The sequence below is a fragment of the Pongo pygmaeus genome, chromosome 3 (genome assembly GCF_028885625.2).
Source record: "Pongo pygmaeus isolate AG05252 chromosome 3, NHGRI_mPonPyg2-v2.0_pri, whole genome shotgun sequence".
Taxonomy (NCBI): domain Eukaryota; kingdom Metazoa; phylum Chordata; class Mammalia; order Primates; family Hominidae; genus Pongo; species Pongo pygmaeus.
In genome coordinates, this window is record NC_072376.2 from 14,910,258 (window position 1) to 15,178,654 (window position 268,397).

The 268,397-nt window shown below is 43.5% G+C and overlaps 3 protein-coding genes, 2 long non-coding RNA genes and 1 other non-coding gene across 14 annotated transcripts; 1 reads left to right on the plus strand and 5 right to left on the minus strand.

Moving 5' to 3' along the window:
• Positions 1 to 23,922: 23,922 nt before the first annotated feature.
• On the minus strand, positions 23,923 to 33,331 carry LOC129035127 (uncharacterized). Its single transcript, XR_008502120.2, has 3 exons — positions 33,277 to 33,331; positions 29,980 to 30,102; positions 23,923 to 24,565 (listed from the first exon to the last, which is right to left on the minus strand). It is a non-coding gene; the product is annotated as an uncharacterized LOC129035127 (long non-coding RNA).
• A 26,046-nt stretch (positions 33,332 to 59,377) lies between these two features.
• FGFBP1 (fibroblast growth factor binding protein 1) lies at positions 59,378 to 63,346 on the minus strand. Its single transcript, XM_054485652.1, has 2 exons — positions 63,126 to 63,346; positions 59,378 to 61,522 (listed from the first exon to the last, which is right to left on the minus strand). Exon 2 carries the CDS (start codon positions 61,500 to 61,502, stop codon positions 60,798 to 60,800), a length of 705 nt encoding a protein of 234 aa, XP_054341627.1. The 5' UTR covers positions 61,503 to 61,522; positions 63,126 to 63,346; the 3' UTR covers positions 59,378 to 60,797.
• Positions 63,347 to 82,136: 18,790 nt separating this feature from the next.
• Positions 82,137 to 113,803, plus strand: LOC129035347 (uncharacterized). Of its 2 annotated transcripts, XR_008502172.2 has the most exons (4): positions 82,137 to 82,327; positions 89,835 to 89,956; positions 98,254 to 98,352; positions 113,176 to 113,681. It is a non-coding gene; the product is annotated as an uncharacterized LOC129035347 (long non-coding RNA). The 2 variants fall into 2 exon arrangements; XR_008502173.1 differs by lacking the exon at positions 98,254 to 98,352 and having other exon boundaries at positions 82,141 to 82,327; positions 113,176 to 113,803.
• On the minus strand, positions 85,388 to 88,442 carry FGFBP2 (fibroblast growth factor binding protein 2). Its single transcript, XM_054485665.2, has 2 exons — positions 87,616 to 88,442; positions 85,388 to 85,817 (listed from the first exon to the last, which is right to left on the minus strand). Exon 1 carries the CDS (start codon positions 88,305 to 88,307, stop codon positions 87,636 to 87,638), a length of 672 nt encoding a protein of 223 aa, XP_054341640.1. The 5' UTR covers positions 88,308 to 88,442; the 3' UTR covers positions 85,388 to 85,817; positions 87,616 to 87,635.
• On the minus strand, positions 93,430 to 205,853 carry PROM1 (prominin 1). 8 transcript variants are annotated; one of them, XM_054485658.2, is made up of 27 exons: positions 205,707 to 205,853; positions 198,409 to 198,851; positions 162,690 to 162,745; positions 157,007 to 157,212; positions 148,829 to 148,949; positions 147,916 to 147,979; positions 146,928 to 147,017; positions 141,909 to 142,126; positions 139,753 to 139,827; positions 136,868 to 136,931; positions 132,579 to 132,738; positions 130,162 to 130,314; positions 124,259 to 124,382; positions 122,163 to 122,266; positions 117,888 to 117,972; positions 116,168 to 116,311; positions 115,184 to 115,255; positions 113,675 to 113,767; positions 111,938 to 111,991; positions 110,238 to 110,318; positions 110,041 to 110,109; positions 108,482 to 108,574; positions 104,652 to 104,767; positions 104,114 to 104,137; positions 103,628 to 103,696; positions 96,334 to 96,373; positions 93,430 to 94,567 (listed from the first exon to the last, which is right to left on the minus strand). In XM_054485658.2, the coding sequence occupies exons 2-26, from the start codon at positions 198,626 to 198,628 to the stop codon at positions 96,358 to 96,360; spliced, it is 2,571 nt and encodes an 856-aa protein (XP_054341633.1). In that variant the 5' UTR covers positions 198,629 to 198,851; positions 205,707 to 205,853; the 3' UTR covers positions 93,430 to 94,567; positions 96,334 to 96,357. The 8 variants fall into 8 exon arrangements, with proteins under 8 accessions (XP_054341633.1, XP_054341632.1, XP_063519599.1 ...); XM_054485657.2 differs by lacking the exon at positions 205,707 to 205,853 and adding an exon at positions 205,394 to 205,642; XM_063663529.1 differs by lacking the exon at positions 198,409 to 198,851 and having other exon boundaries at positions 205,707 to 205,727.
• LOC129035915 (U6 spliceosomal RNA) lies at positions 132,304 to 132,415 on the minus strand. The gene has a single exon (XR_008502404.1). It is a non-coding gene; the product is annotated as a U6 spliceosomal RNA (small nuclear RNA).
• Positions 205,854 to 268,397: the final 62,544 nt, after the last annotated feature.

The window sequence follows — 268,397 nt, forward strand, 5'->3', positions numbered from 1 at the left end:
TTATAAGCCCCAGTTAGGGATAAGAAAACAGACCCAGAAAGGTTTTCCATAAACCAGAGTCTGTACCCACATACTCTTTGTTCTCAGCTACCATCATACATGATATACAAAGCCAATCACTTTGTGGGCTAGATCCCACTCCTGTTGCCTTTTAAAGAACATTTTCCAGAAATTCCCCTCTGTTCTCTATATATTTTTTCCTTTTTGTTGGGTTATTCTCATCGGCATACAAACATGTAGTTAATTCTCACATTTAGCCAAAAATAGGCATACAAATAGAAAATCAGTTTTTCTGGACCCCTGCATTTGGAGACTCATTTCTTAGCTCCCTGTCACAGTAAAATTTTATGGAAGAGTTGACTAAACTTACTGACTCCTACTTTTTCGTTTCCCATTCTCTCTTGAACTCATTCTGTCTTCCTTCTGGTCCACTACTCTACCAAGAGAGCTTTTGCCAAAGTCATAATGATCTCCACGTTGCTAAGTCCACTGGTCCTTCATCAGCGCTCACTTTGGTATTCGTGTAGTTGGTCATTGCATTCCTGGCAATTCCTCACTTGTCTTCCAGGATGCCATGTTCTCTCAGTTGATGCCCTGTATTATGGCCCACTCCTTCTTTGTCCCCTTTTTGCTGCTTCCTGTTTTTCATCCAGATCTCATGTTGTAGACCAGGTCTCAGTCCTTGAACTCCATGTACACTCACTCCCTTTCTTTTTTTTTTTTTTTGAGACGGAGTCTTGCTATGTCACCCAGGCTGGAATGCGAGGGTGCGATCTCGGCTCACTGCAACCTCCTCTTCACAGGTTCACGTGATTCTCCTGCTTCAGCCTCCCAAGTAGCTGGGATTACAGGCACCTGCCACCACACCCAACTGATTTTTGTATTTTTAGTAGAGATGAGGTTTTACCATATTAGTCAGGCTGGTCTCAAACCCCTGGCCTCAGGTGATCCACCCACCTCGGCATCCCAAAGTGCTGGGATTACAGGCATGAGCCACCGTGCCCAGCCCCATTCACTTCCTTTCCTGCCTCTAATCTCATTGCTTTATATACCATCCATATACTGATGACTCCAAAAATTGTGTTATTGCTAGATCTCTCCTGATCTACTGCAAGTTATACGCCCACTAGTAAGTATTGGGGTTCAGATTTGAGTCCTAGTCTGCTCATCTTCAATGTATTCATACCTTTCCCTTTATTATAGTACCATAGTTCAACTTGCTAAGGCCCAGGGAGTATTAAAAGTGCTTTCTACGTACTAGCTCACAAAATTGATTCCAAAAATAATTCTACAGGAAAGTTACTAACATTCTAGACAAGGAAACTGAGGCACAGTAGAAAAGTTCATCATTTGCCCAAGGTGCATAGCTAGTGAGTGGCTGCACCATGACTTGTATGTACTCAGGCAATTTGACTCATGAATCTTCCCTGTCAGTATTTTAGGACACTGACCTACCAATGATGACATGGGCAAAAAGTTGGCAGATCCCAGAATGCAAATTAGCAGAGGCAGAAATCCTCCCAGTTCCCTCTAAATCACTTTCTTATGTACCGAGGGACTAAATAGCAATATAGTCCCTCTACTGTTTTCCCGTTTCCTGTTGCCATTTCCAATTTCATAATGTGTGGGAAGTAACCCTGATGATGAAACATGGGTGTAACCCACATGCAGAGGCTCAGCAAACAGCTAATGGATTTATGCTGACCTCTTGGTAGGAACAGCTGCAGTTTGAGATTCTGCTACATTTTCTATCATTTTATTATGCGTCCTGGTTTTTGCCCAGAGAGCAAAAAGTTTTGGGAAAAGCATATAGAAAAAAATAATAAAAGGTAAAATGTCTGTTGTTTCCAGGATAATGGCCCCAAGGGTGGAATCACATCTGGAAGCTGTTTCTTCTCAGCCCAGTGAGCGGATGCCAGGTCAATCCTTCCTCCCCGAATGCTGCCAGAGAGACTGGAGAATCATGTAGGATGGAAGGTCAGCAGAAATGCAAGGGGCCATTGTGATGAGGATCGAGAGAGGCATCCCCTACCAGGCAGCAGGATGCTCCATCTGAACAGCACAGCAGGACAGGTGTGTGGTAGCTGAATCATGCCCCACAGGAGATCCAGGCCCTAATCCCTGGAATGTATGAACGATAACTTTATTTGGCAAAATAAGCTTGGCACATATGCTTAAATTAAGGATTTTGAGATGGGAGAGTATCCTGGATCATCCAGGTGGGCCCTAAATATAATCACAAGTGTCCTTATAAGAAGGAGGCAGGGAGAGGTCTGACAAAGAAGATAATGTGACCACTAGGGCAAGATGCTACTCTGATGCCTTCTAAAATAGTGCTGGAAGCCACCTGCAAGCAGTGTAAGGACTGCAGCTCTAGAGGCTGCAAGAGGACAGCAAGCGATTCTGCCCTTCAGCCACCAGAGGGAGCATGTGTGCTGCCAACACCTTGATTTCAGCCCAATGAAGCTAATTTTGGACTTGTGGCCTCTACAACTGTGAGAATAAATGTTTGTGGTGACTTGTTACAGCAGCCACAGGAAACTATATACCTGGTGACAGAGAGGAGGAGCAGAAGCAACGGCAGCAGCAGTGATAGTCAAGTCGAAATGACGTTTCATAGAAATCCCTGGAGCAGGAGGAACCATTTCATCCCACCCTACAACCTCTGGGCTTTACTCTAGGTGCATGGGAAAGAATCCAATTTCTATTTTTTTTTTCACATACAGGAGCTATTATCCAGGAGGGACCCTAAGAACTGGATGTAGGACAAAATGCCATCATAGCTTGAGCTCAAAGCAAGGCCTGGTTTCATGGCACTGTGTTTCAGGCAAAATCTTGGAAAGGACTTTACCTTTGAGATGAATGAGGTTCTTTGAACAGGGCCTAGAAGAGGAAAATGACAATCAAAGCATCAAGGAGTTCTATAAAATATGCCAACAGGAATTTCAGTTTTTGGAGATGCCCAGGAGAGTGAGAGTGAGGGTCTTGGAACTTAGGGAAGGGGGAGCTGGGAGAGGTTCTCGGGAGACATTTGCCCCAACAACGTGGGGGCAGGATAGAGAGCAAGGACTGAGACAGCCCAGGAGCCACTCACTGTTGGAGGGTCGTTTGGGGACTTTTGAACAGTGAAGTCTCATTATCAGTTTTAAGTAGTTTCATGTTCCCCACTGTCAACTGAAGAATCAATAAATTTGGAAACGAGAGCTTTGTTTCTTATAAAGGGCTGCCTCCCGTAGGCTGGCCATTCTGTAGGCTTGGAATTGTAGCCTCTGGCAGGAGCTGGAAGCAGGCATTTTGAGAGAGGGAAGGATGAGGCAGGAATTGATGCTGAACAGGTTGGCTAAGTAGACATATTCAACAGATTATAGGAGGAGCTCTGAATATTCATGAAGGGGAGGCATGCACATGTGCAGTAAGCTAACATTATGTTCTATGTTCGCTTTGGGTGGAGACTTCACATTTAGGTGTATTACAATTAGAGCTTATATGTCAAAAGGTGAAGCAGAGGACATGAAAGCACTCAGTGCGCAGGCTCCATCAACTGGCCAGAACCACTTCATGGTCCAGGATTTCTTACCAGAAGAGAATGCTGGTCAGTTTCGGTGATGAGCCCACAAAAAGGGAGGAGCAGCAGCAGGCAGTTGGTTGAAACCAGTGGCAGAGCAAGTCTTCGAAAGGGCTGGTTTCTGTTTAACCCTTACGGAAGAAAGCTTAATGGTGATTATCAAAGGAGGGGCTGTAACGAGGCGTGCCTGATGTCCCATCCTGTCATGGTTGGGAACTCAGTTTTCAAGGTTTTTCTGGGGCCCCCTGGCCAAGCAGAGGTTCATTCAGTTGGTTGGGGGGCTTAGAATTTTATTTTTATTTCTCAACACTATGAAAAGGCCCCCTGCCCTTACCCCCAAACCTTCATTTGCCATATGGCCCAGCCATACAGCAAGGAGACAAGCAAACAGGCAAGCAGAGATATCAATTCAGCGAGAGAAGAAATCTAGAGTGAGAGTTGAACAGAGTAACATCAGCATTACCCAGGCACCCTTGGAAATGTTGGGGGAGGCAATGGCATTCCAAGAGCAAATGGGATGAAACCAGAGCATTTTCTTAGGCTGCAGGACACGCAACTGCTGGGAAGTCAACTACATTCAAGTGTATGCAGGCAGAAGTTAAGAAACTCCTGAGCCAATTGCTTCTGGAGACACACAAATAATAGCAGAAGGCTATGAGACCAAAGAGGCACACATGGGGCATATTCAGGACCATAGCCTTGCCCAGATCACTGTTGTTAAAAGACAACTGCAGTCCATAGAGAGCACTAGTTAAATAAAAACGCACTCAGTAACTCATTCTTTATTTATGTATGTATTTACTTATTCACTTACAAATAATTAGACTCTGGGGTTATAATGATGAAAAAGACATTTCCTGCCATCAGAGAATTCAAGTCCAGCAGAGAAGATAGAATCTCAAATAAATCATTAGAATAGAGTGTGACTGAGCCCACAGCAGGTGCACCTAACCCATCCTGGGAATAGGTTCAAATGAGCTTCCTAGATGGGGCAACCTCTAAGACAGTGTTTAAAAGAATGTTTTCCAAAGGGTGGTACCCAGAGAGGTGCAGATACAAATGCACTTGTGTGTGCATGTGTGTGTGTGTGTGTGAGAGAGAGAGAGAGAGAGAAACAGAGAGAGAGAGATTTTAGTAATAACTTATTTTTCTGGTTGCTATGTATTTCTGGCAAGTGGCATTTCCATTTATGATAGTAATAGGGCTTCTTTTAAATTTTTTAAAATTTATTTCATTGTTGGGTGATGGGATTCTCCCCTTGGAATAGGCAAGGCATTTACACGATTCAAAGTCAAAACTATTTAGAAAGATCAACTGAAAAGCCCTTCTGTTCTGTGTCTCCCATCCTCTTCCTTCCTGCACTCTACAGGTAAAGCATTTTTATGAGTCTCTGGTTTATTCATATATATACATGAATACACACGCATGCTCACATCTAAACACATATACATATTATAGATATATAGTGATCCTCTCCCTCTTTATACAAAAGACAACGTACTGTATGTGGTTAAACACTTGGCTTTTTTTGACTGAACAATATATTCATTCTGGATATCTCTCCATATCAATACAAACAGACAGTTGTCATTATTTTTTAATGGTTGCACAATACTTCTTTGTGTGGCTGTTCCACAGCTTATTCAACCAGTCCCTATTGCTACATATTTGGGTTGTTTCCAATCTTGACTTTTCAGTCACGTCCACAGTGAATTACCTGGCATTCATGGTGTTTCTTACCTATGCAGTCTACTGTAGGATGAGTTCCTAGGACCTCAGTTGTTGGAACAAAAGGTAAATGCATGAATAATTTCCTCTCTACACAGATGGTATCATGTTGCATTAGCATTTAATGAGTAAATGAGGATTTCTTTCTAAATAAACTTACATGAGATTAAAAAAAGATAAATCACTTTAGAAAGCATTTTTAAGTAAAGTCAAGGAAGAACTTTGATTGTACGAAGGATATACAGATGATGAGAAGTTAGTTGAAGACAACAAAATGCAACCAGGCAGATGATGTAACATGAATAATCCATCTGGTATAATTAGTTACTTTTTATGGCTAATTAACTGTTAGTTGAATGTGGATGGCTCACCTACACTGAGGTTTGGATTCTTCTAAATTAATCCCTCCAGTTCTCAAAATCTTTGTTTGTGTTGGATCTTGTTATCCAGACTGGCACTGCTCTTGACTGTGTCCGCCAATTCACCTGTTACACAGATACCCGTGATGTGATTGTATGCAGATAGAGAAGACCCTCTCTGATGTGAGTAAGTCCTCTGATAATAGCAACCACAAACCCTGTGTGGTGCTTGTTTTCAAGCACAGACAGACACATGCCACTATTGAGAATAATAGTAAATATCCCTCTAGGGCACACCTTATGCCAAGCACTGCTTTAAGAGCTTTATTTGTATAAATTCATTTAATCCTCAGAATTATTCTATGAGGAAAATAGAGTTACTATTTTTCACTTCAGTTGAGAAAGCTGAAGCCATCATGGGATAACTTGCACCCGGCCTCAGGAATAGTAAACAGTAGACTTGGAATTTGAACACAGACAATCTCTGAAGCACTGTGATCCTATAAAGTGGGTAAAGCAGGTGTGATAAGACTTTATTTTACAGATGATCAAACCAAGTGTCAAAGACATGGAAAGACTCGCCCAGCCCCACTCAGCTAACAAGTAGAAGAGCTGGTATTTAAATTTCTCTTGGGACATTAAATTCATATTCATATTCATACTGTTTTATATGTAAGATTCTTTTCATATGACAGAAAACTAACGTACTATCCATTTATTGGAACTAATAACATTTCAATTATCAAAAAAATATATACTTTCCTTTTCTAGGATATAGAGATTTTTTAATGCAGGAAAATCACCTGTAAGAAAGTTTCACCAGGTGAGGTGGCTCATGCCTATAATCCCAGAACTTTGGGAGGCCAAGGTGGGCGGGTGGATGACCTGAGGTTGGGAGACCAGTCTGATCAACATGGAGAAATGCAATCTCTACTAAAAACACAAAATTAGCCAGTCCTGGTGGCGCATGCCTGTAATCCCAGCTACTAAGAAGGCTGAGGCAGGAGAATCACTTGAACCTGGGAGGTGGAGGTTGCGGTGAGCCGAGATCATGCCATTGCACTCCAGCCTGGGCAATGAGAGTAAAACTTTGTCTTAAAAAAAAAAAAAAAGTTTCAGGTATGAGGAGCAATTGCCCAATCTTACTTTAACTCATGTCATTGGTGTGGGAGGGTCCTATATGAGATTTATTTGTATTCTGCTAATAAATTTCATCAGCATCTACAATGACACTGTTGGGTCCTTCAATCTTGGTTTTGTCCTCCATAGTTTAAATATCAGGGTACAAGGAGTCCACAGAAAGACACTCATCATTGCTGAAAAACCTTTACCTTCTTCTGTTGGAAGGGATCCTGAAACCCTGGTTGCAGGATGGAATAAGGCAGCATATGGTTTAGAGGGTGGACTTTGCAGGTGACAGGCCCAGGTTTAAGTCCTGCCTTCTCTGTTCCTTAGTTATGTGACACTGGGCATATTTAGCCACTCAGAGCCTATTTTCCCATCTGCAAAGTCAGAATAAAATTTCTGATACATATTGTTGTTGCATAGATTGAATGAGAAAACGTATGTAAAATGCCTAGCATAGTGCCTGTTACTGTGTAATGCAAACACGATAAACATATTAAATAAACAATAGCAATTTGAATAGTAAACTGTGTCATCTGAAAGCACTGTAATCTTTAGGAACCAGGAAAAACAATATGTTCAAAACAGAATTGCTAGCAGTCAATCCATTGAAGTCACCACAGTGAAGAGTAGCTTTCACAAATTCTCATTTCTTCATCAAACTCTTCCCCAAACTGAGTTTTGTTTTGTTTTTTTTTTTTTTTTTTGAGATGGAGTCTCGCTCTGTCACCCAGGCTGGAGTGCAGTGGCGTGATCTTGGCTCACTGCAAGCTCTGCCTCCCGGGTTCCAGTGATTCTCCTGCCTCAGCCTCCCGAGTAACTGGGACTACAGGCACCTGCCACCACACCCGGCTAATTTTTTGTATTTTTAGTAGAGACGGTGTTTCACCATGTTGACCAAGATGGTCTCGATCTCTTGCCCTCAAGATCCACCCACCTCGGCCTCCCAAAGTGTTGGGATTACAGGTGTGAGCCACCTCGCCCGGCCTGCAAACTGAGTTTACTTCTATTTTGAAGAGTTCTGAAGAGCCTCATGAGAATGACCAAGAAGCATAAAGTGAAAACTTTTATACACAAAATTTCAGATCATTGAGGCTATATTGTAAAAATGCAAAGTGCCACCCTCATTCCAGCTCTACAGGTAGTGTTGACAGGTGATATGGTTTGGATCTCTGTCCCCATGCAAATCTCATGTTCAGTTATAATCTCCAATGTTGGAGATGGGGCCTAGTGGGAGGGCGATTGGATCATGGAGGCAGTTTCTCATGAATGGTTTACCATCATCCCCTTGGTGTTGTTCCTGTGACAGTGGGTGAGTGAGTTATTGTGAGACCTGGTTGTTTAAAAATGTGTAGCGCCTCCCCCACCCACTCCCTCCTGCTCTAGCCATGTGAAGCACCAGCTTCCCCTTCACCTTCTGCCGTGTTTGTGAGTTTCCAGAGGCCTCCCCAGAAGCCACACAGATGTCACCATCAGCTTCCTGTACAGCCTGTGGAACCGTGAGCCAATTAAACTTCTTTATAAATTACCCAGTCTCGGGTATTTCTTTATAGCAATGTGAGAACTGACTAATACAACAGGGCTTTGAAAAATCAGCTCTTCAGCATTGCAATGGAAGCTGAAAGGAGGTGGTGAAATCAAATCAAAACCTTGATAGAAAGATGTTATAGGATAATTTCTACAATTATATTAACATAATTTTAATAATATTTTATTAAGAATTTAGACATGTCAAGTGGAATGAAAGTTTTAAGACTCGGGAATAAACCCTGCTGGGAGGCAAATCCACTTGCAAAAGTTTTGTCAGATCAGAACATCAAATCATACTAGGCAGATAAATATTGAAGTTGAATTTGTCTTTATAAAACACATGAGAATTTAAATTAAAAACACTTTAGTAAAAAACAAACAAAAAGACAAAAAAAAAGCTGATTTGTGTTGTCCACAGAAAAGTTATGAGGACCTATATATTTGTTATCCTTTGAACTATTTAATCACTATATCTGTTCTGTTCAAGGAAATGCACTGCATGGTCTGGATGCACAAAAGATTTATAGCTCTCAAAGAACGTCCCAGGTAGACAGGCATGAAAACCTTACTAAGAATGCACAATGCAGACATAAAGTGCTATGGGAGCTCTGGAAGCAGGGACCACTGCGGCTGAGAATGTCAGCTAAGCCTTCACTAAAGAGACAGAATTTGAGATGGGTCCTGTGGCAAATACTGCTGGTTACCTACTCAATATCAATTTCTCCTTTTTTCTCTAAACATAGCATAGATTTTTGTTCAGGGTTGCAATGCGATCATTTATGTTCATAAAAAACCAAAACAAGGCTGGGCGCAGTGGCTTACGCCTGTAATCCCAGCGCTTTGGGAGGCCGAGGAGGGTGGAACACCTGAGGTCGGGAGTTCGAGACCAGCCTGACCAACATGAAGAAACCCTGTCTCTACTAAAAATACAAAAGTAGCCAGGCGTGGTGGCTCATGCTTGTAATCCCAGCTACTCGAGAGGCTGAGTCAGGAGAATTGCTTGAACCCAGGAGGCAGAGGTTGCTGGAGCTGAGATTGCGCCATTGCACTCCAGCCTCGGTAACAGGAGCAAAACTCTGTCTCAAAAAACAAACAAACTAACTAACAAAAAACACCGAAAACAAACAAGCAAAAAAGCCATACATTCCATCACAGCCTCACTTTAAGTCTAGGACTGATGCATAAACCCATTACCATGAGAATCTTCCAGGAAAGCTCTTGACAAAGGACAGATGAGCTGACCCAAGCCTTCGTTTGGTCCTTCGTCCTTGCCTGTCTTCCTATCTGCAATGTGGATAAGAGGCTGGACGTGGAGTAGCCAATTGAAAATCACAAAACAGTAAGCATCGTGATGGACACCATCAGCTTATCAGTCCATGCTGTGCTGCTATGATAAAACACCTGAGAATGGTTCATTTATAAAGAACAGAAATGTATTTCGCATGGTTCTGGAGACTGGAAAATCCAAGGTCAAGGTGCTGGCAGGTTTGTTGTCTGGTGAGGGGCTGCGTCTCCTCTTCCAAGATGGTGCCTTTGAGGCAGGATAGGTAGTCAAGGAAATGACCATGTTCTCAGAATGTAGCAGCCGTGGTGACCGTACAGCCAACACAATAAGCCTTAGCATTCGCATTATAATTGAGTTCACTCAAGCAAAGCTATCTTCAATAGGGACTTTCCCCTCTAGATAGCATACACACTTTGATTTTACCTGTCCTCAGACTAACCCCTTGCTCATTATAGTAGTAAAAACCACACCCCTGGGTGGAGATTTACAATGCTAATGAGAATGTGATATATGAACAAGCATGTACAGCTACTGCCCATGTGTACCCAGAGGACTACCTAGAACATGCTTGCTAGTAACACCTCTTTATACCTCCTTATGAATAACCATGTAAGGCTCCCATATAAAGGGAGTCTCCCTAGTGCCAGTCTTTGCTGTCTCACCCTTACAAGCAGCACGCCCTGAAATCTTCCTCTCAGGGTGTACTGTCTATTCTGTATTATTTTTCTTTTGCGATAAATTGCTCTATGCTGCACTTCCTCTGCTGTGTGTCTCTTGTTTAAATTCTTTTAAACCCGGAAGACAAGATTTGAGGTATCACGTCAGCCATCAACACCTTGAATGCTGCATCCACCAGGGAGAGGGAAACTTCTTCATGTGACAGAAGAGCAGGAAAGCAAACCCTCTGTCATAGGCCACTTTTACAGTGAAGAGCTTTATTCCAGCATGAATCCATTCATAAGGCATTAATTCATTCATGAGGGCAGATCTAACACCTTCCATTAGGCACCACCTCAAGATCTAAACACCCCTCATTAGGCACCATCTCCCAATGCTGTTGCATGGGGGTTTCAGCTCCCAACACATGAATTTGGAGGGAACAAAAACACTCAAACCACAACAATAAGGGTAGCTGAGCAGAAAGACAAATGAAGCTAGAATCCCTAATAGTACTGAGGAGCTGATGCACCAGCCCTGGCTTTCTGCTTCTAGGTTTTTTGTTATATGAGGAGCATAAACCTGTTTACTTATCTAAGTTACTGTTTTCTTGCAGCAAAAGGTAATTCTAACTGCAACGATCTTTGAGGAAGGAGATGACTTTAGTGGATGGGGTGGAGGAGCAAAGGTATTCTAAGTGAGGGGAAGGGTTTAAGCAAAGTTTTGGCAGCACAAATAATCACGGTGTGGCTAATGAAGTCAATCTGTTTAAACTGAAACACCTTGGGGCACTGTTTGGACGATCCCTTGGGTCCCTCTTTGGACGATCCCTTGGGTCCCTCTTTGGACGATCCCTTGGGTCCCTCTGAGCCCCTGTGAAATTATTGGGTAATGATTTTTCCTTTCCAAAATGTAAATAGTGAAGTGAGACAATTGGTGATTATTCTTAAGCAAATTATTGCAAAGATTTATGAGTCCCTTTCCAGAAGACAGAAACAGGAAGAAAACATGTAGAGTTTGCATAGTCCCTCCAACAAAGTCCTTCTTGTCTAAAACTTACATGCTTTCTGGTTTTAAATGTTTTTATTCAAGAAGAGGAAAACTAATCTGTCCTTCAGTTTTTCAAACTGAGCCTTGTTTGGATGGCTCAATTGAGCATTCCCCAAACAAGGTAACATGTAGGTCTCCCTGGCTCCTGTTCTCAACTTCTGTTCTTTGGGATGGATTCTCTATTTCTGTTTTTTTGGGATGGCTGCCTAGTCATGCTGGCAGATACCTGCTACAGGATGTGGACACTCCCTTCTCTGAGGTGCCAGAGGAGGCAGTTCTGGGTTGCCGGATGGCTCAACGCCCCGCTAGGCAAAGGATGGGGCAGCGTGGGTGATATCCAGATAACACTTGGGGCTGCATTTGGTGGGAAATAAAAAGATCATCATTTTTTCATGTGTCTGTTTCTTTGTATTCCAACATTTCTATTTTTTGTACGTGATAAATGTCATTGGAGACCATAGAGGGAAGAATCCTGAGTTAATTCAGGTCCTGAAATACTATTCAAAAGAGTGTGGTACATATTTCTGCTTGGCTATCCCAACAGCCATTTTCAGCTCTATTCTCTCTTGCCACCTTTTACTTTAAGGTCTTAGAAAAGTTAAAAAAAAAAAAAAAATATATATATATATATATATATATATATATACATGAATACCTTTCCAGACTCTTTTGAAGCCTGGGGTTGTCATTTGACATAATTCTAGCCAATAATATGTCTCTGTGGAAGTTTTCTGGGAGCTCTGATTAAGGTTTTTTTGTTTTGTTCTGTTTTTTTCTGGAAAAGGCAGACACATACTGCTAGTGGATGTGATGTCTGGAGGTGTAGCAGCCACCTTGAGACTGTGTGGTGATAAGCATGAAGGTAAGGCTTAGAAAATATCAGAGACTTTGGCCTTGGCACATCAAGCCACTGAACTAAAGGCAGGAATTACCCAGCTCTAAACATCTTATAATGTGTTAAATATAAATCTAGACCCTCATTTTCTGTTACTTGTGATTGAAGGCATTCTTAATGGGTACAGGTGGGTTGGTTTGGGAAACCTCAAATTATAGACTAGAAGATTTGGATTTTTAAACTTTTCCACAATAACTACTTAAGACCCATAAGGACTTATATTAGAAACATTTCTGCTAAGTCCTCCGCTTCTGGAAAGGGCAGCCCTAGACATCACAAGACATCACAAGACATCACACAATATACTCCTTGAAACAGCTCATGGAAACCTGACTCAAGAGGTGTGTGTCGGGATTAGAGCAGAGTATTGCCTGTGCTGAGCCAATCAGATTTCTCTCTATGTGTCTATAATTTGAAACAGGAGGCCAGAGAATGATGGCATCTGACGATGATCATAGAAACTGGGAGTTCGAGGTCTAGGGTCAGGGAAACCCCACAAGCAATAGACCCAGGAATCGGTATAGAGAGAAGAGAATGGAGCACTTGCACTGAGGGAGAACAAGGAGTGAGAGGCACCCTCAGCTTCCAGGGATTCCCAGTGTCCAGCTCCACTTCCTGTTAGCTCCTGCTCCATTTCTTGCCCTTGAGTACCTTGAACACGCCCTGTGTGGCAAATTAAAAATGGATACAAAGTGTTTGCGTCTCCTGTTATGAGCTGAATGTCTGTGGCTCCCACTCCCTACCAACTTCATATGTTGAAGCCTTGGCCCCCAATGTAGCTGTATTTGAAGACGGGGCCTCTAACAATATAATTAAGGTTACAGGAGGTCATAAGGATGGGACCCTGACCTGACAGGATTCATGTCCTTATAAGAAGAGGTCCCAGAGAGATTGCTGTCTCTCTCACCACACATGGACAATGAACACCCATGAACACACCGTGTAACAAGCGCCCAGGTCAAGAAAGAACATTTGCACCACTGTAAAACGTCCCTCATACCCTTTCCAGTAACTGCCCCACAAGGATAACCACATCCTGGTTTCTAACACCACAAAGTGGTTTTTTGCCTCTTTTGAACTTTGTGTGCCACAAAGTTTTATGTGTACCACATATTTTTGAATAGTATTTATTTCAGGACCTGAATTAATTCAGAATTCTTCCCTCTGTGGTCTCCAGTGACATTTACTTAATATATATAAATGGAACCACACTTCATAAACTTTTTTGTATTTGGCTTTTTCAGATCAACATTGTGTTTGCAAGATTCATTCCTGTTGTGTGCTATAATTTTCTCATTCTTATTGCTACCCAGTATTTTGTTGTGTGAATGTATCATAATTTGTTTCTTTATTTACTCTTAATAGCCATTTGGGTAATTTCCAGTTTGGGATTAATAAGAGTAACGCTGCTACATTCTTGTACATGCCTCTTGGCGAACCTGTGTGCACATTTCTCTTAGGTATGTTTAAGGAGTGGATGGCTGAGTCATAGGTTACGCATGTGCTCAGCATTAGTAGTTGCTACCAACAAAAATTTCCACAGTGATTGTCACAACAGACACTCTCCCAAGGTATGAGACTTCTGGGCACTCTGCATCCTTGCCAACACTTGGTGTTTATTTTTTTTCCATTTTAGCCAGTCTGGTGGGGGTGAGAAGATACTGTGCTGTGGTTTTAGATGTACTTTTTAAAAAAATTTGTGTGAGATGGCCCTTACTGTCCGTAGTACTACTACTACTTCATCTACATGGTACTGAAGGGACCAAGTTAATTTAAATTTCTTAAATAGCTCTCCACTACTTTTGTGATTGGGCTAAAACTCTATAAACTTTTCTCCCACCATCACCCCCAGGTGCCATCACTTCAGTCACACTGAGCATCTGCTGTTCTCATTCTTTTCCCACATTTAGTCCTTCCTTTGTGCTGTTCTTTCTAGAATCCCATTCTCCGACACCAGGAAGCCTCTCCTGACCGTCCTGGCTTAGCTGCTGATAATGTGCCAAAATGGCCAATTTGCTTATTTATATCCATCCGTTCTTCAAGGGAAAAGGCAATTTACGTGATTGTCATAAGATATGAATAGCAAATGTTTGTTTAATGAATGACAGTGAACAAATAAATGCATTAATATGGGATATTTGGAAATAGGAGCAAATGTAAAGACTTATCTAAGAGGGATTTTTAGTACTAATAATGATAATGATAAAATATTCTATGTCTCCTTTTGCTCAACTGGTTTAAGCAAAGGGTTAGTTCTTTTTCTGTTCAATTCCAGTATTGAAAGAATTTTAAGAGATGCTCCAGGCTTATGCAAAGTTCACTTCCTTTAATCCTAACACTTAGTGGGACATGAAGAAACTGATTAAAGCAGGTAACTCACTACTGGTCTCAATGAGAATCTTTTTTTGAACTCTATCCTGACAGCCTGGTGGGCAGAGAGGTTTGATGTCCTTTTCGCTATCTTTAGGCTCAAACACGTTCAATACAAGTTCGACTGCTTGGTATTTCCCTCTAGATTTCCTCCACAGGGAAGCTCTTATAATCCAAGAATCATCTATAGAGCAATAAGTCACCAGTGGGACATCTGATTCATCTTTAAATGTCAGAACACCGTGATTCTTATTGAACAATAGTACTTGGTTGGCTCCAGACCCAAGAGTACTGATGGATGAATCTGCTGGCCAGACTTAAGAAGCAACATTTTGAAGCAGTTACCAATGTATGCCACTGATAGCAGATTAAAACAGGAAGAGGAAATCTTGAATTTGTAACGCCGATGGGGCTGCCAGCTTGATTTCTCCAACTTTAGTCAGGATTGGTTGAGACAAAAATCAACGGCTAGTGAAACTCATTTATTACAGTTGTTTTAAAACCACAATGGTCTTTAAACATTCTTTTCTTATTCTAAAATGTAAAAAAAAAAAATAGAGAATTCAACATATAACCCTGTGAAAGCTCGTTTGTTCTTGGGAGACAACTCACCCCTACTACATCCATCTAATTACTATGAGGAAGTACCACAAGAGGAGGGAGCAGATCTTCTCCATTTCCACACTCCCAGTGCCGGGGCCAGAGCCTAGACCTAACAGATGTCCAATCCCTGCTTGTTGAGTGAAATGGCATTTACGCCCATGTGTTGGCTGGCTGACTGATTTTGTTTTTGCCAAGTAGCAACTTTGAAGCACAACTCAGTGCTTTTTTTACATTCTGAAGGAACTAATTGCTTAGCATCCCCAGTAGATTTTACTGATAGGTTTTTAGGGAAAAGAGAGAAAATAGTTTACAGTGCATGCAGCATTTCATTCCCCAAATATCCACCAAACATGTACTCTCTCTCTCTTTCTCTTTCTTAGCTTTACACACTGAATTCCCTCTGTTTGAAAGCAGAGCCTCCCTCTTAGGAGTTTATGTTTTCCAAAAAGTAAAATAAATATCCATGAAAGACAATTTTTGGTGGTACTTTTAATGATTTCAGATAATTCCCAGAAACAACATAATAACGAGTCTTGGGTTAAGAAAACTATTTTCTTTAATTTTTTTTCTCCTTTTATTGTGTCTCCTTTTTTCCCCCATGCCCTTTGTTTTTCTTTTCTTTTCTCTTTTTTCTTTTCTTCCTTCTTTTTTTCTTCATTGCCCCTCTCCCTTGCTCTCTCTCTTTCTTTCTTTCTTCAAAGAGGGAGCAGGACTCAGTCTCAGAGCCTAGATGAGGCAGCAGTTTCTAGCTAGACTTTAAGAACTGAAATTTCTTCACGGAGTATTTATTTTTATAATTATTTTCTGATATATAAAATTATACTAGCTTTTATTTTGACACAAAAATAAAATAAAATAAAAAACAAAATAAACCCTCCTTTTAAAAAAATTTAAGGCTGGGTATGGTGGCTCACACCTATAATCCCAACACTTTGGGAGGCCAAAGCATGTGGATAGCCTGAGCCCAGGAGATCCAGACCAGCCTAGGAAACATAGTGAGACCCCCATCTCTACTAAAAATAGAAAAATTAGCTGGGTGTGGTGCTGCTTACCTGTAGTCCAACTACTTGGGAGGCTGAAGTGGGAGGATCACTTGAGCCTGGGAGGTCAAGGCTGCAGTGAGCTGAGATCATGCCACTGCACTCCAGTCTGGGCAACAAAGTGAGACCCTGTTTCAAAAACATAAATAAAATAAAATATAATAAACTTAAATTTAAAATTGAGTCAATTTAAAGAAAAATAGTAACTGCTAGTTGATGACTTTAGAAAAGGAGAAAATGGTGATATTGGGAGTTCGGAAAAATGACGTAAGATCAAGTTGGATTTCTTGTTATTGTTGCTAAAACAAAGTCTGCTATTATGTGATGATTAATTTATATGTCAACTTGACCAGGCCACATAATATCTAGATACTTCGTCAGACATTATTGGAGATGTTTCTGTGAAGGTATTTTGTTACATGAAATTAATATTTAAATGAGAGTGAAGGGAAAACTTTCTCTAACTGTGTTTTTTCCTCTACTCTCAACCCACAATCATCAGCACAGGAGAAGACTTCTGTGATCAAGTATGGGGGGTTTTCCCCATGCACAAAGCAGTGAACACTAGCTGGGTGTCCTCCAGTTCAATTCTGACACTGTTTACCCACTATCTATCTACCTGGAGACAGTATCAGATTCCACAAGTTGGGGGTTCAGTCCTCAAGACTGCTCCCCATATTCCCAGGCACCAGGTGCAAGTCCGGACCTCCAGAACTTCACATTAGGGTTCCCATGGTCCCCTCTTTGGGTGGGATTAATTTGCTGGAGCAGCTCACAGAACTCAGGGAAACACATTTAGTGATATATTACAAAGGATATTGCAAAGGATACAAAGAGATGAACAGGGTGAGTTATGGGGGAAGGGGCATGGAGCTTCCATGCCATCCCTGGGCGCGCCACCCTCCAGGAACCTCCACGGGGTCAGTTATTCAGAAGCTCACTGAATCTAGTCCTCTTGGGTTTTTACAGAAGCTTCATGACATCAACATTCCTTTCCCCAGGATATAGGGTGGGCCCCTCTTGTAGGAGGGTCTTAAGACCCACAGTCAGAAAGGTAAGGGAAAATTAGAGTGAAGGGAGGGCAGGAGATCAGAGCCCTGCCCATGAAGCCTAACCCACCCAACATTATAACAAAATGCCGTACAGGGGCTATGAGTGTTATGAGCCAGGAACCGTGGATGAAACTAATATATATCATAACACCACAGTCAGATTTTCAATAAAGCTGATCACCCACCACAATATGGCAGGCCTCATCCAATCAGTTGAAGGCCTTAAAGAAAAGACTGGGGTCCCCTGAGGGAGTGGAAATTCTGCCAGCAGACGGCCTTTGGACCGGAACTTCAACTCTTCCCTAGGATTCCAGCCTGCTGGCCTACCCTGAAAAGTTTGGACCAGCCAAATCTCTACAGTCATGTGAGCCAATTCCTTAAAATCAATCTCTCTTTCTGTCTCTCTCCTCACAGCCTGTTGGTTCTGTTTCCTTGGAGAACCATGACTAACTCATAGTGTTACCTGCATTTTAAAGATGAGGCTCAAAACCTAAGAGAGATCCCCTAAACCTTTGTATTAGTAAGTGGCAGGGCAAAGACTCACCGTGGTTCCAAGTCCACCCACTGTACCATGTGACCTTTACAATTACAGAAACTGTTACCATTTTCAAACTTCAGTGATGGCCCAAAGAAAGGGATCCCTAATGACAGCAGGTCGGATGAAAACAGGTAAATAGGATGCAAAACTATTTGGCCCAAGAAAGACTCCACTTAGATATCCCTTTCTTCAGAAAGTCCCTAAGCGCACGCACGTGCACACAGACACACGCACATTCACACCCCAAGCACACTTTCACAGAGCTCAGATGCAGGGCTACTCACTCATTTTTACTCTCAAATGCCTGTTCTCTGACAATACCACTGCAACAACCAGTTAGTCAGTCAAGTGGAGTTTAATGCCACCCTGACAGAGCCTTAGTAGAGTCCCAGAGCAAAGAGGACAAAGTCAAGGTGTTTAGATGTTCATGGGGCTTCAGGGTTTGTTTTAAGGTGGGTCTTTCAAAACAGGCTTGATTAGAATTGGGTAAGGATCATTATACAATTCTTCGGGACTGGAAAACACAGCAAGTTAAGGACTCTGATATGATTTGGCTCTGTGTCCCCACTCAAATCTCATCTGGAATTTAATTCCCAGATGTCAAGGGAGGGACCTGATGGGAGGTGATTGGATCATGGGGGTGGTTTTCCCCATGCCGTTCTCAGAGAGTGAGTGCTCACGAGATTTCATGCTTTAAAAGTGTTTAGCAATTCTCCCCTTTGTACTCTCTCTCTCCTGCTGCCTTGTGAAGAAAGTGCCTGCTTCCCCTTCGCCTTCCCCCATGATTGTAAGTTTCCTGAGGGCTCCCCAGCCATATGGAACTGTGTCAATTAAACCTCTTTCTTTTATAAATAACCCAGCCTCAGTATTCTTTACAGCAGTGTGAAAATGTACTAATACAGACTCCCAGGAGAAGGTTTACAAGAGTCCTGGGGTATGTGAAGAGTCATTTGATACAGTCCATTGAAATATTGAACAGTGTCATGCTCATTTAAATCAGTTGCCCAGGAAGTTCCTGATATAAACTATAAAGTCTTTTTCTCTTCCTGGGAAAGGGTTTCCTGGAATAGTAAAGTCATATTAATGAAGATGAAGTGACTGCAGATTTTAACACTCAGCAGCCTTGAAGCATGACTCAGCAATCGTTTATATTCATAAAAATCTCAGTGTATTGTCTGGGCATGGTGGCCCACACCTGTAACCCCAGCACTTTGGGAGGCTGAAACAGGTGGATCACTTGAGACCAGGAGTTCAAGACCAGCCTGGCAAACATGGTGAAACCCTATCTCTACAAGAAATTAGCCAGCCATGGTGGCATGCGCCTATAGTCACAGCTACTTGGGAGGCTGAGGCAGAGGCAGAAAATCACTTGAACCAGGGAGGTGGAGGTTGCAGTGAGCCGAGATTGTGCCACTGCACTCCAGCCTGGGCAACAGAGAGAGACTCCGTCTCAAAACAACAACAACAATAACAACAAAAACTCAGTGTATTGTCATGCAATGTTGATTTTACTGAGAATTTTTATAAAGAGAAAATAAAGAAAAAGGTTTATCTTGCATAGTAAAAGCATATCGATGAAGACAATGAAATACCAAAGTCATGTTAAGGTAGACACAGAGATGAGTTAGAGGTATTAGAAATTAGAAATGAGAACAGAGAGGGAAGCAAGGGTCAGATTTTACAGGGACTTATAGGCCATGCAGAAAAGGTTGGTTCTTATTCCACATGTGACAAGAAGACTTTGGAGGGTCCTGGGCAGGGGAGTGATAGGTCTGTTTTATGTTTCAGAAAACTTTCTGGCTGTTGCATGGAGAATTGCCTGTAGGAGAATGGAAACAGGAGGCCCAGTGAGGAGAAATGGTGAGATATGGTGGTGGTTTGATGGTGGAGCCAGCAGGACTTGCTAATGGATCAGATGTGAGGTATAAAGGAGTGAAAGATGGCTCGTAGGTTTACAATCTGAATACAGGGAACCTGAATACATAAATAAGCGAGAATGTTGTTTACAGAGATGGGGACACCTGGGTGAGGAGCAGGTTGAGTCAAGACTTTTAGATGTGCTTTCTTGGAAATGACCACGAGGCATCCAAGCACTATGCCAAGTGGGCAGTTGGATACAAGAGTATGAGCCTAGAGGAGAGATTGGTCTTGGGATTCTTTAGAAGGCAAGAATGTAGATGACAACAGAAGGGTTCCAAGGACTGACCCCTCGAGCACCCCAATATGTGAAGGTGGGAAGGGGGAGATGAGGCCAGCATAGGCGACAGAGAAGAACTATAAAGTAGACCTATACAGTGTGACCTATGAAGTAGCGGGAAACCAGGAATGTGATGCACCACAGCCACTCAAAGCGGGGACCTCATGAAAGACTGAGTCTGAGTGAGATGAGCTCTGAGCATCCACAAATGAAAACAAATACATTACAATTCAGGCAGGTCTGCAAAAACCATTTTCTATAAACTGTTGGTATTGTCTGCCGAATCCCATCCCTTCCAATAATGGTGGAAGAGGGGGTTGGCGAGGCAATTAAAGGTTGCTTCATCTCTGGGTTTTAGTTTTAGCTGTTTGAGGTTAACTCAGCCTCTTTGGGGTAAATAGTAACTTCAAAGATAAAACTGCTTATCGGGGTTATTTTCTCCCTCCATCAAGAAGCTCCTCCTTTACCATCTCATTTGCAAGAAAGTGTCTGGGGGCAGGAGGGAGTGTATGGGGCCGGTGTGAGGCCAGTAGTCCTTACTCTTTGCTGGTGTCCCTGAGGTGTGGCTCCTGCTGGCTGGTTCTCTCTGGGCTCTGAAACCAGAAGAGGTCCCTTTTCTGTCCACCAGTTCTCTCAGCACCTTTGTGTCCCCTTTTGCAAGGTGGGTAGCACAGGAACTCTGGGGCAGCTTTTACTGCCCTCATCAAATCCCCCAGCCATCACATCCAGGGTCTCCCCTCTGGCCTATGGTGTAGCTGTGGATGCCATGTGTAACAAAGGCATTCTCTCAGGGTGTTGTAATTTACCTGAGCAATGCTGGGAGAAGCAAAAATAAAGCCTCCTTTAGATCAGCTCCAAAGCTTGGCAGATGTTTCTGTTGCTCTTCACTTCCCCCCACCCTCTGGAGCGTCCATCCTGAGGGGGAGTCAAGACAGTGGCTGGCATCCTCTTGCCCTAATCTTCCTGTACTTCCCTTCCTGCTCTAATGCATCACATCCAGAGTCTCCCCTCTGGCCTGTGTTGTAGCTGTGATCCTACACAGCTAGGCTTGGCTCTTGATAAGTAAAGGGGAACTTTTCCAATGTCGAGAAATCCTTTTTTCCTGAAAAAAAAAAAAAAAAAAGCCTGGTATTCAACACTACTGTCTTCCTAGAGACTCTAGAAAATCAACTTTGGGACTCAAAACTGTTAAAAAAAAAAAAAAAAAAAAAAACCACTTCAGCCAAATTAAATTTAAAGGAGTTTAATTGAACAATGAACAATTTGCGAATTGGGCAGCCCCCAGAATTACAGCAGATTCAGAGAGACTCCAAGGGCATCTTGTGGTCAGAACAAATTTACAGACAAAAAAATAAAGTCACTTACAGAAATCGGAAATGAGGTACAGAAACAACTGGATTGGTTACAACTCAGCGTTTGTCTTGTTTGAAGGCAGTTTGAACACTTAGCAGTGTATGAATGGTAGAAGTATGGCTGCTGGGATTGGCCAAGCCTCAGTGATTGTTACAGGTGCATACTCCTAAGTCAGGTTTTCAATCTTGTCTACCTATTAAGTTAGGGTACAGTTCATCCACAAGGACTCAAATATAGAAGTAGGGAGGATTCCTTCTCAGGCCATATTTAGTTTGCTTTAAGAAAACTAAGAAATGACTTCAAATTAGGCCTTCTCCCAAAGCAAGAAACTTATTGATCCAGCATGGTCTGTTGCCACAGGGCAATATGCTCTAAAAGTAATAAAAAATGCAACTATGAAATCAGGCACACTATTTTTACATTACCCCCTTTTTGTCTGTCCCCTTACAACATCCCTTGGTGTGGTCCCATGAACTACATATGTTTGCTCTTACTTTTAATGTGCCCTTCAGCCATCTCTGAGCAGTGGTCTCCTGTTGTGAACTTCACCAGTGCACACTCTTATTGCTGCTTTTCAAAGAAGCCATGTGCAGCCAGGGGAGGTGTCCATCCTTATCCCTGCCACTGTCCTTGTCAGATCATTGCCAGGCAGGACTGAATTCAAATGACCCTTCCAATTTGCGTACTGTGTGTAAGCTACCCATGATTCCTGAGCCTTACCTTTATCTTAATTGTAAAATGGGCATAATGATACTGATCTCAAAGAGTCATTGTGAATGTTGAAAATAAAGGAATTCATGTAGGTAAAGAGATGGTTATCGAGTTGGCCTTCCAAAAATACAAATGATACAAAAGCAATTACTTAGACTAGAATCCAAACTTCTCTTCATAGCCTGTAAGTTCTTTCACAGTCTGGTTCTTGGGCACCCTCTACCTTTACAGGGTTTTTATCTCTAACCAACCAATTCTCTGACACCAACTGGGTGTCCTACAATTCAATTTTGACATTAACTACCTGGAGTAAGTCTCTGCCTCCACAGGTTTAAGGGCTTGGTCTCCAAGACTGCCCTCACCTGAGATGCCAATTGCAAGTAACCAGTTACATTTCTTCCAACTTGGTTACAAAGTTGAGGATTTCCATCACTCTCCCCCTGCCTGAGGTTCAGGTTCAATAATTTGCTAGAATGACTCATAGAACTCAGGCAAATATTCTACATACTATTAAAGTTGATTATAAAGGATGCAAATGAAGAGTCAGATGAAGAGGTACGTAGGGTGAGGTCCCAAGTGCAGGAATCTCTGTTTCCATGGGGTTGGTGCACCATTCTCTTGGCACATGGAAATGTTTGCCAACTTGGAAGCCTCTCAACTCATTGTTTAGGGGTTTTTAATGGAGATTTCATTATGTAGACATGATTGAGTAAATTATTGTCCATTGGAGATTGGACTCAATCTCCAGCCTCTCTCCCCTCCCCGAGGTTAGTTGAAAACTCCAAGCTTATAACAAAGGCTTAGTCTTTCTGGTGACCAGCCCCCAACTTGAAGCTATCCAGGGGTCCTCCAAGAGTAGTCTCATTAGCATAAACTGAGATATGGGAAAAAGGGGCTCCTTAAGAACAGCAAAAGACATTCCTCTCACCTCTATTACTCAGGAGATTCTAAGGGCTTTGGGAGCTCTGTGCCAGAAACCCTAGACAAGGGCTATTTTAAGAAATATAATTATTATGTTACAACCTCTTTTCCTCTTCTCCTGCTCCCTCTCCTACCACTCTGTCTCCTTGCTTGAACACATCAAAAACATTCTCCACAAGGAACTATATTAATGCTGTTTCCCTTCCCAAGACATCTGTCCCCAAGGCACATTTTCTCACTTCACTCTGGTCTCTGCTGAAAGGTCAGCTTCTCAGGAAGCCACTGCCAACTAACTACTCTATCCAAAAGAGCCCCTGGGCTCTCTGCACCCCATTCTTCTTTGTCTGTTTTTGTAGTAATTATGACTGCCTGACATTATTAGGTTAGCTTTTTTTTTTCATCTCCATCCTCAAAAATAATATAAACTCCATGAGGGTAGAAGCTTTGTTTTCTCCACTATGAGAATCAAGATCAGCTCCTGACACATGATAGGAGTTCAATGAATATTGGTTTAATGGAAGAAGGAATGATTTTGTCCTGCTCTAAAAGATGAATTGTTTTGGGTCAAGTGCCCTGCTTGATGTGTCCTGGGATTGAGGCAAAACACAACTTTTCAAACTTGGATTTCAGAGTAATTGGGGTGAGGGTGAGGAGGTCTTTCCCATTCCCTTCCTTTCCCTCTTGCCACTCACTGACCCCCAGAAAAGGCAATGCTGCAAAGATCTCTTCCGGCCTGACCTGCTCTCACTTGAAGTGGTTCTTCCTCACTTGAGGTTAGTCAACTGCCCAGGGGTTGGCAGGAAATATCAACCTGATCATTCACTTCCTCTGGGAGGAGTCCTTTCTCTGTGATCTCTTTGGGGATACATTATTAATGAGCAATCAATGGGCTCACTGCCCAAGACACATAGAAGCCAACACCATGCCACTGTCTTTTGAGAAAAGGAAAGATTTATTGCAAGTCAACTAGCAAGAAGACAAGAGGAAATGCTCAAATCTGTCTCTCTAAGTTGGGGGTTGGGTCAGGTTTTATAAGCATAAGGTAATGAGGTGTGATCTGATTGGATCTTGCAGTGAGGTGATGATCTGATTTGGTCCTGCCATGGGGAAATGCCAGGGCTTGATCTCATTGGATCCTCTGTTTCTTTTTCTCCCTCTCCTTCTCCTCCTTTTTCTTTTGAGACAGGGTGTTGCTCTGTTGCCCAGGCGGGAGCACATGGCATGACCATGGCTCACTGCAGCCTTGACCTCCTGGGCTCAAATGATGCTCTTGCCTCAGCCTCTTGAGTAGCTGGGGCCATAGGTGAGTGCCACCACACCCAATTAAGTTTTTATTTTTTATTTTGTAGAGACAAGGTCTTGCTCTGTTGCCCAGGCTGGTCTCAAACTTCCAGGCTCAAGTGATTCTCCTGCCTCAACCTCCCAAAGTGTTGGGATTCCAGTAGTGAGCCACTGCATCTTCCCAGTGTCCATGTCTTAATTCAGTCTTTGCTCTCAGTCTGAGAACAGGTTCCAGCATGTTTGCATACTTGGTTGATCTGGGCATGCTCAGGTTATCTGACATTTAACCTGGGGGGCCATGGCAACTGAAAAACAATTCACAACTTTGTTACATAAAAGTTGAACCAGATTAGAAGAGATAGTTAATGTGTATTTGACAAGTATGTGCCTAGAAGGATACATAAATGAATGAAGACATGAATGAAAGCCATAGCAAAATCCAATACACAATGATCAACCCATCTACAGTATCTCCAAGACAGATTCAGTGTCCATTCTTCTGTCTTCAAACTCTCCACTAGCTCAGGTCTCCAAGTCTTGCTGTGAATGTCTTAAAATATAAGCAAAGTAGAAAGATTATGCAATGAACTCCCAGAAACCCTTCAGTCCAGTTACACAGGGGTCAACATTTTGCCATCTATACTTTATTTCTTTCTCTTTCTTTACTGTCTATTTCTCCTTCTTCATTCATTTTCTTCCTTCTTCCCTTCTTTCTTTTTTTCCAGTAAGCTGCAGACACTATGATACCTTGCTCCTAACTGTTCCAGCAAGTATTTCCCAGGAATAATAACATTCTTCTACTAACCACATTATCATAACTAAGAATATTAATAATAATTCTATGATATAATCTGCTATAAGGACTATATACAAATTTCTCCATTTGTCTCAAGAATGTATTTTATAGGCTGCTTTATTAGGATCTAATCAAGTATCATATATCACTTTTGGTTAAGTTTCCTTTGTCTGTTTTCACCCAAAGCAGTCCCTCTTGGATTTTTTATGCTTAACATTGCTTTGTGAATAATCTAGCCAATCTATAAAGCCAAACTAAGAATTAGCTGCTTCAATAACATGCTAAATCTTAGTTTGCCTGGTTGCTTCCTTCTTTTTTCTTTTCCTTTTTCTCTTTCTTTTTCTTTTTTTTTTTTTTTTTTTTAGACAGGATTTTGCTCTGTGGCCCAGGCTGGAGAGCAATGGCATGATCTCAGCTCACTGCAACCTCCGCTTCCTGGGCTCAAGAGATCCTCCTGCCTCAGCCTCCCGAGTAACTGGGATTACAGGCATGCACCACCACACCCAGCTAATTTTCCATATTTTTTGTAGCGATGGGCTTTAGCCATGTTGCCCAGACTGGTCTTGAACTCCCTGGACTCAAGCAATCCACCCACATTGGCATTCCAAAGTGCTGGAATTACAGGCGTGAGCCACCATACCTAGCCCTGGTTATTTCTTTCTAATATCATTTAAATCATTCCTTTAGTCCCTGTATTTCTTGTAATCTTAGATTCACATTGAACACTTTTGCCCAAAATATTTATATATTAGCTTCCCATTACCACTGTAACATAGTATCACAAATTTAGTGGCCTAAAACAAGACAAATTTATCGTCTCACACAAATTTATTCTGATTGGGTCCTCAATCCTGCCATGCAGTGTCTGCTACTTCTTCCTTCTTCTCCTTCTTCTCTTCTTCTTCCTCTTCTTCCTCTCCTTCTACTTCTCCTTCTTCTGCTGCTGCTAATGCTGCCTCTTCCGTTTACACTTCCACTTCTTCTTCTCTTCTACTTCTGCTTCTGCTGCTTCTTCTTTTTTTAGAGACAGGGTTTTGTCCTGTCGCCCAGGCTGGGGTACACTACTGGAAATATGGCTTGCTGCAGCCTTAACCTCCTGGGCTCAAGCCAATCTTCCTGCCTCAGCTTCCTGAGTACCTAGAAGACTTACACAGGTCTCAGCGGACGAAAATCAACATATCGGCAGGGCTATGTTCTTTTCTAGGAGTTTCAGGGGACAATCTGTTTCCTTGAGTTTTTTATCTTTTAAAGGCCACCCACATTCCTTGGCTGTAGCCCCATCTTCCATCTTTAAAGCCAGCACTATCACCTCTCTTTGTCCATACACATTTCCCTCTGACTACAGCTGGGAAAGGGTCGTCTCTTTTAGGGGTTCATGTAATTAGACTGAGCTCAACTAGATGTTCAAGTTGCCATCCCCATCTCAAGTCCCTTACCTTGATCTGGAAATTTTCTTTGGTCATGGAAGATAACATATATGTAGGTTCCAGGAATTAGAACATGGACACCCTTGTTGGGGGCTGAACAGTATTCTGCATCCAGCTTCATAGGGGATACTTTTTATGTCATCATGCCAAGAAGTCCATTAGGAAACTGTCATCTTTCAGTGAGGCCAAATTCAGGGAATTTAAGTGTAAATTGGAGAGGGAGGCAGTTAACCAAGCTGTGGGTCTCAGAACTACCTCAAAGTGGCAGGGAGGGGATTTTAAAAATGTCGCTGTCAGAGCCTCACACTAGAGATTCTAATTCATTAGGTCAGGCCTGGCAGCTGCCATATTTGCCATCCAGACATGGGTGATTCACACCTGCACAAGCCTGGAGCCCATCCCTGAACAACCAGGCACCTGTAGTCCCAGCTACTCAGGAGAGATAACAGGTGGAGGCTCATTTTCTTGATCCCCTTCTGAAGTTGGCCTCTCAGGGACACCTCGCTGGTGGAGTCATTTCCCAATTTGTCAAAAGTCATCAGCAAGAATGAAAGCACAGATGACAATCAAAGTGAATGAATTTTCTAAGGGAAGAGGTTACTGACAGATTTCGTTTCTCAGGGATGGTGGATTTATTCATCTCGGTCAAAGGCAAGGAAAAGGTGGATAGCAACACCTATTTGCCAACTTTTATTGCAATATTTAGTATTTAAATTATATGGATAGATTTTGTTAACAATTTTTTAAATTAAAACAGCAATACATGAATGTTAAAATTTTTTAATACAAATGTGTATAAAGTAAAAAGACTCTTCCCCCAGTTATCCTCTTTTAAACAGCTACTGTTATATTTCCTTCCAGTAATATATTGGGTATATAACAAACATACTTATATAGACCTGTCCATATTTTTCTTATACAATTGAGAACATCTTGCACACACACTGTTCTGTATTTTGCCTTTTCCCCTTGGGCCTGATTTTATATCAGCCCAAAATATCTTCTGCATCCCTTTTCACAATTGCAAACCTTAGACGGATATCTACGATTTATCTTGCCACTTCCCAACTAATGTTCTTTTAGGTTGTTTCCAGCTTTCGCTATTACAAACACTACTGCAACAACTAATGTTGCATACATGTCACTTACCACGTGTATTTTAGGGCAATATCCAGAAAGGGATCTTCTGAGTCAAAGGGTTGGCTTATTTAAAAGTTTGAATAGATATTAACAAATTTCTTTTTAAAGAGATTGTGGTAATCATACTACTACTAACAGAGTCGGAGAGTGCCTGTTTCAAAACATCTTCTTTTGTGCCCACACTTAAGCAATAAGAGTCTCAAACTGGAGTCTGTTGCTTTTTATTTTCTTTTGAGATGGAATCTCTTTCGTCACCCAGGCTGGAATGCAGTGGCAATCTCGGCTCACGGCAACCTCTGCCTCCTGCATTCAAGCGATTTTCCTGCCTCAGCCTCCCAAGTGGCTGGGATTACAGGTGTGGACCACCACGCCTGGCTAATTTTTTTTTTCTGTGTTTTTAGTAGAGGTAGGGTTTCACTATGTTGGCCAGGCTGGTCACAAACTCCTGACCTCAAGTGATCTGCCCACCTCGGCCTCCCAAAGTGCTGGGATTACAGGCGAGAGCCACAGCACCCAGCCTGGAGTCTGTTTTTATAGGTGCCTCTTGTCCAGGGCCCAAGCTTTGTGAGTATAGGGGAAAGAGCACTGGTCTAAAAATCAGAGCTTCTATGTCCTGGTCATGGTTCTCTAATTCCCTAAAAGACTGAGCAAGTTATTTCCACTCTCTGGTACTCCAGTTTCTCATCTGATGAAAAGAGCTTTGACCTAGAGAAATGCCGAATGATTCCAAATCTGTGGTTCCCATCTGATGTGGCAACTGCCAATCACCACAATGTAAAAAAGAAGCTCAATCAATGTCTCATTATGAGCCAAGCTCCACGTTTAAGTGCCCTGTGAGATGCCAAAGATGAAGTATAAGAATTGATCTTTTAAGAAAGATAGCTGGCAAACTTCAAGGAATTGGTGAACCACAAATGACTGCAGATAATCAAGTGTCCAGTTCGATGGCATACACTATAGGGACTGAGATTGTTCATGGGAATGAGGCCTGGGTGTAACCAGAGGATTCACGCAGAAAGATTCCATTTTTCTAAGATTTTACAGATAAGTGGAAATTGACCCAGCAGTGGTGGTAGAAAGGAAGCTGTGGTCACAGTGGGCCACAGAAGTCAGGGCCTGGAGATGTGCAAGTCCAATCAACATGATGAAACAGGGTGCTGGAATGTGGGAAAGCCTCTTGATATGGTTTGGCTGTGTCCCTACCCAAATCTCATCTTGAATTGTAGCTCCCATAATCCCCACGTGTTGTGGGAGGGACTCACTGGGAGGTTATTGAATCAAGGAGGCAGGTTTTCCCATGCTGTTCTTATGACAGTGAATAAGTCTCACTAGACCTGATGGTTTTATAAAGGGCAGTTCACCTGCACATGTTCTCTTGCCTGTCACCATGTAAAATGTGCCTTTCCTCCTCCTTTGCCTTCCGTCATGATTGTGAAGCCTCCCCAGCCATGCAGATGTATGAGTCCATTAAACCTCTTTTTCTTTATAAATTACCCAGTCTCAGACATTTCTTCATAGCAGTATGAAAATGGACTAAAACAACCCACATCAAACATGGTCGTGCCTTATCACTTGTTTGCCCAATTGCTGAGAAACAACAATGAACTCCTAATCTCTGTCACCAACATTCCTTCTACGGCATTTCCTGTCTCAGGTGATGCCAACTCCATTCTTTGAATTTGGTTAGACCTTCAGACCTTTTTTGGCTGCTCTTGTTCATAACCCATGCCACTCCATCTCCAAATCCTATTGAAACCAGCTTCAAATATATCCATAATCCAAGTTTTCTCTCCACCTTCACTGCTCCCATCTTGGACCATGCTCCAGTGGTCTCTCAGCTGGATTGCTGGGACTACCTCTTACCTGGTCTTCTATCTCACCCATGAAACTCTGCATGCTATTCTCAGCATACCAGTAGCGTAAACTGTTAGAGATAAAAGTCCAATAATGTCACTCCTCCTATAGCCTCACATGCCACCCAGAGTGAAAGTCAGTCTTTATAATGACATACAAGATCCTATGGGTCATGACCTGACCCTGACCCCCACCCAAACATTAGATCCTTCCATTCTTTCCCCCTCACTCTCCCCTGTCTCTCCAAGCCTATTAGCCTCCTTGTTGCTCCAGACACACTCCAGCCTCAGAATTATGGCATTAGCCATTCCCTCCACAGGGAAAACTCTTTCCCAAGACATCAGCAAGCTCACACCCTGGCTGTCTTCTCAATGAATTGTACCACGAAAACCCTATTTAAAATGGCAATCTGCTTTCGCCTCCCCTCCATTCTCAATTCCCCATAATGCTCTGCTTTCTCTCATAGCACTTACTTTGCTATATAATTAAATGATTTTCTTACATTTATTGTTCCTTGCCAATCTTCCCCTTTCCACCAGGATTTTTGCCTGATTGTTGCACTGCCTGGCTCCACATGTTTGTTGAATGAAAGAGTAAATGAATCATGGAATATTCTGATGGCGGGCTGTGGAGACAGAGTGAGTTGGATGGTCACCACTAAATAGGTATTTTCCCTCATCCTGTTTTCATGTTCTCTGCCCAGGAAACTGGTGTGTTCTAGTCTGAGTCTCTGTTGAATGCCAACTGATCCCGTAGGGATTAAGAGGGATACACATGCAGAGTGGTCACATCCAGGGCTTTGCTTTCCGGCTGCCCCTACTCGTTGTGTAAACCACCCTCCCTGGACCTCAGTTTTCTCATCTGCAAATTGGGGGCAATGATGCAAACTTCCCAGAGAAGACTAAACAAGATAACGGTTCAAAAGCATTTTAGCAGGATGCCTGCCATTTTATAAGCGCTCAATAGCTCTTAACAAATTATTAGTATTTAAGGGAGGCATTATATCTTCCTCTAGAATGTGCGTCCAGGGGGGGTACTCCGAGTCAGATGAAGCTTCTTGCTTTAAGGGCACTCATGGTGTAATTGGATGGGGTGGCCTGGCAGCCACACCTTTGGGACCTTGGCCATGACACCCCCCCCTTCCACTGTCTTCACATCGAACCAGCTGATCTTGCCTAGTCCTCATTTCCTATCCCGTGTGACGACCTTTGCCAGTGACGCGGAAAAAGCCAGTTTAGGTCTTAGGGAAAATAAATAAAATTTTAAAAAGCTAGTCTAAGCCCAACTCTTGCTATTTTTGTTTTGTTTTCTTTTTAAAAAACAAAACAAAACAAAAAATCGTTCTTTCTTTCTCCCATCCCCACTTAGGCGTTGAGGTACCCGCCCTTTAAGGGGAGGGGCCCTCAAATGGAATGGAATGGGCGAGCGAGGACAAGACTCGGGGTAAATGCTCAGAGCGGGCTGGAGCAGGGGAGGAGGTGGGGCGGGGGAGCGCGCCCCGATCCCGCCAGCTCGCCGGGGCAAGTGCAAGCCGGGTGCCTGCCGAGGGCCGCGGCCCAGCTGATTGGCCCCGCGCGTATGGGGCGACATCAGGCGGCGGGCGGGCCCGGGCGGGGCTGGCCTCTGGCCTGGGGCGCCACCGCTCTGCCGGGTGCGTCCTGCCCCTGCCCGAGTTCCCTTTTTCTCCAGGTGTGATTAGGCAAGCGTGCGAGCAACCGGCTGCTGGCTGCCAAGTGGGTGACTCACTCTGCCAGGTGGGTGGGGTGAGAAAGTGAATTTAGAAAGAATGAGAAAGGTTTCCTGACGCAGAGATGGCCACTTTCAAAGGAGCTTCCGCTTCCCCTCCGTACAAAGGGCCACGTATTGACCCATCTGCTAAGTACCGGGCACTGTGTGGCGTGCTTATGCGCTCTGGCTCATTGCACCCTCACAGCAAGCCCGAGAATAGAGGCTGCTTTAAATTCCTGCTTTATAGGTAAGGAGAAGGGGGGCGCAGAGAGATAAGAACTGTCCCCTTGCTGCAGTCGGCAAGTGGCAAAGTCAGGCTTCCAGCCCCAGCCCCTTGCCTTGAAAAGGACTGAACCGCTCCCATCCTCTTTTTTTTTTTTTTAAAGGAATGTAAGTTGCCATGAATAAGCATCTTCTTATTTATCCCATATTTTCTTGGGGACTTAAAACTAATATTTTGCATTATAGGTGGCGACAAGGAGCCCACACAGACCTCAACTTCCACCTGCCTGAAAACGATACTCCCAATCCTGCCCTTCAAACCTGTTTGCTTTGGATTTCTTATTTATTTTTATTTTATTTCATTATTTTATTTAATGTTTTGAGACAAAGATCACTCTGTCGCCCAGGCTGGAACGCAGGGGCGCCATTACAGCTCACTGCAGCCTCTATCGCCTGGGCTCAACTGATCCTTCTACCTCAGCTTCCTGAGTAGCTGGGTCTATAGGTGCGTGCCACCACGCCTGGCTAATTTTTAAATTATTTGTAGAGATGAAGTCTCATTATGTTGCCCAGGCTGATCTTGAACTCCTGAGCTTAAGCAATCCTCCTGCCTGGGCCTTCTAATGTGCTGGGATTAGAGGCATGAGCCATGGCGCTTGGCCTTGAATTTCTAATGTCACTGAATCACTGAATCAGAAATTTAGAAAGGGGTCCAAACTGCCCACTGCCTCTGGACTGTTCTCCTGGCAACCTACGAAGTGTAGGCTCTTCCTGCCTGTAGCTCCAACCAGGCCAGGCCAGCCTAGTCCCCTCCAGATTGTTCTGGATGTAGGAGGTGACCCTGTGTCTTGACTGCCTGCCTCAGAGGTCTCAAAAATTTTGGCCTCAGGACCCCTTTATGGTCTCAAAAATTATTGAAAACTCCAAATAGCTTCTGTTTCTGTGAGTTATGGCTGTTAATGATTACTGTATTAGAAATTAAAGCTGAGAAAATAAAAAACCATTATTTTAAAACAATAGTAAACCCATGACATGTTCACAGAAACAGTTTTATAAAAAATAACTGTATTTTCCAAAACCAAACATAACTAGAACAGCGACATTGGTTCACATTTTTGCTAATCTCTTTAGTGTCTGCTTTAATGAAAGCCAGCTGGCTTTTTCTGCTTCTGCATCCAATCTGTCATGATACCACTGTAGCTTCTGGAAAACTCCACTAGTGACTCTGGAGGGAGAGAGAGTGAAAGAGGCAAATAATATCTTAGTATATCAGGACAATAGTTGTGACTTTAGAAACCCCTGAAAGGGTCTGAGACTTTTGGGAAGTCCCCAGACCAAGTCTTGGACTGCTTGATTTTCATTTCCAATTCATATTCTGCCAAACATTACTGCTTTGTGCTCACTCATCTAAATAAAGGTTGTAAGGGTCCTGGACATCAAATAGTAAAATAGGTAACTCCCTAAACCAAATAAAATGGAGCCGTTTGAAAAAATATTTTCTTCTTATTTCAATTCAGTATCTTCCTAACTACAATAAAATCAGAAAATTGTGAATACCTATGAGCTTGTATACCCAAAGGCACTCATCAGTACCAATGTGAGTATATGAAACTGACAATATACCAGGGCAAGAGAGTCCCTGCCTATGGTAGGCAGAAAAATTCCCCTGCCTCCAAGATGCTCACATCTGAATTTCTGGAACCTGTGAATATGTTGCCTTACACAGCAAAAGGGAATTAGTAGATATGTCAACATTAAGAATCTTAAAATGGAGTGAGCATCCTGGGTTATCCAGGTGGGCCCAGTAATAGTCATGTTTATCATTAAAAGAAAGGAGACCCTTTCTCACCTGTAGTCAGAGGGAAATGTGACTGTGGAAGGAAGGGTGGTCAGAGAGATGCAATGATGCTGGCTTTGGGGATTCAAGAAGGAACCACAAGCCAAGGAATGCAAATGCCGTCTAGAAGATGCATCAGACGAATTAGTGGATTGTTCCCTAGAGCCTCCGGAAAGGAATGCACCTTGCCAACACCTTGATTTTAGCCCCGTGAGAACTTGTTGGCCTTCTGACCTCCAAAACTGTAAGATAATACATCTGTGTTGTTTTAAGCCATTACGTTTGAGTTAATTTGTTACATCAGCCATGGGAAACTAACACACTGCTTCTGTCTTCTCTTTCCTCCACTAGAATTTGGGGTGTTGCAGGCTGCCCAGGACAGGCCAACAGAGAAGTTCAGGGGAGCTAACGGAAATGAGGAGTTCAAGTATACAGCCTCTCTAATCAATGAGCTGAGACCCCTGTCTATTGTCCTTAAGCAAGGCTATATCAAGGTCTGGGTGTCCCCAGACGATACCCATTACCCTATACCTAGGAAGAGGAATGGGCACATTGACACGTCAGAAGCTCTTGCTCAAAACCTGTTTGGAGAGTGCTGGCTTGCTTTCTTATGAAGTGTATTAGTCTGTTCTCCTACGGCTATAAAGAAATACCTGAGACTGGGTAATTTATAAAGGAAAGATTTTTAATTGACTCACGGTTCCTCAGGCTGTACAGGAAACATGATGCTGGCATCTGTGTGGCTTCTGGGGAGACCTCAGGAAACTTACAATTATGGTAGAAGATCAAGAGTGAGCAGGCATGTTACAAGACCAGAGCAGGAGCAAAAGAGTGAGGGAGGAGGTGACACACTTTTAAACAAACAGATCTCACGAGAACTCGCTCACTATCTCGAGGACAATACCAAGGGGGTGGTGCTAAATCATTCATAAGAAATCCGCCCCGTGATCCAATCACCTCCCACCAGGCCCCACCTCCAACACTGGGGATTACATTTCAATATGAGATTTGGGCAGAGACCCTCAATGTCTTAAGTGAAATAAGAGAATAATGATTGTGTTATACTGTGGACAGACATGTTCTGCCTGGGGAAAGAAATAACAGGACAATCCACTTTCTTCCTGATTGTCACCATATGAAATAGTCACTTGGTTTATCCCACAGAGCTTGGCCATGGACCATACACAAAATATGACTTCCTGATAGCTCGGGGCCCAGGACTTTTCCAAGCTTCCAAGAACACCACTCTCAGTGGAAGGCCCGAAGCAGTGCAGGTAAGAGTTGAACATTACCTAGCAATGTATTTGATAGGCAAGAAAGGCAGGCTAGGTGTCTGCTTAGGTATTCTGAAATTTCTGAAGTTTATTTTTTAATTTTTTTTTAGAGAGGGTGTCACTGGGTCACCTAGGCTGGAACACAGTGGCATGATCTTCGCTCACTGCAGCCTCAACGCGACCTCAGGTGATCCTCCCGTCTTAGCCTCCCAAGTAGCTGGAACTACAGGCATAGGCCATCACACCCGGCTAATTTTTTGTGATTTTTGTAGATACAGGATTTTGCCATGTTGCCAAGGCTGGTCTCAAACTTCTGGACTCAAGCATTCTACCTGGCTCAGCCTCCTAAAGTTAGTTTCTAAAGTCTTACAATGAAAAAAAAAAATCAAAGTCCTGGCTTGCCAAGTGAGGGGAGCCATCTCTACTTTGATGGACACTGAGACATCAGAGAGGTAGCACCTCCCCACCCGGAGGTCCCAGTCAAGGAGACCTGCCTGTCACAATGAAGTCTAAGAAATAAAAATTAAATTCTAAGCCCCACAACTGACTGAATGAACCATCTCTTGGGCAAGGAGGCCCCAACCTTGAAAACTGAGTTCTCAGGCATGACAGTATAGGAGGTTGAACACACCTCCTTATACCTCCTTCCTCATAAGTCACCATGAGCCTTTCTTCCCTAAGGGCTAAACAGAAACCAGCCCTTTCAAAAGACCTCACCACTACTGTCAACTGACTGCCTGATGCTGCTCCTCCTTTTTTCCCTAATAAGAGACTACTGACCAGGGACTGGTTCCAACCAGTCTATGGAGAATGCCCATTAAGGGTTTTTGTGTCCTCTGCTTCACCTTTTGGCATCAGATGGCCCAAAACTCCACCCTCAGATCATGCTAACACTGCCATTTTTTTGTGCATGGGACTCCAGAAGTGGCATGAAGTTCAATCGTGCATATTTCTCCTTTTGTAAATATTCATGACTCTTCCTATAGCTTATGGAATATATATATTCAGCTACCATGCTCAGCATAGATTCCTGTTCCCCTTGCCTCTCCCTTAAGTTTTTTGTTGTTGGCTTTTGGCCAGACTCTGCTTCCTAGCCTATCAGAGTGGTCACCCTGCAGGCGGCAGTTGTTTATGAGAGATAAAGCTCTCCTTTCCAGATTTATGAACCTTCACATTCTTCAGTTCACATTCTTCAGCCATATGGACTCTATCACCACCTCTGACTGGCAGGTTCAGACCTACCCCAAGATGCCTTGGGACTTGGCTTGCATGTCCCGTTCAGCCTAAGGTCCTCTGCTCCTCAGGTATCTGGTCTGAAGACTCTCTGGGTACAGCTTCCGCAGAGCAAAAATGCCTCTGCCATTGGACCATACTTTCATATCTTACCCGCCTTCTCTGCAACTTCAGTGCCCCTGCCCTCAGCAGAGGGGACAAAACAAGCAGAGTCATTCATCATCTAAGAACATGCTCTATTCTGGAACCTTTTCTTAAATACCTCATCTGTGTCAGGTGCTGTGTTCAGGTTTAGGGAAACACAGGTGAATAAAACACCAACTCCAACACAGACTCACAGGATTGTAAGATTAACAAGGGACCCCAGCAGTCAATCTGCAATTCACTAAACTTTAAGGAGCACTTACTAAGATCCAGGCATTAGGCATATGGAGGTAAAGCAGACATTTCTATGCACTTCAGGAACTCACAGCTAAATGAATGCATGCAGGGAACTGTGACAGCCGTAAAAAAGGCAGAAGAGCAGTTGGGGACTCGGAAGTGACTGCCCAAACACCTGGAGGGACAGGAGGCACAAAGGTATCCCAAAGGGCATGCAATGATGATTTTAGATGAATTAACACCCATCAGATTAGGGGAGGAATTTATTATACACAACATAGATATTAGTCTCAGGAAATGAGCTCCCTCATCCACTCTTGGTAGGATCATAAACAAGGTGGAGATTTGACACAAACCTCCAAAATGAAGGCTGCATGATCCCTTGATCCAGCAGTCCACCCAAGAGGAGCTTATTCCATTGATTTACTCTTAAAAGTCTGCCCAAATAAACATGCAATGATGTTCACTGTACCCTTGTATGTGATAGTAAAAATATAGAAAGTGATCCAAGTTTTCATCCATAAGGGCCAAATTAAAAGAAGTAGGTACTTCTCTGTGCTTGAAGGCTCTGCAGCTCATACAGAGTGAGACAGATTTGTATGTCGATGTGGAAAGATAACCAAGATATATTGTTAAGTGGACAAAGCAAGACACAAAACTCTGTAAAAACTACAATCCCATTTCCCTACATGATTTTCATGGCAGGGGACAGGAGAGTGTCTATGCTACTCTATGCATATAAATTAAGTGGGGAGGGGCAGGGGAAGAATTCTAAGAAACTGTTAGCAGTGGTTCCCTGTGCGGAGAGCCATGGGAAAGAGGAAAACTGCTTCCGTTTTCATGTTGTATCTTTTGCTCTGCTGGAATTGTCGAACCATGAATTGTGCTTCCCAGTATTTCCTATCCTGAAGTCCTCGGGATGTAATTGTATTCGGAGATGGGGACTTTCAAGAATTAATTTGTTAAAATGAGGGCATTAGGATGGGCCTTAATCCAATGTGACTGATGGCTTTCTAAGAAGGGGAGATTGGGACACTGATAAACACAGTAGGATGACATGGGAGGACCCAGGAAAAGATGGCCATCCACAAGCCAAGGAGAGGAGCAGGAAGAGCAGTTTCAGAGGCTGGATCACTCGACCTCTCCTGAGGAAGGATGTGCTCTGTCCAAGCTCAAGTTCCCAAGGAGCTCTGATCCTCAGTGAAGATGCTTTTGCCACAAACTCTCATTGGCCACAAGCCACCAGGGGTGCGAACACAATTTTGTATGTGTTAGAGATGACACATTGAGTGAACAAAACATTGAGTGTCTCTTTGCTTCTTTCCCTAGAGACTGTTGGGTGTTGTTTAGGTTTCACAGGAAGGACAAGGAGGAATCGGAAACTAAGACAACTTCAAATAAATTAAACCAACACTTGGCAAGGAATAAAAGTTATAATTGTGCAGTTCCGCACCCTAATAAGTCAAGGAGCCTATAGTTTCAAAGGATCCTGAGACATCTGTGAGATAAATAAGTTGAAAAGCAGGTTAACTGTTTCCTCTCACAGGGAAAGAGATTTAGCAAGCTAACCCCTTTGTGACCTTGCCTTGTGGGATTTTTACAGCTTGAGCATTTTCAGCAACCCAGAAGTTAGGGTGACCACTTTATTCTGGCTTGCACAGGACTTAACCAGTTTTAGTGCTGAAAGTCCTGTGCTCTGGACATTCTGACCTCCAGTCCTGGGCAAACAGGGACAATTGGTCACTCTATCAGGAATTCTCTTCTTTGAATTCTGTGCCATTGAGCAAACATATTTAAGTATAGCAATGGCCTCAGCAGAGCCTTTGTAAGAGGAAGCAGGAGAAGGAAATTGGAACTTTCTGCATTTTCTTTGTACCATTCCTTCTCTAATTCATTCAACAACACTAATTTCATCAACAGAGGGTTAGAGAAGGGATGTGGCGGGCCCACATTCACAGGGTTCATGAGGTCATGGGCTGGAATGCGAACCACGGTCTGTCTCACTTCAAAATTTGCATTCTTAACACCTATGATGTGTGACCTAACCTGGGGCCTGGCGATTAGTAGGACCTTAGTAAATGGTTTCTAAGTGAGCTGACTAAAATTAAGGTACATTAAAATTAAATGACTTGCTCTTGGTGACATCTTGTTTGCAGAAAGGCTGAGAATAGAACCCACACTCCTGGCTTCATAACCAAGGCTCATTATACTAGAGAGCAAGGAGGACTTACAGTTATGTGAATACTGCACCAAATTTGCCATGGTGGAGTGTAGAACTGCGTCTCAAATTAATTTCTCAAGAGCACTTTGTGGAAGATATTTCTGAGGCAAAGACGCACATGGCTCCAGGTCACTAGACTTCAAAACTGCAACACGGCTGGTACTGGATAAGGGACAAGCTCTTAATCAGGCAACTCTGGTGAAAAGCTGATATTCATGACATTTGGGTAAATACAAACCAACAAAAAGCTGAATAAAACACTCTCAGATCTGGAAACCTGCAGGGAAATAGTCTACGGGTAAACTCTCCCTAAATGAGCAATGATATGGTGTTTTGTTGCATCAGGAAGTGTGTCATAGAAACTAACAGCTGGAGCTTGACTCTGTACTATTCTATCAGTTTTAGTGGCATTCCACTTCATTCCAACAGCATTACAAATGAGCCTTGCTCTAGGTGAAACTCAGTAGCACGCCAGTCATCCACAAGTTACTAACCTGATAATGTTAGCTGTATGGCATAGACATGAGGTTGAGAAATCAGGCCATAGAGATCTGACTTCAAATCGCAGCTCCATTATTTTCTAGGCATAAATCTTGGGATGCTTAGTTTCTCTAATCTTTCTTTGCCTCATCTGTCAATGAGGATAGTAAATAATCAGTGAAGGCATCTGACTGTTAATTATACTAATAAAAATTTGTATCGCTACAACTTTCCAAAAAGCTAGAAAGAAATAAGACAAATGTCTTTTAAACCATTAACATAGTTGGACACTAAAATTCATACATTCTGCTGAAAGATGATTGTGTATGTTGGGCCTTCAAAATGACTGTAAATCTTCTTTTCGTTGCCAGTCTATGGACAATACATGTCCCTTTTGAATGAACGTCACATAAGAAAGTAGAGACGTGTAATCAATTTGCAAATAAAATTCTTAAAAGGGCCCAAATTTCATGGGTTAAGTGTTTATGCTCCTCATCTTGTATAATAGATATCTTGCTTTAAGAAGGCTGTGGGATTTTGTGGAAAAAGTGTTCACAGGCTTAGGATACTGACAAACTTCACCACAAAACCACAGCACATGGGAAACCTGTACCAATGTTAATTCTGTTTTAGGACCTGTCAAATTGTCAATGACTCACCTCTCTGTCCCAGATCTTACCTTAATTCTGTTAATCCAAGTGAAGTTTCAGGACATCAAAAGATTGAGACAAGTCAGAGACCCCTCCTTCCCATCCAAGGCAAAACTAAGCAGCATTAAGATATTGCATACACTCTTTCGGGCCCTCTGCACAAAGTGGGTGTTTTAAAATGTAGGTTTTATTGTATTCTTCAGGGATGGTGAGGCCAATAGACCAGTAGATGGCTGCCATTGAAAAAGTAGTTTGTTACTCATAGTTCCCTGCAGGAGGGAGCATGCCACATCACTCAGGGTGGGCAAGCACCAAGAGGAGGGGTGTGCTACACTGCTCAGGGCCACATGGGGAAGCACCAAGAGGCAGGGGGAGCAGGAGGAAAATGTGGCAGGAGCCTTTGGTTTCTGCAGGAAGAAATGGTCAAGGTGGGGTAAGTAGGTTTTGGGTTGGTTAGTTTGAGTCATTTCTGAGATGTTCTGAGCTATCCACAGTGAAGGGACAGGAACTGGTAATGCATTTTGCTGTGCAGTGTGCCATATAGCATTCTCAGTCTCTCCACATCTTCAGGAAAATATAGACCACTCATTAACGGGATTTTGTTGGGGATGCAGCTCAATGTTTGTTCTTTCTCTGAGGTGGGCACGGAATGGGGACAGAGGCTGCCCATGGGAGGCGAGACACGTTGAGTTCACATCTGTCTCATCCACAAGAACCAGCGGTGCCTTGGCAGTAAGATTGTTCTTATCTATCTCCAAACAGTGCTTGGCAGAAAGTGGGTACTCAAAATTAGTGTTTATTGCATGAAATTGTCTCTGCAGAATGTGCCATTTCTTTCCATCACTAGCATCCTAAGTCAAGGTTGTACCTGGATCATTCTGCTACTAGATGGAAAGTCTTCACTGTGAGTCACCCAGGTTCTTGGTGCATTGAACAAAGAATTGGATAAAATGCACAAACAAACCAACAAAAGAATGAAGCACTGAAAGAAGCAAGGAAAGCCCAGATTCATTGAAGCAAAAGTACACTCCACGGAGTGGGAGGAGGCTCTAGTAAGAGGCTTAAGAGCTATGATTACAATGTTCTTTAGGGCTTTTATTAAGCTAAAAAAAAAATTGGTAACACCCCTAAGTGCCCTTTAGAGGCCTCCAGTTGGCTACACCCTATGAAGGATTGGCCTGTGACCAATCAGAGGCTGAAGTGGAAGCTTCTGTCTCATTATCACAGGAGTAAGGATGGGGCCTGTATGCTGCCCAATTTTGCCTAGAACTGGCTGCACCTGCTATTCTTTTGCTTATGCCTTAATCCTTGGTTTCCTTAATTCCTTATTCTCCTGCCTCAATTGCATTATCTTTCCACAGCTCCCATGTTTTCAGATTCTCCCATTGCAAATGCATTCTGCATTCTTTCACCATTATCATTGATCTTCAACATCACTTTGATTATAGCTTTCATTGACTTATTGAACTTCAGCACTTCTATCTTTCCTTCCTCAGAAACCTTAAAGAACTCCCCCATTGATTAGAATCACATCTAATTTCTTCATCCTGAGATTTGAAATTTCACAGGGAGTTCTAAAGATGAAAAAGAACTCAGGTATGTAAAAAGCTCTTGCAAAACATTCAGAATAATACATGTGATCATTAATATTTTCAGTTTTCTCCCATCCAGATACATAGTTGTTGAGACCAGCTTGGTTGGGGAGACCCTAATCCAGTGGCGCTAGAGGAATTAAAGACATACACACAGAAATATAGAGGCGTAAAGTGGGAATCACGGGTCTCACAGCCTTCAGAGCTGAAAGCCCCAAACAGAGATTTACCCACATATTTATTAACAGCAAGCCAGTCATTAGCATTGTTTCTATAGATATTCGATTAACTAAAAGTATCCCTTATGGGAAACGAAGGGATGGGCTGAAATAAACGGGTGAGTCTGGCTAGTTATCTGCAGCAGGAACATGCCTTTAAGGCACAGATTGCTCATGCTATTGTTTGTGGTTTAAGAACGCCTTCAAGTGGTTTTCCGCCCTGGGCTGGCCAGGTGTTCCTTGCCCTCATTCCAGTAAACCCACAACTTTCCAGCGTGGGCGTTATGGCCGTCATGAACACGTCACAATGCTGCAGAGATTTTGTTTATGGCCCGTTTTGGGGCCAGTTTATGGCCAGAATTTGGGGGACCTGTTCCCAACACATAGTAATTGGGACTTGTCGACCCCCTTAAGCTTGAGTGTAGCCACTGGCTTGGCATTGGCCAAAGAAGTCGAAATGAGCATGTCACTGGGTGTAAGCTTCAGAAGCCATGTTGATTTGCCATGCTCCTTCTTTTCCACAGGTAAACTGACCACAGCATTCCATCTGCCCAGGTCCTGGTGTGAGAACCCCACAGAGGAACACCCCCTTCCCCCGAGGCTGATCTGAGACAGGGCTAATCTGAGACAAGGCTGATCTGAAACAGGACTGATCTGAGATAGGCATATACAGCTGGCCCTTGAACTACACAGGTTTGAACCATCCAGGTCCACTTACATGTGGATTTTTTTCAATAAATATATTTTCGGAGATTTGTGACAATTTGAAAAAATTTGCAGATGAACCACGTATCCCAAAAATATAGAAAATTTAGAAAAAGTTAAGTATGTTGTGAATGTATAAAATACATGTAGATACTAGTCTATTTTATCATTTATTACCAGAAAATATACACAAACCTATAATAAAAATTTAAAATTTATCAAAACTTACACAAACACTTACAGACCATACATGGTGCCATTCACAGTCAAGAGAAATGTAGATAAATGTAGGGATGCAGTATTAGATCATAACTGCATAAAATTAGCTGCAGCACATACTATATGTACTACTGTAATAATTTTGTAGCCACTGTTGGCTGCTATTACAGTGAGCTCAAATGTTGTGAGTATCCACTCTAAATGCCTTGTGATACTAATCAACTCCACATGAGCAGCTCATTTCTCCAGCAATTTGCTTATTGCAGTAAATAGTGATCGCGTGTGGTTCTCAAGTATTTTTCATCATGTTAAGTGCAATGCCCTAAATCTTGAATAACACCATGGGACCCCATACAAAGGCAGTGCCATTTAGTGATGCTAGAAGGTCTCCCAAGAAGCAAAGTCACAAGCTGACATACAAGAAAACGTCGAATTGCTAGATATAGACCATCAATTGAGGTCTGCAGTTGCAGTTGCTGCCATTTTAGATTGACTGTTCATCTTGTAAACTTACAGAATCAATAAATACAGTACAGTACTGTAAATGTATTTTCTCTTCCTTATGATTTTCTTATAACGTTTTCTTTTCTCTTGCTAACTTTATTTTAAGAATACAGTGTATAATACATATGACATACAAAACGTGTTAATTGACTGTTTAGGTTATTGGTAAAGCTTCTGGTCAACAGTGGGTTATTAAGTTTTGGAAAAGTCAAAAGTTTGACTGCCCTGAGGTTGGTTTGTTCCGCTAACCCCTGCATTATTCAAGGGTCAACTGTAGCAGGAACTGCTATTCCCATTGCATAATAGGAATTATTAATGCCCCATATTACAGAGGAGGGAAGGAGGGTGAGAGTGGCTAAATCACTTGCCCAGGTTCTCGCCTATTCAGAAGTAGAACCAGGATCTCCCAAGTTCCAGTGGGACATCTTGTCACCGATGAAGCCCCTTTCGCACCGTGCAAGAATATACCTAGGCAGAGTGAAAAGTACAAGAGTTTTGTTTTTAGACCTGAATCAAATTCCAGCTTTGCCATATCCCAAAGAGTCCTAGTTTTCCCGTCTTTAAAATGGCAACAACAACAAAATCTGTCTCACAAGTTTCTGGGAGGGGTGAAATGAACTAGGATAGAAAGCACTGGCAGGCATGCAACAGAGACTTGGTCAGGTAACCTTGGTTCTTTCCCACAGTCTGGCTCTCCTCTTTGTCCCCTGGATTGGCCACACCCACTCTCACCTCTGAGCCCTTGCTCATGCTGTTCTCTCTGGTTATAAATCCCTCCCTGTCTCCTCCTCTTATCTCACTCAAAACCCAGCTGAGATTTCAGCTCCTCCATGCAGCCTCCTCCCTTAGACCTGTTCTTCTTTCCCCACTTGGGACTCTGCCAGCACTTGACATTTAATCAGCCACAGTGGATTTAAGTGTTTCACTTGTGAGTGGCTTATCTCCCACATTACACTAGATATTCTTTGAGGGCACTGACCAGCCTCCTGCATCCCTCCCTCAGCTTGGCCCAGCCCCAGCTCTGTCTCTTCTTGGTGAGTGGCTCTGGGTACTTGCCCCTTCCCATCATTGTGCCTAATCCCTCTCTTGTACACATTGGGGACCACTGGAGGAGCTCTGGAGACTCCCTCTTGTGAACATTAGGTGAGTAAGTGAAACTGGGCTGAGTCTACAATAGGAAGTGACCAGTAGGAACTGGTTCTGTTTTCCAGTCACCTCTATGGACCAGACAATGCACCCAGTACACTGGAACTTCTCTAGGTGCCAGAAGGGCCCTAGGACACTGTGTGTTTATAGCTTAAGAATGTGAACTTTAAAGGGATACATAACTTAATTGGCAATAATTGGTTGAGAATGATTTCTTACTGATGATCACATATTTTTTATGCCATGCACTGTGCCAGGAATTCGGAGAGACACATAAGGCAGACATGGCTATCATAGGTGCAACTGGTTGGGGATGACTTCGCAGGTGGTAAAAAAATTTACCAAGACAGTCACAAGTAAAGAAAGGCAGATTTATTAGAGAAAGTATGAAAATATGTTGCAAGGTTGCAACAGGCAGCAACAGCAGAGAAGGGGCTGTGTGTAAAGAGGCAGGGGCTGGAGGGAGCTAATTTCGGTGGGTTGTTTGTGATTTGCTATCTCTCAAATAACAATTGTTCATTTTTCTTCCCCACGTGAGGCCCTGCCCTACCTGGGGCCCCTTCCTAGTGACTGTTCACTTACCAGGACTCCAAAATGGTCCCCAGCTTGCTTCAGAGAGCTCACAGCCCAGATGACAAGTGAGACCATCAACCATCAGTCCACTACCACCCTCATATCATTGTTTTATATGTATGAGAACCACCATCATCATGGCAGTTACCTCCAATTCAGCACCTTTTACAGATCATCACCAGGTAATTCTACATGTACTACCTCATTTATTCCTCAAAACATCCTGAAGAAGGGGAATTATCTTTCACTGATATTCTCCAAGTGCCTGGAGCAGTGTGTGGCACATTACAGAGGGTAACTAAATTTTAATTGAATGACTTTGTTACAGGCAGTTAGACAGGCATAAGCCGGGCAGGAGAGGGCTCTCCCACCATCCACTAGGAATGTTGGGTGATGGTTTGGTAATGATCACATTCCCTCTCTAAAAGTTATAAACTGGCAGCCAACACCAGAGACAGATCATTTCCTGATGGTCCACACCTTTTGCACCAAAGTGTTAATTGCATGCAGGTGCCAGGGGGAGACTGAGCCAGAAGAATCGCTTGAACACAGAAGGTGGAGGTTGTGGTGAGCAGAGATCGCGCCACTGCCCTCCAGCCTGGGTGACAGAGTGAGACTCCGTCTCAAAAAAAAAAAAAAAAAAAGAAAGAAAGAAAGAAAAGAGACAAAATGGCAGAGTCTGACCTTCGGACCTTCGGGGCACTCCGCTGGAAAAGCGATGATGGGCATGTGCACCACTTCCTAAACAAATTGCGCATGCTCACCTCCGGAGGGTAAGGAAGGCACGGTGGATGCGGGCAGCCCACCCCAAGGGAAGAATCATGGGAAAAGGGCCAGCCTATAAAATCCTAGGATCAAGGTTAAACATCGCACTTGACCTCGGTGCCCACTTGGGTCTCTTCCAAGTGTACATTCCTTTCCTTTCTTTCCTGTTCTAAAGCATTTAAATAAACTTTTACTCCTGCTCTGAAACTTGCCTTGGTCTCCTTTTCTGCCTTATGCCCCTCTGTCAAATTCTTTCTCCTGAAGAGGCAAGAATTGAGGTTGTTGCAGACCCGTACGGATTCACCACCTGGTACCCTCCAATGGATACCTTACGCTGGCAACATGTTCCCATTTCACAAATAAGGTTCATGGAGGTTTGCCCAAACTCATGGGAAATGTGAGGCTGGGACCCAAGGTGTGAGTGCATTTTGCTCCTTCAAGTTAATGGTAACTTCGTTGGTAAAAGAAATTCCAATTCTTTGCTTTCCTCATTTACCCTCACTCCCTTCCCTAAGTTACTAAGTTCCTGGTTTTGCTTCCAGAAGCTTCTCACTCAGCTGCCATGCATTGACTTCCCTGTTGATCCAGCCTACTGTGGACCCAAATATTCCTGTTGCCAGATAGGAGGGATGAGTAGTGGAGACTCCAGTCCTCAGAGACCTTGATCAAGTAAAGCAAAAACCCCTTCCTCTGCTTTCTTTGCAAGTGGCTAAACCGTTAGCCACTCTGGGAAGAAAAGTAAACTGAAAACTTGAAAAAGTCTCAAGACAGAATCTAACTCCATCCCCCGCCCCAGATAAAAAGCGAGATAGCACAACTATAGCAACATTTTAAGCCAAATTAAATGAGCTAATAAAAATCAGTCCTATTCAAATGCCCAATTGATTTAAACATGAAGATTGTCAGTTTCCAGCATCACTGATTCTAATCCAACAACCCTCACCATAGAGATCTTAATTCAGCCTGCTGTGTTTGGAGGTTTTGCTTATTGGGTGTGTATCTGTAAGGTAAATCTTGATGATTTCATTACTACAGACAATTATCTGGCTGGAGATGTCATGTTCTAGACCTTCATCATCTTGTGCAAATTACTGAAGCTTTGCCAAAGACACTTTGCTTCTATCCGGGTTTATATCTCTGACCATCCACTCAACCATCACTTATCCATTCACTCAGCAAGTATGCCGTGGCTGTGTACCAGGCAACACTCTCAGCACAGCATATATGGAGCTCCCTGACTAGTAGAGGGATGTAGAGGATGGACAAGTGATCAGGCAATAAGAGCACAGAGAGAGCCTGGATCTGTGCTCTCTTGGCCCCTCCAGGTCTGGGCTTCATTAACAATCTTCCCTCTTCTGCAGCATCATCAGCTTCTCCCTCTCTACCTTCCCCTAATACCATAAAACTCATCCACTGGCCTGGCGGTCCCTCCTAGGTATCATCCCACTTTTCTCCTTCCTCATCCAGACTTCTAAACAGAGTAATCTACATCCTCAATGCCTACCTTACCTTCACTTCACACCTCAACCCCCAGTAATCCATCCACCAAGAGAGTCCCCCCAGCAATCCATCCAACAAGAGAGTCATAACTGCTCTTTCTAAAGTCACCTACAACCTCCTAAGTTCTGTGAACCCCCCAAATTTGACACAGGTCGCAGTTAATTTAGAAAGTTCCTTTTGGCAACTTTGAGGATGCTTACCCATGTCACAGCCTCAGAAAGTCCTGATGACATGAACCCAAGGTGGTCAGGGCACAGCTTGGTTTTATACATTTTAGGGAGATTTGAGACATCAGTCAGTATATGTAAGAAATACATTGGTTCCATCCAGAAAGACAGGGACTACTCGAAGCAGGGAGTGGGCTTCCAGGTCACAGGTAGGTGACAAACAAATGGTTGCCTTCTTTTGGGTTTCTGATAAGCCTTTCCAAAGGAGGCCATCAGAATATGCATCTATCTCAGTGAGCAGAGGGATGAGTTTGAATAGAACGGGAGGCAGGTTTGACTGGAGCAGTTTCCAGCTTGAATTTTCCTTTTTAGCTTAGTGTTTTTGGGAGCCCAAGATATTTTCCTTTCACAGTCCTAGCAGCAGATCCTCTTTTTCTCTTATTTACCACCATATTTAATGCTACTGATCACTCCAGCCTCTGCTTCCAGGAAGCTTCTTTCTTCTTGTCTTCTCAGATCTTTCATTCCCTGTCTATAGCTTTGTAGATTCTTCTTCCTTTCACTTCTCAGTGCTGGTGCTCCCCAAACAACCTGCCCACTTTTCTAGATGCTCTTTCTCCCTGGGACATCTCATTTACTCTCAGGGTTTTAACTAGAATTTACCTACTGGTGGCTTTATTTATTTATTTTTGAGACAGAGTTTCACTCTTGTCACCCAGGCTGGAGTGCAGTGGTGCAATCTTGGCTTACTGCAACCTCCACCTCCCAGGTTCAAGCGATTCTACTGCCTCAGCCTCCTGAGTAGCTGGGATTACAGGCATGCGCCACTTCTCCCAGCTCATGTTTGTATTTTTAGTAGAGACGGGGTTTCATCATGTTGGCCAGGCTAGTATCGAACTCCTGACCTCAGGTGATCTGCCTGCCTCAGCCTCCTAAAGTGCTGGGATTACAGGAGTGATCCACTGTGCCTGGCCTACTGGTGGCTTTAATATCCAAATCTCCAGACAGAGAACACTCAATATTTGAACTCAAATTGAATGCCTGCTAGACATTTACACTTGGATGTCCTATAAACAACTTAAACTCAACTTGTCCCAAACAAAACTCATCAGTCACCATTCTTTAAACCTGTTTTTTTGCTACTTTGGTATTTTTATTTTAGTTTTTAAATTTTATTTTTATTTTTATTTATTTATCTTGAGACAAGCTCTGGCTCTGTTGCCCAGGCTCTGGAGTGCAGTGACATGATCTTGACTGACTGCAACCTCTGCCTCCCAGGCTCAAGCCATCCTTCCACCTCAGCTTTGCAAGTAGCTGGGACTACTGGCATGTGCCACCAACCCCGGCTAATTTGTGTGTGTGTGTGTGTGTGTGTGTGTGTGTGTATAGTTTGTTTGTTTTGTTTTGTTTTTTTTCTTTGTAGAGACGCGGTTTCACCATGTTGCCCAGGCTGGTCTCAAACTTATGAGCTGAAGAGATCTGCCTGTCTTGGCTTTCCAAAGTGCTGGAATTACAGGCGTAAGCCACCACGCTCGGCCCTGTATTTTTATTTTTAATCTCAGTTATTGGCACTAAAATTCAGTTGATCATCCAAATATGAAGCCTGGCTTTTGTCTTCACTATGACCTCTCAATTTTTCAAAAAAAATCAAAGTTTAATCTAATTTGTGTCCTTTCTGTTACTTCCTTTTCAGCTCCTTCTCATCTCTCACCCGGGTAAGTTCTATCTCCTTCCATCTCACACCCTTTTCAGCCTTACCATCTGCCACCTTGGCCCTTATTGCCCTGGTCCTGTTGGTCTCCCGGGCTCATCCCTCACGGCCCACAGCTCTGTCTACTGAATTGCTGCCAGAGAGGTCTTTATTAAAATCCATATCTGACCACATTGCCTCCATACCTAAAACCCCTCAATGGAGCCTGGACACGGATGGGATAAAATATCAACTCCTTAACCACGTGTGCTGGGTATTCTCCACCTGCCTTTCTGGACTCACTCACCACCTTTCTCTTCCTTCTCCGACCTGGAAGGCCGACCTCCACCGACTGCCTCAGCTGAGCCTTCTTCCTTCTGGATGGGTCTGGCCATTGGGAGGCATGAGAAAGACGTCAGAATGCAGGAGAGAAAAATAGCTGGGATATTTACTCTCTTGCCTCCATTTCAACCCAGCTGCAGGTTTCTCTACCAGAAGCTCCAGCTCCAGTGGTGTGTGGTGGTGGTAGCAGGAGGGGGTTCCTAGTGTTAAAGCTACAGCCACTGTTCTTTCTTGAGTTCTGGTCTCCCTCTTTGCCTCTTTTAGCCTAGGGGAGGTGGTGGCTCCTGGACTTGTAGTTGCTAGCCCAGGTGTCTCATAACCCACTGTTGGTTTCCCTTAACTCTGCCCGCATCCTTGCTAACAGACCCCCCATTAACATTCCTCAGCCACTCTGTGTGTTGTGCCTGCTTCCTGCTAAGACTCTCATCTTTGTGCTCCCCCATTCTATCCTCAGGCATTGCAGCCCAGCAGCACCCCACTGCTTCTGCTTGGTTTCTCCACAGGAGCCTTGCTTTTCCTCACCTCCAAGCCTTTGCCCAGGCTAGCCCTCTGTCTACAGCACCCTTCCCATTCCTCCCTACATGGTCTAATGACCCTCTGAAGCGTCACCTCTTAGAAGGCTTCTGTCTGTCCCAGGCTAGGTGTAGGTCTCTGCCCACTTTCATTGCATTTGACACATTCCTGTTAAATCCTTCCCGTCTCTTATCCCTTAGGAGCACAAAATTTAATAATAGGTTGTCTGTGTTCAAACTCTGGTCCTGCCCCAGTTTTCCCCTCTGAAAAGGAAAAATCGCTACCTCAGAGGTTCATGGTAGTTCATAAATGAAACCATGTGTGCTGAGTACGTAACACAGTGCTGGACATATAGAAACACTTGGCAACTGTGAGCTTTCAGTCTCTGAAACACAATGGTTTTTTAATCTTTATTTATTTAGCTTAGATTTCTCTTAGAAATCATCCCAGCTAACTCATTCATGTTTTTCAGCCAGTACCTATGAGTGAGTACATCCATTGCTTCCAGTCTTTGGTACTGTAAATAATAAAAAAAAAAAAAAAGAAGAAAAGCAATGTCATCATGAACATCTTTACACACACATCTTTGTGATGTGCAAATATATGTAGCATAAATCTCTGGAAATGACTGTGATTTTATTTTTAAAATTTAATTAATTAACTAATAATTAATTTAAATTATTTCTTTATTTTTTGAGACAGGTTCTTGTGCTGCCACCCAGGCTGGAGTGCAGTGGCAGCACAGTCATAACTTACTGCAGCTTCTAACTCCTGGGCTCAAGCAATCCTCTTGCCTCACCCTCCCGAATAGACGGGACTACAGGTGTGTGCCACCATGCCTGGCTAATTTTTTGTACTTTTTGTAGAGATGAGGTTTCACCATGTTTCCCAGGATAGTCTTAAACTCCTGGGCTCAGAGCAAACCACCCGCCTCAGCTTCCCAAAGTGCTGAGATTACAGGCATGAGCCACCACTCCTGTCTTGGATTGTGATTTTAAACTTAGAGAGCTATTGACAGATTCTTCTGAAAATGGGTTGTCCTCATTTGCATTCTCCCCAATAGTGTGGCTTCTCTCTCTGTAGTTTACACTCATGCCTTCCCTCATGACTTAAAGAACATTTTGGTCCAGAAAAGATCATATTCATTAAAAAAGCTAAACTAAAGCAGCATTGCTCAGAGAGCCCATCACCGCCCTGCGGACTCTCAGATCCATCTCCCCATGCTCCCCACTGGTCTATATGGGGTTGGGGTGAGGCTGTGGATGCAAACTCATTTCCCAGGCTCCCCTGCTCATTGCTTCTGATCAGACGTGGCCAGTAGGAGCAGAGGGAGGGAAGAAGCCAAGACATTGCTTCTCTCTTTTTCTGGTGGCATTTTCAGCAGTCACTGTGACTCCAGTGTCCCTGGGGTGGTTGCTCCCTCCAGAGTTCCATTGCAGCAGCAGCCCAGCCAAGGTTTCCTGGCTCCAGCTGGGTGCCCTGGACCCTGGGCTTTGGCAACCCCGCCTCCTCCATTTGTCATTCCAGCCCTGGGGCTTCCCGTGGGAAGCTTCTGGCTGTTGGATTGCTCCATTGTGCCCAGGCTGCCCTTTTAGATTTTCCAATATCTTTGTAACTGGTTTTCCATTTTTATTTTTATTTAATTAATTTATTTATTTGAGATGGAGTTCCACTCTTGTCCCCAGGCTGGAGTGCAATGGCATGGTCTCGGCCCACTTAAACTCCACCTCTCGGGTTTAAGAGATTCTCCTGCCTCAGCTTCCCGAGTAACTGGGATTACAGGTGCCTGCCACCATGCCCAGCTAATGTTTGTATTTTTAGCAGAGATGGGGTTTCACCATGTTGGCCAGGCTGCTCTCGAAAACCTGACCTCAGGTGATCCACCCACCTTGGCCTCCCAAAGCTGGGATTACAGGGGGAGCCACCGCACCCAGCCTGGTTTCCCATTTTTAATCACCTCTGTTAAACTATCTGTTTCAGTTTTGCCTCATTCCCTCACCTCTTCTTAATTGGACACTGACCCGGGGTTGACAAGACCGAGGAGAAATGGCCACATTCTTATACTGTTGGTGGGAATGGAAATTGTTGCAGAATTTTTTGGCAGGCAGTTTGGCAGTCCATACCAAGAGTTTTAAACATGCGTACTCTTGCCTTATCTTTGAGAGATACGTGTTAAATACTCATGAATGAAATGATATGCTGTCTGGAATTTGTTTCAAAACAATCCAGGGAGTGGGGATAAGTAGGACCTTGCATAGATGCAACAAGATGGACCACGAGCTGACAGTTGTTTGAGCTGGATGACGGATACGTTGGCACTCATTACTCTGGTCCTCTTTACTTATAAATGTTTGACTTTTTCAATAATAAAAATTGTTTTCTGGCCAGGTACAGTAGCTGATGCCTGTAATCCCAGCTCTTTGGGAGGCCTAGGCGGTAGGGTTGCTTGAGGCCAGGAGTTTGAGACCACACTGGGCAACACAGTGAGACCCCATCTCTACAAAAAATAAAAAAAAATTAACCAGGTGTGGTGGTGCAGGCCTGTAGTCCTAGCTACTCAGGAGGCTGAGGCAGGAAGATCATCTGAGCCCAGGAGTTAGAAGCTGCAGTGAGCTATGATTGTGCCACAGCTGCACTCCAGCCTGGGTGACAGAGTGAGACCCTGTCTCAAAAAAATAAAATTCCAAAACCCCCTGATTTCCAAAAGCAAAATCTTGGACCTTGGAGAATGATTTTTTTTTTTAAAGATTTCTCTTCAAGGATGGGTTTTAACAGCATTGTTTATAATAACAAACAATTGACAACATTCCAATTTTCCAGCAGTGGGATGGTCCTGTCATAACTTACAATATATCCACATACAAAACACGATTCAGACTTAAAAAGATGTTGCAGCAACAAGCTCACCAACAACGTTGTTCGTGATTTTTTTTTGGATTTGTCATATTTTAAGTGAAAGAAAAGATGTCAGCCTGTGATATTACCATCCAATTAAAAGATTTGTGTATGTGTCTAAGGAGGATTTGTGCCCAAGCGTGAAGGGTGGTGCCTTCGAATGGGCGGGCCTGTGCTCTTTCTTCCTTTGACTTGTTTGTGCTCTCTGGTTGGTTTGTTGTTAGGTACAATCATTACTTTCAAATTCTGAAAAAAAATAAAAATGAATACATTCTTTCTTCCTTCCTCCCTTCCTTCTTTCAATGTCTCTTTTTTTTTTTTTGAGACAGAGTCTTGCTCTGTTGTCCAGGCTGGAGTGCAGTGGTGTGATCTCGGCTCACTGCAACCTCCGCCTCCCCAGTTCAAGTGATTCTCCTGCTTCAGCCTCCCGAGTAGCTAGGACTACAGGTGCCCACCACCATGCCCAGCTAACTTTTTGTATTTTTAGTAGAGATGGGGTTTCACTGTGTTAGCCAGGATGGTCTCGATCTCCTGACCTCGTGATCCACCCGGCTCTGCCTCCCAAAGTGCTGGGATTACAGGTGTGAGCCACCGTGCCTGGCTTCAATGTCTCTTTCCAAAGGGGCAGGGCCCTGGTTGAAGATGTGCATGTATTGGGGTAGGGAAGCCGGGGGGTCCCACCTTGGCTTCTTTTTAGTAAATGTCAGTTGTCTCCTCAACTTTTCCAGGCAGGGCTTAGGAGAAAATGGGCACAGGCTGGGGACAGAGGGAGGGAAGAGAAAAAGGAGTACTAAAGGAGATGGGGTGGCCACAACATCTTCCACACAACAAAGTGGCTAAACACAGATGCCACAATCAAGAGTGTGGGTGAGGGTGTGCAGTTGACAGTGGGAGGTGCTGCCTGGCATGGCCCCTTCCTGTGCCCCCAGCCATCCTGGCCTTGTCCCCTCTTGCATGTTTACGTCTATTGGACTACGTGGTCCTCCGTCCTGGACGCTGCCTCTGTTTTGCCTTTGCATTTGACTTCTGACACCTGACCCTCAGCATGTCAATCTCTCTCTCTCTCTTTTTTTTTTTTTTTTTTTTGAGACAGAGTCTCACTCTGTTGCCCAGGCTGGAGGGCAGTGGCACGATCTCAGCTCACTGCAACCTCTACCTCCCAAGTCTAAGTGATTCTCCTGCCTCAGCCCCCTGAGTAGCTGGGATTACAGGCACCCACCACCACCCCTGACTAAATTTTTTTTGTGTTTTTAGTAGAGACAGGGTTTCACTATGTTGGACAGGCTGGTCTCAAACTCCTGACCTCTGGTTATCTGCCCGCCTCAGCCTTCCAAAGTGCTGGGATTATAGGCGTGAGCCACTGGGCCCGGCCCAGCATGTCAGTGTCTCTTGATGATCCTTTTCAATATCTGCTTTTCCACCTGCTGACCCATTTTTGACAACGTGGTCTAATAATAAGGATAAATAACCGAGCACCGGGCTATGTCCCAGAAATGTTGTCAGGAGCTTCATAAACACCATCTCACTGAATCCTCCCTGCACAGTGCAGTGGTGATAACATTCCCCCAATGCACAGACAAGGAGGCTAAGACAATCAGAGAAATGAAATGACTGTCTGAGGCCTCCCCAGACAGTGGGAGGCAGAATGGATTTCAAACCCAGGGCCCTGCTCATTCCACTGCCTGGGGCTGCCTCCCCGGCAGACTCCTCTGCTTCAGTACGAGTGCTTGAGAGCGCGGCTGCCTGGGGAGGTTTCAGGCCCTGCTCTTACTAACCCTGTGACCCTGGAAAGTGACAAAACTCCTTACACTCCCTGGACAGTCTTGACAATAGGCTGGTCATGAAGATGAAAGAGCTAATGCAGGGAAAGCAGTTTGAACAGTGCGCAGAGGAGTGGACCTCCACTTTGGGTGTCCATTGCAATAGCTCAGGGTGCTTTAAAAATTCCTGAGCTGTCCACCCCTACAATTCTGATAGGACTGCTCTGGGGTGCAGCCTGGGCATCAGGATTTTCTAAAGCTCCCCCAGTGATTCTAATCTGCAACCAGGGCTGGGAACTACTGCCTCTAGCATGCAGGAAGCACCTAATAAATGTTGGCTAGGACTCTTTTGTCCTGTCTGGCCCCCACACCTGCTTCTGCTCTGAAGCCATGACCACTCCCCTCCCCACCCTTGCCCTGCCTGGTTTCCCAGTGACCAAGGGGTTGGCTTTGGGCTTTTCCAACAACATGGGCACGTATGTCAGGATGGTCCATCTGGGTCCTTGGATCCCTGCCGCTGCAAAACCCCAGACTACCCTGGGGCTACCAGTATTTGGCTTAGAGCAAACTTCATACTCAGTCCAGGAAAGACAATTCCAGGAACTGAATTCACAGTTGTGTTAATGGGAGTGAGTGTAGAAGGAGGTGGCACTTTCAGCTTTGAGGGGCCCTAGATAACTCTGGGACTCTCCTATGACATCACTCACCTTGGCTACTTTCAATGGGAGGGGGCTGTTGCTTTACTTTGGAAGCTAGTGCTGACAGCATTTGGTAGCAAATATGCCACTACTAAATCACATTGTGCCTGGCAGTCAGGTTCTGGAGGCAGTGCTTATGTTTGTAAAATTTATTTTAGTCAAAATTACGTTTAACAACCTTTCTTTTGTTGGGTACCAGATAAAGGCATTGGTTTGCATTTAGAGCAAAAATAAAATACATATTTTTAAACACTGGAAGACCAGAGACAGACAGAAAAGCAGCAAACTCCCATCTGCTGTCTTAAGTACATCCCGGGCACATTTTCACTGCATCCAAGGGTGGATTAAATTGCTTACAGTATTCATGTCTTTGCACTTCTCTCTTTCCCCCTCCACAGTAGGACACACATTGTTGAAGGAGCCTAAGTGAATTGTGAATGTGCTGCAACGTCACCGTAGTCCAGTTGTTCTCCACTGTGGGTAACTTCATCTCCAGGAGGCATTTAGCAACTTCTGGACATATTTTTGGTTGTCATAACAGGGGGAAGGTTGCTACAGTCATCTAGGTACTAGGGCCAGGGATGCTACTCCACAGCCAAGCACGCACAGGGCTGTTCCCTACTCCAGGGAATTATCAGCCCAAACTCTCAACTTTGTCGAGGTTGAGAAACGCTTCGGTAACTTCTGAGGTTTATTGAGCAGCTGCCATGCACTGCGTGGGTGCTAAGAATAGAGTGGGAAGCGAAGCAGATCCATTCTCTGCTCACCCAGCGCCCACAGCAAGTGGCATCCTGATTCTTATCAGTGGCTCCCCTGAGCACCAAAATCTAAGAGCAGTGAAGGTAGGGGCTGCTGTACCCACAGGAGGGTCTCCAGGACAACCAGCCACCCAGGAGCCTGAGCAGGAGGAGCCTGTAGGAAGTGAGCTGGAAGTCAGTTTAAGAAAGTCGCAGAGGCTGCTCATAGACACCAGCTTTGTCTCCATCTTCCTCCTTCGTCATGCAAAGTGCTTCTGTGTAGTTCATGAGCGTGGGGTTCTTAAGGCCCATTGGGTAGAGGCTTTAGGAACCCCATGATCATGCTGCACACAGCCAGGCTCCATCTCACAGGCAGGTCCTTGGCATGGCCTATCTTGAGTCTGGTATAGCTTTTTTTCAAAAATTGCCTTCTTATCTCCTCTCTCAGCTAATTGGTTCCTTCATTCACTTACTTATAACAAACATTTAGTGAGAATACATATGTGTAAGGACCAAGATTTAGGTTTTAATTATGAATAGTTCTTATTGGATGCATATTCCAGACCCATTTTAGAAATGGAAAATGTGAGATGAAATAACTTGTTACAGGTCCCTTTTCTTTTACTCTGGAGCCCATAATCATTGCCCCTGCAGTGATTTCTCTCCTTCTCTTTCATGTACTCAACCAACATTTATGGAGGATCCACTGTGTGCTAGGCATGCACTGAGCACCAGGACTATGATGGTGGACAAGACAGATTTCATTTCTGCTGTGTTATTACCCACATTATATTAGTCTGTTCTCTTGCTGCTAATAAAGACATGCCTGAGGCTGGGTAATTTATAAAGGAAAGACATTTAATGGAATCACAGTTCCATATGGCTAGGGAGGCCTCCCAATCATGGCAGAAGGCAAATGAGGAGCAAAGTTATGTCTTACTTGACTGCAGGCAAGAGAGAGCTTGCGGAGGGGAACTACCCTTTATGAAATCATCAGATCTCATCAGACTTACTGTCATGAGAACGGCATGGGAAACATCTGCCCCTCATGATTCAATTACCTCCCACTGGGTCCCTCTCATGACGTGGGAATTATGGGAACTACAATTCAAGATAAGATTTGGGTGGGGACACAGCCAAACCATATCACACATTTTCAACTACTTTATGGAAACTCCCCCTGGAGAGCCCACCTCAAGCTTTCCAGGTCCCAAGCCAGCCTTCTTCTAGAATCTTCTCCCCATTCCTCCCATTCTTCAGAGGGAGTCTCATAAAGATTTTCTTGGATATTGCTGCATGAAATATTTTTGAATGAGACATTTCAAGGTGAGCATTGTACACAGCACATTATGCGAACCAACACATCAGAGGATGGCTGGTGTCATATCTGCTTGAAAGCTTTCAGCCCCAAACACTTTGGCATTCTTGCAATTTCTGCCAAAAACAACTTCAGAGAGAGGCTGGGGAAGGAGGCTAGGTGAGATATGTTGGATTCCAGAGATTCAAGTCAGCACTGGTGTGACTGTGAGTTACCACACAGAACTGGGGTGCCCGAAGGAAGAGACCCTCTTTCTGCCAAGATGTGGCTTTATAAGGGAAGAGAGACTTCCCACTTCTGAGTGGCTCTACGGAGTACAGACATGCCAATCTTCAGCACATCTTACCTACCTAAAAATTTCCCTTTTGCTGTCAAAACAAGTCATACCTTAAAGACCACACACAGAGAAAGTTGGCTTCTCTACTTCATATCCAGAAAGTTCTCAGGGAGAAAATATGTAGCACTAAGGTGAATAGAAGTGAATGTAGCCTGGCACGGTGGCTCATGCCTGTAATCCCAGCACTCTGGGAGGCCAAGACGGGTGGATCACCTGAGGTCAAGAGTTCGAGACCAGCCTGGCCAACATGTTGAAACCTTGTCTCTACTAAAAATACAAAAACTAGCTGGGCGTGCTGGTGGGCGCCTGTAATCCCAGCTACTTGGGAGGCTGAGGCAGGAGAATCGATTGAACCTGGGAGGCAGAGGTTGCAGTGAGCTGAGATCGTGCCACTGCACTCCAGCCTGGGTTACAAGAGTGAAACTCCATCTCAAAAAAAAAAAAAAAAAAAGGAAAAGAAAAAGAAAAAAGAAAAAAAGATAAAAAAGAAAGTCAGTGTAAATCTGTGGAGCCTCTATTTAGATATTTCTTTTACTGTGTTCTTAAAATGTCCCCTCAGCGTATGACTATGATCGGAGGCTGAGTGCAATGGAAGTGTTCACTTCTAGAACTTCCTCTCTGTAAGGACAGGAAGAGGATATATATGTGGAATGGACTGATGAATATTGTTCATTATCAAGTTTGGCCTACATCCAGAGACCATAAATGTCACTCTTCTATCACTGAGTGAAGAAAATCATGCACTTCAGAGGCAGAAACAGCTTGGGACCTCCAGGCCAGGGATTCCTGTTATAGGCTCTGCCATTTCATAACTTCATAACCCCGGGCAGGTTCCTTAGCTTCTCTCAGCCTCACTTTCCTCATCTAGAAAATGAGGGTGAGACTTCTACCAGATGGAGTTGTGGGGTATTCATGAGACAATGGAGCAAAACCACTGGCACATAGTGGGTGATCCATAAGGGTGGCTCCTGGCCACTTGTACTATAGAAACAAACAAACAAAACCAAAAACCTTCCACAGTTAGAGAGTTTTCACTGGGAATTTTGACTTCCCTCTACAATTCAGTCTCCTGCTATGGACTTTAAATGGTCAGTGTTGTTGAACAACTCTTATCTAACCATTGGTATAGTATTAAGAGATTCAGAGATATTGACCAATGTCAGTGTTTCAGGACCCTTAATAGTGGGTGGGTGTCGTGATTCCATTGCCAAGATGAGTTCATTTCTGCTTGGAAGATTAAATAATTGGCCCTGAGACTGGTTTTCTATCAGCAGAAGCAAACTTTGTGCTGAGATCCAGGTCACTCTTCCTGGAGGAGTTTAAGGAGGCTTTGGGTCTATTCTCCAATGTTCTTGCCAACCCATAACAAACCTGATGACTGTTGAATGACTCCTGGAGGAGATTATTAGTCTTTTTCTATCTCAGGGCTATGTTATATATGTGCAGGAGGGGACCACAGGGCTGAGAACCTGTGTAGATCTTAAGGGAAAATATCCTTTCTTTGCTGTGGCTTGAAGGAGCTTGGGGAGGGTCTGGAATGTTGCTTCAGTGCTCTTGGAGTTGGTGGTAAGGTCCACAGGTCAGGCCCCAGGCCCCATCCTACTATGACCCCACCCTCTTGGCCATTTCTCTAACATGCCAAGCATGATCCCTGTCATGGGAATGGAAGTGCCATGAAGACAGGGATTTTGTTTTCTCTTTTCTTCGTTGCTATTTCTCACCTATGGTAGAGTTCTTGGCAAAGAGAAGGGGCAAATAGGATTGAATAAATAGATTAACCATGATTTCAGGTCATGTGTTCTGACTGGTCCCTCTGTTTGGAACATTCTTACCCAGGAGACATTCCTGGCTAAAAAGAGATTCCTCTTTTTAGGTCTAAGCTCAAAAGTAACCTCCACAGAGGCTTTTCCTCTCCACCCCATCTAAAGCTCATTACCCTTGATCACTTTATCCCCTTCCCTTGCTTTAATAGTCTTCTCTATTGTGTATCATGTATCATGAGCTCATTCTCACTTTTCCCACTGTTCCATGAGGGCAGAGCACTCGTCTCTTGCACACCCATTGCTGTATCTCTGGCACCTGGAACACAACCTGGCATGAGTCAGTGCTCTGTAAGTTTTGTGTTGAGTGAGTGAGTGAAGGAATAAATCCACCACCCATGGGAAAATCTTGGAACAGTGCTTGCTCATAGCAGGTAAGAGATAAGTGTTCGTTTTATTGATGATCATGATGACATCCAAATGTCACTCTGAGGCTGTGGCACTGTGGATTGGCCTCTGACATCCTCAGTGTGCATCCCAGTAGGTTGGTGAATGTAAAAGGCTTTCCTTCCACCCCACCTGCCATTCCTCCCTGCCACCATCAGACATGCTAGAGAACAGTGCTTTCATCAGCTTCTGCTCCTCTTTTCCCTTGTTGTGGAATTGTGACAAGGCATTGGAGACAGTTCATCCTCTCTCCCCAACTCTTAAAATACAACTTTCAGATCCTTCATACTAACATATAAAGGAATAATGGCAGTCTCATCCCTGCATCCCATCTGATCCCAGACACCTGACCTCTCCCAGAATCTGAAACTTCCCATCTATCCACTTTCATTCATGTTATCAAATGCCTAAAGTGCCTCCACTTTGCCCCATTTTATTCCTACAGATACTCTTTCCAAAATCCAGCTCCACTGTTACCTCCCCTGTTACACTCAAGCCCAGATCTTACAGCAGTTTCTTCCTCCTCTCTCTGGTTTTCCTTGTAGCCCTCTCCCCCTTCCTTTACAGCCCTTATCATGGGCCACTGTACTTAACTAGGCCTTTCTTCTCCAAGAATGAAGAATGAAGAAATGAAACTCGTTTCTTCTCCAGAAATGAGCTTTGCAAGGCCGGGGTCCTTCGGATGGGGGAGGGAATGGGCAGCTCTGACATGAATCAGTAGGGAAGATTCCTCAACCCTGTAGACTCAGCTGTCAGAGCTCCTGGGTTCCAATCTTACCACCCCTCTTACCGTCTATGAGTCCCTGACAAATGATTTAATCACACTATATACCAGGTGTCCCACCTGAAAACAGGGATCCTAATTATTATACATCAATAAGCACCAAACACCACAGACCAATGGATACAATTATAAAGAAGGATTCTGGAAAGAGGTAACTTGGGAAGGGTGGGAAATTAGAAGTTCCTGTTTAGATTGTTTTTCCATTGATATATGGGGACTACTTTATGAGTTTACTTGGGACCAGACCCAGGGAAACCAAGCAATGTTTGAATGTATTTCTGAAAAACACCCAGAGTTTTATTACCATTAATTCAGCAGAAAGTTCGTTGCACTGAAATTATCACTCTGGCTCATTCAGCTCAAAGACTCTTCACTGCTCAAACACATAGCTGTGTGGGCCATGGAAATACATGCTACAGGAAACAGCCTCTGAACATCACATCCAAGAAAAATAAAGCAAATTCCAAAACACAAAAGCAAAAATTACAAAACCTGTTTAAATATTTCGTTGCACTCACTTAGCACAAAAGTTCGTATTTTGGGGGGACTGTAGAGAGCTTTATAGTATACTGAGGGACTTACGACATGACATCTCTTAAGGGAACCCGTTCTCTTTTGACCTCATTAGCATGACGTGTCCTGCACTACTCTGAGGAAGAATGTGCAGAGAGAGCTCCAAGTCTCTCCACAGAACTCCAGGGCAGTCTTCCTCTGGTTTGCCATATCTGGGTCCTCCATACACTCAGGAGCTTTGGTGGCCACGGTCTGGGCCACTGCTAGGCTAGAGGGGGTGGTCTCTTTACCCTTGATGTGCTCCCTGGGGGACATCTCTGTTTTCTCCTTCCTGGGCTTTGTGTTCCCAAATAGAGTGGAGCTGACTAGCTTAAGACTGGATTCTGGAAAATCCTTTCTGCACACTCTGGTTTTCACGGCTGTCTTGGAATATCTACAGATGTCTTTCTGTGAGCGCAGATTCCGGGCAACTTGTTTCCAATAGACTCTCTCATCCTTGAGCTTTAGGCACGAGGTTGGATTGCCAGCAAAGACACAGGAAAATTCATGGTCCAATCGAGTGCACTCAACCTTGAGAGAGATGCCCTCCTCTTGCTCAGTCACAGCCCATCTGCAGTTGGCTTGGTCTTTGGTGACAAACTTGCCTTTGTTCCCGGGCCTGCTTTTCTGCTTAATCTGGGTGTTGCCCAGAGTGTCCTTTTGTTCTGAGACCACTTTGCTGTGAAGTCCATTCTTCACTTTTTTTTTCCCCTCCACCAGGAGTACCTGAGCAGCCAGTAGGAGGAAGGAGAGCAGGGTGAGGCTACAGATCCTCATGGCTGCAGCTGGGCGGGCACCTGTTTGACAAAAGGCAGATGAGTCAGTGGCAGGCAGCAGTTCAGCTGTGCAGGACTACACACTGGCCTCCCCCTACCCTGACAGGTGCCTACCTGATTTCAGAGTAGACCAAGAACACTTCTGGCTCCTGGAATCACTAGACAAACAGCCTGTCTACTCACATTTTCACTTGACTTGAGTCTTGAGTGTCACAAAACTACCACTCTTTGGAGCCTCACGAACTCTCATTTATCATTTATTCACTCATTAACTCCTGCATTTGCTCACTCCTCACTCTTTCATTCACTCATTCAACAAGCATTTACTGAGCACCTACTATATGCCCCCCACCAGACTAGGTGTTGAAGAAATCACCATGATTGAGAAAGCCTCAGATTTGAAAGAGCTTAGAGGCCACTCTTTGGGAGAGTTTAAATAGCATTGATCAGGGAATCTATCCCGTCATCTCTGTCTCTGATCTGAAACAAGTTACTTCTCCAAACTTTCTTTCAGCTCCAAAGGGCTGGATTTCTATCTCATGACTTCATATGGACACAGATGCCTAAAATGAGAAAAGACGTGACAGATGCCCAAAATGAGAAAAGACGTGGTAAGCATCATGAAAGGTGATGTTGACCCAGAGTTGAACATGCCTGGGGTTTGGGTGGGGTGGGTGGGGTTGTGGGGGTGGGGGAGCTTTTTGGGGGGAAGTAAGAGTTTAAGGAAAGGTGTGAGGTGGGGTGGTTGTCTGATTTGCCTGGGCAAAGTGAATCAGGGTGGAGAGAGGTGAATTTCAACCAGATAGTTCACACTACAAGATCGAAGACAAGGATCATGAGAAATCATTGAATCAATAGGATGAACACCAATATCACACTGAACTGCATGGATCTGATCATGTGTACAATAAAAACCCATGCTTAACAGAAGAAGAGATGTCAATTTCTGTATGACACCTCCTGTGTGCTAAGTACTGGTCTAGGGTTTGATTCCCACCTTGTTAAATCCACACAAGAGCCCTTCCAGGTAGCTATTAATATGTCATCCCAGGTGACAGCTCTGACTCTTAAGGCTCAGACAGGTAAATAAATTGCTCAGGATCTCATAGTGGGCAAGTGTAAACCTGGTATAGGTAGCCAGATCAGTCGCCTTATTCCTTTCTGTCACCCCTGGTTGATCACTTTTTGCTTTTCACATTTACTGTGCCCTTTAAAAACATTGCCAAAGAATAAGAAAAACAACTATGAACAATGACAATTTAGTTTGATATAACACATAATGATAAGATGATTTGTATTATTTGTGCTCCATTTAAAACGAAATACAGAATTTTTAATAAAAAGAGGCAGACCCAGGAAATGGTCCTGATCTGATTTCTACCCTAGAAGTTGGCCGTCTTCTAGGGTTAAGGAGGAGAAAGACAATCACAAAAGGGCAGAGAACAGCAATAAATGGTGAAGAGGAGACTGGATATGCCAGAAAAACACCCAGTCATTTCTCACAGCCCTGGGGCTCAGCCCCCACCTGCCCATGATGGAATGCAGGCCCAAAGAACTCCAGGCCCTTGGTGGAGTGAGAAGTGGCAAGCAGGTAATAAAGCTGTTAAAGGAGCGAGGCTTTTACCTTGTTCTGAGCACAAAGATCCAGTGCAATCCCAGGCGGTAGGAGTGAATTGCAGGCTGCAGCTGTCTCAGGTAGAGTGCAAGGAGGGTAGACTATTCAACAGGAGCCAGACTGACTGGGTTTTTATAACACTCACTGGGTTTTTACAACACTATGGCACCTTACTCACAACTCCTCCCAGCCACACCCCTCCGAGGGAGCCGGTTCCTGCAGGGAAAGTGCTGGATGTAATCCAGTGAAAAGGGGGGTTACCTGCATGCCATCAAACGCTTCCTCTAGGCCCTTCCCTGTCCACTCTGTGGCCAGGATAGGAGGACAACTCAGCCTCGCAATGACCCTCCTTGATGGGGAGAGGACCCCAGCAGTGATGTCTATGGAGGAGTAAAATAACAATAATGACATGATCCGAGCTGCGAAACTACTGAGCCCATTTTACCTGAGTTCTCCTTTTCCCTCATCACAGCCGCTCTAGTAGGGAATGCAATGATTCTTCCCCTTTTACAAAAGCAGGAATTTGTTCTGGAGATATGTAATAGCTTGTCCAAGTTCACAGAGGCAGGAAAAGGAAGATCTCAAAATTAAATATGAGATTCTCTACATCCGCGGTCTGATCTCTTTCTGCCTGCCACTCTCAGTAAATATTTGTTGAATGGGTGACTGAAGTTGCTAAAGTTTTCTTGGTGTCTGAGTTCCTTTTTCCATCTGAAGTTACTATATAAGCAGAGGATTCCCTAATTCTAGAGGTAGGGAAATGTACGTTAAAAATTCCCTCTTTTTAATCAGGGAATTCTACCAGGCTCTGAGAGGCTGGTAAAGAGGGAATTTTTAATATAAGATTACTGCTGTAAATACTTACCTTCAGGTCTCATTCAGAGAGCTCAGGCTGCCCTGCCTGCTACAGGCACAGTCTCACACCAGAATCACCCAGGTGGAATCCTGGCCACAGCATGTGTTTAGCTGAGTGCTATGCCCAAACCACTTAGCCTCTCCCATCATCCATTTGCAGTGTGCTGACAACAACAACGTCTCCTTTATAGCTGCATACTAAATTTTTACTAGGCTAAGCTGTTATCATAAAGTGGAGCAGAATCGTTTTGCCTCATGATAGAGTCTTAAGTTGTATTCTTTGAAAACAGACATTTGTTATTTACATATGAAGCATTCAAAAAGAAACTCACTTCTATAGGGAAGATGTGGCCCTCGTTATATGTTATCACCTCACCTTTCATAGATTTTCAGAACAAGAAATTGTTCTCTTTTCCTTAATTCAGCCATAAGAAAACTATTGTTTAAGTGTGACACTAAATGGCAACTGACTTTTGGGTTTGAGATAAGGCAATAGGGAGCGATGGGGACTGTGGCAAACTAGAGAGTTTCTGCCTCTGTAGAGGTCAACACTCATCTCCAATTGACTGAGAAAATGCAGGGATTAGGCTCAGTATTGCCACACTTTCTGATTTTTAAAGTGACATCCCCAAATCCAGATGTGTTTATATGAAATTAGTTGGCATCTAATTAAAATTTTCTAAAAATAAAGCAGTAGCTCAACAATATGCAGGCCAAAACTTATAACTGTGTTTGGATTTTATGAACGATCCACCTGTTTGAGAATTCCGTGGTCACAGCTATAGATGTTGACTATTTACTCAGAGGCTCAGTCTCTGCATGAATCTGTCAGAAGCAGCCGTTTCTGAAGCTGTGTGTCTCTCTCCTAAATTTGCCTCACCCAGGCGTCCGTCCTTGCTATCCTCACAAACACCCCACTGAGACCCTGACCTCCACGAACAGGCTCTCTCATGCGGTATTTTGGAGGATTATTTGGACATAGGCAAGGCAAAGCTGCGTCACTCAACAAGGGGAGTCTCCCGCAAAATGGAAAATTCCACTTGATCCTTGGGAGGCAGGCAGATTCTTTCTGGAGGCAGATTGCAGTTGGAACACAAAACATATTTACAAGGAAACATGTGGACTCCGGGGTCTTTCTGGGAAGTGCTTCTCTGAGCTTTGCCAGGTGACACTGCACACTCCCCACTGGCTCCTTGCGGTCCTTCCCCTTCCTGTGACTCCCATCCCAGCGTCTGCTTTGCTCTTTCCCTTCTAGACTCAGCAGCACAGCATCAGAGCAGGCCGTGGGGCAGTCACCTCCTTGGCTCATCCTGCCATTCCAACCTCATTTCCAGGTACTCACACGCAGACACATAAATACACATACACACTGACATACACACAAAGACACACACACACACTGACACACTCAAACACACACAAACACACTCAAAGACACCACACTCATAGACAGAGGTACACACATACTGACACATAGACACATGCACACACATACTCATAGGCACACACAAACACAGAATCACACACAGTGACACTGACACACACACAGAGACAGACACACACACACCTGCACACACACACTGCAATCTGGCCACACTGAAACCCTGTCCCACCATTTGCAGATACTCCATGCATGCGCCCACTTCCTGCCTTTGCCTCTGCTGTTCCCTGCCCTTGGGATCCCCTTCCCTTCCCTGCCTGGCACACACTGCCTCATCCTTCAAGGCCAGGCTCCAATGCGAGCCCCTCTCTGTTGGTGTCATTGGCTCCTGATGCTCTGCATGCCACCCACGCCTTCATGGATGTCCACGGGGAGAAATGCACGCTTCCTCCAATGAGCTTACAGCGTGCCAGGCACTGTGCTAAGGCTGTTTCCCAAGCTTTCTTCACATCTCCATGAACTTAGGAAATGATGTCCTTTTCCAGTGGCCCTGGGGAGACTGCAGAGGTCAGGCAGCCCCGGCCCCGCAGTGCATAGCAGGTTCCAGTAACTTCAGGCCCCTCCGCCTCGCCATGCTCCCAGCACCGAGGGGCTCTGTAACTCCTGGGGATGAGTACATAAAGGCCCATTTCACAAGAACCCCAGGAGGAAAGTGGGCCCAGGTCCTCATGGGACAGATGTGGAGCCAAGGCTTAGGGGGACCAAGCACAGTGTCTGACACACAATTAAAGAAGAATTATCTGGAGGCCACAGCTATTATTCTAAACACAAATGAGGCAATGTATACATACATTGACAAATTATGGAACTCTCTTCTCTTTGCCCCTTCATACCTTCCCTTTAAATTTTTTTTTAAAGTTTTAGAATAATTTTAGATTTACAGAGAATTGCAAAGATAGTTATCATTCCACTTCTCACCTGGGTTCCCTATTTACCTGTTACATTACTATGGTACGTTTGTCACAACTAATTAACAAATATTGATACATTCACAACTAATTAACAAATATTAATACATTATTGTCAATTGAAGTCCATACTTTATTCAGACTTGCTTAGGATTTACCTATTTTTCTAGTTTTTATTATTATTATTATTATTGACAGACTTTATTTTTTAGAGTAGTTTTATGCTCATAGCACAATTGAGTGGAAAGTATCAAAAGTCCCATGTATCCCTCCCCACACGCAGGCACAGTCTACCCCACCTTCAACATCATGAACCAGGGTAGTACATTTGCTGTAAGTAATAAACCTACATTAACATGTCCTTATCACCCAATGTCCATTGTTTCCATTAGGTTCACTCTAAGTGCTGTACATTCTTTGGGTTTGGAGAAATGTATAATGACATGCATAATATCAATTAACTAAGAAAGGCATAATGACAGTACCCACCACTATGGTATCATACAGAATAGTTTAGCTGCCCTAAAAATTCTCTGTGTTCTGCCTACTTACCACTCCATCCCCTACAACCCCAGACAACTGCTGATCCTTTACTATCTCCTCAGTTTTGTCTTTTTAAGAATTTCATATAGTTGGAATCACACAGTATGTAACCTTTTTATATTGACTTTTTTACCTAGTAATATGCACTTAAGGTTTCTCTATGTTTTTCATAACTTGATAGCACATTTCTTTTAAGTGCTGATAAAATTCCAATGATTGGATATATCCAAGTCCCTTTATTCATTCACCTACTACTAAAATTCCATTGATTGGATGTACCCGAGTTCATTTATTCATTCATCTAGGACATTTTGGATGCCTCTAAATTTTGACAATGTTGAATAGAGCTGCTATAAACATGCATATGCAAGTCTGGTGTAGACTTAAATTTTCAGCTCCTAATGTTCTTTTTCTGTCCAGGATCCCAACACGACACCAGGTTGCATTTAGTGATTGTGACTTTTTGGGTTCTTCTTGGCTATGGCTGTTTCTCAGATGTTGCTTGTTTTTGATGACTATGGCAGTTTGCAGAAGAACTGGTTAGGTGTTTCGAGAATGTCCCTAATTTGGAAATTGTCTGGCATGTTCTGGTTAGATTGGGATCATGTTATTCTTCTCATTATCACACAAAACTTAAATGATGAATGCTTTCTTTGGGAGTGTGAAAGGAAGTCTGAACACAATTGGTAAGAACACACTGGCTAAGGCTGGTAATTGAATGCATGTCTGGTCACCAGCTGCGGATTTGAAGTTCAAAAGCTGATTTTTCTCTCATGCCTGTTACTACCACGTAGTTTCTTGACCTAGAAGCCTGGCCCTACTTATGCAATCACCAGAGATTATTCATATAATGGGTGCAATTTGGTTCTGAGGTAAGTCTTAACTGTGCCAAACTTATTGCCAGGCCGAAGTTGTCAAAAATCAACCCTTCCTTCAAAGGTTACTTTACAAACAGACATAGCAAATGCTGAGCTGCTGCACTAAAGCAATATTAATTTGTTGGGTAAATAACATGCATTAAAATACATTTATTATCAGAAAATAAGGAAATTGGGCTAAGCAAACATCAGTAAAATCTAATTCGTCTGGTAAAAAGCATTAATCTTAGACCTACTCAAGAATATTTGCATTCTGGGAGGCCAAGGCAGGCGGATCATGAGGTCAGGAGATCGAGACCATCCTGGCTAACATGGTGAAACCCTGTCTCTACTAAAAATAAAAAAAATAAAAAAAAAAATAAATTAGCCGGGCATGGTGGCGGGTGCCTGTAGTCCCAATTACTCAGGAGGCTGAGGCAGGAGAATGGCGTGAACCCAGGAGGCAGAGGTTGCAGTGAGCCGAGATATGCCGCTGCACTACAGCCTGGGCAACAAAGCGAGACAAAAAAAAAAAAAAAAGAATATTTGCATTCCAAATTTAAAGTGCTCATTCATCATGAGATTTCAGGATTCCTGTTCAGGACAATGAAAGTTTTATTTCTTTAGAAAATGAAGAGATAGCAGAGTGTGGATTCTATAGTATTGCGTATGATTGCAAGGTGAAAACCTATTAAGTTTATTTACTTTAGAAAGAATGTTGCTATTAACCACATAATATTAACACATTTCTTTTTTTTTTCTTTTATTATTATTATTATTATTATTATTATTAAACTTTAGGTTTTATGGTACATGTGCGCAATGTGCAGGTAAGTTACATATGTATACATGTGCCATGCTGGTGCGCTGCACCCACCAACTCGCCATCTAGCATTAGGTATGTTAACACATTTCTTAACTTTTATTTTAGGTTCAGAGGGTACATGTGTAGATTTGTTACGTAGGTAAATTGCATGTCACTGAGGTTTGCTGTACAAATGATCTTGTCCCTCAGGTAGTGAGCATAGTAGCATAGTACCCAGTAGGTAGTTTTTCTAACCGTGCCCCCCTCCCTTTCTACCCACTCTAGTAGTCTCCAGCCCTATTATTGCCGTCTTTATGTCCACACTTACCTAATATTTAGCTCCTTCTCTTTTTTTTTTTCTTTCCAAGACAAAGTCTTGCTCTGTCACCCAAGCTAGAGTGCAGTGGCATGATCTTGGCTCACTGCAACGTCCACCTTCTCGGTTCAAGCAATCCTCTTGCCTCAGCCTTCTGAGCAGTTGGGATTACAGGCACCTGCCACCATGCCTGGCTAATTTTTTTATTTTTAGTAAACACGGGGTTTCACCATGTTGGCCAGGCTGCTCTCGAACTCCAGACCTCATGATCCGCCTGCCTCGGCCTTCCAAAGTGCTGGGATTATAGTCATTAGCCACTGTGCCCGGCCTAGCTCCTTCTCTTATAAGTGAGAACATGCGGTATTTGGTTTTCTATTCCTGTGTTAATTTGCTTAGGATAATAGCCTCCAGCTGCATCCATGTTACTGCAAAGGACAGAATTCATTATTTTCCATGGCTGCGCAGATAGTATCCCATGATGTATATGTACCACATTTTCTTTTGTCATTTCACCATTGATGGGCATCCAGGTTGATTCCATGTTTTTGCTGTTGTGAATAGTACCACAATGAACATATGAGTGCATATTGTTTTTTCAAATTTTTATTTATTTATTTACTTTTTTGTAGAATGATTTTCATTTGGGTATATACCCAGCAGTGGAATCATATCAACATGTTTTTAGAAACAATGTTTAATGGTTGGTTCTGATTCTCAACACATTTGAAACCTAACTCCAATTTTTGTGTTAGGTTAAATCATATGAAACTACTATTTGTAGTAAGTCAAAAATGCTAGAATATCAGCCATTTGAATGAAACCACTTAATAATAATAGGTATTTTTTCTCAAGTAATAGGGCTATTTCAAAGCCTTTTACAGTGTTTTCTTTTTGTAAAAGTTTTTTTTTTTAGCTCTTCTATAATCAATTGTCCCTACAAATCAAGTTTTTTGATCACTTCTTTGCTTTTTGGATCTTTGTTTTTAAGTAAATCATTCTTAAACAGTCAAACACCCTTTAAAGAGGTCTGTGTCTTTTGGATAACATTTTTCAAGGTACTCCCACATACATGCACATAAGAAAGCACTCACATATACACACGCATTCCCACACACATGCTCACACATCACATAACCCCACACAAGTGCACATTTCCATACGCTACCTCCCTTCCTATCTTGGAGCAAAAGAAGGACCTAGAGAGTCTCCCTTTTGGATTTTCAGCCTCTAGACCACGTGTGCTACAAAAAGCACCAGTTTCTCCCTTGGAAAGCTGAAAAAGGGAGAAGGTAAGCTGCCCTTTCTTGGTGTTAAGGCTGAGAGTCACGAGGCACATTGGCTTATGACCACATCCCTTGCTTCACATGAAGAGGTGACAATATTTAGAAAAACCAAACCAGAAAAGCACCTCTGAAAAGACCTGTAAGGGCATTCAGCACTGAAGGATACCAAATTTGATTCCAAATTTGGAATCAAATGGGTGAGTATCTTCAGAGGGTCCTAATGCTCGGGGCCCAACAGTCAATGTCAACCCGTGATGGACTGTTCAAGGAGGACCTCACCTCACAGAAGGATACCTTTCTGTGCTGAATGCCCTTACACAAAGAGCAAAAAGACTCACACATGTGGCATGCTGCTTAGGAGAAGACAAGAATGAGTAGGGGAATGAGACTCTGCAAGGTTGGACCCTAATGCAACCTCATTTCTACTACCACTCAGTCATTTTTTCATTCATCCTAAAAGCACACAGGAAGCACCTACTATGTCCAGGTCCTCGGTGTTAATGATTGGCTAGAAGTGCAGTCAAGAAAAATGGTCCTTACCCTTGACGGGTTAGCAGACAATAGGGGAAAAGTCAAGGATATCAGTCATGACCATACAGAGGTTAATGACTATGTTGGAGGGAAAGCTGTGGTGCTTTGAGTTGGGACATCTAGCCTACCAGAGTCAGACAAGAATTTCTCAAGGGCCTGCAATTATGCAAAGACAGCTCAACAGTGGGGGAAACGGGATGTTATCTCTTCAGTCATTATTCAGTAACCACTCTCAGCAAGGTGAAGTATCAGGCACTCAAGAGAAGATAAGATGAACATGGTTTGGCTCCTGTTCCTAGAACTGACCAGGTGAGTCTATGGCTCACACTCTGATGACTGCTGTAGTGGTGATACCTCATCACTCCGATGTTTTGACATCAAATTAAGAGGTGATGTTGTCTGGGGTGATGTTATTTTTGTGATAAACTTCTGAGTAAGGGCCATGTCCACTTGGAAGGCCATATCCTTTCCAACTAAGTACCCAATGGAGTTGATGCGAGTCTTACCATTGGCCATGTTTGGTTAAAGCAATGGCTTATTAGGAGGGTGTGAGTCATTGGATCATAAATTAATGAAAGAACCCAGATTGACTTCTTAGTACATTTTCTGTTGCTATAACTGAACACTTGAGACCAAGTAATTATGAAGAAAAGGAGTTTATTCAACTCACAGTTCTGGAGGGTGGGAAGTTCAAGATTGGGCAGCTGCATCTGGGAAGGGCTTCATGCTGCATCATAGCATGGTGGATACCATCACGTGGTGAGGATGCCTGTGAGAGCAGTGAACAGGCATGTGCAAAGGAAACCAAACACAAATGGGACCTAGCCTTATAACAACCCACTCTTGTGTTAACTAATCTACCTTCATGAAAGTGAGAACTCATTCCCACAAGACAACATTAATCTCCTAATGAGGACAGATCCCTCATGACCCAAATGCCTGTAATGGTCCCACCACCTCTCAACACCATTACACTGGGGACAATGCCTCTACATGAATTTTTTGGGGAATGCACAGACCAAGAGTAATAAAACCAAAGTCAACAGAATGGTGTGCAGGATGACACTAGGTAGTCTCAATTTTAATAGAAGAAATCAGTCTCATATCTGCCTAGCCCTTGGGACAATTTATGGTAATTGATCCTTGTAGAGTTTGGGCCCTATATTTGGCCTCCTCCCCTTATGTGATGGAGGCAAGATGGAATTTTTATACAGACACCTTAAGTCCTGGGCAAAAAAGAAACTCATTTAGGTGTGTATCTGATGGCCTGAAATTTTAAAAGAAGTTGTTTGAGGAGGCCATTATATATCTTAACAGCACCAGTTTTCTGAGACCTATAATCTCTTGTAGCACAATGACATCTACCAGGTGACTGAGAATGAACAAAGCTACAACCCTATAGAGACAGAATATGCCCAAGGACCCAGTATTGGCTCCATCCTGTCTAAGATGCCCTCAGTAGCTGTGTGAAGCTTGTGGGTACTGTACCTATGACCCAAAACATAATGAGTATAGAGGGTCATGGGCTTAGATCACAATAGCAGCAAGGCCAGTAACAACAAACAGATTTGCCCATATAGCAATATTTAAGGTTTCTAGGAGTCACGGTTTTCCACGGGGAGACACCCTACACCTTGCCACCAACCATTAGAGATGGGCCTGTCTAAATTTGGAATCAAATGGGTGAGTATCTTCACAGAGTCCCAGTGCTCAGGGGCCCAGCAGTCAATGTCAACCCATGATGGACTGTTCAAGGAGGACCTCACTTGTCCAGGACGTTGTCCACCAGAGTGAGAGAAGATTTGTTACAAGAAGGAAGTTGTGCCTGGGCCTGAATGCCCAGCTCCTGAATGGTCTGTGGTGAGCCCTGTCTACGGTCTTGGCAGGCAGGTCATCAGTCTCGGTGCCCTCAAAGCACCCGAGGGGCAGCCACTCCCTGTTCCTCCTGTCTCCAGGAAGCATTTACTGTGCTAATTACCCAAATTGCCTGCTTAACCTCACATCTGCCTGGTCACTTGGTCCAATAAAGTGTGCACTGGGGACCTCTTTCACTCCCAATGGTACTACTACCTGTGCAAAGCAAGATCTGCGGTCCTTCCCTTGCCACAGTTTAGACTAGAAAACTGTGAAAGGGCACAGCAGAGGTAGCACAAGGCAGTGGCAGCCAAAGCACAGGCACCCCACCGGCCGGCAGTGCCCTCCCGGGTAGAGCTTGCTGGTTGGCACAGTCAGTTAACGAACCAAGAGCAGCGGGAAGCATGGTCCTTATGGAACACTGAGTCACCTTGCCGGCTGCTTAACTGTCCCAAAATATGCCTGTGGGATTTTAACTCATGAACGTGACTGAATGATGACACAAAGAGGCTGGTGCCATTGAAAAAAGAATTTACTACGGTCACCTCCTCCCCGCACCCCCATATCTACAGGTTTCACATTTGTGGATTCAATCAACTGCAGGTCAAAAATTTTTTTAAAAAACAATAAAAAATACAACAATGAAAAATAATGCAAATAAATAATACACTATAACAATGACTTACATAGCACTCATGTTGTGTTAGGTATTGTAAGTAATCTAGAGATGACTTAAAGTATACAGGAAGATGTGCATAGGTTATATGCAAATACAACCTATGTATTTTATAGAGGGGACTTGAGCATCTGCAAATTTTAGTACTCATGGAGGTCCTGGAACTAATCCTCCTTAAATACCCAGGCATGACTGTACTCACCTTTCCAAAGAGAAGGAGCATGCCACAGCGCACAGGACTTCAGCAGGAGAAACATGAGGTTTGGGTCAGGTGGTGAAAGCAGGAGCGAGGGAACACCTAGGCCAGAGCCCTTATCATCGTTTCCGAGGGAAAGTCGAGGCTGGATGGAGAACACGGTCTCGGATGTGCTGATTTGAATAATTCCAGCAGGCTCTGGGGCATGCGGTCTGGCTGTCTGGTCCTGTCTCTAGGTAGATTTAGGGTACGGGTTAACACTGGCTTGGTGTGTGAGGTTTAGATGAAGGGAATGGTTGATTTACATGTGACAGGCGTGATCCCAAACATACTGTGTCATCTTCAGGAATTAGCTAACCCAGGGAGGGTCTGTCTCTCCCTGAATTTATAAGGCTCCCAAAGGTATCAAAACAGCATGAGTTGAAAAAATTAAAGCACATGATTAATACAACCACCCAGTCTCATAGATTAAGGAATCTGAATGTCACCATCATGCTTGGTTTTGTGTCACCTCAGCTTTTCTCCAAATTTGTACTTTGTTTTCTCAGACTAATTTTCTCTACTTTGTGGGAAACACGGGTGTCACCAGTTCCAAGCCAAGCAGAAGTGTGAACAATCCCAGGGAGAGATATGATAGGTTGGTCTTAAGTCGCATTCCTGCCACTGGACTTGTCAACCATGGCCAAAGAGCAGGAATCTATGATGAACGGCCCAGGCCTCTGAAACATGCAGTTGGGTTTGGAGGAGGAGCAACTATTCTCCCAGAAGGAGACTGCTGTTCCCAGAAGGGAGAGAATCTATAATGTAAATGCCTGGGCTGGAAGAAAGCTACGGATAAGGTCAACAAAGAGGTTTGCAGGGGAGCATTCAAGGTTTCACCTTAGGCTTCATCCAGACCAGGGGCTGCCAACCTTGCGAAGGATGAGGATGCTTTTACAACATCCTCACTCTGTGCAGACCTGCCCGTCGCAGCATTCAATCACAAACTGTGACTGAGAAACAACGTGATGGTAAGAGTGACAGTAGCTACCACTTGAGCTATTACTCCTTGGAATTTGTGTGGATAATCTCATGTAATCCTTGAATCATGCTTAGGAGACAGGTACTGTTATTATTCACATTATGGAGAGGAGAAAATAAAAGATCACTCAAGACCAGACAGCTAGTGAACGGTGGGCCAGAGTCCAAAACAGGTCATTGATTCAAAAAAATGTATTCACATAACCTATGTTATGTTATCAAAACATAATCTATGTTATCAAAAAGTGCCACACGGCCGGGCGTGGTGGCTCATGCCTGTAATCCCGACACTTTGGGAAGCTGAGGTATGTGGATTACCTGAAGTCAGGAGTTAGAAACCAGCCTGGCAAACATGGTGAAACCCCGTCTCTACCAAAAATACAAAAATTAGCCTGGCCTGGTGGTGGGCACCGGTATTCCCAGCTACTTGGGAGGCTGAGGCCGGAGAATCACTTGAACCCAGGAGACAGAGGTTGCAGTGAGCCAAGATTCTGCCACTGCACCCCAGCCTGGGCAGCAAAGCAAGACTCTATCTAAAAAATAAAAAATAAATAAATAAAAGTGCCACAATAGCATATGGACACTTGGTAATGTCTTTAAATACAGTTGCATTTTATTTACCACAATACTATCTACGGTCATTTGAAAATGAATTGTACATTTGTTTACAATAAATGTTACTAATTTTTATTTTTTCTTTTAAAATATTTTTTAGGCTTGGTACGGTGGCTTGTGCCTGTAATCCCTGCACTTTGGGAGGCTGAGGCGGGGAGATCACTTGAGGCCAGGAGTTTGAGACCAGCCTGGCCAACATGGAAAAACTTTCTCTTTAATAAAAATACAAAAATTAGTTGTTGGTGGTGGTGGTGAGCCCCTGTAACCCAGCTGCTCGGGAGGCTGGGTCATGAGAATCACTTAAACCTGGGAGGCAGAGATTGCAGTCAGCCGAGATCACACTGCTGCACTCCAGCCTGGAAAGACTCTATCTCTAAATAAATAAATAAATAAATAAATAAATAAATAAATAAAATATTTTTTAGAGACAGCATCTCACTCTGTCACCTAGGCCAGCGTGCAGTGGCACAATTATAGCTCGCTGCAGCCTTGAATTCCTGGGCTCCTGTGATTCTTCCACCTCAGCCTCCCAAGTAGTTAGGACTGCAGGCACACACCACCATACTCAGCTAAGTTTTAAGTTTTTTTTTTTTTTTTTTTTTGTAGAGACAGGGTCTCATTTTGTTGCCCAGACTTGTCTCGAACTCCTGGACTCAGGTGATCCTCCTGCTTTGGCCTCCCAAAGCACTGAGATTATAGCCACTCTGCCTGGCAATATGTTGCTAATTTAATGGCCTCATGAATCCCTACATCTCCCCCTTCTAGCCCTATGTCCTCTATTCTCCCTACCCCAAGCCAGGCCCTGCTCTGGAGTCCTTTGGGGTCAGCACTTGGAAAACTCTGAGATAACACAGGCTGCCACTCCCGAATGACCAAGGGGAAGAAATTCCAAGAAGAGGACCAAGAAGAGGAAAAACAGTATAGGCATCCCATAACCAGCTCATCCTGAAAACTTATACACCATTTCAAACGTGGCGGAGACAAACCCTACAGAGGGACGGTGTCATCCGAGTGTGACAAAGGGAGAGATAGAGAATTACACTCCGGCCCCTGGAGCAGGTTTGATTTAGTAACATGGTCCCCCTTCTTTCAATTTAAATGATCTGAAAACAAAAAAGGGGCCAGAAACCTGTTTCACTCTCCCTTTAAAACAATTATCGGAATAAATTCAACAACTTAATTTGTCTTAGGCTTAGAACTTATACTAACAAAATGTTGTGACAAATTTTCATATTTAGCAGTAATGTGATTTCATATTTAGCAGTGATCAGGCTGATTTTGGCTCATGTCTTTCCCAAATTTGGTTGCAAGACTCGTATTTCCAGTTTTCAGAAACATCTGTGACTCCATTGAGATAGCATGTGGCAACCTTATCCAGGAAGACCAGTCTGATGTATGAAGAGCTTTTCCTTCCTGTTTCATCAAGTTTATCTCTGTCTACCTGATTTATAATCATGCTATGCATCTGCATAGCACAATATCATTGTCAAAGCCCTTCGCTTTGTATTATTACTATATTAGATCTTTTTTAGATTATTTTATTTATTTGTTTGTTTATTTTTGCAGAGACAGCATCTTGCTATTTTGCTCAGGCTGGTCCTGAATTCCTGGACTCAAGCAATCCTCCTGTGTTGGCCTCCCAAAGTCCTGGGATTACAGGCATGAGCCACTGCTCCCAGCCCCATCTGATCTCTATAGTCCTCAATAAGGAGTAGCCGTTATTATCACCTGAAATAAAGATGAGGAAACTGACTTCTTTAGTGACTTCCCCTCAAGCTTATTGAAGTGTTCCATTTCAACAAGTACTAGTTTGCTAAAGTTAGGCCCATCTCTCCCATTCTAGTAGAGAAAATACAGTATTTTTTTCTCACTCTGGTGGAAAAAGATGAAAAGTGATACCACAATCCAAAACTAAATCTGGCAGTAACTGATGCATGCTTCTAGGAAGAGTCCAGCAGAAAGCTGCACAGGGGAAATCTTGGTACCTCTTCAGTTCACAGCCTGACCTGGTTTGGCTTCGAGAAGCAGAGAGGACCACAGAAAAGGAGAGAAAGAAAGGGAACAGATACTTCCAGGGAGGTGTGAGACAAAGGGTGAGTAATTCAAAGGCTAGAGAGGGATAGTGAATATGTGCTCACATAAAACAGGTCACTCTCATTTAATAGGTCTAAAGACTTTCTTAGCTCTAATTTCTAGGGTGTCAATAGCTATTTAATGACTTCATGGTAAGGTAAGAAAGATGTTGTTTAAGGAACAGCTACAAAACCTCCCAGCTGCCTACAGAAGGGCATTAGGCTTGATCTAGAGGCAAAATATGTCCTTTAAGAGTTCCTCTGTGCTGATTATTAACTGTAATCATTGTGGGGCACAAAAATATGTTACATATTAGTAGTTAGAAACACAACAAGGGATTTTTTTTAGTTTTTTTTTTATTTCTATAGATTTTTGGAAAACCAGTGTTATTTGGTTACATGAATAAGTTTTTTAGTGGTGATTTGTGAGATTTTGGTGCACCCATCTCGCAAGCAGTGTACACTGAACCCAATTTGTACTCTTTTATCCCTCACCCCATCCCAACCCTTTCCCCCTGAGTCCCCAGAGTCCATTGTGTCATTCTTATGCCTGGTGTATTAGTTCGTTTTCATGCTGCTGATAAAGACATACCTGAGACTGGGAAGAAAAAGAGGTTTAATTGGACTTACAGTTCCACATGGCTGGGGAGGCCTCAGAATCATGACAGGAGGCAAAAGGCACTTTTTACACAGTGGCGGTAAGAGAAAATGGGGAAGAAGCAAAAGCCAAAATCCCTGATAAACCCATCAGATCTCATGAAACTTATTAACTACCATGAGAATAGCATGGGAACGACCATCCTCCATGATTAAATTACCTTCCCCTGGGTCCCTCCCACAACACATGGGAATTCTGGGAGATACAATTCAAGTTGAGATTTCAGTGGGGACACAGCCAAATCTTATTATTCTGCCCCTACCTCCTCTAAATCTCATGTCCTTGAATTTCAAAACCAATCGTGCCTTCCAAACAGTCCCCCAAAGTCTTAACTCATTTCAGCATTAACCCAAAAGTTGACAGTATGAAGTCTCATCTGAGACAAGGCAAGTCCCTTTTGCCTATGAGCCTGTAAAAGCAAGCTACTTACTTCCTAGATACAATGGCAGTACAGGTATTTGGTAAATACAGCTGTTCCAAATGGGAGAAATTGACCAAAAGAAAGGGATTACAGGGCCCATGCAAGTCCAAAATCCAGCTGGGCAGTCAAATTTTAAAGCTTCAAAATGATCTCCTTTGACTCCAGGTCTCACATCCAGGTCACACTGATACAAGAGGTGGGTTCTCATGGTCTTGGGCAGCCCTGTCCCTGTGGCTTTGTAGAGTACAGCCTCCCTCCCGGCTGCTTTCATGGGCTGATTCTGAGTGTCTGCAGCTTTTCCAGGCACACAACAGAGCAAGCTGTTGGTGGATCTACCATTCTGGGGTCTGTAGGACAGTGGCCCTCTTCTCACAGCTCCACTAGGCAGTGCCCTAGTAGGGACTATGTGTGGGGGCTCCAACCCCACATTTCCCTTCTGCACTGCCCCAGCAAAAGTTCTCCAAGAAGGCCCCACTCCTACAGCAAACTTTTGCCTGGGCATCCAGGCGTTTCCATACATCTTCAGAAATCTAGGTGGAGGTTCCCAAACCTCAGCTCTTGACTTCTGTGCATCTGTAGGCTCAACACTGTAGGAGATCAGAGTGGTGGGAAAAATTATAGGGAAAGGGCACAAACCTTCTGAAAGGTCAGAAGGCTCTGCAAAGCTTCGGGGAGAATAAGATAAAGGCAGCTGTTCTCTTACCCTGAGGCAGAGGGTGAGAAGTAGGTACAAGGGAGTGCAGGGGAATTTATCTAAATAGGCTTATTTATTCATTTTGACCAGAAAACGACCTTTGATCATCCGAGTGTGTGACCCGTTCCCTAAAAGGAGAATAATAAATGTTAATTACCCACAGACAATGTTTGCTCCAGGTTTCGGCATTATGCCTGTACTTAATAAAAGCAAGCAGCTCCAGCTTATCAAGGCTGCTCTTTTCTTTGGTCCCTAGTGCCAGCAGCCCCCTAGCTGCTCTTACACTGCATGCCTGTGTCTGAGTACTCCTTTCATCTTTCGCTTGGCCAGGGTCTGCGGGATGGACCCAGCAGCTGGTGCCCCTGTGAGACTCAAAGCTGCCAAGGCTTGAGGCTTTCACCCTCTGAAGCCACAGCCTGAGCTTTACATTGGCCCCTTTCAGCCATGGCTGGAGCAGCTGGAACACAGGTCACCAAGTCCCAAGGCTGCACACAGCATGGGGACCCTGGGCCTGGCCCCCTAAACCACTTTTTCCTTCTAGACCTCTGGGCCTGTGATGGGAGGGGCTGCCCTGAAGGTCTCTGACATGGCCTGGAGACATGTTCCTCATGGCCTTTGGAATTAACATTAGGCTCCTTGCTACTTATGCAAATTTCTGCAGCTGGCTTGAATTTCTCCCCAGAAAATGGGTTTTTATTTTCTATCACATAGTCAGGCTGCAAACTTTCCAAACTTTCATGCTCTGCTTCTCTTTTAAAACTGAATGCCTTTAACAGTACCCAAGTCACCTCTTGAATGCTTTGCTGCTTAGAAATTTCTTCCACCAGATGCCCTAAATCATCTTTCTCAGGTTCAAAGTTCCACAAATTTCTAGGGCAGGGGCAAAATGCCACCAGTCTTTTTGCTAAAACATAACAAAAGTCACCTTTGCTCCAGTTCCCAACAAGTTCCTCATTTCCATCTGAGACCACCTCAGCCTGGATTTATTGTCCATATTGCTACCAGCATTTTGGACAAAGCCATTCAACAAGTCTCTAGGAAGTGATAAACTTTCCCACATTTCCCTGTCTTCTTCTGAGTCCTCCAAACTGTTCCAACCTCTTCCTGTTACCCAGTTCCAAAGTCACTTCCACCTTTTTGGGTATCTTTTCAGCAACACCCCACTCTACTGGTACCAATTTACTGTATTAGTCTATTTTCACACTGCTGATAAAGACATACTTGAGACTGGGAAGAAAAAGAGGTTTAATTGAACTTACAGTTCCACATGACTGGGGAGGCCTTAGAATCATGGTGAGAGGTGAAAGGCACTTCTTACATGGTGGCGGCAAGAGAAAATGAGGAAGAAGCAAAAGGAGAAACCCCTGATAAACCCATCAGATTTCATTAGACTTATTAAATATCATGAGAATAGTATGGGAAACAGACTGGGCCCCATGATTCAATTACCTCCCCCTGGGTCCCTCCCGCAACACATTGGGAATTCTGGAAGATACAATTCAAGTTGAGATTTGGGTGGGGATAGGGCCAAACTGTATCACCTAGCAAAGGATTTTTATGCTCATATTTTTCTTAGCCATTTTGTTCAAAGCAGTTAGATGCCATAATTTATGCATCATCTGGAATTACTTCAATTCTTTCTGTAGATGGTGTGATTGATAATTGTTAAAAATGTCAATAATTGTCCTAGTGTCCAAAATGCCCCCCAAATCAAATAACCTTTGAATTGCTGAATGTAAGTGCAGGAATGTATAGTGGAGATCATGTAGGTCAATGCCACCAGTTTAAATCCATCCATTTGATTAATTGGACAAATATTTGCCTTATTTGTAAAAAACTAAAGCCCCACCTGTCAGGTTCCCCTCAAGTACTAAGGACATAATTGAAAATGCACAGATTTCTCATATTAAATGGAAGTGGAACACTTCATAGGGCAAGTCTGGTCTCATAGATAATTCTCCTTACACAAGTAAGTTGAGACCTCACCTTTAGGGTCTTCTTGTCCCTCTCTCGATTACTCACAGGGACAGCTTTTGACTACCTGGAGACCACTCCCAGGAAGTCTGTGAGGAAGCTGGGGCTTGGTTTACTGAAGACTAAAAGTGCTGGTGTCCACCTGGTGGCAGCAGCCATCTAGCCCCAGAGACAACTCTGGGAGAGCTACTGCAGGAGGAGCCCATAGCCCAGTGAGCTATATGGAAAGCCATCACCTTTGCCTTATTCAGTGCTCATAAGAACCAGAGATGCCTTTTTCACCTACTCTTGGGTACAGCCAGCAAGCTGCCTGGTTGGTGACAACTGACTGGTATATTAAGGACACTCCTCTATGGGGCTATAAGCTATTGATAGCCACTACTGCAGCCTCGGGAGACATTTTTGTAACCCTTGTGGATGCCATGGAAAGGATGCATATGAGGTGAGACAACATGAAACGAAGTGGGTGACTGGACCCTCCAGACCTGGTGGCCAGCATCACTGCCTCAATCCATTATTGGACTGGAAATGGTAATCTTGCCACTAACACAATAGGCTCAAAAGTTAAACCTCATCTGAGTGCCACAGAGAATAAAATGGCCTACTGGGACTGTGGTTCCTCTGGTTCCTCTCCACAGTTGATCTCTCAGTCTAAAGGTGACAGGGATCCTTAGCTCTAGGGGTGGGCCTGCCTTTGTCTGGCAAATACAATACATTGGTCCTCTGCTGTCACCTGGTGGCCATTACTGGTGTGCAGTGGTAATTGACAACTGTCATCATGGAGTTGCCATTCTGTGAAGCTGGCAGATTCTGGCCACACCATAGTGGCACTGGAGACTGTTCTGTGCTTGGTTTAGTATCTGGTTCACTTGTAGTTAGATGATGCCATGCTGTTCACAGCAATGGTGCCCCCAGTAGTGGGCTAATGGACAAAACATTCAATGCACATTTCATGTCCTTGGTCTCAGGTTGGCACCATTTTTAAGTGGTAAGATAGACTTTGGAAGACGTGACTCAGAAAATTGCTAGATAGATGATGTTATCTGCACTGTGGCCTACACGTCTTTAGCAGACAGCGTGAGCATTACATGCAGCTGCTCCTCAGAGGAAACATTCCCCTTGGAAGAGGTGTTTGGAGAAAATCAGGACAGAAGAGGCAGAGATTCAGGGAGATCGGTTCTCTATGTCCATGATTTCACCATAAAATCTCTCAACCACTGCTCTTTTTCTTTAAAAAAAAAAAAAATTGACCCTACCACCTTGGAATCTTCACTGGTTTCATCATTATTTGACACCATCAGTGACAACACAAAGAGGGTGACTCCAATCTGTTGCTTCTACCACCCCCTGGTTTGGGTTATTGAATATGGAAGATCATACGATTAATTGCCAGAATCTGTGAACCGTAATGAACTCTTTCAGTGGCTGAGTTCTACTACCGTACCCAGCCCTCATGATTGGTGACCCATCGATGAGGAAGGACTGGGTGTGGGTGAGTACTTGATTAATAAAGATGGATGTAGCAGACCTTGAATTAGGACAAATAGATTATGTCACTGTCGAAGGAAAGGAGCACCCCCAGTATTAGGGAGAAACCACCCTTTACATTTCAGTATATAAACCAATTTCAGTTCTTTTTTTTGTATCAAGTAATAGTAGATATTCATATTTTTCTTATGGATATGCTGTTATTTCAGTACCTTTTGGTGAAAAGAATTTTCTTTTTTAAAATTTCTTTTTAAAATTCCAATAAAATATGTATATCATAAAATATGCCACCTTAACAATTTTAAGTGTATAATTTGGTAGTATTAATTACATTTGTTATGCAACCATCACTGCTGTCCACTTCAAGAACTCTTTTAATCCTATAAAACTAAAACTCTATAAACATTAAACTAACTTCCCATTCTCACCTCACCAGTCTCTGGCAGCCAACATTCTACTTTTGGTATCTGTGATTTTTGACTAGTTTAGGTACCTCATATCAGTGGAATCGTGCAGTATATGTCTTTTGTGACTGGCTTATTTTATCTAGCATAATGTACTCATGGTTCATCCATATTGTAGCCTATGTCAGAATTATCTGCTTTAAGGTTTAACAAAGCCTTTACTTTTAGGATGACTGAAATATTGCTTGGCCAATGTTACCCTGCATAGAACACATGGAAATGTTAAAATACACATTTCTGGGCCTCACTCAGATACTGTGGTTCAGTTTGTCTGTGGTGGGGCCTGAGAATTAGCTTTTTTTTTTTTTTTTTTTTTGAGATGGAGTCCCGCTGTGTTGCCCAGGCTGGAGTGCAGGGGCACGATTTTGGCTCACTGCAACCTCCGCCTCCCTGGTTCAAGTGATTTTCCTGCTTCAGCCTCCTGAGTAGCTGGGATTACAGGTGCCTACCACCACACCCAGCTATTTTTTGTATTTTTTAGTAGAAATAGGGTTTCGCCATGTTGGCCAGGCTTGTCTCAAACTCTTGGCCTAAGGTCATCTGCGCTCCTCAGCTTCCCAAAGTGCTGGGATTACAGGCATGAGCTACTACCCCCGGCCAAGAATTAGCATTTCTAAAGCTCCCCAGCAGAAGCAGATGCCTCTGGCCCACCTGTCACCCTTTGGGTAGCACAGATTTTCATCTTTAATATCACTGGTCAGCTATATGGTGATGTTAGTTTAAAATGTTGTTGAAAAATGGTTTGTGACAAATCCCAGCCTATTCTGTGATGTTTATAAATTGAACGCCATGAGCGTTAGAATTGGGTGGACCTGGATTTCTCTGCTGTCCTGACTCTTGACAAGCTATGTACAACTCACCTCTCCAGGCTTTCAAGTCCCTTGGTTTATAATTGGGAATAAAACTACTTACCTCTTAGGGATGTAGTGAGAGTTATATGAGGGGGCGAGTGAAAGGCTCAGAGCCCTTATAAGAAATAGACTTGGTATGTCACAGCAGATGCTTGATGTATATATATTTTAGAAGCTCAACCCCAGCAAACATCCCCTGGCTGCCCCCACCCACAGCCTTCTGTGTCATCTCCTACACTCATCAATGTGTTGTCTTGGTTTCCACTACTTCACTGCACTTCTAATATGTGAAACCTAATTGGTTAGTTCATCTCTCCCCTATCCAATATCTTGCACAGTGCTTGGGACATAGTTGATGATGAATAAATATTTCTTAATTGTGTGAACTACACATAGAGGCCATATTAGTAGTCTTCAACTCAGGTTGCACATAGAATTGCCTGGAAATTACCTAGGATATACCCCAGAGATTCTAATTCAATTAATCAAGGGTGGTGTTTCTTAAACTTGGCTGCATATTAGAGTCACCAGGGGAAATGTAAAATTGCACATGCTCAGGCCCCATCCCTGGCCAGTTACACCATAACCTCTGGTGCTGACGTCCAAGCACCAGTGTTTTTGAAAAGTTGCCCCAGGTGACTCCATCATGTAGCTAGGGTTGGGCACTGCTAGGCTAGATGGGGAAACAATTTAAGTACATCAAGAGTGGACTAGTGGGCCTGGTGCAGTGGCTCACGCCTGTAATTCTAGCACTTTGGGAGGCTGAGGGTGGATCACCTGAGGTCAGGAGTTCGAGACCAGCCTGGCCAACATGGTGAAACCTTGTCTCTACTAAAAATACAAAAATTAGCTGGGCATGGTGGCACACACCTGTAATCCCAGCTACTCGGGAGGCTAAGGCAGGAGAATCACTTGAACCCAGGAGGCAGAGGTTGCAGTGAGCCGAGATTGCACCACTGCACTCCAGCCTGGGTGACAGAGCGAGACCCCCATCTCAAATAAATAAATAGCCATTAAAAAGAAAAAGAGAGTGGACTATTAATGTGTTCTTAGGTAAGACAAATAAGAAATTAAGAAGAGAGTGAGTCCCTTTTTGCGTACGTCTAATAAAATCTAATTTTCTTCCTTTCCAACTCTGTTGATTAATTTAATTGCTGAGTGTACAGGGTTGTTCTCCTTCAGTTTCACTTCTCTATCTTTTTGGCTAGTTGCTATTGCTGCAGGGTGGCTGTGCTGGGTTGAATAGTGCCCACCAAAAATTTATGTCCATTCGGAATCTGTGAATATGATCTTATTTGGGAACAGGGTGTTTGCAGACATGATGGAGTTAAGATAAGGTCTTTCTTGATTAGGATGGACCCTAATCCAATGGCTGGTGCCCTTATCAGGAGAGGGAGATTTGACACACACGCAAGGGAAAAGTCCACGTGAAGACAGAGGCAGGGATTAGAGTGATATGTCTATAAGCCAAGGAATGTCAAGGATTCCAGCAACTTTAAGAAACTGAGAGAGAGGCACTGAACAGATTTTCCCTGAGACCCTACAAGAGAAACTAACTTTGGTGACATCTTGAGGCACTTCTTGCCTCCGTCACTGTGAGAGAACACATTTCTGTTGCTTTAAGCCACCTAGTCTGTGTAATGCATGATGGCACCCTGAATAAAATAATAGTGACTTAAGGGGTATACATGATCTCTATAGCATCTAGGTATCGCATTCATTAAGAAGACTAAAGTCATATTTCTGAAATCATTCTTTTATTTTGCACACACATAGCTGCTATTTATTGAACTTTCTCTAACTCCCAAGTCCATGTTACCATGCAATGAAATGTGACAAATTCATGTCCTGCTCAGAAGGCTAAACTGGAAATTCATGAATGTGTTACATATTTAAACTTTCATAGAAGGCTCCGATCAACAAAGCAAAACTTCTACAGATAAAAAGTAGATGTGTACGCTTGTCACTCTTGGGCCCATCAGCACCTGTTCCCTATCATATTGCTGAACTCTGCAAACTCCAGAAAGGAAGGTTTCTTTTCCAAACTTCAGAGAAGCTGCAGATCAAGAATTTGGGCAGTTGCATCTGATTAGAAACTCTCTTCTTCCAGTGTGAGAACGTTGGACTGAAAGCGGCGTAATATAAAAAGAGATGGTTCTCTGTCAGGGAGAGGTCAGCTCTAAAAAAAAAAAAAAAAAAGAAGGGATGAAAACTTCTTTGTTAGTTGTTATGGGCTGAATTGTGTGAATTGTGTCCCTCCCAAAACCTAAAAACCGTAGACTTCAGTCCTAACCTCCAGTACCTCAGGGAGTGTTTGTATTTAAAGATAGGGGCCATTAAAGAGGTGGTTAAGGTAAAATGGGGCTGTTTGGGTGGGACTTCACCCAGTGTGAATGGTATCCTGACAAAAAGAGATGAGGACACAGATCCACTCAGAGGAATGACAGCGAGAAGGCTGTCATCTAGGAGTCAAGGAGAGAGTCCTCAGAAGACACCGATCCTGCTGACACCTTGATCTTGGAATTTCAGTCTCCAGAATTGTGAGAAAATATATTTCTGCTGTTTAAGCCACCCATTTGGTGGTATTTTGCTATGGCAGCCCTAGCAAGCTAATACAGTAATCCTATGCAGCTTATCTGCAGGATCAAGATATTGTTTTAAGCTTTAGTGCCTGTATGCATCTGTATATAAGCTGTACATCTGTCTGTATAGATACGCATAGATGGATGTCTAAATGGGTACACTTCTGTTAACATTGTTTATCTCTGTGTGGTGGGATTATGGATGAAGTTTTAAAATTCTTTGTATTTTTCTGTTGTGTTTGAATTTTTCAAATGATTTGTATGTCTTAATTGTGGAAAGACCAAAAAAATCAACTTTTAAAAGAAAAAAAAAAGGACCTCCCTTCAATAGTAATTTTTTTTGGCTTAAGTGGCCCCTTTTCTCATCTGGGACAGATCTGAAATATTAAACAAACAGAAAACCTCCAGCCCAGAACGGCAGACACCAAAACAACTTTGTTGTGACCCAACATTTCTTGCTGCCTGGGCGCTTTTAGAAAAAGCCTTATTTGTTTTGTGATATTAGTTATCAAAGTGCTATTTATCAGGATATCTGCTTTGTTCCTATTTTTCTTACATAGATAATATGAAAAACCTCAGAAACTCTCCTTTTAAACTCAAAGCGCACAAATAAGACTAGAATCCCAGATAAATGAGCTCCTTGCTGGTGTGCAAAATTAATGAAAGCTGCTGCATTTAAGGATAGAGATCAGTAATAAGCCTTATTTCCACAAGAAAAAGTTTGGTCTTTTAAAAGCAATACTTGGAGTTGATTAAATCTGTTATTATTAATTAGATTTTCTCCTCTGTGATGAACAAAAAACAATCAAAGGCTTTGAGAGCTGTGAGAAAGACTTTGAAGATTATTTGACTCAAACTTTCCTCGGTGCACAACACCCCCCACCCTAACTCGACTGTAGGAGAAAAAACTGAGAACAAGACGAGGTGTGGCGACACCTCCACCAGGACGTAGCACCTCGGCCACAAACAGCTGCAGCAAAGGCTTGGTTCAGTTGGAAACGTCACCCGGCAGAATTCCAAAGGCCTCAGTTTAACAGTGAGGTGGTCCCATCACAAGGAGATTCTCAACCTTGGCTGCAAATTCAAATCACTTGGGGGAGAGTTTTAAAAGTCCACATTCCTGCGCTACTATGTTGGAGACATAGATGGAACGAACGGTCTGGCGAGGGGCCCGGGCATCACCATTTTTAGAGCTCCTTGTAGGTGATTCCTGGGCATCACCAGAGTCAAGTGCCACTCCGGATGAACCACCTCATCTACTCTGCTCTGCAACAGACAGCCTCAAACCCACCCCCAAACACACGCTGAGACTCTGATGTGGTCACAGCAGCTGTGAAAGTGCTAAGTGCCTTTCACGTAGCCTCTGCATATGAGTAAAGGAAAGGGTGTTGTTACCTGTAGGGGTCTTTCACCTGTCACCCTCGGAAGAAGCTGATGAGAAAGGCGCACAGGGCCTGGAAGGGTTTCCAACAGTGTTCCCAGGCCTTCTTCTTTGCTTCCTCATTCCCTCCGGGCCTGGGTCCAGGCTGGGTAGGTTTGGCTGTGGGTCGGGTGGTGGGTTTGGCTTTTCCCAGCTCTTCCATCGAGTCCTTTCCCAGCTGTGTTGCTTCTGTGAGTTTCACTGTGGCCTTGGGCCTCAGAGATGGCGTCCCAGCCTCAGGCTGTTGGTTGGGCGCTGGGCTGCCCTTGAGGCTGGAAGTCACCTGCTGCATGTGGGCCTGGGGCCCAGCCTCCCTGCACACGGATGGCCTCAGCACCGGGGCCCCCTGGCACGCATGGTGAAGGCGACTCAGCTCCTGCAGGGCTTGATTCCAGTAAGGTTTGGGGTCAGCAGCGAAAGCCTGGCACATGCTGGGCTGCCCCCTGTACTCACACCAGTATGTCTCCTCTGTGTTGCGGCAGTCGACGCGAAGCCAGACTTCTCCAGCACCTTGCCCCAAGCTGCTGGGGCGCATAATGCAGGAATCTCTCCCTCCAGTCTGGAAATGGAATTCCTCCCCAGTGCTTCCTTGCTTTTGCCTCGGGGCCTGACCCAAAGTCCCCAGGCAGGACAAGGTCACCAGCAGGAGGCAGGGGACGAACTTCATGGCGATACTCTGATAAACTTGCCTGCAACCCTGCACCGGGAGCAAGAACCCAAGTGGGACGAGTCACCCTTTAAAGGGTGCTGTACAAAAGACTCTTTCTCTGCAAGGGTGGGGAGGGTGTTTTGCAGCAAATGAGAAACATGCCCACAGACCTTAGACACGTAACACTTGGCAGGGGCAGAGCAGCCACCAGGGGCCGCCCACCACAAGCAAAGGGAATGGTTTTCCTGCGTGCCTCAGAGAGATCTGCCCCAGCCCTCTCACGCACAAAGCACTACACACAGCTTTGGGGCTGAGGGTTTTACAGTTTTCCAACCACAGGGAGCTTGCTCTAAAATTGGCCCTTGTACGGGAACAGCCTTCTTTGTCAACATTTGGTATATGCCAAGGTGTGGCAGTGGAATTCTGGAAAGAGAAGTTTGCAGCTGGGAGTCTGGGCTGCCTCAAGGCTCCCTCCTGCTCCCTGGAATCCCCATCTTGGGGGACCATGGGTTTAGTTAATCCAAAGGAAGCCAGAATTTTGTGAGCCTAGGTGTTATGAGATGGCCCAGCAAATGCAAAAAAAGACTATGTGAGGTTGTGTGAGGAAGCGTGTGCCAGAGGGACACAGAGACACTCCCCCTCCCACCCACTGAGCTGAGAGTCACCTGGTGTGGCCTCTGTGGGGCTGTCCCGCCGTCACCGTGGCCACAGGCCACAGTGCTGCAATGTTCACTTCCCTTCTTATTACATGTCTGACAATTGCACCAACTGAATGATGACGAGGAAGGCATGCAAATATATGTTCACACTGGGATTCAGTCTGTTTTAGACCATAAATTCTATTTCAAATTCAATTGAAATAACACAGTTTTAATTATATCACAGGAAAATATGATTTTAAATATTGTTATTATTGTTCTAAAAATAGAAAAAAACAAAATAAATTGAAAATAACTTTTGGTTCTGTGTCAAGAATCATAGTTTGGTATGGTCATAACTGTCCTTTGGTGACCCTTCCAGAGGGCACTGTGGAGTGGACCAAAGGTGGCAATTTGCTGTTAGGAATAGGGTTGACGGATATTGGGGGACTAGTTTGAATGTGAGGGATTTATCCTGGCTATCCCACGTGGGGTAGTTGCTACCTGGCACAGCCTTCCTTCCACCTGGATATCCTGGGTCCTGAGAAGACCTAGTAGGGCTGGAACTAAAGCCAGGCTGAGCTTTGGCAGCCACTGTGTGTGTAGCGGTGAGAGCCTTCCAGAAGAGGGCGTCACCCCAGGTGGGGAGCAAAGGAAGCTTCCAAGAAGTGGTGCCAAACCTTCAAGACAAGTCAGTCAATTTGTTAGGTTGAGAAAGGGTAAAAGGCAGATGTTTTTTGTTTTTTTGACCTCATTCTGTCACCTAGACCGGATTGCAGTGGTGTAATTATAGCTCACTGTAGCCTCCAACTCCTGGGCTCAATTACTTCTCCTGCCTCAGCCTCTCAAGTAACTGGGACTACAGGCATGGGCTGCCACACCCAGCTAAATTTTTAATTATTTTTAGGGACAGGGTCTCACTCTGTTGTCCAGGCTGATCTCAAACTCCTGGCCTCAAGCAATCCTCCTGCTTCCTTGTCCTCTGGAGTCACTGGAATTACAGATGTGAACCACCTCAACCAGCTAAAGGTAGGTTCCTTTTCTTTTTTTTTTTTTAGACAGTCTTACTTTGCCACCCAGGCTGGAGTGCAGTGGCACAATCTTGGCTCACTGCAACCTCCACCTCCCAGGTTCAGGCGATTGTCCTGCCTCAGCTACCTGAGTAGTTGGGATTACAGGCGCCTACCATCATGCCAGGCTAATTTTTGTGTTTTTAGTAGAGATGGGGTTTCACGACGTTGGCCAGGCTGGCCTCAATCTCCTGACAAGTGATCTATCCACTTCAGCCTCCCTAAGTGCTGAGATTACAGGCACGAGCCACTGCACCTGGCCAAGGGCAGATTCTTAATGCAGGACAATGTTTCCTGCAAGGAGTGCTCCTGGAGTGCAGGTTTATGGACGGCTGAAATGTCAAGGGCAAGGAGGCAGTGGTGAGAATCAGGCTGGAGAGGTGACTCAGGGTGTGGTCCGCAGCCCCTGTACCAATCCACAGGGCCAGTTCTAAGACAGAGGCTTGCCCTTTGTGTGCTTCCAACTCAGGAGCCCCTGGAGTAAACAGCACTCCAAGCCAGGCTCCATGTCGTGGCCAGAGGAAGGCAGGTGTTCAGCTCCAACTTCCTTTCCCCCACTCACCACAGTGTTGCAGGGAACAGCTTGCTAGACCCATCTAGCTGCCCTGAGGTTATGGCCAGCGCTTTTCAATGCCCTAGTGAGGCTGAGTTTACCCTGCAATGGGAACTTATCATAAGAGCTCTAATCACACTCTTCCTCTTTTCGCTTTTGGGACAAGCCAAGCCTCAAGACCTTTGCACTAGTCGTGCCCACTGCCTGAAAATCTTTTCCTTGAACATTGCATGCCTGGCTTCTCCCTGCTACCTTCACAGAGGCCTTCTCTCGCTATACAATGTAAATGAGCTCTTCTGTTCCTCTGTCACTTCATCCTGCTTTAATCCTCTTGAAGGCAGTGATTTCTCTCTCTTTTTTTGAGACGGAGTTTTGCTCTGCCACCCAGGCTGGAGTGCAATGGCGTGATCTCGGCTCACTGCAACCTCCGCCTCCTGGGTTCAAGCAATTCTCCTGTCTCAGCCTCCCAAGTAGCTGGGACTATAGGCACATGCCACCACACCTGGCTAATTTTTGTATTTTTAGTAGAGACAAGTTTTCACCATATTGGTCAGGCTGGTCTTGAACTCCTGACCTCAGATCATCCACCCGCCTTGGCCTCCCAAAGTGCTGGGATTACAGGCATGAGCCACCATGCCCAGCCCAATTTCTCTTCTTTCTTATTTGCTTGTTAATCTTTTAAGTGTGGCGTGTCATGATCCGATTTGCACTGTAAGAGATGGCTGTGTTGAAAAAGGATTGGTGGACAGGTAGGCTGTGCACAGGGAGGGTAGTGGGCAAGCTGGCTCTGTATGGGCTGAGTTGCTCTAACAAAAAGACCTTCTCTATTATGAACCAGTCTTCCAGGTTCATGCCTGGAAGTTCTTCAAATTTAACACATGCCTTCCAAGGTTTGTTTGATTGCTGCCATTTCCAGTGGAACAAGTCCAGGATCTGCAGTTTTGTCTTAGTAGACACTTCACTTACTTACTGCTGGCCTAAGCCTAGTCACTCAGCCACATCTAGCTGCAAGGGAGGCTGGGAAACATAGTCCCCACCAGGTAGCCTATGTCTAGCCAAAACTCGGGGGGCTGGAAGCCTAAAAGAAAGAGGGGAATGCCTCACTAGCCAAGAGACATTATGAAAACCATAAGAGGATCTCATCAGTGGGGATGGAGAGGAAGGCTTGGTGACCAAGGGTGGATGGAAGGGAGGGGGAAAGCAGACTTAAGAGATTCCTCCACCTCCAGTGATAGGGTGAAGGTGGAGAAATTCAAGAAAGGGAACATGGTGGGGAGAACCTGTGGGGATGTGCAGGTCAGGACAGTGGTTTAAGGCAGGGGCCATAAACTGTGGCCCACGTGGCCTGCTTTTGTAATTGTTGGAGAACACGGCAATATCTATTCACTGACATATTGCCTATGGCTACTTTTGTGCTACAACAGAGTTGAGGAGACATAGGCCACATGGCCCAGAAAGTGAAATATATTCACTGTCTGACCCTTTTCTTAGAAAGGTTGCCAACCTCTGGTTTAAGGTGCATCTGGGTGGAGACATGTCATGAACACAGGGTTGGCTGGAGCTCTGTGTGACGAGAGAACCAAAGGGAGCAGGTGAGGTGATGAGCGAATGAAATCACCCAAGGAGAGAGTGAGGGGTGGACCAGAAGAGAACCTGAGAATGCCACCTAAATTTAAGAACTGGAGAGATGAGTGTTGGAAGGAGACTGAGGAATAGACAGCCATGCCCCAAGAGGACACTGGAGAGGGCTCTTTTGGGAGCCTGAAGGGAGATCTTTGTAAAGGGGATGTGTTCACAAAAGTCAAGTCCTCGGTGACCCCGACAGGAGCCCTTCAGGAGTGGTGGGGACAGAAGGCAGGTCACGCGGGTTGAAGAAGCAATGGAAATGAGAAAGTGGACATAGAGATGTGTAGAGAGTTCTTTCAAGGAAATTATTTCCAAAGAGAGAGGGAAAAAAGAAAACATCTTGTACTACCAGGCTGAGTGTGCAATGGGGTTGAGGAAAGGCTGATTTTTTTCTTTTTTGAGACAGAGTCTCACTCTCTCAGCAGGCTGGAGTGCAGTGGCGCGACCTCAGCCCACTGCAACCTCTGCCTTCCAGGTTCAAGCAATTCTCCTGCCTCAGCCTCCCGAGTAGCTGGGACTACAGGTGCCCGTCACCACGCCCAGCTACTTTTTGTATTTTTAGTAGAGATGGGGTTTCACTATGTTGGCCAGGATGGTCCCGATCTCCTAACCTCATGATCCACCCCCCTCGGCCTCCCAAAGTGTTGGGATTACAGGCGTGAGCCACTGCGCCCGGACAAGCTGATTTTTTTTTTTTTTTTTTAGCAAAGATAAGAACTTTAGGACCATATCCTTCCACTGTGTTTGGTGATTTGAGATACTGAAAAATAAATAAATAAAAGTTGCAAGAGTGACACTAGGAGTATTAAGTTGGCTTGAATAACTTGAATTATTTAAATGTGTGATAGAAAAATCAGGTTTTCAAAAAATGGGAAGTTAAAAGATAATTTCCTCCAGAAGAATTATACACTATATAGTTTTGTTTAAATTGCAAGCCTCTTGTGTGTTGTTTTAAAAAAATTCATTTTTACTGTTGTATGTTTAGGAGTACACCAGGCAAAGTAGAGTTTGCCTATAGTTGGTATCCAATTGTGTAGTATTGTGACCTGGACAGTTCCCTAAGAAATGATGACTTTAGATCTGAAGAAGATCTAAAAAAATAGCCCACTTTGACCTTGACCTTGAATTACTTCTGTATAATAGGCCCTTTAATAATAAGTAATGGAATAAATTCACAAATAACATATGCCCAAATTTCATCATCTAAGTTGTGAGTCGCTGGATCTACTCAAGGAAGTAACATACAGGCCATGTTTTCCAAGTTCCTTTTTATTGAAATGAATCAGAACTGCAATCTGCACATGAAAAGACGTGGGGGAATGCCTACATCTGGAATTTCATTACGTCAGTGTTAAATTTTGTCCGACCAGTTTTTCATTGCTGATCACTTTTGATAATGACAGATCCAACATGAAAATCCTAAAGCAAATGGATATTTACCTTGTGCTTTCATGTAAATTTAGGGACAAAACTCAAAGGTTTCATCCATGCTGGACACCAGGTCTAAGAATTGTGACAGGATCTTCTCATATTTCATTTTAGAACACTTGACACTAGTCTGATGATATTCATGTTAGCTGCACTCCAAATAATGTTTATCCTAATGCAACAGAAAACTCTGTTAAACTGTACACCGTAATTGGCCTCTGTTAAAACAACTCCACTTTTGAATGAACAGCATTTCTTTCTCTCAAGATCTCTCTCTCTCTTTTGAATTTGCCAGATGGAGTTACACAGGTTCCCACGATTGCTTTTGCATGCCATTTCCAAGTGGAACATGGCCAATCTTTGATAAAGTATAATAGATCAAAATCTCTGCGCGAAGGATATGCTGTAGGTTTCACACACTTTTAGTGAAAATGGATTATTTTCAACAGCACCAAGAAGTCAATGGTGACTTATTTAGCTCATTTAGAAGAAAGTCCTATAATACTCATTTGTTTAAAAAACTCTGTGGTAACAAAAGGTATATACACCGTTTACTGTACACAAAATGCATCTTTCCTGTAAACTGGTGTGTGTTTAGCACACTCCACACATGGCAATATGTTAGAACCTAGCCATCACATTTGATAGAGTTTTGACAGAAATGCATCCAATGGGAACAAACACCCCATATGTTGTAGTGTCTAAATAGAAACTCAGTGTAAACAAGTAAAAAACAAAAATAGACAGGAAGGGAGGGAGTCATCCTTGAATAGTGATGGACCATGGACTATAATGTGATTGTGTTCATTCTTAAAGCACTACCCAGAGACCAATGGTGCGGTTTCCTTGGTGCCCGCCTGAGTCACTACGTTGCCACTGGCGTTGCTCCTGGATTTGGAAAGTCCTTGTAGACCCAGAAACTACCAAAAATCTGTGATCCTTTCCACTTTGAGTATCCTGACGCTGAAATGAAAGTTAAACACAATTTTAGAAATTGCTTTTGAATTAATAAAGAGAAAACCAGGAATGCATAATCCTAAAATGGTCCCCACCAGGAGCCTAAGAACTAAGGAAATATAAACTCGTTCAAGAGGCACAGCAATATGTTTGTTGCAAAACAATTTGTTAAACTATAGCAATATAGAAAAAAACTTTGTGGTTTTTGTTTATTTATTTTATTTTATTTTATTTATTTATTTTTTGAGAGGGAGTCTCACTCTGTCACCCAGGCTGGAGTGCAATGGCACGATCTCAGCTCACTGCAACCTCCACCTCCCGGGTTCAAGCCTCAGCCTCCCAAGTAGCTGGGACTACAGGCACCTGCCACCACGCCTGGCTAATTTTTATATTTTTTAGTAGAGATGGGGTTTCACCATGTTGGCCAGGCTGGTCTCGAACTCCTAACTCCAAGTGATCTGCCCACCTCAGCTTCCCAAAGTGCTGGGATTACAGGAATGAGCCACCACGCCCAGCCAGAAAAAAATTTTAAGTCCATAATACTCAAGGTACATGGTTGGTACACAGATTTCTAGATTTTTGTTTGTTTGTTTTTTTAGAGATAGGGTCTCACTACATTTTCCAAGTTGGAGTGCATGAGTGTGTTGGCTATTCACAGGTATAATCATGGTTCACTGCATCTTTGAACTCCTGGGCTCAAGCAATCCTTCTACCACAGCCCCCCACCCCAGTAGCTGGCACTACAGGCAGGTACTACCACAGCTGGCTTATTTTTTTACTCTAAAAAAACACTTTCTTTTTTTTTTTTTTTTTTTTTTTGTGATGGAGTCTCACTCTGTTGCCCAGGCTGGAGTGCAGTGGTGTGATCTCGGCTCACTGCAACCTCTGCCTCCCAGGTTGAGTAGCTGAGATTACAGGCAGGATAACGGGGGTCCCCCACCACACCCGGCTAACTTTTTTTAGTAGAGACAGGGTTTCACCATGTTGGCCAGGCTGGTTTTGAACTCCTGACCTCAACTGATCTGCCCGCCTCAGCCTCCCATAGTGCTGGGATTACAGGCGTGAGCCACCGCACCAGCCCTTATTTTTTTACTTAAAAAAAAAAATCTTATTTTTTTACTTAAAAAAAAAAATCTTATTTTTTTACTTAAAAAAAAAAATCTTATTTTTTTACTTAAAAAAAAAATCTTATTTTTTTACTTAAAAAAAAAATCTTTTTTTTTACTTAAAAAAAATCTTATTTTTTTACTTAAAAAAATCTTATTTTTTTAATATACACACACATACTGTGTGTGTGTGTGTGTATATATTATATATATACACACACATTTATGTAGCAATGCATGTATATACAGAGAGGGTCATTGTAATGTATGTATACATACAGTTGTCCCTCTGGATCCATGTGGGATTGGTTCCAGGACCCCAACACACATCCTCCTACATACTGTATATCATCTCTAGATTACTCAAAATACCTAATACAATGTAAGTGTCACATAAGTAGCTGTTATACTGTATTGTTTTTATTATTTTTATTTTTGTACTGTTATTTAAAAAAATTTTTTTAGAGTATTTTTGATCCACAGTTGGTTGAATCTGTGGATGTGGAACCTGCAGGTACAGACGGTGGACTGGATATATAAAATATCATGTCTAACATACTGACCTAGATTTCCCACTTAATGTATTAGGAATAGCTATGTTTTGATGTTCTAAAAACCAAAAACTATAGTCCTGTAGATTCTCTTCAATGAAAGCATCAAACTTACCTCAAGCAATTTCAACATCAGCTATCAATGTTGTGATGGGCTAAAAAACAAAAAAATACAGAAATATAATACCCCCAGCAAAGCTGTGGGTGGTTTCATCAACTCTGTGCTAAGAAGCAGGCACGTGACTAAAGGTACAGACGAATATAAACCACATCTCATAAAGTTTATCAAGAAGAATGTGTCAGACAAAACACTGGTTACTCTAGCTTCTGTTTGTATTGCTTTTAAAAACAGCATAGAAGGTAAAGAGAATAAACAGACTATGACAAGTAGAATTGTGAATATTCACAATCTAAGGTTAAAAGTGTTAAGAGTCACTAAGAACACGTGTTGAAGACATTAGGCCAGCAGCAACACAGCAGTACACATGTCTACCACAAGAGTCTTTCTAAAGTCCGCTTCTAGGACAGAAGACAGAAGCAAATGGAAGTCCCGCAAGGACCTTGTTACAACTACAAATTCCTGGGTGTAAGATCAGGCAGTGCACATGGCCTCTAAGTGGCTCTCTGGGTGAACCATCAACAGTAGCCCCAGTGTCCTCTAAAGTGACTCTGTGATAATGGCCTTGACAACCGAAAACGTATATGCCAGGGGGAGACTAGTGAACTCTATCTGGAAGGTCGGCAGTTTCAACTCTGGCACACCCTGCCCGACTGTGACTTCAGGTGGATCACAACCCCTCTGAACCTGCAGGATCCACCCTGCCTCACTGCAGTGCTGCATGAGACACATGAGGTTGGGGGAGGACATGCACGGAGGACGTCAGGGCACCTGCCAGGCAAGACATTCCTTCTAAAGTTTTTCACTTTAGAAAGTGCACAAGCTTGGTTCTGTGTGCCTCTTCTTGCACTACCCTTTATGCTTTCGGTAAAGAAACAAACTCTTTATTGAAAGGGCTCAAAGGGCCCCTGGAAAAGGGTGCAAGCAGGGGCTGGCTCAATCTCTTGTTACTGTCCACCTCACCAGGGCCTGGAGCTGAACATTATGAAGGACTGTAGCCTCTGGCAATCATTTCTAAAGAACATCTACATTTGCCTTATTGAGCAGAGGGATGCTGGGCACACTAACGGGATCACTGGTTCTTCTCCTCCTGCCTAGCATTGCCTCTCCTCCAGACAGTATATCCATCCTATCCTGGAAGAGAGGGAACTCTGGAGACCTCAGAAGCAGGAAATGAGCAAAACAAACCAATTTAAGCAGTGTCTTAGTATGTTTTCTGCTGCTATAACAGAATATCAGAGACTGGGTAACTTACAAAGAAAAAAATTTGTTTTTCACAGTTCTGAAGGCCACGAAGTCCAAGAGCCTGGTGCTGGTATCTGGTGAAGGCTTTCATGATGCATCATCCCATAATGGAAGGGCAAACGAGTGCAAGAGACAGACAGGGAATGGGGGTCAAGCTTCCTCCTTTTATCAGGAGCCCACTCCCATGATAATGGCATTAATCCATTTATGAAGGCAGAGCTCTCATGACCTAACCACCTGTCCAAGGTCTCGCCTGTTAATATAGTTACAATGGTAATTAAATCTCAACATGAGTTTTGGAGGGGACAATGAAACTATAGCAAGTAAGTAAAACTAATTCTGGAAGCTCCTGATGTAAGAGAAACAAAGGGCCTTAGGTGAGACCATAACTGGCGGATATATTTCTTCAGGCAATTAGGATTTGGGCTCTGAATGATAACTTCCTGGGTGCCCAACACAATAAAGTAATAAAATAAAGAAGGCAAATACATGACATCTGAGACTCCCCTGTCCCCAGAGTAGACATCACATACCGATGACAGCACTTTTGAGTCAGTCTGGATTAAACCTCCAGATTTCAATCAACACAGGGCTCTGGGCAACCTGACAACAGAGAGAAGTTGGCCCAGGAGGTGGAATCTGTTTGTCACTGATGCACTATCCCCTTCACAGAAAAAGGAAGGTCCTGGCCCCCGAAGAACCTGAAACATCACACAAGGGAAGGGGCTCCAAGCACCCTCTACAAGACCTATGCAGCCAGAACCTACACAGGTGAGGGTCAGCTGCTGTTGATGTAGCACCTGCTTCCTCCTCCAGGCTGCAGAGATGCAGCCATGCGGACCTCCCCTACTTTTACTTCTATGGCTGTTTGCCACATACGTCAGCACTATGCTGTTTATGTAGCATTCCCTGGGAAGCAGGTGGATCCCACAGAAGTTAATAGACTTCATAGAAGTCTACGTAAAAAGCCACAGACTTACGTATGTGGCAAACAGCCACAGACTGTATAATGGACTAATTACAGTGTGTGTGTGTTTAAGAAATAAATTGAAATAAAAGAAAAAGAGACAAAAAAACTAGTTTATGAAACTGAGTTTGCCACTCAGTTTATTTAAGAGAATTCTCCTGGGAAACGCTCCATGAAGCAGTATTAGTTGTCAAACTGCTCCTCACTTGGTAAGTACTAGTGTCCCGGTTTGCAGGCTTTTCTTTCGTTCTTACATTAAAATTTTTTTTTTTTTCATTTATAAACACAGGGTCCTGCTGTGTTGCCCAGGCTGGTTTTGAACTCCTGGGCTCAAGTGATCCTCCATCCTCAGCCTCCCAAAGTGCTGGGATTAAAGGCGTGAGCCACCCCATCAGCCAGAAGGCTTTTCTAAAATAGCCAAGCACCTTCTCTGTGCACTGATCATTTTCCTCTTAAACCTAGCTTTGTTGTGAAATGCAGGCAACGCCTGAAAACTGTTGGCGGTAAACACTGGGGGAAATCACAGTCTCAAGCTGTGTGAAGGAGGCACCAATTCGGGCTCATTTGTACAGAAGGTATCACGAGGTGTCGGCTAATATCCAGAGCCCAGTTGGTGTCATCAATGGAAGCTAAGTGGAGTTGCTGGCTCAGCTAACAGATTAGAGCCATACTTAGTTATCTTCTGAGTCACCTTTGGGTTCCTTCCATTGGAAATGTCAAGGTAATAAGAAAAGATTATGGTTATTATAGTGAACCACAAACCCTTAAATAAGGGCTTACAGTGGTCAAAGGGTGAATGTTTTGCCTTGTTACCTCATTGAACCCTCACAACCCTATGCAAACAAGGCTCTTATTTTTATTTATTTATTTATTTATTGAGACGGAGTCTCACTCTGTTGTCCTGGATGGAGTGCAGTGGTGCAATCTCAGCTCACTGCAACGTCCGCCTCCTGGGTTCAAGCGATTCTCCTGCCTCAGCCTCCCAAGTAGCTGGGATTACAGGTGCCCGCCACTACGCCCAGCTAATTTTTTGTATTTTTAGTAGAGATGAGGTTTCACCATGTTGGCCAGGCTGGTCTCAAACTCCTGACCTTGTGATTTGCCTGCCTTGGCCTCCCAAAGTGCTGGGATTACAGGCGTGAGCCACCGCACCCAGCCTCAAAGCTCTTATTATTCCCTCCTTTTAGAAGTGAGAAAACTGAGGCTCAAGGACATTAAATAGCACTTCCACAATGACACATGGAGGCAGAGCAAGGATCCACTCCAACTCAGACCCCTGGGACCTCTAGGAGGGTCTGGGTGGAAAAGAAAGGTGTCCCAATGTCCCTCGAGTTTCTGGGATGTCATTTCCTAACCTTCTGCAAATAAACCAAATCAAAACTATGATTCTTCACTGACTGCCTGTAGATGGGCTGAACATCCAGGAGACATGCCAGGGTTCCCACTGGAGGTGGGTGTGCAGGAACGAAAACAAGTCTCGATTTAATTGTTACCATGAAAGATGCTTCAGCGAAACTCACATAGGGTGTCACTCAGTCTTTGGAATTTTTCTCTTACTGAAACAGAACACTTCAACCCACCCTTGGAGCTCTACTATAGAACACAGAATATAGAAAGTAGAAAAAAATTCAAATGTGCTGTGGACCGTTAAGGAAGGACGTCCAACATTAGTATATCCCTAGTTCCAGGCTTCACAGGTGTATGAAGTGCTAGGCCCTTCACAAAGACAAGTCCTTCCAATGTCTGTTGTAAGCAGAATGACCACAGAATCATCCTAAAGCTTTATTTATGTATTTAATAGAACAATGGCATTTAATCTATTTTGAATTTCAACACTAACAGCCCAAGATGAAATGTTCATTAGCAAGTGAGAAGAGTGGCATTTCTCAACACTGACTAGGGCTGTTTTCTAACATTTTCCTGTTTTCCATCATTATCATGTCTTTTTTCTTGTACAGCAAGTTAAATCCAGGAGTTATCAAGTCTTATGCTGTTCCAGCAATGTGGGTAAAAACTAATAAATAAGGAGAGCTACGACAAACTTCTTGAGCCTAGAGAATTAAGTCTTTGACGCTACATGCAGGACATCTGTGGCACTAATAGGTGCTCGGTTATTCTCTTATTGATGCTAGAACTGGAAGTCTACCCTCCTTTGTGGGAAAGGTCTCGCATGGTGGCATAAGACAGAAGACAGCTGACGCCTGCCTATTTCCAGCACCCAGATCTGAAGCTGGGAATTAGCCAAAGTCTGGCTGGCTGTGATGATCATGCCTAAGTGACAAAGGTCCGTGGCAGTACTGGTGCTGAGAGGACCCTGGCATCTCAAAGGCTGTCTTGTCAACTTGCACACTGACACCTCCCTTTCAATTGCGGGAGGATTTCTTGGATGCAGCACATTCTTCCAGGCCTACCAGTGCATCTGCTTCTCAGGGAGCCGTGGAATTGTGCCTTCTAGATTCCCTTTTAAGAATGACTTGCCTCCAGCTGGGGGCAGCATGGTCAGCAGAGAGCCTCCAGCTGTCAGAGCCTACAGCTCTACGGCAGCGCTGCTCCAGCCCTGGGAGCAGTGACTGGGGGAGGAGAGGGTGCAAAGACTTACCTAATCTATAATGATTAGCCCAGTGTGGGCAACTCCCTACAGGCCATGCTTGATCCAGAGCTCCTGCCTAGTTGGGCCAAGGCTTTGGCAGGCCAACCTCGACTTCTCCCCCTTTCTTTCACAACCGTGGCTCCTCGTAAACATCCTGCACTCCAAACTCCATTTGAGCACTGCTTCCAGAAAACCTGCCTGTGGCAGCCTCCACCCAGGCTTGCGTCTCTCTCTCTAGCATCTTCCAGGCAGCCTGGATGACTCTTCTTAGAACAGAGAGTACTTTCAGTGGCTTCACAACCAACAGGCAAACACCAGGAAGCAATTCTACAAATTCAAAGCAGTCCTAGAAGATCCGATGTTAGGGCAACATAGGTAATTGAGAACAGCTGTCCTCTGATCTTGAAAATTTCAATCCATATATATAAGATACCCTCCAAGCATGCTACACCACAAAAAGGAAGGCCAGGACATTATGCAGGCAGCTGTACTGTCTACTCTCCCCAGAGCACACCTGGCTAATTGATACCTAAATCGATCTTCAACTCTTTCACAGCACTCTAGCCACCAAGCCTTGCATACCGGAAGAATCAGGTCAGATGAAGTCAATTTGCCATTTCAAGACTTTATTTATTTATTTAGAGATGGAGTCTCCCTCTGTCTCTGTCACCCAAGCTGGAATGCAGTGGCGCAATCTCGGCTCACTGCAACCTCTGCCTCCCGGGTTCAAGTGATTCTCCTGCCTTAGCCTCCGGAGTAGCAGGGACTACAGGCGTGTGCCACCATACCTGGCTAATCTTTTGTATTTTTAGTAGAGACAAGGTTTCACCATGTTAGCCAGGATGGTCTTGATCTCCTGACCTCGTGATCCACCCGCCTCGGCTTCCCAATGTGCTGGGATTACAGGCATGAGCCACCGCGCCTGGCCGAGAACTTGATTTTTTTTATTATCACCATTTCTGCTCTGATCTGAATGTTTGTGCACTCCTAAAATTCATACGTTGACATCGTAATCACAGTGATGCTTTAGGTCATGAAGGCAAAGCCCTCATTAGTCTCTCATTAACGCCCTTAGAAAAGAGACCCCAAGGAGCCAGTTTGCCCTTTCCGCCATGTGAGGATTTGGCAAGACAACGCCACCTGTGAGAAAGTGGTCCTTTACCGGACACCGAATCTGATGGCACCTTGATCTTGTATTCCCAGCCTCCAGAACTGTGAGAAATAAATCCTGGTGTTTATAAGCTACCCAGTTTAAGGCATTTCGTTATAGCAGCTGGAATGCACTCAGATAACTTCTCTTCCCCTAAATGGAAAATTATAATGAAAAGTTCTGATTTTTTCACAATGTTCAAAGTTTTAAGTTCAGGAAGCCATTTACCTCCTGAAAGGACAAATTTTAATGACTTTCTGGTTCTGTTCATCTTGAAATCTGACCAAGGTGGAGCATCAACTGTTATTAGGTAATATTGCTTAAGATAAGGATGTGCCTGACTGGTAAGCAGGTTCTGGCCTGGGAGGCTCTAAATATAAATACCTGGTGTGAAGCCAAAGCTGTGGGCTTCCCTGAGTGTGGGCACTTTCAACTGGATGCCTCCCACGTGGAGCGTGGCCCTTCTAAGGTGGATCCCCACCATGCACTAACGTTAGACTCACCCTTTTGCATCTGAGACATCACTGTGGGGAGCAGGGCTCGGGGGAGCACTGGGGGGCCAGCTGCATGGGCGTGGGAAGGGCCACACCCACTGAAGAGGACAGCCCACTGCTGCCCTGCTGCCCTGCACACTATGGCTCCACCTCTTATGAGCAGATAGGTCCCTGGCTGACGTGTGGGTCTGAATTCTTAGTAGAGCCTCAGAAGAGGACTGACCTCTGGCAAGCAAAGCTCTTACCCGACACATGATATATCCAGAACCACAGAAGCTCCTTAATTCTAGAGAATGTAAATTCATAAAGATTTTGGAGGAATAATTGAGGTTCTTTTTCTGGTTGGTTACAGTTAATTTATTGGAAGGAAGGAAAAAAAGGAAGGAAGGAAGGGAAGGAAGGAAGGAAGGGAAGGAAGGAAGGAAGGAAGGAAGGAAGGGAAGGAAGGAAGGAAGGAAGGAAAGGAAAGGAAGGAAGGAAGGAAGGAAAGAAGGAAGGAAGGAAAAGCTTTGAAAACTGTAACTACTCAGTTTATTTGGTGCAGAGAAATTCTAAATGCAAGGTATGCGTGCATTTAATCTGTAATGATCTACAGCCATACATAGCATTTTAAGATGACACTAAATTTGAGTTGCAGAATAGTTCCATTGTTTAGAAATCGACTGAACATTTAAACTCATGGCATCATGGAACACTACGTAGAGCATGATTGGAGACTAGCATTGATAAAGTATCATACAGAGAGAAGTGAGGGCATCAGCAGCATGCAGAAAATTCAGTGCTGATCTATAGGAGATGAGACGGTTTATCATAGGACGGGCATGCACTTATAGACTTTGCTTTACCTTGTCATAACAGGATTGTGAATACCATATACATGATCTTTATGATAACCATTATTACCATTTTCCATACTGTAACAGAAATAAATACACCAAAACACCATGTTATCTCTAAGATGAAGTATTTACATCATGGATTACAAAGACAATGTAATGGTCATGAAAAGTATGTAACAATTTGTTAAATCTAAAAAAAAGACAAATGAGTAATTGACATTTTTGCTCCTTTTAAACTTCAAAGACCAAATGACTACTTTATAGATTAATACACTTAACATATAAAATTTCATTAATTCATCAAGTATTTCTTGAGCACCTTCTATGTGCCAACCCTCTTTTTAAGAGGCATTGCAATTTATTTTTGCCCGGACAGATGCTTTTTCTACATAATTTTAAGATGTTAATAACTTAATTTTTAAAGTCCATTACATAATAATATCAACCTCCCCCATCCCATCTAGGAATATAGTTTTTTTAAAAAAGGCTTACTTTTTCATGGGTATAGTTTCAACACTATAAAATACAAAAAAGGGAGATAAAATTAATTTTTTAAATTATTACGAAAGCTCAGCAACTACTTCCCCCAAATATTTACTCTAACACGGATACTGACAGTGCAAATTCAGGAGAGACCCATGTTGAAAGATGAGTGAAGTGAAAAACGAGGCATACACATTCACCAGAAACAGAATGAGGGGCAGACTACAGAGCCAAAATGGAAAGTGTAAAAACAGTTATCATAAAGTGAAATGCCAGGTCCCCGAGAGAGAGGAACTGCAAACAAGAAATTAAAAGGCTGGTTAGGGAAGCTGAGAGGATTAAGCAGGAGGAAAAAAGTAGTTAAAACAAGTATAGAAAAATCAGTACCAAGAAAAAAAAAAATTCACCTGAACAGAAGTGACCTTACTACTAAAAAAAAAAAAAAAAAAATCAAGTTTAACCTCATCAGAACTCATCTTTACCAACTCTTTGAAGACAGCATCACCTAGAAAATGACCCCCACATCTGTGGAAGCCCACATACTTACTCATCGTACACGTCCTCCGAATCCATTCGACGATAGTACTTAGCCAGTTTTACCGCAAAAATTAGAGCCGGAAGTAAAAATACAGTAGCTTTTCCTATGCCAAACCAAAACAAATTCTAGGAAAAAAAATCAGAAGAATTAAATGTTTGAAGATAAGAAATGGGAAAAACAGTTGTTCGGGGGAATTTTTTTTTTTTTTTTGGAATTTTTAAAAACGAGTTGTCATTTTGTTCTTTAAAACAATTTGAGAATGTCATGTGGACGAGGCACTGTGTGAAGTGCTACTCACGTTGTTAGGATTCATTTCATCTTTCTAAAAACCTTGAGTAGATCCTATTATTATGTTTATTTTACAAAGGAGGAGCAGAAACAGCAAGTGATAAAGCCAGGATGCGAATCTAGGCCACTCCAACCCAACTTCTAACCACCCCAAACAGATTCTCTTTGTTGACCGACTGTCCAGTAATCAGAGCATGGATGGCTAGCTCTGATTACTTTTTGAGTTTCAATCCCTCTTATGAGTTGTTTGTTATTTATTTATTTATTTATTATTTTAGACAGAATCTCACTCTGTCCCCCAGGCTGGAGTGCAGTGGCGCCATCTCAGCTCACTGCAAGCTCTGCCTCCTGGGTTCACGCCATTCTCCTGCCTCAGCCTCCCGAGTAGCTGGGACTACAGGCGTCCGCCACCACGCCTGGCTAATTTTTTGTATTTTTAGTAGAGACGGGGTTTCACCGTGCTAGCCAGGATGGTCTCGATCTCCTGACCTCGTGATCTGCCCGCCTAGGCCTACCAAAGTGCTGAGATTACAGGCGTGAGCCACCACACCCAGCCAAGTTGTTTGTTATTAAGATGACAAATTAGCCGGGCGAGGTGGCTCATGCCTGTAATCTCAGCACTTTGGGAGGCCGAGGTGGGCCAATCACGAGGTCAGGAGTTCGAGACCAGTCTGGCCAACATAGTGAAACCCCACCTCTATTAAAAATACACAAAAAAATTAGCCAGGCGTGGTGGTGTGCGCCTGTAATCCCAGCTACTCGGGAGGCTGAGGCAGGAGAATTGGGTGAACCCAGGAGGCAGAGGTTGCAGTGAACCAAGATCGTGCCACTGCACTCCAGCCTGGGCGACAGAACGAGACTCCATCTCAAAAAAAAGAAAAAAAAAAAAAAAGATGACAAATTAACCCTTCTGGCTTTGTTCTGCATCTGAGCAGTTGAGATGCCTGCATCTTCATTCCATAACATTACTGTGTCAAGAAGTCAGAAGCAATGTTCACCATACGCTAGGGTCTCAATCAATGTTCCACGTTTAATTTAACCGATCTTGAAGGTACATAGAAGGTAGATGACCATGTTTTGTCTAAAGAGCAATGTTAAAGTATCCTTTTTTAAATAGCTGCCAACATTCGTAAGTCACATTTCACACGTAAACCTGGATTTACATCTTTTCTTCAAAGATCTAAAAGTTCCATCTCTTAACGTTGAACCCTTGTTCCCACAAAGCAACACTCTGGAAGTGGTTCTTCCTTCAAGGGAACATTTGTCCTCAGTGGTGACACAGTCTACACCACTCACATCTGCAAGGTGATATTCCAAATGATGTAACCTTATGGACCAATCAGGACAAACACACAATGCATAGATGTCATGAGCTGAATGCCACTCTGGCCAGCATCCTACACTTGGCCTGCTACGTAAATCTACAACCTGCCAAGTTCCTATGTAAGTTCGAGTCTGACGATATCCCTGCCTTAGGATAATGCTGTCAGTAACACTAGAACGACTCTCCCCAGCCCACCATGAGGCCAAATGCCACTTGGAAATAACACCTGCTTCACCCTCACAGCTTGACCCTGCATTTCTGCTTTGCTCCTGGCTGAGTTCAGAATTACAGAGGTGGCACCATCTCTTGGCTCCTAACTTCCTGTCGATTCGTTCCCCCTTCCCTCTATGTTCTGTTAGATTTCTGTTTTCAACCTTGTCTTGAGAAGCTTTACAACTTTGTAACAACCTTATCCTTTTTCTGGAAGCTGCCTCAATCCTTTTGGGGACAATTGAGATACAAAATAAACATATTAGCTAGCCCACAGTCTATCTTATTGACTAAATGGATGCCCAGAGCTCTTCCTTACGATGTAAACCCTCTGCTATACAGCTCCAGCCTATGATCTTCCTGAGCAGCCTCTAGGCCTCCCCTCTGTCCCTGGTGATCTGTGGAGAGGCATCTGGTGGCTATGTGGTTCGACTGAATGGGGTGGGTGGTGGAGGCTCGACATAGAGAGAGGTCAATTCAGAATCAGGCAGGTTGGCTCTGGACTCCCCTAATGAAGGCTTCAGCCAAAGCTGGCGGCAGAGGCCACCAAGCACAGGACAAGAAAAGTAGTTGCAAGAGGAAGGAAGCATCCAGGAAGCAGGGCCTAGAGTCTGCGTGGTTGGGTCGGTGGCAGAATCCTTTTCACTCGGGCATGAAAGACCCTCCAGCAGACAGATAGACAAGTGAACCAGGGAGATGGACAGACAGGGCAATAGGGATGAACTGTGACAGAGAACCTGACAATGCATCAGTGATACTCTGTGCCAGGTATTATGCCAGACAACAGGGACACAGCCTTGAATGCACTGGTGACTCATGGAATGGAGAGTCTAGAGTGTGCTGGAGGGACATATAAATATGTAATTGAAACAGCAATAACATCTCTAAAGGAAAAGCATAGAGTTCTACAGGAACGAGGAAAAGGGAGCCCAGCCTAGTTTGGGGGATCAGAAAAGGCTTCCTGGAAAAAAGACATGTTTGAGCTAAGACCTGAAGGCGGAACAACAGTAGTGAATATTCATTGAGTGCTGATGTTCCAACAGCGTGAAGGGCTTCACATGTGACTTCTCATTGAATCATCAAAACAGCCCCATATAGGCGAGGAACTCAGAAAATTTCAGTAATTTTTCAAAGTCACAGAGTTCTGAAAATGTAGAAGTGGAATTTTCATTCAGAGTTCATGTTCTCCACCATTGTGTTACCAGACCTGGAGGAGTTAGGTCTTAACAGTGGGGAGTCGGTAGGTGGGAAGGGGAAGAGGAGAGAGAAAGAGAAAGAGAAAGGCGCTGTGTGCTGTGCCCATCTCCAATCCAGGCAGAAGAAACGGCATGTGCGTGGGCCCTAAGGTGGGGAAATTGAGATGTATTTGATGAAGTGAAAGAAGATGAGTATGTCTGGAGCACAGAAAGAAAGGCGGGCAGGCAGAGAGCACACAGTGAGATCTGGAATGGGGAGGCTCTGCCATGCAGAGCCTAGTATGACCTATGAGGGATCCTGATCTTTAGATAGCAACGGGAAGCCACTGAGGTGCTTTCAGCAGAGGGAGAGGATCCACTCACAGAGAGAGTCAGCGTCTGTTGAGGAGGGAACAGAGCTGAGGATTAAGCCTGATTAAGTGGAACTTACCATCCCAATAGTAACATTTCCAAGGACTTTTTAGTGACAAATGAAGTTTGGTGCAGCTTTGGGGTTGTATATGTAGTTGTACTGAGTATTCTTTTGAAGATGAGAGATCTGCACACCCATGACTGTCTTTCCGATTATTCTGAACTAATAGGAGTTTTCTCCCTGCAGGTCTCCTGACTCATAAATATAATCCTAGTGAGGGAAGAAGATAACCGCCCAGAACTTTGACTTTTCTAGCCTATTAGCATCTTAATACACTGATCAAAATGTTACATTTTAGGTTTTAGATTCTCTGAAGCAGAAAACAAATATTATAATGTATATCATAATCCAGAAAAACAACCAAAGATGATGGATTCATTGTGTCTTCTTTTGAAAGATGAAATCTTACCAGGGGGTCGATAATGTAGCTACACAGAAAGACATCAACAGCAGTATCTAGAGCGGTGGCCACAGGTTTGCAGGATGCCACTTTCTCACTGATCTAGCGGGGTGGAAACACAGGGAAACTTTGAGCCGCATCCACAAAAATCCACAGGAATGAGACATGCCATTTACTTTTGACTTGGTGTCACAAAAAGGATCTCCATGTCCTCTAAGACAGGGGTCCCCAACTCCCGGGTCACAGATGGATACCAGCTAGTACCGGTCCATGGCCTGTTAGGAACTGGGCTCCACAGCAGGAAGTGAGTGGGCGGGTGAGCAAGCAAAGCTTCACCTGTATTTATAGCTGCTCCTCATCCCTTATGTTACTGCCTGAGCTCCGCCTCCTGTCAGAGCAGCAGCAGCATTAGATTCTCATAGGAGCATGAACCCTATTGTGGAACTGCACATGCGAGGAATCTAGATTGTGCTCCTTATGAGAATCTAATGCCTGATGATCTGTCACTGTCTCCCATCACTCCCAGATAGGACCATCTAGTTGCAGGAAAACAAGCACAGGGCTCTCACTGATTCTTCACTATGGTGAGTTGCATAATTATTTCATTATATATTACAATTTATTAATAATAGAAATAAAGTGCACTATAAATGTAATGCCCTTGAATCATCCTGAAACTACCTCCACCCCCGGTCTGTGGAAAAACTGTCTTCCACTAAACCAGTCCCTGGTGCCAAAAAGGTTGAGGACCACTGCTCTAAGACATGGAACTGATGGCTGATGTGCATGAATGAGTTCTGTATATACAGTTACAGTCGGCCCTCCATATCCCTGAATACTGCATCCATGGATTCAACCAATCATAGATTAAAACATATTCAGAAAACAATGGATAGTTGCATCTTTACTGAACATGTACAGACTTTTTTTAAATCATTGTTCCCGAACCAATAGAGTGTACCAACTACTTACATAGCACATACATTGTATTAGGTATTATAAGTAATCTAGAGAGATTTAAAGCATACAGGAGGTTGTGCATAGGTTATGTGCAAATAACTATATCTTTTATATAAGGGACTTGAGCACCCAAGGATTTTGGTATCTGCAGGGGACCCTGGAGCAAATAACCCACGGATACTGAGGGGCAATTGTATATATTTTAAAGCAAGATCCTTATTCTCTCTGAGCCTTGGTTTCCAGTTTCCTCATTTGTTTTGGAACAGTGAGACCCAACCTACAGGACTCTGAGAGAATTAAAAAGTTATCGTGCCCAGCATAGTGTTTTAGTTCAAATTTGTTATCTGGCCCCTTTGTTACCTGAAAAAGGGGGTGGGAGGCAAATGGAAGAACTGCATATGGCAAAGGTGAGCAAAGGGGACCAGGAGGTGGCTGTCCTCTGACCTGGTGGGAAGCCCCAGAAGTCTTGGTCCTGCACATCAATGTCCTTTCACTTACTTCCTACCAAATTATGGGAAATTTAATTTTATTTCTTCCAGATTTTACCCTAGAAAATGACTATCCTAAAACTTGACCCCCTTAACATTCATAAAAGATAAACTACTTACAGAGAACTCAATCCACTGCAGATAATGTTCAAAATATCCTATTATTGTTCTCCCATACTTCTTAGTTTCCTGGAAAGAAACAAAAGATGAGTAGAAGCATTAAAATGATGACAGCATACTTAAACATTGTAAATATTTAATCTGTAACATTCAAGTGCCCACTTATGGACATGCTTACTTTAAAAAAGAAGGCTCACCTCAATAATAACAGAGGAAGTATTGTTTGTGATGAAGTTCTGAGCAAAATCCAGAGAAGCTAGAATCCTAGTTACTCTCTCCTGAAAGACACAGCCACAGTTATCAGGGTATCAAGTCACAGAAAGATTTAATTAGACAATTTGCATATTGATTCAAGTACTGTAACTTGGCTCCGCAACACCATGACCTGGACCTGCTAGTTAAGAGGAAGACAGAACCCGCCCAGCCCCCTGAGGGCAGGGAAGGAGATGAGCTGAGAGTGAGCATTTACTCTAGCCCAGACACTGGGCTAGTCCTTGATAGGAATGGCCTTGCTGGACTTGCTGGAAACTCACAACGAGGCAGGAAGGAAGGTACTGTTTGCTAGGTTCCCTTCACAGATGAGGCAGCTCAGCCTCTTCAAGGTCACCATGCTGGGGAAGCATACGACAATGCTGGGATTTGCACCGAACTTTTTTTTCCACCGCAAAGCCCATAGTCTTTGCACTACAACACAAGCAAAGACGAGTCCTCTGCCAACCCACATGGCAGCTTGGTGCAAATTGGAAATGGGGACTTTTCTGCCCAGGGACCTCAGGGCACAGAGCCTGGCGAGTGAGTCAATGGCCAGTTTCTGCCCCCAACTAACCCCCTTGGCTGGGCCCCTCATGAAAGGCCTTGCACCACTGCACACCCTCGCCCTGTTCACAGAGGTAGCAAAGCACCTGCACGTAGTCACTGGCGTGTTTCCAGGTTCCCCTGGCATGAGACACACACCCATAAAATGGCAACTGTGATCAGAGGCATAGCGAGGGACCTGGAGCAGAGTAAATCTAAACATCTTCAAAGGAGCTGAGCCATGATGTTGGTCTCACTAAGAAAAGTGGAAGGAGGAACACTTAGTTTTATCCCGTGGGGCTGATACCCAAAACCTCTCATGGACAGTCTATTCTGTTCAATGAAAAAATATCTTCTGAGTTGCCTGTTGGTACTGTGGATACAAGATGAATACAACCCAGCTTTGCAGCTCTGTGTCTGCTGAGGGAATGCTTGCAGCCCGCACGTGGCCCCTGTGGTAGATTGCATTAGCTGTTCAGGATTATTGATATGCTCCTTGGATGGCTTCCCAGAGCGTGGAGTATACTTCCCCAGCCAGATGACGATGGGTGTGACCATGTGACTTGCTTTGGCCAATGGAATGCTGGTGAAGGGGCAGGGTGCCCATTCTGAGCTTAAAGGACAACCTGTGCCTCCACTCATCCCCTGAACTCCTATCCTCCACTATGAGGACATGAGGTGCCCCAGACAGGAGCTGCTCCTTGAGGCCGGGTCTCTCAATGGGAAGATGTGTAGAGAAGCCTGCTGTCAAACCAGCAGGGAAAATGAACATTTATACTTAGAAGGCACTGAGGTTTGGGATTGTGTGTTAGGCAGCACTATCTCTGTGAAAGGGACCAATGTACCTTCTAAGCTTGCATCCTACACATCAAAACATAGATTTCACCTATGTATCTAATAGCCTGCTAAGATGAGGTCTGCACTTAGAGAAGTACTTGTAGAAATGAAATAGTAGGAAAACCCAATTTGCTATTTAAAATAGGTAGATAACTGAGGCTTTTTTTTTTTAACTTAAAGTACCTACAAAAATCCACATTTCTAGCATTCTTTGTGTGGTATTTTATAACAAAACCCCATGACAGAAAACAAAGTAAACCCTTACCAACAATCCATTCCCTGTGCGTTGAAGTATCTTGACACTTTGGTACAGAGTGCTCTGGCAAAAAACATAGATAATATTTCCAAAATTATTACATGAAGCAGCAAGATCACATACCTTGTGTCCTCCCTTCCCACAAGACAGCCATCTAATCTGTCTTTACACTGTAATGGTTTCATTCTAGAAAAAATAACCAACACAATGAACAATATGTACCTTCTATGCCTCTGGTGTAAGAAAACCTGAAGAAAAAAATTGGATACATATCCTAAAGCTGTGAAGAACAGCAAATCACATGTGAGGCATCCAAGAAATTCCTTTGAATTAGGTCTGATCAAAATGGAAGGCATTATTTAAAACAGAGCCTGCCCCACAGGAGTGGTTAACCTGAATGGTTTAGACTGGAGGTTGGCAAACTTTATCTGTAAAAGGCCAGAGTAAACACTTTAGGTTTTATCTGCCATCGTCCCAACTACTCTTTTTGCCCTTGTAGTCAAAAGTAGCCACAGAGAGTATGCAAATGAGTGGGTATAGCCATATTCCAATAAAACTTTATTTACCAAAACTGGTGGTGGGCTGAATTTAGCCTGCAGGCTGTAGTTTGCAGGGTCCCTAGTTTGCCAACCCCTGGTTTAGATCATAGGTCACAGGTAGGAAGCACTTTGCCTATTTGTGGACAGGTTGCCCGAGCTCTGAAAAGGCCAAAGGGTCCTGTGTACTTGGAAAAAAAGCATTTAAAAAAATGCAAAACCAGCTTAAAATGTTAACAAATTTGTGTTAGGCATAAACCAGTTACAGAAAATTGTAAATAGCACTGGACACAAATTAAGAAAATTCAGTGACAGGACTTTGTGAATAATCTAATAAATTAGGAAATCAAGAGAGAAAAAAAGAGTATTGGAAACTAGTTCTGGAAAGTTTAGTGGTTGGGATGTTCGGATGTTTGGATGTTGGAGCTAAGTGGATTTACTTGCTTGTCCAAACCTGAGCAAGCTGATTCAGTAACCCAGTTTCCACACAGCTCTCTCCTTGATGGCTACAAATACGGCCCACACACAAGCATAATATAATAATTCCTCCCCTTTACTGAGATCCTCTGAGGTCAGGTCCTTCATTTCCATGAACAGGTAAGAACCATTTTTAGATGAGGAAACTGAGAAGCTACAATAGTTTGGAGAGCCAGAAGCAGAATTTAAAACCAGGTCTGTCTAACTCCAAAGCCCACATTCTTTCTTTGTTAGAAACTGCCTTTATTGCATTAAGAAAAGAAGCCAGAAGGTGGTGAGAAGCAAATGGAAAGGATGGAAGAGAGGAGAGACGAAGCAACGCCCATCGAGACAGCAGACAGGGCTAAGTGGATCTACACAGAGAAGCACTTAACCTCACCTTCACATATTTCTAGACAAAGCTCGGAGAAAAAGAATCAAGTGAGTCCACAGCATTGTCGCTAAATGCGGGGCATAGGAGGGCCTGCTCACAGCAATGGAAACGACAGCAAGGTGGAAGAGACAGCCACAGATTTTATCTAACTATTCACACTCAAATGAAAAACGTAAGGGAATAAGCAGAAGAGGGAGGTGCAATTATTTTGTCTAAAGGCCAGCTCAACTTCTGGGGCTGAGGCCAGTCAGCTGGGACCTATGAGGGATAAGCATGTTTCGTGAGGCTAAATGAAAGCCAACTAGCTGCAGTAGATTTTGCTCAGGTCACAGTGAAATACAATACGTTGTTGACCGTTACCAGTGATTGTTCTATAGGAAGGACTCGTTGCTGGTGAATCGTTTTAATAGTTTGTGCATCTCTTTTCAGGGAGTTCCTCAAATTTCCTGGGGGCTACAAAAAGAATAAAAAACAAAGATTAATACCATCTTTCCAGACTCAAAGCACTCTCGCTATCCTCAGGGGCCCTGTGTAGCCAGGAGGGCTGCCATGACATAAGCACGCAGCCCTCGTTGTGCAATGATGGCTGTGAGTGGGCATGGGGGCTGGTGTGAGGGACAGTGCCAAGACACCCTCCTTCAAAGCACAGAACCATGGACTCTCAGCAATAACCCACACCCAAGAGCCCTTCCTGAGTGCCAGAGGCTGTGTTCTCTCCACCTCACCATGATACAGCCACTCTCAGTTTCCCATTTTACAGGTGAGAAAACCAAGGATCCATGGAGAAATTGTTATTTAACCCACACTCAATGAGTGTTTAATTCATTAATGAATAACAATCCTATAAGGTAGATACCATTACCCCATTTTACAGACGAGGAAACTAAGGCAGAAGGGAGAAATAACTTGCCTAAGCTCCTATCCCAAGTCAAGACTTAGACCCAGGTCTTCTTCAAGAGCCCAGGTTCCTTGTCACCATGGCGTGCTGCTTCTTGGATGGGGCCAGTTAAGGCCAAGTAGTCACCAACCAGCAGAGGAGTTGAAAGGGGAAGCTTATGGGGCTGGGGTGGTACCTCTGCCTTCCCTCATCACTTACTATTGGTAATTCAAAGCAACACATGAAATCTTCCTCCCACAGCCCCAGGTACTATTCCCTACACGGCAGGAAAACAACCTGTGTGCATGGGTTGGTGTGTTTAGAAGTGGAGGGGTTAACAGGGGTGGAAACAGATCCAGAGCTAAAGTAGTGAGGGTGCCCGCACTCAGGGCAGAGGGTGGAAGGCTGCAGTCATCTTGAGATAGAAGGCAGGTGGGACTCTGGACCAGATCGAAGACTGGCGGAAACCAGAAAGAGGAGCCCAAAGCACCTTTCCCTGTCCATCACCATAAGGCATGCCCACCAGCGCCATGACAGATAACCATTGCCATGGCGACACTGGGAAGTTACCACTCATTTTCTAGCTATTTCTGAACAACCCACCACCTAATTAGCATTCCATATAACCACTTTTGGTTATAAATAAGACTACAAAACTGTCCCTAGGCTGCTACTTTCTGCACACTGCCTGTGGGGTAGCCCCGCTCCAGAAGAGCAATCTCTGAGCTGTAACCCTGCCACTGCCTCAATAAAGCAGGTTTCACCTGCCCTGCATCAGCCTGACACCATCCTGGCAACATTCAAGGCTCAGAGAGGTTTAAGCCACATGGCAATGGCTGTGGACAGAAACGTAATGACACGCACAAGAGAGGTGTTTATGAACAAGGGATTACTCACAGCATGAGGAACCTCTTCAGCAGCTTCCCTAAGAATGGTACTGACATTTGACATCTACAACTACTACAGTATTTAACCGGACGATTTGAACTCACCAAACTATTTGCTTTTGCTTCTAGATCATATGCAAATGATAAAAGATTCACTCCTGCGGGGGATTTACCAGTCTACAATAGAAGTGAAAAAAATTGTCTTATGTTTATGGGATCTTTGAGCCTTAATACAACATCTAGTAGGCAACAGATTAAACATGGATTCATAACCATAAAGTAATCATGTGAGGTCAGAAACTCATTTGCATTCTTATTTATACATATAAAGCCATATTTTTATTCAATCATATTTTCAACTATGAAAAGGAATGAAGTGCTGATAATGTTATAACATGGATGAACAAAAAAACATGCTCAGTGAAAGAAGCCAGACACAAAAGGTTATTTTTTTTTTTTAATACCCAGACTAGGTAAATCCATCTAAAGAGACCACAGATGGGCCGGGCGTGGAGGCTCACGCCTGTAATCCCAGCACTTTGGGAGGCCGAGGTGGACGGATCACGAGGTCAAGGGATCGAGACTACCCTGGCCAACATGGCGAAACCCTGTCTCTACTAAAATACAAAAAAAGTTAGCTGGTTGTGGTGGCGGGAGCCTGTAGTCTCAGCTACTCGGGAGGCTGAGGCAGGAGAATCACTTGAACCCAGGAGGTGGAGGTTGCAATGAGCCGAGATTGCGCCACTGCACTCCAGCCTGGTGACAGAGCGAGACTCCGTCTCAAAAAAAAAAAAAAAAAAAAAAAGAGACCACAGATGGGTGGTTGCCAAGGGTTTGGGGAGAAGGAAATGGGGGCAACTGCTTTGGGGTTTGCTTTAGGGTGATGAAAATGTTTTGGAACTACAGGAACTACAGAGGTAGTTGTACAACACTGTGAATGTACTAAATGCCACTGAATTGCTCACTTTAAAATGATTAGTCTTACATTATGTGAATCTCATCTTAATAAAAAATCAAAAGCAAAACAAAAATACACATCTGATGCCTTAATTTCTCCTAAAGGATCAAGCATGAACACATGCGTCATACCTGAGCCAAGTAGCTGTCATAATTCATTCTGTCTATTCCACAAGCAGCAAAATCCTCAAGGTTTTTTCTTCCTGCTGCACCCAACAGAAAGATATTGAGATTTACCTGCAGACTTTCCAATTCACTGCTTATGCTTCCAGTATGCTGCAAAAAAAGGAAGTTACAAATCAGTCCCTTATTCTCCAAGAATGTCACAAACCAAATGCTTTAAAAGAGCAATAAAAGCTGGATGTGGTGACTCATGCCTGCAATCCTAGCACTTTGGGAGGCTGAGGTGGGAGGATCGCTTGAGCTCAGGAGTTCAAAACCAGCCAGGGCAACGTAAAGAGACCTTGTATCTATTTTTAAAAAAAATTTAAACATAAATTTAAAAAATAAATAAAAAATAAAGAACAATCAAACCACAAAAGACAAAAAAAATGTGCAAGCACTTGACTGGCATCTCTTCCTGGTACTTCCCATCCCGTTCCTTTCCCATCTCTTTCTCTATGGGTCCCATGGCTTCTAAGCCTCCAGCTTTGACAAACAGAGAAGCTGAAAGGGACAGGGTAGGCTGGTATTCCAGGGAAGGGACCAGTAAACACAAGAGCTGGGAGTAGGAAGAAATGGGAGATATCATTTGGGGAACAGTGTTTAGTTACTTGGGCAAAGATTATGGAAATGTGGTCGTTGATTCAGGGTTGTACTAATAGCAGTTTCCAGCAGCATGGAGTGCCTGCATGTCCCAGGCAATTTCTCCAACTGCTACCCACCATAGCACACAGAGAAGTGACCCACAGCATGATGGGCATCTATTTAGGGTTTGGTTACAAAATAATGTCTGTTTAATGTATATGTGTGGACTATTTAGGGAAGATAATAAACATTTCATATACAGCTTTCAAATACAGCTTTTCACAGTCAAGCCATCATGGCCTCATGGTAACTCCAGCAGCAGTGGGCAAGCTGTGGGGGCTTGGGAATAGCCCCTTCCCTTGGGATCACTTTGTTTCTGTTCTCATTCTGGAAACCCAAAAGAGAGATGACGCTCTAGATTCTTTCTGGCAGAAAGTCAGAAGAGGCCTCCAGGTACGGGGAGTGGGGTTGGTCTAGGTTAACGGCACCCTAAGCCTGGGCAGCTGAAACTCTTGCTCTTTCTTCAGGCCAGTGTGCTCTGGAATGGCCTTTCCTCCAAATCTTAAGACCCAAGACTGGGGTGTGGGCTCTGGCAAAAGAAAAGAGGAGGTTCTGTCGGCTTCCGTCCTTTGCTTTAGTTCACACTGGAGTCCTGGGGCCACCGTGTGAATCATAAGGAAGGAGGACGGTGTGGACCATGCTCCTCCACACTGAGTGCCCAATTTCAGGGACTGGCAGAAAGAGAGGCTGGTCTTGGAGTGAGAGCCTTCCTGAGGAACAAGTAGGGATTGTTCCCACAAAAACGCCTATACTCAGCAAAATGACATCTTTCCCTGTGAAGTGTCCATAGTGAGGCCCCTCTAGAGGCTCTTGCATAATCCACTAGAAAAACTCAAACCACAAGAAAGACAACTGGTCGGGCAGTGAGAAAACGTTTTGGAACCAGAGGTGAAGGTTACACAGCCATGTAAATATACCAAACGTCACTTTTAAATAGTTAATTTTATCTTATGCAAATTTCATCTCAATTTCCAGAAAAGAAAGAAAGACACCTAGATTTGGTGAAGGAATGTGTTATTCCAATTCCATGACGAGTTCTAATTACCTCATTAATGTTGAGACGTTCACTGATATTGAAGCTGTTCTGCAGGTGAAGAGTGCCGTAAGTGCCTCTATTTTTTTTGCAGTCACTGTGGGAATGAACAGAGAAATTAGGACCTAGAAAAGCTGTTGCAGCTACCTCTGTTCACCGCTGAAGATGAGGAGAAAAGCTCACTGTTTCTCCTTGTTTAATCTGTGAAGACAGAAGTGGGGCTGGGTGTCCCCAGTGGCCACACAAATCCCCCAGCACCCACCACTTCTGACTTCTTGCCTTGCTTTACTAACAGTCCTGTTCTTGGAAGAGATGCAATAGGATTGATAAATATATCTTTCCATCTGTCTCCTACATGCTCTAGTTCTGCTGTGGACCACAAGTTTACAGATTGGGAAGAAATAAATTCTCATTAAAAAGAAAAACAATACTTGCTAGAAAGAGATACACTGCAGAGTAGATTATGAACTTCATTAAATGATTCTATGAAGCTCCTGCCAAGAACATTTCTCCTCTGTATTTCCAGGGCCGAGCTGCACTGACTAAATATACTCTTAGACGTATATCCTCATGGTGAGGACAGAGATAGGGAGGAGACGCAGACATCTTGATGGTCAGCACAGTTTGGCTGTAACCTAAGTCAGCCCCCTGGGTGAAATGGCCTCACCGCACCATGCCTCAATCATATCTCTAAAATAGGAAAATTTGACTTTTTTAGACTTGCCTGAGCTAAGAAGGGTAGGCCTCATTGGATGTGTATTCCTGCCACAAAAATGGCGGCATCCAGGAATGTGGCATCTCTTCCTTGCCACAGCAGCCAGGGCCCTCTAGGCCTGAGGGATGCCTGGAAGAAGCAACTTTCCCACATCCCTAGGAGGTGTAATCCTTCCCTCCAGAGAACAAGCGCGTTGGTGTTGTTGGAACTTAGAGCCTGATGCATGAACAACCAGAGGTAAAACTGGAGGGCTCTGCAGGAGCCAGAATCACAAGGAGCTAGCATGCCAGGCTGAGACACTTGGCTTTGTCCTCTCAGCCTAGGAGTGGTGAACGGGTTTAATTGTGCAGAGAAAAGCCAATGGATTGCTAATGTATGCCTAGAGCACGCTGTCCAGAAGGAGCCTGAGGCTCCCTGGGCTAAGCAGAAGACCTCAGTTGACTATCAATGTCTACCCTGAGTATGGGGGATGGGCACTGGACACTTAGCTGCCTCTGCCAGAGGCAATGGAGAAACTTAGGTAGGAAGTGACACATGTGGTTGGGTCACATCACATCATGCTCGGAGGTTTGGAGGATGGAATGGGAACAAGGAGACCAGTTGGAAGGAGACAGAGAGAGAGAGAGAGGGGAAGAAGAAGAAGAAGGAGAAAAAGAAGAAGAAAAAGGAGGAGGGGGAGGAGAATGAGGAGGGGGAGGAGAATGAGGAGGAGGAGGAGGAGGAGGAGGAGAAGAAGAAGGCGGGGGAGGAGGAGGAGAAGAAGAAGAAGAAGAGGAAGAGGAAGAAGAAGAGGAAGAGGAAGAAGAAGATTTAAGAAAGATTTAGAAGACAAAGCCTACAAGTAACATTTATAAGTTCATTCTGAGTGTTGTCTCAGGGCTCCAGAAGCTCAGTTCTCACTGCCATGGGCTGAATAATGGAAACGAGGACTTTTCTCTGTCCTTTAACTTTGTATTTGGCCCCAAAGTGGTAGTGGGATTTTTAAAAGCTCCCAAAGAGTAGCCTACTGCCCCTACCTCCCTGCCTTTGTCTGTGTCCCTCAGCCTCGGTACCTTTTTCCTTCTTGGCCCAGCCAATCCCCACTAACCTACTAAGATGAGCTTAGGTGCCATTTCCCTCAGGAAGTCCTTCCTAATCCCTCCATTCCCACACTGCATAAGACAGCCTCCTTGGGGCTTCTAGAGTAGCCTTAATACATTTCTATCACCTGTAAGTATCACTGTATTCTAGAACACTTCTTTACAGATCTAACTCCCTACCAGGTTTTCCTTGACAGTAGGACCAGAGTCTAATTCAATTTTGTATAATATCTTGGGTATACCGTTACCACAGGTGCTCATATAATAATAAAAGCAGTTGTTAGTATGGTACTTAGCTCCCGTTACACCAGGTGCTCATAAAATAATAAAAGTAGTTAGTATGGTACCTAGCTCACAGAGTGTTGTGGATATTAAAGAAGTTTATACATCTGAGGTGTTTCCATCAGTCTTGGCATACAGAAAGCACCATGCAGGTGCTGGCTCTTAGAATTTTGTTAAATTACCACTATTACCACTTAGCATAATATTTATTAGGTAATAGAAATAAACAGTAATGGCCAGGCTTGGGGCTCACGCCTGTAATTCCAACACTTTGGGAGGCTGAGGCGGGTGGATCACCTGAGGTCAAGAGTTCGAGACCAGCCTGACCAACATGGTGAAACCTCATCTCTACTAAAAATACAAAAATTAGCCAGGCGTGGTGACAGACCCCTGTAATCCCAGCTACTCAGGAGGCTGAGGCAGGAGAATCGCTTGAACCCAGGAGGCAGAGGTTGCAACGAGCTGAGATGGTGCCATTACACTCCAGCCCGGGTGATAGAGCGAGACTCCATCGCAGAAAATAAATAAATACATAAATAAATACTTAGTAATGACACAGCTATATTTGTTTTAAAATAACTTGCGTGGTTTGGCTAGAGGAAATAATGACCATTGATTAATTAAAAGTGTGCATATTTCAAAATGTTTTTTAAAAGTACAAAAAGAACCTTGCAATACCTAAAAATATAACAAATTCACAAAATGCTTAAGAAGTCCCTTGAATATCAAATGATGGCTAATACTACTAAGCTATATAATAATGCTAGGCATAGAGTCAATACTTGCTTAAAATTGCATAAAGGAACTCTGAGAGAGTAAAAAGAACACTAAGAATGGTGGTTCACATGCAGGGCATGGAAGGGCTTCTGTGTCTATGACTTATGAAGTGTTCTGCTCTCAATGTGAGTCACTATCGCCCTGTGTATTTTTGGTTTCATTCATTATGAACACACCATGTTAACACACACATACTTCGGCCCTTCGGTCTCACAGTGGGAGAAGTAAGTGTCACCAGTGTTTAAAAAGCATCCTGTGAATTGATTTCAAACACTCTTAAAGTGACTCCCTTCCCTATGGCTCATAGCAGAGAGCTGCCCATGGGTTCACACCTAAGATCAGACACCTAAGACTACCAGCCATCAGACTAGGAGCCCATTTCACCACTGGGCAAAAGCAGACACTACACAGTGAGCTAAGAGAAATGCATTTCAATGAAACATATATATACATCACCTGAGGTCAGGAGTTGTTATATATATATATATATATATATATATATATAGTTTTTTTGTTTTCTTTTTTCCTGAGAGAAAGTCTCACTCTTTTGCCCAGGCTGGAGTGCAGTGGCACGATCTCAGCTCACTGCCACCTGCGCCTCCTGGGTTCAAGCAATTCTCTCGTCTCAGCCTTCTGAGTAGCTGAGTCTACAGGCGCATGCCACCACGACCGGCTCATTTTTGTATTTCATTTTTAGTAGAGATGGGGTTTCACCATATTGGTCAGTCTGGTCTCGAACTCCTGACCTCAGGTGATCCACCTGCCTCGGCCTCCCAAAGTGCTGGGATTACAGGCATGAGCCACTGTGGCCAGCCTAGATGAACGATATTAAGAACAGGTATTGTTTATCAAGTCCAAATGATGTGTCAGGCACCGTTCGAATCTCATGTATCTTACTTAACCCTAAAACAACCTTAGGGTCAGATTCCTATGGCCATGACCCCCATGGAACAGAGAAGATGTGGAATTGCGCAGGGCACAGAGCCTCCAGGAGGGGCCGGGGTCAGAACCCAGGAGGCCTGACAGCAGACAGCTCTCCAACTGCATTGCCTTCCTCCTATCAGTGATCCAAATCACTGAGTCACCTGCTCACTATTCTTGCTGGATGGCTTTTACTTAGAGCAATGTGGTTTTTGAACAAGATCTCTCATGGGGTCCCATTAGTGCATCGTAGGTTCACCTTAACTAGTGAGTTCCAGAGATTATTGGAGAGCGAGACCTTAAAACATCACCATTCCAAGGCCTCAAAGGCTTTCAGTAGAAGGAATATATTTTTGATCTAATTTCTACTGTGTCTTTAAAATACTACAGGACAGCTTATTTCTGAAACAGGAAAGTCATATAATTAAGATTTAAAAACACTTCAAATGCAAAATTCTAATTCCGGAAAAAGGACATTTTAAATAGCAAAATGTATAATGCAAATATTGATACCTGTAAACTTGTTCAAAAGTGAGCTTCATTTTTGATTTATTAAATAGCTTCCCAGAGAGATAGTATTCCCAGTCTTCATTTAGTAAGTAGGGTGTATCCAAAACCTAGAAGACATTAGGAAGTATTTTTGAAAAATCAGTTTTACACTAATATACATACTAATATAATAAAATTAATATTCTGTTGAATATATTTTTGAAATTTTTCTGGTTGATTTCCAACTTATAACTAAAAAATAACAGTATAATTGGAATAAATCAATTTATTATATTTGTTGATGGGTAGCATCAATCAAAATTATTAAAATTACTTTTTTTGAGAACTTTTTTTTTTTTGAGACAGAGTCTTGCTCTGTTGCCCAGGCTGGAGCGCAGTGGCACTGTCTCGGCTCACTGCAACCGCCACCTTCTGGGTTAAAATGATTCTCCCGTCTCAGCCTCCCGAGTAGTTAGGACTACAGGCGCCACCACTGCCTGGCTAGTTTTGTATTTTTAGTGCAAACGGCATTTCTAGTAGAAACGGCATTTCACCATGTTGGCCAGGCTGGTCTTGAATTCCTGACCTCAGGTGATCCACCCACCTCAGCATCCCAAAGTGCTGAGATTACAGGCGTGAGCCACCATGCCTGGCCGAGAACTCTTTAGTCTTTATCTTAATAAAACAAACATACTATAAATAGAAGCAGAGTAGACCATTTGATCAGAATAGCTAATATACAGCCATGAAGTGGTGTACCCAGTGCTGCGCTATTTCTCTCTCTGGACAAAATGTATTAAAATTCACACACTCGGCCGGGTGCGGTGGCTCACGCCTGTAATCCCAGCATTTTGGGAGGCCGAGGTGGGCAGATCACGAGGGCAGGAGATCGAGACCATCCTGGCTAACATGGTGAAACCCTGTCTCTACTAAAAATACAAAAAATTAGCCGCGCGTGGTGGCGGGCACCTGTAGTTCCAGCTACTCGGGAGGCTGAGGCAGGAGAATGGCATGAAACCGAGAGGTGGAGCTGGCAGTGAGCCTTGATAGCACCACTGCACTCCAGCCTGGGTGACAGAGTGAGACTCCATCTTAAAAAAAAAAAAAATTCACACACTCTCTGCCTCTGCACCATACATATTTAAGATGGGCAAATCAGTGCATGACTGTGTATGCGCTTGAGAAGCAGGAATGGTTTTGAAATATCCCGTACTTAAGAAAAATTATCTTTGAATGATTCAACACTCTACAGGAGATAATGATGCCTGGCTTGATGTCTTTCTTTTATCAAAAGGCCAAATGGAGATCATTTGACCTGCTGGTGATCTCAACTTAATCTCCCTCGACCAATGAAATAACTAAAATACTGTGACAACAGTATTCACGGGGTTTCATAACAGATCTTAGGCAGAAAAATGTATATACAATGAAAGAGTGAAATAGAAATATATTTTAAAAATCAGAATCTGGAGAAAAAAAAAACACAGAAAAGCCAAAATTAGAAGCCAGACACTTAGAACAAAATTTCCTCATTAATGAAGAAAGTAAAACTGCCAACTGGCCCCCCGGAGTCTGTGGGAGTTGGACTGAGAGGGAGAAAGCGAAGCTTGAATTCATTTCCCGGTGGCACCACTAGACGTCTGCCAGGTCAGCGCTCTGCCACGAGTCATCCGCTTATCAATCTCTTTCCCTTCAAATTTAGGGCTCATCTGTGTGGACACCTCTGTCATCTGGGAATCTCCCAGGGTGTGTGGGAGGAACCTGAGAACTGATCTTCTGATGTTCCCAGCCACATTTGGAAACTGCTGCTGAGGAAAATTCTTTTCTCCCCAAATACTGCAATCCACATGGAGCGGCAGGACTTTAACTCCTGGCCCTGATTTCGCTTATGATCAGAAAATAAGGACGCTCCCATATTTTTTTTTCTCTTACAAATAGAAAGGAGCTATTGAATTTATTGAATATTTGAAAATTTACTGAATTTAATAATTTCAAGAAATTTACTGAATTTAAATCAAACTGCTTATATGTTTGCACTGCTCTTAAAGTAACACACAATATATGGAGAAATCCAAGTTTCTGTTCAAGTCTTTTCATAATGGGTAGAAAATCATATTTACCCGGAATAATTCCTTGCTCGTGTAAGGTTCACAGATCAATTTTTCCACATTTGCACCAAAGACAAAGGTAAGAACCACAATGATCATCAATATCCAGCAAAAGAGGAAACTTAATCCAACTCCACTGGAAAAAAATATAAAGTTAGTAATTCAACAAAGAATGATTTCAATATTACCTATTGATACTTACTAAATCTACCTATACTCTATAAAATAGACCTGGGGGTCTTCAGTGTTATTCAGGTGAAACAGATCAGCCCACCTAGGAGTGACACAGGGCTTGGGGACCCGGGGAGGGGCAGCTCCAGGACAGGTGAGGGTGCACTGGATAGGCCTGGGGACCTGGGGAGGGGCAGCTCCAGGGCAGGCGGGGGATCACTGGATAGGTGCCTGGGGACCTGGGGAGGGACAGCTCCAGGGCAGGCAGAGATGTACTGTATAGGGGCCTGGGGACCCACGAGGGGTGGCCAATAAGGGGCTGAAAGCACAGAAGGAGCACAACCCGACTTCTCTCTGAACAAGAGCACTCTTGGCACAGTGTAAAGGATGGACTGGACAGGTGCCAGCGTGGATGGGACATCATTGCAGAGGCTGTTATCATGGCCCATGAGGGTGGCCTAAGGGGGCAGGATTAGTGGAGAGTTGGTGGATGATGGAGACGTAATATAGGACACACAGGAGGCATAATATAGGAGGCAGCAGGACTCGGAAAGCGCTGGACATGAGAGGTAGAGGCAAGGAAGGGCTCCAAGGGCAGTGCCAGGGAGCGCTGATGCTCTGGAAGGAAAGAGAAGATGGGCTGGATGTTGGTCTTGTTGCCAGAGAGACATTGAGTGGAAAGACTGTGTAGGAGTCAGTATGTTTGGAGCTCAGATATCTGGATTTCGGATGTACGTTAGGGAGCCAGCAGCTTAGCCATGGTCATTTATCCGCAGGGCTGGCTTGGAGAGAGAAGCAGCCTAGGGCTGGGTCTGGAAGACTTCAACAAAGACAGGTGGTGGAAGGAGGGCCAGCAAACCAGACCAAGATGATGAGGCAGAGAAGTAGGAAGGCAACTATGTGGGTGTGCTGCCACCTAGGGGACAAAAGGAGTGTTTGCAGGAGGAAGGAATGGTTGGCTGTCACCAACCGATGTGCTGTCTGCATTGCACAGAGAGGTCACTGCCAACTTGAAACAAGTGCAGTGATGGGGGAGGAAACAAATTGGAGTGGATCGGGGAGTCAGCAGGAGAGGAGGGCACAGGCAGCAAGCACAGATCACTCCTCTGAGAGCCTGTGTGGGGGAAGGAGAGCTATAGGGAAGAGGCAATGTGGATAAAGCGTTTCTGCTTTTATTTCTGAAGAAGGGAGAGAACGGAGCCTGGTTAAGTGTTGAGTGAAAGTCAAGGACACAGGAAGAGAATAAAGACATGGAAAAGAAAGGGGATGATCCATTTTATCAGGATCAGGGAAAGGAATGGGATTGAGAATACAGCTGGCGGGATCAGCTTGAGAGGGGAGGAATCCCTCTGCTTCTGGCACGGCAGAGAAGGGACAGATGTGTTCGACAGCAGGTGTGTTTGGAAGTTTGATGATGGGAAGTTGCATGATGGCTTCTGTCTTCTCTGAGAAGGAGGTAAAGCCATCTGCTGAGAGAGGGGTGAAGTAGAGGAAGATGGATGTAACAGAGTGAAAAGACTGTTGCAGGAAAGTGTGGGGGGTGTCCAAAAAGAAAAAAAAAGAGAAAGGGAAGGAAGAAAACAAAAGAAATGAAAGAAAAGATTTGTCAGACTATGGCAGGTCCATTTGAGACAGGAGATCCTAAGTTTGTAGGGATACCCAATGTACCCGGTGTGTAGCTTTTCTCTAGCAGTGCTTAGCTGTCTAGGTGTAGACACAGAAAGAGAACAAACTCTTAAATTGATCTAGGTGCAGTTGCCAAATCAAATACCATCACTGTGCACACTAGGAAGGAGCCTCAGAAGGGTGTGGTCTGATGCTCGCAATCACCACAGCATCCCCTCCTAAGGGCACGATTCTCCACTTTGGCTGCAGATGCCAAAGCCATAATTACAATATTTGTGTATCTTCACTAAAATAAATAGCAAGTAATGTTCACTGGAAAGGCCTAGGTCAGCCTTTCTCTGACCTACAAGGCTTCTGAGTCTGGGAGAGCACAAAGAAGACGTGAGTGAGGGCCACGCCAGGATCCCTGACTGAGCATGTGTGTCTGTGTGTTGGAGTTAAACAACTCATAAAAACCAAGACAGTTGTCTAAAAGGAGCACCATGACTCTTACTCTAAATCGCATACAGTCACTATCTCCAGCCTTTCTTTTCTAAATATGCACATTCCTAGATCAGGGGCAGGGGAACCACTGCCCAAGGTCTGTTTTTCTAAGGTTAGTGAGATAATGGCTAATGTGTACTGAAAATATTGAAAACGAGGAAGAGGAGGAGGAGAATAAGAGTAAGATGAAAGAGCAAAAGAAGGTGAAAAAGAACAAGAATATGCAACAAAGACTGTGTGTGGCCAGCAGAAACTAAAATATTTATTACTTGGCCCTTCTTGGGAAAAGCTTGCTGACTAACCCCTGATTTGCACAGTTAGGATAATACATGCATCATTTTCTGACCCCCTTTCAAATGCATTATCTTAGAAACTTTTGTCAACAAATCAGGACAGTCACCTAGTTATCACTTCAGGGGCCAAGTGATCTTCCACGCGTGATATTTCATAACTCACTTGGCCACTCTTCTACAGCTGGACATGTAGGCTGTTTCCAGCGCTTCACTATCATAACTAATACTGCACAAACACCTTCCTCTTCATGGTGACTTCTTCACAGTTTGGCCTACTTCCTTCACCTAGATTCCCCAAAATGGAAATTATTGGGCAAAGAGCATCATGGTCTTTTTACAGCCCTTGCTATATAGCCTGATAAACTGCTTTCCGTAACCTCAGAAACTGCCACCAGCCATAGGAATGTGCCCAGTTTGTGATACCTGTGGCTGCTCCTGGCATTGTTGTCAATACCTAAAATGGGAAGTTTTATGATGGGCTTCAAATCAAGAGATGCTTGTGCCTCTGTTAGATCTCCTTATCTCTGGAGAGGCCTCCTACGCCCCCTGCAACAGATAATACATTCACCACTGCATCCTATTCAGCTGCTAAAATGCTCCTGGGGCCAGGGGTAGCCGCTCACACCTGTAATCCCAACACATTGGGAGGCTGAGGCCGGAGGATCTCTTGAGACCAGGAATTCAAAACCAGTCTGGGCAACAAAGCGAGACTGTCTCCAAGGAAATAAAATTAAAATAAAATGCTTCTGGGACCCTCTGAAGATAAAAGATCAAAGCAGAGCCAGGGCTCTCTGAATTTCCTCCTTCCAGATCTTTCACTGGTATCCTTTTGGGAGGTAAGAATTCCTGCTTGCTTTTGAAAGAGACCATACTCTTGATGGGATGGTGTCACCATTTTTAAAGAGCAGGTGGTGTTTTGGTTGCAGCAAAACTACACATACTCTTTCTGGTTTCTACAAGCAAGTAAACAGTTTTAAAAAAAGAAACTGCATTCTTCTAATTAGTCTGATTAGACTGATGACGCTTGTATCATCTCCTCCTTTTGCAATTATCCAGTTGTTTACCAGATACCTCAAGAAGTAGAGAATTCTGCCAAGCACAGCAAAGCGTGCCATGCTGACTGGTGGCATTTAACAATAAAGAAATCATAGCCACCCTAAGTCTGCAGACTCCTTGAAATGAATCGAACAACATCTGACCGTTACCAGCCTTCTTCCTGCTGCTGAGATGAATCTGATGGCCTCCATACCACAGGTCTCCATGTCTATAGAATTAGTATATCTAAACTAAGGTAGCTTTTAGCCTCCATTAATTTGTTGATGATTTCTCTGTTTTATTTTTTCTTTCTTTGAAGCTAGATATCACATTTTTGGTTGTATCCCTTTAAAAAGTGTGAATAAAATTTCGATGAGGGGTGCACCATTTTTCAGAGCAATTTACCCTACCTTTCAAGTAGTTAAAAAAGATGGAAATATATGTATATACACACACCCCACCAAAACACTGACAAACAACCAAGTATCAGGGTTGTTAAATTTGTAACATTAAACTTGAAATCAATTAAACATTAAAAGTAATGGCAAAAACTGCAATTACTTTTACACCAACCTAATAATCTTCTGTTTAATGTATTTTTGTGTATCTGTGTATATTTGAACAAGAAGGGAAGACAAATTCATTTTTCCTTATGGATGTGATTTCTCCTTTTTTTCTTCTCTGTCCAGAGGTACCTGCAGCTAATTTCTTTCTCTTTCTTTCTTTCCTTCCTTCCTTTCTTTCTCTTTCTTTTTTTTTTTTTTTTTTTTGACAGAGACTCACTCTGTCACCCAGGTTAGAGTACAGTTGGCACGATCTCGGCTCACTGTAACCTTTGCCTCCTGGGTTCAGGCGATTCTCGTGCCTCAGCCTCCCAAGTAGCTGGGATTACAGGTGTGCACCACCATGCCCAGCTAATTTTTGTATTTTTAGTAGACATGGGGTTTCGCCATGTTGGTCAGGCTGGTCTCGAACTCCTGGCCTCAAGTGATCTGCCTGTCTCGGCCTCCCAAAGTGTTGGGATTACAGGCGTGAGCCATCGTGCCTGGACAAATATAATTTCTTAAGCTTTGGCCTGCGAGCATCTAGGCTTCTCTTTGTGTGGAGTTCTTTGTCCAGACCTGGTAGACCTCAGGTCATTAGCCCTAAGGTGATTTTAAGACTCTTGTTAGTAAAGGCCTATACCATACTGGAGCCTAATTATTGTAGGGAAAGGATTTAGAATCATAGCTTATAAAAAGCCTGATTTATTGTTCCAGTGACCCAAAGTTTTTTGTTTGTTTGTTGTGTGTGTGTGTGTGTGTGTGAAAATTTGGTTTGAAGACCCGAAGTTTTAAAAAACAAATTAATCAAATTAACGCACAGCACCTGCTCTCCAGCACGCTCACTCGCAGCCCCATGCTAGTGACTTAAGTCGATAAATGAGAGAACACGACTCAAGTTTTGGTTCTTCGCTCCCCAAAGGAACTGTTTCAAACCTTAACCACTGATCTCGAGCCCCATCTCACTCCCTACTGCTGATTCTTCATGATCTTATCAAAAAGAGAATATTGATTTAGAACCCACACAGGTCTGTCTCTGCAGAGCATTCAAAGCCATTACACCACATCCTAGCTTACATTTCTGGCTCTGGCTCCAGTTGCACCTGGCTCATGCCTGCTATGCTTTGTTGTACCCATAGAGTCAAAGGTTTTTCAAAGACACGAACTTGGAGGTGAATGTCTTTAAAGCAGGGACAGTCACTCCAGTCTTCTGCCGCAGGCATACCTCTCCCTGCTGCCTCACACCTGTTCTCATGCCTAATCTAGGCTACTTGTCTAAATCCTAAGGGTTCTGCCTTGGCAGCCTTAGTTCTAAATCAAGTTTCTAGAGTTTCAAGCTAGCAATACTGCTGACCAATACTGCTATCCCACAAGAGATTGGCTCAGCCTCTGGTGAGTGAACAAATGAATGAATGAATGAATGAATAAAAAGAAGGAACAATTGAAATCAAGAAAGCAAGCCTAGCTGCTTTTAAAAGGAGCCTGCCATATATAAATAGTGTGCTTAAGCTGGTCTATCGAAATGCAACTAATTTAGTTTTGTTGTTGTTGTTGTTGTTGTTTGTTTTTTAAATGTTTATACTTGACAAAAGTACCCAAATCAAGGAAGGTCCAATCACAGCAAGCTCTCTCTTCCTCGCGACTTGGGAGCTGCAACCCCGCGTACGTGGCCCAGAGGGCACCGGGTTCGTGTAACACCAGAGTCAGCACCCAGTCTCTCTCCTGCATTCCCACCCCCACGTGACAGAGAGGAGCAGACACTCACACCATGAGGAAGACACCTCCAGTGTTGGAGACACAGCCTCGGGTGGTCGGGGTGGCATGCCTGTCATAGCCGCACACGCCACACAGTAAGCCCAGGTAGTAAAAAATCACGATGAGGGTCAGCAGAGAGCAGATAACCAGGCCACCCAGCCACCTGGAGAGGCAAGCACACTGTTAGTATACATGACACAGGTGAGGCCACCGTAACACAAAAACTGCTGGACTAAGGCTGGAGCAGATGAGTTATTCTTGGCTTCTAAAATCAGAGTCTTCTATCAATTCATCAGAGGACAATAATGTTGAGTGAAAAGATCCCTTCACACCTTTTGTCTTCCAATTCAACCAGCGGAGAAACTTTTATTTTGATTCTAGGTTTGCATTGTTCTTGGTGGTCACGGGTCATTGGTCATGCTTCCTTCCTTTGCCTTGATTCCCACGGTTGTCACACAGGGTTCATAAGCACGGCACGCTGAGCTTCTCCAAGGCTACTGATGAAAACACCCTTAAGATTTTTATGTTCTTTTAAGGTCTCTGATGTTCTAAGTGCCTATTATAATAATGAAGGCATATGGCTAGATCATGATTAGACTACAGATAAAGAAATACTGGATTCTTTTCCCTGGCCTTTTTCTAAAATATTTTGTGGTTGCAGAAATATTTGGGGCCACTGTGTTCTTTACTAAACCAGATTACGTGGCAGATGCATGGGGTATTTAGAATTTTATGAGCATCCTAAATCAAATGCCTGCAGAATGCAAATCTCAATTTCATAATGGTCCTGCGAGACATTTTAGGATAATGGATCCTCAATTAGGCCTTACTGGCATTCCCAGAAGGTAGAACAACCTTTCCCGGCAGCAAGAGGCATTCAAGGGTAGTAATGCTTCCCAACATTTAAGACACTAAAAAACAAAGAATTTACTTCTGCTTGGTGCCTCTTGACAAGAGTCACCACTGAAGCTTTTCATTCAATTAAGAGCAATCTCAGTAATTATAGTAATAGCCACAGGCAGCCATTCTGGGGAGGTTTGTTCCAGACAGTGAGGGCACAAAATTAAATAAGCCATGGAGGCTGGCCTCAGAAAACTTTTAGAGTTAAAGGAGCATCTGCTTAGTTAATTTTCTTTTTAAGATAAGCTCATGGTGTCAGGGCAGGGGGAAAAGGAAGGGAGATGGATAGCAGTCAGGTAGACAGGTAATGGTACTATTCTTTCTCGTTGGTGAAGCTCTGATCTCTAATGAGATTATAAGTTCACTGAGAAAGGGTCTGCCTTCTGTTTATTCTGAGACTTGCTGGGGTGGCCTAGCCCCACAAGGGAATCATGGCAGGTGCTCCCTGGAGCTTGTTGTTTGTGGGGCGATGATAAAAAGCAGAGCCAGATGGAGCTTCAAAACCTACCTCTGCCGTATGCTAGCTGGCCTTAAGGAAGTCACTTCACTTCCCTGAGCCCATCTCCTTGTCTATAAAACAGGGTTGTAAATGGAACACAGGCCAGGGGATTTTTGTGAGTATTAAAAGAAATGTGCAGAAAGTGCTTGGTGGGCACACTGAAACTGTCCCTTAAAAGGCAGCAACTGCTATAATTTTAATTACGTATCTTGTGATCTTGTATAAGAAATAATCCACATGAGAATGAGTCTCCGGACTCCCCATGGGCTTGGGAGATATGAAGGGTGGCCGAGCTCTTCAGAGAGAGAAGTGCATCTTACATAATAGATGATCCTCTAAATTTCTTGAGCCTCCAAGTCCTTCCCTCCCCAGGGCTCTGGCTGGGATGTCCACCACCCTCACCCCAGGCCAAACCCCACCACTCACATTTTCTAATGGGACAACCAGTGGGCACCACAGCCACTCACCTAAGCTCTGGGAGCAATTCACTGGTTTCAAGGCACAGCTATGAAAAGGATGCTCTTTCAGTAAGAACCAACCTCTGCATATTTATTTTATAAACCAGTGTTTATATTGGTTTATAAAATAGAAAAGAATATTTCCCAGATATCCTTCTTAATTACTTTTAAGCTTTAAAATCTCATTACATGCCTGGTTTGATAATTATAACTAGTATTCCAGAAACCACTAATGACATCAAAGTTGCAAATTACCAAGTATTTGGCTCACGAAGGTCCAGTCGTCAACTTAAAAATAAACGTGGACTGCTTTACAAATTTGCATATCATCTGTACACAGGAGTCATGCGAACCTTCTCTGCATTGTTCCAATTTTAGTATATGTGCTGCCTGGTCTAAGCAAGCACTTCAACTTTTTTAACGAACATAAACTGGGGTTAACATATATCAGGTCATGGCCTCCTTGTACAATTTGTACTCATAAGATTATCCTGGTGCTAATGTCAGATTTTTATCTCGTTCTCTACAAAGTTCACTCTCGTAGTTCACCAGCTCCAAGGAGACACTCACCAGTATGAATCATACTCTTCCAATGTAGGTAAATTTCTGTGGATGTAACTTTCAGTGTTATTAACATAAAGAGAGAATTCTGAGAGTATATCCTGAATAGGAAGACGCTGAGTTACATTGTCGATATCTGAACCAATGGAATTCAAGACCCTTTTGATACCTGAAAACAAAGATACCTTTGTTATGCATTTGCAAACATGGAGGAAATAGAAACTTTGTTTTGGAACCAAACAGAAAAGCCTGAACCACCTTTAGTTTTTCTCATGTTATATATGTGTTTAAAATATGATAAGATTTGACAATAAGCATGAATATAGCCAAGACCATCGAAAAGCAATTACTTAACACAACAGCAAGCTGTGAGCACTGACTTTAATGAGATGGTACTGAAGTCAAGCCAGTTTCCTTCTTCCACTTACTTTACTTAAAATAGATCAAGTGATTCAAATGCATGGTGTGCAGACTATGTGCCAGGAACTTTTATAAATAGTAACTCATCTATTTCACTGAGGTAGATATTCTCATTCCCCATTTTACTAACAGCCACCCGGAGGCCCACAGAGATTCAATTAATTGCCCATGGGTCTTTTAAAGAAAGCTCTGGTAATGGGATTGAAATTCGGGTGTATCTGACTCTAAAGTCCCCCTTACATGCTTTTGGGAAAATAATTAAATAATAATAATAATTTCTCCCTCTAAGAAATGGTATTCAGGGCCGGGCACAGTGGCTCACACCTGTAATCCCAGCACTTTGGGAGTCTGAGGTGGGAAGATCACCTGAGGTCAGAAGTTCAAGACCAGCCTGACCAACATGGCAAAACCCCATCTCTACTAAAAATACAAAAATTACCCAGTTGTGGTGGTGCATGCCTGTAACTCGGGAGACTGAGGCAGAAGAATCACTTGAACCTGGGAGGCAGAGGTTTCAGTGAGCCAAGATTGTGCCATTGTACTCCAGCCTGGGTGACACAGCAAGACTCGCTCTCAAAAAAAAAAAAAGTCTTCAGGAATAGAGTAATTCTCAAGGCCCATTTAAAAATACAAACAGAAAAACACAAGTGACTCTGGGTGATATTTTTGTTAAAATTTTACCTGACTGATACAAATTGAGACGTCTTAGGAAGTACGTCTGTGTCTTTTCCATGCAAAAACCAATAGTAGTCTCAGTGGCCAGTTTCTTTTGCTCAGTCGTAATTTCTCAGACAGGAGTTAAGTTCAAAGAAAACCAGTTTTCTGGAGAGTGTCCGTCACAACAGGTCCTAAAATCAACTCACCTGGGGTGCAGGATTTCACCTGAACCAATGCTCACATGAGTTCTGAAGGTGGCTGTATCCAAGTGATCCTTGACACGGACATACTAAGAACATACTAATCAGTTAAAAGTCCACTGATCCTGCAAGAGAGGTAAATCTCTTTCCAGCAGCAGAGAGACAAGATTAGCAGTTCTCAAAATATTATCCTGAGGCTCCCGGTGAACTTCAGGTAGAGAATAGAATGGTAGCTTGGTCCAAAACGTAATCACATAAAAATGGCGAGAAACTTTTTGTTTTCTTTTTGAGACAGGATCTCTCTGTATTGCCCAGGCTGGAGTGCAGTGGCACGATCATGGCTCACTGCAGCCTCAACTTCCTGGGCTCAAGGATCCTCCCACCTCAGCCTCCCAATTAGCTAGGACTACAGGTGTGTACCACCATGTTCAGCTAATTTTTTATGATTTTACTTTTTGTAGAGATGGGGAGATGGAATCTCACCATGTTGCTCCTGGGCTCAAGATATCCTCCTGCCTCAGCCTCCCAAAGTGCTGGGATTATAGCAGTGAGCCACCACACCCGGCCCTGGAAACTTTCTTAAAGTTTGTTTTTCACATAGCTATGACATCTAGAAATCAAAGACACAGAAGCAAGCAACAGAGTGTCAGGTGTTTGGATGTGACTCGTTAAGAAAGGACTGTTACTCCTTGGGGGCTCATTGCCTTCTCCAAATGGCTCACGTGTGAAAATACCTGAGGATCCTTGGCCAAAAATGACTCAGTGGGTCTCTTGGTTACTTCTGAGATTTTGAGAGATGGGGAATGCAGCCTTCCCATGTTCTAGGAGCAGCTCCTAGGGCCCCTGCCTGCTTCTCAGCCTGGCTTGCCCTCACGCTCAACGTGGCTCTGTGACTTTGCTGCTCTGGTGACTCTCTATGTGGCTGGTGTCCTCTCTTGGCATATACCCCCTTCAAACCTCTCTCGATGTTCCCTTTTCCAGGCAGCCTCCCACTAGCCTCTCCTCACCTTGTTTCCCTGACACAAACCTGGTCATGGTGCCAGAGTGTGACAACAAGTTTGTGTACACATGGCTGGCTAAAGGACAAGCAGAACTCATGGCTTATGCATCTCACAGCCCATTGCCTGGCAGAGCCTGGCACAGAGTTGGCACTAAATAATTTGTTCAGGTTGGGATGAGACAACCTAAACACGAGAGCAAAGGACATGAAACTAAACACCTGCTGTCCAGGCTGACAGAGCGGCACTGGCCTGGCTCTAGGAAAACACTGGCTTGTGCTCAGGCAATGGCACCACGCCCCATGGGCCGCACTCAATGCACGCAGCACAATTTGCTGTGTCAGACTTACAAGGAAGGGCTGCATGTACGGGCAGGAGAGGTCCAGAGAGGGGAAACCAAAAAATTAAACACAGAGATTAATGAGCTGGTGGCTGTCAGACGTACAGCATGCATCAGCCTTCACAGGTTAGCACATGAAAGTCTGAACCCTGTCGGTAATATCGTAATATTTTAAAGTAGAATCTTATATTATGCAAAAGGAAACCCACAAAACATCTAAAGTGTTATGTAGCAAGATAAAACACTTTTTTACTCAAACTCTTCATGGGCCAAAAAAACACTATTAGGGAAAAATAATCAAGTATCTCTAACATAATATTTTAAAACCACTTACTCAACAGTTTAAAGCAGCACTAAAATGATTTTTAAAAGAAATAGAAGATAGCTTTACATAGCCTCAGGGATTTCTTTTCTTTTCTGTTCTTTTTTGTTTGTTTTTGTTTTTTTTGAGAGAGAGTCACCCAGGCTGGAGTGCAGTGGCGCAATCTCGGCTCACTGCAACCTCCTCCTCCTGGGTTCAAGTGATTCTCCTGCCTCAGCCTCCCGAGTAGCTGGGGTTACAGGGGTGCACCACCATACCTGGCTAATTTTTGTATTTTTAGTAGAAATGGGGTTTCACCATGTTGGCCAGGCTGATCTCGGACCCCTGACCTCAGGTGACCTACCCGCCTTGGCCTCCCAAAGTGCTGGGATTGCAGGCGTGAGTCACTGCGCCCAGCCCAGAGATTTCTTCTCCAAGCAAACTAATCCAGGTTTGTCTCTATCCTTGCACAAAGAACTGCTTCCACTGCATTCTCTCCCTCTGTACGTTCACCCCAAATCCCATAACCCAAATACAGCATGATTCAGTAATTTGGGTAAAATCCTCTCTACATTGATTCTGTCTCTCCAAAATTGTAAGCAACCTTAGGAGCCTAAAATACTATTGCCTCAGCATCAGTGGACAGATTAAAATCTTCCTAATAGACAAAATAAAAACTTTTACACAGTATTCCTTTAAAAAGTTTGATTTTGGCCAGGCACGGTGGCTCACGCCTAAAATCCCAGCACTTTGGGAGGCCGAGGCGGGCGGATCACGAGGTCAGGAGATCAAGACCATCCTGGCTAACACAGTGAAACCCCATCTCTACTAAAAATACAAAAAAATTAACCGGGTGTGGTGGTGGGCACCTGTAGCCCCAGCTACTCGGGAGGCTGAGGCAAGAGAATGGCGTGAACCCGGGAGGCGGAGCTTGCAGTGAGCCGAGATTGCGCCACTGCACTCCAGCCTGGGCGACAGATCGAGACTCCGTTTCAAAAAGAAAAAAGTTTGATTTTAAGTTTGTTTATAAAATACAATAATCTACAGTTTTTCTCTTCAGTGAAAATCAGAATGAGTTTCCAAACTGTGGCTGCTGTAAGATCTGAAGGCGCACACTCTGGGGACCTGGATCACACTGTGGCTGTCAACCGTGTGGCAGCTGCCGGCTGGGCTGGATGATGTTTATCAGTGTTCAATAACAGGTTTGTTCTTATTTTTAAATCTCCGAATGACACAATTGTAAAGCTCTGATATTCATTTAGTTTTGACGGTTTTAATGAGAAACTGTTTTTTTAGGAGGAAAAGAACAACGCAATACTTGGCAACACATTTCTCTGTACTGACCTTCCAAGCACAAAATCACCTCAAACTGTGAATCTCACCTGCTACGACAGTTGTGGTTTGGCGTTGTACTCTGTCAGGTATATCATTAAGGGATTGATAGCCCTGAAAAATATTTCAAAATAAAAGGATGTACACAGTTAAGTTGAAGACTAGTTGACTAGTCACTCATTTTGCAACTTAGTACGAGTAGAGAGGCAAAATAAAAATATAACATTCATCTTAAGGGTGAAATGATCATTATACGGTCATCAAGAGTCTAAAAAAATCCCCTTTAGAGAGCATTGTCTTTAAGTTATCTCAATCAAAGATCGTGTTAGAAGTTTTTCATAGAGGGGGTCCCCATAATTTTAAAATCAACATATTTACACAGAGCCTAGGTACTATTATGAGTACATACATCTATACCAGTGGTTCTCAACTGGGAGAAATTTTGTTCTCAACTGGGGTATGTTTGGCAAAGTCTGGAGACATTTTGGTTATCATAGTTGTGGGGTGCTGCTGGGATTGTGTGGGGAGAGGCCAAGGATGCTAATAAATACCCTACCACGCACAAGAGAGCCCCCACCGCTAACAGCCATGCACAGTGTCAGCAGTGCTGCAGTTAAGAGACCCTGATCGGTACAATATCCCATGGGCAGACAGAAAGTGAATTTCTAAAAACAGAATCTTACTTTCTAATTAAAAATAAAATTAGAGATATAGTCTAACCGAAAAAAAAAATGTCCTAAAGCATGGCTTACAGAGGATACAACTGTGGTGAGGATAAAACAAAAACAAAAAACAACCGTGCCAAGCGATAGGGCTTTGGGGCTAAAACCCCCATGAGAGGGAAATATCATTATTTCCAAATAATTCAACTAAACGTCCAGCCTTTCCTCTGGAAGAGGTTTAGTGGGTGTTTCTTCACTGTCTGCTGGTGTGCTTAGCCGTCTGCCAGGGAAAAGTACAGCACTTTCAACCTTCATAAGATTTATGGTGCCAGCCAGTTTCCACCTTAGCCTAGCTACATCAGATGTCACAAAATGAACATCCATGACTTCCGTTTCCTCCAAGGAGACTAAGCTACTCAGCACACCAGTGCTTGTGTTGGTTTTCTATGTGCCTGACTCCTTGACATTCATCTGTGTCTGGACTTGCAGACGTCATGGGGGGTTTCACAGCTAGAAGGTGTCTTACAGATCTCCCGGTTCAATGCCTTCTTTAACAAATGAAGTAACACCAGAGTGCAAAGACCAAGAAATTTTGAATAACTTGTTTAAGGGACCACTTACTTTGTCAGTAAATGTCTGGTAAACACATGTAGACAAGTGTTTAATCCATTTATGCTGAAGGTTACAAATATTTTTTGTGAAAAATCAGAACCTGATGATGACATTTGGCAGTAGGATATAAATAACTCCCACAAGCTTAGCGTTCCAGTGATGGAACACTAGGCATAAATGGGTTAATAGAGATTTGAGACTTTTTACATCCATACTAAAAGACACAGTCAAGAATAAAATTACTCTCTGATTTTTCCATAGGCCCAGGCACTCTACTGAACCATAATCCAAAAAGAAATATTTATTGCATACTCAGTATCTACTGGCTGAATAAACAGCAAGATTTGGCAAGCTACTGGGGAAATCAGGGAATTCCAGACCAATGCTGTCCCTGCCTTTTTGGGGGTTTACAGTCCAGTGGTGGGAAGGGAGACATTAAAGAAATAATTACAGTTATGAGGAAATTAACAGAGAATATTTCCAATGCTGCAAGAATGTATTAAAAAGGGTTTGACCTAGTCAAGAAGCCCAGGAAAGGCCTGTTAAGAAGGTGATATATGGACTGGGAATGATGGTTCATGCCTGTAATTCCAGCACTTTGGGAGGCCGAGGCGGGTGGATCACCTGAGGTCAGGAATTCGAGACTAGCCTGGCCAACATGGCAAAACCCTATCTCTACTAAAAATACAAAAATTAGCAGGTGTGGTGGCACGTGCCTGTAATCCCAGCTACTCGGGATGCTGAGGCATGAGAATCGCTTGAACCTGGGAGGCAGAGGTTGCAGTGACCTAAGATCATGCCACTGCACTCCAGCCTGGGCAATAGGGCAAGACTCCATCTCAAAAAAAAAAAAAAAAAAGAAGAAGAAGAAGAAGGTGATACATGAAGGTTAAAAAACTAAGTAGCGGCCGGGTGCGGTGGCTCATGCCTGTAATCCCAGCACTTTGTAAGGCCAAGGGGGGCAGATCACTTGAGGTCAGGAGTTCGAGGCCAGCCTGGCCAACATGGTGAAACCTTATCTCCACTAAAAATACAAAACTCAGCCAGGCATGGTGGCGCACAGCTGTAATCCCAGATACTCAACAGGCTGAGGCAGGAGAATCGCTTGAACCCGGGAGGCAGAGGTTGTGGTGAGCCAAGATCGCACCACTGTACTCCATCCTGGGCGACAGAGGGGGATTCCATCTCAAAAAACAAAACAAAACAAAACAAAAACTTAAGTAGTTAGGCTACTAAGAGGGGGGAAAAGAAGAGAGTGCCAAGCAGAGGGAAGAGCATGTGCAAATGCGTGAAGGTGGGTAAGAGCAAAAAGAAAACCAGTATAGCTGACTCACTGGCAGAGGGGGACAGCATTTTGTATTAGAATCATTGTGGTGTTCAGCATCACACCCACTAAATTCTGAGGCCTAGGAAAGCAGAGTTCATGTTCTTCTTGATCTCTCATGGTCTTAGCATGCCACTTTACACATCATAGATGCTTAACAAAAATTCTGGGAACTAGAATGATGAACACAATTGCCTGGAAGGTAATAGTTATCACCCTTCTTGGCAACCTTTCTCTAGAATTTCACTGCTTTTTTGCTGTTTCCTATTTTCTTATGTACTAGTCCACCCTTTAAAATGATATAAAATCAGTGATTGTATTTTTTCCAAAAGCATACCTGTTGGACCAGGCCATCCAAATCTGTCCTAAGAACTTTATTAACGTTGTCAAGTTCTGCATCCACAGGTGGAAGCTGAAAATTTACAAAACAAAATATAAGACAAGGTTGTTACCTTCAAAACAATTCCTCATGAAGAAAGAAGTCATTGTATATCCAAGTCCCAAAGCGTCTATACTATAGGGTACAATCGCAGTTTCTTTTGAACAATAGAGTTTTATTTGGGAAAAACACAGCTCAGACCCTCCTTGACAAGCACTAATTTTTTGATGTCTGGAGGTCTCTTGCTGTAATCAGCTAAAAAAAAGAGGCAAAGAAATGTAACACAAATGTAATATATATGACTTCACAATTTCAAATACTAAAGATGGTTCAATAAAATTGTAAACAACCTTTTTAAAGTCACTTTTTAAAAGCAATGTAGTCAGTGGTTATATTAGTGAGTAATCTGGAATAGTTTTTCCACTTACAGCATTATACACGGATTTGAAGTGCTCCAGCTCCTACCAATACTGGGACAAACATCATATGCGTCTCACATGATGTCCAAGAACATAATATCACTACCGCGATATTTCCCTGGCAAATATGAGTAACTTTAATCCCAAGAAAACATCAAACAACCCTAAATTGAAGACATTTTACAAAGTAAATGGCCTGTTCAAAAATGTCTGTGTCACAAAAGAAAAGACACACTTAGAAACTGTTCCAGATTAACAGGAATGAAAGAGACATGACAATAAATGACAACGTGTGATCCTGGCCTGGACCCGGGACTGGAAAAAGAGAAGATAGTTATAAAAGGCATTTTTGGAAAGATCAACATTTGAATGGACACTGTGGATTAAATGGTAGTGTCCGGGTCAATATTATCCTAATTTTGATCATTATATAATGATTATGTAAAGTTAGGAAGGACAATAAAATATTTAGGGGTAAAAAGTCATGATGATGTCTACAACTTATCCCCAACTTACCTTTTGAGAAAAGAACAAAATGCATATTATTTTATGCATGTATATATTAAATGATATGAACAGACAGACAAACGGATAAAATATGATAAAGCAAATGGTGCAAAATGGTGACCCTTGAAGAATGTGGCCAAAGGGTGTAAACAAGGATCCATGCATTCATCTTGCAAGTTTTCCACATGTTTGATACATATTAAAAATAAAAAGTGCCCCCCCAAAAGGATCTATCTCAAACAACTCAGCTGCAACTAAGCTCTAAAAAACTGTTCAATCAAAAATGATTATAGTGATATCCAGACACAGATGTTGCAGGTGAAATGTCTGAAAAACAATGGAATGAAATGTAAAAGTGAGAAAAATGTATCTATACTAAAATGTTATTTTATACAAAATGTGAGGTGTCCGGGCGTGGTGGCTCATGCCTGTAATCCCAGCACTTTGGGAGGCTGAGGCAGGCAGATCACTTGAGGTCGGGAGTTTGAGACCAGCCTGGCCAACATGGCGTAACCCCGTCTCTACTAAAAATACGAAAATTAGCCAGGCATGGTGGCGGGTGCCTGTATTCTCAGCTACTCAGGAGGCTGAGGCAAGAGAATCACTTGAACACGAGAGGTTGGAGGTTGCAGTGAGCTGAGATCGTGCCACTGCACTCCAGCCTGGGCAACAGAATGACACTCCATCTCAAAAAAAGCGAGGTGTGTATGTAACTAAATAAGTTAGACATCATTAATAGACATGGTCATTTAACCTATATCTCAGAACTTCACGTAATCCAAGTTGTTCCAAATTCTTTTTAAAAAATCTTTTCTTTGGGAAAATGGGATTTTCTTCTATTGCAGCATACATGGCTAACAGACTAGGCACATCATTTAAAATTTTTTTAATTCTTAAAGGTCTACATGAATATATTCTGTTTCCTTTTTTCTTTGTAAAGCTGAATTAATTCTGATATGTTTCATTCAATGGCAGAGAACTCTCATGAAGCGGTTCCCTTTTACTCCTTTGCTCCTGCTGTGGTCATTCCAATATGGTGATCAAATGACTCAAGAAGGCTGACAGAGGCCAGGGGCTAACTGTTCTCCAAGTCAGGCCACCATGCACTGGATAGGTCACCCACGCTTAGCCCTGCCCGGCAGTCCCCAGCATGCAGCCCTTGACCATGGCAAGCTCAAGCCTGCTCACCTGCCTCAGTTCGGGGTTGCTATTCAGCTGGCTTAGAGACAATCTGATGCTGTTGCAGGTTTCACTTGATGGACGCACCGAGCACAGAGGGTCATTGAGAGATGCCCGCAGGCTAGTTTTCACGCTGGTCAGACTGCTGCTAAGCTGTGTACTTTGTTGATGCAAGCTCTTCAAGGTGCTGTTCATGTTCTCCAATGCCTCTTTGGTCTCCTTGATTGCTATGGAAACACAGCTCACTTCAGAACACACATGCCAAGTCCCTCCTCATCTCCAAAAGTGTGTCTAAAGGGACTTGGGATGGACTGGTAAATGACTTTAGATGGCAGTGAGAGGGACACACTGCAAGGGGCAGTCTGAGAGGGGAATACAGGAGCATCGCTAGGCTGCTCTAACAGCTGCTCCAACTAGCTCCACTCTTCGGCTTGGGGTCCCTTTCCAACAAGAAGCAGGGGGCAAGCACCAACCCAGGAGCATGATGGGGACACCTTGATGCAGCATTAACTGGCCAGCAGTGGTCAGCAAAGTTGTCACCACCCAGCCTCGAAGAGCTCAGTCCAAACAAGTCAATCCCAGTAGTTTAAATGCACATCAAAATGGATTACGCCCAGATATATTTTAGCTCTATTCTAAGAGTTGGAATCAAAACTAGCACAGTAGTTAAGAGCACAGTTTTAGATACAGGCAGGTCTAGGCATGGATCTCAGCTTTGCTATTTGCTGTGTGACTAAAAACAGGCTCCTGAACCACTCTGAGCCAATTTCCTCATCTTCAAGTACTGAAACACCACCACATTCATCATGCAACATGGGGGTTAGATCAGTCAGATGAAAATGCCTCAAAGGCAGTAGTCTGTTTAATTTTGGAAGCCCTACCCCCTAGGACACATTCTCATATAGAGAGTACCCAACTAACAATAGTTCAATTTATGATTTCTCAACTTTATGATAGTGGAAAGCTATATGCATTCAGTTAAAATCGTGCTGCGAATTTTGAATTTTGAACTTTCCCAGGCTAGTGATACGTGGTAGGATACTCTCTTGCAGTGGCAGCGAGCCACAGCTCCCAGTCAGCCATGCAATCAAGAGGGCAAACAACGCATATTCTACCGTGTATTAAACGCATTTTCAACTTACAATGTTTTCAGTTCACCATGGGTTTATTGGGATGTGACCCCCATCATGTATGTGGAGGGGCATCTAGTACTAGGAAACCCAGAATAATTGTTTGCTATCCTGATTTATCTGGATGGTGGAGCTACCTATACATGACTAGGGAGGTAGGGAATTACAACTTTTTTCCACAGTGGCTTAAAGCCACAGCAGTAAAAGATGTGAAATTTAAATTAGAGGGCATTGCTCTTCGTCTAAGCAAATAAATCTTCTTGGTCAGGTCTTTTCTCTGTGGCTCACAGAACAGATGGTGGAGGATCAAGCTGCAATCGGGTGTTTCAAGGAAAAGTATGAATGCCCTTAAAAACTGGCTTCCCCACCCTTTCCTGGCAGCCACATAACAGAAAATACTTGAGTGTTAAAACCACACACAAACACATACACACACACACACACACACATACATTTTAAAAATGTTTCCGTGTTGAGTCTAGCCAAAAGTAGCCCGAGGTTGCATCCCAGTTCTGCTTCTACCCTGCTACAGCACATCTGGCACACTCTCACTTCTCAGGACCTCGGTCTCATCTATAAATTAGGGAGTGTGTTGGGTCACCTCCTGGTTACTAGAAGAGTCTGATTCCAGGTTGTGCCCTAATAGCTTGTGGGGCTGAGCTCTTAGGAGATGGTCTCCACCATGCTCACTAGGTCTGGTTAGATACTGCAACCTAGCTTTGAGGATGTACCCAGAGACCTGGGGAGGCTTCCAGAATTGAACTGTATCCTCCTTGGTCTCAAATTTCTATCACTTTACCTGAATAGAAAACCTTAAACTCTGCTTCAAACAGTATTTTCTCTTGAATTTCAGTCTAATCATAGCTTAACAATATTTAAGATTGTAATAATATTTAGGACTATCAAAGAGCACCCTGGGTATCAGCTTTTCACCTCTCCCACCTATCATCCAGTATTGTCGGTGAAGCATGAAGTCTGGTATCTGGCTCATAGCAGAAGCTCAATAAATATTAACCACAGCAACACAAAAAAGAACTCAGCTGCAACCGGAAATACACAGAAGTACACCAGAAATACACAGAAATACACCAGAAATGCACAGAAGAACACAAAAGAGCAGGCTAAAACACACTTCATGTTTTAATGTTCTGTGGTTTACTCCTCACAGCCCTTTTCACTTCAACTTCAAGATAAGTTATCTTAAGGCAAGAACCAGCACCACCACCACCACCACCACCAACAACAACAACAACGGAGAATGACAGGTGATAAAATAAATGCATGGCCCAGGAAATGTGTATTAAGCACTGTTCGTAGCCATTCTAGCCTGTGGATAATATTCTGTCATGTCACAGGGAGGACTCAGAAGTAATAAATACACGTTTTCCAAAATCTTCAAAGTATTTTATGTCTATGAACTATTAACTGGGTTGTAACTCTGGGAGTCAGTCCAGGCCCACCAGGATCATATATGTTATGTATCTGAAATAAGTGGAAAAGATATCTAAAGTTCTCAATTTTAGTTAATTACCATTTTACCAGCCCATAGTGTATCTCCTTTATAGGTCCTGATCTGCAGTCCAAATATGATTTGCACACCAAAACAACTGCATGTTTCTGCTCTCTCCAAAACCCACTAAACACATAGGGCTGCAAATCATTTTTAGCAAAAAAAAAAAAAAAAAAAAAAAAAAAAAAAAAAATTGCTGGAGTAGTTTATTAAGCATGTTTTAAGAAGTTCTGGCAACACCAGAGGCTAAATTTTAACTTATTCCGGCTGAATTAAAAAAACAAAAAAAAGAACTTTAATAATAACACAGGAGGCACTGAAGAGAAAAAGAGAATCTTTGAATTATCTTTTACCTAAAAAGTACTATAATTCAGTTACTAAAAATTGCAAGAACATTGGGCAAAAAGTAAAGGTATGCATCAACCACAGTCCATCATTCATATACTTTGCCCAGCCTTCACTGTTACTTAATTTGGGGCTGGAAGAGACCTTGGATCTCTTCAATATTGCAAACATAATATATGTGATCTCTTCAACATTGCAGTCACATAATATATGTGATCTTGGTGGGCCTGGAATGACTCCCAGAGTTACAACCCAGTTAATATGTTATAGACATAAAATACTTTGAAGCTTTTGGAAAACAAAAAGATCTTGTTCAATACTGCAAACGCACTGACGCACGAGGGATCCGGGCTGCAGGGTTGCCTGGCATCATCTGGGGCCATGTGAGCACTGGAATCCCAGATTTCCAATTCTCCCTCCAGAGGTGCATGTGTTGCCTCCTTGTGGATGTCACCACAGCACCTTCCATCTTAATACTCTTCAAGGTACTAAGTCCCATCTAGGGTGGTCCAGGTAACACGGGCTCTTGCTAGAACGGGGTCTGAATCCCAACTCCACCACTTCCCAGCTACCCAATTGCTATGGACTGAAGTATGTCTCCCCCAGATTTGTATTTTGAAGCCCTAACCACTGATGTGAAGTTTAGGGAGGTAACTAAGGTTAAATAAGGTCATAAGGGTGGGTCCCTAATCCAACAGAACTGATGTTCTTACAAGAAGAGAAAGGTGCATCAGAGATGAGTGTCCTAGACAGGAAATGAGACTGGAATGATGGACAGGGGCCAGGTATGCAAGGAAGAAAGGAGTAGGGGAGGGAAGAAGGAGAAAGGAAGGAAGGAGAGAAGAAGGGAAGGAGTGAAAGAAAGAGAGGGAGGGAGGGAGGGTGGAAGGAAAGAAAGAAGGAATGGAGAAGCCATGTGGAAAAAGCCAGGACACGAAGGCAGGAGGCAATGGTCTCTGAGGTCATATCCCTTCTCTGGGCCTCCATTTCCTTGCCTGGAAAGAAAATGGTTGGTAATGAAGAGAATAGATGTCTAGAGAATTCTAAGCCGTCAACAACAGAGGATGTCGTTCACGATGTTATTGTCGATGTTGAGAATGTTGTTGTTGGCCGGACCCTCTGCAGGGTCAAGAAGAAAGGGAAGGAAAGGCCTTTCAATTAGTTAGGACTCATCTTAACAACTCCTGTTCTGCACGTCCTCCTGTTTCTGCACATTTGTCTCAGTTGTTGAACTATAAGGCATGCCAAAAGGAATGGGAATAATTTTCCAATTTCCATGCAATTTTCTTCTTTATGGACTATGTTCTCAGGGATGCCAGCTCATGAAAGTAAAATTTGTATTGGCAAAATGAGTGTTTTACATAGATGTAATTGTCCTCTCTATCAAGTACCTACCAAGGACATGTTTCTCAACATTGGGAAGGGCCTAGGAGGTCCTTTTTCATTACAGTGGAGCATGCAGTTTATTAAAATCAGTATATCTGTCACTTATACCATTGACCATGGAGGCTTAAGATATATATGTATATTTCTTGCTTCTAAGTTTCTCTTTCAGGAAGGAAAAAGGAATCAATTTCCCTCTGATTGACCTAAATGTCTATAGGTTCCTCGTCTTCTGTATCACGGTCAACAAATTTTTCTGTAAAAGGCCAGATAGATGGTAAATATTTTAGGCTTTGTGGGTTACACTATGTCTCTTCCAACGACTCAACTCTGCCATCATAGCACGAAAACAGCCACAGATGATATCTAAACAAATGCGTATGGCTGTGTTCCAATAAAACTGTGTTTAAAAAACAGGTGGTGGACCCCTAACAAATTCTGCCCCTATCATCTGAAATGGCAACAGCTTTGGCACAAGCTTTAATAAAGAGCACAACCAAGCTATTGCAACACAGTGTCTTGACCTGAACTGTCTGTGTGGCCACGGATGGTGGCTCTCCCCAAGCCAGCTCTCAGGGAACAAGAAAAGAGTGAGTGAGCCTGCCAAGTCCAGGGACTCCTAGATGGAACTTTCTTTGGTCATTTTTGCCCACTACTTACCTGTCGCCATGGACTTAATCTCATCAAGAACAGGGATGACGTTGGGTCTCAGTCGGTCAAGAATTCCACCTCCTAGCACTGAATTGATACCTACGTGCAAATAAGCACAAAGATGGTGAGGGTGGCCTCTGTTCATCTCTCCACGCCTCCCTCATTCTCTCCACACTGCCTCAGCCCCTCCTGCTGCAAAACCCATTTGCATCCTGGACCCCGTCTAGGGGTCGACTCGTGTATGGAGATTTCTCTTCAGGGTCTCCACACCAACTGTTCCCCAGTGAAAAATTAATCACTACAGACTCACAGACCTGGTATTTACTCATACCAGGAGCATGGTGTTATCATCTTGACCTGTGTGTGACTCCCTGTGTGTCTAATCTCTTCGGCTAGACCGGAGTTCGCACCCGGACTGCACTCTGGTGGGGGCTGTTGTGAGCATTATGGGATGCTTAGAGGCATCCCTGGCTTTGACACGCTAGATGTTGGTAGTGCTGTACCCACCCCACCTTCACCTCATTGTGACAACCCAAAATGTCTCCAGGTGTCACCAAATGTGCCAAACATCACCCCCCGGTTGAGAAACACTAAGCTAAACTGTGGTGTGCAGGGTTGAGCCCTCTCCATCCAGCCATTTCTGAAGCCACCGGTTTCTCTGAGGAGCCAGCTGTGTCTGTGCAGGGCACCTGGCAGGAAAACAATCTTTCCCTCACGAAGGAAATGGAGAATGAGCGCTTGTGACTGCAAGAATGCTAAAGCTTTCCAGTAAGTGTAAAATGAAAAAACAAAAGGTCCTGCTGCTTGTGAAATAGATGCCTTCGATGAGGGCTAGATTCTAATCACTGAGTAACAAATGACACATTGGCAATAAGGCTAGGGAATCATCTTTCTATCTTCCCCCAACTTTCACGTATGTCACTTCTTAGTCCTTGTTTTATGGGAGATGAGTCAAAACAAAGAAAAAAAATGTGAAGCAACTTTAAATTTTACTCACTGTTCAGATCTGTGAACGCCTTGTCCTTGGTAGTGTTATACTGGGCCAATATATATTTGATTTGCTGAAAAAAGAACATTCTGTGAAACCTCCCCTTCTAAGGTCCAAAGGCAATAAAAGGGCAAAAAGAGATTTAATATACAAAAGTTTTCCTGAATCAGGACATTTTCAGGTAACCAGCAAGTTCCTAGAAACCTTTCTACTTTCTGACAAGTTGGAACCCATGAGCATCACACATTTAGGCTGCTTCCTGCCCAGACACTTTTTAAAACGATGTTCTGAATAGGTAATTCATCAACATACTTCTGGAATACAGAAGAAAGGGGACCTCCTCTCCCATCCCCACCCTTCAACCATCCCATTGCCCTTCTCTAAAGACAATTTGTGTGTCCCTGAGTATTTGTACATGTGTGTATGTGTGTATGTGAGTGTGTGTGTGTGTGTGTGACAGAGACTGTGCGTGTGTGTCTTTCCCAAGGAATCTGACATACCTATGCAGACATTAGCAAATGGATGTTTATAAAGCTGGATGGTTTCATTACAAGAGTAACTTTGTGCAAGTGATGGAAAGTTAACTATATCGCCAAAAAGAAACGGTAATAAGGCCCAAAAACTTTTCTTTTTAAAAAAAATCATAAGAGCCTTAAAAGTGTTAAGTCCTTTTATAATACGTACTGTAATGCTAAGTTATATCTTCATAAAATAAAAACACCAATTTTGAAATTCAGCTTTTGTACTCTTGAAAATCACTTTCTGGGGCTTTATTTATTCATCCAGGACATCAACAGATAACACCAGTCTACGCTGATTCACTGTGTTTCTAGAACGTTTGAATGAGATTCCAAATATACACAGGAACTCCAAAAAACCAAAAATATAAAGCATCGCAGTACATAGAGATGATGGTTTTTACCTCTGGAGTTTCATTCAAGAGAGTTCGCAAGTCCTTGAAATTGCTGTCTGCCAGTTTCTGACTCCTTTTGATCCGGGTTCTTACCTGGTGATTTGCCACAAAACCATAGAAGATGCCAATGCTGCAGGAAAAGGCAGAGAGAAGAAAGAGCATTTACTGCGTGGACCACGGTTCTTTGTCCAGGTCCAGGCAGCAGAGCAGGAGTCAGGGAGGAGCCCGCAGAAGGACTGGCCTTTCCTCTCCCGCTGCCCTCTCCTCCCGCATCCTTCCCACTGCCATCCCACAGTCAAACCACCACCCACATAGGGGCTACAAAACAGGACTCAGTCCTCCCAGAGGAGGCAAATTTCCATTCTGTTCAAAATGACTCTTGTCAATGGAACAATGTTCACAACAAATTGTGGAGGAAATAGATGCAAAAATGTTATAAGGCAGCATGCATGATCCAGTCCCATTCCTGTCCTCATGTGAATGTGTGTACACATCCTCCTGTGTGAACATATGCATGTGTGTGAACACACACACACACACACACACACACACACACACTTCTGCTCCCTGACCCCCCAAAGAAGGCTATAGAAAAAAACATCAAAATGATAAGAGTACTTGGGGCTTCTAAGGCTTTTGGTTTCTCTAATTGTCTGTTAGTGCCTGTATTGTCCAGGTTGGAAAGAAACATGAGTTACTTTAGCATTAAAATGCTATGTGAGAAGCCACATACAACAGAGCACCTATGTGTTATTTCATCTACAGAAAGTGCAAAAACAAGTGAAACGGTGGTGCTCGAAGTCAGTGGTTATGCCCAGAGCAGGAGTGGAATGGCAGAGTACTCTATTCATGGGTGGATTCACTTCATGGACACTTATGCATATGTACTTGGGAAAAGGACACTTTCCTCCATGTGAAATATGCTTCAAAAAAGGCTTCAAAAAACGTCATATGAAAGGCATCTTACAGGAAAGCCTTCTCTATGTGAAAAAAACCAAAACGTCTTTTTCCAAGCCATCTAAAATGTCTAATGTGATAATTTTTAAGGGTTCTTACTGTTGACTAGTTACTAATAATCCTTTGACTTAAAATAATTTGACCAATTGGCCTGTTTTTGTGGCAAAGCCTTTGAATATTGAAACATTAAATTAGAAGGTGCTAATTGCCAAGGTTCTGTTGATTTGGCCACTAGGTGGCAGTAAGGAATTACATAAACATAGCCGAACTTTTTTTTTTTTTTTTTTTTTTTTTTTTACCTGCAGAAGCAAGTAACAAACTTGTTAGCTTGTAATCAACCAGTGGAAGATGTAGATATGGTTTTGGAACTAAGTTTTGCAAATAATAGGCAAACTTCAAAAACATATCAGATGCCGAAAATCAATACACTGCCTCTCCAGCAAAAGCAATGTCTTGAGGCTTTATCTGTGCATATAATTACAGGTAGGATGACTAAACATCCCATTTTTTGCACCTAAAATCCCATGTCCCCAGGAAACTTCTCCATCCTGGGTAAATGGGGACAGTTATCCACCCCACTTATAGTATAAATACATTCCAAGGAGCACTGGTTCATTACTGGTTTCAAAACATACTTTTCCATTGCAGTATAACTTTTCCATTGCAGTATAGGTCCATTAGGTTTCCCAAAATGCTCCAAAAAAAGTCTATATAATACAACGTTGAGGAATATTTCTTATGGTTAACAAGTTGCAGTGTACTGAGTACTAGACTGGGGGCACAGGATTTGAGTTCTGGGTCCTGTCCTGCCACCACCGTACTGTATAAGCCAGAGAAAATCACTTTCTTTCTGTGGACTCCAGTTGGTACCTCCAAACTGAAAGTTTAGATCTTTAGGTGTAATTAGATAAATTAGATCCAATCTAATTTGGATTAGATAAGTGCTTCTCAAGCTGTAAAGGAGAGTAGTACTGGATGTACACATTCTCTAAGGTTTTTAAGTTTGGGTTAATTCTGATGGTAACCTTTTAAAATAAATATTAACAATATTCTGTCCCATTTGGAATGACCGCCTTATAATTTGTCCTAAATTTGCATTGGTATTTTAGGAGTCAATGCACTATAGCAATAAGAGTTATGAAATCAGGCACTCATGCCAAAGAGGTCAAATGACTCAAAATAATGATTTTGGAGTTTTGTGAAGAAGAAACACACACACACACACAAAAGTTGAGTCAGCAATGCACCTGGAGCTTGCTACCATGCCAAATCCAAAACATTCTAGACCATGACGAGTCAGGATCACCACCTGAACATACTTGATATTCACAATGGGGATTCTTGCTCTCTCTTGCCAGCATGTCCAGATTATTTTATTCACTCGTCAGATTGCAGATATAAGAAGTCAAAGTGAACTTGGGAGAAAAGCACCAGTCCAAGTCCACCTTCACCTGACCCTCACTGACCCCTCCACCCATCCCCAGGAGGGAGAAGAACCTCCTTGCCTTGAACTCCCAGAGGCTCTCCCTTCAATTCTGATGGGGTATGTCTCACTTCACACTCTAATTTGTCTTTATTCTTATCTATGTTTAATTTTCCTAAAAAGAGGTGGAAACTACTTCTTTGTTAACTTTGTATAATGCAGTCTTGTCTACACTGGGTGCTCCATGAAGGTTAGTTTAGGGGTCCAGCTTTGTTTTCATTTGGTCTATTTAGAAGACTGGCCGTACGTCTAAGTGTGAGTCAGAAACTGTCTTTGTGCCTTTATTGAATAAATGTCCTTACTCACAAGATCATCAGTCAGTGAAATGAACTGCAATACAACATTTCACTACAACACTCGATTTCAATGCTACATATTTTAGATCTACATTTCTACTAATCGATAATAGATCTAATTAAAATTAAAGCATTGATAATTTTTTTTAAAAACTGTACTAAGCTGGGTGTGGTGGCACACGCCTGTAATCCTAGCTACTTGGGACACCAAGATGGGATAATCACTTGAGCCCAGGAGTTCCAAGTCCAGCATGGGCAATATAGCAAGACCCCATTATTAAAGAGAAAAAGAAAAAAAAACTGTACTAAGCATAATTATAGAGTAGAAGTTAGTGGTTTTCAAAGCTGATTTTCAAACTAAAGCACAAAGTAAATTTTGTATTTAAATTCTAATGCCTGTGTAAGCAGGCAGAAAGCATTAAGGAAAAATTGGGTAGCATGGGGTCACGGGAGCTGGGAGATCAAAAATGGGCTGGAGGAGCAGCTAATCTGTAGGTCTCAAAAGCACCATCATGATGGCAGATAAATATTACCGTATCTTCCCATTATCCACAAAAATCTGGGAATCTGGATTCTTATGTGAAATCTCCCAATTTTTAAATATTAGCAACTAACAAAAAAAATGTAAATACTATGCAGACCAACTGATGGTCTCCATTTGCAATCTCAAATTTAAACCTTCTATTCAAACACAAATAGAGAACAAAGAAATTATGCTTTGAGGTATTGATTTAGACACTCCCTGTTGTTCAATGTATTTTTTGAGCAAAAAAAAAGTATGTGAATAAATATTTTTATTTGAACAACCTCCAGTCAATTATTAGAACATAAGGATACTAAGAGACATTTACCTAACACAAAAAGGAAATCATATTTCAGTGAATATCGGTTCTCTGGCATTTGACATAAATGCCTTTAAACAATCTAAAACATATGCTTTTAAGCAGTACAACAAAATCTCTTGGAATTTTTGGCAGAAGATAAGAATTTTTATTTTTACGGCCTTACATCTTCTATATTTTATTATGGAAAAACCAATTTTCTCACATACACACTTACAAGTAAATAAGCTTTTTACAGAGTAAGGCTAAACCTTACTTTTAAACCTTTACTTTAAAACTTGTAACTGTATTGTTCTTACCAATTTCTACTGATTTAATAAAATTAGCCAAAGAAAGCCAAACAAATGCTTTCAGTCTATAACTGAGCTCTTATTAAAAAACAAAAAAATTACATTTAAACTGTAAGTAACCAGACCTCATTCACATGAAGAAAGTTTCATGATTTTCAGGACTGCTATATCTAGCTCAATCTTTTTTCCACAACCTTGTAGCCTCCCATTCAGGAATTGGCAATCACGTCCTAGTACAAAATGAACTTTGAAAATAGCCAGCTTCCTGAAAATGACTGGGATTCAATTCACCATGGGAATTATTAGCAAAGCTGGCTTATCATACTGAGAAACTTAGAAACATACAGAGGAAGTCAAGGCATGGTTGTTTTTTTTCTTCCATAACCTTTATGAGAAATGCAGCGGTGACAAGCAAAAAGAAAGAAAGGGGAAGAAACTTGGCTTTTTCTGGAGTAAGACACATCTGCTTAACAGTCTACAGTGAGAGGTGGAAATTCGATCTTGTGCTGATGGTCAAACAGACTGCATAAACATATGTCAGTGTCTACGGAATTCTCACATTCCACAGCTGCCTCTGGGAACCCTCAGAGAAAGAACATGCCCACGTAGATTGCACATCTGCTAGAGCATCTTTCTCCTTAACACCTATGTCTTCCCTTCACCCCCTAAAGAAAAGATTCACATTTTTTAAAATAAAAAAGGATGCTCAAAACTAACTTGAAAACCAACTGCATTTAATTGTAACATTTTGAGACACAAAATGAAATTGAGTCCAATAAAAGGCAGGTGGACTGCTCTGGGTTTCTGAAAGAATTTTTTAAAAATCGTACGCAAAGATTATTTCTCAATAGTGTCCCATTTCCGCTGAAGTCAATGTCAGCTAGAGGCCCTGCATTAAACAAGAGAGAGTCCACACTCCTATCTTTCCCTCCACTTCCTTTCTTTCCCTTTCTGCCTTCCAATTTTGTTGACATTCTTTTCCTTCTTATTTTTATCTAATCTTCTGATTTTGTTGACATTCTTTCTTCTCCTGTCTAGCTACTCATAATAGAGAAATCTTAACTTTCCCCAGGTCTTTAATCCTCCTGGCTAGCTTGGATTACTTGCAAACAATATGTAGGTATTATGCAACTCATGATGTTTAAGGTATTTGCAAAGCAGTGGGGGTTTCAAAAGGAAGCCATCAAAATAGTTACCGTAAATCAAAAAGTTCAAGGCAAAGAAGCTTAAATTCTCCTCAGAATTTAAAGTGAGAAAAAAAAATTCACATACTACTCTTATTTAAGCCTATTTATAATTTATATATACATTCAATGTGCTATACGAAATCAAATTAGTTTTAGTTTTGTCACAATCTCAAACAGTCGATCAATTTTGGTTTAATTATATTGAAATCTAAAATTACAATTTTCACATTAATGTTTTACTTGGGTGGGGAAAAATTGTTTTAACTGAATGTGTAGGAGGGTATAGAATCACAGCATGCATTTTTAAAAAGAATTTTCCAAATTAAAATATACTTAAAAAAACATATATTGATTTGATAGGTCTGAGTTCTCAAGAATTAACAAAATGGTAGCTTTCATTTTATATATAAATGGAAGCCAAGTTTGTTTTTCACTTTGTAGCTTTGTTGTTGATATATTTTGGCATTTTCAACATAATGTAAATAACTCAATCAGCTGAGAGTGAACTATAACATGCATAACACATAATTATATGTAATGCAAATAAAAGTTCAGTTTTGAAAAGAAACCCATTGTAGTGGCTAGGCACGGTGGCTCACGCCTGTAATCCTAGCACTTTGGGAGGTCGAGGAGGGCAGATCATTTGAGGCCAGGAGTTTGAGACCAGCCTGGCCAACATGGTGAAACCCCGTCTCTACTAAAAATACAAAAATTTGCTGGGCCTGGTGGCGCATGCTTGTAATCCCAGCTACTAGGAAGGCTGAGGCACAAGAATCACTTGAACCTGGGAGGCAGAGGTTGGAGTGAGCCGTGATAGCGCCACTGCACACTCTAGCCTGGGTGACAGAGTGAGACTCTGTCTCAAAAAAAGAAAGAAACCCAACATATTGGAAACCCATTATTTCACGTGTAAACACTTATTCAGGTAAATAAATAACTACATTCAATAAAGAATTTTCCTGAAATTATACTACATGTATTGACATCAAGTGAAAATTATTAACTTGTTAAGTAAGTAATCACTCTAACAAGAAGCCCTAAGGGCAATATTTTCAGATGACGCTTTCACATCCGAGTCTCATCTTTGAGGTCCAGGGTGTATGGAGCGGGTAAACATGGCTGTGCAAGTGTCCAGACAAATGTAGCGTGTAAGTTTCAGGCTTACAGGAAACACACCAAGGATCCCTGGTGGGTTTGACAGGTTTCAGGGCTGTAACTGAGATTCTTCTGGTAGCTGAAAAGGAGGTAACTACCCCTATAACTAGGAGTCTGTGCATTCCTTAGAGTATATCAAATACAAAGCAGAGAGAGACAGGGACATCTGGAGTGACCACTACTGACCTGATTCCAAACTGCCTCTCAAAATCAAATGTGAAAAAAACAGTAAAGATCAAATGATTTTTGGAGACACAGAGAAAGAGACAGACAGTGACAGAAAAATACAAAGAGGCAAGGAGAGACAGAAAAGAGAAAAGAGAAAAAAAGAAAGAGAGAGGGAGAGAGAGATTGACAGGCAGAGATGCCCACACCCCAATGTCATGGAGAAAAAACAAGTAACTCTATGGCTAACCAACAATGCATGAAGTCAGCTAACACATTCACTTGGATCTTGTTGACACACATATGTAGTTAAGGTCGATTATTCCACTATTATGAGCAAAAGTATGTCTTTGCTTAAATAGTCACTGCCCTGGAGTAAGTGGTAATGCATTGGCCTTTGTCGGTTGTGAAGATTTTTTTTGTCATTGTTCAAGTTTTAGTTAAGTTAATTCAATAGGTAATACCCAAGCCTGGTACATAATCAAAAGAGACAAAAAGCCCAGCTACAGCAAGAAATGAGTTTCCTTCCTTCCCCTCCACAACCCTCAATTTCCTTTCCAGAGGCAACCACTGTTGCCAGTTTCTTGTCAACCCTTTCACATCCCATCTGCTCTATAAAAATATGACCAAGTGCTTGTGTCTCCTTCCTGATTTTTTTTTTTTTAACATAGTTACCATGTTCTACACATAGTCTGCAACCTGCTTTTTTCACTTCATCTGTCATGGTGACTGTTTGGTATCAACAAATCCAGAGCTGCCCAGTCCTCTCCAATGGGTACACTGCATTCCAATGAGTGGTCACCCTAAGCCATACACATCTTATCAGACACCTGCTGGTGGCCACACTTAAAGGCTTTCCTTCTTGGGTTTACAGCTAGAACTCCAATTCACAGGACTTACTGTTTTCTGCTAAAATTCCTGAATATCACTTCCTTAGTAAAACTTGAAAAAAATCTTACGGCTACTGAGCACATGTGGTGTTTGGAGAAACAACAAAGAGAATGCTGTTGGCCAACCCTTGCTGTGCCTTCATATCATAGGCACATTTATTTCTGTTGCTGCGTGAAACAGTGGCGGAATGAATGAGGAAATGTGGAACAATAACCAAGCATCATAACAAGGGAACACTGTTGTGGCGCATGTTCTTCAGATGAGCAATCTAATTTGGACTTGAAAAAACGTCATCTTAAAAGCAATGTATTTCTGATCTGCCAGTCAACTGGAAAACTTTTGAAAGCAGCAGACGCTGCAGCAGAAACACCCTAAATCATGAAGTGTGTTCCAGACTTCAAGAGAGGGTAGCGGATTAACAGCACATAAAAGAAAAATGGGCTTATTATTAGAAAGTCAACTGCATTCTACAATATTTTCAAATTTCCAAATTCAGGGACTGCATCTGTCCATCAAGATTCCTTTGGACTCAGCTAGCAAATTAACTTGCAGATCCATCTCTCTTTTCTGCATTCTGCCTGTCTGCAAATAGCTAATTAAGAGGAGTCTGCTGTGCTGGGAGGTAAATCCTTTCTGCAGTCCAAGATTTCTCAGGATACCTTCAAGAGGAAAAAAATACCAAAGGGCTGGCTCATCAGCTCAGCTGAGGCAGCTTCATTACAACGCTAATGTCTGGTGATAATGAGATCCTTTCAAATCACTCTAGACAAGCACTTGTGTTCTCCCTTTTCTGTTTTGTGTTTTTTTTTTTTTCACTGTTGCTATTTTGTTTAGTTTTAAACTCATGGTTTAACCATTAAAATATGAGACACTCTTCATCAGCCTAAAACACAATCAGTTGTTGTCCAAGATTGTACTTGCCTTATTATTATACAAATCACCAAGAGGGAGATTGCAAAGCATTTCCTCAGGAAGGGCCCATTTTCCTTCTGTCGCTGGTGCATTTCTCCACCACATTTGTTACAGCAACGACACATACAAAAGAAATACCCCACCAGAGGCATCAGAATAATAAACAGCAGCCCCAGGACACAGCATAGAATAATCCCTGCTTCATAGTAGAAAATCTGCAATTCAAACAAAAGAAACAGCACATATTGTAACACAAAATAATAAGTAGAACATTCCATGGTGTACAAAGTTCTTTTTTTTTGTTTTGTTTTGTTTTTTTGAGACAGGGTCTCGCTCTGTTGCCCAGGCTGGAGTGCAGTGGCACGATCTCGGCTCACTGCAACCTCCACCTCCTGGGTTCAAGCGATGCTTGGGCCTCAGCCTCCCGAGTACTGTATTTTTAGTAGAGACAGGGTTTCACCAAGTTGTCCAGGCTGGTCTTGAACTTCTGGCCTCAAGCAATCTACCTGCCTCAGCCTCCCAAAGTGCTGGGATTACAGGTGTAAGCCACCACATCTGGCCATGTTTCATTTATTTAACCAATCTGCCATCATTAGTGGAATCTGAATGTGCATATATATATGTATTTTTTTCCATTTTGAAGCTCCTTTTTGAAACAGAGGAAGCAGAGAATTGAGTTATTAAATATATGGCCAAGTGGTTACTGAAAGATGTCTTTCAACCCCTAGGAAGATGTCTAAATGCTAGTTCGAGCTGCAAATGGTTTAATTTTAACCCCAAAGGTATTCTGTTTGTTTTTAAATGGATCAATAAATCTTGGCAGGAGTACTTGCATAACAAATAATCTACATATAAGGTGCTTTACACCAGGAAAACTGCACAAATAGAAGTTAAAGAAAGATTCAAAGCACTTTGGATTGGCTGGCAAACAATTACTCAAGAATCTGGAATGTATCTTAATTTAGAAAAAAGGCTCAGACTCTAAGTCAGGCACGTTAAACAGAGGCCAGTCACAGGGTTCCTCCACTGATACACTGGAAATAATAATACGTACCTTGTCAAGTCATTGTGAAAATTAGTGATAATGCATGATTAGAAATAATGTGACAAAGGACCAAGCACTGAGTAGACACTTAATAAAGGTGCCGCTCATGCCATGCCCAGGAGCCAGATCCACAGTGAAGGACCGACCTTGGCAGTCCGTGTCTCAGACAGTTCCTGAGTTCCTAGGAACAGCACAATTTCTAGATACAATCATGTGACCTAAACATATTTTCATAATCACTGCTGACTTTATTCCGGGATAAACGAAAATTAATGCAACTAGATGATGAAACTTGATGTCATTCCAATTCATGCATGTAGCTGCTTATATTTCTAAAGAATGGCAGAAAATTGCAAGTTGGCAGTTTGCAACTAAATGGACAATCTAGACAGCTGCGAATTCTGAAGCCAAGCTGAGCAAAGGAAAATAAAACACAAGTCTTGTTCCTGGGAGCAAATGTGATGTCTTGGAGGAGAGACCTGCTTTACATCCCAGCAGGGGGCTTCCGGGTCCCTAAAGTGGATGGTGTCACATTAGCATTAACTTCATAAACATATTGTGAGGGACAAATAACTAAATGACTGAATGTGAAAACAACTAGCCAAGTGCCCAGCACACAGTAGATATTCAATAAATGGTAGTTAACTCTATGAGCAAATGCTCAAGACTAGTAAATCTGGTGCATCTGGCACTTGAATATTATCTACTTCCATATTAAGATTAAATTGCTAAAAAAAAAAAAAAGTGGCTGAATCTTGCTGCGTTCATCAAGTATGTGCTCACGCTTAAGCTAACCCCCATCCCCTGTCCACGAAGATGCATTATTAGGGGACTTAACCCTTCCTTGAGGACCAATATCACTTGTCAGTTAAGAAACCAGCCCAGACATTCCAAACTCTTACTTAAGTATTTTTCCATCATTTCTCAGCAAATATTCTAAATTGTTAACTATTTTAAAGAAATGTAAATTCTATCTGAATTCCAGGAGACACTGAACCAAAACCCAGGAGAGAAGATATATTGAAATGTTTTAAATGCACTAATTTTAGCTTTAAATACAAATTGTACATTTGATAACACAGCCTTTCTAATGTTACTGACTAAATATCAGGCAGTATCAGGAACAAGACAGGGCATTTCAAGAGTTCACTTCTAGGCTGACTAGACGAAGGCCTGTCACTACTTAAACTGTTTTTTGATACACCAAGATCTTCCAGTGCTTTGTTGATTGTGTTGAAGATCAACATCTAAATATTACAGAGATATCTTTCTTAAAAGAGAAGGTTAAAAGTGATGGTAAAAACAGAAATGAAACGGATCATTTAAAAATCTTCACAGTGAGGATGACAGTGAAGAACAGAAAGGTTTTCAAAGAGCAACTTGAAACAGCAGACAAGGACTTTACCTTTAGACCTAAGATTACAGTTTCTGGCTGTAGAAGTCAATGCAGGTGAGGAATTTTGGCAGAGGCAGCATGCATCAAGAAAACAGACAGAAAAAGTTATGAGTGATCAACCATAACCAAGAACATTCATATCGCACAAGGAGAAAATCGGGTGATAGAAGGATAAACACGAGAAAGGAATATAAAACTTGAGTGTGAATTCAAGAAACAGTGTTTTCAGTTGCTTCGAGTTCTGAAATTTACATCTGCATTTACATTTGGATTTCCCAAAAGGTTCTTAATCCGTATGCTAATCGGTTACGCAAAGGAGAATTAGAGAGGAAGTTACAAACGCTTAACACACTAACCATGTGATCTTCATAAAATAGAGAATCAGATCTGAGAACTCCAGAACCAATGGCAGCATCTTCCCAAGTGCCCTTTTCTAAAATAAAAATCTGATGGTGTTATTCCCATGCTTAAAGCGATCAACGGATTCCCACCATTTTTATTCCAAACATCTCAATGTTTGATTTTAAATGTCCTTTCATGGCAAAATAAAATTAGCTGGCTCTATGTCATTTTCTAGATCACTTTTTTGAAATATTCTGGTCCGGGAAATCTAAAAGTTTAGAAACTATTGCCTCAGCTGGCAGATCTTCACAGATCTGAGGGAACACCGTTTGTGATGGGAATCACTTTTAAATGAGGCATCCAAAATACTGGGACTGCGGGGCAGTTCAGATATACCTGCCTCTGGGGTCACACAGGGCATTTTAAATGATCCCAGTCTCTCTTTCTTGGGGAAGGGGCACGCAGGCTTGTTACCAACCAGGGCACAAGCTCCCAAGCTCACCAGACATAAAGAAGCACCTCACAGTGTGTGTTAAAGAAAAACGTTGACTCCCGGGCTTCTCTGCTAGAGCACATGAGTCAGAAGATATGGGTAAGACCAGGAATCTGTGTTCCCTGAGCCTCCCAGACAAACGACTTGCCCTGGAGTCATTGGTGTAGGGTCTGCTTCAGGGGGAACCAACCCAACACACCCAGCCTTTATCAGACTAAACCTAGTCAGAAAGCCCTCCTCTAGATGTGGCCTGGCTCCTTTGGTGCTTTTGTTTAATTAACCTCTTTCTTTAGATAATGGTAGAAAGCATGGTCCAGTTCCACATCTAGAGTAAGATTCAGCTCATTCATGTGGGCTTAGTTCTGCATCTTCTCTCCACTGCACCCCCACCCAGAGTTTTTATTCATTTGCAAAGGCAAGGAAAGAGAACAGGAGCCAGGGTATAAACCAAGGTTATGGGAGCGCCAAATCTAATACCAAGTCAAGCACAAAGACCCTGCCAGGGACAGTGGCAGCCCAGCTCCAGCTCAGACTCGCAGGTTCCTCAAGGCACCTAAGGGTCTCAGGACCTCGTTCTCCAAGTCCCGGATCCCACTGAAGCACTGCCCCTACTCCCGTTCCTTGGTTGGCATTCGGGCTGGCTAAGCATGTTATGCTAATTTTGAATATAAATATAAAAGCAACAGTCATTTTCTTCCCCCTAGAGATGCAGGCCAATGTGGCAATCTCGTTTGGGAGATACAAATGAAGCCTGTGGCACTGAGGAATGAAATGCTTTCCACGGTGCTGGGGAAGGCTGTGAGCCCTGGGAACAGCTCAGTTCATCTTCCACACAGTCTTCCCTTGCTGAATGTAAACGGCCTCTAGATAAGGCTTTCCTCTTCAGCTTCTGCATTTACTTTTCTCTTGAGTATAATTTTCTTGCAAATTAAGAATATGATGAGGCCATTTGTAACTACTGTATCTGAGGTAACGATTCACTGGGCAAAAGGGAACTGCCCTCTCCCGTGCCGGAAACACTAGCATTCAGATTTGTTGTGCAGGCCAGTAAAAAACGTTCACCTATACACATCTGCTTACTGGTAGCCTGATAACCACCTTCAAACCAGGAAAGGAAGGAACAAAGTGCTTTACTTACCGAGAAGGACTGAGAACCTGGCAAACATATTTAACTAATTTTTATTATCTTACATTCAGCGCTACACACTCTTGTCTGTTTGCTTCATGGGCAACCTACACTCATAACACACCAAAATCAAAAGACCATTCTTCTGTTTAGGTAGGCAGTCGCAGAGGAGTGCATTGGCAGCACCTTGGGTAATAAGCAGAAAAATGCAAGGAGCCTTGATACTTTCTGAAAATACTATGGACTCACTCGAGGGAGGCGTTCAAGGCCCTCCCAGGATCAGGCCCCAACTTACCTTTTTTTCTCTCCCTCTGGCCAGGGGCCTGCTTCTTTCATACCTTGACCTCTTTGCTCACGTGGTTCTGAAGCCTGGAATGTGAGCAGAGCGCCCACCCATCCCACCAGCTCTGCCCTTGTATGATCCTTGTTACATTAACTAGATAAGGTCCCTGCTATCTGTCTTCTAGCCTCTTGAGACCAAAGGCTATCATCCTTATCTCCACCTTCCTTCAATTCTAGCCGTGCACTCACACAGCAGGAGCTTCATAAACCTTATACAAATGCAAAGCTACTTTTTAACAAACGATGTTTTATAACAGAGTACACAGTCACCATCTCTAGGAATTTTCAAACAATTCTACTTAATGAGGGAGTTCTCATCCCTCAGCTAAAAGAAAGGGAGCGTAATATTTCTTTTTGAAGAAATTTTAGTTTTCATTTAATTAATTAATTAATTCATTCATTTATTTATTTATTTATTTTGAGACGGAGTCTCACTCTGTCACCCAGGCTGGAGTACGATGGCACCATCTTGGCTCACTGCAACCTCTGCCTCCTGGGTTCAAGCAATTCTCCTGCCTCAGCCTCCCGAGTACCTGGGACTACAGGTGAGTGCCACTACGCCCGGCTAATTTTTGTATTTTTAGTAGAGACAGAGTTTCACCATATTGGCCAGGCTGGTCTCGAGCTCCTGACCTCGTGATCTGCCCACCTCGGTCTACCAAAGTGCTGGGATTACAGGCGTGAGCCACTGCACCCGGCCTTAGTTTTTAATTTTTACATAACATACAACTTGAAAGGTTTTCTTCAAATGCTACTTTTGAAATTTCCGCTGTGGTTCAAATGGGATTTATAAGGTGGTTCAATATTCCATGAAAGTTCTTAGTCAAAAAAGGTTACTAAAATTGCAGATTAAATAACTGGTTGTTTATAAAGATTTACTTTCAAGTCAGCCAAAATTTTTCTCATACTTCATATTTTTAATAATAAATACACCAATGAAAAATTTACCTTCTCATAATCAATTTTGGACTCACGTGCCTTCTGTATGACTTTTCTCAAAGTATCTGGAAAAAAAGCCACAAAATAGCAAAATTATTTTTTCAGTAAAAATATAAAATGCACATTTAGAAAAAGATCTTTATATGCTTACAAATTATTATACCTAAATTTCTATTATTCTTATAATTTTACTCCTATTTCTTAATGTAGGTAAATAATTAATGACCTCTAGCCAGAAGCCAAGAATAGAAGACAAATACTTCTGATTTACTATTTTATCAGTGACAGAATTAGAGAGTTGTCACTTTTAAGTTAGTAATTTATCATAGTACACCTTAATATTTACCAGCAAACCACATACAGCTTATTAATAATCATTTATAAAAATTATGCTGAAATTGCTAATTCTTAATTATCTGGAAACACAAATGAAATTTATTTTTCAATAATTCCACATTTGCCTGATATTAATATTTTACAAAGAAATGGATGAAAGGAATCTTAAAATTAACCCAGCTCGGCAGGGCGCCGCGATTCACGCCTGTAATCCCAGCACTTTGGGACACAGAGGCAGGCGGATCACCTGAGGCCAGGAGTTCGAGACCAGCCTGGTCAACATGGTGAAACTCCGTCTCTACTAAAAATACAAAAATTAGCCAGGTGTGGTAGCGCATGCCTGTAATCCCAGCTACTTGGGAGGCTGAGGCGGGAGGATCACTTGAACCTGGGAAGTGGAGGTTGCAGTGAGCCAAAATCGTGCCACTGCACTCCAGACTCCGTCAAAAAAAAAAAAAAAAATTAACCCAACTCGAGTCCTTAACATGGGAAATCCTTCTCTTCCTGTCTCCAAGCAGTGCACAAAAACCTATGCAATGCGAACTTTAACTTTTCCATAAATATTCATTTAGAGTATTTTCAAATTCTCACATAGGCCTGGGACCAAAAAAAGTTAAGAGCCACCTCTTAACCCTGAGCTGCCATCTAAGAATGATATGAGACAACTGAGGCATGGACAGAAAGGGTGACATAGTGATTCGTGAGGAGGCCAAACCAAGGCCCAGGTCTTCCTTCTCCTGTGCGGGTGCCTTCCCACCACCCTGTACACTGTCTCTCACCCCAGGAAGGAGCTTCTGCAGTGCTATCGCTATATCCATCACACCTGAAATGTACTAATGGGGGGGCAAACGAAACCCTACATCAACTCCTTTTTTGATGCCAAAAAGTTCAGATTAACGTACAGGAAAACAAAGCAAGCCACTTTCCCACAAGGCTTTCTGCAAAACAACTTTTCTCCTCTACAACTCAGAGATATGGGCTGATGTTTAAAGATTATGCTGCAGGAACAGAGATTTTCAAACTGATATGTACCCAGGGAACCCCAATAGTTTCTTCACAGTACCTCGGGGGCTGCACAAGGACCAGAGGGACACTGAGGCTGTCTAATCCCCTTCAGACAACACAGGCTACCTCCCCCTTCAACCAGTCAGCATTGCTTTGGTCTGTTTTACAGGTCAGGCTTCTGTTTAAAATTTCATTGAATGAAAGAGTCTACTGTTGATTTAAAAACTGAGAAATCATCTATTTATTAAAATATATTTAGCTGCAAAGCATAATATGTCGCAATTTGGGATCTTGATCTAGTAACGAGTTAGAAGGGAATCCAAGCTCCACCACTTAACTGGATGTCTAATCTTAGGTGAACAACTGCTACAAACATCCTCATCTGCAAAATAAGATGTCCCTAGTCTCAAAGGACCACTTAGGGTGAAGTGAGTAAACATTTATAAATAAAACAGCACCAGGCCTGGCACACAGTGGGCACATGGTATATACCTGCTATTATTATATGAAGGAATTTACAGAATGCAGATTACAGAACAGTATCCACGGTAAGTGCAGCGTGGAAGATTGTTATTTTGGCCATTCAATATCCATTCACTTTTTTTTTCCCTTACAAAACAAAGCAAACAAACAAAAACAAAATGAAAAACTTTGGATTTCTTTTGGGGAACTGCTCCTTCCATCCTCTCAGGCCACGTGGACCGGGGAAGCCGTGAGCCCAGCACCACAAAGGTAGATCCTCACGGGTCTAAACCAGCAGGTCTCCAAGCGTGGGCTGTGGGAATCCGCAAGATATGTTCAGGGTCTCCATGAGGTCAAAACACAAGATGTTAATTGCTTCTTTGTTGTGTTGACATTTGCACTGGGGTGCAAAGGCAGTGGTAGATAAGAATGCAGGTGATTTGGCACAAATCAAGATTGCAGCTGATACTCATTATATTCTTGGCCATCAGGCATTCATGTTCAATAGTCAGTTACACTTAAGAAGGCTCTTGATAAAGCATTAAAAATTATTTTTATTAAATTTCAACCTGTGAGTACAGCTCTTTTTATTATCCTGTGTAAAAAAATGGTAACTACGCATAAAGCTCTTTCATATACATCAAAGTATAATGTGCAAAAAGCATTTGTGCAAGTGTTTTAAGTTGTGAGCTCAACTAGCCACAGTTTTCATGGAACACCATCTTTACTTGGAAGAAAAGTTGATGGCCAGGCATGGTGGCTCACACCTGTCATCCTAGCACTGTGGGAGGCCAAGGACAGAGGATTGCTTGAGCCCAGGAGTTTGAGACCAGCCTGGGCAACTGGGTAACATAGTGAGACCCCACATTAGTCAAGTGTGGGGGCATGCACCTGTAGTGGGAGGCTGAAGTAGGAGGATCATTTGAGCCCAGGAGTTCAACTAAGCCACAGTTATGCCACTGCACTCCAGCTCGGGTGACAGATCGAGACCCTGCCTCAAATAAATAAATAAATAAATAAATAAATAAATAAATAAATCTAAATAAGAAAGGCTGAGAGACAAATTGTGACTATTCAGACTTAGATATACCCAATCTCAGCCCTTAATCGTGGTTCACTGCAGTCTCAAACTCCTGGGCTCAAGTTATCCTCCCCTCTCCCCTCAGCCTCCTGCATAGCTAGGACTACAAGTGCATGCCACCATGCACAGATAACTTTTTAATTTGCTTTTTTGTAGAGATGGTGTCTCACTATGTTGCCCAGGCTAGTCTTAAACCCCTGGCTTCAAACGATCCTCTCACCTTGGCCTCCCAAAGCACTGGGGTTACAGGCGTGAGCCACCGTGCCTGGCCAGCATTTTCTCTGAAATGAAAGAAGTGGAGCTTGTAAGTTTATGAAGCCACTGACAGGATTTGTTGCCAATGATAAAATTAGAGCTTTCAAGCAAAAATTAGAATTTTGCAAAATGCGTATCCACCACCATGAGCTTGACAGCATTCCAGTACTTATGCCTTTCTAACGTGATCAGAAAGGATATTAAAGAATTTTTGATACTATAAAATGAAATATGTCCACATTTGGGAGATGTGCAAAACTCAGTGAACGAATATTTTCCAAAAGATTCATGCATCATGTCACAAAAACCTGCATGGAAAAAGATCCATTCAAAGTGGAAGACAAGGAGGTGGGAGCAGGGTAGATGATGAAAAATTACTTAATGGATACGGTGTACGTTATTCAGGTGATGGATACTCTAAAAGCCCTGACTTCACGACTATGTGCTCTATCCATGTCACAAAATTACACTTGTACCCCATAGATTTACACAAATTTAAATTTTTTTAATAAATAAATACAGTGGAAGACAGACCAGTGGCTGTTAATAGATCAAAATATTAAAAACTAATTCATATGGCTCCAGATTCCACATTGCAAATAACCTTTAAAAACTAGCACTTGTACAGTTTTAGTGTAGTATTATAGAAAAATATCCACAATTATCTGAAGAGACTACTAAAGTACTGTTGTCTTTTACAACTACCTATCTCAGTGAGAGCAGACGTTCACCCTATACATCAACCGAGCTAACACCCAGTACCTCAACAGGACCAACCCAGATACAGATATGAAAATCCAGCTGACTTGCACTAAGCCAGATGTTCAAGAGATTTGCAAAAATGCAAAAACCAATGCCACTCTTCTCATGATTTTTGCTTTTGGAAACTAGTTATTTTTAACAAAATTAAGTTATTTATGGAAAGGGTTTATTATCGTTCTTTTAAAATGAATTGACAAATATATGTTAAGGTGTTCTCCATTTTATCTTCAAATATGATAAATATTGATAAACAAAATCTCTCTGGGGCCCCGAATAATTTTTAAGAGTTAAAGCGGATCTGAGACCCACAGTGTGTGAGTGAGACCTTCTGGTCTGAGCCAAGTAACATATCCACCCAACCCCTATAACTTGGTTTAAGGAGTCAACAGATAATCCAGCATCAGCCAGCGAGAGACGGACTCAACAGACTCAAGTCTTGGCTTTTCTTGTTTTTTGTTTGTTTTGTTTGTTTCATAGAGATGGGATCTCATTCTGTCACCCAGGCTGGAGTGCAGTGGTGCCATCATAGCTCACTGCAGCCTCAAACTCCTGGCCTCAGCCTCCAGAGTAGCTGGGACCACAGGCATGCACACCACACCCAGCTAAGCCTTGGCTTTTTCGGGGGAGAAATGCTCACTAACACCGCCCTTCACCAGGCCCCTGCTGGAAAGGACGTTGGTCTGGAGTCACTGCCACAGTCCTCCAAGTGCAAGGCAAGAGACTGAGAATTGAAGCCCCACACGAGACCAGCCCTGGCAGCATCACGGGAGCCCCACTCCGAATGGACATTTTTCTGGACTGCACGTGCAGTGCAGAGAAGGTGGCAGGGATGCGTACTGTAGCCCGAAAGAACAGAAAACAAGGGGAGCCTGCTCTTGAGGGCACACGGGTTGCCCCATGATGCTGTCTGGGATGTGGTTCTGCGCCTCTCCATACATTGCTCTGTCCATAGCTCTGACTGCCAGCCTCTCCAGGGTGTGTGGCCTGGGAGTGAGCAGCCCTGTGAGCTTCAGGATGGACCTTCTGTGGCCAGCAGCCAAGTCTGCAGAAATGAGTTCTGGAACTCAGGGCCTCTCTGTCTGTCTCCCTCTCACACACCCCCCAGGTCAGGGGACAGCGCTGGCAGGATGTCTTAGCTTCGTGGGATTCTCTTGCACCTTCTCACTACACTTCAACAGGACATGCAGCAGGAGCTTCTCCAACAGGCTGCGTGTGTATGTGTGCAATTTATGAGTTTTGTGATGTCTGAGCCACGGAAGTAAGCTAAAATAAGAAACGTGCCTTGTGCAGGACCCATATATTAGAACAGATCCGTCTTCTTTATGTGAGTCAAAACTCATCTTTGACTAAGATATTTCTGTTCCCAAACTGGCTTCTCTGAATACATATGTAGATTCTGGCCCAAGCTGGGCCTAGTGAAATTCCATCCCCGTAATGTTCTCTTGTAAAATGAATAGAGAACTTAAAATCCCCTGTTGTTTGCAGTAGATTTATCAGACTTGTGCCAAGCTTAAGTGCTCTTGGAAAAATTTTGCTGATATTATCTGTAAGTCAGCTTGCTTGGGCACTTGTGTTTACTTAGAAATGTGATTAATTAAGAGCATAAATAGTGTTAAGTGCCTCTCTGCAGAGAGACCACACGGTCCCTCTTTTGCCTTTGGTGGCCCCATCTTAAACACACATAGTTCAGGGGGTCTCGCACGTGGCTCTGTGCTAAGAAGGATTTAACATGTTAACCCATACATTAAAACAACACTGTTCAAGTGAAAGAGATTATTCATATTTTCCAAAAAGACACAGAATAAAATAATATTCAAGTTCAATTTAGAGATTTGCAGAAACTAGGTTTGTACATGCATCATTTTTGTAAATTAAATACTAATTAAAATGCAACTATAATTGTTTCTTTCCAGGCACATAAGACTTTCTGCAGGCACTTCCAAATAAATTTCACAACTTGCCCCCATCTAGACAAAATTCCTGAGGGGACAGGGGGAAGCAGGCAAACCAAGTAGAACTGACAAGCCCAGGAAAAACACAAATCTACACAGTTCAGAAAGTGGTAAGTCTCTGGCTGTGCTGGCATTACACAGGCTGTGGAAGATCGAGAGGCATCTTGCCCCAAGAAAAGTGTCCAGCGCAGTGCCTGGTATATAATAATATACGGAGCACTACAGATGCTAAGAGACATGTTAGCCTCTCCCACCTCTACTCTGGGATCCCACGGCCTTCAACACTCCACTCTTCCCTGCTGGCCCTCAGCAAGAGGCACAGAATGAAAGTGCCCCATGCCATCTGTGTATCGCCTCTTCCTCCTTGACGCACAGCCTGACTCTATTCCCCAGCTCTTTTGCAGCTAAGAGGGACCAGGGGACTTGAGTTTTGGCCAGCGGAACACAGATGGACATACACAAACACCACTTCCAGGCCTGGCCTCTGAAACCTCCCAAAAGACCCTGCATGTTTGCCCTCTTTACTCTCTCAGCCAAATACAGAGGATCCAGTGGAGAATTCCGAAGCCCAAGCGGCTGGCAGAACCATTAGGTAGAGCGAGCCGGAGTCCCCAGACCACACCACCCAACTCACGACAGCCTCTATGTTGAACTGAGCAGTGAACCACAAACATTTTGTACTGAGATTTGGGCTTGTTTCTCTTAGCAAAGGGTGTTACTTACCCTAATGAAACACACCTTACCGAATTAAGACCCCCAACATTTTCTAGCTACGTGCCTCCTCTAACAGTAGCCTATCCTGTCAGCTTTGACTAAACAAAGAATGAGAAAAAACAAAACAAAACTTTTTTTCAGCAGAAAGTAAACATACACATGACACATGCAGAGACTTACTGAAGCTTATAGACCAGCACCCACATACACTGAGATTTTTAAGACATCTTCACTGAAATATATGAATTCCTGTATTCATAAAACAGAATGCATGAAAAGGTACTTGCACTCACAAAAATCATGACCAAATACAGTGGAGTATAGCTCAGATGAATCACTCTTCCCACCTGCTTCTCATTCATGGTCTACAAAGCTTGGAGAGTCATCCCAGGCCTGAGACACATCCAATAAGCCTACCAACTGAATTGTCCTGATCTACAAAACACATGTTCATAACCAGTTTAAGCCACCAATTCAAACAAGTCTCTACTGCCAAAATACTTAAGGAAAATGTTCTCAGGTAACAGTGTTATCCTGGGAATAGTGCATCAGATAGGGGTCAAGGCTAAGTTGGCTTAAGATCTCGGTAGAATCTCCAAGAGTTATGAGTACAAATGGCTGGTAAAATGAGCTGGGAGCACCAGCTTCTGGGTCCAGGCTGCCCTTTCTGGAGGGGAACACAGATTTAACTCAAGAGGCAGAGCCGGTTGGTGAAAATATAAACATTTACATGGTTTATATGTGGCCACCAGCACTTTATCCAGGGCTCCCATATGGAAGGGATCTTAAATTACAAACAGAGGTAACACTGCCTCTGAGTCTTGTCTTCCCTCATTGGGCTAGGCCTCCTGGGTTTTGTTTTTATGCTTTAGAACTTCCTGATTCCATTTTCTAAAATGAAAAATTTGTCTCCTTTTGGTAGGAAAATACCTTATGACTTTAAACAAATTCAGAAATGTCTAGTTATTTGCATAGCTTGACTCAATTTACCTTTCATCAAGGAAAACAATGTTTAGGGAGCCAATTCATTGCCTGAAAATGTTTAAATCTACATTGAATCAACGTAGGAGATATAATCACTTCTGTTATGTTGATTGGAAAAGAAAAAGAAGGAAAACAACCCTTAGATATTTTATTTTAACTTATTTAAGACATACAAATACACATGCGTTTGCCTCTCATCTGGTGCAAAGCCAGTCACTTCAGCTCCAAATCACAAGCTCGAGGGAGACGAGAATGACCCCATTGACTCACGGAGTCACACTGTCTACACAGAGTGGGTACTTCAGAAACAGCACTCAGTCATCACAGACTCTGCCTCAAGATACAGGTGACCTTGCTCATTTGATTCTTCAGTGACTAGAATAGGCAGAGGGCTAGGCCTTCCTCCAACCACGCACTCCTTCCCACCCTCATTCCCAAACACTGGGAATAACTGCCTGTGTCTGTCATGGTTCCCTAGAGAGACAGAGCCGATAAGAGACAGCAATATAGATATTCAGAGACTTATTCTAAGGAATTGTGGGAACTAGCAAGTCTGAGATCTGCAGAACAGGCTGGCAGGCTGTAAACTCAGGTAGGAGCGGACGCTACAGTCTTGAGGCAGGATTTCTTCTTCCTCAGGAAACCTCAGTTTTTCCTCTTAAGGCCTTTCAACTGATTGGATGAGGCCCACACACTTTATCAAGGGTACTGCCTTTCTTTTTTTGAGAGAGAGAGTCTCTGTCGCCCAGGCTGGAGTACAGTGGTGCAATCGCAGCTCACTGCAACCTCTGCCTCCTGGATTCAAGTGATTCTCCTGCCTCAGCCTCCCAAGTAACTGGGATTACAGGTGCATGCCACCACATCTGGCTAATTTTTGTATTTTCAGTAGGGATGGGATTTCACCATGTTAGCCAGGCTAGTCTAGAACTCCTGACTTCAAGTGATCTGCCTGCCTCGGCCTCCCAAAGTGCTGGGATTACAGGTATGAGCCACCATGCCCGGCAGGTACTTACAGTGTCCGGCTGGTACTGCCTTCTATTTAAAGGTTGCAATTAGTTTCATCACAATTAGTTTTGTCACAATTAGTTTCGTTAAACTAGTTGTAGATGGTAACAACATCTATAAAATACTTTTAGCAGCAACAGTAGATTAATGTTTGTTTATGTCATCATCTACTATAGCCTGGCCTAACTCTACCCCAGCCAGCTATTGCTCCTGCTGGATGGTTATACCTCATAGGTGCTGGAGCAGAACGTCTCTGAGCAGCTGTGTTTCAGAGCAGGTAGAGGAGCCATCATTAATGACAACTGCCAACAACCTGAGCCCCCTACCAAGCAAAGGGCAGCAATCGGGGCCCAGTGAGCACAAGGGCAAGAGGCCACACATAGTCTCTGAGGACAAGGATCTTGAATGCGGATCCTTAACCATCCCCCCTAAAAAGTTGATTTATATTTGGTGTGCACTCAATTCAAAGGCCTGAGTTCAAATAAATGCCTTTTGAAAAGATTTCCATGGAAAATACTAGAGCTAAAGAAGTTTGTCACTTGAAGGGTTACATGTGGCTTCTCTGAAAAATATACTTATCAACTCCACCTTCCAGCACTCCCATTTGGTTAAATGTGTTCATTATTTACAATGAAGTGAACACAATCTGTCCACTCCTGGGCTCACATTTTCCTGTGGCTGGTGTGGGTGAAACTGAGACCAAAGAAGTGATTCTGGGGGAACCCAAACAGCACGACGGCCTCAGGTCCTGGAGTTCACCAAATTTCCTGACTGAGCCTATTTCCTTATGCTGTGGCTGAGCTGCGCCTGTCTGAATTTAGTACCTGAGTGATATGCATTGAAAAACCATTTTCTGCTACAACAGGGCTGTACTTTTCAGTTTCTCAGAGCATTTTCATTAAACCCTTCAAATCCTCACATCCACATGACTAAACTCTTCAGTTTGGTTTTTGATAAAAGGATTGAAGCTTCAGACTTTTAGAAGCCAAGCCGTATTTATTAGACATATCAAATGTATCCCTGCTGCCTCCACAAATATAACAAAGTACTCTGGAGAGGGAGGTCTCTCTTTTGTTTATTTAAAATGCAAGTTGAACACCTTTAGGGTGCTTTTTTCCTACATCAGTTCCTCTCCTTTAGCTGAGTGGAGTGGGTTCTCCCTGCAGGACTGACACATTGGCTTTTACTAGAATTAATGGTGGCACGAACTCACTCTGCAAGTAAGGAGCTCAGAAAACATGCTGCCCGGGAAGCTATTCCTGTGAAAACATCTGGACCAGTCGGGCCTGTTTAGCTCCCTGGCAGCCATGTGCTCACAGCCATGTATGGACTGTGATTTTACTTTACCTGGATGTAGCATGTGGTACAGCCCAGCCTGTAACTGGGATGATTATCATTTCCAGTTCCTTTAGAGGAAGCGAGTACTCAGGTTGCAAAGGGTGAAGAGACGCTCCAGAGATTTCCTGGAGCCTGATATCCTGACCATTGCGGTGCAGCCACCCTGATGATGGGGCGGCTGGGCTGGGGCTCCCCTACCGTGCGATGGGCCATGGGCCGGGGTCCTGTGCTGCCACCCCTGGCGAATCCAGAGAGTGGGGGTTAAGGACCACTGCCAATATATTTGTAGATTCCGACGGCATTTCTTTCCCTAAGACATTCCTGGAAAGCATAATTCCATTTACAGCCTTTGTCCCCACTGTTCCTGGGGGAAGGATTACTGGGAGGACCTTTGAAAGGAATGTTATTTGAATCACATTTTCTGGTCTGTGTGGAGGTCCATGTGAGATCACAAACACTGCTGTGAGAATGTGAATCAGCCAAACCCTATTTGGTTCTACATGGAAAAAGGCTCAGCTGTCAACAATGGCTTCCCCAGGACAGGCAGTATGATTAGAAGCAGTTGTGAAGGGGAAATTATTTTCCTTATATATAGTTTGAGCTCACGTAAATTTGTTTTAATTAAATTAAATGTTTAAAATAAAATAATTTTATTAATCTGGTACTCTATCTCCCTCTTCCCCCACCCACAAATAAGAAATACACACTTCTTGACAAAACAAATTTAAAAATGCTGGTTCCTGTAAATCAGATCTCACCATATTCTTATGTAGGATACATGACCTAGAACCATTTTTACAGTACTTCAGCATGTAGTGTTTGTCATAAGAAACTTACCAACTACCAGTCATAATTGTACTGAATTAAGAGGGCTCTGATCTCCTTAAATTTATATATATATAAGATATGTATATATAGTTTATTATTATATTCAATAGGATATGAACAAGATGATGAATTTTTTCTTGTAAATTGATGTGGATGGTCTGCCACTGCAGGCTTCAGATTCAGCATTGTCTCATTCCTTCTTAAAATGAGTTACCCATTTGCAAACTGTGATTTCTTTGAGGCATTGTCCCCACACGATATGTGTAAAGCATCCATTATTTCACTATTCTTCCACCCAAGCTTCACCATAAATTTGATGTTTGGGCAGGGCGCGGTGGCTCACACTTGTAATCCCAGCACTTTGAGAGGCCAAGGTGGGCAGATCACTAGGTCAGGAGTTTGAGACCAGCCTGGCCAACATGGTTAAACCCGTCTCTACTAAAAATACAAAAATTAGCCAGGTGCGGTGGCGGGCACCTATAATCCCAGCTACTCGGGAGGCTGAGGCAGCACAATCCCTTGAACCCGGGAGTCAGAGGTTACAGTGAGCCGAGATCATGCCACTGAACTCCAGCCTGGGTGAGAGAGCAAGACTCCGTCTAAAAAAAAAAAAAAAAACCACACACACACACACACACACACACACACAAAAACTGATGTTTGTTCTTCCTTCGGTTTTAGAAGTCATGTTGCACTGATACAGGGTGTTTGTTTGGTTTTTGTTTTCTTTCAGACAGGGTCTCAGTCTGTTGCCCGTGCTGGAGTGCAGTGGCACGATCATGGCTCACTGCAGCCTCGATCTCCTGGGCTCAGGTGATTCTCCCGCTTCAACCTCCTGAGTAGCTGGGACTACAGTCATGTGCCACCACATCCAGCTAATTTTTGTATTTTCTGAAGAGATGAGATTTCGTCATGTTGCCCAGGGTGGTCTTGAACCTCAGGGCTCAAGTGATCTCCCCACCTCGGCCTCCCAAAGTGCTGAGATTATAGGTGTAAGCCACCACGCCCAGCCTAATCCAGGCTATTTTAAAACTGATGTCTTATCCTTCTTAGTGAATCAAACTAGTACCTATTCAGATATCTTAGAAGAAGTTAATATAAGTTTATTTTGATGCAAAAAAATTTTGAAATCCATGCATATTTTTTTCCATATACACATTTTCCATGAACGTTTTGAAATCCCTTCATATATTTAATGGCATGGTCAGACTATATTCCCAAAAATGCTTAATAGGCACAAATACATTTCAGAGTCTGTACTGCATTCTAAGGATACAAGGATGAAAAGATGCAATCCATGCTGTTAATAGGCTCACTGCCTACTGGGAAGACAGATCAGTAAACAAAATAAAGTAGGTGTGCTGTGTGGGGAGATGCAGGCATATAAGGCTCAGCATCAGCTGGCTAGGTTGGGAGAGTTACGAGGAGTAAAGACTTACTAGAGCAGATAATATTTGAGCTGTGTCTTAAAAGAAGAGTAGAAATATCCAACTACTAAGTGAAGGGAAAAAACTCCAGGGACAGGGAACGGTATGTTCAAAGTTATTCAGACATGAGACAACATGAAAGGCTGAAGGAACTGCAAGTAACTGGCACTCCTTAAATAAAAATGCCAGGACGGGAGATGAGGAAAGACAGGCAATTACCATAGCAGTTAGGAGCAGACAACTCCAGCCCTGGTATTTAATGGCTGTGTGGCCTTGGTCAGGTGGCTTAGCCACTCTGTGCCTTCGTTTCCGCTTCTATAAATGTTATGCCATTATTATCACTAACAACCTTTTGAGTGCTGGGAAACATTAACAAATGATCAGCTGTGAACTCTCTAACCACTCTAAATATCCATCATCCTGTGAGGTGAAGAAGGCACCTATTGTGTGCCAAGCCCTCTCTGAGCACGGAATGAGTTGATTTTACGCTACAAGATGCTGAATGTGGGGTTTTGGCCACAGGTTGAGTGGGACACGTAAGGCCTCATCAGGATGTGCTTTGTGAGTTCAGACTGTAAAGTCTCTTCCCCTTTGTGCCCAACAGCAGAGCCACTGTGGCTGCCTGGTCAGGTAGTCAAGACCCAGACTGTCTTTGGACACGGAATGGTTTTTCTCCCAGCTGAGCAAACTGGGACCAGGTTTCTGACCCTGGTTTAATAAGCCCGGCATTTTAACAGTCTTCCAATTATTCATCGCAGCTGAGAGCAGAGTCAGACACTCCAAATGAGACTGGGATTTGTAAGAACTCAATAGCCCTCCAAGAAACTTCCTAGAATCCAATACAAACATGACACCTTCTAATTTGCTTTGAATCTCTCCTACATAAAGTTCTATATAATGTCTGAAAACAAAACCCCAAATGACAAGGGAGGGAATGAAATGCCCAAAGGCTACCTTCTTTCAATCTAAACACAAAACAAACCAGCTTCTCTGTTGCATCTATATCTATGCCTGTTGATGAGCTATGGGATTGGAAACCCGCAGCCAGCGTGGAGATGAAAAGGAATGCTTTGTGAGAGCTGAGCCTGAACACTTGTGAACCCCCACTGAGAATGCCAGGCTAAATCAAGCCTCCTTGGCAACTGAAGAAGCACCCAGCCTTTCCGACTGTTTCTACACCTCCACGTCTCCAGCTTTACTCACTGCACTCCCACAGAATCCACAGCCCTGAGCTCTGTTCTGGCCACTCACAAAATCGCCATCAAGTCCTTGGGAAATACTGAAACAAGCAGGTTTCCCCATTTCTATAACATGGTATCAGAATGCTCCCGATACAGCAGAATGCCCCCTAATAAATGGAAAAGAAGCGACAGAACACCACCACTTTACAGCACTATAGTAAACGGTTTATTTTTTTTTATTTTTTGAGACAGAGTCTTACTTGGTCACTCAGGCTGGAGTGCAGTGGTGTGATCTCGGCTCACTGCAGCCTCAACCTCCCTGGGCTCAGGTGATCCTCCCACCTCAGTCTCCCAAGTAGCTGGGACTACAGGTGCACAACACCAACATGCCTGCCTCGTTTCTAGAAACGAGGTTTTATCATGTTGCCTAGGTTGGTGTCGAACTCTGGGGCTCAAGTGATCCGCCCACTTCAGCCTCCCAAAGTGCTGGGATTGCAGGTGTGAGCCACTGAGCCTGGCGGTAAATGATTTATTAAGGCAGGAATAACCTATGAATGCTAAAAGCCCTAGGCAAATGATTGTTGGGGAACAGGATAGTATATGGAAAAATCTGGAAGACACTCTCTTAACCACATTGTTAATTTCACCAACAATGGGACAAATTGACATCATGAGCCTCCTGCTCTGATAACAGTGAGAGGACATGTCATTTATGTAGTACCACAGATGAAATATTTAATTTGAATAAAAACTATAAAAAATTAATGTAAATATTTGAGAAATGTAAATATGAACTGTTTAGGAGACAAAAGTGTCATAATAATGCGAAATGTCCTGCATGTCATATTTGCATGTGGTTATGTAGGAAAATGACCTGAGGTGCATGCTGAAGTATTTCACTGTGTGGCAAAATATTAACAACTGATGAATCCAGGTAGAGAATAAACAGGTGTTCATCTCTACTACTCTTGCAATGTTTTTAAGGTTTGAGGTTATTCAAAATAAAAGTCTGAAATGAAAAAAGTTGTTGGACCTCTTTCTGTTTTTCTCTGCAATCACTTTCCCTTTTCCAAACTCCACTTGCCAGTTAACCAGCTAACTAATTTTCCTCGTTTATCAAGCTCAAAACTTTTTGACTCAGTTTTGGAGAAAAACCACAATGTTTAAGAGTTTCTTTCTCCCTTGTTGTGATTCCAATTCAAGGGAAGGAAAGAAACAGTAAAAAAGATAACCGAGAAAATATGGGCACTAAACTTAATGATGATATTTAAGAGTAAAATAATTAGAATTCTTATTAACTTTGGTAATTTGGTAATGACACTATGGATAGTCAATATTCTTTAGAAATGCACGCTGTGGTGGGAGGGAAAATGACGTTATGTTTGGGTTTGCTTTAAATGCTTCAGCAAAGAAAAATGGAAAGAAAAGACAAGAAAAAGATAAATAAAGCAAACATGATAAAACCAAATAATTTTTTATCTGGGCCACTGGCATATAGGGATTCACTGTATTCTTTCTGGTTTTGAGTAGGTGTGGAATTTTTCATTATAGACAATTTATAAGGCCGGGCACAGTGGCTCACACCTGTAATCCCAGCACTCTGGGAGGCCAACGCTGGTAGATCACTTGAGGTCAGGAGATCGAGACCAGTGTGGCCAACATGATGACTCTACTAAAAATACAAAGTTAGCCAGGTGTGGTGGCGAGCACTTGTCATCCCAGTTACTTGGGAGGCCAAGGCAGGAGAATCGCTTGAACCTGGGAGGTGGAGGTTGCAGTGAGCCAAGATTGTGCCACTGCACTCCAGCCTAGGTGACAGTGCAAGACTCTGTCTCGAACAAAACAAAACAAAATAGTTTATAAGACGTCTTACCTCCCTTGCATTCCATCATCCAGTTCAGATCTCCATCACATCTACCCTACTTTTAATAAAATCACCCACTAATTATTCTTTTGGCCTCTCATCTCTCTTCTACTCCATTCCATTCTATACAGTGCTATCAAGTTAATCAGTCTATCTAACCCCTTTTACGTGGCCTCCATCAATTGTCTTTAAAGCTACCCACAATGTAACCCTACCCTTCCAATTCAAATCAAAGTGAAATCAGGCTTTGGAGTCAGAGTGACCAAACATATATCTTGATTTGCCCAGACAGCCCTGGTTTACATCTGCTGTTCTAGCGTAATCATTACCAGCGCTCTCTTTTATTCTCAAAACGTGCCAGTTTAGATGACAAATATATGGTCACCATAAATCAAGTGATCCTGAGTTCAAATTCCAGGTCAGAAACTTAATGCTGTGTAACTTTAGCAAATTATTTAAATTCCCTGGGCCTTAATTTTCTCATCTGTAAAATGAAGGTAATAATACTCATCATTAAAAAATATGTGTGAAAATCTTAGCAAGATGCCCAATACATATTGAGCAATTAATAGAGTTGCTATAATTATGTCTCCCTTCAAATGAGACCCCTTCAATCCAGCCAGATCCCTGACCTCCCAAAGCATGCCTTGTTCATGCCCCCTCTGAGGTCTGCTGATGCTATTTCCCCACCTATCAAAAGCCTCCCTATAATGGTCAGTACTCAAGTTCCAGGGGGAAAAAAAATCCTCCCTATCTTCAAAGTCAAAATGTGAGGTCCTCAGCTGATTTCCCTCATCACTAAATCCCTGCAACTCATAACTCACTTGTGACATTTAATGATCCACCGGCTTACATGTTCCCTGGACTATTTATTCTATGTAAATACATTTGTCTCCTCCGCTAGAGAGACTGTTCATTCCTTAAAGTAGAAAATGTTCTCTCTGCCACACAAATCCTGTAACCCCTAACCCAGTGCTGTCCACCTGCAGCAATTGCTCAGTAAAACTTGCATGCCCCAAATAAGACATCTAAATGAGACCTAAGAACCTAGGCTTCTCCTAGGCAAGACTATTTTCCTTGGAGAAACAAAATGTGGATTCATAATCACAGTGCCATTCTTGATCAATTATGCTGCTCACGGTGGCTTACATCTACAGTTCCAGCTACTCAGGAGGCTGAGGCAGGAGGATCACTTGTGTGCTGAGATAACCTCCCAGGCAAAAATTCCCCTTGTCCTCTTTCTGGCTTAGTTATCCTACCAGCTCTCATTTGGTGCAGGGTCTTCAATGAGCAGGCTTCTTCCGTCTGGGCCTTCGTGTTCTCATCCACAAAACGGAAGTAGGGAATTGAATAATTATTTCTGATCGGAAGATCTCCCCTAACTCACAGATTCCCTAAAACCAAATAGCCTAATACCAATTCACGGTAAACAGCCTAGGGAAAGGGTTTTCGTCGGAAGAGAGGCTGTCATGGAATCAATAATAAAAAGACTAAGACTCTGCTACATAGCTAGGCAGAGGCATTTCACAGACAAACCCCTTAGAAAGGAAACAGATGTGAAAACGGTCAATCTCGATGGTAATGAGAAATATATATTTTTAAAAATGCAATGTCATAGCCTTTACAATTCCATTTTCTAAATACCCAACACATTACTAGTGGTGGCATAAACATCACAGACCTTCTGGTGGACTGATAATTCTTTCAAAAACTTGGAAATTAATCACATCTTTTGGCTAAGAATGTTCTGGGAAAAGAATCCTAAACGCAAACAAACAAAAACATTTCCTGCATATCTAACCCTAGTAAAAACCTGGAAGTCAAAACAGGGAGGGGTGAGTGAGTCTGCAAGTGACTCCATCCATATTCTCCATTAAGAGTAAGGTGTCTAGCTGGCAGGAGAGTCCAGAGATCTGAGAAGAGAAGAGGACGTGTGCAAGCAGGGGGTTAGGAAAGAGGATTGACTGAGAAACAAGTCAGAGCTGTCAGGAATACGAGCATCCTCGTGGGGGCTGTGGATATTCATTTAAGCGAGTCCAGCTGGCACGGTCGCAATTGTTTCTAGGAGCAGTCGGCCGCTTGGGTGTAGGCCTGAGAAAGTGGAGTAACCAGAAAACGCTGCAACCAGATTTAGGATTCCACAAACAACAACCATCGTGGGAGAGAAGGGCAAGAGGATCTTTATAACACAGGACTGTGGGTGCTCACAAAGGGAAGAGCAGGGGGCCCTGAGAGGGTACACAAGAGTGTATCCGCTCATGCACACAACAATTATGGGGTACTTGCTGCGTTGTGGGCACCGCTCCAGATTCTGGGGCTACTGTATAGAGGAGTGAACAAAATCAATAGTGTTCCCCTCTTCAAGATGTTTAGAGTCTATCAAGTGAGATAAACAAATATTTACTGTAATACCAGAATAAATGCTATAAAGAAAAATGAAGCAAGGTGAGGGGTGTTGGGGTGGAAGATGATCTGTCCCTCTGAGATGACATTTGAGCAAAGGCTGGAAAGAAACAAGCCATGCAAAAAAAAAGAAAGAAAGAAGAAAAAAAAGAAACGAGCCATTCAGAAGAGTTGTCCAGGCAAAGGGAATAGGCAGAGAAGCAAAGGGTCTGAGGCTGAGGAGCGTTTGGCATGTTCCAGGGAGTCGGGTGGCCTAGCTGTCACAGGGGTTTGGGGCTACTACTGCAAGCTGCTGCCCATTCTCTCTGCCCATTAGGAGGCCCTGGCCATGGTCCAGGTGACTGGCAGCCTCAGCTGGGAGAGGGCAGTCCTGGTGGTCAGAAGGGGACGGATTTGAAACACACTCTCACACGAGAACATGTGATTTCCATGCGAGCAAATTAGTCTTCAGGAAGACTGGCCTGCTCCTGTTTTTGCAATACAACACTTAGGAAGCTGTTATTTCTGAAGTCAGGGAGCTATTTACTTGAATTTCAGAAGGAGAGACTCATTTCTTCTCAGTTTTATTTCTATGCACAAGTTATATTTGGAATGGCTCTTTAAAGAAACACAATTCCTCGCCAGGCAGGCATCCGGGTAGTCAGTCATTTATACACATATCTGGCACATAAAACGCAGCATGTCACAATCAATCACCCTTCTGGAAGCCTGCTGTCCAAATCTCATTAGGCTGAGCTTCTGGGTCAGCCAGTTTCCAAGAGGATATAAAAACGTATACAACCTCCTCTTTCCCAGGATGCAGTCAGGTTCGAAGAGAGCCTTCATCTCAATTAGTAAACATGTCCTAATTTCATCAGTGACAGCATCAGATTGAAACATTTCAAATCATAATTCGGGAACTTAGAGATTCCTACATGAAGTAATCAACGCTAAGGAAAAACCATATGTGAATAGTCACATCACCACCTTCTGGCTCCCAGGGTGGACTAAGAAGCTTCTTCTCCACAGGCTTCTTAAACAGAATCTTTGTCTCTCCAGCCATTTTCTGTAAACTAATCACCACTCTCCTTACAAGGCTAAAGAAACTTCTTTCATCCAGGCTGATGGGAAAACAGATCTTCTCTATTTCCCTTCTCTAGTCTTAAATTATCGACTCTTCTTATTTTAATCGCACTCAGAAAGATTAGGATTTTTACTTTTATTTATATCTACCTAGGTTTACAGAGATACATATAGAATTATGATAACATAAATAAGAAGAAAGAAAAAGAAAGAAAAGCAAGCCCGGAGACCTAAGAGGAAACAGGAGCTTCATAGAGTCAGATGCTCTCTGACTGATGGTTCCATCCCCCACAGCATTCATGTCTTACCTGTTTGCTGAACAAGGAACATACGAAGCAAAAGGTACAGCAGAGTCCTATACCTGTGGCGAAGAGTGATTCACTGTTTCAAAACTTCCCAGTAGCAGCCACCTGAAACTGTCCAGGCCAATTGTTCAGGAAAAAAAAGACTAGAAAGAAGGTTTTTTTCCAAGGGCTCTCACAAAGAGGAAACTGGGACATAATCAACAAATGCCTCAACAACTGTAATGGAAGGAACAGGTTTCATCGTGCAGTTCCAGAAAACAATGAGGAGACAGTGAAGGGGCCTTATGAATCGCTCTAGGCACGCGGCTCACAGCTCAGGACAAAGCCCAGTGGACTTCAGAACACAACCACTGAAAGCTTTAACATTTTTTACTGAACTAACTATAACAACTCATACTTTTTAAAAAAATCACTGCTTTTCAAAAAGATAAAATTCATTCAATATTATTAGCCACATGAGTAAAGAGGGGAATCAAAACTCAAATGATAAACTATTAGAAATAAAAAATGATGCCAACGCAGGTGGCTCACCTGAGGTCAGGAGTTCAAGACCAGCCTGGACAACATGGTAAAACCCCATCTCTACAAAAATACAAAAATCAGCCAGGCGTGGTGGTGCATGCCTGTAATCCCAGCTACTGAGGAGGCTGAGGCAGGAGAATTGCTTGAACCCGGGAGGCAGAGGTTGCAGCGAGCCAAGATCGCGCCACTGCAGTCTAGCCTAGGCGACAGAATGAGACTCCATCTCAGGGAAAAAAAAAAAAAATGAGAACACCGCATTTAAAAACTTACAGGAGGAAGCCAAAACTGTCCTCAGGAGTAATTTTACAGACTTAAATGCATTTATTAGAAAATAAGCATAAAAATAAAATAATTTACCTCAAAAGGCTAAAAAAAAAGTAAATAAGCTTCCAAAAATAGAAGAATTACTAAAAATAAACTAAACAAAACAAAGATAATTTTTCAGTTAAAAGGCACATTAGAAGGCAATAAAGCCCAGCTCTTAACTCTGGAGCCTAGTCATGTTGCAGCAGGGAAGACACACCTGGAAAACAAGCAGTACAATATCCAAAAAGGTACCTTGGGAACGGGCTAAAATCCACTGAGTAATACCTGGACAGAACCTTTATATCAAATGTTCAAAATCACTCCACTTGTTTTTCCTTTCTAGACATCTAGGAAGTACTGGAACTTACACAGCATTTTCCATGGAATGCATTGTTCAACCCCCCAAATGTATTATGTAATAGCCTAGTCTAAGAGGATAATGAAAAAAACAAGATTCTGAAATCAGCCAGATATGAGTTCAAATTCCTGCTCTGCCCACTCACAAGCTATGTGACCCTTGGCTAAGTGAGTTACCCTCTCTGAGCCTCCATTTCCATGTACATAAAATAGAAACGATGTCCACCCCACAAGACAGTAGACAAAATTCAGTGAGCTGTTTCTGCATTTTTCTGATATATAAGTAAACTGGTTCAACACTTATGGAGTGCCATTAGGTGATATCTATCAAAAGTGCAAACTGGCCAGGCTCAGAAGCTCACATCTATAATCCCAGCACTTTGGGAGGCCAAGGCAGAAGGATGGCTTGAGCCCAGGAGTTCAAGACCAGCCTGGGCAACATGAGGAGATCCCATCTCTATAAAAAATAAAAAAATTAGTCGGGTGGGGTGGTGCATGCCTGTGTTCCAGCTACTGGGGAGGCCAAGGTGGGAGGATCGCTTAAGCCCAGGAGGTGGAGGCTGCAGTGAGCTACGACTGTGTCACTGCAGTCCAGCCTCAGTGAAAAGTCACTCAGTACAAATTCATGAAATTGTAAACTGACCTGGCAATTCTATTTCTAGGAATTTACCCCATATATATACTTGCATATTTGTGAAATAACTAAAATAATTTATAACAATGTATATAACAGCAAAATGGTTGAAATTAATTGACAAATAACAAACTACCTCACAGCAATTTAAAAAATGGTAGTAAGACTGTTAGGGGTAGATCTAAAAAAATAAGGATGAGTGGGCTGTTAATGTGCTAATATAAAATAATAATCAAGCTGTATGTTTAAAAAGAAAGCAAGGTGCCAAGTAATATATACAGTATCTTTTCACCGATGGAGACAAGACCATATACACATGTTGGCTTCTACATGCATAAAACAGGTCTGAAGAGACAGACACACACAAACACTGATAACAACGGTTGCCTCTAAAGGGAGGCGGGTGGCTGAGAATCAGGAATAGGACCGAAGCTTCACACTGCATAGCCTTTTGTACTTTTGAATTTTCAATCATATAAATAGGTTATCCCTGCATTTTTTTTCCAAATTAAAGAGAAACACATGACTAGAATTATCTACCAGATATATTAAGTTTGAAAAGCAAGGGGCAGAGGAGCATGTCAAATAATTCCTTTCTTTCTTTTTTTTTTTTTTCCTTTGGGATAGGGTCTCACTCTGTTGCCCAGGCCAAAGTGCAGTGGTGCAATCTCAGCTCGCCGCAACCTCCACCTACCTCCTGGGCTCAAGCAGTCCTCCCACTTCAGCCTCCCAAGTAGCTGAGACTACAGGCGTGTGCTACCATATCCGGCTAACTTTTGCATTTTTTTGTAGAGATGGGGTTTCGCCATGTTGCCCAGCTGGTCTCAAACTTCTGGGCTCTCAAACAATTCCTTTTGAAAAAAAAATGTGTGTGTGTGTGCCTGTGTGTCTAAAACATTTTGTGGATGTTTATTTCCCAGAGACTAAAACAGGGCCTGGCACTCAATAAGCATCTACCAAATGAATGAATGAATGAATGGTTGCATACAAAACTTGGTGATCATTAATTACCTCTGGAGAGTGAAGTGGGGTTATTTTACTTTTCCTTTTTCATCCTTTAAGTGATATTTGCATTTTTCCCAACATATATATACACATTGTTTTAAAATTTAGAATAAACTTAGTTTGAAATTATTTTAGCAAATATTGAACACGAAAGCAACATATATAATTGAGTCCATTCGATGATTCGAATTTAATTCAACACTATGTCTTCTCATTTCGGGTATCCCCAGGAGTCCTTGTCACCTTTGGTCTGCAACACACAAAGTGCTCCTCACATCACAGTTGTCCCTTGCCCCTGAGCTCTTCGCAGATATTTAATTACTATTAAATAGTTACTATTAAGCTGGGGACTCCTGTTGGCTTAAGTGTTATAAACTTGAATTTTCCCACGGAAGTAACAAGCAGTTATCTTGGAAATAAATTGTTAAGTCCCTGAAATAGAAATAGCCATCACAAAACCCAGGCACTTTGAATTCTACAGGAAAAATGGAGCCACCCACTGGAACTCACCCAGAGACTTAAATGAATCATTAGAATTTTAAGAAAGGAGAGATGCATTATCAGCTGACTACAGAGAAACAACAATAACAGAATGTCAACCCTGAGAGTAAGGACTTCTTCAGCTGAATACTATGTGATCTAGCTGTAGAACAATAGGAAGAATCATGTGTACTATTTAAGCTATTTCATTTTTTCCTTTTCAGCACATAGAGTTGAATCTTCATGATTAAATAGATAATGTGATTCAAATGTATGCATAGAGAATAGAATATGTAGAATAGAGACCCCAGGAGCTATAAAGCCCACTTTCTCAGCTGACCAGATGACATGGACATCAGTTCCATCCCTCAGAACACATGGCTGTGCTCTGTCCCTCCCTGTGAGGTGACCACTCTGTCGGGTGCTCTTGGCCCTCTGCGAATACCAGCTCATTTATCCACTTACAGGGTGAATTAGTTTTCTGGTGCTGTTGTAACAAAGTACCACAACGGAGTGGTAATGTATTGTCTCCATAGTTCTGGAGGCTAGAAATCCAAGATCGAGGTGTCAACAGGGCCATGGTCCCTCTGAAGCCTCTAAAGAAGGATCTGTTAGAGATCTCTCCTGGCTTCTGGTGGTTCCTTGAGTTGTAGCAGTGTGATCATCCCTTGGCATTCTCCCTGTGGGTGTGTGTTTACAAATTTCCCTTTTAAAAAGACACCAGTCATATTGGATTAAGGACCCAGCCTACCCCAGTATGACCTAAAAGTAACTAATTTCATCTGCAACAACCCTGTTTCCAAATAAGGTCACATCCTGAGGTACTTTGGGTTAGGATTTCCACATAATTTTCGGGGCACACAATTCAACCCATAACATTGGGTTTGCTCCCAGCCCCTTTCTGTATAATAAGCACAATTGTTAATGAACAATAAATAAACACTACACAAACTAAAGAAGCATGAACATAAAGAGAAAGAGCATTAAAAATCTAAGTCAAATGTTCTATAAAGACTTATCAACCTAAGTCATTTGAATGAAAATACATGTGAGTAAATTTTAAAAGTCTGGGGAGAAAAACAACAAACTAAAAATCTAGAACTCTGAACTCTTAAGTGTTTTAGTTTTTGCTATACTTCAAAGAAACCAAAACAAAGAAACCACAAATTACAAAGGATGCATTTTGAGTATGATTTATATGAGAAACATTAAATTTGAAACTTCTAACAATTAATGCCTAACAAAAACAAATTTTAAGCCTTGGCTGTACATCAAAAGATTGGTGAATGTTTTAAGTTCTTTGCTTAAAAAACTTTCTTAATTTAGGCAACACCCTATTAGGAACAGACATGGAAAGATGCCCGTGATATAATGTTAAGTAAAAAGTTTAAGTTACAAAATATGCAAAGTATCCCCTCTTTTCCCCTAAAAGTTGCAATATATTTGAAAGCATGTTTGTGAATGATTTTGAAAGAATTGGGCCCATTATGAATGAATAAATCTAGACAGTGATCATCATCGCTGCCAACGTCACAAAAGATACAACCAGAAATTATCCATCTCCTGATGTAAATGTACGACACTATCTATAAAGGTGTTTTTCCCCCAAAATGAACCTGAATCTGATCTCTGTAAGTACTAGTTTACAGGAAATGCAGAAGACAGAGGAACATGATAAAGAACACCATAAAGGTGCAACTGGCAAAATGCAGCCTAAGGGAAATACTGTAGGAAAAGTAACCTGGTTCTTCAACAAATAAATTGCAAGAGGGAAAAAGACATAAAGGTGCACCTTATAAATCAAAAATAGATGTAAGGAGGCTGGGTGCATTGGCTCATGACTATAATCCCCCACTCTGGGAGGCCGAGGCAGGGGATCACTTGAGGTCAGGAGTTCGAGACCAGCCTGGCCAACATAGTGAAACCCTGCTTCTACCAAAAATACAAAAATTAGCCAGGCCTGGTGGCACATGCCTGTAGTCCCAGCTACTCGGGAGGCTGAAGCAGGAGAATTGCTTGAACCTGGGAGGCAGAGGTTGCACTAAGTCCACATCTCGCCACTGCATCCCAGCCTGGGTGACAGAGTGGGACTCCATTTCAAAAAAAATAATAATAATAAATAGATGTAAGGAGATATATCAACCAATTGCAATGTATGGACATTATTTATATCCTGATTCAAACAAAAAAACTTTTAAAAATGCATCTATGAGAAAACCAATAAAACTGAAGATTTCCTGAATGTTTGATTATAATGAAGATATACTGTTAACTTCCACAGCATGATAATAGTATTGTTCTTATTTTTGGAGACGCATACTGAAATACTTACAGATGAAATGACAGAACAACTGGGATTTCCTTCGAAGTAAAAGAAGGGGGTAGGAGGAGTGAATAGAGGTAGAACCAGAGTAACACTGATAATGAGCTGAAAGTTGTTGGAGCTGAGTGATGGATAAATAAGGACTCATTAGACTTTCCTCCTACTTTTATACATATTTGAAATTCTCCATAATAATGTTTTTAAAAAATTTGCTTGGCATATGCACTTGGGAAAACTTTTTGGCAGTATTACTAGAGATGAAAAAAATGCATACCCCATCGTGCAGCAATTCATTCCTAGATATATGCCCAGCAGAAATGTGTACATATAGTCACTAAAACACATAGGAAAAATCTTCATAGCAGGACTAAGCATAATGGCCCCAACCAAAAACCTCTCAAATGCCAATGCAGTAGGGGGATCAACAAACAATGGTATATTCACATAATAGAATAGTATACAACAATGAGAATGAAGATTTACGACTACACATAACAATATGGATAAATTTCACAAAATGTTCAGCAAAAGAAGCCAGAAACCAAAGAGTATATATTGTGTGATCCCACCAGGAATAATTAATCTATACTACGGAAAGTCAGGTGGGCGTTACCCTTGGGAGAAAGCAGGAGACAGTGCCCAGGTAACAGGAGGCAGTTCTTCCATGGGATGGTTCTTTTTCACGATCTGAGTACTAATTACACAGATGTGATTTGTGAAAAGTCATCAAGTTGTAAGCTTACGTGTACTTTTTCTGTATGCATATTATACTTTAACACTAATATTTTAAATATTTTTTAAATTAAAAAAACAGAAAATTAGCACTTTGGGAGGCCAAGGGGGGCAGATCACCTGAGGTCAGGAGTTCGAGACCAGCCTGGCCAACATGGTGAAACCCTGTCTCTACTAAAAATACAAAAATTATCCGGGCGTGGTGGCGGGTGCCTGTAATCCCTGCTGTTCTGGAGGCAGAGGCAAGAGAATCACTTGAACCTGGGAGGCAGAGGTTGCAGTGAGCTGAGACTATGCCACTGCACTCCAGCCTGGGCGACAAGAGAGAAACTCCATCTCAAAAAAAAAAAAAAAAAAAAGAAAGGAAAAGAAAATTCTGATTTAGTTAAGTGTGGGATGGGTCCCAAGAACCTGCATTTATAAAAAGCTCCTTGGTGATGCTGATGCTGTTGGCACCAAAGGCCACACTTTGAATAAGACTGAGCTAAGCCACTAGTGTCCAAATACACACAAGAATTTCCAGAAACAAACTCAGTGGCCAATCCATGCTCCCCATGGCCTCCTTCATGTTGCTTTGGCAGCGTTAGAGGTTTTCTTCTGAATGATGCTCAATCTCCACTGCCTGCAGCACCCTGACGGCATGACATTCCAGAGCCTGCATGCCATATGCCTCCAAGCTACTCCCCAGCCCATGTCCTCACAACCTTCCAGACACGCAGGGAACCAGCCTCACTGCTCCCCAGGCCATGTCCTGTGAGCCCGTCTCAACTTGCATCATTCAGGCCTCAGTTCCCTCCACCTGGAATGTTCTCTATGTCTTGAACTCTTCCACATACTCATAGCTTAGTTTGAACGCTACTTCCTCCGGGAAGCCTTCTCTGATTGCCCCCACCATGACCAATCCCTCCTCTAGACAGCTGTGAACACTATTCATACCTCATAGTAAGCACAGACCAGCCTGCCCTGTGCCACAGCTGATTGTTTTGGTGGAGGTCTCCTCAGCTGAATGTCAGCTTTTTGAGAGCAAGGGAACGCAGTCAACACCATCTGCCAAACAGCGTCAGGCTTGGTGCCCAGTAGATACTTGCTACACATCTGCAGAAGTGAAATAAGCACTTGGAATCAGACAGTCAGGTTTCAATCTGATTCTGTCTTTCTCAAGAAATATGACCGTGGGTGCATTGCTTAGTATCTCTGAGCAGCACAAGGTTACTTGGAAAACGAAATAAGAATATAGCAGGAGTAGCAGGCTGAATGGTGTTCCCCAAAATGACAGATCCAAGTCCTAACCCCAAGACCTGTGAACATGACTTTACCTGGAAAAAACTTATTTGCAGACATAATTAAGTATATTGAGATGAGATCATCCTGGACTTGGGGTATGTCCTAAATCCAGTGCCAGGTGTCCTTAGAAAGGAAGAGACTCAGAGATGGTCCTGTGAAGACAGGCAGAGATGAGAGTGATCCTGGCCAGGCCAAGGAAACACCTGGAGCCATCAGAAGCTAGAAGAGGCAAGGAAGATTGTCCTCCAGGGCCTTCAGATGGAGCGTGGCCCTGCCCACACCTAGATTTTAGACTTCCTGCCTACAGAACCACAAAAGAATACACTTCTGTCATTTTAAGCTACCTGGTTCGTGATAATGTGTTATAGTTGCCCTAGGAAACCAATAAAGCGAAGGTCAAATAAATACTTCTTTTTTTGTCCATGTCATCACCAAGACCTGAGATTAATTTCAAAGCTTTTAATAAATATGGATTTTATACATTCATATTTTGACAAACACATATATAACACTTAGTATCTACCAAGCGCTATTCTAAATGCTTTATAAATGTAATTTACCTAAACAAATATTAAGATGACCTGAAAAGCAGGTACTATTATTATCATTTCCACTTTAGAGAGGGAAAACTAACGAATAGAGATTATTAAGTAACTTGTGCAATGCAGAGCTAGTGGATGTCAGAGTTGGGATTCAAATCCAGGCAGTGACTCCAGGGCCACTGAGTATGGGGCTCCTTTCAGAATCTTGATCCCAGGCACAGGCCATCTGTTCCATCTCTCCTGGAAAAGTCATCCTGCTCTAGGATCTGATCTGGCACCACCCTGCAGACCACACTTTCCCGCCACTTCTCTAAGGGTAAATCTCAAGACTTCATTTCTGCTCAAGCCCAGTGGACAAATGCTATTTAATACCATGGTGGCTTCATGCAGCAGCTGCTGGGTGGCCTCTCTGTATTTACATTCACGCTTCATCTCCCCTTTCCTGCACGTATTGAAGGCCTCCTGAAAGGATGTCATCGCTGAAGATCAGCAGAGCAGGAAGCTTTTCTTCTGGTGTCTTTTGCCGGACATTTCCCAGCTGTGCATAGCCTGCCTCGATTATTTATGTAGGGCAAGATAGGACCCTATTTCAGAGGGACTTTGTAGGCTAGATAATAGGCTAAAAGTCTACAGGACGAGTTTTTCAGTTTGGTTACAAAAGGCTGTCCTATGAAAGTGAAGACACACAAGGAAGATTAGGAGTATCTATTATAATCTGCAGACACGTCACCTCCCACTCAAACCCACCCACTCACAGGTCACTGGGGACGTCAAATGAAATCTGTACAACAGATCTCTTCCTCCATGGAGGCAACAGGGTGCAGCACGGAGGGAAGAGCCTACGCTTGGAGGGCACAGGGTCCCAGGTCTAACCCTGGCTGGGCCTCTTAGTCATCAGGATGTGTGGTCCCTAAACACTCCTTAGCCTCTGAGTCTCACTTTCCTCATCAGCGAAAGCAAAGTGGCAATTATGACTTGCCTCTGAAGCCTGCCTGGATTCAAACCCTGCCTCTGCCACTGACCAGCTGTAGCACCCGGGGCAAGTTATTTGATCTCTGAGCCTCGACTTCCTCTTATGTAAAATGAGATAACAGCACTTAGCTCCTGGTGCTGTTGACTCGCCTAAATCCCTGAAAGCGGGCACACGGGGGTGCTTGCCATTCTGACTGTTAGGATGGCAGCTGTAGGTTGCCCAGCAGAGTGACTGACATGGAGGAGGAAGGATCAATAGATATCAGTTCTCTCCTCTGTGTGTGACCTAATTTGTGGCTAGGTCCATTGCCAGCATGAGTCACACGTTCTAAAGGCGACAATGCTGGCTTTGTCTGAATTAAGTAAGGACACGCAGATGTTGGAGCCTGATTCTACATGGACATGGGCATAGACACGTCGATTTGGCTATTTGCTCAGCCGCGCCTTTCCTGGGTACCGCTTCTCTCTGCCTCAGAGGCCATGGTGACAGTGAGGGCCCACAGCAGCCAGGCTCACACAGACGACCCCGGCCACGTGACTCAGTGGCTCCACGGTTTATGATTGGTTCGGGTGAGCCAGAAGCCCTCCATGGGAATTGAGAATTGGGATAGAAAAAGAAAGAACTCCCAGCCACTCTCCAAGAAGCTGGCCTGAAACCTATGATGCTGACAAGCTGGTTCTCCACCATGAGGACTGCAGGGGTGCAGGAAGCCAGAGGGAGAGGGTAGGGGAGGAGGCACAGAGTAGATGTGCAGAGAAGCCAAGATGGGAGGCAGAGAGAATCCAAGTGAGGTCTGGTCCCTGGTGGCTCATATGTCACTGAGTGCCCTGAGACAACCCGGAGTCCTGATGAGAAACTCCATGTTTTTGGTTACCTCGGCTATGTTAAATAAAAATGATAGGAGGCCACTGTTCAGGACTAAGCTCCTGTACTAGGCCCCAACAGAGCAGAATAAAAATCAAAATGGAGTCACCCATGCTAAAGTTCCACGTTACCAAATGGAAACTGAGTTGTTATCTGGCTTTCCAAGAAATCAGGAGAGACAGATAGCAGCCTATTTCCCAAACAAGCCAGTTGCTATTGGCATGATAATGAAGCTCCCTCCATTTCAATCCTTAACCTGAAGTCACTTGATGTAACCAGTTATTTCTCTATTGCTCTGTCTCCATGTCCCTGTCTTACAAGGAAAGTAACTTTGAAGTGACCAATTCACTTTGTGTTCTTTGTTTCTGCTTTCTTCAGCCCTCTTTCTGAATATTAAGCTAGGCTCTGGGGACTCACTGCAACATTTATTCAATTTTATGGAATAAAGTGTTGCTCGATTCTAGAATTGCAAATATAGCCAGTTGAGATCTTTCAACTAAATTTGTTATAATTTTGTCCTTACAGCTAATAGGATTCTGTTACCTGTAATGGAGGGAGCTCTTATACTCACTATAACATCCCAATGGCCTCTCAAATTCCACGGAAACAAGGCTTAACTCTCCAACTTCCCCACTTCTACCAACTCACCCAACTCTACTCCCACACACACCAAATCCCATAAGCAAAGCAGAATCACCTAAAAGGTTTTTACAAATAGGCCAACCATCCTAAAATCTAAATTTAAAAACATACCAATGCTGGGCATGGTGGCTCACGCCTGTAATCCTAGCACTTTGGGAGGCCAAGGCATGCAGATCACCTGAGGTTAGGAGTTCGAGACCAGCCTAGCCAACATGGCAAAACTCCATCTCAACTAAAAATACAAAAATTAGCTAAGTGTGGTGGCGCATGCCTGTAATCCCAGCTACTCGGGAGGCTGAGGCAGGAGAATCACTTGAACCCGGGAGGAAGAGGTTGCAGTGAGCCGAGATCGTGCCACTGCACTCCAGTATGAGCAACAAAGCAAGACTCTGCCTCGAAAAAAACAAAAAACAAAAACCAAAACAAAACAGGGCAGAGAATAATTTTAGAGAATTTATAGGAAACTAACAACAGAGGAGATGTATTTCCTTGTTTGTTCCATTAGAATAGCTCAGATCTGGGTCAGAACTTATGCCAAGTTCATCACGGCCACATAAAATTGGAAGTGGCACTACTCATCATCCACATCAGACAATCTTTTACAATGCACACTTTTAACGTGCAAAAATTACTATTTTCCATACTAACCCATGGTCATTTTAAAAGCATCATAGCAAAATAAAAGAAAAATACACACAAGGCAGCTGTGTTTTATAGGAGATAAAACTAGTCCTAGAGATGGGAGTTTCTCAATATGCCACAAGCTAGTGTGTGCCTTGAACATGTAATCTCTTTCTGACTTAGTTTTCCAATCTGTCGAGGAGAATGTAAGAAATAATATCACCACCTACCACCATCATCTACCTTCCAAAGTTATTGGAAGTATTCAGGGAAAAACTTTAGACAAATTAGATTTAATAGCATTTAACTGAGCAAAGAATGATTCATGAATCAGGCAGCCCTCGGAATCAGAATACATTCAGAACGACTCTGGGTCATATAACATTTATGGACAGAAAAAGGAAAGTGATATGCAGAAAACAGAACTGAGGTACAGGAACAACTAGATGGGATACAGCTGGGTGTTTGCTTTATTTGAACAGGATTTGAACTAGTGGCCACCTGCAACTGGCTGAAACTCAGCTAATGTGATTGGGTGAGACTCAGCTACTTGTTAAAAGAGTAGGTCGCAAGTCTGTTCACACATGCATTTAGGTCACAGTTTACTATGTATGGAGAAACATTTAGGCCAAACTTAAAATATGTAAGGAGGCAGCTTTAGGCTACACTTAATTTTTTAACAATTTCTCCCCTTTAGATCAATCTCTCAAGATTGAGAGGTTGGTAAATCTGGCAATTTTGAGAGGCTGACCAAAACTTTAGGCATTGAAGTCACTCTGTCTCCATCGTTAACAGACCCATTTCATCTCAAATCCCACTGGAAAACAGCAGAACGGTGGGTTTTGTAAGGTGGAAACAAGGACGCAGAAATAGAAAAAAAAAACCTGACTGATTATTTCAGGTTACTTGTTTTTCAGTGGAATTTAGAGCAGAGGAGACTTCATTATTATGATGCAATCTCCTGTTTTCAAGAGTTTAAAAAAAAATTTGGTCTGTTTTGGGATCTCTCTGCTTCCTTAAAGTTTCAGTTTGATTACATCGCAGTTAGCATGATTGCGTCCATTTTGGTTTGGACTGGTCTGTTGGGGCCAGTCTAGAACAAAGACCTCCCATGATTTTGTTTAACAAAAGAATCAAATGAGCAAACACTTAGCAAAGTAAGTCTTACAGCAGATACTGAGAACTGCAGAAAAGAACAAAGAAACCGAGAAAAACAAGAGCCTGTCACGTCCTGAATGTCTGTGTCCCCTGACATTTCTGTGTTGAAGCCCTAACCGCTGACATGATGGTGTTTGGAGGTGGGGATTCCGGAAGAGGTAATTAGGTTTAAATTAGGTCATAAGGGTGAGACCCTCATGATGGAATTAGTGCCTGATGGGATTAGAGAAAGAGAAGATCTCTTTTCACCCTCTCTCCAGGAGCCTGCACCCAGGAAAGAGCATGTGAGCACACAGCGAGAAGGTGGCTGTTTACAAGCCAGAAAGTGAGCCCTCCCTGGACAGCAAATCTGCCAGCACCTTGATCTTAGACATCCCAGCCTCCAGCACTCTGAGAAATAAATGCCTGTCGTTTAAGTCACCTAGTCTATGGTATTATTCCAAGAAACTGAATGGAGTAGGACACTCATATTGGAACCATGGTCTCCTACATGACCTAGACATGCCCTACTCTCTACCTGGAACACCCTGTCCCTAACTTCCTCTGATCACCCTGCCACCAATATCCTTTCAGGTTTGAATGAATGAACAAGAGACTCTTCTCAAAGGTAAGGCACAGCTCTCTTCTTAATGAGCCTAAGCCCCCTGTGTAGAGTATTCCTTTTGCAGCTTCAGGCCAGGGCAAGCATTTATGAAATACCCACAGCAGGTTCTAGAATACGTTCTGCCATGTCAACACAGGGGTGGTTACCCGTGTTCCTTGTCTAATTTAAACTAATCTCTTCTGCCCAGGAAGTAAGGCTTTGTCTCAAGTCCCAGCTGAATAAGACCTTTCCATTTTATGTTTATTAAGCTGGGACTTGAGACAAAGCCTTACTTCCTGGGGATACAAGAAGGGTTTCTCTTAGAGTTTCAAATGCAAAATTTGGCAAACCAATTGATCGGACACAGAATATAAAAGTGAAAAACTTTCCAGTCAGATGGTAAGAAAAGAGGAAGCCCAGGCTCCAGGGCTGTCCCCATCTCTTCTATTCCTTGACCTGTACTGGAACTTTGCATTCAAAGCACCACTACTCTTGAAATCACCTTTGCAAAAATTATAACTGAGAAAATTATTACAGTGAAAGAGATCTGACCTAACCAACTCCATCTTGCTTCTAACCTCCAACCTATCCTTATTCATTCCTGGGCATAGGCCCAACTAACTTTGGGAAGAACTTAGTTTATAGTTTAACTTTGAAACAAAGACAGTAACAGACCTTTCCCAAGACAAACCCCTTCTTGCTGGGTGACTACCCTGCTCTTGCAGGACTAAAAAATTAGCCACAAGATTAGAAATTAAGGTTTAGGAGTTATACAGCTAGAGGTCACAAAGTTCTAAACCTCCCAGTTGCTCCTAGGGACAACATCACTGTTGTAAAGCCTAAAATCAGTGCTCGAGATACTTTGCAGATACTTTGCGGAGTACTTTGCAGACCCTGTGTTTTGAGGCATCAGCTGATGCCACCCAGATAGATAAACTGGCTCATCTGGTCTTGTGGCCCCCACCCAGGAACTGACAGTGCAAGAGGACAGCTTCTATTCCCTATGATTTTATCTTCTACCTGACCAATCAGCACTCCCCACTTTCTAATCCCCTACCCACCAAATTATACTTAAAAACCCCAATCCCTGAATTTTGGTGGAGACTGCTTTGAGTAATAAAACTCCAGCCTCCCATTCAGCTGGCTCTGCTTGAATTAAACTCTTTCTCCACTGCAATTCCTCTAAATTGATATATCGGCTGTATCTGGCCAGCAGGCACGAAGAGCCCACTGGGCAGTCACACGCTTTCAAAAGAAAGGATATATCTATGGGAGAATAGCTTCTATGAAGATATTACTCCAAGAGGATCTGCCCTGAAGTCTTGTGTTTGGTTAATGTACTAAGGTATTAAACTAATAAACAATATATAGGAATCAATCATGCACATGGCTCTCACTCTCTGTTTTGTTTTTTGCATCTTCAATTATGAGGGCATCTATTTATGATTTGGTGCTTTTGAAATGCACTGGCCCCAAATGGAAAAATCATGATTATCTTATGTGTGTCCTCTACATTGCAAAGCACCCAGTGGGCACTTTAAGACCACTAGGAAATGTAGTAACTAGGTGAAAGAATACAAACAAATGGGATGATGGAAGAAAACCAACACCCCAAGATTCATCTGTTAAACTCAATATTATATTATTTAAGCAACCTAATGATTTTTCCTCCCAAAGAGGTAATGCTGGTCTGCCCTGGTCTACTGTTGACAGTTGAGAATTTCCTTCTCCAAGGTAATAAGTATTGATGAAGGTCAAGAGACAAACTAGGCTAATACCCTCAGATTACATCAGGATTACAATTCTTCAGTTCCTCCTTCGGTCTAACAATGTTGTTGCAGTTCAAAACCTTGTAATGCATTGGAAGTTGTGTAAGCTAAAAGACATCTTCTAACTTGATCACCAGAATGAAGACCTTAAAATATATTGCTTTTCCTTATTAAAAAAAAAGTATGAGGAAACCTTCCAATCAAATCTAAAGGGACCAAAATAGAGCAACATATGGAAAGAGATTATGGGATTAACTAATTACATGATATGCCTTAGAATGAGATACGGGAAGCTTTCCAGTCTTTTTGAGGAAATGATTGTATATTCATATTCGACAACTGAATTCTATGCCTTTTATATTAAAACAAAACCAAGAAGCAAAGACTAAAAACATTAGTAGGAAACTAGTTTAAAAGAATGGATAAGACCTAGTATCTGATAGCACAACAGGATGACTATAGTCAATAATAATGTAATTGTACATTTTGAAATAACTAAAAGAGTAATTGGATTGTTTGTAACACAAAGAATAAATGTTTGAGGAGACAGATACGCCATTTTATATGATGCGATTATTACACATTGCATGTCTGTATCAAAATATCTCTTGTAACCCATGAATATATACCCCTACTATGTACCAACAAAAATTAAAAATTTTTTTAAATAAAAATGTTAGTAGGTTATTTTATTCAGTAACACATATTAAGTCTCCAAATAAGCCAAGAGATGTCTATTCAGAAGAGTGAATTTGCATCCAATGTTAATAAATAAACTCAGCTAATTTTCTACTTCTGTCTTTGGGATTTCCAAAGCTAGTATTTTAACAGCAACATAAACAGTAAGTAGCATTCGTTCAGGATTCCTTTCAATGACAATAACCATTCAAAGAGATTCGTTTTGACGAACTGAAATTTAAATTAGCAAAAATTGACAACTATACTTCAAGCTGTTTTAATTGCCCAAACTAAGACAAATAAGTCTTAAAAAATCAATACAAATGTATTTTAATGAAAATACATAAACTCCCCATAATATAAACAAGCGATGAGATTCACTAAATACATCCTCTCTCTCTTCCTCCCTCTCTCTCACACACAGGCACGTACACACACCAGTAGGACTCTTACAAACAGTAGCTGAACAGCTAAGGAAAATGATAAGAAAGATTACAGCGAATTCTATAATCAATGATTGTAATCAAATCTTTGTAACTAAAAGAACAGGCTTAGGATGGACTTACTATTAAGCCAATCAAAAATTTAGGTGCCAAACCCTAGTAGCAGATATTTCCCACAGGCTATTTTTACTTTCATAATCCCTTTTCTATGAACACATACCCTGAATTCAGAAGAGTATGGAAAACAACAAACATTAAGAAGGCGAAAATGACAAACAGCACTGTGTGTGATGAATAACAGCACTATGGCATGACAGTTCTGGCAAGTGCCAATCCTCTTCCTCACACCCAAGCTCTTAGAAATGAAGAAAACAGCTGATCAGGTAAACATGTTTGTCCTTACCCTAAGCAATGTCAAAATTTGCATATTGTGGTGGGCAGAAGAGAGTTAAATTTTTAAGCGCTGAGGTGGCCATCAGATGCTAGATAGTTATTCGTTTCTCCTTTGATGATACACCTAACTTTACTCTAACTTTTACCTTTGGTAAGTGCCTTAGAATAATTCATTGCTCTAACCCAAACGAAGCAAAACCAAGCAAAACAAAAGGTAAAGAAGTGGAAAACCAACAGAGCAACATCGTTTGCTTCCATTTCTTATAATAACATTCCTCGCAACCTATATAACCTGGTACAAGTCTTCTTAACTTCTGTCTAAATGCTTTCTGCTTCTGTGCAAAGCAATCACTAAAATACTGAATATATTATATATTGATTGCATTGACATTAAAAAACAATACTGTGGATGTGTTTGGAGATAAATCCTATCTTTCCCTGCCATCGGCACTTACCTTCTGGGAAATCACGCGGCTGTACCACATAGAGAAAGATATGCACTAGTTCAAAGAGAATGCCAATGGGTCCAGCTTTATGGGAGTCTTGGGTCTCATAATTTGTTGCAGGCAATTCATAATTCCAAGCCTTAGGAGCATCTGTGGATGAAGGCTGCCCTCCTGAAAAGGAGTTCCTGCACAGTCCCAGCAGCAACAGGGAGCCGAGTACGAGGGCCATAGCTAGCAAGATCCTCCAAACATGAGGTAGAACTGGGTGCCTCCTGCCTCAGAGCTTCTAGAAGCCTTGGGGAAGGCAAGCGTGTTCCTGAGTAGAAGAGGAGCAGGAAGCACTGGATCTGCTGAATCTTCAGTTTTCTGTCTGAGGCTGGCTTGAGGCGAGGGATGCAGAAGAATGTTCTCCAAGGGGGAGAACTTGGGGTCATTCACTCAAGGCACCATCCCTGGCAGGGAGAGAAACAGCAGCAGAGTCATCAATGCATGTAACCTGCCTGCACCTGGAGCTGCCCGGAGAGGAGGCTGCAAAGCTTTAGAGCAAGGCCTCCAGCCTAATCCGGATGGGTGGGTGGAAACCAAGCACACAACCTGCTCCAGAGCCACAGGGCAGGCTCTGGTATCAAAGCCATGACTCAGAGGAGGTCCCTCCTCAGGAGGGCCAGACGCAGAACACAGACCCTTTATGGGTTCGGGAAATACTAGGTATTGTACAGAAAGCTTGGGATCTTGGAAACTAACATTTATTGAGCACTTACTATTTTCCAGGCACTGTTCGCCATGCTTCATAGATAGAAACAAGGTCCTCCTTGTTTAAGGCATTATTCCACTTTGCAGATGAGGAAACTGACACAGAGAGGATTCTGGTGACTTGCCCAAGGTCACAGGTGATTAACCATGCGGCCAAGAGTCAAACCCACTAGTTTGCCTTCAAAGTCCAAGATCTAACTATGACATCAAGACACTGTCCCTACAGTGCCCTCCCTCTCAGGCTCTAGTACGAGCCACTGGGGTCCCAGCAATCCAGTATATGCTTATATGCTTATTTCTTCTCCAAGTGTGTGTTGTTCTCTTTGCCGCTGGAGATATATCTTACTCTGCCTTATATTCTACTTATTTACTCACTAATCTCATTTCAAACATCCCCTTCTCCACCTCACCGCGAATCCAAAGTAGCAGGGCATGTCCTCAAGTCTAGGGACCACACTGTTTGAGGCTGGACACATTTGCGACACTGGAACTTGTCTTTCTAATAAGCTTACCAAGTAATCCTGGTGGAAATCTTCACCCTAAGTCACCACCTCGACAACTAGGGGTCTCAGAGATGAAAGCCAGGGCAGAGGGAGACTCTTACCTACCCCTTGGGAGAAGGAGAAAAACACAAGAATCCTAAAAGTAGCTGTGGCTCCAGCATCTGGGAAGGGAATGGGACAGAAAGTGCCTCCAAGATGGACCCTGTCCTACTCTTCTTTCAATCCCCAGACCTTAACACTGGGCATGGCATGTAGTTGGTGTTTAGTAAGTGCCTGCTGAGCAGCTTGTTTCACTCATGGCACCATCCCTAGCAGGGAAAGAAATAGCAGCAGAGTCACCAATGCATGTAACCTGCCTGCAGCAAGAACTGCCCTGGAAAGGAGGCTGCAAAGCTTTAGAGCAGGGCCTTCAGCCTAATCCAGGTAGGTGGGTGGAAACCAAACACAGCCTGCTCCAGAGCTACAGGGCAGGTGCTGGCGTAGAAGCCAAAATATGTTATTTCCTTGTGTGGTTTCAGGAGACTAGGCAAATCAGCACATCACCTGGAAGGATCCCCGACGTACCACTCTTCTTCTCTGTATTAAGTGTTCTGGAGCAAGAGCAAGCTGCTGTCATTTTGTGAGCTAGATACATACTTACTAACTTTCAAGATAAGTACAGGGTGCTTCTGAAACACATACTGTAAGAAAGGGAAGGCTCCTGAAACACATACTGTAAGAAAAGGAAGCCTCCTGAAACACATACTGTAACAAAGGGAAGGGGGATGATGAAGAAGGTGACATACTTTGCAAGAGGCCAGAGTACCCACTACCAATATTCCAAGTCAAAGAAAGCTTTGGACAAGAGATGGAATTTCTTGAGCTATTTGAACAAAGATGTTAATTCATATCTAATCCCTCCATTGCCTCATCTTCTAAGTCCTGTCCCACTCCAATTACTCCTGCACAAAGCTACCAATACAAGGGCCCCACATTCTTCCTTTGTCAAATCATGGGCTGCTCAGATCCCAAGTGGCTGCCAGTACTAACCTCGGGCCCACGCTTCAGGTTACGTCCTCCGTCACATCCACAATAGACACCTTGACCCTGGTGTTTCCAAAGGGCTCCCTTCGAACATCTACTGCAAACACAACGCACCACATGTACACTTTATCTTGGTTTTTTTTGCTAAAGGACAGGCAGAGAGCTAAGCCTCCAGCACAGCACCTGGAAGGATTAAAGGCTCAGATGCTGAGAAGGGCCACTTTCTGGTAATTCCACCAAGCCTCAGCCCAGGACAGAGAGAAACTGCCCAGGGAAGAACTATGAACAAACAGGCTCTCCAACTCCCTCAGTGACAAAGCCGGGGAAGGGAAATTCCCAGTGAAGTGAAACACAACTGCTCATTGCAGCAAAGATGGGAAACAATGGTTTGAGATAGACAGCAACTGGAGTTGCACTTCCAGATTTCTTTACATCTTGCTCCAAAATGTAGGTCCCTCTGAAGTTTTAAAGTACATTTTAAGAAAGTATTAAAATCTCACTAACTATGAAATACTAGAAACTGATTAAAGTCAAGTCAAAGAGGAAGAGTTTTTCATCTCGGGTTTAATAGGTTGTGCCAAAAAGAGAAGCTCTGAGTATTTACCAGCTAAACCCCACTAGGTCCAAGAGCCACTGAGAGCAGCATCTGTCTCAGGATAAAATGGGGTGTTTAGTTGAAATGCAGACTATTAATGGACCTAATTTATGGGATGAAGCCCATTAATCTGTATTTTTAACAAACTTTCCTGGGGACTGATCCTTCAAACAAAGTTTGAGAACAGTTCTGTTCCTGGAGTACTCTGATCCTGGAGTACCCACCTAGTCAATTCATGTCACTTTCCAAGGACACTTCAGGCTTCCCAAACACTTTGGAAAATAACAGATGTAAGGTGAAAGCTCCCCAAATGCCCTTTTCATATTGCTTTGAATTGATCTATCCCAGCTGCTGTGCAGGTCCCTGGCTTATTTCTGTATCCCCAGAGCCTGGAACACAGTTGGTACTCAATGAAGAATTGCTACCAGCCTGGGCAACATAGAGAGGCCCTGTCTCTACAAAAAAAAAAAAAAAAATTTAAATTAGCAAACATAGTGGTGCACAACTGTAGTCCCAGCTACTCGGAAGTCTGAAGCAGGAGGATTACTTGAGTCTAGGAAGCTGAGCCTGTAGTGAGCCATAACCATACCACTGCACTCCAGCCTGGGCGACCTTACATGATTTTGAGCCTAGAGTCCAGAGAACTGCATTTCAATACTGGTTTAAAAGCAAATATGGCCTGGGCGTGGTGGCTCAAGCCTGTAATCCCAGCATTTTGGGAGGCTGAGGCGGGCGGATCACGAGGTCAGGAGATCGAGACCACCCTGGCTAACATGGTGAAACCCCGTCTTTACTAAAAATACAAAAAAAATTAGCCAGGTGTGGTGGTGCACGCCTGTAGTCCCAGCTACTCGGGAGGCTGAGGCAGGAGAATCACTTGAACCCCAGAGGCGGAGGTTGCAGTGACCTGAGATCACGCCACTGCACTCCAGCCTGGGTGACAGAGACTCCATCTCAAAAAAAAATAAAAAATGAAAAAGCAAATGTGGTGATCAATCACCTTCATTTCTTCTTTTCTTCTTTTGATGGAACTTCTCAGAATCTTTCTTTTTAAAAAAGAGCTTTGTGGTGGATTTTTGTCATCTGGAGTGCTTTTGGCAGGGGCATGGGGGATACCCAACTTCTGAGACCACGTTTGTGAGCTGGGTGGGAGGCAGCCCTGCCTTGCATTGTGAGGTCAGCTGAGGTGCCCAAACTGTGTCCTGGTGGAGTTGAGCCATGCTGGGCCAATCAGAAGCTTTCTTGTGGGCCTGGGCCTGTGCACTCTAAAGCAGGACAGTGTCTAATTCATTCCAGCAATGATGGCAGCAATGCCAGCAGCCACATCCAGGGTCCTGTTCTGGCAGCCACAGCCACCCACCCATCAGGGGTCCTGTGGCATGTCCTGGATTCCTAAGCCTGGCTAGCCAGCCTTGCTGCCACTTACCTAAGCCACCCAGGGTCCATCCTTCCAAGAAGTCCTTTTATATATATATATACACACATACACATATGTGTATATATATGTGTGTATACATATTTTTTATTATACTTTAAGTTCTAGGGTACATGTGCACAATGTGCATGTTTGTTACATATGTATACATGTGCCATGTTGGTATGCTGCACCTATTAACTTGTCATTTACATTAGGTATATCTCCTAATGCTATCCCTCCCCCCTCCAGCCACCCCACAACAGTCCCCGGAGTGTGATGTTCCCCTTCCTGTGTCCAAGTGTTTTCATTGTTCAATTCCCAACAAATGGTGCTGGGAAAACTGGCTAGCCATATGTAGAAAGCTGAAACTGGATCCCTTCCTTACACCTTATACAAAAATTAATTCAAGATGGATTAAAAACTTAAATGTTAGACCTAAAACCATAAAAACCCTAGAAGAAAACCTAGACAATACCATTCAGGACATAGGCATGGGCAAGGACTTCACGTCTAAAACACCAAAAGCAATGGCAACAAAAGCCAAAATTGACAAATGGGATCTAATCAAACTAAAGAGCTTCTGCAGAGCAAAAGAAACTACCATCAGAGTGAACAGGCAACTTACAGAATCCAAGAAGTCCTTTATCTGATAAAAATTACCCCCGACTCAGCTTCCACTGTTTTAACAAAGTATCCTGACCCTTAACAAATCTCAGAAATAGCTCTTTGCTCCCTGAAAAACCTATTTCCTTTATATTTTAAACAGTACCAACTTGGTTTAAAGTTTTCAGCTTGTCCTCTGATGCATTTGTTTACTTCATTGTACTAAAACACAAAGAAACTGTCTCGTATAAAAATCAGAAGGAAGTTTAGAAATCAGAAAGAAGTTTAGAAAAGTTTAGAAATCAGAAGTTTAGAAATCAGAAGGAAGTTTACAAAAAACTTATGGGACACATAAAAAAAACAAGAATAAACTAAAGGGCACTGCTGAATAGACAGACAACAGCAACAGTAAGGGGGCTCTGGTCCCCCTTACTAACTCTGCCAAGATGACAGTTGTTTGCATTCTCCAACCCTTCTTCTGCTCCTCTGTCAAAGGAGGATTTCGCACAGGGTTGGCAGGCTAGCGATCTAATAGGTAAAGCACCTGGCACGCAGCTGGAAGGCTATCTGGGGTCTGTCTGCTTCTGCTAGCATCAATACTCTGAGCTCAACTCCACCCGGGCTCCTAGGATAACTGGGACAGAAAGGACGGTGAGAAAAGAAAAATGAGTAACATCACACAACTTGAATCATATGAGGTTGACGATATTCACATCTTCCATCCAAAAAAACGACAATTTCTTATGATTCAACCCAACATATCGCAGCGGTTGTTCGTGTCGCGTGAGTCTCGGGGGGCACTCAAGAACTACGATCGTGCACTTGCTTTCTTAACAAAGAACAGCTGCCGCCCTCAGGAACTCCAGCAAACCTCTCTCCAGAAAGGTCAGTCGCCTTAGCGGGCTCCAGGAGCAACCTGTTGCAGAATGAAGCCTGGGGCGCCGGCTTCCCCGCCCTTTACCTCCAAACCACCTCCAGGCCAAGCCCCCTCCTGGCGTAGCTTCCTTCTGGGCGGAAGCCTCTCGCGAGCTGCGGCACACAAAAGAATGAGCGGCGGGGCGGGCGCGGGAAGCCAGGAGACTCCAGGAATTCGCAGCCGCGCAGGGGAGGGGGGTGCCGGAGTAACTTGGCTGCTCCAAGCGCGTCGGCGCCAGTTCCCCGCCGCGGCCCCTGTTGGGCACCGATCGGGGGTGATCTTGCCAGAGAGAAGGGGTTCCGGAGCTAGTTCCTCCCTCCGATCCGACTCCCTGCCCCTCCAGACGCGGACTCTCGGGGAAACTGATCCCGAGCCTCTGACTTTTTACAGCCGTGAAGCTCCTGGTCTGTCCACGCTCCTCTTTGTTGTCCGGTCGGCGCTTTCTGGCAGGGTGCGCCTTGAGCACCCCAGTTCCATCTAGCGATAGCCGCGGGTCCCCTCGCATGCAAGCAGAAGGGCCGTGGAGCGGGAGGCTGGGAGGGTGCTTCAAGTCAGGGGTGCAAGCGTTCTCCCACGGACGCGGGGAGATGGCCTCGCTTTGTACCCCCATATCCCTCCTCCGGCTGTGGTCGGCTGCACAGTGTTGGCCCATTTCCGCACTCAGCCAGGGAAGCTCAGCGCCTCATGTCCCCGGGGCCATCCCTAGAGCTTCCTTTACCGCAGACTCGTTCCCAAGACCCTGGCGAGTCTCACCTCGGTCACCGTTCTCCCCGAGAACGACTCCGAAGTCTCTGGGGCCCCGGTCCGGTTCGCACACTCACCTCCGACTCCCGCTCCGGAACCACAGCCGCCGGCTACCCCCACCCCCGCCCCCATCCCCAGTGGATGGAAAGAAGACCCAAGCGGGGCGTCGCGGGCCACCACTCAGCCGAAAAAGTTTGGGTTGGCCGGGCACCGGGACCACCACGCTCTCCCCGCAGTCCCTCTGGCCCCCAGCCGCTGTCCGGGCCCGCACCACCTGCTGAGGGGCCAGGGAGGCGGCGCAGATGGCTAGGGTAAGGGGGGCGCAGAGCGAACCCGTCCACTCCTCACTGTACACCCCCAGTACAGTGGAAGGAGTGCGCTCAGCCCCGCGCCTGGTCAGCAGATGCCTCTCGCTCCGGGATAAGGACCCAGCTACTCACCGTGCACCCGGCTCCCGCTCCTGCTCCCTCCCTAGTCACCGCTGCCGCCGCCCTTCCCTTAGCTCGCCAGGCCCTGGCTCGTGAATTATTTATGACCCGGCTTCGGGGACCACCGCGACGGCTTTCGGAGAGCCCGCCCCCCACCGCCGGCCGGGGAGGGGCTCAGGCGGCGCTGCGGCCGGACCCTCGAACGTGGCGGGAGGCAGGAGAAAGGCCCGGGTGCCCGGGGGTACCTGTTGCGGCTTCCTCTGTCCCGGACGGGGACCTAGGTATGGAGCCGCCGTAATGGTAAGGATTCCTTAAACATACTCACCGCGGCGGGAGAGCTGAGCTCATGGCCAGGTGCCGCGTGGGGATCTGCCTCAGTCACTTAAAGATCGCGAAACCCGAGCCCTGGACGCACTCTGATTGGACCGGCTGAGCTGCTTCGCCACGTAGCCCCGGGGCGCCCACCAGCACCTGGACAGCATCCATTTCCTGTAGAGGTGCCTGCTCAACCCCCGCACTCCCTTCTTGCAACGCTCGCGCCTTTTTTACCCCAGCAGAGTCCCTTACTTAGAATGCAGCTACCCTCCTAAAAACTCTCCTCTCTCATCCCGGCCGCATTAGACCCTTCTGTTGCCTAATCCCAATGCAATTAAAAAAAAAAACAAAACGAAAAACAAAAAAACAAAATCATTTGGATCCTTAGTGTGCAGCAGTACCAATGCTAGTGGCTGAAGCAGTTGAAAAACAGCATAAAGCCATATTCGCTCCCATGTGTACACACAGGCATCTGCTATAACGTGAAGCCACTGCAACTTCTTTTCTCACTGCCTATTGGTCTTCCCGCTCTGTGAGTTACAGCTCACCCTCGGAGTCTTCACCTTGCTACTTAGCTGAGTGGTGGAAACCTGTCAGAAGTAATCACTCGGTGTCTAAGTGTCCTCACCAATTTGCACTTCACTCTTATTCACCACTTCTTATCTTGAATTGAGAATACTGTACTCTCCGGGAGGCAAAAAAAGACTTAGGGAAGAAAAGCACCTTCAGGATGGTGTCTAGCATACATACAGTAGGTGTTTAATACATGTTTGTGATATGGATAGACAGATGAAAGGATGGATGCACAAGCTACAAATGAATGATAGACGGGAACATTAAGTCAGTACCTTTTTCATTTACCCCAGAATCTAACATAAAACAGGTACTGGAAAATAAGCATTTTTTGTTTTTAATAGTTAGATTGATCTTGCGTGTGTAGATTTCTAGACAAGAAATGTCAGTTCAGAAAACTTCCAAAAATTACACTAGGACATGGCAAGTTTAGATGGTTTGGCTCTGTGTCCCCATCCAAATCTCATATGGAATTATAATTCATTGGGAGAGGGACCTAGCGGGAGGTGATTGGATTATGAGGATGGATTTCCCCCTTGCTGTTCTCATGATAGTGAGTGAGTTCTTACGATATCTGATGGTTTAAAAGTGTGTGGCACTTCCCCTTTGCTCGCTCTGTCTCTCCTGCTGCCATGTGAAGATGTGCTTGCTTTCCCTTCTCCTTCCACAATAATTGTAAGTTTCCTGAAGCCTCTCTGGCCATGCCTACGGTACAGCCTCTGAAACCCAGTCTCAGGTAGTTCATTATAGCAATGTGAGATCAAACTAATATGGGTGGAAAACAAATCTTCTAATCAGGGCAGCTTTCCCCTCTGCAGCCCCTGCAGGTCAGAAGCCTCTGGTTGAACATCTCCTGGGGTCCCATAAACCTGTTCCTAGTTAGCACTCTTAGGGTGGAGCTAGCAAAAGAGGTGAGTTCTCAGAGGAGTGGATCCTGATCTCTGTCAAACTTTGGTCCTGCCTTTTTTAATCGCTGTGACTTTGGCTGCTTAATATTTCTCTGAGCCTCGGTTTCCTGGTATGTAAAATGAAGACAATTATAACTCACAGGGCTCATTTTCATTCCTAATAATATCAACAACAATAGTATCAGTAGAAAGGGATGAAGCAAGATGGTCAAATAGAAGGTTTAACCACCCACCCCCTACCCCGGCCAGGAACACAATTTAACAACTATCTACACAAACAAAAGCACCTTCATAAGAAAGAAAAATCAGGTGAGTAACCACAATACCTGGTTTTAACTTCATATTACTGAAAGAGGCACTGAAGAAGACAGGAAAGACAGTTTTGATTTGCCACTGCCACCAGTCCTCCATCCCCCAGCAGCAGCAGCCCTGTGGCTTGGGAAAGGGAGAGTACAGTGATTGTGAGACTTTAAATTGAACTCAGTGCTGCTCTGTCATAGCAGAAAGCAAAACTAGGCTGAACTCAACCAATTTCCCTCAGAGGGAATAGCCCATACCAGTGGTGAAAACTTGAGTTTCAGTAAAGTGCTCTGGGGCCCTAAATAACCTTAAAGGCAGCCTAGGCCACAAGGACAGCAACTCCTAAGCAAGCCCAAATGCTGAGCTCAGAGCCAGTAGACTTGGAGGGCATGCGACTTACTGAGACACCAGACAGGGGAGCTAAAGGAGTGCTTGTGACATCCCTACCCCAACCCCAGGCAGTGCTGTTAGTGGCTCTTCACCACTGCACTCATGCCTCTTTCACCCCAGCAGAGCTCTCTACTTGGAATGCAGCTACCCTTCTAAAAATGCTCCTCTCTCAAAAACTCTCAGCCACATTAGACCCTTCTGTTGCCTAATCCCAATGCAATTAAAAAAACAAAACAAAAATAATCATTTGGATCCTTAGTGTCTGTATCAGTCCCAATGCTAGTGGCTGGAGTGATTAAAAACAGCACGAAGAGACCCATTCCTTCTGCTTGAAGAGGGGGAAGAGTAAAGAGGGCTTTGTTATCTTGAATATCAGTTTAGCCACAGTAGGACAGGGCATCAGTCAGAGTCATCAGACCCCCATCCCAGGTCCTAACTTGTGGATAACATTTCTAGACACATCCTGGGCCAGAAGGGAAACTGCTGCCTTGAAGGGAAAGAAACAGTCTGGGCAGGACCCATCACCTGTTGGCTAAAAAGCCCTTGGGTTCTCAATAGCCAGAAGCAATACCCAGGTAGTACACTGTGGTTCTTGGGTGTGACTCTGAGATCTGCTGGTTTCAGGTGAGACCCAGTATATTCCCAACTGTGGTGGCTAATGTGAGAGACTCCTTCTGCTTGAGAAAAGCAGAAGGAAAAGTAAAGAGGATGTTTTCCTTCCCCTTAGGTACCAGCTCAGCCACAGGGAGGGAGAGTACTAAGCAGGCTCTTGGGGTAGTCTGCAATGCCCAAACACCAATGAATATCCAAAAGCTTCCAGACCACCCAGGAAAACATGACCTCACCAAACAAACTAAATAAGTCCCCAGGAAACAACCCTGGAGAAATAGAGATATGTGATCTTTCAGACAGAGAATTCAAAATCAGTATCTTGAAGAAACTCAGAGACAATTAAGATAACACAGAGAAAGAATTCAGAATTCTATCAGATAAATTTAATGAAGATATTGAAATAATTTTAAAGAATCAAGCAGAAATTCTCAAGTTAAAAAATACAACTGACATACTGAAGAATGCATCAGAGTCTTTCAATAGCAGAATTGATTAAGGAGAAGAAATAGTGCACTTAAAGACAGGCTATTCGAAAATACACAGTCAGAGAAGACAAAGAAAAAAGAATAAAAAATAATGAAGCATGCCTACAAGATCTAGAAAATTACCTAAAAAAGCAAATCTAAGAGTTACTGGCCTTAAAGACAAGGTCGAGAAAGATGGGGTAGAAAGATTATTCAAAGGGATAATATCAGAGAACCACTCAAACCTATAGAAAAGTATGAATACCCAAATACAAGAATTGTATAGAACACCTAGCAGATAAACCCAAAGACGACTACTCCAAGGCATGCAATAATCAAATTCCCAGAGGTCTAGGATAAAGGATCCTAACAGCAGCAAAAGAAAAGAAAGAATTAACAAACAGTGGAGCTACAATACATCTGGCAGCAGACTATTCAGTGGAAACCTGACAGCCCAGGAGAGAGTGGCGTGACATATTTAAGCTGCTGGAGGAAAAAAACTTTTACCCTAGAATAATACATACAGCAAAAATATTCTTCAAACATGAAGGAGAAATAAAGACTCTCAGACAAACAAAAGCAGAGGGATTTCATCAACACCAGACCTGTCCTACAAGAAATGCTATAAGGAGTTATTCAATCTGAAAGAAAAGGATGTTAATAAGCAATAAGAAATCATCTGAAGATATAAAACTCCCTGGTAATCGTAAGTACACAGAAAAACACAGAATGTTATAACACTGTAACTGTGGTGTGTAAACTACTCTTAAGTAGAAAGACTAAATGATGAACCAATCAAAAATAATAACTACGACAACTTGTCAAGACATAGACGGCACAATAAAATATAAGGAGAAACAACAAAGAGTTTAGAAGCAAGGGGAGGAAGTTAAGGTGTAGAGCTCTTATTAGTTTTCTTTGTTTATGTAATCAGTGTTAAGTAATTACTAACATAAAATAGTGGGTTATAAGAAGATAGTATTTGCAAGGCTCACAAGAACTTCAAGTCAAAGAAACACAATGAATACACAAAAATAAAAAGCAAGTGTTAAATCATACCACCAGAGAAAATTACCTTTGCTAAAAGGAAGACAGGAAGAAATGAAAGAAGGAAGAGAAGACCCCAAAACAACCAAAAAGCAAATAATTAAAGAGCAGGAGTAAGTCCTTACTTCTCAATAATAATATTGAATGTAAATGGACTAAACTCTGCAATCAAAAGACATAGAGTGGGCGAATGGATTAAAAAATAAGACCCATTGGTCTATTGCCTACAATAAACATATGTGACCTGTAATGACACAAATAGACTGAAAATAAGGAACATAAAAAGATATTCCAAGCCAATACAAACCAAAAAAAGAGCAGGAGTAGCTATATTTATATCAGACAAAACAGACTTCAAAACAAAAACTATAAGAAGAGACAAAGGTCATTATATAATGAGAAAAGGCTCAATTCAGTAAGAGGATCTAACAATTGTAAATGTATATGCACCAAATCCTTGAGCATCTAGATATATAAGGCAAATATTATTAGAGCTAAAGAGACTGATAGACCTCAATACAATAACAGCTGGAGACTTCAACATCCCACTTTCAGCTTTGGACAGATCTTCTAGACAGAAAATCAACAAAGAAACATCAGACTTAATCTGCACTGTAGAATGAGCCTCATAGATATTTACAGAACATTTCATCCGATGCCTGCAGAATAGACATTCTTTTCTGCAACACATGGATCATTCTCAAGGATAAACCATATGTTAGGTCAAATCAAGTCTTAAGACATTTTTTAAAAACCTGAAATAGCATCAAGCATCTTCCCTGACTACAATGGAATAAAACTAGAAATCAATAACAAGAATGATTTTGGGGACAGATACCCCATTTACCCTTATGCCTTATTACACATTGCATGCCTGTACCAAAATATCTCACATAACCCATAAATATATGCACCTATTCCATATTCACAAAAATTTTAAATTAAAAAAAAAAAAAACAGAAGTAGTGAGAGTAACACCCACACTTAACGAGCACTTACTATGAATGAGGCGCTGGGCCCAGTGCTTTAAATGAATTATTTTATGTAACCTTAGCAACAACAGCAGTTTGAGATCATATTATTTCTATCATAAAGATAAGGCTAAAATAGGTTCAGTAACCTGAGCTCACCCAGGTAGTAAGTCAAGCACTAAATTTGAACTCAGATCTGGCCCATGATCACCAATGCACCAGAAGATAACATAAAACCTTTTCAGGCCACTGCCACATTGGATTGAAATGGGTGGCTATCTGCCTTATGGTAGGGCACTGAACGCTTCAACTGTTTTCACCCATTTCCATACCATATCCCAACATCTCCACCTGGACCATTGTGGTTGTTCAATAAGTGAGTGAATTAATAATAAACACAGACCACAATATTATGGCCTAGTCTGGGCAGCCTTTTGCAGGCAGTGACAAGACCTAATGATTTGTTCCATTCAATTCCACTTGGAACTCTCATTCCACAATCCAGCAATTTAGCTCAACTGAATGCCCATGTCATTTGTTACATGCAAGGCTAGAGGGTGAGATGTTTATTCCAATACACACACTCAGAGTCATTAGATGCAAAAGCTTAGATGTCCCTTTCTGAAATTACTGCACATTTTTCCTGCCCAGTGAAATCTAATCATGAAATAGCATGATGTTCTAGAAAGAGAACTGGACTGAGAGCCAGGAGATTCATTCAGGCTCCATCAGCTGCCAACATGGGCCCTGGTAAGTCAGTAACCTTCCTGAGCCTTACACTCCTCGTCAGCACAATAGCCATGCTCAGTGACCACATGGGCTAGTGGCTGAGGAAGGGTTTTAGTTATTTTTCTCTGAGTCACTAAGACTAAAACAAAATACGTTTGTGCTCAAATTATTCCAATTAACCTAATAATTTCTACCATGAACAACCATGCTTTAAAAAAAAATTATGTGTTTGTATAACCAACAAACATGGCAGCATATGACCCTGAAAGAAAGAGAGCTGTGTCATCTCATCACATGCTGCTCTGTTCTCTTAAGACTGAAATTTGTGTACGAGATAGTCAAGGAGAGAGGGAGAAGGAAGGAGAAGAGGAAGGAGAAAGAGAGAGAGGGGGATTGAATAGCTTCATGCAAGCCACAGTTGTCCTGTAAATATTTAACTTCATGAGTTCCTGTTCCTCTGGTCTTTTTGGTTTTTTTTTCCTCCCTTGCTCTGCACTTGGATACCAAAATAGCATTGCTGGTGTTTAATAACCAGAAGCCAGGAAAACATTCTTCTTGTACTTCGAGCACCTTCAGGTATGATTTGTAACTTGTCATCAAGCCCATTCCACACTAACTCAAAGGCAGAGGAAGAAAACTTCAATCCAGCTTGAACAAAGGGGAGGAAAGGGCAAGATGGAGATGGGCAAGGGCAGTGCCTCAGAGCTTGGATTCGGAATGTGAAAGCTGGGGAGCAGTTGGAAAACTCAGTCACATGTTGATGGGGGCTGTGAGGAGTAGTTTTATCTTTCACGAGTCAAAATCTGGTTTTCAATGATCATTTCAAATAAAGTTCTCATCTCTAGAGCCAGCTTGCATCTGTGCGTTTCCCTCTGACATCATTTTTAATATGCGCCAACTCCAATGGTGCTTTGTAACTTACCTTTAGTAACCATGTGGAAAAAAGGAGAGCAGCACAAAAAGCATCCGGGTACTTTCTCTCACTTGCTCCAGGAAGGGGAGGTTCCATCCACCGAAGTGCTATGGAGAGATTGCTGAAGGGGGCAGCCAAGAGAATTCCATAATTTCTGATTCTATAGTTGTCAGTTTTTATCATAATCCATAAAAGGTTCACCCAACAACTTACAATTTATAGAAGAGCAAAACATATGTCAATGATAAGCAGTGTTTTACCTTTCTGGGAATAATTACTATGACTAGCTTTCTCTAAAGACTTACTAATTTGCCCTTATTCCCGTCATCATCTGAAAGCACTTATTAAGCATCTGTTAGTCAGTCATTCCATCAGTAATATTCACTCTGCACCTACTATAGGTCAGAGTTAGGGACTCTAGTTACTGAAATGACCTCTGGCCCAGAACATATATACGAAAATAAACTTTTTGTCAAATGTTGTCCTTTTTTCATTCTGACCCCTTGCATATTTACCCCATGTGAAACATTTTTCTTAAAAGCAGTCTCTGCAAAATTCTCTTCTGCTTCATATTTTATCTGCTACCTAAGCTACAATCAGATAATTATTTTAAACACAGAAAACTTCATGCTAATTCAAGCACTCTTCCTTTTTGCCAGAGCAATCAAAGTGTTAAATTATAGTGCCAGCCAGCCACTTACATAGAGAAGGGAAAAAGAATAGCAATTTTTATATAGTGGGAAAACCATGGGATGTGAAGGTCAAACAGACCTGGGAATGGGTCCTAGCTCTGCTATTTCATTCATTCTCTCATTCATTCACTTACTCATGCATTCAACAGATGTTGATTGTGTCGTTTCTGCAGGACAGACTGAGCAAAGAGATATGGCAGAGAAGAAAACAAAGCCCCCATCTCCCAGAGATTATCGTCTTACAGAGGAGAACACTAAACCAGCCACCAAATCTATAGGCATGTCACTGTGTAGCCTTAAATAAGTTCACCTTAAATACTTCACCTCTCTGAATTGCAGTCTTCTCACCTATAAAATAGAGGTCTTGCAAAGATTAAATGAGGCTATATATGTGTAATACCTGGCACACAGTAGGCAATAAACAGTAGCTATTATTTCTGCTCTATTTCTTTGTCAAATTCTCTCTCACTCCCACCACATCCCCTTTTTAAAAATTTTTCCAGTTTCCTAAATTAAGATTACAGGGCTATTGAGTCCACAAACTAAATCTTCATTTCACAAATATTTACATATTACATCTTGAGGATTTGGAAGGTTCCAGGCCAGAAAGATCTAAGGAGCTAGAAATATGCTGACCTGTAAGCAGGACCATCTAAGGGAATTACTCTCTATAATTACCCTCTAGGAATTACTGGAGTCTCGAAAGGTGAGTGGTGAGTGCCTTGATTGTATTTCGATTGGCTAGGCTATATTGCAATTGGCTAGGCTATATTACAATTCTGCAAGAGTAGGAGTTAAATTTTAGAAGACCGACAGCAATGCTAATAAATGTTCTCCAGGAGGTATCAATTCATCTCTACCCTGTAGAAAAGATCCCAAACATAGCATTTTATTGCCCTACAGGATATTGAAAAGTTTTACATCTATTAGAAAATATTCATTTCAGGGGACGGAGCAAGATGATCACATAGAAACCTCCACTGATCACTCCACCACAGGAACACCACATTTTAACAACTATCTGCACAAAGAAAAGCACCTTCATGAGAACCAAAAATCAGGTAAGCAATCACAGTGCCTGGTTTTAACTACCTATCACTGAAAGAGGCACTGAAGAGGGTAGTAAAGACATCTTGAATCACCTATGCCACCCCCCAACATCCCCCTGAAGCAGCCATGTAGCATGGAGAGAGAATCGGCACATGGGGGAGAGAGAGCACAGTGGCTAGGGGCTTTGCATTGAACTCAGTGCTGCAAAGAGCAAGAGCAGAGAGGAAAACCATACTGAATTCAGCCTGTACCTACCCACAGAGGGAGCATTTGGATCAGACCTAGTCAGAGGGGAAGTGCCCATCCCAGCAGTTGGAAATTGAGTTTCTAGGAGAGCATTGCTACTGCAGGCTAAAGTGCTGTGGGGTTCCACGTGAACATGAAAGGCAGTCTAGGGCACAAGGACTGCAATTTTTAGGCAAGTCCTGATGCTGTGCTGGACTTAGAGACAGTGGACTAGGGTAGAGCATGACCTAGTGAGACACCAGATCAGGTGGCAGGGGGAGTGCTTGCTCCACCCCTCTCTCAATCCCAGGCAGCATAGCTCACAGCAACAAAAGTGACTCTCCTTCTGTTTGAGGACAGGAGAGTGAAGAGTAAAGAGGATTTTGTCTTGGATCTTGGATACCAACTCAGCCACAGTAGGACAGGGCAGTGGGCAGAGTTGTGAGGCCCCCATATCAGGCTCTAGCTCCCACAGGACATTTCTAGAAACACCCTGAGACAGGAGGGAACATGCTGCCTTGAGGGGAGGAATCCAGTCCTGGCAGGATTCATCACCTGTTGATTAAAGAACTCATAGGCCCTTAATAACCAACAGTGATATACAGGTAGAAAACTTGCTTCTTGTGTGAGACTCTGAGATGTCCTGGCTTCAGGTATCAGCTAGGTCACAGTGGAGGAGAGCACCAAACAGGCTCTTTGGGTACCTGAGTCCAGGCCTAGGCACTTGGACAGCATTTATAGACCTGCCATGGGCCAGATGAAAGCCCACTGCCCTAATGGAAAGTATTCACCACAAGCTGAATGAAGAGCCCTGGGCCTTAAGTGAACATCACTGGTGGCCTGGCAGAGCTCCTTATGGGCCAGTGGTGGTGGCCACAAGGAGAGGTTGCTCCGCCTCTGAAAACAGGAAGGAAGAGGGAGAAGGACTTTGTCTCATGGTTTGAGTACCAGTTTAGCTATAGTAGAATAGAACACCAGATAGATTACTAAGGTTTTTGATCCAATCCCTGGCTCCAAGACAGTATCTGTGGACCCACCCAGGGCCTGAGGGAGCTCGTTGCCCTGAAGTAAAGGACACAAACAAGGCTAACTTCACCAGCTCCTGATTGTAGAGCCCTACAGCCTTGATTAAACATAGATGGTAGCCAGGTAGTGGTTACATTAGGCAGTGGACAAGACCCAGTGCAGTCTCAGTGGTAGTGGCCACAGGAGTGTTTGTGTCACACCATCCCCAATATCCAGGCAGGTCAGCACAGAGAGAGACATAGAGAGACTCCCTTTGATTGGGAAAAAGTAAGGAAAGAGAACAAGGGTCCCTGCATGGTAATCCAGAGAATTCGTCCAGATCTTATACAAGACTACCAAGGTGGTACCTCTACAAGTCTGCAAGAACCATAACATTACTGGGCATGAGACCCAAGTCACTTTGAATATCTGGAAAGCATTCCCAAGAAGGATGGGCACAAACAAGCCCAGAATATGAGGACTACAATAAACACTTAACTCTTTGATGCTCAGACACCAATGAACATCCACAAGCATCCAGACCATCTAGGAAAACACGACCTCATTAAACAAACTAAATAAGGCCCCAGGGAACAGCCCTGGAGATATAGAGATATGTGACCTTTCAGACAGAGAATTCAAAATAACTGTCTTGAGGAAACTCAAAGAAAATTAAGATAACACGGAGAAGGAGTTCAGAATTCTATCAGATAAATTTAAGAAAGATATTGAAATAATTTAAAAGAATCAAGCAGAAATTTTCGAGTTTAAAAATGCAATTGTCATAATGAAGAATGCATCAGAGTCTTTCTACAGCAGAATTATCAAGGAGAAGAAAGAAATAGTGAACTTGAAGACAGGCTATTTGAAAACACACAGTCAGAGGAGACAAAAGAATAAAGAATAAAAAACAATGTGTAACTGCCCAAATTTGTAACCACCCAAGGGGTTCACCTTGCCTGCTACCTAGACAGAACTGATTTATTAAGACAGGGGAATTGCAATAAATAGTAATTCACACAGAGCTGGCTGTGCCAGAGACTGGAGTTTTATTACTACTCAAATTAGTCTGTCCAAGCACCTGAGGATCCGAATTTTTAAGGATAATTTCATGAGTAGGGGCCAGTGAGTTGAGAGTGCTGATTGATCTGGTCAGATATGAAATCATAGACACTCAAAGCTGTCCTCTTGTGTTGAGTCAGTTCCTGGGTGGGGATCACAAGATCAGATGAGCAGCACTTCTATTGATCTGGCTGGGTGGTACCAGCTGATCCATCAAGTGCAGGGTCTGTAAAATATCTCAAACACTGATCTTCAGTTTTACAACAGTAACATTATCCCCAGAAGCAATCTGAGGAGAGTCAGAATCTTTTTTTTTTTTTTGAGACAGTCTCGCTCTCTCTCCCAGGCTGGAGTGCAGTGGTGCGATCTCAGCTCACTACAACTTCCGCCTCCTGGATTCAAGCAATTCTCCTTCCTCAGCCTCCTGAGTAGCTGGGATTACAGGTGCGTGCCACCATGCCAGGCTAATTTTTGTATTTTTAGTAGAGACGGGGTTTCACCATGTTGGTCAGGCAGGAGGCTCAGAATCTTTTAGCCTCCAGCTGCATGACTCCTAAACCATAATTTCTAAACTTTTGGCTAATTTGTTAGTCCTACAAGGTCAGTATAGTCCCCAGGCAAGAAGGGTTTGGTTTTGGGAAAGGGTTGTTATTGTCTTTGTTTCAAACTATAAGTTTCTCCGAAAGTTAGTTCGGCCTATGCCCAGGAATGGACAAAGACAACTTGGAGGTTAAAAGCAAGATGGACACACCAGCCTGGGCAACAGAGCGAGACTCTGTCTCTGAGAAAAAAAAAAAAAAAAAAGCAAGATGGAGTTAGTTAGGTCAGATCTTTCACTGTCTCAGTTATAATTTTGCAATGGTGGTTTTAAATGAAGTATGCCTGCAAGATCTAGAAAATTACCTTAAAAAGACACTCTAAGAGTTATTGGCCTTAAAGAGGAGGTAGAGAAAGAGATAGGGGTAGAAAGATTATTCAGAGGGATAATATCAGAGAACTACCCAAACCTATAAAAAGTATCGATATCACAGTGTAAGAATATTAGAGAACACCAAGCAGAATTAACCCTGAGAAGAGTCCCTCAAGGCATAATCAAACTCCCAAAGGCCAAGGACAAAGAATCCTAAAAGCAGTAAGAGAAAAGAAACAAATAACAGACAATGAAGTTCCAATACATCTGGCAGCAAGCTTTTCAGTGGAAACCTGACAGGCCAGGAGACAGCGGCATGACATATTTAAAGTGGTGAAAGAAAAAAACTTCTACTCTAGAATAGTATACACAGCAGAAATATTCTTACAGCATAAAGGAGGAATAAAGACTTTCCCAGACAAACAAGGGCTGAGGAATTTCATCAACATCAGATCTGTCCTACAATAAATGCTAAAGAAAAAACTTCAATCTGAAAGAAAAGGACATTAATGAGCAATAAGAAAAATCATCTGAAGATACAAAACTCACTGGTAATAGTAAGTGCACAAATAACACAGAATATTATAACACTGTAACTGTGGTATATTAACTACTCTTAAGTAGAAAGACTAAATGATGAATAAATCAAAAATAATAACTACCACAACTTTTCAAGACATAGACAGACAATGAGATATAAAGAGAAACAAAACTTATAAAGCAGGAGGATGAAGTTAAGGTGTAGAGTTTTTATTAATTTTCTTTCTGCCTGTTTGTTTGTTTATACAATCAGTGTTAAATTGTCACTAGTTTAAAATAATGGGTAATAAGGCAGTATTTGCAAGCCTCATGGTAACTTCAAATCAAAAAACATACAACAGATACACAAAAAATAAAAAGAAAGGAATTAAATCACTAGAGAAAATTGTCTTCACTAAAAGGAAGACAGAAAGGAAGGAAAGAAGGAAGAACGACCGAAAAAACAAAAACAAAAAAAAACAAAACAAAAAAACAGACAGCAAATAAGAAAATTGCAGGAGTAAGTCCTTACTTATCAATAATAATGTTGAATGTAAATTGAGTAAATCTCCAATAAAAAGTCATGGAATGGCTAAATGGATTTTTTTAAAAAGATCCAAGAGTCTGTTACCTATGAGAAACACACTTGACTTATAAAGATACTCATAGACTGAAAATAAAGGGATAGAAAAAGGTATTCCATGCCAATGCAAACCAAAAAAGAGCAAGAGTAGCTATACTCATATCAGACAAAATAGGTTTCAAGACAAATACTATAAGAAGAGACCAAGGAGGTCACTATATAATGATAAAGGAATCAATTCAGCAAAGGATAAGACAATTGTAAATATATCTGTATGTACCCAACACTGGAGCACTGAGATATATAAAGTGACTATTATTACAGCCAAAGAGAGAGATAGACCTCAATACTATAATAGCTGGAGACTACAACATCCCACTTTCAGCATTGGACAGATCTGCCAGACAGAAAATCAACAAAAAAACCATTGTACTTAATCTGCACTATAGAACAAATGAACTTCATAGATATTTACAGAACATTTCATGCAATGGCTGAAGAATATACATTTTTTCCTCAGCACATGGATCATTCTCAAGGATAAATCATATGTTAGATAACAAATCTTAAAACACTAAAAAAAAAAAAACGCTTGAAATAATATCAAGCATCATCTCTGACCACAGTGGAATAAAACTAGAAATCAATAACAAAAAGACTTTTGGAAACTATACAAACACATGGAAATTAAACAATATGCTCTGGAATGACCAGTTGGTCCATGAAGAAATTAAGGAGGAAGTTGAAAATTTTTTTGAAACAAATGACAGTGGAAACACAACATACCAAAACCTATAGGATACAGTGAAAGCAGTACTAAGAGGGAAATTTATTGCCATAACTGTCTATATCAAAAAAAGAAGAAAAACTTAAAATAACCTAACAATGCCTCTTAACTAGAAAAGCAAGAGCAAACCAAACCCAACATTAGCAGAAGAAAATCAGTAATAAAGATTACAGCAGAAATAAATATAATTGAAATGAAGAAAACAATACAAAAGATCAACAAAAATAAAAAGTTGGTTTTTTGAAAAGATAATCAAAATGAACAAATCTTTAGCCAGACTAAGAAAAAAAAAGAGAAGACCCAAATACATAAAATCAGAGACGAAAAAGGAGACATTACAACTGATACTGCAGAAATTCTAAAGATCATTAGTTGCTGCTATAAGCAACTATATGCCAATAAACCGGAAAACCTAGAGGAAATGAACAAATTCCTAGACATATAAAACTTATCAACATTAAGCCAGGAAGAAATCCAAAGCCTGAAAAGACCAATAACAAGTAACAAGACAGAAGCTGTAATAAAAACTCTCCCAGTAAAGAAAAGCCCAGGACCCAATGACTTCACTGCTAAACATTTAAAGAACTAATACTAATCCCACTCAGGCTATTCTTAAAAGTAGATGAGGAGGGAATACTTTCAAACTCATTCTATGAGGCCAGTATTATTCTGATACCAAAACCAGACAAAGACACACCAAAAAAAGAAAACTGCAGGCCAATATTATTGGCAAATATTGATGCAAAAATTCTCAACAAAATACTAACAAACCAAATTCAACAATACATTAAAAAGATCATTTATCACAACCAAGTGTGATTTATCCCAGGGTTGGAAGAATAATTCAACATACACAAATCATTCAATGTGATACATCATCATATCGACAGAATGAAAGACAAAAACCACATGATCATTTCAATTGCTGATGAAAATCATTTGATAAAATTCAACACTGTTTTGTGATTAAAAAAAAAAAAACTTTAAAAAACTGGAAATAGAAGGAACATACCTTAACATAATAAAAGCCATATACAACAGACCCACAACTAGTATCAGACTGAATGGGGATAAACTGAAAGCCTTTCCTCTAAGATCTGGAACAAAAGAAGGATGTATATTTTCACCACTGTTATTCAACATAGTACTGGAAGTCCTAGCTAGATTAATCAGACAATAGAAAGAAATAAAGGGCATCCAAATTGGAAAGGAAGAAGTCAAGTTATCTGATTTTCAGATGATAGGATCTTTGGAAAAACCTAAAAACTCCACTAAAAAACTATTAGAACTGATAAACAAATTCAGTAAAGTTGCAAAACACAAAATCAACATACAAAAATTAGTCACATTTCTATATACTAATACTGAACAATCTGAAAAAGAAATTTAAAAAATGATTCTATTCACAACAGCCAGAAACAAAAATTAAATTCCTAGGAATTAACAAAAGAAGTAAAGCCTCCCTACAATGAAAACTATAAAACACTGATGTAAGAAGTGGAAAATAGCACACAAAAAATGGAAGATAATCCATGTTCATGGATTGAAAGAATCAATATTGTTAAAATGTTCATACTACCCAAAGCGATCTACAGATCCAATGCAATCTCATTAAAATACGAATTACATTCTTCAAAGAAATAGAAAAAAAATCCTAAAATTTATATGGAACCACAAAAGACTCAGAATAGCCAAAACTAGCCTGAGCAAAAAGAACAAAACTGGAGGCATTACATTACCTGATTTCAAATTATACTACAGAGATATAGTAACCAAAATGGCATAGTACTGGCATAAAAACGGACACGCAGACCACTGAAACAGAATGGAGAACCTAGAAACAAGCCCATATATCTAAAGTGAACTTGTTTTTAACAAAGATTCCAAGAACAGACACTGCAGAAAGGACAGTCTCTTCAATAAATGGTGCTGAAAAAACTAGATATCCATATGCGGAAGACTGAAACTAAACCCATATCTCTGGCCATATACAAAAATCAAATAAAAATAAATTAAATACTTAAATCTAAGATCTCAAGCTATTAAACTACTATAAGAAAACATTGGAGAAACTCTCCAGGATATGGGATTAGGCAAAGATTTCCTTTTTTTTTTTTTTTTTTCTGAGACAGTGTCTTGCTCTGTCACCCAGGCTGGAGTGCAGTGGCACGATCTCGGCTCACTGCAAGCTCCGCCTCCCGGGTTAGCTGGGAGGCCATTCTGCCTCAGCCTCCGGAGTAGCTGGGACTACAGGCGCCCGCCACGACACCCGGCTAATGTTTTGTATTTTTAGTAGAGACGAGGTTTCACCGTGTTAACCAGGATGGTCTCGATCTCCTGACCTCGTGATCCGCCCACCTTGGCCTCCCAGAGTGCTGGGATTACAGGCGTGAGCCACCGCACCCAGCCGTAAAGATGTCTTGAGGAATATCCCACAAACATAGACAACCAAAGCAAAAATGGACAAATGGGATCACATCAAGTTAAAAAGCTTCTGCATAGCAATGGAAGCAATCTACAAAGTGAAAAGACAACCCACAGAATGGGAGAAAATATTTGCAAAGTATCCATCTGACAAAGAATTAATAACCAGAATATATAAGGAGCTCGAACCAGTTTATAGTAAAAATATCTAATTGTCCAATTAAAAAATGGGCAAAAGATCTGAATAGTGTGGGTGTGGAGGCTCATGCCTGTAATCCCAGCACTTTGGGAGGCCGAGGCAGGTGGATCACTTGAGCTCAGGAGTTTGAGACCAGCCTCAGCAACATAGTGAAACCCTGTCTTTATTTCTAAATAATAATAAAATACAAAGATCTGAATAGACATTTTTCAAAAGAAGACATACAAATGGCAAACAGGGATATGAAAAAGTGCTCAGCATTGCTGATCATCAGAGAAACGTGAATCAAAATTACAATGAAGTATCATCTCATTCAAGTTAAAATGGCTTTTATCTGAAAGACAAACAATAACCATTGATGGTGAAGATGTGGTGAAAAGGGAACCCTCATACACTGTTGGTGGGAATGTAAATCAGTACAACCACTATGGAAAACAGTTTGGAGGTTCCTCAAAACACTAAAAATAAAGCTACCGCATGATCCAGCAATCCCACTGCTAGATATATACCGAAAAGAAAGGAAATCTGTCTATCAAAGAGATTTCTGCACTCCCACATTTGCTGCAGCACTGTTCACAATACCCAAGATTTGGAAGCAACGTTAAGTATCCATCAAGAGATGAATGGATAAAGAAAATGTGGTTCATATATACAATGGAATACTATTTAGCCATAAAATAAATGAGATCCTGTCATTTGTAGTAACATGAATGGAACTGGAGGTCAGTATGTTAAATGAAATAAGCCAGGCACAGAAAGGCAAACTTCACATGTTCTCACTGATTTGTGAGTGCTAAAAATGAAAACAATTGAACTCATGGAGAAGGAGATTAGAATGATAGTTACCAGAGGCTGAACAGGGTAGTGGAGCAGGGAGAGGGTGGTAAGTAGGGATGGTTAATGGGTACAAAAATTAGAAAGAATGAATAAAATCTAGTATTTGCTAGCACAACAGGGTGCCTATCATCAAAAATAATTTAATTGTACATTTTAAAATAACTAAGAGTATAATTGGATTGTTTGTAACGCAAAAGGATAAATGCTTGAGGGGATGGATAGCCGATTTACTCTATGTGATTACCACACATTGCATGCCTATATCAAAGTATCTCATGTACCCTATCAATATAGACACCTATGACATAACCACAAAAATTAAAAATTAAAAAATTTAAATATGCATTTCAGAATCCCCAATTGCTTGTATAAATGTTTGTTCTTCAAATTTCCCTTTGAACCAGTCTGGTCACAACATCTTACTGGTTCCTTCATTCATTAATGCGTTGAGTAAAATCTTTGACTTGTGTTCAGTGTATATTTGCATGAAAGTCTTGTTTGTAATTCCTTGAAAATAACAATTTAGAAGCCTTAATGGGGCTTATCATCTCTAGGGATGCAAATGGCAAATTGTAAACATTTTGCAGTTAATTTGTAGTTAAAATTTGAATAAACACTGGAAAGGTGAAATGCACAGCTACCTCTAAACCTTTCAAGAGACTCTCATGTTGATCTGGGATTATAATAGCCCTTTAGCTTGGACACAGGTGCTGCCAGCCTCACACCAAAGATTCCTGTTAAGTTTTCTTCTGATCTCCCAACAGCAATCCCATTTAGAGCAAGCTTTGACTCAAGGCTCCAAGGAACTGCTAGAGACAAAGGGAAATATTAAAAGAGCTAGATTCTAATAAATTCCTTTTGACCGCTGAGAACACAGAATGATTTGTTGCTTTTTCGTTAACACGGACGAGGTTCTTGAAGATCAAGGAAAGTGGGAAGTAAGTTCAAATGTTGACAAAATATCCATCCTCAGAATTTAAATAGAACTCCCCTGCCCATGAAGATCAAGACCAGAGAGCATTATGGCAGGTTTGGCTGGATGGAGGGTATTTGCAGAAGCTGTGATTGGAGAGTGAATAAAATAGTGAGACTGCCTAATGCTTTCCAACCTGGGTTAAATTTGAGGGAGATTTTCAGAACACTTTTCATATAGAAGGAAGAAGAATCACAAGTTAAATTAGAAAATTGTTCTAGCTTGGAGTTTTTAAATCTCAGTACTCTCAACACTGGGGGCTGAATAATTCCCTGCTGTGGAGGGAGGTTGTCCTGTGCATTCTAGGATGTTTATAGCATCCCTAGATTCAACCCCACGAGTGGCAACATCTCTCACTTCTGACTGTGACAACCAAATATGTTCAAAACCTAGGGTTTGATTTTTTTTAAAGTAACAGGTGAAATGATAGAGTTCAGGCAGAATATTATCAGATATATTAAGCAAGGGGTCCCTGGCGGCAGTTTTGGCAAATGCTAAGGACTGTGGTCATGAGCTGAAGTAGGCTTACCTGTGCATCCACCCTACTTGACCCAGTTATGGTACCTACCTGGCCCTGTGGGCAGGTGACTTTCTTCTGGTTACAGGATTTTTGCAGTTGATAGATACTTGTTTTCTTAAGTAATCTTCAAAACAAGCCAACTGGGTAGCTATTATTAGCCCATCAGGCAGATGGAAGAGTTGAGGTGAGGAGAATATGTGATTTGCCCAGAGTCACAGAAGGGGCAGACCAGTGCTCAAAGCTCTCAGAATCCTCATCAGGACCCTTCCTACTACGACACAGAAGAGAAGGTTTGTACTGCCCAAGCGTGAGAGAAAGAAAAGGCTATTGTGGGAAACTTGGACTTCACTATGGTGGGTATTTAAGCTTCTAATCACACAGACCTCTTAATTGTACACCCTGACAGCCAAGACAGCAAGAGTAAGAAGTTCATAAGGACGAAGCTGGGGAGTTCTCACATTTATGCCGTATCACCCCCAGTGACAGCTTGCCCCAGAACAATTACAAAGTGAACTGTTTCAGGGATTGTATTCACCTCCTTGTATTCCTCACTTGGACGTTTGCAGCACACGGGGCTGGATGCTTGTTACAAATGTAGCCCAGCACTTGCCAAAACTCCAAATTTTACTCATAAGTTTGATTGAGCATAGAAGCACTTAGAAAAAAGAATAGAAGAACTATTAATAAAATATGCTATGGACTGAATGAGAAATTGCTTAGCAGATGATAGCCTTCAATAAACCCCAGAGGAAAGCAGAGGCAATAAAGTGAAATTATAAGCTCTTTAAGCAGACAAATAAATGTAGCAACAGCAAAAGTTGTCTAAAAGATAAATGAAATATATCCACGGGGCAGTTTTATGTCCTTGTTGCTGCCATTTGTCGACTATCTACCATTTCTCAGGCATGGAGTGAAGTAGTTTCCATACATTCTGTTATTTAATTAAACCCTCATAGGGGGCTGTTTTTATCCCCATTTTCCAGAGAAAGAAATTGAAGTTTGCAGAGCCAGGCTCTACACTGTTATTTCTATAGTAAGAGAAGCAGTAGAGCAGTTACCCTTTGTCCAGGAAACCATTGCTCTAATCACCTTACACACATACTTCATTTAATGTTTAAGATAATCCTAGGAAGTAGGTATTATCCAGCAAACTGAATAGAAGCACACTGAGTAACTGTTATGCACCAGGATGGTGCAAGGTGGTGGGAATACACCAGTAAACAGTCCCTGCCCTCACAGAACTCACAGTTTAGAAAGAAAAGTAGGTGTTAACAAACACTTTCAGATGCGGTGAGGGTTACCTATGCGGGCATATCCATAGATATTATGAAACTATATAAAATGATGTCTGTACTCATTTCCTGGGGCTGCCATAACAAAGTACCACAGACTGGGGGGTTTAAACAACAGAAATGTATTGTCTCACAGTCTGGAGGCCAAAATCAAAGTGTTAGCAGTGCTGACTCATCCTTAAAGTGGTGAGGGAGAATCTGCTCCAGGATTCTCTCCTAGCTTTTCATAGCCCCAGATGTTCCCTGGTTTTTAGATGGAATTCTCCCTATGTCTGGCCATCGTCTCCCTTGTGTACATATCTGTCTGTGTATCCATGTTTCCCTCTTTATAAAAGGACACCAGTCAGAATAGATTAGGGTCCACCCTCATGACCTCATCTTAACTTGATCATCTGCAATGACCCTATTTCCAAATAAAGTCACATTCACAGGTACTGGCATTAGGACTCTAATATCTTTTAGGGATACATAATTCAACCAGTAACAGTGTCATTATTATAGATGGAGTAACTGATGCTCAGAGAAATTGACCTGCCTAAGGTCACCCAGCTGACAAGTGGTAGAAGTGCGATTCTGACTTGGGTCTGACCAGTCCTGGAGGCCAAACCTTTAACAACTATGCTAAACCAGCTATCAAGGAGATAAGTCTTAAAGTGCTTCAGAAATTCTTGCTCAGTGATTACCTCTGTGAGACACAAAATCATTCATTCTTTCATTCATCCAACAGTTATTGAGCATCTACAGTGTGCCCATGCCAGGCTTGGTGCTAGCATTTGGGACGTATCCATGAAAAAAAAAATAATCCCTGACCTCAACATTTACACACAGTCGCTAGAAGTTGATAAATGCTCTAAAAATAGAGAAGAAAAGAATGAAGGAGAGAGCCTTGGAAGCATTACAGCAGGGCTCACTGAGAACGGGTTTTGGGTTGAGTCCTGCACGGGGTGAGGAGTGAGCCAGGTGCTGAGGACAGAGGACAACCAAAGCCAGGCCCTAAGTCAGGAGCAGGCCTGGCTTGTTCAAAGAGCTCCCAAGAGGCCAGATGAAGTAACTGAGTGTGGATAACCGGCAGAAAAGACCTGCTTGCCCAAAGTCAAAGCCAATCAATGGCTAATGTGTTTTCAAATCCCACCTCCTGCTTCCAAGATGGAAGGCCTTACCGTGAAAATATAGATGGTGATGTTCAGACCTAGGGCTGGAAGTAAAGACGTTTTCTCGATGAGCTTTCAGTGAGCATTTGGTCTGTGACAGCCAGGCTCTCTCCTTGACACTTACGGACATAGAGGTGACTTCAACCCCAGCCCCAGAAACTTTTTGTTTGGACCTGGCTGCGTACACACTGTAGGTACTCAATTAAACTCTATTAAATGGCAAATAATGATAGTGGTCAGCAAAATGCAAAAGGAACAACAACAAAAAAAACCTGGATCTATCTGAATGTGACAAAGTGATGATCATAAGCCTAAGGAAACAAGGTGTCGGAAAACTGAGCTGAGGTTAGAGGATTTTAGAGATTAACTAAGTTACAAATTTGCAGAAGGTTAACATTTATATGCATGTCATTCTGCATGTTTCAGGAGCCATTTAATACTGTCAAGAAGTACTAAAATGCATAGACCTAAAAAAAGGATTTGTTGCTTTCAGAGATACCTAATTTGAAGACGGGTTAAAAAAAAGAAAACAAAGTAAGTAAAATTAACATTGAATTCTAAGGAAAAAATTCCCTGGTAAGGAGAACTAGAGATGGAAGGAATGCTAATGAACATTGTTAGGGTACACTGAAGTCAAATTTAAGTCAGTAAAATTATTAAAGCTGGGTAATATGTATCAGGGGTCTGTTTGGTGCAGGTTTGAAGTTTCCCATCATAAAAAGGTAAAAAGAAAAGGGAAGAAAAAAGGTTAATGGCTGGAATGCTGGAAAATGGAGGTGGCACCAGAGCCCCTTGTATTAGTTCATTTTCATACTGCTATGAAGAAATACCTAAGACTGCGCAATTTATAAAGAAAAAGAGGTTTAGTGGACTCCCAGTTCCACATGGCTAGGGAGGCAAAGGTATGTCTTACATGGCGGCAGGCAAGAAAGCATGTTCAGAACTGGCCTGCATAAAACCATCAGATCTCATGAGACTCATTTACTATCATGAGAACAGCACAGGAAAAACCCATCCCCATGATTCAATTATCTCCCTTCGGAACTCTCTTATGACAAGAGGGAATTATGGGATCTACAATTCAAGATGATATTTGGGTGGGGACACAGCCAAACCATATCACCCCTCAACAAGCTGCAGGGAGGGTGTGCTGGAAGCAGGGTGCAAACCCAAGGGCTGGGTGAATCCAGAGTAAAGACCAGAGTCAGCAAGCAAGCAGAGTGCTGTCATTGATATGCTCAGCCATTTTCATCACATGAAGTCTTATGGAAGGAAAATGCCAAATGCTCAAAGGCTTAATAAATAAGGGACGGCCAGGCAGCAACAGGGTCTCTGGGGTAGACCAACTTGGGTTCAGATCTGATTCTGACACATCTAACTCCATATGTCATCTTGAGCTTCTTATACTTAACCTTCTATGAGCCTCCATTTCCTCACCTGTAAAGTAGAACTAATAATGGTAGCACTGCTGGGTGTCATGAGCCTCACATGAGACAAGGCATGCATGGCACCTGCACAGCAGAGGGTTCCAGTAAGAGTTGGTGCTCTCCTCCTGACCATTCAACCTCTGATTGTATTTAGGGCAGCACAAGGATCCTTCCTTAGAAGGATCCTTGCTCCCTGCCATCCTACAGGTCTATAACTGGTTAGATAAGCCAGATAATGTAATGTTAGAAAGATGCTAGAGGCACGGATTATAGCACAGCTCTGACTCCACCCCAATCCCACCCCTGAGAGAGGCAGCTCTTTGGTAAAATTGTGCAGGGAAGCACAAAAGGGCCTCAATCTCCCCACAGCTTGTCCTCACAATAAAACACAGTCCAAATGCATCCTAGATGGGGCCAAATACATTCCTAAAAGTGAAACCAATTTAGTATTTTCCTTCTGCCATTTAAAAAAAAATACAAGTTTGTTCCTTCTCCAGAGTTCTCTATTTTAATTAATAACTTCAGTCTCCCAAGAGGAAAATTCAGCCTCATCTATGTTATTCGTCATGTGGATCCAACCATGCAACCCCTTTTCTTGCTGGGGACCCCCCATTTGTGGATAGTAGCAGTGGGACACAGCTACTCACTTTTCACCACAAAAACCTAACAATCGTTGTTCCATGCACCTGTCACACACCCAAGCATGACCCTTTCAAGGCCTGGCTCGTTGGCCACTCCTGCCCAGGACTTTGTCCCTGGAGTGTGTGATGCAGGACATGAGGCCAATCAGACATCAGAGTAGCGGCAGGGGTGGTGGTGTGGGTGGTGCCAGGTGCCAGCAGTGGTGTCCTAATCAGGCTGTACCTGACCCAGAGTGCTGATTCCGAACTGCAGCCTCCTGACAGGGCCAGGAGCCATCCAATACCCTGTGGATATATTCTTCTTCTGAGTATGATTAGCCAGAGTTGGCTGCTGGTGATCCCTGATTGATTAACACACCACCTTCAACATTGTCCTCATGTTCCTTTTGTAATCCATCCCCTACTCGACAGTCTCATGGTGGCAGTGCTAACTCAGCCACTCATGTACTGTGTGGACTCATCATACTCCATGTACTGTGTAAAGTCCCCCAAAGTCCCAGCTCATTGCTCACTCATCGGGATTAAGGGGAGGCAAGTGATTTGCCATGCAAGTACAGGTTCAGATCCTGTCTGTACGTTACATTCTGAGGCATGTGTATCATGGAGTTTGGGGCATAAATATGGATTCTTAAAATATTGCATTAAGTATTATTTACTATAATTAATGAGCTGTTTGGGAATGCCCTTAAATTTTGTGCTGGCCCTTGAGCGACTATGCAATACTGACCAAGACCATAGCTCATCCACACGCTTCCCTTCCTTCACTAAACAAACTCTTCAGAGCATTGCTCTGCATCCAACTGTACTAGGCTCTAAGGATGCAGAGGTAATTAACACCAAGTCAGGCCTTCAAGAATGTCATTTGTCTAGTGGAGGGAACAAATCAATGCCACTTTGAATTCTACATGCACCAATAAAGAGAGAGTACAAGATAAGCATGCCCATAGGGCAGGAAGTCTCAGTTCAACCCCATATGAAACCTTCCAGAAAAGGTTTCCCAGGGCTGTGATGCTCCAGCTAACTCATTAGAATGAAAAGTTTGTCAGATGAAGAACAAGGCTGAGAGGAGAGGAGCCCTGGGCAGAGGAGTCAGCACACACAGGCATGTCCAGATTCAGTCAGTGGTATGGTGGGGCTGGATCATGTGGGCTGGGACATAATGTTGGTAAAAAATGAATAATGATAGAGGAATCTAGAGCAGTAAGTTGGAGGGGCTTGGGATGTGGAGGCGCTCACATGCCATGCTGAAGAATTGGGACCATCTGAAGGCAATGGGGAGACATTGAGGATTGTAGAGGAAGAAATGCTTGACATCAGCTCTAAGAAGATTACCCCAGAAGGAGGGTTGGGGAGAAGAAAAGTGTGGCAAGAGGGGAGCCTGACAGGAGTCACCCAGATGGGTACTCAGGGCTGGTTCATGGGCTTGGCATTTTGGAATAATCCATTAGGTTTAACCTCTCCTTGTGCTGCTTCTTTCTCCCTAGTTGCTGGCAAGCAAAGTGCAACTATTATATGTAGCAACTGTCCGCTGGCCTCAACACCCTGGGTCTGCAAAATAAGGTCTCGTTTACACTGACATCCCAGCTAGAAAGACTCCATGTCCTGCCCCGCCTCCTCTTGCCTCAGCAGGAAATCAAGTGCCTCTTACAGCACCTATGCAGCATTTCTGGGGATCCCCCACCGCTCAGGGCCTGACATGTTCTTAGGCTCTAGCTCTGATGGTCACAGCCAAAAAAGTCACCTGATGAGGCCCTTCCACTGCCCCTGCTGACCGAGCCCATCCTGAGACACCAACCTCCCTGCCACTGCTATCTCCAGATTCTTCCAGAGCCCTCAAAACTTGGAGCTCCAGGGACTGCTGCATAGATCTTGGGAGAACGACCTTCTCCCCCAAGTGGGGCTATAATTCGGACTTCAAAATGGCTATGCACATTCCTAGAAATTCCTAAGAGTCCCAGGAAGTGTTTCATTAGCTTCAAGATCTTACCCCTCAGATGAGAAGGATGCTAATATTCTCATCTCCCACGGGAGTGGCGGGGCAAAGCCTCTGCCCTGCCTCCCCCATTGTCTTCCAGGACCCATGCCCAAGTTTTCGTCTCCGTCCAACTGACAGCTAGACTTTCCCAACAGTGTTCAGAGCATGTTTGCTTCTTGGAGCCATGGTCTCAAATGCTTCCACCTCAGAAGACCTTTAGTGTTCATTTGCATAGCTGGAGGCTCATTGGGGTGGGCAAGTTTTTCAGAAAAACAATGGGACAATCTGAATATATCCAAATGTCCACTTCTTCCAGAGACGTGCTCAGCTTTAAGTTGCTCTCCCCACTAGGTTTCCAAGAGCCAGGCCCAGCGTGGGTGAAGACTGTGTGTTTCCCCAATGCCCTGAATGTTGTCTGCCCGAGGGAAGCTTCCATGAAGCCTGAGACAGACATGCTAGGAAGCTCAGCCCAAGGTGGTGGCCCCAAAAGGTCCATCTCCTGTGTGTTTCATTTCGGGGCTGTTGCCCTTTCCCCTGATCCATATCACTGAAATTTTAGATTCCCATGAAATTTAAGTTCTGCAAGGGCAGGGGTCTTGATCTGTTTTGTTCATTAAAATCCGGGAGCCTAGAACTGTGCCTGGCACAGGGTTGGAGCACAATAAATATGCATTGAATGGGTGAGTGCTTATTCTCAGTAAGCAGGTTGTGTAGTGAAAAGAATATGGGATAAGCATCTAAACCTGGATTCAAATCCGGCTCTGCTATATGTTAGTTGAGTAGTCACTTTAAACGCATCACTTTACCTCTCTGCACCTAAGTTTCCTCGTCAGAAATGGGGACTATAGCTGTATTTTAGAAAGAAGTCAGGTATAGGCTGGGCTTGATGGCTCACACCCGTAATCCTAGCACTTTGGGAGGCTGAAGAAGGCGGGTTTCTTGAGTTCAGGAGTTCAAGGCCAGCCTGGGCAACATGCCAAAACCCTGACTCTACCAAAAACACAAAAATTAGCTGGGCATAGTGATATGCTCCTGAAGTCCCACTTACTCGAAAGCCTGAAGTGAGAGGATCACCTGAGCCCAGGAGGTCAAGGCTGCAGTGAGCCATGATGGCACCACTGCACTCCAGCCTGGGTGACAGAGCCAGACTCTGTCAAGGAAGGAAGGAAGGAAGAAGGAGGAAGGAGGAAAGAGGAAGAAGGAGGGAAGGAAGGAAGGAAGGAGGGAGGGAGGGAGGAAGGAAGGATGGAAGGAGGGAAGGAGGGAGGGAGGAAGGAAGGAAGGAAGGGAAAGGAAAGGAGGGAAATAAAAGTGAGACATATATTAACACACAAAGAAAATGAAATGTGACTGTAGTGTGCAGTATACTGTAGGCGCTAACAGATATTTCTGCCCCTCTTTCCTCCTTCTCTTTCTTCTACAAATATTATTGAACACCTTCTATGTGCGTAGGCATCACGCCAAGTGTTCAGGACACAGCAAGATCAAGATAGTGGAGGGAAAAGTTTACTGCCCAGTTTGAGAGATGGATAAAAAAAATCTGGAAACAAATAAACCAAACAAATCATTTCAAAAAGTGCTCAGAACTATCTGCCTATATCCAGATTTTAATAGAAGTGGAAATCTCTTTTGTTCCTGACCCATGGGCCAATGCTAGGTGCTAACTGGGGTCAGCAGCTGGAGGTTCTAGGCCTGACTCAGCCCTTGACCAGGATACACAGACTTGGGGAACTACCTAATACTTCCAGGCCTCAGCTTCCTCATCCAAGAGCAGAATCTCTGAGATTCTTCTCATGGTCCAGTGGTCTGTGATTCATTTTTTTTCCCTAAGGTCAGCACTATATTGGAGCAAGTTTGTGATTTGTAGGGAGCTTAATATTTTAATTTAGGAAAGGACCATTAAATTCCTTGCTAATAGACACTGTCATGCTGCTCAGCAGCTTCGTTAGCCAATCTATCCTGAGTCTTAAATTAAAGCCAGGAAACCCCAGGGTGTCACTCAGTGTTAATGTCTTGATAGCATTAAGAGGTTTATAGGAGCTTATATTAAGCTTCCCAGCCACCTTTCTTCTTGGGTCGGCTTCCATTCTGCTCCAGCTTTCTAGATGCCACTCAGAGCAGCCCATGTTGGCAATGACTTTGATGGTGGTGTTTCAAAGACATTTTAAGTACCGTCATGTGTTGCTAAATGATGGGGATATGTTCTGAGAAATGCATTGAAGGCTATTTTGTTGTGCAAACATCACAGAGTGCACTTACTCAAACGTAGATGGTCTAGCTTGCTACACACCTATGCGTAGGGTATAGGCTATTGCTCCTAGACTACAAACTTGGACCGCATGTCACTGTACTGAATACTGTAGGCCACTGCAACACATGGGTAATATTTGTGTATCTAAACATAGAAAAGGTATGGTAAAAATATGATATTATAATCTTATGGGATGACCAAGGTGTGTATATGTGGCCTGTTGTTGACTAAAACACTGTTATGTGGCACATGACCATAACTGTGCACTGTAGAAGGCATATCTCTGCAACAGCACATCCTAGATGTTTTCGTGACACGACAAGTATGTTATCTGCAGGCTCAGCTCTAGACAAAAATGTGGAGTATGCACAGGAGGAAGAACTGGACTTTGGAGCCAAACAGACGTTAAGTTGAAGCCTGTGTCCGCAGTATCTTGTGCGATCTTGGACATGTTTTCTCATCATTTAGAATTCCAATTTCATCATTGACAAAGTGGGAATAACAGCACCTGTTTTACATTGTCATTGTAAGGACTTTGTGGAAAGGACATAGTTGGTGCTCAGTAGATTGGGGGCCTCTTAGAAGCTGCACCTCCGTGTCACTCTCTGGAGTCTCTGCTCCCATCTTCTTTCCCCATTGTCCACCCTGGGTATGCAATCTCTGCCTCTTCCTCATTTTTCTGTGTCAGACATGCCTTTGAGGTATTCCTCATTTTCCTGTCAGACATGAGCCTTTGAGGGATTCAGAGATTTGGGGGAACATTTCTCTCTCCTTAGCCCCAGTCCTAGCACTGGAAATGACTTAGGCTCAAGCATTGCCCCATCCCACAAGCCACTTGCACATGAGAAAAAGGAGACTCCAGGAGGTTGTGTGCATGGAGTGTTTTATATCAGAGGAGTTAAAAGCATGTGTTCTGGAGGTAGATTGGCTGTGATTTACGGTCTATGTCCCCTTGATGAGTTATCTGACCTCTCTGTATTTCTGTTCCTCATCTGTATATTGTGGTTAGCACCTAATACAACATAACACTGTGAGGATCAAATGAGTTAATACACACAGAGCTTTGCCCAGCAACCAACATGTATTATTTCCAACAAGTATTTATTGAGTGTCTGCCCCATGATGGCTGGTGCCTTTTCTAATGTCACCGTGTCAGTCAGTGGGGAACAAGTGATTAAATCCCAGGTCTCTGACTCAAAAGTGCCCCTCTTCCCAGAATATGCACCTTTCCTTTCTTCCCTCCCCGTCTTTCAAGCAGGAAAATGGGAAGGAAGGGAGGGAGGGAGGGAGGGAGGGAGGGAGGGAGGAAAGGAAGAGGTATAAGATTTAAACCTGCCAAGCATGCTCTCCCTCCTCCTCTGGGGTCAACTGAGCCTGAGCTCACTTCCATTGAGTGGAAGACGATGGATTCTGTGGGGGTTTCTATATTTGATGTTCATGTCTACCTTTATCACATAGTGTGTGTAGACTCACACTCTCCCCTCAACCACAGATTCTTCATTCAGAAGGGTCCAGTTCCAGTTACTGCACAGCTGATAGAGACAGTGAGGCTGAGAGGAAACAGGACAGATTTCACATCCAGGGCAGAGCAAATGATTTCCTCCCTCTCATTCATTTGCCTATACTTTCATTTAACAAATACTGACTGACTCTGTGTCAGATACTGTGTAGTATCTCATCTAACCCTCACGAACCACACATTGATGGAGGCATCATCCCATTTTCCAGATGAGAAAGCTGAGGTTCTAGAGGTAAGGAAATGGCAGAATGAGAATAAGGCTGTCTCCCTTGGTCTAGCACTGGATCATTATTGATCAAGCACTGATTATTATTATTGTTATTATTTTAAGAAACAGGGTTTCGCACTGTCACCTAGGCCGGAGTGCAGTGGTATAATCATAGCTCACTGCAGCCTCAAACCCTTGGGCTCAAGCGGTCTTCCCTCCTCAGCCTCTCAAGTAACTGGGACTACAGGAATGCACCACCACATCCAGCAAATTTTTTAAAATTTTGTTAAGATGGGGGGCTTATTTTGTTGCCCAAGCTGGTCTTGAACTCCTGGCCTTAAGTGATCTTCCCACCTTGGCCTGCCAAAGTGCTGGGAGTACAGGCATGAGCCACTGCACCCAGCTCACTGATTATTTTTTAAGTCATCAAACATATTTTCACTTGACTGGTGGGAAATTGTCTAATGTATTCCATAAATTTACCCCAACAAGGCAGAGAATGAAAAAGTCTGAAAAGTGCCCTATTCCTAGATCATAGTGATAAGAAGGTGGGGTTAGTCGATCAGTTACCCCTATCTGAGGGTGCCAACTCCCTGCCACGCACTGTTCTTGGGGCGGGTCATCACTCATGTGGTGTTCTTGGAGCACCTTTTGCTCTAAAGTGTGGGCACCACAGTTTTCTATGCAGAAGCAACATTGCCCTGATGCACTCTTGTGTTTCAGAAGGAAAAATACCAGCCAGGGATGCAGAGAGCTGGATCTGGTTCCACCTCTACCACCTACCAGATGTGTGACTTCAGATAAGCTGATTAACCTCTCTGAGCTTCTGCCTCTCCTTTCAGGAGCTCTGAGAGTGTCCTCATCTCTGCTTGTGCTCCTTTCGAGTGTTCCTTAATTTGCACTTGGTCAAAGTTTGTCAGGGCAGAGCTATTTACAGTTGTCCAGGAAGCTGAACTTTCAGTGAAAGTTCTGGAGACTTCCATTCATCCCTCAAAATAATTCGCATAAATAAATATCAGGCTCAGATGCAAAGTTTCCTTTTATAATAGAGAGGAGACATTTGAGAAGGAACTGTTGCTGTGCTGAAATAGCCACTGCAATCATGTTTTTGCCTCCTCTTTGACCTTTCTGTTCTGGGAAACTCCTTTGGGAAGGAGTCCCTTAGAAATGTATTTCCAAAACTTATTTGGTGATAAGTTTCACCTGGGACACTTGAATAAACAAACAAATAAACAGAATGAGAATCCAAAGTCCATCTTCTGGAGCTGTGATTCTGCAGATTCAGGTGAGTATTCTTACAAGTGTCCCCAGGCCTGGGTAATTCTTGTGGTCAGACAGACTGGGGGAGCACTTTCAGATCCTGGAGCCCTGGAAATGAACTCAGCGTCCAACCCTGTCATTTAATAGTTGGGGAAACCAAGACCCAGAAAAACTGAATGTCTTACTCACCAGCTGTCACCAGCTGAGGCTAAACTGAGACTTCAGTTAAGGTCCTGGGGCCAGGAAGAAGTTGGAATCAGGAGTTTGATCCTTGATCTGCCCGCTTAGTAGCTGTGTGATGTTGGCAAGTATTCTGTTCACCTTACAAAGTATTCCTTGTCAAGGGTCCAAATATTCAGGACGGTCATGGTGCCATCAGGTTTTTGGGATTGTGCACTTGGCTTAAGTGCTGACGGGTGAACAAGAGAGAAGTTGACCTGGCCTTGGTGACTGGAGCCCAAAGAAGGAGGCCAAAAGGAGCAAGTACTCCCAAAAGTGAGCAGTGTGGCCAAAGTAGAGGGGGAAACCCTAGGCTGTACGGAGCCCTACCCAGGCTGGTCTGCGAGAGGCAGGAGCAGCTTCCCTGAGAAACAGAAGGTTGAAGATAGTTAAGGTGACCAGTTCTTAGCCAGATAAAGAAGTGGAGGAGAACACCGCAGGCATCAGGGAAATGCACACAGGCCAGGTAAGCACCAGAAAAATGGTCTCGGGTGGAATCACCAAGTAAGAGAGAGAGAGAGAACAGAAGGCAACTCCTTGGTAGCAAGGCAATGCAGAGGGAGGCTGGTGCAGATCATGCAGGATCTCGTGGGTGCCCGTGTATATGTTCCATTTTAAAGGCAGAGCAAAGTCACCCAAGGATCCAGGACAGGGTAACGGTGCCATCAGAATTTGGAGGCACGTTTGTGAGCTGAGAATCATCATCTGAATATGGCGGGGGGTGGGGAGTTCCTGATTTGCCTCCTGCTTTCTCTCTGACCCCTCTGTGGTCTAATTCTCCACCCAGCAGCCCTAGCAATGCTTTCATAATGGAAGCCAAATCCTGTCACGTCTTTGCTCAACTACCCTGATGGTTCCCATCTGCTATAGTTTGGATGTTTGTCCCCTCCAAATCTCATGTTGAAATGTGATTCCCAGTGTTGAAGGTGGTGCCTACTGGGAGGTGTTTGGGTCATGGGGTGGATCATTCGTGCATAGTTTGCTGCCCTCCCAGCAGTAAGGAATTCATGTGAGATCTGGTTGTTAGAAAGAGTCTGGGACCTCTCTACTTCTCTCTTGCTTCCTCTCTCACCTTGTGACATGCTTGCTCTCCCTTCTTCCACCATTATTTTAAGCTCCTGAGTCCTCACCAGAAGCAGTTACTGGTGCCATGCTTCCTGTACAGCCTGCAGAACTATGAACCAAATAAACCTCTTTTCTTTATAAGTTACCCAGTCTCAGGTATTTCTTTAGAGCAACACAATACAGATTAACACACTATCTCATTCCTCACTCAGCACAATGTGCAAAGTGCCCAGTGTGGCCTATAACTATCTGTCCTAAGCCCCAACACCCACACCTTCCCCGTTCTAACTGGGCACCAGTCGTGCTGGCCTCCCTCAACATCAGGCAGCCTGCCTCTCGAGAACTTTGCACTGACTGCTCCCCATGCCTGGGGGCAGAGGGGTAAGCCCCAGACACCCCCACAGCTCCCTCACTCCCCAGGCCTTTCTTGACTGCCTGCCACTCGCTGACCCGGCAGCTCAGCTTTCCTTTGGTGCACTCACACCTGTCATCACTTATACGCATTTGCCCAATTCTTTCCTGAATGCTTGCCCATTAGAAGGTAAGCTTCATGGCAGCAGGAACTTGGGTCAGTTTGCTTCTGCTCTCCCCATGGTCTGGCACAGAGCCACCAGCCAATAATATTGTTGGGTCAATGGCTGAACAATACCTATCTTGCATGTTTATTGAAAAGCTTGAAGAATAGAATTACTATACACATAGCACTAGTTGCAGTACGTGGTCAGTGAGTAGAAGCTTCCTCATTTCTTTCTATTGCATCCTCCCTTCCAGACTTACAATCAGAAGTTATTTCCAGGACATCAGTCACCCCTGGGGCCCCAGCTGACTGCACTAAACCTTCTTCCTTGCCTGCCAGCACCTGGCTCTGTCCTTGCCTGAGCTTGTTGTTTGCATTTCTCTGGTGTTAGCTTAGCTGTGTCCCTAGGGAAGGAGATGGCGGGGGGGGGGGGGGGGGGATGGGGGAGTGGCGGGGCGGGGGGTGTGCAGTTACCATACAGTGCGTTGGGTTGGTTGGGAAGCTGGTGCCTCTCAGATCCAGTCATTGCTCTGGTTCCTCTGGACCCTGTGTGATCAGAATCTAGAGGTGGTCATCACACCCATGTGACACCAACTGCATGCCAGGGCATGTAATGAATCAGGACCATTGTGCAGGGACAGAAAAAACAAAGCCTTCCTTGAGCCTTGACTAATAGGTTCTTCTCCACTGACCCCAGCACAAATAGACTGTGCTAGTCTGGATGGCAGTGTGGACTTGGGATCATGTGCAGAAGCCTACTTTCCTCCCCACTTCCTAGAGCATGGCTTGAGAGTCCCAGAGTTAGCAAGGCTGTTTGTAGTAGAAAGGCCCAGATGACCATCTGAGAGGGCTTTCTCCTCATTCTTTCTTTACTTACAACTCACATTGACTCAAATAATAAATGGAGACATTTGCAAGCTTCTTTGAGAAGGCAGCATTGCAAACTGTCAAGGAGTCTGATACCTAGTTCAGGATGTTTAACCTGAGAGGCTCCTGGATCGCTAAAGGATTTGGCTGTGGGCCCTGAACTTGTATGCAAAGCGTGGGTCTATTGTGGATATTTGTGGAAAGAGAGTCCGCTGCTTTTCTCAGATTCTGAGAACCAACCTGTGAAAATGTCTGGCCTAGAGATGAGAAATGACTCACCTGACTTACAGCATCACTGGCCACCCAGCCTCCATCTCCATGTCTGCTGCTATCCACAACCTGCGTCTGCAAGGTCATTGGCACTGTTTAGAACAAATGATGAGCAAATCAATAACAGCAAAGCCAAGGACTATGAAAACCAAGCTTAGGGAAAAGAAAACACATCAACACATTAACCACGATTGCCTGTACGAGCAGTGGGGCAAAAATCTTTTTCTTTTTTCTTCTCTATTTAATTGTTGTGTATTTTCCAGATTTTCTATGAAAAAAACATTTAAATTTAATTATCATCAAGAGGAAAACTTTAAGAAAAACAAATAACTGTAAATATATAAATGTAGCTCCATCTAGCCCTTCTTTATATAGTTTTTTAGGTTTTTTTAAAGGGTTGCTATTGTTCAAAGTTTATAGGTTAGATATTTTGGGAATCAGCTTTTCTGGGGAAAAAAAGCATGAAAGTTTTAGAATGCATTCATTTTCACTCTGGAAGCATTTAGTTGAAGAAGGAGTTAGTGGACATGCTTTAAAGGACAATTTTCATGCTCTGATACGTTCTATTAAATGGCAAGCTGCGTCCATTGGAAAGATGCCTTTTTACGATTAGTTTTGATATGGCAAAGATTTTGGTTCACTTAACTATTGTAAAGTTTTACTTCTTTAGGGACCAAGCTAAATTCAGTGAGCTACGTTTGCCCTAAGATACCACGCCAGGGTAGCCCTCTATTTTTCTACACTTTAGCTTCAATGGAGGTTTTCAAATATGAATTCTAAACTGTTGCTTCAGCTGATGAACTCGAAGTGACAGCTATTAAACTCAGTATTTATAAGATTTCCTAGAATAAATTTAATCGTCATAGGAATACTTGCAGTCAGCTGTCACTGTTGCTATAAATACCTCTCTTGCCTTCTCAAGTCCCAAGTGAGCCAACACTAGCTCTGGCCTCAAGAAAAAAAGTTAACTAGGTATCACCAATTTATGTGACCTCACCGTAGTCAATTGTTTTGATTCACCTGGGGCAGTTCTCTGCGTAGTTTAGACTCTCTCCACAGAAAAAGACTATATAAAAGTATTCTCATCCTCATGGAGAAAGGACACATGGCTTTTATTTACGCTTTGGCATGTTAAAACCAGGCTTCCAAATCTATGCCTGATGTGTAGCTATGCTGTCTACTAGAATCCCATCCTGAATCTGTAGGGATAAAAATAATTTTAATGAGTATAAGCCATTTTGTCTTTAAATATATAAATCTCACTTCAAACCCTGGTTCTGCTTCTCAGTAGCCGTGTAACCCTGGGCAGCTCACATAACTTCTCTGACCATCCTCTACAAAACAGGGATAGTAATACACTTCAGTAAGACTGCTGGGAGGGTTTTTGGAAATAAAGTATATTATCGCATTATTACCCCAGTGTGTAGCATACAGCACACATTCAAATTCATTTCATTTTCCCCACCTAATTCTCACAGAATAATGTCAATTTTATTCAATTAAGCAAACATTAATTGGGCATTTATTATGTGCAAATTACTAGAGATACCAGCACTTCATTCATGCCTTTAAGAATCCTAACCGGGTGCCGTGGCTTGAGCCTGTAATCCCAGGGAGGCTGAGGTGGGAGGCTCATTTGAGGCCAGGAGTTCAAGACAGGCCTGGGCAACATATGGAGACCTTGTCTCTGTTAAAAAAAATAAGAAAAAACTTAGACAGGCTTGTGCCTGTAGTCCCAGCTACTCAGGAGGCTGAGTAGGGATGATGCTGGAGCCCATAATTTGAGACTGCAGTGAGCTATGATTATGCCACTTTACTCCAGCCTGGGTGACAGAGTGACAGAGTGAGACCCTGTCTCAAAAAAAGAAAACAAAAGCAAAAACAAACAAACAAACAAACAAACCAAAAAACCTCCCTATCTTCCAGGGAGGATAGAGCCTTTGTCCTTTTTTATGTCTTAATTACATCAGATTGTAAAAATGCCTTCATCAAAGTATCAATAAAAGGTTCTTGGATCCAAGGAAAAGGAATATTAGTTTCACCTGGTATGATTTTACAAAAAAAGGTTACAGAGCCTCCAGTTAGTCCTTGAAGGACGAATAAGTTCTGGCCTTAAAGAGGAGTAAGATTTTGGAAAGCTGAGAACGAAGAGGGAACAGTAAGATGCAACAGCAAGAGCACAGGCAAGGAAGAATAAATGTATGGAGTGGAGTCAAAGAATCCTCTGAAAGGACAGATCTTGGGAGAAATGACCAAGTAACAGAAAGATAGCGGGACAGATAGGAGAAAGGGCCAGGTGGAAATAATCGTGGCTTTTCACCATTGCCTCTGGAGTGTTCCCACTTCTTGAAACAAAAGTCTTAGAACTGTAGTAGAAGCTAAGTTGACACCTGTTGTCTTCATTCACTCAACAAATATTGATTGAGACTTCTATGTGACAGGTCCTATTTGAGGTGCTTGGAAGTCAACAGTGGTCAAGACACAGTTCCTGTCGTCATGGTGCTTACACTCTACTGTGGCAAACAGACAATAAAGAGAGAAACAAATAAACATACTGTAGAATAGAATTGTAGGAAATTAGTGTTGTGTAGTAAGAGAATGTGTAAGGGATAGATAAGAGTTGTTCTTTTCCGTGGGGTGGTCAGAGACCTCTCTCTCAGATATTTGGGAGGACTTGAGTAAAGTGAATACCCGAGGGAAGCACATTCCAGGCAAAGTACAGTGCAAAGGCTGGGAAAAAGGGGTCGGCTTCATGTGCTCCGGGAACAGCAAAGAGGCCTGAATGGGTCCAGTGCACGGCTAGGAAATGAGATCAAAGAGATATGGAAGAGCACTGATAAGGTTTCCCAACCCCAAGTTCTGTAACCCACTCTCTGCTCCTGCTCTGACTCTTGGAGTCTGGAGTTTAAACCTAGGCTTTCTGGGACAGATTCTCTTGGCTCCCTGCTGGCTCCCTCTGTCCTTACAAACACCCCTGACCCTCGGCACACAATCCTTGACCAGTCTTTGGGCAGAAAACCCACTGAGAAGGGCTTCAGTCACTGGGGTGGCTCTGCCTCCCTCACTGGCATCCTGATCAAATGCTCCCCTCGATTCTCCAAGGTTGGCAGCAGCCAGGGAGATTCTCCACCACAGGAGGGCCGTGGAAGTCTTGCCACTGAGGCCCCCCTTTCCCTCGGGGACCTCACTATCCCTGGATATGTCATCATATCCCTGGCGAGGCTTGCCTGTTCTTTAAACTCTGATCTATACCTGAACAAAGACTCTTCCCTCAGTTTGCCCAATCCAAATGAGATCAAAGCCGATTGTTTAGCGAGATTTTAGAGAAGACCTAAACATAAACAGAGTAACTGACAACTGCCCACTGCTGCCTATGGCTGCTCTCAGAACCCTCAAGGCTGCCCACAGCTGTCCCCTGCCTGGCTTAGCCTCCTCCAGGGCAGTGGCCGCCACCTCCATCACCCCCATCACCTGGCACCCCTCCTCTCTATGCCTGGGAATTCCTGGGGTCCAGATCCAGGAGAAAGGAGCCCACAGAGAAGAAAGCAGCAACTTCTACCAGCCTAAGGCCCACCTCCAAGCTACTTCCTGTCCCAGCATCCTCCCCTTCCTGCCTGATTGACATTGGGAACAGCCACTCTCTGGGGAAACACTGCCCAGCACCCTGGAAGCTTGGAACTCCCCTCAGTCCCATCAGAGCATTAGAGCAGTGTCCTCTCAGGATCATTCCTGAGATCACAGATATCCTCCCAGGAGGGTTTCTCATGGCCCCATTTGGTGCACTTGGATTTGGTCTGTCCCTGCCCTGAGCTGCTTAGGGTGGGAATTGCCACCCGGTCTGTCCCCTCAAAGGTCAGCTCAGCTCACCAGCACCACGCAGCACTGGGAGTCAGGAGCCTGGCAAGGCAGCCTTCCTGCCCACACTCTGCCAGGACAGATGCTGCATCTTTGGGAGGCAGCTTGGGGGCAGAGCGGGCTCACAGAGGGTTTCTCGAAAACCCGCTCGACTCAGGGTGGGGACGTGGTTCCTTTTACCCATCGGAATCTGGCTGAGGAACTCTGACCCTATTTACAAGGCAGATACTAAAGACAGTGGTACAGAGTAGTTGTGCAAATTCAAGTGGGATGTGAAGGGAATGGAGCCTGAATGAGCTGCCAGGGGAACAGAGACAGAGAGCAGTCATACCACATTAAGTAGTTGTACACACCAATATTGAGTATATGTAAATTTGGTAAAGAAGATACAAGAGCAAACTTTAATCCAGACATAGAGGCTGTGATTAATTCTGATTTCCAAGATGAAGGGCCATTGCTGAGGAATGGAGGTGGGGGGTTGAAATGCAGACTGGCTGACTCTGGGCCTAGGAGTTAGGCTACTTCAACAGACTGCTTGTGAAGTGAAGAGGTCTGAAGCATGAGGAAAAGAAAACAGGGTCTGGAAGAATTCACCCAGCCGGGGTGCCCTATGACATTTCATGCTGAGTTGGGACCACTATGACATTTTATGCTGAGTTTATGGCACGTGTCCCTCACAGAGTGTACAGTGGAATCATCTGCAGTAGGGTAGGGAGTCACCCAGCAAAAATCCTATGTGAGTTGCTTCTATAACCCAGGCAAGATGAGGACAAAAAATGTCCCCGAAAGGAAGCCTCCCTTTCCTCTAGGAGAGTGACATTTATGAATGCTTACCCATCCCCGATTTCCTGTCATCACTGCAGTACCCTGTTACGGGCTAAATGGTGTGCCCCAAAAAACTCATACGTTGAAGTCCCAATCCCCAGTACCACAGAATGTGACCTTATTTGGAGACAGGGTGTTTGTAGAGGTAATTTGTTTAGTTAAAATGAACTCATTATGGTGAACCCTAATCCTTTACGGCTAGTGTCTTTTTAAAAAGGGAAAATTTGGACATAGAGACAGACATGCAAAGAAGGAAGACAATGTAAAGAGACACAGGGAGAAGGCCACCTACGAGCCAAGGAGAGAGGCCTGGGACACATCCTCCCTCAGAGCCCTCAGAAGGAACTGTTGCAATCTAATCACTCCTTAGTTCAGCTAGGTCCAAGTTCTTGACATGCAACCAGAAGAATAAGGCACATGGCCACCACAGAGGGAGTACAGCAGAACAGAGTTTTATCAAGCCACAGAAAATATCTCCGCAATGAGAGGGAATCCAAGGAGAGTTAACAAAAATGGAGATGAGTTCCAGGTCTTTATGTGGCAAAGACAAGGAAGTCTTCTGTGGGTGCTGCCCACGTGGGAGGGGTAAAGTTCCCTCTTGGGGATGTTACATCTGTGCAGGCCAAGATGAGGACATTTTTATTGTCCTCATCTTTCCTGGGTGGTAGAAGCAACTCATGAAGGACTTTTGCTGGGTGGCTTCCTACCCTATTGCAGGTTATTCCATCATACACTCTATGAGGGGTTGGCCATAGTGACTCCATCTTGGTTATCACTCATGAGTGCCTAAGCGAAACCTACATCAGGGGAGGGGGGAGCGGGAGGGCTAAAACACAATGCTAATGGAGTGTTAATGACATTATAATGAGCTGGGTTAAGTTAAGGACATTTAGGTTGATTAATTGCGCCTGCACCTAGGTTGGCACAGTCCCTTCTGAGCAACATCCTGGCATTAGAGGAAATTCTTAACCACATTTCTTTCCGCTAGCAACAGGGGTAGTGCAGGTGCTGTCCCATGGGTATTTTTCCACTCCTGAGACCCGCCCTCTCTATCTAGCTAACCAGCCTCTAACTGCCTTCTCTCTCAGAACCAACCCTGCAACATCTTGATCTCAGACCTCTGGGACAATACGTATCTTATTTAAGCTACTTGGTCTGTGGTACTTTGTTACAGCAGCCCTCAAAAACAAATCCACACTCCATGAGAGAGGAGTTATTATCTGTTTTGTGGATGAGGACGCTGAGGCTGAGAGAGGTTGGATGTTCCCCTCAAAGGCCCTCATATCCAGTAAGAGGCAGTGATTTTGGCTTCCATGAAATTTTCCACTGCATTGAGCTGCTCCTCTCGAGGCAGTCAGAGGTTTGGGGTCCCTGGGATTTTCCCACACCTGGCACAGGCTGCACTCTCATGCTGTAAACAGAGAAGGCTCTGTAATTATGATTATTCTCCACTCTTCTGTGGTTAGGTAACAAAGCTTCCAATTACCTCCCTGGTGCTTACATGGGTCAGAGCACCTGCCTCTCTGAGGGGGTGCAGGATCCCATTCCTGGCAGCCAAGAGGATGAAAGGCCCAGCAGTGTGTTTCCTTGTTTACACTGCAAAGCTGAAGAAAGCCTTGGTTGTGAGGCACCAGCTCTTCCAACCCGAGGAGCCCTTCACCCACCTCAGCCTCTCACACCTCTGGGAGCCAGAGGCTGGGCTTTTATTTCCCTCTTTCACAGATAATGAAACCCAAGCTCAAGGAAGCAGAAAAACTCAACCAAAGTCACCCAGCTAGCTACTGGCAGAGCTGAGAGGCAAACACAACCTTTTGTTGTCTCTCCATAGCATTCATCTAGTAACCATTACTGAGCACTTGCTGTTTGCCCTGAGGAAGGCGTGGAAGAATGAAATTATGAACCAGCCTTTCCACACCATCTGGAGGTGTCTCCTCTGAGTGTCCTTAAGGCTGCCTTACCAATTTGGTTTCCCAAAAGTGTTGAAACGGAATCAGGGTGCTCCTATGTCAGATGCCCCAAGACCCACATGCCCTGAGGCTACAAGGCAGGTCTGATGCAACCACAGTACCTTGCCAGCTTGTGCGGAACAGGCTTTTCCCAAGAGGCAGCAAAGCAGGGAGAAAATTCCAGGTCAGAAGATTGCTCCGGACATCCAGGTTCTACTCCCCATTTCAATTTCAATAATGCCGTGAGAGCAGCTTTCCAATTTTTCGCTCAGTGAGGGTCAGGGGTGGCAGGTTTGAAAGATGGAGGGGGTTTAAGGGGAAAATGATTCACCTTTTATGTCCACATTACAGGTAAAGAATTTAATGATTCTGTTCAGAAACAGGCACATTTTTTCATTTCCCCATCCTGCTGGGCCCTGAAGGGACTGTTGCCGGGATGAAGACAGGATTCTGGGCTCTGAACCATCAGTGCAGTGGCGGACGGAGGTAAAAGGCAGGCCCAAGAAAAGGCCCGCAAGGCGCCAAGGGACCTGATGAGCGCCTCCTCCTCCTCAGGGGTTGTGGGACGACAAACTGAGGGTCCGGCCCCTCCCAGAGGGTCAGGGAAAGCTTCAGCAGGGGAAGTTCTCAAATGAACCTTCTCCCTGGAGGAGGATGAAAAGGAAAGGTAGTTCCAGTGCATCAAGTCACTGAATAGGAATTAGCTACCCGCATGACCCCACCCCCCTCTCTTTTTATTATTATTATTTTTTACATTGAGGTTAAATTCACATAACAAAAAATTAACCATTTAGAAGTGAACAGTTCAGCGACATTTAGCATATTCACAGTGTTGTGCAACCACCACCAGTATCTAGTTGCAAAACTTTTCAACCTCCCAAAAGGAAACCTGTTCCCATCAAGCAGTTGCTTCCCATTCCCCCGCCAATTCCTTGACAATCACCAGTCCGCTTTCTGTCTCTGTGGATTTACCTCTCCTGGGTATTTCAAATAAGTGGAATCATTCAACACCCCCTTCTTAACAGCATGCAGAGCATCAGGCTAAGGGCTGGATTGGGGTTTCCGTTTTTGTATATTTTATCCACTGTTGAGACCATTTTGCGTGTGATAATCAAAGTTACACATTCTGCAGTAGAAAACCTGGAAATGGAGAAAAGTCCAAAGATGAAACTTAAAATGACAAATTTTCACTCCTTTATTATTTATTTATAGATAGATAGATAGATAGAGCATATTAACTATGCTAATACTTAAGAGACACACCTTCCATTTCCCCCTTGTGCAAAGGTGGATGGGCAAATAGGCTGCTGTGTGCCCTGGACTGGTTTCTTAAACTCTCTGTATCTCATTCCCTCACCTGTAAAATGAAGATGTGAACTGTACCCACTTCATAGGTTTATTGGGAGGATAGAATGGGTGAAAATGGTGTGAGCCCCAGAGCAGTGCAGCACACATCAGTTATCATGTTTTTCTGTGCAACTCAATGACACGAGGCTTGTTATATCTCCAGAGGAAGAAACTGAGGGGTCAGGCAGGTGTCAAGTTACTTGCCAAATGACAAAAGGAAGCAAAGATTCTTTTCTGAGTACCTCTATGTACTAGGTCATTATTGTTGACCCATTTACCAGAGAGGGAAATTGAGGCACTGAGAGGTTGAGAGTGTCCCAAGTCACTCAGCTGTTTCAGGGCAGAGCTAATTGATATGGCAGGCTTTGTATGTTCCTCCATCCCGCCCCACTGCCTTTTCCTGTGTGACAATGTCCCTTGTCTGTGACTAAGAGTCACCCGGCCAGGGCCCCTCAGCTCTGGGTGGTTCTAAGCATCTGCTTCTGCCTTCCTGCTTGCCCAAGGTTGCTGTTTACCTCTTCTCTGGCTTCTCGCTGTGGTCATCTCCCGGCTATAACTGCAGGCACTCTTGTAGTGCTTCCAGGAAGCAGAGGCAGGGGCCAGCTCTGTGGAAACAGGTGTGTTGGTCCCTGAGTTTCTGTCCTCAGCGTGTCTCAGGCACTGCTCTGAAGCTTCACAGGGCGCTCAGGCGATCCCAGACCAAGAGACACTGTCAGTGTCAGATACTGAGCCTGCCCTTCCAGAAACCTCTTATATAAGCCTCCCAACTCTGCCCTGGGAGAAGGGTTAGGCCCTCAGAAATACAGGAAAAAAGCCTGGAGGCCTTGTTGAGCAAGGAAGACACTGTCTATCTCAGGTCTGGCTTCTCATCCAGAGATGCCAAGAGCTCAGGGTGGTTGGTATTTGGTCCTGTAACCAAAACAATGTGATCAGCCTGTAGGGCATTCCCCGAGATTCCACAGGAGGGCCACGAGACTGCAGCATTTTCCCAGGATGCTAATTAAAACACTATGAGACCAATACAGCATCATAAATAATTCAACTTGGAGAGCCCCAGGGACCCAGGGTCCATGCTGTTGCTCAAATACCTCCAGAGCAGGCTGGTTCTTGCAGTTCTTCATCTTTCTAAAGAGCTTTTACAGATGAGGGCACTTCCTGGTAGGCAGCTGCTCCCCAGTCCCTGGGAACCCCAGGACTAGAGGCCCATATAGCTGCCTGGGTCCCGGCATCCCCAGGGACATGGGAACGTTCACTGACTAAGCCCACCCTGGTGGCACCGCCAGGTTGGCCTGTAGCTTGTCAAGTGGGAGTTGAGTCTGGAAGCAAAATTCCCTCTCCTCAATGAAATTTCACAGCATCCACTTGGCATAATATTGGGCAGGCCATCTGCTTTCTGAGCTCCCAGCAGGTCCACAGGTAAATCCTGTATGAGACCAGCTTCCTGTTGTCATCTATGATCTTCTGGGACTCAGCTAGCATTGCTGGTGGGCTGCACGCCCTGTTACCCCCATCAGCTGAAACTGTTAAGTTGCCATTGCATCCCCCTGAGATCATGGTTTTGAGAGGCAGTGGAAACAGGTGTCAAGAAAGACCTTAGCACTGTTTGTTCTGCATTCTCTAGCATCATCATCTTCACCTTTGTCCAAGGTAAACATTTATTGAGTACCATTCTGCTCAATAAGCTGAGCCCTTTATAAGCAAAGTAGCATTTCATCGTCCCCCACACTCATGAGGTATATGCTGTCATGATCCCCATCTCACAGAGACCCACTGGGGTTCACAGAGCTTACATGCACCGCCCAAGGTCACACCTCGTTGGTTAGTAGTGGGCCAGGGGTCAAGATCAGGCAGGCTGACTCCAAAGCCCACAGTCCTGACAAAGGCTGCTAAGATCTACCAGTCATGGGATGGTCTGTGGGATTAATAATCTGTAGTAGGAAGAAGAAGATATATACAGACTGTGAGGATGAGACAGGATGTTTAGTTCCAAAGCAAAAACCTTATCAGCTAAAAAGAAGAATGTGAAGGAGGAATGGCAGATAACAGCAAAAACCACGGGTAGACTGACAACAGGGCTCAGCTTCCCAGTGTGAGAGCTTCTTAACTGTAGACAGGTCAAGGGGTGACCTTGATGCACACTCGATGTACTCACCTGGGTCCCCTCTTCTGCCTCTTCCTCCCCTCAAACTAGATATAAGGTAGATCCCTGGTATCTATAAATTTAACAATCCATGTATTAACCTGCCATTTTTCTGAGCTAAGAATTTGAATGACAAACAATGATGGTTGAAATCAGCCTCCCAATCAAAATAGTTTTATGTCATATAACCTAAAAGTTAAACAGTAAACAAATACTGACTCCTTTCCTTTTCAGATGCTTGCCTAAACCTTTCTTTCCCTTGTTTATTGTTTCTCTCTCTTTATTTTCAAAATGTATGTTTACATATCTTTTCTGATGTACACTTTACCCTGTTTACTATTATTCCATCTGTTTTCAATGTATATAGCTATGATGCTTGTCAAACGTGCGTTGCATGCTTATTTACTTGTAAGCACCAGGACCTGCCTCCAGATGTATCTCAAAACACAAAACAAGAAACTTTCTGGAAAGGTGCATGTGTAGGGTGGGTGGAATCCTAAGTTTCATTCATGTATAAAACAGAACCTACAACCTGAGAGGACCAATCCCTTGCCTTTTGGCTGCTGGATAAAAAGCCCACACTTCTTCCAGCATGCACAATTTTTGTAAGACAGCTAAAGTATTATCTCAAAACATTTTATGTCAGTGAATGTTCCACAATAACTCCATGGGGCTATTGTACAGAATCATTGACAAGTGAGTGTGCTGAGCTGCCTGACCAGCACCCACATCTCGACTTAGGTGCTTATTCCTTATCATACTTGTTGTCACTGATGTGAAATATACTTGGTGCATTTTGGAGGGAATGTACATGCTATAGTGGTATTCATGAATTTAGGAATTACAGATACCTCAGAACCTATCCCTTGAGATGTCAGGTATCCACTAGGTGATGAGATAACTGGCATGTGTAGAACTACTGTTCTGTGCCAAACTGATAAGGAAACCCTGTTGGTATTATGGGTATGGCCTTGACAATGGAGAGGATTTGGAGCTTCCACACCAGGTAGACCTGTGAAGCATGTGATGTTTCTTGTGGCCTCTGAGAGGAGTGAACCCCTGCCCACCCAATCCCTTTCCTAGGCCTTTCTGGGCCAACAAAAAAACTCACCTGAAGCACCTTGAAACATCTCTGTTATTCGTGACCCATGACGCTGATGCTGGTCCAGGCCTCAAACTTTGAGTAGCTGTGGCTCAAATTAATTTTAGTTGCATGCTTTATTACTTGCGTCCAAAAGCATCCTATCCAATCAATGCTTTTGGTGGGTATGTGACAAAGAATATTTTTACTTTATATTTACAAAGCTCTGATACAAATATTAGTTCACTTGATCCTCACAACAGAACTAGGAGGTAGCCTATTTTGCAGAAGAGCAAACTAAGACTTAGAGAATTGCGTTTGTCAGAACACTTCTTCTTGCAAGTGACAGATAACTACAAAGAAATTTAAACACAAAAGAGAAGCTGACTTAGGTAACCAGAAAGACTAGGGGCAAGCCTCTGGCACAGCTGCAACCAGTGACTCAAGTTATTTTTCTAGGGCTTTGTTAATTTTATTCTTCTCTACTGCCGACCAGCTTTCTTCAAGAAGTAGAGAACCTGACCATTAGCAACCCAAGGCTGCTATCTCGTCCCATAGGATTCAGACTCCAGAGGAGAGTATTTTCACCTGCCCAGTGTCCACATACAAAACCCCTTGAACCACTTACAGAGGATAAGAATGGATTGGACACAGGGTGAATGATTTGGAAAGGCCCTTGATAGACAGGCATGAGATTATGCGGCTTACATCAAGGTGGGAGAGGAGGAGGTTATAGAAAGCAGTTGGATGTGCGTAAGTTGGGATATTTTCATGTAAATATATTTTAAAATCAGAAGAAAAATACTTTATCAGAATTCTTATTGCAGGGTCTGATCCAGAAAATGGGATCCCTGTGGCTGTAGCACTTATTAGATCCTACAGCTTGTAAATGTACATTATTACCTCCTCCACCAGATTACAGGGACAGTGACAACAGGAAACATTTCTTTCATGTATTCATTTACTCAACAAATATTTGTTGCCCTGCTGTGGGCCTGGCTCAGGGAATGTCACTGATAAGCCTGAGTCTGTTTTGATTAGGAGGTCTTATCTGAACAGCTGGCCTTTCTGTGTGCCTGGTGTCCTAGGAGAGGCAGCCTCGTAGCCGAAAGAACCACTTCATCAAATTCTCCTAAAATAGAAATGTATGTGATCACAGTTTTGCTAAATTCACACAAACACACACACACGCACACACACATCAGTTAAACAGTTTGACTGCAAATACCTTAAACAGATATTGAGAAGGAAAGAAGGGGAGAAAAGATGCTGAGAAGGCCACTAGCTGTGTCTGCCATGATATATATTTGTAATAAGATGTTCTGATATTGAACTTAATTTTTTTGAAACCTCAATACAGAGAAGTGGAAATACATTAGTATTTTTACATACAGGCAGATAAGGCAGACTTTATCTTTGGGCAAAGACTATACACTGATTTTTGTTGTTGTTGCTGTTGTTGTTTTTGAGACAGGGTCTCTGTCTCCCAGGCTGGAGTGCAGTGGCATGATCACAGCTCACTGCAGCCTCAATCTCCCAGGCTCAACCGATCCATCCATCTCAGCCTCCTGAATAGCTGGGACCACAGCTACTGTCAGCATGTTGTCAAGCCCAGCTAATATTTTTAACTTTTTTGTAGAAACAGGATCTTGCCATCTTGCCCAGGCTGATCTCAAACTTCTGGGCTCAAGTGATCCTCCTGTCTCAGCCTCCCAAAGTACTGGGATTACAAGCGTGAGCCACCATGCCCAGCTGACACACTGATTATGTGAAGACACCATAAAAAGACTCCTATAATCCAGCAAAAAGACCAAGACCTCTTCTGAACTGAAGAAATTCTGAATGAAGTTTTGCTAACCATGGGCTGCAAAATGATACAGGTGGATGTGTTCATTGATGGCAGAGTTGCATTGCTTTGAGGATCAGGTTTGATCTGTCTCTTTGGGGTCCAGGACTAAAAATATCTGAATCTGGCAAGGAGAAACGGAAAAAGACTGTCATCTTGTTTGGAGACCAAGTAGGTCAGAGGTAGTGTGGGGCTAAGGAGAGCCCATCTGAGAGGGATTGGTCCCTCAAGGCGGGACTGAGCCTCTGGATCTGGGAGCCATGATACTTTGTGTCCTGTTTAAGTGGTTTGTTTTCTTTTTCTATTTTTAATTACCTTCTGAGGAGGATATTGCCTACAGGGATATTTTATTAACTCTTCCAGTCTTGAGTCAGCTGTGGTCTGAGGATTAGGGAGGCAGGATCCATGCATGGGAAAGCTTCTGCTGTGAAGTATTGAGAGAACATCTGCAGGGAGTGAGCAAGGCCTGGAGGGAGGTTGTTATTGAGGTGACAAGTAACGTGAAAGATATTTTGGAACATGTTGGTGTCACCCCTTGGAGAGACTCTGTTAAAACTCTGTATTTTCTGCTAATCAAGTAAATGATCTAGGGCTTGGGCCTACACTGGTTGGTTTTTTGTTTTGTTTTGTTCCCTTTTGTTTTGTTTTTGAGACAGTCTCGCTCTGTCACCCAGGCTGGAGTACAGTGGCTTACTGCAACTTCCACCGAGTGGAGTACTTGGCTTACTGCAACCTCTGCCTCCTGGGTTCAAGCAATTCTCCTGCCTCAGCTTCTCAAGTAGCTGGGCGCTACCACGCCCAGCTAAATTTTTTTGTATTTTTAGTAGAGATGTGGTTTCACCATATTGGTCAGGCTGGTCTCAAACCCTTGACCTCAAATGATCCGCCCATCTCGGCCTCCCAAAGTGCTAGGGTTATAGGCATGAACCACCATGCCAGGCCCACTGGTTGTTTACGGGAAGGGTTTCTTACAGGTTAGAGAACTTGGGAATAGCCAGGCATATACTAGGGGTTCATAGAAGTTTGACTTTGGTCTCAGTGTTTTTCCAGATATACAGTTGGATTTAACCTTGGCCTTTGGAAGGCTTAATAGCCAAATGCCCAACCTCAATGTCATATCTGGCACCTCTGAGCTATTATAAACATTCCTCTTATACTTCTACTCCAGGGAAAGGCTGAAATTTGTGTGCATGCAATGAAAACTGAGATGCACTAGAAATTTCGGTGGGATCTTACTGTCTTGAAAACCAATTATCTGGCTTTATTACCACATTTCTAGATCCAAAATTTAAGGACACATTTGTCTCAAAGCATCATATAAAGGATCAAGTCCATGCAAAAGCATAGGAAATTTAAAACTGCAAGAAAGGGCAACAATCTTAAGAGCACATTTTTTTTTTTGTTTTTCTTTTTCTTTCTTTTTTTTTTTTTTTGTTGTGACAGAGTCTCACTTTGTCACCCAGGCTGGAACGTAATGGCGCGATCTTGGCTTACTGCAACCTCTGACTCCCAGGTTCAAGCGATTCTTGTGCCTCAGCTTCCCGAGTAGCTGGGATTATAGGTGCCAGCCACCACGCCTGGCTAATTTTTGTATTTTTATTAGAGATGGGGTTTCACCACGTTGGCCAGGCTGGTCTCAAACTCCTGACCTCAAGTGATCTGCTCGCCTCGGCCTCCCAAATTGTTGGGATTACAGGCATGAGCCATCACGCCTGGCACTTTATAAAATATTCAAGAAGTATTTTCTTTCTTCCTTTCCAATCTGTATGCCTTTTCTTTCCTTTTCTTGTCCCATTGCTAGGCCTTCCAGTACGACACAGGAGTGAAGAGAAGGTGTCTTTGTCTTATTTTCTATCTTAAAGAGAAACCGTTCAGTCTTTTACCATAGTATGCTATTAGCTATAGGATTTTTAAAGAAAATATTACCTTTATTGTGTTAAGGAAGTTCTTTTCTAATCCTAAATATTTGAGAATTCCCATCATGATGTGACTATATGGGTTTTCTTATTCCATCTGCTAAAAATTGCATCCATTGATTTTTAAATGTTGAACTAGCCTTGCATTTCTGTAGCCATATATATATTTATGCATATATGGTTTTGATTTTGCCCATATTTCGTTAAGGGTTTCTGCATCTATATTCATGGAGAAATATTTGGTCTGCAGTTGTTATTTCTTGTACTGTTTTTATCTGGTTTTGACAGTAGGGTAATATAGCCCTCTTAAAATGAGTTAGGGAGCATTTCCTCTGTTTTCTGGAAGATATTGTGGAGAACTGGTATTTTTTTCTTCAAATGTTTTGCAGAATTCACCACTGAAATTCTAGTGCTTTACTTTTTTTAAATTTTAATTATCCGTTTGATTTTTTAATAATTATAGGTCTATTGAGATTATCTATTTCTCCCATGTTAGTTCTTATAGTCTCTTTCAATGAATTAGTTTATTTTATCTAAATTATCAAAGTTGTGTGGAAGTATCTTCTTCAAGTTCTCAAAACATTAGTTTATGAAATTGCTTCCATGAAATTGCATCAGCATCATGAACCAAATTCTCCTGTCAAGGAGGTGAGGAGGGAGTAAGTCATGACTGTATTTGCTTACTAAAAACAAAAGGAGTTTGAGGAAAGCCTGATAACTCATTGACAACATTACCATCAGCCACACCTTCTCATTCGTAGCAGAGCTGGCCAAACGGATCTTCCTCTATCAATAGCGGGAAGTGGGTATCTATTTGGTATTAACAAACATGCAAATTAGTGATTTAGGAGCCACCCAGCCCCTGACGGTGAAGACACATGATTCCTACACTATAATTTCAAGATGTAACATTGAATACTGAGTTGTTTCAACAATAACAATTTTTAAATTAATATATTTTGGATAAAATATCAGGTTTATTTTTTCTTTTTCTTTTTTTTTTTTATGAAGTATTTATTGATGATTCTTGGGTGTTTCTGGGAGAGGGGGATATGGGAGGGTCATAGTATGATAGTGGAGAGAAGGTCAGGAGATAAACACATGAACAAAGGTCTCTGGTTTTCCTAGGCAGAGGTCCCTGCGGCCTTCTGCAGTGTTTGTGCCCCTGGGTACTTGAGATTAGGGAGTGGTGATGACTCTTAAAGAGCATGCTGCCTTCAAGCATGTGTTTAACAAAGCACATCTTGCACCGCCCTTAATCCATTTAACCCTGACACAGCACATGTTTCAGAGAGCACCGGGCTGGGGGAAAGGCCATAGATCAACAGCATCCCAAGGCAGAAGAATTTCTCCTAGTCAGAACAAAATGGAGTCTCCTATGCCTACCTCTTTCTACACAGACACAGCAACAATCTGATCTCTCCTTCCTTTCCCCACACTTCCCCCCCCTTCTTTTCAACAAAACCGCCATCATCCTCATGGCCCGCTCCCGATGGTCGCTGTCTCTTCGGAGCTGTTGGGTACACCTCCCAGACAGGGCGGCCGGGCAGAGGCGCTCCTCACCTCCCAGACAGGGCGGCCGGGCAGAGGTGCTCCTCACCTCCCAGACGGGGCCGCTGGGCAGAGGCGCTCCTCACTTCCCAGACGGGGCGGCCGGGCAGAGACGCTCCTCACCTCCCAGACCGGGCGGCCGGGCAGAGGCGCTCCTCACTTCCTCCCAGACGGGGTGGCAGCCAGGCAGAGGTGCTCCTCACCTCCCAGACGGGGCGGCCGGGCAGAGGCACTCCTCACTTCCTCCCAGATGGGGTGGCGGCCAGGCAGAGGCGCTCCTCACCTCCCAGACAGGGCGGCCAGGCAGAGGCGCTCCTCACTTCCCGGACGGTGTGGCGGCTGGGCAGAGGCCCTCCTCACTTCCCAGATGGGGCAGCCAGGCAGAGGCGCTCCTCACTTCCTCCCAGACAGGGTGGCGGCCAGGCAGAGGCGCTCCTCACTTCCCAGACCGAGTGGCCAGGCAGAGGCACTCCTCACTTCCCAGACGGGGTGGCCGGGCAGAGGTGCTCCTCACCTCACAGACGGGGCGGCCGGGCAGAGGCGCTCCTCATCTCCCAGACGGGGCGGCCGGGCAGAGGCGCTCCTCACCTCCCAGACGGGGTGGCCAGGCAGAGGCGCTCCTCACTTCCCATATGGGGTGGCGGCCGGGCAGAGGCGCTCCTCACTTCCCAGATGGGGCAGCCGGGCAGAGGCGCTCCTCACTTCCTCCCAGACGGGGTGGCGGCCAGGCAGAGGCGCTCCTCACTTCCCATATGGGGTGGCGGCCGGGCAGAGGCGCTCCTCACTTCCCAGACGGGGCAGCCGGGCAGAGGCGCTCCTCACTTCCTCCCAGACGGGGTGGCGGCCAGGCAGAGGCGCTCCTCACCTCCCAGACGGGGCGGCCGGGCAGAGGTGCTCCTCATCTCCCAGACGGGGCAGCCGGGCAGAGGTGCTCCTCACTTCCTCCCAGATGGGGTGGCAGCCGGGCAGAGGCACTCCTCACCTCCCAGACAGGGCGGCCGGGCAGAGGTGCTCCTCACTTCCCAGATGGGGCAGCCGGGCAGAGGCGCTCCTCACTTCCTCCCAGACGGGGTGGCGGCCAGGCAGAGGCGCTCCTCACTTCCTCCCAGACGGGGCGGCCGGGCAGAGGTGCTCCTCACCTCCCAGACGGGGCGGCCGGGCAGAGGTGCTCCTCACCTCCCAGACGGGGCGGCCGGGCAGAGGTGCTCCTCACTTCCTCCCAGACGGGGCAGCCGGGCAGAGGCGCTCCTCACCTCCCAGACGGGGTGGCCAGGCAGAGGCGCTCCTCACTTCCCATATGGGGTGGCGGCCGGGCAGAGGCACTCCTCACCTCCCAGACGGGGCGGCCAGGCAGAGGTGCTCCTCACTTCCCAGATGGGGCAGCCGGGCAGAGGCGCTCCTCACTTCCTCCCAGACGGGGCGGCCGCCGGGCAGAGGCGCTCCTCATCTCCCAGACGGGGCGGCCGGGCAGAGGCGCTCCTCACTTCCCAGACGTTGGGCGACTGGGCAGAGGCGCTCCTCACTTCCCAGACGGGGCAGCCGGGCAGAGGAGCTCCTCACATCCCAGACGATGGGCGGCCGGGCAGAGACGTTCCTCACTTCCTATACGGGATGGCGGCCGGGCAGAGGCGCTCCTCACTTCCCAGATGGGGCAGCCGGGCAAAGGGGCTCCTCACATTCCAGAGGATGGGCGGCCAGGCAGAGACGCTCCTCACTTCCTAGACGGGGTGGCGGCGGGGCAGAGGCTGTAATCTTAGCACTTTAAGAGGCCAAGGCAGGAGGCTGGTAGGTGGAGGTTGTAGCGAGCCGAGATCACGCCACTGCACTCCAGCCTGAGCAACATTGAGCACTGAGTGAGCGAGACTCCGTCTGCAATCCCAGCACCTCGGGAGGCCGAGGCAGGCAGATCACTCGAGGCCAGGAGCTGGAGACCAGCCCGGTCAACACAGTGAAACCCCGTCTCCACCAAAAATACAAAAACCATTCAGGCGTGGCGGCGCGCGCCTGCAATCCCAGGCACTCGGCAGGCCGAGGCAGGAGAGTCGCAGGAGCCGGAGGCAGGGAGGTTGCAGTGAGCCGAGATCACGGCAGCACAGTCCAGCTTCGGCAACAGAGGGAGACCGAAAAAAGAAGGAGAGGGAGACCGAAGAGGGAGACCGAAGAGGGGAGAGGGAGAGAGGGAGAGAGGGAGAGACGAGAGGGAGAGAGGGAGAGAGGGAGAGAGGGAGAGAGGGAGAGAGGGAGAGACGGAGAGAGGGAGAGAGGGAGAGAGGGAGAGAGGGAGAGAGGGAGAGCAGGAGAGAGGGAGAGGGAGAGGGAGATTTATTTTTTCATTGCATAACATCAATCTATGATTATAATATTCACTTTTTGCCTTGGCTTTCACCAGAGACAGATTTTACCATTTGCCAATTTGGAATCTGGTCAAATGCATATTTACCGGGCACCTCTAGAATATACATGCATGGACACACAAGTACTCCTCATTATCTCAATGTCTCCAAGCCTCACCAGGCTGTATTTATAATCACATTGAGAATAATGCCTGTGGCTTTCAAGTAGTTCTCCTGTTTATATACCAGGCCCTTTTCATCCCAACGTGCATGTTAGTTGGGTCACAATGGATTTATAAACACAACCTCACAGAGCATTTTCTGATCCCCAGTGCTCCTGTGTGGTCCCCAAGTCTTGAATCTGACTTGTTTTGTCAAAATCCCACTTCTCTTTTGAATTCTCTTGCAGGGTGCCCACAGCACTCTTGGTAGCTATGTAAATTCATTCATCTCTCAGTTCGTAGAAAGACAAGAGAATCACAGTTGAAGTTTGTCTGCAATTTCACATCTGTATCATTCAGGGCTTATAATTAGCTTTCTTGCATCCAAGCAAACACTAAACAGTGGCTTAAACAAGATCGATGTTTATCTTTATCTTATGTAAATGGAGTCTGGATGCAGACTGCTCAGGGCGGAATGATGACTCCACAGCCATTGTGGCTTTCGTTTCTATTTGTTTGCTTCCTCATTCTGTTGTATCCTCAAGGTCACTACCACATCCAAGAAGGCTGTTGGGGCTTCACAATATCTGCATTGGGGGTCCTGCTACTGTCTGAATGTTAGTGTCCCCTCCAAACTACCTGTTGAAATTCTAGCTCTGAAGGTAATGGACCTCCTAAAGGCTCCACCTCCTAACACCATTACCCTGGGGGTTAGGAGCCATCATGAATGGGATTAGTACCCTGATTAGGTCATGGGGGGCAGGGCTACCATAAACGGGATTAATGCCCTGATAAGAGAGACCCCAGGGAACTTGCTCACCCCTTCCACCATGTGAGACACAGCTAGAAGGCACCACATGATAGCAATATGGAGGCAGAAAAGAAGTTAAGACCAATTAAGATGGAAGGCTGATGGTCACACAGGTAGAATCAGGAGGTCCATGGGGTAGATAGATGTGGCCCTGCTGATGACAGTAGGTGTGGACTTGCTGCGATATCCATGTGGTGCGGCCACAGCTGGTCATAGATGTGGCCCTGCTGATGACAGTAGGTGTGGACTTGCTGCGATATCCATGTGGTGCGGCCACAGCTGGTCAGAACAGCCACCTTAGAAGCCTCAGCTGAAAAGTACTGCTTGAAGGCACAAGAGAAATCCGGCATGTCTAGAGAGGAGAAAAGACACAGAAGAAAACTCTCCCTGGGGGTACATCCAGGTTTGAAGGGCAGAGGGGAAGTATAGCAAATGGAACCAGTGAAGAAGACAAAGAAACAGCAGCTGGAGAAATAGGGGCAAAGCAGGGCAGTGCAGAATGGCCAAGATCCAGGGAGGAGCATGGCTGGAGGGAAAGGGAGAGAGAAATGGAGCGGAAGCACTGAGAGCTCGAAGTCAAATGGAGCAGACAACGGCAGAGCAGGCCAGTGGCTCTAGTGTTTAGAAAGCCACTGGCGCCTAAAGAGGGTGTTGTTTTTTGAGGTATTACCAGTGGGACAGATGGTAGTGTCTTTAAGTCTAAGTCAAAATGAGTAATTAAAACAAAAAAGAGTCAGCTGTGAAAATAATTTTGAAGGTTATAGCCAGCCCTTGCGTTTGCATGATGCTTGGTGCTTTCCCAGCAGGACAAGCTCCATAATTTGCAGGGCCCAATACAAATCAAAATGTGGGTCTCTTACTGAAAAATTAAGTATTTCAAGACAGTAACAGAACATTAAAATAAGGGCAGAGTCATTCTGAGTCTGGGGCCCCGTGCAACTGCATAGATTCCACACACCCATGAAACCCACCTGCTTCCAAGCAGTTTTCCTCTACTGTTTAATTTCAGAGATGAGTTCTGCAGATGGAAAAATCCATATGATTCATTTGGGATAAATATCTTTCTTGACTTCTCAGCATGGAACACCCTTCTTACTTGGGGGATAGAGGGATTTCCCATTGTGTTCATCCAGGTGAGAAGCATGGTTCCCTCTACCAGGCAAATCCTCTCCCAACCCCAAGCAACCAGGCTTAGCTAATTAGGTGCTCCTTCCCAGGATTTTGAGTCTTGAGAGAGAAGTGCAAAGATGCAGGATTATTAGAGACAATTTCCTGTGGCGGTGGCAGAATGGAGAGGCCATGGCAGAGGTGAGGGTAGGGCAGGAACAGCAGTGAGTGTCCAGTGGAACCCAGGGGTAGTGTCCCATCCCATATTTCCCCGGGACCTGCTTGGGCATTCTCTGCTGCTGAGCCTTTCTTGACTGTTTCCCATTCTCCACATACAAGTTTATTTTGGGGAAAGGGTCCCTAAGACCACCCTTGGGCTTAGTAATTCACTAGAAGGATCATAGAACTCAGCAAAGCTGTCATGCTTACAGTTTTGATTATTACAGTGAAAGGACACAGATTAAAATCAGCAGTAAGAAGAGGCACGCAAGGCAGGGTCCAGGGATAAGCCTCCAATTGTGCTCTCCCAGTGGCATACGTGGACAGTGATTACCTCTTTCAACAATGATGTGTGGTAACACAAATATTGGCAATGCTGATGTGTAGCAACACAAGTATTGCCAACCAGTGAAGCTCACCAGAGCCTTGGTGTCCAGAGTTTTTGCTGGAGGTCAGCCATGTAGACACAGCTGACAACCCACATGGCTGAGATTAGTATCCAGTCTCTCCAGAGGTTGAACTGTGGTCCCAGGGCCCCACCATAAATCACAATTCTAGCATAGTCTATATGACATAGTCCAAGACCCCCAAATAAACAAAGACACTCCAATTCAGCAAAACATTTCAAGGGCTTAGGGTTTACCCCTCAGAAGTAGGGATAGAAGCCACACCTTTCTTTGGGCAAGATAAATCCTTCACTGCACGCCAAGCCCTCTTCACCTGCTTTCTCATCCAAGCCCTGGGTTCTCCAAGCCCTTTCTTAGGAAGCCCCTCCAAAGAGTACCTGGATACTCTCAATACCTCCTGAGGTGGGCACAGCAGATACTGTGGTCTCTATTTTTCCAATGAGCCAACAGAGGCCCAGAGAGATCTAGGAACTTTCCTGAAGTCACATAAGTTGATGTAGGGCTCGCATGTTCTGAAACCTACCCCAATGTCCTTTTGATTCCACCCAGCTGTCAGGGATGTAATTGCTGTAACAGGCTAGCAGCTGCCCAGGAGGAATTGGAGTCCCTGGAAAGGTCAGAAGACTGAGTTTGGCTGAACTTCATCTCAAATATTTGGGGATCTGAATTTTTTAAATTCCTCATAAGTCTGATGAAATTAACCCAGGGTTTGCCCTCCAACAGTATTCTAAGGAGTTTTGTGGATAAATAGGGCTTTCTGTAGATTTTTTCAAACATCCAACGTTAAGACATTTCTCTATGTCAGGAAGCTGGCCAGACTTACCAGGAAACATGGCAAAACCAAAGAGCATCCCTACATCCATGGAATGGAAAACAAGTCTTTATAATCAATAGGTGACATCCCTAAGTGATTATCCCCCACAGTGACCCAGAAGTAAAAGTCCTTTGTGGTGGGCAAGCCTTGTCTCCTAGCCAGGGGACAACTTACCCCAGCCCTACCGCCAGCTGGTCCCATCTGCTGCCGGGAGCCCTGGGAAAGAGATGGTCACTAAGGTAACTGCAAGACACTGAAGGTTGGGCAGACACAGACACACAGCAGCTGCCACTGCTGGGCACACAGCCCGTGCCCTGCTCTGGAGGGACCCCAGGGTCCTTCTGCCAGCTGAGACCTCAGACCTGGGGCACACAGGGCTGCCTAGAGAGAGGTGCTTTGAGAACCTTCTTGGTCTCCGTAGTGTTCCTGCAGATCTATAGATCATGGAGACATCTCTTCCAACTGGAGAGACTGAGGCCAGGAGCAGGAACTGACATTTAATAGCAGAGCTCAGACTTAAACTCAATGGTCCTGACACCAACTTGAGAGCTCCCCACTTTAGAGGTGACCTCCTGATGCAATGAGCTCTCCAGGATCCCAAAGAAAGGGGTTGAATACGGCTGCAAGGGATGATGCAGAAATACCTCATTCACTCACTCAGCAAACATTTACCAACCAAAATCAGTGTGTTGACAAGGACAGGACTGTGGGCCCTGTATTGAGAGGATCTAGTGGGAATCCCTTCTTGCCTCTTCTGGCTTCTGGCAGCTTCAGGCAGCTCCAGGCATCCTTAGTTTGTGGCTGTGTAACTCCAAACTGCCTCTGTCTTCACATAGTCTTCTCCTCTGTGTCTCCCACATTCTCTTCTCTCAGGAGGACACTTGCCATTAGATTTAGGACCCAGCTTAATCCAGAATAATCTCAACTCAAGATCCTTAACTTCACTATATCTTCAAAGACTCTTTCCCCAAATAAAGTCAGATGCACAGATTTTAATGGATGTATATTTTGGTGAAGAGGCACCATCCAACCCACTGCCCCCACCCTGTGTTAGGCTGTTTTAAACCCTGGATGCTACAGAAAACACAGCAGACAGGGCCTGGTTCTCTGAAGGTTATAATCCAATGAAAATCTACAGATGGTCACCAACTTATGATGGTTCAATTTAGATTTTTTTTTACCTATAAGAGGATCCAAAAGCAATATGCATTTAGTAGAAACAGTACTTCAAGTACCCACACAACCATTCTGTTTTCACTTTCAGTACAGCATTCAATACATTACAGAAGATATTTAGCACTTGATTACTAAATAAGCTTTGTGTTAGATGATTTGCCTAACTGTAGGCTAGTGTAAGTGTTCTGAGCATATTTAACACAGGCTAGGCTAAGCTATGATATTTGGTGGGTTAGGTGTATTAAATGCATTTTCAGTTTACAATATTTTTAACTTATGATGGGTTTATGGAGATGTAACTGTGGGCATCTGTATAATTTAATGTAGTTTCAGGTAATGACAACTGCTCAGAAGAACAGTTACAAAGGGAAAAGGAAGACTGGGCGTGGAGTGGGTTCTCTTTTGGATGAAGTGGTCACAAAAGCTCTCTTGGAAGGGGTTTCGGATGGCTCAGCTCACTTGCACATGTGCCAGTTTCCACCTATCCAAGTTCAGGGGCCTGGGAGACAACAGTATAGTACCAAGGAAAGAGCAGAAACTTGGTAGCTTTCCATTGCACTTGCATTGGAGGGGCACGACATTTCCTGCAGTCCTTGTGGCTGTAAGCTGAAAATGCATTTACTACACATAACCCACCAGATACCATAGCTTAGCCTCGCCTACCCACGCTCAGAACACTTACATTAGCCCACAGGGGGGCAAATCATCTAACACAAAGCCTATTTTGTAATCAAGTGCCAAGTATCTTATGTAATGTATTGAATGTTATAATTGAAAGTGAAAACAGAATGGTTGTACGGGTACTTGGAGTACTGTTTCTACTAAATGCATACGGCTTTTGCATCATCTTAAAGGTGAAAAATCCTAATATCTGCCAGTAGCACACATGAAAGGAAATGGCAGCACTTTGGAACTGCAGTCATTGAAACCTGGACTTTCAAGACTGCCATTTACCAAGGGTTTTCTATGAACCTGGCACCTCATCTACCAACCAGGATGCTGAATAGAACTTCTCCATTGAGATTTCCTGAGTCCCCAGAAGTGAAGACCATGGGTTCTCACACATTTTAAAAGGAGGTGTTAGACACATGCCCACAGAAATGCCCAAATGTGCAAAAACCTGTGACCCTTGCTCACCACTCACTTCCAACCTACATAAGAGATGAGAAATTCAGAGAAGATTGATCACAGAAAGCTATCCCTTAAAGCAAATGCACAGATGTGGAGCTTCTGATAGTATTTGTCCTCCTCTTCTTTTTATTGTTTTTAGAGACAGAGTCTCGCTGTGCCACCCAGGCTGGAATGCAGTGGCACAATCATAGCTCACTGCAGCCTTGAGCTCCTGGGCCCAAGGGATCCTTGCAGCTCAGCCTCTTGAGTAGCTGGGGCTACAGACGCACACCATTTTGCCTAACTTGTTTCTCCTTTTCTGAGAGGAAAGAGAAAAGCCAGGGCTCCTCGTCCTAAATGAGGGGAAGGGGCAGGAGAATCTCTGGGGGAGGGGAAGAGGTGTCCATGGGCCAGTCTGGTTTCTGACTACGTGCTGAATGTCTCCTAAGCTGCTGAACTGTGCACCCAGGGCCACTACAAGGCCAGAGCAGAGTGCAGTGACAATGCTGGCTGACATCTTGGCCTCCTGAACTTTGGAGGTCACATGCTAGAGTCAGCTTTTTTCCTGAAGATGTCCAAGATGCATGAGGAGGATGGTCAGGCAGCCTGGGGAGCAGCCTGCACCCCCAGAGACTGGCTGGGCTGAGGGAACACCAAGTAAGGGGCCAGACTAGAGCCACCCTGGAAACAACCCTCCCCAAGCAGGCTGCCTGCCAGAACTCCAGGGTGGGCCCCTGGGGCGGGAGATGAAGAGATGAGAAAGAGCTGGGAGAGGTCAGACCATAGGGTGCGTCTTCCATGCCAGCAGGCCCCAGGTGGGGGCAGGGGTGGAAGTGAGGCTAGTGGGTATCTCTGAAGAACCCACAAAAGGTACCTCATGGGAGACAGAAAAGAAAGAGGGCTGTTATCAGTTGAATTGTGTCCCTCAAAAAGATGTGTTGAATGAATTCCTCACCCCTAGAACCTGTGAAGGTGACCTTATTTGGGAATGGGGTTGGAGCTGATGTAATCAGTTAGAATGAGGTTGTAGTGGACCAGGGTGGGCCCTTAATCCAATATGACTGTTGTACTTATCAGAAAAGGGAAATTTGGAAACAGACACAGAGAAGAGAGCACCATTGGAAGAGATGCAAAGATTGGAGTCACGGTATCACTATCTAAGGATAGTGCTTCGGGGGCTGCCAGAAGCTGGAAAAGGCAAAACAGGACCCTGCCCCAGGGGTTTCAGAGGGAGGCTGGTCCTGCCAACACCTTGATTTTGGACTTCTAGCTTTCAGAACTGTGAGAGAATAAATTTCTGTTGATGTAGGACACCCAGTTTGAGGTATGCTGCTATGGCAACCCTAGCAAACTAATATAAGGGCCAAACTCTTGGTCATCTGCCACATAGAAGACTCATGGCCAGATACTCCAAGAGTCAGGTGAGGCAGCCTTGAGTTCACATCTCCCCTCCGCCACCCACCCCCTCCCCCAGCTCCAGGTGCAACAGGGCATATGAGGGACACACCGGGTCCTATTCCTGGGGCTGTCCTTGCCTAAGCTGGGGAAAAGGCAACTGCTTTGAATGGGATGTGAGATGGAAAAAAAAAAAAAAAAAGCAAAACGGAAGATCTGAGTGGCTTAGATTGGACTTCAATATTTTTACTACTAGAACATGCTATAGGATCTACCTATAGTGTGAGAAGTTTCCCCAAAGAGTCCACAGGAAACATACAGGTAGGAATATCTGATGGGCTCTGGCCCAAAACTTTCCCCAAAGCCTCAAGGAGAGCCAAAGCACTACTCCAAAAATGTTGGAGGCAGAAGAAAGTTTTCTCAGATTCCCTGCCATCTCCTGGGCTTCTCCATAAATGGAAAGAAGGCTCAGTTCAGCTTCACTGAAGTCTTGGATTCTTGTTCCCCAGGGATTGAAACCTAACCTGGAGCCCAGGTCACTACAGGGAAATGATCCAGACCTCAAGAATTTCAAAACACTTACTCAGGCAACAGCTTTACCTGGAGGCTGGCCAACAAAGGTCATATAATGGACAGAGCAACATTCTGTGGTTGGGGCAATGCTTTCAGAGAGGCAAGCCTTTGGGACTGTAGATTAGGATCCAAATACCAGTGTAAATAAAGTAGAGCTTCCTGGTTGAGGGCTTGGTTGCTCAAGGTGAACAGTGTGTGTCTTTGTCCATGGTCAGCTCCATAGTCCAGAGTAAGTTACTCTATCATCAGAGTTAATGGCAGGAAACAGAAAGTCCCCTAGTGGGTTTTAGGTATACAGAGAATTAATACAGTTAATTAGGTGCTTCCAGAAATCATCTGAAAGCTTTCAGGAAGTTGGGTGGCTCTAGACTGGGTCTCTAGGAGTGTTTAAAAGGCATCCCAAATTTGTTTTAAGCTGGTATGGTGAGACATGAAAGTGACTGTCATAAAGAATTTTGCTACTCACAGGTCCCTAGAAGCAGGGCGTGCAGGGCCACATGGAGAAGCACCCATGTGAGTCCTTTACTGAGGTTTCCACAGGGAGGAACAGGTGAGGTAGTGTCAGCAGCTTTAGGATTGTCTAATTTGAATAATCTTAGCAGGCTCTTGGGCACAGGGGCTGCCCCTGGTTGTCTGTCCCTAATTGTCTTTCCCTAGGGCTGACCCCACTTGTCTGGCCCTGGGGTGACTAGAGCAGGTGGATAGTGGCCTGGAGTATGAGAACAGATATAGGAGGTGGTTGGGGTATGGCTCTGGATTGGTTGGTTTTCATATGAAAGGCACATTGGCTCACACACCAGACGTTTGCTATTGCTAGGAATTCACTAGTCCAGTAAGGGGTGGTCCCTCCAGGGTCAGCAAAGCCCCAAGATGTCAAAACATCAAAAATACAGAATAAAAACACAAACTGGGCAAGGAATTGCTTCTGCAACATTTGAGAAGGCAAGGAAATGGGGCTACAAGGAAGCTCATGAGTGCCAGAGGATTAAGATAGTATCTGTAAACCACTAGCAGAGTTAAAGGCATTAAATCCTCAATTAACAGCGACTGCTACAATTCTTAGCATTGTTTTCAGTTCTGTAACTTGGGCTGCACAGACAATGATCATATTATTAGGTTTGCACTTAAAAAGAAAAAAAAGTCCCCTGTCATTTGACTATCTCTGAGACATCTGGAGTTTGAGACTCTCCAGGAGCACAGTACTAATCACACATACACTCCAGCAATACTGGATGCACTAAGTTAAAACTGGTGACCTGGAGCATATTTGAGGTGTGTAGTTCTGAACCTCACCTTTTCATAAAGGTTTGGTCCTTGCTGGGGGTTGACATTGCCTATAAGAGGACCTAACAAAGCTCAGTGCTCTTTCCAGCATCTTCCTGTAATACCCTTAGAGGTCTTCTAATCGTGTAGTGCTTTCTGTTGCCCACTAGCCAAGGAGCAGAGTGAAGTGAGACCCAAACCAGAAAGTAAACCTGAAATGCAGGCAGAGAGGGCCAATCCCCACATGCACATAGCAGAAGTGCAGAAAAGGGGGGCAGAGGACACAACTCTTGTGAGCACTCTGGACAGCTGTTTTGCATTTAGCCATGGGCAACGCCGTGAGGCTGAGATGTGTCTCAGTTTTACAGAGGATGGCAAAGCTCAAGAGGTTATGCACTAGTAGAGGTCCCACAGCAGGGTTCACACCCAGGTCTGCCTAACTCTGCAGGCCAGGAGGCTTCCAACCACTCTACACAGCCTGGAGAAAGAACTGCACGTGAAGAATGAACTGTGGAGGAGGCTGCCATTGCCATGCCCACAGAGGGCAGCCAGGTGGGGTTGGGGAAACTGTGGAGTGAGGTCAGGGCCTCAGAGAACAGCAATAGAGGCAGGCTGCAAAGACTTCCCCCCATGTCCCTGTTCTCCCACAGATGCCCACCCAACTTCCCAAACTGGAACTGCATTTCTGTGCACTTTTGCTAATGGAAATCCCAGCAGAGGACTTTGTGACTTTTATGGTTCGTTTTAATAACACACCCCTCACAATTACTAAAGTAATACACATCATTGTAAAACAGAGAAATGGACCTTGTATGAAAACAAGCCACCACACCCACTAGGATAGCTGTCATAAAAAAGATAGATAATAGCAGGGTTGGTAAGGGTGGGAGATATTGGAACCCTCATAGTCTGCTGCCTTCTGGTACAGCTACTTTGCAAAACAGATCGGCAGGTCCTTAGAAAGTTAGACAGAGTTACCATGTGACTCAGCAATTCCACTCCTGGGGATATGCCCAAGAGAAATGAAATTATAGGTCTACAGAAGAGTGTGTACATGAATGTTCACAACAGCATCTAAAGGTGGAAGCAATCTAAATGTCCACTAAATAATGTGTAGGTAAAGAAAATATGGTGTATCTATACAATAAAGTTATTCAGCAATACAAAGGAATGAAGTGCTGATATGTGCTGTGACATGGATGAACCTTAAAAATGTTATGCTAAGTAAAAGCAGCCAGTCACAAAAGACCACCTGTTGTATGATTCCACTTTCGTGAAATGTCCAGAGTTTGTAAATCTATAGATAGACAGTAGGTTAGTGATTTCCTAAGGCTGGGGTGGGTGGGTGGCTACTAGTGAGTATACAGTTTCTTTGGAGGGTTACAAAAGTGTTCTAACATTGATCATGGTGATGGTTGTACAACTCTGTGAATATACTAGAAATTATTGAATTGTACACTTTAAATGGGT

Bases quoted from the DNA above. Each gene is read 5' to 3' on its own strand.
- FGFBP1 (XM_054485652.1), bottom strand. From the start codon at position 61,502: ATGAGGATCTGTAGCCTCACCCTGCTCTCCTTCCTCCTACTGGCTGCT.
- FGFBP2 (XM_054485665.2), bottom strand. From the start codon at position 88,307: ATGAAGTTCGTCCCCTGCCTCCTGCTGGTGACCTTGTCCTGCCTGGGG.
- PROM1 (XM_054485658.2), bottom strand. From the start codon at position 198,628: ATGGCCCTCGTACTCGGCTCCCTGTTGCTGCTGGGACTGTGCAGGAAC. The intron at 115,256-116,167 runs GTATGACGCATG...CTTCTATTGTAG, and splicing joins ATGACAGCTACTTGGCTCAG to ACTGGTAAATCCCCCGCAGG. The intron at 104,768-108,481 runs GTAAGATTTCAT...TTTTTTTCCTAG, and splicing joins GCTACATTATCGACCCCCTG to AATTTGTTTTGGTTTGGCAT.